This window comes from Bufo bufo, chromosome 1 (genome assembly GCF_905171765.1).
Source record: "Bufo bufo chromosome 1, aBufBuf1.1, whole genome shotgun sequence".
Lineage (NCBI taxonomy): Eukaryota > Metazoa > Chordata > Amphibia > Anura > Bufonidae > Bufo > Bufo bufo.
The window spans coordinates 709,302,433-709,590,790 of NC_053389.1; the positions used below are offsets into that span (position 1 = coordinate 709,302,433).

General features: G+C 43.6%; 2 protein-coding genes across 3 annotated transcripts; one reads left to right on the forward strand and one right to left on the reverse strand.

The window, feature by feature from the left end:
* Window positions 1-9,245: 9,245 nt before the first annotated feature.
* PGPEP1L (pyroglutamyl-peptidase I like) lies at window positions 9,246-20,272 on the forward strand. The gene is given in 7 exon segments (XM_040414222.1): window positions 9,246-9,288; window positions 14,199-14,251; window positions 16,193-16,230; window positions 16,423-16,501; window positions 18,451-18,677; window position 19,764; window positions 20,072-20,272. Coding segments are annotated over 7 exon segments (609 nt in total). The 3' UTR covers window positions 20,240-20,272.
* An 11,338-nt stretch (window positions 20,273-31,610) lies between these two features.
* On the reverse strand, window positions 31,611-227,379 carry IGF1R (insulin like growth factor 1 receptor). Of its 2 annotated transcripts, none has more exons than XM_040414218.1 (21): window positions 226,554-227,379; window positions 204,121-204,672; window positions 110,916-111,219; window positions 85,190-85,332; window positions 82,495-82,639; window positions 78,048-78,262; window positions 76,205-76,331; window positions 74,999-75,237; window positions 74,604-74,771; window positions 71,169-71,376; window positions 63,472-63,758; window positions 61,679-61,815; window positions 60,504-60,666; window positions 57,488-57,593; window positions 54,869-54,939; window positions 47,608-47,837; window positions 47,384-47,494; window positions 42,748-42,907; window positions 41,144-41,273; window positions 40,890-41,024; window positions 31,611-34,642 (listed from the first exon to the last, which is right to left on the reverse strand). In XM_040414218.1, exons 1-21 carry the CDS (start codon window positions 226,666-226,668, stop codon window positions 34,276-34,278), a joined length of 4,113 nt encoding a protein of 1,370 aa, XP_040270152.1. In that variant the 5' UTR covers window positions 226,669-227,379; the 3' UTR covers window positions 31,611-34,275. The 2 variants fall into 2 exon arrangements, with proteins under 2 accessions (XP_040270152.1, XP_040270153.1); XM_040414219.1 differs by lacking the exon at window positions 226,554-227,379 and adding an exon at window positions 211,371-211,481.
* Window positions 227,380-288,358: the final 60,979 nt, after the last annotated feature.

A 288,358-nucleotide genomic window follows, 5' to 3' on the forward strand; every position in this document is an offset into this window, starting at 1 on the left:
TCATAAGTCCTTATTAAAACCTTATGTCCAACCCATTGTACCCTCGTCTTTGCCTCCTCCTCCGATTGTGGTTGATGGTAATCTTGAATTTCAGGTCTCTAGGATTGTGGATTCTCATGTTGTCCGCGGTTCTCTCCAGTACCTCGTTCATTGGGAGGGTTATGGTCCTGAGGAGAGGATGTGGGTCCCAGTGACGGACATTAAGGCCACTCGTCTCATCAGGGCTTTCCATAGGTCCCATCCTGAGAAGGTGGGCTCCGAGTGTCCGGAGTCCACTCGTAGAAGGAGGGGTACTGTCACCACCAGACATCTGAGAAGCTCTGACAGACGTCCTTCAGAACCTCCTCCTTGAGGTTCCTTTTGTTTTGCTTTCATTTTCTCATCTCGTTAGCCTCTCTCAGCTGTCATGTAGTTGCACTGATTGCATCCCTTTAAATCCCTTCCCATACTGCATCACTTTGCGGCTTATACAACTTCCTGGAGTATATGCATGCTGGATGCTACTACTGAGTCTTCTACAGATAAGTTTTGTTTATTCATTTGTATTTTCCTGTTTGCTGGATCCCAGGAGACCCTGACTCCCTCCGTATCAAGTGTAGGGAGCCGGTGGTCGTGTCCCCTCACTATTATAGGGTGTTCAGGGGTTATTCAGTCGAGGTACGAGGATATGCGATCTTCTACCATTGAGAATTTTGCATAGGCTGAGCAGTTTAGGGAGAGAGCCAGGTCTGTTGCAGGGCTATCCCTTTGGTTCCTTAGTTTTGGATCCAGTCAGCCGGATCTTCCTTTTGTGTCTTCTAGTTTGCTGTACACCTTCCGTGACATTATAAACCGCCAAAACCGTCTCAAGCATGGATCCGGTTTCACTTTTGAATGAACACATGCAGGGTCTTTCATTCGAGGTAGCAGATCTCCGTAAAACTGTTTCGCAGTTTCAGGTGACCGGTTCAGCTTGCGTTCATGGAGTTTGTTCTGAGCCTAAGATCTCGCTCCCGGATACGTTCTCCGGGGGTAGTGAGAATTTTGTTCGTTTTAGAGAGGCTTGCAAACTCCATTTTCGCCTACTTCCCCATTCCTCTGGTGATGAGGAGCAGAGGGTGGGGATCATCATCTCGCTGCTCAGGGATAACGCTCAGTCCTGGGCTTTTTCGCTGCCGGTGGGGGCAGGGCCCCTCTGTTCAGTGGATGAATTTTTTTTAGCCCTGGGTCAGATATATGATGATCCGGATCGTATTGCTCTGGCTGAGTCTAGATTACGTCTTTTATGCCAGGGTAAACAGTCCGCAGAGATATATTGTTCAGAATTTCGGAGATGGGCAGCTGATACTGGTTGGAATGATGCTGCACTCCGAAGTCAATTTTGCCATGGTCTTTCAGAGGGATTGAAAGATGCATTTGTCTTTCATGAGAGACCTACCTCCTTGGACTCTGCCATGTCTCGGGCCGTTCGTATTGACAGGCGTCTTAGAGAGAGAGGAGAGATCACTCCTTCCTGTCATACTCAGTCCAAGGACAGTGCGGCGGTCTCATTCAGTGCACAGGGGTCTCAGTCGCTCTCAATCCCTTCTGAGCAGAACTCACCACTTTCTGATACCAAGTTGGCCTTTATGCATGGCTGGGAGATAGATCTGGGGGAGTCCCTCACATTGGAGCAGTGGCATGGGTGTTGTATGACGATCAGTAAGGGAAGTCATTCACTGACTTCAGTGTTAACAAAGAACCTGAAATCTCAGTTCCGTCATTCGTTATGTCAGACAGGAAAAAACGTCCTGTAAATAGTACAATAATGGAAACATGACAGAACTGAGCATGATGAATGCTAATATGAAAGCAATGGTAATAATAGCAGAGACATATTTTTTTCTGTCTTTCTGTAACAGAACAAGAAACCATTGGTGCTAATGTGGATTGCCAAAGGGCTCATGCAGACAAACGTATGTTTTGTCCTTGTCTGTTCCGGCTTTTTTTGCGGCCCTTATGCGGAACAATTCATATCAATTGGGCTGCAAAAAAAGTGAAATGACTCCATGGGCATTCCGTATTTATGTCCTATTCTTGTCCATTTTTTTTGACAAGGACAGACACTGTTACAATGTATCTGCAAAAGAAGTGGATGTAACACGAACGTCACATTGATGTCATCCGTTTTTATTGCGGATCCGTGTTTTGCGGACTGCAAAATACATATGGTCGTGAGCATGAACCCTAAGGATGAGGAAAGCACACGGTGTGCTGTACACAATTTTTGCGGCCCCATTGAAGTAAATGGGTCAGCATCAATCCTGCGGATCAGATGCAGACCAAAAATAAATTTGTGTGCATAAGTCTTTATTCACACATCAGAATTCGGTCAGTGATTGTGAGCCAAGACCAGTATTGAAGCCTAGACAGAGAGAAGGTGTAAGGAATAGATCTGCACCTGTTCTGTATTTAGAGCCGCACCTGGTTTTGGCTAAAAATCACTGATGGAAATAACTGACCGAACAGTGAGGGCTCATGCACACGAACGTGTATGCCCTGTGCCCGTATTGCGGCCCGCAATGCATGGGCACTGGCCGTGTGCACTCCATGCTGCAGATGCAAGCATCGGTTCTCTTATGCAAGTCTAGGCAAATGCAGCAGAGTTAACACACAAACTTGGTAAATTATCACATCTAGTTAACGTGTTATGACTGTTAAGGCCTCTTGCACGTGACCGTATGCCCTCCAATCATATGAGTGCGGAACAATACCCAGCGGGCGGCCTGACGTGCACAACATCATTGTAATCTATGATGCTGTGTACTCCCGTGTGCACGATCAATGCTGCTCTGGGACATAAGGCCTGCTCACGGACCGTATGTCTCGGAGAGCATATGGTCGTGTGCAAGAGGCCTTAACTCTGCTGCATCTGTAATGGAGGGATCAACTCAATAATGCCAATAGATTTAGAATAGGATGTCATCAAAAACTCTTGTAGTGTAATGTAGGTGCCCCAATGCTTTTGTCAATATTATATTATATATATATGCATACACACACACAATTAATCCTTAAATACAAAAAAGTTTGGTCGCTGTGTAAAATAAAAACAATGCAATGATTTACAAATCTAATTGACCCATGTTTTATTCATAATAGAACACATATCTGATGTTGAAAGTGAGACATTTTACAATTTCATGAAAAAAGGTACTTTTAGAACTTGATGGCAACAATGCATTTCAAAAAAAGTTCGGACGGGGCAACAAAAGCTTGGAAAAGTAAGTGGTAGTAACAAAAAGCAGTTGGGGGAGCAATTTGCACATGACTGGGTATAAAAAGAGCATGTTAGAGAGACCGAAGGGGACATTTTGTGGTGTAAACAATTTACAAATGATGGCGCACTCCATATTTGCCCCATAAATTGCAACTTTTTGATGTTCTTGCCACTTTTCAAAGGTGGCGAGAAATGGGATTAGGCTTAGCACAGCCCAACACATTTACTACAAACTGGAGTAAGTTATAGCTCAAGTCTGGCACAGAGTGTCTGAGATGCACCTAATGTATTAACAGACATCTGCCTATTAATAAATTCGGAAACATCTTACTCCAGCGCCAGGAGATCAAGACTGGCCTTTAGGAACACCAATCTTGATAACGCTCAGAGTCTCTCATAAGCAAGGATGGCCAGAGGTTCACCAATCTGAATGTGTTGTAAGGGTACTTTACTTAAAGGGTTTCTATCACTTCGTATGACATAATTAGCTGTCAGACACTAGCGATCTGCTAGTGTCTGCTCTGGCCAACCATCCTACTATAATCACTTGTGGGGCAGCGGTTTTGCTAAAAAACTAACTTTTATAAATATGCTAATGAGCCTCTAGGTGCTATGTGGGCGTCATTAGCACCTAGAGGCTCCGTCTACCTTCATACACAGCCGCCGCCCAGCGCGTCCCTCCAGCCCGCCCATGTCCTCCTCCGTGTGACGCAGCGGACGAGTTCTCGCGCATGCGCCGTGCGCGGCTGTATTCGGCGCATTTGAGATCTCAGCTCGGAGCGGTCAGACTTTTAATACGCATGCGCGGCTGTATTCGGCGCATGCGCATTGAATGTCTGACCGCTCCGAGCTGAGATCTCAAATGCGCCGAATACAGCCGCGCACGGCGCATGCGCGAGAACTCGTCCGCTGCGTCACACGGAGGAGGACATGGGCGAGCTGGAGGGACGCGCTGGGCGGCGGCTGTGTATGAAGGTAGACGGAGCCTCTAGGTGCTAATGACGCCCACATAGCACCTAGAGGCTCATTAGCATATTTATAAAAGTTAGTTTTTTAGAAAAACCGCTGCCCCACAAGTGATTATAGTAGGATGGTTGGCCAGAGCAGACACTAGCAGATCGCTAGTGTCTGACAGCTAATTATGTCATACGAAGTGATAGAAACCCTTTAAGTACTGATTGGTTCTGTCCCCTTTAATTCTAGTTAGACATACACAACCGCCATAGTGCTGATAAGGGCACATTCCTTAGTGGTTATTTCAAAAACATGTGTACTGCACACTGGAAGAAGGGCTGAAGTGTATAAACCTGGTTTACACAGACACTTAATTGGCACTCCATTGAGGAACTTCATCCAGATAGGATGAATTCATTGGAACACTATTTCTTTCTTGTAAGACCCTGGGGTGTCGGCAATGTGCTACGACATGGTGACCGGAGTCTCACCCCATATTGTTTGGGTAGGCCAGTGATTATTTACTTTTATCACTCTGTATGTGATTTGTCTGTTTTACCTTATATTTAATCATACTTAGTAAATATATTTTTATCACTAAGGCTGATAAGTCTATTCATTCTCAAAGCATCAAATTCACGTTAAAAAACTGTCTAAAAATTGTCGAACTAATTCAGCAAAATATTTTTAAATGTATAATTGCGAATACCTTGAATATATCACCATTTACAGTACATAATGACATCAAAATAATCGGAGAAATCCATGTGCTTAAAGGGGTTATCCCATAAGTAATGTAAAAAATGAAAATCAGACATCATATAGTATATGACAGTCTCTTCCTCAGAAAGCTAGAACCAGCCCTGTACCTCACATGGATGTTGGGTTGTGTCCATGCTCTCTCTATCACAGGTCAGGAGGCAGTTCAAAGATGAAACTGAGCATGTGCGGCCTTTTTAATGAGTCATTTAAAGAAATAAAAAATAAGAGTCACTACAAAGATTCATTTTATTGAATAACTCAGCGGCTATACAAAATTTTTAATTACTTGCAATTACAAAAGTATTCAGATCCAGGCGCTGGTTTGAAAACTGTAGAATATTTTTAGTGGGACCACCCCTTTAAGGGACAGGGCCAATGGTTAATATCTGATCCTCGTGATCTATTTGCCCTCATATTTCTGCAATACAATGCTAAACATGCATCACAACAGCATGGATTCGCAGAAGAAGAGTCCAGGTGCTGAACAGGCCTGCCTGCATCCAGACTTTTCACCAAGAGAAAATATTTGGCGCATCATGAAACGAAAAATTCAGCAAAGAAGACCCAAGGCTGTTGAGCAGATAGAATCCTACATCAGATAAGAATGGGACAACATTCCACTCCAAAAACTTGCATAGATCTCCACATTTATTCATCCATTGTAGATAAAGCTTTGTAATTCTCTTTGGTATGTTAGATTGGAGCATGTACCTAGGCAATGTTGGACTGAAGTCTTTTGGGCCCACCAGAGGAAATGATTCTGAGGGCCCACCCTCCATGTATAAACTACCTTAAGCGCCCTGTTTTATTAAGGTTCCATTATTGTCAGAGCTTGGGCCCACCAGAGAATCCTCTGGTACGCCAGTCCACCCTGTACCTAGGGTTTTGTACAAAATACTCTGATTTGTTGGTTCTAACATTTAACAAAAGAGAAGGGTTTAGTGAGATTTCTGAGAATTCTATGTTTCTTTGTAAGTATCCATGCTTCTCCTTAGTCTTGTTTCACTGAAAAAGCAGACTGTTGTTTCACTGAAGAAACAGACAGTACCTCCAGATATAAGGTTTTCTTCTGTAGATCGAGAATCACTAGGGATTGTTTATTTTAGAAAAAAAAACGGAGGGGAGAGTGGATCCCTATAACATTACTGTAAACTGAGCCTTAGTAACATGGACCAAGCATCTTTGTTCCTTGACAGTATTCAAACAAATCCAAAATACGACAGCCGTGTTTACTAGTTTCCTAATCTCCATCGCAGAGTCATTGGTTTGGAATCTCTCTGACTTGGAAGGTTGCCAATGTGGCCAACACTAAAACATGATCATATCCATCCTGCAAGTAATTCAATCACCATTATACACAACTCAGTTTCATTTCACAGTGTTACCAGTGTTGTTCCATAGGACCGGTTTATTGTAACTCATTTTGATCAGTATTATTACAGTGCAAATACAAAACACAAAGGTTAGCGGTTTATTCACATCTCAAATATGCCATAAATGTCTAAACGATGCAGCTCCCAACTCTGGGACTCACTTATCTCTATAATAGGGGTCCCCTAACCCACCTGAATCCACATGGAAAATTAATGGCAAAGTGGCCGTGCATGTCTGAAAATCAGCAAAGCACATGACTCTAATAGAAATAAATGACAAGAGTCACATATGCGTGACCACCTCTCCATTCATTCTCTGGAGCTGCAACCTCTCCAAATGGGACAGAGTTCAAGGGACCCCCATTCTGGAAACAGGTACAAGCATCAGCATCTCGCACATAATTTTTGGTATATCTTTTGGTTGTGCCATTAATGTCTAAGATGGGAAAATCTCTTAAACTATGTTTAGTTCTGCTACATTGATATATTGGAAAAATGGAAGCAGATATGAGCCACTTCAACAATAGGCTTCAAAAACTAAAATTAAAACCTGCAATTGTACTGTAAAATATTATTACTAGTAGTTGAGCCCTTAATTAACTACAAAATACCCTATACCATATACAAGGGTAGTCTCACCAAGATACAACAAAATATATACTAAAACTGCATCACATACAGAGAGAGAAGCAAGCCCTATAGTAATTGGTCATAGTACGGAAAACAAGCCAAGCCAGGGCCATGAAAAGAGTTGTAATCAAATTTAACAATCAAAAAAGCAATAATAGAAATACGAGACAATGTGGGACAACTGGGTAATACCAATTATATCCTAATCCAGGGATCAGCAACCTCCAGTACTCCTGCTGTTCTGAAACTACAACTCCCAGAATCCTACTTTCATTTCTGTGAGAGTTACAAGAACAGCCAAGTTAAGTGTGCATGCTGGGAGTTGTAGTTTCACAGCGGCTGGAGTGCTGAAGGTTGCTCATCTCTTCCCTAATCCATCCAAACAGCTCATAACATGTTACCAATGTGGAGAAAAAAAGTTTTTCTTCCAGGTGTTTAATATTGATGACCTCAGGATAGGTCTTCAATACCTGACTTTGGGAGTTTGACTCGTAGCACCCCTGCCGATAGTGGATGAATCAAGTGAATAGGGCTGAGCTGGAATAGCAAGAACAGCCACTATCCAATGTACGGCATGGCGCTGTGTTTGGTAAATTGTGAGGAGGCTGCGGCACTCGCTGTAGTGCTGTAATCTCTTCAAACAGCTGATTGGCGTGGCCTGACCCCCACCAATCAAGTATTGTTGGCCTATCCTGAGGATAGGTTATCAATATTAAACACATTTGGAAAGCACCTTTAATTTAAAGGGCTTCTACCACCAGAAATACTGTTCTGTAGCTGACTGATATAGCGATGTGCTAATGTCAGCACTACATAACAGTATGTTTCTAACATTAGTCCCTGCAGCCGTTTTTGTAAAATAACCACTTTTATAATATGCTAATGAGCCTCTAGGTGCTATGTGGGCGTAAAATCAGCACCTAGAGGCTCCGTCCACTCACGCTTTATCCCGCCCAGCTCCTCTTGATTGATGCCACTGTTCCCTGCATCGTTGGCAAAATCCCGCGCCTGCGCCGTTCACTTCTGTCTTCGGCGCAGTGAGTGAATGATGCGATCCTGGTGCTGGATTCCTCACTGCGCCTGCGCCGACTACGTCACAGTGAGGAAGCCGGCATCAGGAGAGCAGCCTTCACTCACTGCGCCTGCGCCACAGACAGAAGTGAACGGCGCAGGCGCGGGATTTCGCCAACAATGCAGGGAACAGTGGCATCAATCAAGAGGAGCTGGGCGGGCAGAACAGGGGACCTGGGCGGTATAAAGCGTGAGTGGACGGAGTCTCTAGGTGCTGATTTTACGCCCACATAGCACCTAGAGGCTCATTAGCATATTATAAAAGTGCTTTTTTAACAAAAAAAACGGCTGCAGGGACTAATGTTAGAAACATACTGTTATGTAGTGCTGACATTAGCGCATCGCTATATCAGTCAGCTACATAGCAGTATTTCTGGTGGTAGAAACCCTTTAAATTAAGGCCCCACAGTGTAAGGAATCAAGATGCAAGGCAATATGACAAACTCATACTGGCCAAAATACATACCCCGTGACAAGGTGGCAATCAAAATACAATAGCCCGGGACACAGCGGCCTCGAGGAGTGTTTCACCTCTTAGCAGGATTCGTCAAGACGACATGGGTAGGTCTTTTGATGTATTATGTCAGGGGTTGGCATACAACTCCCAGCATGCTCATGCACTTGTATGGGAGTTCTGAAAACAGCATAGAAAGTCTGCATGCTAGGTGTTGTAGTTTCACAATAGCTGGAGTGCCGAAGGTTGCTGACCTCATGATTAGGGTATAACTGGTAGTACCCATTTTATTGTTATTTAACAGGCCCACATTCTTTTTCATATTTCTAATTTTGCTTTTTATTGCAGTGTGATTGCAAACCTTTGCATGGCCCTGGCTTAGTTTTCTTTACCGTGTTCCATTACCTTTGGGTTTGATTCTCTCTCTCTCTGTATGTGATGTACTTGTACTATGATGACATTGTATATTTTCAATAAAAAGTGAGATGTAGTTTTATCTTGGCAAGACCACGCTTGTATTTGTTATAGGTTATTTAATAAGTGTCTAAGTAACGACTGCACAAACATAATTGCTGTTGTCCATATTTGCTATGTGGCCCTCATGGGGAGTAGATATCACCCATATGAATCTCTTGGTAATTTCACAGTTACAGTTCATTGTCATATGTAGGCTATGTTGTTTAATAGTGTGAAGATCTAGTCTAGACTCCTCCTACTAAATATTAGTTTTACTTTACAGGGTCTGGAGGACTGTGATAAGCTCATGGCTTCCAATTCTAACAGTCCCAACCTCATTGTTGTCACTGGTAAACCCAAATATGGGTAATGGGCAAATAGTAATGTATTAGTATACCAGTATTATGCATTCTATCATAGCTTTATGTCTCCCCCCCCCCTCCATTTTTGTAAGGGAGCATCCGGTTATCTAAAGGTGTGTGGTTATCACCATTCACGTTAATGCAGGTGCATCTCAATAAATTAGAATATCATCGAAAAGTTAAATTATTTTAGTAATTAATTTCAAAATTAGGTGTTCCACAAGAATAGATGGAAAATGGAGATGAAATTTTAGAATTTCACTTTTTTGGCTGATTTTACTTTTTAATACATTTTTTCCAGTAGCAAAGCAAAGGTTAACAGCCAAATAAAACTCAATATTTATTACCCTGATTCTGCGGTTTACAGAAACACCCCACATGTGATCGTAAACTGCTGTACGGGCACACGGCAGGGCGCAGAAGGAAAGGAACGCCATATGGTTTTTGGAAGGCAAATTTAGCTGAACTGGTTTTTAGATGCCATGTCCCATTTGAAGCCCTAGTGATGCACCCTACAGTAGAAACTCAAAAAAGTGACCACATTTTGGAAACTACGGGATAAGGTGCCAGTTTTATTGGTACTATTTTGGGGTACATATGATTTTTTATTGCTCTATATTACATTTTTAGGCAAGGTAACAAAAAAATTTATGTTTTGGCACCGTTTTTATTTTTTCAGCGTTTAACCGAGGGATTAGGTCATGTGACTTTTTTATAGAGCAGATCGTTACGCACGTGGCAATACCTAATATGTATACTTTTTAAATTTTTTTCACTTTAGCACAATAATAGCAGTTTTGAAGCAAAAAATAATCATGTTTTAGTGTCTCATAGTCTGAGAGCCATAGCTTTTTTATTTTTTGACCGATTCTCTCAGGTAGGGTCACATTTTTTGCGGGATGAGGTGACGGTCTGATTGGTACTATTTTGGGGGGCAAACGCCTTTTTGATCACTTGCTGTTGCAATTTTTGTGATGTAATGTGACAAAAATGGCTATTTTTTACACATTTTATATATTTTTTAAAATTATGTGTGGTTAGGTCATGTGATATTTTTATAGAGCTGTTTGTTACAGACGTGGCAATACCTAATATGCATACTATTTTTATTTTTTTCACTTTAGCACAATAATAGCAGTTTTGACAAACAAAAAAATGATGTTTTAGTGTCTCCATGTTCTGAGAGCTATAGTTTTTATTTTATTTTTTGGGCGATTGTCTTAGGTAGGGGCTCATTTTTTGCGGGATGAGGTGACGGTTTTATTGATACCATTTTGGGGGGCATACGCCTTTTTGATCGCTTGGTGTTGCACTTTGTGTTGTAAGGTGCCAAAAATGTCTGTTTTTATTTTTTTATGGTGTTTATCAGACAGGGTGGATCATGTGATATATTTCTAGAGCCGGTCATTACGGACGTGGCAATACCCAATATGTGTGGGTTTTGTTTGTTTTTTTTCTATTTTTTATTATAAAATAAGGGGAAAGGGGCGGTTTTTTTCTTTTTTACTTTATTAATTTTATTACTTTATTCATTTTATTAAAAACACTTTTTTTTTTTACTTTGCTTTATTTATGACATTCACTTTTGAGGGTCTGATCCCCTCTGCAATGCATTACAATACATCTGTATTGTAATGCATTGCCTGTTAGTGTATGACACTGAGTCATACACTAACAGGTTGCCTAGGAGACCCAGCCTGAGGCTGGATCTCCTTGGCTCCAGTAGAAGGCAGTTCCCGATGCCGTGCAAGGCATTGGGCAGCCTCTGCACGACATCGGGCTGCCTTGTGTCGCATCGGGTCCACGCCACAGCAGCGCAGGGACTCTATGCGATCGTTCACCCGACACAAACCTCTTCTATGTCACGGTCAGCGGCATAGAAGGGGTTAATCCGCCGGCATCGGCTTTTACAGCGATGCCGGCGGATACAGCAGGGGCCCGGCTACCACGGACTGCTGGGGCCCTGCAGTGATCGCGTGTGCACTGCTCCGGTGCCGTGAGATCACAATGACGTACTATTACGTCAAATTGCGGGAACTCAGTGGTTCCCATGACGTAACAGTACGTCAAAGGTCGGGAAGGGGTTAATAATGTAATTATGCAACGTTATGCAATATGTAATGTTCCTGGTTTTCCAGCAGGTGGCATGTGTTCTGGAAGATTCCTTTAGAAAGGATGGAACTAACCATTCCATTCTTATCCCCCCTTGGGGCAGAAGTGGGGTAGTCCCACTTCCCACCAAGGGAAAGGTTGCTGAAGAAGGAGGGAGTTGAAATTTAGAGTCCAAAGTCATGATGCAGTGAGGGTAGCGTTCTCCCTCTCCTGCTGCAGGAGCCTCTGGGAGCAGCTTGCAGAGCACCAGCTCCTTGCATTATCCCATACTAAGAGACTTCATTAATGAGTAGCGGGAAACCGGGCAAAACGCATCCTCCTTTGCAAACTATATTGAAGCCAAAGCCAGTTAGGAATGAGAGCAGAGTACTAAGGCCTGCCACCATATTGAATCCTGCTGGAACCAAGTAAAGGAGAATTGCACTAAACCTTTTCAAACCAATTGTATTGTCAGTTATTCAAGAAAACACTATTGAAACGTTCCCAAGTCTGGACTTCACTTTATTCTTCTACTCAATCTCTGCAATGGAGACTGACCCCCAGGAAGCAGCAGCCTGAAGGTAGTAGCAACATGACACAAACATTAGGCCGCAGTATATGACTTGCATCCTACACTCCGGGACTATTCCGCCTGAGGGGGCAGCGCGCTGCACATGTCCTGGATACATCTGTGTGTGGTGGCTCTTGAAGCACTGATTCAAGCCACCGTGTACTCCTTGTTAATCTCCCCAAAACTCTTGAATGGCCTTTTTTTGATAATACTTTCACACTAGCATTTTTACTGGATCCAGCAAGGTTCAGCAAAAACGCTTCCGTTACTGATAATACAACCACCTGCATCCGTTGTGAACGGATCTGGTTGTATTATCTTTAACATACCCAAGACAGATCTGTCATGACCTCCTTTGAAAGTCAATGGAGGACAGATCCGTTTTCCATTGTGTCGGAGAAAACTGATCCGTCCCCATTGACTTGCATTGGATCTGTCTTGCTCCGTGTCCCAGGACGGAACACAAACTACATGATGTTGCGGTTTGCTCTCCGGTATGGGAACGCAACTAAGGCTACTTTCACACTTGCGGCAGAGTGATCTGGCAAGCAGTTCTGTCGCCGGAACTGCCTGCCGGATCCGGCAAAAGTATGCCAACTGATGGCATTAGTAAGACTGATCAGTCCAAAAAAATGCATTAAAATGCCGGATCCGTCTTTCCGGTGTCATCCGGCAAAACGGATCCGGCATTTATTTTTTTCGGTCTGCGCATGACGAAAAGAAAAACGCTAGTGTTAAAGTACCCTAAACGGAACGGAATGCATTTTGGAGTATTCCGTTCTGTTCAGTTTTGTCCCCATTGACCATGAATGGGGACAAAACTCAAGCATTTTTTCCGGTATTGAGCCCCTATGACAGATCTCAATACCGAAAACCTAAAACGCTAGTGTGAAAGTAGCCTAAGGCCTCATGCACATGACCATTGTTTGGGTCTGCATCCGAGCCGCCGTTTTGGCGGCTCGGATGCGGACCCATTCACTTCAATTGGGCCGCAAAAGATGCGGACAGCACTCCGTGTGCTGTCCGCATCCATGGCTCCGTTCCGCGGCCCCGCAAAAAAAAAAATAACATGTCCTATTCTTGTCCGCGCTTTGCGGACAAGAATAGGCATTTATATTGACGGCTGCCAGTTCGGTCCCGCAAATTGCGGAAGGCACATAGGCGGCTTTCGTTTTTTGCGGATCCGCGGTTTGCGGACCGTAAAAAACGGCACGGTCGTGTGCATGAGGCCTAAGGCTACAGTTATCCCTGTTGCTTGTGCACCTTTCTCTACCGCACTTTTTTCTTCCAGCCAGCTTTCCATTATTATGCTTGGATACAGCACTTTAGCAATGATTTTTTGTGGCTTCCCTAGGATTACATAGCCTACTGAACCAGACTAATTAAAGGCTTAGGAAACCATTGCAGGTGTTTTGTGCTGATTAGAGTGTGACACCATGAGTCTACAATATTCAAATTTTCTGAGATACTGATATTTTGGTTTTCATTAGCTGTAAGCCATGATCATCAACATTAAAAGAAATAAGTGCTTGAAATAACTCACTCTGCATGTAATAAATCTATAAAATATGAGTTTTGAACTGAATTATTGAAATAAATTAACTTTTTGATGAAATTCTAATTTATTCAGATGCACCTGTATTTCACTCCTGCTTGGGATCAGTGCACTCACTGGAAAAGGGTTATATGGGGCCAAATGCAATATTTAGCAAATTTGCAGCACTTTTTCTGACACATCGGAATGTGTTGGGAAAAGTGTGCAGGACATGAGTCAAACTCTGAACAGAGAAGAATTACTTCTCTATCTGGTCTATGGGAACACAACTACATGATGGTTTACAAAAATCTCTACACATATGAATAAATGAATGGAGCTGCATTTTTCTGAATAGGTTTCTTTTTTTTATTTTAAAGAGGACCTTTCACTACAATAACAAATCTAAAGCATACAGACATGTAGAGCGTCGCCCAGGGATCTCCCTGCACTTACTATTATCCCTGGGCGTCGCTCCGTTCTCCCGGTATATTCATATTTTCGGCTCAACTGGGTGGAACCTGCCGGCGTCTCCTTCTCCCAGGCTGTAGCGCTGGCCAATCGCAGAGCTCAGCTCATAGCCTGAGAGAAAAAAAAAAACCTCTCAGGATAACAGTAAGTGCAGGGAGATCCCTGGGCGCCGCTCTCCATGTCTGTATACTTAGTTTACATTTTGTATTGTAGTGAAAGGTCCTCTTTAAGGCTTTGGTCCATACAGAAATTATTTTGTTAACTCAAGTTGGGAAGCAGTAAAGGTAATCCTCGTTCGTATCATTTTTTAGTACTTTTGTATTGAACCAATTTGACATAAAGTTGATAAGGTTAGTCACAACTGATGCATTATGGATTTTTGGGGTAATTCACTATTTAGAAATATGCCTATATTAGTATTTCTGGCACAGATTGCGGCGCAAAGATTATTTGCGTGTTGGCGTGTTGTGAACGGGGAAGGGGGCGGGCCGGCAGGTACATCTCATTCATAATTTTCTATGTCTGTTTTAGGCATAGAAAATGCTCTAAATGTAAGAAAGCAAGGAATCTGTCTTACATTAAGAACTGGTGCTGGACACACCGAAGTTATGTAGAGGCCCACACCTAGTCATAATTTCAGCAGATCCACCGCCAGCTATAGAAGTTATTAAGACCGCTGTCTAAAACGCAATAAATGACCCCCTTTGTCTTTCCTAGCCATGTCAGAATCTCAAAAGCAAGAAAATTCTGGATATATTCACACAGTGGATGAGGTGCAATTAAAGCCACATTAACAAAAAATAAAATAAAAATAAAGCAAGGGGTCATTCATTAACTGGTGTTTTTAACAATGCTCTCAAATCCCTCTGCGCTGCTGGAGAGAGCGCCAAAGTTATTTAGAGGCACAGACTTCTACATAAGTTTAGCGGTTCGTCTGATAGGCCGTGCGACAGACTTAAGGATGCTAGCTGGCATGGAGAATGATAAATGAACCAGGCCTGTCGGCCCGCCTACTTCCCCGCCCCTTTTTCTTGCCCCTTTGGAAATGTGTGGGTAAAAATCGCTAATTTTACTGCACAAATAGTGTGGGGCAAAACTTGCGACCTATTTACGCTACAAAAGTGGGCTAAATAGATCAGTAAATGTCCCCCTTAGTTACCTGGTGATGTAGTAATTCGCTGCATTTTTATTAATTTTTTTACAGGTGAAACATTTAGGGTATGGCTACATGGCGATTTTTGGCCTGAATTTCGCAGTGTAGAGGGGAGCCACTGAAATGGTGTCGTGACTACAACCCCCTTCATTTCTGTGGCTGCCATGCTACACTGTGATACTTGGGTGCGCCCATAATCATCATGTATCCGTACCCTTATTTGATATGTAACACCTGTTAAAAAAAAAAGAAGTCATTTATGACATCACCTAATGACAAACTGCAACAAAACTGCACAGTTTTTACCCCACCTCAACAGTCAAGTGGGAATATATGGTTAAAACTGGCTGATTACAACTAGTGTGATGTAAGTAAAGCTCATGCATATGGCCGTTTGCTGCCTGGGCATTGTATATGAGCAGAAAGTTTCATAGGGACTTGCTGTACCCCACATGCTTCAGATATTGTATGGCGGTTTTATTTGAATTCCCTCAGCCACAGCCTTGCACATCTTCAGGGAAGCTGCAAAGCTAAAAGAGGTTGTCCACCTTCCCTAAAAGGGTTGTGCACAGTTGTTGTTTTTATTTTATTTTTTGGCAACCCTCCCCTTCTCTCTGAGTAGACCTGCTTCCCAACACTGGCTCGCAGCTCCTTCCCTCTCCAGCCTCTGCTGCACCGCTCACGTCCCTGGATGTAAACTTCCAATTTGATGCTGCTGCAGCCAACCACTGGCCGCTGTGGTGACCTGCTTCCTTTGCACATGACCATTTGACATGATGCAAGTGAAGCAGGTCACCGCTGCAGCAGCATCAAACCAGAAGTTAACATCCAGGGACCTAAGAGGTACAGCAGAGGCCAGAGTGCAGAAGCCAGCTAAGTATTCTTCCCCTAGAAGGTCTGGCCAGGAGAGGTGGTTTTGGCAAAGGTGCACAACCCCTTTAATATCAGAGGTCACCTCAGAGTTCTGGGACCTGAATTGCTACTGTGATTATGGCTTTGTGCCATGTCCGTATTATCCCAGTATACCAAGAGCAGAGTTTGTGTATTGTGGTTCACTATTTGCTTGTTGCAGGAGCTATCAAAACTTAGCCTCGGTGACAATGTTCATCTTAAAGAGGACCTTTCACTACTGTATAAACTAAAAACTAACTATATCAGTGGGCAGAGCGGCGCCCAGGGGGTCCCCCTGCACTTACTAGTATGTCTGGGCGCCGCTCCGGTGTCTGCGCTCCCTCTGACTGATTTTTTTTGTATGAGGCGTGTCCCTTGCTGCAGCGCTGGCCAATCGCAGCGCACAGCTCATAAGATCTTGGAACTTCCAGTGAAATATAGCGAAGTGGAAAAGAAGATCAAATGGATTTGGACAGAGTTGTAGCCACAGGTTGGTCTGTCACATGCAGCTGAACATGCACCATCTTACCATTCAATGAGGCGTGTATCAATAATGTGGTCAGACTGACACAAGAAGAGAACCGTTAGTTAAAGGGAACCTAATGCTGCTTAACTCCTTCAGAACTGAACCATTTTTCGTTTTTTACTCCCAGATTTGATAGAGCCATAACTTTTTTTTATTTTTCCATTCACAAAGCTGTATGGCAGCTCCAAAGCGGATTTGATAATGGTGACATATCCTGAAAATAATTCATCATTACCTTTTCCAAGATAACCCTTTAAGCTGAAGGAAAAGGGACAGGGTTTAAGGGGTTCTCCAGGAATAAATACTTAATTATTATTTTATAATAAATATATTCACAAATACCTTTCATTACTTAGAATAGCTTGTTTTGTCTATGGAGCAATCATTAGGAGAAATAAAGTGGCTGCTGTCCTATCAGTACACACAAAACCTGTCCTAATCACACAGCAGGAAAAGTTACTTCAGCACAATGAGGCATAGTGCTGCTTCTTCCTCCTGCTGGTCAGGAATCATGATCCTGAATACAGGTGAATCTCTGTGGGAATGGAGATGATGAGGAGACATGAGAGCAGGGTGAGGTGTGGCTAATGAGCAGCAGCACTTGTTTACAGTCTCCATTACCACAGTCTGTCCTCTCTGTACTTCATGTCTCCTCATGAACTAAATTCCCCAGAGATTCAGCTAAAGTTCTTATTATCTGTATTCAGGATCATAATCCCTGACAAGTAGAGAGGAGGAGGATGAGGCAGCTCTTTACCTCAGTGTTGTAAAGTAACTTGTCGTCATGTGTGATCAGGATAGGTTTTGTGTGAACTAATGGGACAGCAGCCATTTTGTTTCCCCTGATGATTGCTCCTCAACACAATGAGCCATTATAAATAATAAAAGGTATTTGAGAATATATTTATAATAAAGTAATATTTAAACCCCTTTTAGGAGGAATTTACTTGACTTCAATGCAAGTTGCTGGCCTCCTTGACTTGAAATGGCTCATTAGCATATGAGTGCAAGAAATAAAGATAATTTTTAGTGCATTCAGAAGTCAGAAAAGGACTATAAAAATACCACCAAGAACCACATCGTAATACTGTAAAGGTATTTCGGTTGGTTTGGAGGACAGAAATAGGCCGACAGGCTACCTTTAAATGTGGCACAATTTATCAAGATGAGACACATAGCATACTAGACCCTCTTATGTTTTCCATGTAACGGTCATCATCCACATATACCAGTTAAAAAGGTGATGATCCACAATAAATTTTATGTAATCAGGATTTAAAGGGGTTGTCCGCTTTCTGGTACAATTGTTAAAATGCCATACACTCCCCCTCTGTCCATGAGTGCCACATGTAAACAGGCTGCTCATCCATAGCTTCCAAGATAGCAGTGGTCATACAATTTATCGACGTAACCACCTCCCCGGGTGCATCCTCTACTGCCCTGGTGATGAAAGTGGAGAGACTGCTGCCTGTGCCATCAAACAGCATTTCATACAACCCCTTTAAGTCTTGAATCTTCTTGTGTCTTGACCCCCCCCCCCCCCCCCCCCCCCAAAAAAAAAAAAATATGAATAGAAGACAGACAAACATTGCAAACTTTGGTGTGGATTTAGCCCACCATTTTTTTTTTTATACAGGAAAATGTAGTGCAGCAGGCTGTGCTTTTTTCCCCTCTCCTGTAAGATAAGATAAGTTAATTTAGTTTTTAATGTAATTGCATCTTCTATACAATTTGGTACCTATGGAACAGTGTAGTCATTCATGTCGTATCTGCATTAATCATAGATAAACATTGCATGACCATTATATGCTCTGGTTTTCTTCTGTGCCCAAATCAGACTTCTAAACAACCTGCTTTTCACTGTGTTCATTTCCTGTTATTCTTTGCTGGCAAAAATGGCATAAAAATACTAGCTGTCTGGGCATGTTGGAATGATGTCTTCATCCAAAGCTATTGCCCTGGAGCAATGCGGAAGAAACAAAGGCTACATGGAGAAAGCCCTCAGCGGCGCTCACCCACAAGGAGGCTGCTGTTTGCTGGAAGGACCGGAAAGAATAGAATCTGCGGTTAATATGAAAAGCGTCTGCAAAAACATATCATGGCCAGGGGTTCATGTTATTCAATCCAGAGATGCTGGGAGGTAAAAGAAGTTCAGATCAGTGGCTATTTCTGGAAAGAACAGCATAGCACATGTAAAGCTGGATGTATTGCTTTTTTTTTTGTATTTAAAGGGGATCTGTCAGCAGATTTGTACCTATGAAACTGGTTGACCTGTTGCATGTGCACTTGGCAGCTGAAGGAATCTGTGCTGGTCCCATGTTTAATATGTGCCCGCATTGCTGAGAATAATGATGTTTTAATATATGCACATGAGCCTCTAGGAGCAACGGGGGCGTTGCCGTTACAGCTAGAAGCTTAGCTCTCTCTACAACTGCGGTGCGCGCTGCACTTTTATCGACAGGGCCAAGCACTGAAAAAGTCATCACACCTGGTCCTGTCAAAGGTGTAGATGGCACATCAGTTAAACATCTTCTAGGACAGGGATCAGCAACCTTCGGCACTCCAGCTATGGTGAAACTACGACTCCCAGCATGCTCCATTCATTTCTATGGGAGTTACAAGAACAGCCAAGCAAGTGTGCATGCAGGGAGTTGTAGTTTTACAACAGCTGGAGTGCCGAAGGTTGCCGATCCCTGCTCTAGGAGTACCGGCAAGGCCCATTGCTCTTAGAGGCTCATGTGCATATATGAAAACACTTTGTCTCAGCAATGCAGGCACATATGAACATGGGACCAACACAGATGCCTTCAGCTGCCAAGTGCACATGGAACAGGTCAGTCAGTTTCATAGGTACAAATTGGCCCTTTAAGCATGAAACTGACCGTCAACTATAGATTTTTCTGTTTTTAGAAAGTCTTGTTAATTACAATTGGTCTTTGAAGGTTGTTGCCCTGCACGACAATACCAAATGCTAAATGATGCGTTGTCAACCACGATATGACCTAATCGGAGTTCTTTTGATGATGTTGGAACATTTTGTGACCCATGCCTGTGGGACACAGCTCAACTGACAAAAATCACTGCATCCAATGAGCAAAATAGTTCAAGCCAGATCCTCAGATGACCTCTGAGACCCTCACAGATCCTGATAATGAAGGTGCTGCAGTAACGCTTCAGCTCTGTGGCTTCTTCAGTCTTTCCCTGCTCGATGGCCACCGCCGTGCAGGGTTACTGCAGCACAGCTCCACTCAAGTGGCATTGACTGCACCCAATCATCTGGCTGTACAAGGAAAAACATTGCACAGCGTCCCCCTGAATTCTCAGGATCAATGTCAATGGGGGGTCTCAGAAATCTATACTCTACCAATGTAATATCCTAACTATGAGATGTGAATACTTATTTAATAAGCAAGCCCGTATGTATGTGCACAGTACAGCACCTAACACTGGTTGTTGACGAATACTAATCTGAAGTATCTGGCATAGTTTTAGAGTTACAGTATGAACACAATTTCCTAACGTGTGTTTCTATAGGTACTCTGTGAGTATGCCTACTATATCTCCCTGTACTGTGGATCTGGGAATGCCATGTTCATTCATGTTCCACCACTAAGCAGAATCATAACTGCAAGACTACTAGGACAAGCCTTGCAAATCATCATCCAAGAGTCGCTGAGACAGCAAAACCACCTATGTGACTGATGAGAAAAGAAAAATTATATCTTTTTAGTACAAATCCAGAAAATCAGACAAAATAAATTATACAATTATTTAAAGCAATGCAGGATTTGTTGATTTTCCCCACCTAAATAAAATGTAATTATATTAATACATTATTATTTTAGTAACTATAAGTCTTACCTTACTATTACCGTATATAATAATTCTTACTTTAACATGTAGGCGGCCAAGTGGTCTAAAAGCCCATTTATAAAAACCACTGCAAATAATCAAGCCAAAACCATCTCCCATGACCCCCACCTCTAAGCAATTCCTGTTCTGCTATTGGGAAATCAAGATCTCTACTGGCCATAATAAAATTAGTACTGAATTTGGCAGTGCTAGCATCCATATTAGCAAGTACACGAGTGTATGTTGATTTTGCTGCTTTTTCTGGAGCCTTCATAATGCTTATGTGTAACTGACATGGTAAAGAATTGCTAGGCCTAAAGAAAAATAACCAGAAGTGAGTGGTCAGCATTAAAGGGGTTGTCTCATCTCAGCATTACTAAGGTGAGATGAGACGGTTCTGACCACCTCCTGGCCGGGAAAAAGCAGGGTGCTCTGGCGCGCTACTGTTTCAGTAAGGGCTCATGCACACGGCCGTTGCCGTATTGCAGCCCGCATACGGCATGTCCGCAAAACACGGGCACCGGCCGTGTGCATCCCGCATTCCGGACCCATTCACTTGAATGGGTCCGCAATCTGGGAGATGCGGAACGGAGGCACGGATCAGAAGCCCACGGAAGCACTACGGAGTGCTTCAATGGGTTTACTGTACGTGCCTCCGCGCCGCAAAAAAGTAGTGCATGCAGGTGATACTTCTTCACAGCACTGTAATATTCACCATTGCAGGTGAACCAAATTGCACAATATGCAATATTGCTTACCTGAAATGGCGAAGTACCCGTTTCTGGAAAATTGGGCGACAACCAAATACTTGCCAACAGGGTACCTGCACACAGGTGTGGGTTTTCAAACTGAATTTAAAGTGCGGATTTCTCTGCATTTCCACACTAAATCTGAATGTGTTAGGTTAATTTCACACTAGCAGTTTCAATTCCGCTATTGAGATCCGTCATAGGAATAGCGGAAGAAAACGCTTCAGTTTTGTCCCTATTCATTGTCAATGGGGACAAAACTGAACTGAACCAAAATGCATTCCGTTCCGTTTGGTTGCATCCCCCATCGCGGACAGAAAATAATGCTGCAAGCAGCGTTTTTCTGTCCGCGATGTGGTGCAGAGCAAAACTGATCCCCCCAATTGACTTACATTGTGTGTCAGGACGGATCCGTTTTCTCTGACACAGTAGGAAACGGATCTGTCCCCCATTGACTTACAAGGTGTTCATGACGGACCAGTCATGGCTAGACATAATACAACCAGATCTGTTCATAATGGATGCATGCGGTTGTATTATTGTAACGGAAGCGTTTTTGTAGATCCATGACGGATCCGCAAAAAACGCTAGTGTGAAAGTAGTCTTACTTGTGACTTCTAAATTTGACTTGATCTCAAATTTTGCATTGCAAAGGGTGAAATCCACACAAACAACTGACATGATGCGGAATTCAAAATCCACATGGTAAGTCAATTTTCACACTGAATATATATATGCAAAGTGTACATTACATTTGGCAATCTCATTCACTTTGCTGGTACTGTATTATGCTGCAAAGTACACAATCCATAATGTGTGCAGGTAGCCATAGTTCCCATATCTGTCACTTAGCTCTATATTAGACAGTGGCACATACAGTCAGGTCCATAAATATTGGGACATCGACACAAATCTAACATTTTTGGCTCTATACACCACCACAATGGATTTGAAATGAAACGAACAAGATATTCTTTAACTGCAGACTGTCAGCTTTAATTTGAGGGCATTTACATCCAAATCAGGTGAACGGTGTAGGGATTACAACAGTTTGCATATGTGCCTCCCACTTGTTAAGGGACCAAAAGTAATGGGACAGAATAATAATCATTAATCAAACTTTCATTTTTTTTAATACTTGGTTGCAAATCCTTTGCAGTCAATTACAGCCTGAAGTCTGGAACGCATAGACATCACCAGACGCTGGATTTCATCCCTGGTGATGCTCTGCCAGGCCTCTACTGCAACTGTCTTCAGTTCCTGCTTGTTCTTGGGGCATTTTCCCTTCAGTTTTGTCTTCAGCAAGTGAAATGCATGCTCAATCGGATTCAGGTCAGGTGATTGACTTGCCCATTGCATAACATTCCACTTCTTTCCCTTAAACAACTCTTTGGTTGCTTTTGCAGTATGCTTTGGGTCATTGTCCATCTGCACTGTGAAGCGCAGTCCAATGAGTTCTGAAGCATTTGGCTGAATATGAGTAGTGATGAGCAGCAGGGGCAATATTCGAATTCACGATATTTCGCAAATATTTGGGAGAATATTCGCCATATATTCAAGAATTCGCGAATTCATGATCTCCAGGGATTATTTTCTTGATTGCGAAAATTCGCAAAATTCGCCTAAAATATTCGCATAAAAACTCGCATGAACTGGTATTTTAAAAAAAATCTAATATTCGCAATTACTAATATATTTTGCGATATTCTAAATATTCGCGAATTCTCGAAGTGGCAATATTCGCGATTAAAATTTGCAATTCGAATATTCGTGATCAACACTAAATATGAGCAGATAATATTGCGCGAAACACTCCAGAATTCATCCTGCTGCTTTTGTCAGCAGTCACATCATCAATAAATACAAGAGAACCAGTTCTATTGGCAGCCATACATGCCCATGCCATGACACTACCACCACCATGCTTCACTGATGAGGTGGTATGCTTATGATCATGAGCAGTTCCTTTCCTTCTCCATACTCTTCTCTTCCCATCACTCTGGTACAAGTTGATCTTAGTCTCATCTGTCCATAGGATGTTGTTCCAGAACTGTGAAGGCTTTTTTAGATGTAGTTTGGAAAACTCTAATCTGGCCTTCCTGTTTTTGAGGCTTACCGATGGTTTCCATCCTGTGGTGAACCCTCTGTATTCACTCTGGTGAAGTCTTCTCTTGATGGTTGACTTTGACACACATACACCTACCTCCTGGAGAGTGTTCTTGATCTGGCCAACTGTTGTGAAGGGTGTTTTCTTCACCAGGGAAAGAATTCTTCGGTCATCCACCACAGTTGTTTTCCGTGGTCTTCTGGTGTTGCTGAGCTCACTGGTGCGTTCCTTCTTTTTAAGACTGTTCCAAACAGTTGTTTTGGCCACACCTAATGTTTTTGCTATGTCTCTGATGGGTTTGTTTTGTTTTTTCAGCCTAATGATGTCTTGCTTCACTGATAGTGACAGCTGTTTGGATCTCATCTTGAGCGTTGACAGCAACAGATTCCAAATGCAAATAGCACACTTGAAATGAACTCTGGACCTTTTATCTGCTCATTGTAATTGGGATAATGAGGGAATAACACACACCTGGCCATGGAACAGCAGAGAAGCCAATTGTCCCATTACTTTTGGTTCATTAACAAGTGGAAGGCACATATGCAAACTGTTGTAATTCCTACACCGTTCACCTGATTTGGATGTAAATGCCCTCAAATTAAAGCTGACAGTCTGCAGTTAAAGAACATCTTGTTAGTTTAATTTCAAATCCATTGTGGTGGTGTATAGAGCCAATAATGTTACAATTGTGTCGATGTCCCAATATTTATGGTCCTGACTGTATATTTGCAATACAGGAAATGCACTGTTAAGGCCATATTGGTGGTCGCCAACCATTTCCAAAAACAGATGACTGAACAGAATTGGAATTGAGGACAACTCAATGGAGTTTTTATTTAAGAGAAATGTTCTTACACGCAGATGCATAAAAGTAAAATAAAGCAAATCAGACAAAGATGCATACAGATTTATTTTATTTAACTTAACTCTTGTAGTACTGGAACTACTAGAAAAAAAGCAGAGTAAGAGAAACTAAACTGCCTTAGGTTCAGCCATTCAAAATAGACAAAGTTTCTTTTTTTCCAATAATGTAAAGAATTCAGATTATATAGCAAGAACAGGAATAAATTCTTACAACAGAATATACAAAAACATGTTGAAAATTTCTTCTTATCTACTGATTCATTTAATATAAACACAGGAATATTTTATGAATAATTTACACACAGCATGTAATTTTAATGTAACAAATTGACCAGGTTATTTTTATATATTTTTTTTTTTTTCTTAACAAGAACATTTGGAAAAAAAATGTTTTAATCCATTTATATTATTTTTTTTATTAGCAATGCATCAATTCCATAGATTTTTTTTATTTTTATCTTTTAAATTTTTTTATTTTTTTTTTTAGATTTATTTACCAGAGGTAGTGATCATCTCTGGCCAGTACTTTTCTTTCTGAAGCTTTACTGGATTGCAAAGCAGAAAAATTTGATAACGTCTTTGACAACGTTGAGGAAAGCTGCTGAAAGAGGTTAGACCACTTTTGCCCTTTTGCACAGAACAAGCTGATGCATAAGATGGCATCAACGTCATACCCATATTCATAGCGGATCTTTCCTCTGCCATTTGTAATGTCATGTCAAGCAGTAAAAAAGTCTATTCAAACAGTCTTATAGATTCCTAAGAATTTAAATCAAACCCTTCAATTCTGCTGCCATCCAGTAAAGGCCGTTATATCCGTTGCGTTAACTGTAGTATACAGCAAAAGTGAAATGACCAGTATAGCTCTTCTCAATTCATCCCAATAAAACTAGAGGGTTCTGTTAAAAAAAACTCTATATATCAGCAATAATAACAAATGGGAGCAGAGGATACAGAACTGTTCATTTATCAAAATCCGTAAATAGAAAAAAGGTTAAGTGTCCTTTTTGGCATTTTATAAAGCTCAGAAACCAGACAATTTAGTGTATTTATGTAGACATACATTATGTACACACTGGGACAGACAAACATGGAGCTATGAAAAGCAGGTAACAGGAGTGCACATTTAATAATCTTGTCACTGTGGTAATGCAGCGAGACATACAGGAGTGTCATCTGTAAACCAGAATTTTAAATATTCTACCCGTAATCTACTGGACCTGGCAGTCCCATTAAAAAATGCTAGTCAATAAATAGTAAATAATGCAAGATCATATCAGAAAGACGAATGATGAACTAAGGTGCATGGAATTGGAGTTTGGCACTAGTGTATGGGAGGTGGTTCTTAAATAGCATGAGTAAACCCCAAGGGTGGGAGGAGGACCAGTGCCAAATGTCTGGGGCTGTATATCGTAGGGCCCAGGCCATTTTGCACTTCCTTTTTGCCCACACAGAGGTGAAAGGAGCTTTTAGACCAACTGGGGGATCTCAGCTGATACTATATGACGAACAAATAAAACATGGATGCCAACGACACTCATTTCTATACACTTTTAGGGTGCAATTGACCTTAAATGTGCAGTTTCACTTGTATTTTTGATATGTACTTACGCTTCTATTTAAGCAAAAAATATGTTCATAGGGAAATCCAGGAAAATGGATTTCTCGTAACTTAACATGTAACAAACAAAGAAATCCACCTTATTCACCAGTCAAAATGGATTTCTAATATTTCAGGTCAGTGTTAGTTTAAAGCAGGCATCCTCAAACTGTGGCCCTCCAGCTGTTGTAAAACTACAACTCCCACAATGCCCTGCTGTAGGCTGATACCTGTAGGCTGTTTACACATGCTGGGAGTTGTAGTTTTGCTCAGCTGGAGGGCCGCAGTTTGAGGATGCCTGGTTTAAAAGGGATTGTCTGGGATTAGAAAAATTATTTGATTTCTCTGCCGAGAAAAAGTTCCACACTTGTCCATAGACTTTCGATTTATTCCCAATTCCACAGAACCCCTTTAAATCTAGCAGCCCTCGCTTGGCTACTAGTACTTGCTTGTATATGCTTGACAACTGTCTAAAACCACCACTCATGCTTGAGGAGCATTGAAAAAAAAAAAAAAGGTTCTTCAGACCATTCATTTTGACTGGAAAATCTGAGGATTTTGACCAATTCCATATGACAAGCAGAGAAGATCAGACAATTTCTTAAAGATATAGGCAAAAGAGGCTCATATATAGTTAGGCTGAATTAATAAGTTATTAATAGGTCATTTGCCAAGACCAAATGAAATGCACCATCTAATGCCTTTTACAAAATAATGAAACCAGTATATTAGTAGCTAGCGTAATCCTGCTCCATCCTCATTTCTGTGTGTCCAAGGACGTTCCTAATTGGGGGGAGGGGATATAAGTGCCATTTAATTAGAACGCCGGACAACAAAATGAAGCAGCAAGTTCATAAAATGTTACAAAAAACAAAAACTAAACATCAGTTCTGTATCTCCTGCTCCTCAGTTAACACACATACCTGTCAGATGAACATAGAGTTTACCAGATTAGGGCAGACATAATGACAACACCGAATGGATGCTTTATTTTAAATATTTTGCAGAATGGCATATGGTTCAGATTTTGCTTCCTCAAGGTCTTTCCTTTATACTTCGGACCTGTGAAGAATGGGTAACTTCTAGTAGCACAACCACACTATGGCAGAATCCTACCATATGCAAGACATGTGCTTGTGAGTTCACTCGCCAGCCATCGAGGAGAAGAGGTCCCTGAGGATCTTAGTTCTGGGACCCTGCTGTGTGATACCTTCCATTATGCCTTGTACATCTTTTGCTACAATAATTCTCTTACGCAATCAAATCTTGCAGGCATTGATAGCATAATGCTTCTAATACCACTGCTATAAATGGCACAGGTACCTGTTATGGAGAATATAGATTCCTGAGTGCTACTTGTCCTGTAAAGATCCCTCTGTTGCTGCTCTTTAGGGAATGGATCAGTATCCGGGAAATTTAACCTATAGGATAGTTGCTTCCATTGCCAGCAGCCCTCACAGATCCTACTGATTCCAATGGGACCTGGCTATTAATTAATGGGACTATTAGGCCAGGACTTCACAACTGCATCATAAAACACATTATGGTTTGTATTTTGGATGTGTAAACTAGCTTGACCATGGGTTTATCTGACCTGAACGTACAGCTGTACGTGGGTCTGTAAACTCAAGGTGGGGCCAGGACACTGGTCTGAAATACACTTGTGTGGACCTGGCCTTAGTCTGTACCAAGCTTTTTAGAGTCAACTATCTGATTGAAAGGGTTTTTCCAACCACAGTAAGTAATGATGGTTATATTAGTGTTCAGCGAAGCGAGCTTCGGATGCTTCATCTGAAGTCGCTTCGTTCAAAACTTCGGAATGCTGTACGGAGATTCGTCTCCGTTACAGTATTAGAATGTATGGGTTCCGATGAAGCATCCGAAGCTTGCTTCGCTCAACACTATTATAGATCATTGAGTGATGTGATGGGAAACAAGGGCTTTACCTAGCCCTGTCATCAGAGGGGGTGCACCAGCAGCTGGACCCCCATTCATAATATAACGATGCCATAATCTAGCAATATGGAAAAACCCTTTCAAGTAAAGGTACACGTGTCTATGAAAAAGTGATAAGTTACCTTGCTGTGCACTCAATGAGAGATAAATGGAAAGGGATATTGGTAGGTTTCTGTATGTCACCAAAAATTAAGCCAGTCATGGTGACCATGTGCCAATATTTACTGATCAACGTTGTTGGGAAATGGGCAAGATTCTATTTATTTTCCTCACTGCCTAAAGAAACAAATAAATGGCACAACTATTACCAACAGTAGCTTGTTAGCATTATAACACCAGCATTATAAAGACCATGCTCCTTAAAGGGTACTTAACCTTACTGTGAGCACAAAGGTGAAGCAACACACTATTTCTGGCTGCCATTGGCTCTGCTCTTCCAGCGTGTGGAGTACAGATCCATATTCTGCACGCTAGAATAGCCAAGCAGAGCTGACGGAAGCCGAAGAACGCTCTGAGAAGCACTGCTGCACCATCATGGTTTCGGTAAAGGTTGAGGTACCCTTATTAGGCATATACAAACTAGCAGCAGCAATTTTCTAGCTTGGAATTCTGAATATTTTAACAATTCTTAGTAGTGGGAGCAATCTGAAAGTACAACAGCCTGAGGGATTTACAAGCTATACATTGTCACAGGACCACCGGTAGCTTCTGGTTCCCAGGAATTACTTCTAAATTGTTCCTGTTGCCAAAAAAGGGCAATACTGCAATTAACATTGTATTAGGGAATAAGTACCTCAATAGGTTGATTACCTTCGCTGACCCCCACCTCTAAGCAATTCCTGTTCTGCTATTGGGAAATCAAGATCTCTACTGGCCATAATGAAATAAGTACTGAATGTGACAGGTGTACACCAAATCCCCATCATTCCAGCAGGATACCTGTAATTTAATTATACAATTTGGAATATGAAGCTTTGTATTGACGCCATTTTAACGTTTTCTTTTCTTACTGTACATCCAAAAATAAAAAGTTCATATATATATATTTTTTTTTTTAACATTACCCTCATAGTTTACTGAGATCTGAGGAAACTGTTTAGCAGTATGTGCGACAGAGAGAGAGAGGGGGGTGAGGCAATCGCCATGTAGAGGTCATCACCAGGTGCACATCATTCCGAAATAATCTATACCCAAAAATCCTGTAACATTAGTGAAACCAAGCCACATCAAACTTCAGTACAGTAATGGATTGTTATCCATCCCTTCATTAGAGAGAACTGGGCAAATGCCCTTTTCTGCTCATACAGCGACTGACCCCAGACAATTTTTAAACATTAACCAATGACATTCTAAGTATTGCTAAAAACTTGGGATGCAAGCTTTTTTTTTTTTTTCCGCTTCTTTGTCCCTACCAGCTGATAATATTAGTAACTTGCATAGAAGATTCCCAGCTGTAAGGCCTTATTTAGAAAAAGCAGCATATATTTTCTACCAAAACGTCGTAAAGCTAGAGTGCCAAAGGTTATAACTTCCCGGTGTGGATTAACAGAAAAGAAAAGCACAATTCTTCGATACTCCAAGTGATGGGTGCTGTTAATAGATTCTAAAATGTTCCGGGAAAATGTGGTTGCATAAATGTAGTTCACTTGTGACTGCAAAACAGGAATCAGAAGAACAGCATTGGCCTTTGGTATCGATTTCTGTTTTTTCTAAATTTAAACCATGACTATATCATACGTGTATGAGCCTGGACGAAACTTACAGAATACCTCGTCCTTCTGCGATAAGGTTGGTTTCTGGTGAACTGACGAGCAGCATATTGGTTAGGCACAGAACAAAGATGCTTCAAATATAGGATCACTTTGCCAATAGTATATAACAAGATGCTTGACTACTATGGTCAATACATTTTCTTCAATGTACAAAACCAGGAAACTAATTTTATTACAAAAAGTAGACAACCTTTGAAGCTCCAGTATCTGAGCATTATGGCCGTATAGTCCAGCTACAGCTGGAGAGGTGAATTGTTACCACCACTTTGACTAAAGATATGCATCCCCCATAGATGGCCAGACTTCATATATGGTGGTTTCAATATGTAACATACAGCGTATCGCCAAGAAAGACTAATACCCTGCACACCCCAGTAAGTTAGAATGGCAGATCGCCTCTCCCTCCTCTCTGTAACAGCATTTTGTGGCTTGAGTAGTGTATGAGGTTACCGGTTCTATGGTTTATTGTCAACTGCTGAGAAATGTGAGATGTAAATTTTTTTTTTTTCATTTTATATATATATATATATATATAGGTTTATATATAGATATTTACACATATAAAAAAATAAAGAGTGAGGTAGATAAATGTTTGGGAAAATAATATTGAAAACTGTCCCCTGTCATTAAAAAAAAAAAAAAAAAAAAAAAAAAAAAACTCAATACATAAGAATGTGTTGGGGCATTTTTACAGTGACCAAAACCAATGAGAACAATAAATTAGAAAACGGAAAAAAAAAATAAAAAAATATCCTACATAGAATACCTTCTTAGGCTTAGGGGCCGCAGGGTAAGAACAATATACAAGATGAGATCAGATACAGAATGCTTCAACAGGAAAAGAACAAGCACTTCTACAAACATTCATCGTATACAGACAACAACCTGTCAGTAACCGAAGCGTTAAAAAGCGAAAAACTCCGACACCCCAAAGCAAATATCAGAAGGCTTACTAAACATGATGGGTGACCACTAAATCTGCTGCAATCCATAGAAAGTAATCATGTTATTCTTTCCTCCACCTATTGGCTAACGTATTAGGGAGTGGAATTATAAGGGACTGCATTATATACTGCCAGTATGAAGGCACAGAGGAACAGCCACAAGGAATTCCCATACTGCAGATGCAATCCGAATTCCCCAATAAGCTATAGAGGGTCTACTTTTAACACTTCCCATCTGCTCTACTGTAGTAGTTATTTGGCTAACAGCAGCACATTAGGGAATTGATCATAATGCAGTTAGTAGCCAGTGAATTGACTGCAGCTATGTGGCTACTAAGAAGCCTTTTAAAAGCCTAAATTCCCCGCAGCTACTCTGATGTAGGCAAGAAATTAGGGACTTTCTAATACTGACCTGCCCTAGTAGTTTAGCCACAGCACTCCCAAATGTTAACACGTCTAGATTCCATCATGGTGCATGCTCTATATCTCTAGAGCAGGCGAAGCACACTAAATGCCACCATGCTCTTGAGACTTTTATATAAATGATCAGTCCTGGGCTGGGTTCCCCCTATATTTGCGTAAGGCAGGCCTGCATAGGAGAGGACCCAAGACCTGCACTAAGTCACTCATATGTCATCGCTTTTGGCTTGATGGGAGGACCACCACTGGAGCCTCTGAAATCTCAGGATTTAAAGTAGTACTTCCAACCCAAATATACACGGACAGATGCAGGTCCCACCGGAGGGACATATCCCCTGACCCCGTCCAGCCTGGATGTTGCGGGCAGAACTACAGAGACTGCAGTTTCCATGGGGCTGTTTCGGCAACTCCCATTCACTGGTATAGTATGGCATACTGGCATAGCACAGGTCTGCTCAGCTGTTTCTGTACTTCTGTCATCTCTGGCTGCCACACCCAAGGGGGGGTTATCTGAGATGGAAATACTAATTTAAGGGCTGCATTCCATTACAAGTTTTCTTGCCATACGAACACTGGGAATGCTGCCGTCAGACCGCTATTAATATGCCAATTTTAAAATGGTTCTCCAGGAATAGTGAGTTTTCCACAAGTGGCTCTCTAAACAGAAGATTCATATCTGCTCCCCATTGCCTCTGGTCTCCGCAGTGTTAACATCTGGCACACGGTCACATGCTCTGCTGCAGCCAACTACTGGCTTCAGTGGAGCATGTGACGCTGCAGTGGATGTAAACACTGCGGGGAACAGAGACGGGGGAGCAAGCAGGTATGAATCTTCTGGCGAAAAACTAATTTCCAAAGAACCCCTTTAAGTGCACCAATATTAGTATGGTAGATCTCTTGTATGGCCTGCTTTCAGATTACTTCCAATGGGTACAGCACATTTTTGGCATCCTGTGTCATTGAAAGATTTGGTCTAAATGTGGACTAAGGTCAAGTCTTCAAGTGCAGCAAGGAGCAATGCACACGAGTATGGTTGTCTCTGTAAAACACTGATGCTTCTTGAAGTAGACATTTCTCAATTTACCCTGCACTATATATAGATCTCTATATGAACAGACTTGCAATGTTGGAAGGGTTAGTAGTTGGACTGTATCCTCCCTCACCTGTGTTGCATAAGGCGTGAGCCCATGGAGTAAAATACCATTACATAACTGCACTTGGTTTCTTGAACGGGAGCTTCTAATTCATTTTAAATGAAATTTTTCCAAAAACTACATGTACTGATTTTTCTGGAAAAAATAAATTGATGATATTTTTACGTTGAAACATAACTGGAGAAGTTAATGTGCATGTACATGCCACGGTGCAATGCAGCAGAAAAGATATCACTGCCCAGTCTTCTGCTTTTTGGTGCACTGGGACGATAATAGTTCTTCAAGGTTGTGATTTGGTAATGTGTGATATTATCCAGAAGCTCTCAGCAAGTGACGTCTATAAAACATATTCAGCCCAGTGCATATATATTGGATAATACATCACAGCTAAGACGGAGCGGCTAAGGACACCGCCATTGTTTCTAATGCATTGCCTTGGTTTTATGCTGTTCCTGTAGATACAATCAGGAACCACAGGGTGGGCCTGCTGCACTTGAAGACAGACACGCTGCATGGAATCAATTTCATTTCAAAAAATTTGGTCTGTGTATCAGATACAGTTCATCCTTGGGTCTGAAGGGTTTTTCACTGAAAAGGAGCTCCCAAAATACAAGTGGAGACTTGAAGCATGGAGATGTATCTAATAATCCACACAAGTACACATACAGACGACAGATCTGGAAATATGTAAGCTGTCCCGTCTCAAGCTGCCAGTGAAATGTTCTGACTCCGACAACCGACTACAGGGGCAGAGAATTTAGTAAAGATGAAACTGTATGATTATTATTTTTTTTTTCTTTTAACCTGAGTTTCTGCTTTGACGCATTGCATTATCACAGAATGGTCGCTGTGTGAGGCGATAAAAGTACATAGGACGAAGGATATACACTGTATCGTAAGACACTTTTCTCTACCCCTCCACCCTTCCCTAGACACTTAGTTTAACACCTGTAGGAAACCATCTAATAAAAAATAAAATAAAATAAAAAAGTACACAAAAAAGGCATTAAACAAATGGATAATACTACAAGTTCTTATGTGGGAGGTGCACAATGTGAGGTGGTGGGGGCATTATGTGTTGAAGTGGCACAGAATAATGCAATAGTCCAAAATCTCCCATCCCAGTAAATGGATGTCTCTAGCAAAGTGTGTATATACGGGTGTGTGTGTGAAAAGAGAAGCGGCTTGATAGGAACATGAGGAGATGGAAGAGTAGACCTGAAGGTGCATTTTTTTAACTTTTTTTTTTCTATCATAGATTAAATACACAAAAGATAAAGAAAAAATAGCAGCCTTTTTCTGTACAGACATAGATGAATATCTGAACCATAAAAAATTTATAAAAGGGACACAAAATGTGTATGTTAATGATGCTATGACCTCACACTGAACTGTAAGGACCTTCTATAAAGTCGTCGCAAGAAACAAAACATTCCCACCCATCCACCCCAAATAATCGTATATATGTATGAGGTGCAAGAAAGTAAGTTTAGAGATGTGGAGATGGCAGGGGTTTGCAGGAAAGTCTCGTGTTCTACAATATTTCCAACACAAACAGAACCTCAAATTTCCAATTAAACCTAAAACCCGGGATACACAGCTGTCTATCAAATACCCCATCTCATCGCTGGATCCTCCACGATCGCGTCACACGTACAGTTTTCCACTTTACTGTAAACCCCTGCCTGCATTTCTTTGTGACATTTTGCCAGTTTTCTCCAGAATGCATTACTTTACATATATGTATATATTTACAGGATTATTCCACTTCCCACCTCATCACACGCAAAACAAAAAAAACCTAATAAAATAAAAAGCTTAATTTAGATAGCAAGTTCCCCATTAGACAAAACAAAATGTAGTAAAGTGTGCATGGGTTTGTGATATGAAAAGGGACTTTATACATCCACACTGTCCATGCTATAACAAAAAATAAAAAACAAGAAATCTATTTGGCAAAGACTGTCAGAATTAAATAAATCTCTGGGTTGCTTTATGCTTGAATTGTACTAGTCTTTCTTAGATTGGGCCAAAGGTAAAAAGTAGTCCGTTTGCTTCGCTCTGGCCCAAAACTTGAAGGGAAAGAAGTGCTTTCATCTTTGTTGTGTGAGAGCAGTTACAGGCTTACCGTGACGCACAGTTAGAGGGGGCACTGGCCTGATGTACCATGTCCTCCAAGTACACCAGTGCCAACTGAAGCCCAACCATAAGAGAAAGTGGATTAGTGTTTGCACGGATACGGAGGAAGCCTCCTGCGCGTTAAGTCTAAGATACACACAAGGGGCTATACTACCAATGTTTGTCAGACCTCAAACCTAGATCAGCAGGCTGAAGACTGGGGGAGAGGTAGTGCCCTCTCGTTCTTGCGCCCCCCATTCATGTGTGCATATGGTTGCCGCTCATCAAAGCTTGCTCTTAAGACAACTACACCTGGGCCATTCTCAGCCTTGTGTCCCACGAGATGTTCAGATGTCTGCAAGGTACATGATGGATCCAATGGAATGCTCTCCATGTTCTCTGCCTCCAGGTCCAGCTCCTCTGTATCTGGAGGTTTGTTCTCCTCACTATAAAAAAACGACACCTCTCTGAACGCTGGATCAATCTCGTCTTTAATGCTGTTGATTATTTCCAGGAATGAGGGCCTCATTTTAGGGTTGTATTGCCAGCACATGCGCATCAACTCAAACCTAGAAGAGATTTTTTAAAGACAAAAAAAAAAAAAGCCACAGATTAGAAATTAAAGAAACAATCGTCCTAATTTGTGTCCCAAACTGGATATATATGAATAAATCTTCTCTATGTGTCTCCACTCAGTCTGTGCTCAGAGCGCTCCGCCCCATCAGTTCTCCTCATCTCTGCTCGGCTTTGTGGAGTATGAATCAATAGAAAGTACGAAGGATCTGCAACGTCACATGCTCGAAGCAGAAATGGTGAAAGCTGAAGGGGCAAAGTGCCCCGAGCAGCGCTTCTGTCCCATGGTGTTTTGTCCAAAAGGTTCAACCATTCACCTGCTAAAAAAAGAGACGGAAATAGAAATTAACCCCATCCGGACATCTGCTTTAAATGTGGGGTCTTTAAACATGTAGACCACGCAAGTGCTAAGCAGGTGCCATAGCTGGTGGTTACTTGATCTTTTACACAGCAGACATCTGATGGCTGTGTTGGTTAGTAGAGACAACGCCGCTCGTGGACATTTTAACCCCTAAGATTTCATGGTACACTATGACCATGGTATCTGTGAGGTTATTTACTGGGAATGGGCTCCTTCTGGTGATTGAATGGAGATCATGGAGGCAATTCAGTTGCTATTGCTGCTGGGAGACTTGTGAAAGCAACCAGGCCTGGTATAGTAAAGTTCCTATTGTACCTGTACAGACTCGCTCTATCCAGTCAGTGCTATTGTCAGACTGTGCAGGTACACCCCCCCAACTGGTTACCACCCCTCTGTACCATTACTGCAGACTGCTAGCAATACATTCATTACTTCTAGTAGAAATAATAAAGGAATGGCACAACATAGAGCCATAAGAATAGAGGCTCCAGAATTGTTATTACATGAGGAATGCATGAAGCTATTCAAACAGGCAGGTCAGGAGCGGTGACAGGTCCTCTAACTTCCTCTGTGGTGGCGCTGCAAGGAAATTGAATAATTGCTGTCAGATGCCCCAACAGATTACAGTTAAACACTGGGGGTCCAGAAGGGGGACACTGTGACCAGCTCATTGTCAAGCGATCTCTCTAACAAGTAGGAACTGTCCAAACTGGAGAACCTCTTTAAGAAGCCACTATTCTATAGTTATGTCTGCTTAACTCCTACTGGCAATTGGGTGTAACGTTACATTCAAAGTGTGGGAGGGATATATAGAGCGAGCTTGCAAGCTGCAGAGTGGCAGCTGTGAAATACAGCTGACAACCGGCTGCAATGACCAATTCTGTGTCAGTTAACACCTCAGATGCTGCGATCAATAGCAATCGCAGCATCTGAGTAGTTAGAGGAAAAAGGCTCATTCTGTCCTCCGATCAGAGCCCCCATGGCAAAATTGCGGGGCTCTGATTGGTTGCTATGACAGCCTGGGGTCTTCTGAAGGCTCAGAGGCCAGTCAGAGTAAGCCGCCTGTTAAACGATGCCTGTGGCAGGGGTTGAGAGGCAGCCAGTAAAAGTCTCAGACTGTAATAGTATAATATTGCAGTCTATAAAATAAATCCACAACACCCCCTTTCCCAATTGTACATATAAAAATATTTAAGAAAAAAAAAAACACAGAAAATGTTTGAATGCATAAAATCTAAAAACATTTTACTGTGCATTGAATGCTGTAACGGAAAAAAAAAAAATTAGAAATGCATGTTTCACCATCTTTTGGTCATTTTGCCCTTCAAAACAAATTTAATGAAAGTGATCAAAAAGTCATATTTACTCCAAAATGGTATCAATAGGAAATATAGCTCTCCCTGCAAGCCCTCACACAGCTCTGAAGACAAAAACATAAGTTATGGTATTTTGGAAGGCAGGGAGGAAAAAAGAAAAAAAAAAAAAAAGGGGGGTTTAATAAACAGAGAAAACAGATGAGTGCTTGATCTTCTCTTCAGATAGGCTGGAATCACACATGCGGTTGTTTGATGTAGCGATTTGAGCCAAAACCAAGAACTGATCCAAAAAAAAAAATTGAGTAAAAGGAAAGATATTTACTTCTCTCTTGTAGCCACTCCTGCATTTGGCTACAAGAACTGCATGTGTGAATTTAGCCTAAACAAAAACTGTACATAATTTGTATTCTTAGACATGCAGACTGTACATTACAAATAAATGTTTCCTTGATGGACCAAGTAAATAAAAGTTATATTTCATAGTAAACAATGCAGCTACAGTCCGTTTATTTCTACCAAAGGTTCCTTTCCCTGTATAGTGTCATTAAACACAGGATCTCTCCTGTACCCTTCCGGCCCCTTCACGTGGGGTCCGTGCGGGGAAATCAGGACCGAGCTAAGAAGCCAGACGTGTACACACATCTCTGTCACTTGACGCTCCCCGAGCCATTCCGGACTGACCATGCTTCCAGCTCTTGCCATAAATGGAATGCTTTTTAATCTCCCTCTTCCCCTCCTGTGTGGATTTAATACCTTGTTTACTCAATCTCAAGGAGGAGCTGCACACAGCAAAGGAATCATGTGCGCCCAAGTTCAGCAGAACCCCATTTGGAGGATGGATATCTTTCAACCTCTGATAGGTTTACAATAAAGCAAAACAGAAAAAGCTTGCACATAGGAGATGAACAGTAACTGCACACGTGGTACATAAATCTACCATCAACCATGACAACTATCCTCCTAGGAGCTATTATACTGTATGCGGTTCTACTGCAATGTTAACAGCAAGGGCACACAGACCACATTTGCATCCACACAGGAGCCTTGATGACCAGGGGGGCCACCTCCACCTCATAAGAAAAGCAGCACTTCCTATGTAAATAACTATGCTCCTAGGGGGGTTCCTCAGGGGTCAGTATTGGAGGGGTCACTGTCACTAGTGGGGTACCTCAGGGGTCAGAATTGGAACCTATTCTCTTCAATATATTTATTAATGATCTTGTAGAAGGCTGCCACAGTAAAATATAAAATTTTTGAAGATAACACTAAACTGTCTAAAGTAATTCACACGGAAGAGGACAGTATATTGCTATAGATCTGGATAAATTGGAGATTTGGGCAGATAAGTGGCAGATGAGGTTTAACACTGACAAATGTAAGGTTATGTACATGGGAAGGAATAATGCAAGTCACCCATACATATTAAATGGTAAAACACTGGGTAAAACTGACATGGAAAGGGACCTATCTTTTTCAGTTGCATCTCTTTATAAGATGCACCTTATTATAAGACCCCCCCCCCCCGACACCCTAGGTTTTAGAGGCTGAAAATAAGAAAAAAAAAATTCTCATCGGTCCTCAGATCAGACCCCCAATCTTCATATCAGACTTCCTATAAGATCCCCAGTCATCGGACCTCAGATTAGACCCCCCCTTCCCCAATCTTCATTATGCCCCCAAATCAGATCTCAGTTCAGACCCACCCCTAATATTCATCAGATCCCTCACAAAGTCACGTCATAATGCACGCCTATGTGCACTACGTCCTGATGCTATACACAGTCAGGACACACAGTGCAGTGTGGCGCCTGGAAGAAGACCAGGGAGTGGTGAGCACAGCCAGCGCTAGCCGTGGTACACTCACTGTGCATACTAGTGAGCACTTCCATAATAAAAGCGCTCATTAGTATTCGCTTTACAAGAGGCACTGCTTTTGGGGTAATAAAGTGTGTCTTGGGCTACTTTCACACTGGCGTTTAGCCCTAATGCATTCTGAATAGATAAGGATCCGTTCAGAATGCATCAGTTTGCCTCCGTTCAGCCTCCATTCCGCTTGCAGCATTTTGGTGTCCGCCGGGCGATGCAGAACCAAACGGATTCGTCCTGACTTACAATGCAAGTCAATGGGGACGGATCCGTTTTTAATGACACAATATGGTGCAATTGAAAACGGATCCGTCCCCCATTGACTTTCAATGTAAGTCAGGACGGACCCGACTTTTTTAAGAATAATGCAAACTGATCCGTTCTGAACAGATACAAACGTTTGTATTATAGGTGCGGATCAGTCTGTGAAAATACCAGACGGATCCGCACCGAACGCAGGTGTGAAAGTAGCCTTAGAAAGCAAAAAATACCGTATGTATTTTTTAATGTAATATGTTAGGTTTTTTTTGTTTTTTTTTTAGTGGACTACAAGCTGTTACACTGTAATTTATTATTTTAAGGCATGGAATATGGTGAGAACTATTTGAGAAGACTCCCCAAAACTGCATGGAAAACTGGTCCTCTGGTGTGTTGTCTTTTCAAATAAGATGGCCACCATGCATGTTATGTGATGGATTTGAAAATCTGTCACAGGGTATCTGGTGTGGTGAGTAAGGCTAGTTTCACACTCGCGTTTGGTGCGGATCCGTCATGGATCTGCACAGACTGATCCATCGAGATAATACAACCGTCTGCATCCGTTCAGAGCGGATCCTTTTGCATTATCTTTAACATAGGCAATGGAGGACGGATCCGTTTTCTATTGTGCCAGATTGTGTCATAGAAAAACGGATCCGTTTGGCTCAGTGGGCTTGAGAAAAGTTCTGTGAGAGAACCGAAACATCGCTGTGTGACGTGTGAATAAAGGACACATTTTTTTCACGTTTGACAGAGGAGTGCCGTGGATTTCTTCTACTTATATCTACACCCGTGATCAAGGGTTTAACACAGGCACCCACCGCAGCATAGAAGGAGTGCTGCCCCATTTCCACGTTTTACAGAGGAGTGCCGTTGATGTCTTCTATAAAAAAATATATATATACACACACACATAAAATTTTATGTACCTAAAAATAGCGCAAATAAAAAAAAAAGCCCTACAATCTGTTCTGACATTGGGCTAAGAATTTTTATTTTTTTTAAAGCTAAAAACAAACAAAACATTAAGTAGTAAAAGATGTAAAGAGCAGAAACCTGTTGTAAACAGGTTATCGTGCTGAACATTCATAGATCGTTGTGAGGACATAACTTAAATCTAGGATTCATGAAAAAGAACTGTCCCCAACCACAGCATACAGCTTAGCCATGCCTAGTGTGAATCCCCTGAAGGACTAGTTACTGTCTAAAGGCCTCCCCTTCTCTGGCCCCTTTAGACCCGTCCCATGATACTCATCTTTCAATCGCTGGGAGCACAAAAACAAATAAACATGTTTTGCAGGCAGCTCACACAGCGTCTGACGGGGAGCGATCACGAGAGCTCATACCAAAAGAGAATGCTCCGTCAGGATGAAAACTAAAACTTCTCACCTACCCACAGACCTACCTAATAAAGAGAACGTATACTCGAATAAAAGGCATAGTGCAGTATTAGGCTCTCTCTATATAGTCACACACACTGTTTGGAAGAGATAGCAGTGGCCATCTTAATAATGAAGCAGCCATAGTAGATTCTAAGGAAAACCAAGCACGCTTATCACATGCATTTAAAAACTGGACTGTGTGTTAAAGATGTTCAGAAATACGAGATGCCAATAGCTTTTTACACTTTTGGAAGGAAAATACAGAGAACATAGGTTATGTAAGCAGTGAAGTTGTATAATCTGGCAGCTCAATGAATGCACTGAATATATGAAGCACTACTGAGCATTTCATATGTATATCTCCTGCACACTATTGTATCAAGACAGCAGCAGTAATGCCTTATAGCGCCACAACCGATGGACTAAAACTGCTCCCTCCTGTTCTCTACTGCAGAATAACTTGCAGAACACCATTGGAAGCCTGAGAAGATCGGACTAGAAGTCATGTCCACCACAAAGTATCTCATCTGACCACATGAAAAGCTTGCTGCCTACCTAAACGTTGCATAACTTTTTCGGTATACAATAAGGGCTCATGCACACAACCGTATGTATTTTGAGTTCTGCAAAAAACCGATCCGCAAAAAATACGGATGACATCTGTGTGCATTCCGTATTTTGCGGACTGGAACAGCTTTCCCTTCATAGAACAGTACTATCCTTGTCCGTAATGTGGACAATAATAGGACATGTTCTATTTTTTTGCAGAACGGAAATACGGACATACGGAAAAGGAATGCACACGGAGTAACTTCCGTTTTTTTTTGTGGACCCATTGAAGTGAATGGTTTCGCATACGGTCCGCAAAAAAATAAAATGGAACTGAGATGGAAAGAAAATACGTTTGTGTGCATGAGCCCTAACTTGGTAACACATCTTTAATAGCTACACATCTATTGAAACTATAGTGTAACATCCTAAAACACATGTAGTTTATGCTGCCTGGCATAATAAATCCTTTCTAACACCCAGAAATAAAGATAAAGAAGGGGTAACATACAGCATATCTGGGCAGTTATCTGGCTTCTCCAAGAGACCTCCTTCCATGACGAATCGGAGGACCTGCTCATTGGACATGCCGTGGTATGGCTGCTCAGCCAGTGTAGCTATCTCCCATAAGACCACACCAAATGACCTACAGAGATGAAAGAGGAATCAAGAAAGGTTACAAAAAACAGAATTATCCTGACTTTTGATTTTCATAGTTTCTCTTCAACCCAAGCTACCAAGAATGGAGTCGATTCTACTAATTACCAGACATCAGAGTGAGTGGTGAAGACACCATCTTTGAGAGATTCTGGTGACATCCAGCGCACTGGAAGGAGACCTTTTCCTCCCTTTCGATAATAATCTGTCTCGTATATGTCTCGAGTCATTCCAAAGTCTGGAGGACAAAAAATAAAAAGAAAAGAACGGTTGAGAAAGGAATAAACACAATCAATGTTCCCTCATGTACGTCACATACATTAGAACGGACTGCCTTCTCCAAGCCTGGCCAACCATCTAAGGTGTATGGCTGTATCTGGACATGATGGCAGAGGTCAAAGCAAAGAAGGGTCTGGCATGCTTGATCCTTGTTCTAAGGGGAGAAACACTGCCACCAGAGGTGTCTGGTAGCAGCTTACTTCCCTCTACTCTTTCAGAATAGATACATGTTTGTCCAAGTGTATATGGGGTGGGGTGAGCAGAAAAAGCAGTCTGCCAAGACCTATCTGAACTGTATAACTGGCTTGGGGTACTTTCACACTGGCGTCATTCTTTTCCGGTATTGAGTTCCGTCCTAGGAGCTCAATACCGGAAAATAACTGATCGGTTTTATACTAATGCATTCGGAATGGAGAGAAATCCGTTCAGGATGCATCAGGATGTCTTCAGTTCAGTCTTTTTGCCTTTTCAGGACGGAGATAATACTGCTGCATGCTGCGGTTTTATCTCTGTCCAAAATTCCGGAACACTTGCTGGAATGCGGGATCCAGCAAAACGGATCAGTTTTTGCTGTCTGCGCATGCTCAGACCGCAAAAAATGTGAAAAAAAATAAATGCCGGATACGTTTTTTCAGTTGACACCGTAGAGACGGATCCGGCATTTCAATGCATTTGTCATACGGATCAGACAAATGCCATCAGTTTGCATACGTTTTGACGGAGACCGAACTGCCTGCCGGAATCCTCTGCTCCAAGTGTGAAAGTACCCTAACACCTAAAAGGGTGTTCCAGCAAAATTGAAACAATGTTCCTTGGCCTGCAATTAGTAAAAAAATAAATAAAATAAAAAACACAATCTTACTTACCTCACCGATTCCCCACCGCAGTTGCAACGGTAGCCAGGCCCCTTGTTACGCTCCACTTCCTGCTCCTGTTCTTGACACATACTGTTTAACCAATCACTGGATGCATCAATGACCTGCCCCAGCCAATGACTGGCAGGATATAGCATTCTCAGCCATATGCTTCAGTGTCGGGAACAGAAGCAGAAAGTGGAGGACAGCGGGACCCAGGCAAAGTCAGAACAGCAGTGAAAGGGGATTAGAGGTGATCAGTATCTGATCAATTGGGGTCAAACACCCAGGACCCCCGCCGATCAGCTGTTTGAGATGACACCGGCGCTCCTGTGAGCACCGCAGCCTTCTTTCTGTATTTCCTAGGCCTGTGACGTCACGTGGCCCAGGAGCAGCTCAGCCCCATTCAAGTAAATGAGGCTGAGTACAATACCAAGCACAGCTGTTGAAAGTAGGAAAGGTCATAATAATGTGACTCAACCGTGTATATATCTATACACAGACACACAATAAGGCCACATACAATACAAGCAGACTAGTCCACTCTAGTACCACGTTATTTTTTAGTATCAGATTTACCTCCGATTTTGACTGTGAATTCTTCAGACACCATGCAGTTTCTGGCTGCTAGGTCTCTGTGAACAAATTTATTTGCATTGAGATATGCCATCCCATCTGCAATCTCTCCTGCCATCTGGATCATTTTCTTCAAGGAAGGGGGAGGCTGCCCAGGGTTACTCTGAAAAAATATACAAAGGTATAAAAGTGAACACATCTCTGCTTTCTGGAATGAGAATGATAACGTCAACAAAACTACTGCTAAGGAAAGAATGAAGTCTAAAACAGCTACCCAAAAATGAACGCCGGGACCTGGTAAGCGGTCAATGATCAGCCTATGAATAATAGAGAGAAGAGACCAGCATGCCCAAAACTATAACCCTACCACCCAACTTCTGGAGGTAGACCAACCTAGTATAATATACATGGCTCCCTCCTCTATGCCCTTAGCTATACAGACATACAGATAGATCAATAACATTGTGAAATTGGCCCATATCAAACAAACTAAAATCACGAAGGGACAACATTTCCCAGGGTTTGTACAGTTCTTACAGTAATACGGCATGAAGCATTCTAGAAATGGAGGAAAGCACATAAATCCACATGAATATTTTTCAAGGTAAAAGTCAGGGCACATAATGTTCTCTCCTGTCTGCCTGTAGCAAGTATCACTGTGGAAACACAGCATGCTGGACGCTAAGCTACAGAGATTTGCTTATTAAATTGGTACTTCTCAGTCTTAAAGTACAACCATCACCGTATTGCATCCACACAGATGTCTATGCATATACATGCAAACACATACATGAACCAAGAGAGGCACAGACAAGAGACTCTGTACATTACCCAGTTTCGTTCAGTTCATTTTGTCCCTATTGACAATGAATGGGGACAAAACGGAAGCCTTTTCTCCCGCTATTGAGATCCCATGACGGATCTCAATAGCCGAAAGGAAAGCGCAGGTGTGAAAGTAGCCTAACAAGCTACTCATTTCCATGTTGCTTTTTATCACTATGATTCTTATGATTCTTGAAAGGCATCACTATCCACATACCCTACTACCGGATATGGATGTAATGGAGTAAATTGCCATTAAAAAAACAGCAGCCACAGGGTGCAGCTGGTCATGAAGGCAGCGCATGATGACAGCTGGTGGCGTCACTCATCAATTGGCAGTAAAAATAAAATACCCCTTTAGGCTGCTTTCACATCAACGTTTCTTATTTCCCTTCTTCTGCTCAGTTATAGGAGCAGGGGAACAGAAATAATGGAAGTGCCAGATTCGGCACATAACTGACATGAACCGAACCTAACATCCCATTGACTATAATGGGACCAGTTTGGGAGAACATTAATTTAACGTATTTGCATGCAGGACTTTTCTCCGCTATTTCTGACAATTTCTGTGACTAAAGCCCTGAACAAAGCTTCCGATGCAGATCTGAAAGGAGCCTTAGGCCTAGCTCACATCGCTGTTTAGCTTTCTGTTCTTATACCATCAGAAGAAAAAAGAAAACGGATTTGTTATTTTGAGCATCAGTTATGAGAAGTTTGCATCGTAAATACCGGACCTCTGATGGAAGTGACAAACTGACCACAACTGATGCACAAAGCAGATCCGTTTTTATTTTCCTGTTCTTCTGACAGATCAGAAGAAAAGAAAGCTGAACAGTGATGTGAACCTGGCCTTAGGGTCTGTTCCCATCCCATTTTTGTCCCACGTTTAACATATAAGGCTTTTTTCACATTTGCAGCCCGGCCTTCCTGCCGGCTGTTCCTCCATAGAATGCCGGGAATCGGCCGGACAAAAACCATCACGTGCAGCAGTTTTTTATGGCCGAATCCTATAGCGGCAGATAGCCGCCGGACCCCACTAATGGGTCCAGCAGGCATTCCGGTAACATCTGGCAGGCCGTTCTTCCATCCTGCAGAGTGCAGCAAAAAAACATATATGTTAAAGGATTTTTTAATTTTTTATTACAGTGGTACCCTATGGTGACAGATCCCTCTGTATGGCATCCGTCATATACATTATTTGTAGATGTTAAATGTGGGACAAAAATGTGATGTGAACACAACCTTAGTAACACTATGAATCAATAAGTGAAAATATAATAAAAAAATAAAATGTGCTGTATCCTGTGTGTGCACAAGCAACAGACCAAGGAGAGGCCGCTAAAATAATGACCCTGACATAATTACAATTCAGGGCAGAGCTTTTACGTCTGACTTGTCAGAAGCTGGAAATCTGTTAATTACCCCTTCTGTACATAAATACCAGCACACTGGCAGTAAGCAGGGGGCAATAAAACAATATGGTGACATTTTACTGCAGCTTGTTCTATAAACATATAGTATAGGAATTTAGAGCTCTGGTGACTGCAAATTACAGTTCTTGGAATTTGGAAGGTGCTCCCTCGGGCACAGGAATGCAGATAGGCGGCCTTAGTTTAGCTAATGCGGCTCCATAGCCTTCTCTCAATGGTACCTGGCACAAGGATGATTTATTGTCTGGGAATAGGTGACAAAGGAATGTGGAGAGTGAGCAGTGGAATTAGCGGGAAATAATCACCCTCTAGGTCTGGCGGTGAAATGTATACCTTACTGTTACAAGGACCAACAACGATTAGAGAGGGACTGCCAAATCTACAAATGTCCTGGGCTGAATAGATAGTTGGCATATTAGTCCTTGGCCCATTGTGGGGTCATAATCTACTTTCCATCATCACTCAAACACATAGGTTAGGGCAAATGTCATACTTAGCAAGTTGGAGAACATACAAACTCCATGCAGATGTTGTCCTTGGTCAAATTCCAACCTAGGACCCCAGCGGTGCAAGGTAACAAAGCTGTCCACTGAGCCACCATGCTGTCTATATATTTATATGGGGAATAATCATTTTGGCAGTTTATATTATAGCATCCATAAAATTTAGACCATGAGCCCCCACCCCATGAATGACCAAAGGAAAAAAAACTGCAAAGTAAAAAACGATGGCAGATGAAGTGGGCGCATGTCTCCCGAAATGTGCTGCATTATTCCCAGTAAGAGTATAGTTTGTTACTGGAACAACTTTATTCCCTCCTATTGGCATCATCCCCATCACTCACCAACTGGAGATGATCCTGTGCACTGTACCCTGATTTGCTTCCAACATCTTTATGTGGAACCAAGGGGGAAAAAACGGCCCTCTGGACACTCTTGTAGTTCAAAGACATTTGGCTCCTGGACTACAACCCCAACCCATTTACATGACTGTCTGCTTGGCATCAGTGCTGGACAGTTGAGGATAGGCGCTGGAGGCAGTCAGGAAGATCAGGTGCTTTTGGTCTACTACATGGTGACTTGTGGACATGCAACATATATCAAAACTAATGAAAAATTAATGGGGTCACATTGAAACCTGCAAGTTACCATGACAGCAACAGAAATCCAAAGCTGCTGAATTTCAGCGTGACATTGTTCAAATGCTCATGAGAGGCGACTGTAGCAGTAAAATACTGTGATCTCTCCCAGTCAAGGACCACAAGTAGCTTTAGACCACAATGCTATGCTTTAGGAGCATCTGTGGTCATGATAAACCTTAAGCTGGGCATACCCCCTGGAAGGGTTGGTCATGGTGACTAAAACAAGCCCTTTCTCTCTGCAATTTGTTTTAACAATGCAGGGAAATTCTTATTTTTAATTATATGCAAAATTATGAGCTCGGAGCACCGAGGGGTTGGCCCAGCAACTATACCATAGGTGCTTGTTCAGTAAAGATCATTGAGCGGGGACAACTGCAAGATATCTCCACTGCGCCGATGCATGTGTCAGATTTCAGGGTCAGACATGGAGGATGACTGGCCTGGTCACTCACACTGGGAGGGGGAGTGGCAACTGGGAAAGGCAGAGGTGAAGCAGTGCTCCGAGGGGCTAGGTCAACCCCTAAGTGCTCTGAGCACCTCTTAAACTAAAAATAAGAATTATTTTGCATCAAATTGCATTTAAACATTTTAAACACAATGATGACCAACCCTAATAGGCAGTATGCTTGGTTTAATAAGGCTGCTCATGGTGACAGATGCTCTTTAATAGTCAAGGGAACTAAAGAAAAGGATGTTGCTGGACAGTGAATTCATATTTCTAAACAACGCACATAAAAAGTAGCCGCTTCTCCCCGTCTTAAATTGCTCTTGATTTCATTTCCTTTCGCAAAGTACAGAAGGAGCCCTTGCTCCTACCTCTTCATCAGCAGCCGCTGCTCTATCCCCTTTCCTGTTTTCTTCTGCATCACTGAAATGTCTGTAAATAGCTGTGTTCCAGATGTAACATGACTATGACCCCTTGAACATGCTTTCTATCGGGAACAATTCGCATTCCATTTCACCCAAGTATCCAGTTATGGAGCAAAATGTAATACAGGAGTTTTTCACATTTAGGCCTCTTGCATGTGCCCATAGAGCTGTAATAGGTTCATGTTCTTTGTACCTCTGTATGTCTCTGATTGCACATGGAGGCATAGACAGTTTTTTTTTCTATCACACTACATTGCTTCTAGCAGAGATGTGTGGCTCACAGACAGAACTGATGCCCAAAAAAAAAAAAAAAAAGAAGTTATCTGAACCGAGACCTGCCGGATACTTTGCCATGACAGAATAGCTTTCTACTGACCTCTGCGTCTGGTCTTAAAGATCTCAAATAGCTTTTGAGGTCTCCACGAGTCATTAATTCCATGATGACAAGGGTTGGTTGGCCTTGAGAAACCACACCTAACAAACGTACCTAGGAAAGAATAAACACATATAACAAAGTATGACTACTTTAATTGGGTTCACTGTAGGACAGCTCTTCAGTAGAGGACACAATATGCAGAAGAGATGATGGTGTCCATTTACCACATGGTGACAGTTGAACTCCTTCATCACCGAAGCCTCGTTTAAGAACTCAATCCTTTCCCTCATGCTGGCGGCCTCATTCACAGTTTTTATCGCCACTCTGGTTTCTGCTTCATCTTTCACCACCCCCTTTGCAATCCCTTCATACACCATTCCAAATGATCCCTGTCCCAGCTCGCGGTTCATTGTTATCTTCTCCCGAGGCACCTCCCATTCGTCGGGCACATACACTGTGATAAATGAAAAGGCAACATTAGATCAAGCTTCAGCTAGCACAGGGACAGCGGACATGACACATGTTGTATCTTATAAGCAATTAGTACAAATCTTTGTCCTCATAAATGATCCAAGAGTCTTCTCCATTTACAGAAGGTCCAATGCCACAGGATTACCAAACTAGAAATACACTAATCAGATGCAGTGGATCACTGAGCAGTTCTGCATTGAATGGTAAAAGGTGGCCATAAATGAATATTGGCCGAATCTGCAGATTTCAGCAGGACCAAATGACGATCTAAGGGTATATTCACACAACAGTGGAAAACAGCCATGATAATAAATTTTTTGGGGCTATTCAACATTTGTTTTTTTCCGGCCAGTGAACAGTGGCCATCAAAAAATAGGACATGTCCTATTTTTGACCATTTTTATGGTCGGGCAGATCCAACTGAAGTTAGTGCCAACGGTACACTATGGAAAAAAAATTTAAAAAAAAGATTCACCTCACCACAGGCACGCACAGGAACACTTGCTCTGCACTGGAGGTAGCAGGACCTGATGCTCCCAACAAAGCTGTGAGCGTCTGCTCCTTCTGCCTCCAGTGTGGAGCGAGAGCCAAGTGTTCCTGCGCGTGCCTGTGGCGAGGTAAACTTTTTTATTTGTTAGCACTACCAGAAGTTGTGTATATATACTGGTGGCACTGAGGGCATTATATCTACAGTGGGCACTGTGTGGGGCAAATATATATATATATATATATATATATATATATATATATATACACATACATACATACATACACACACACACACACACACACTGGGGATACTATGGGGGCCAATACATACACTGGAGCACTACAGAGGGACATTATTTATTCTGGAGGCACTGTGGAGGGGGGGGGGGGGGGGGGGGGCATTAAAAGGATATTCCAATTATGTAAAGTTAACCCCTATCCACAGATCTCCCATAGAGATGAATGGAGCGGCTACATGCACTCCCAACCAGCTGCTCGTTCATTTTGGGGGAACTCCATGTGGTCAAGGGACCCATTCTCATGATCGGTGTGGACCAAGAGGTCGGACCCCCACTGATCTAATAGTTATCTCCTATCCTGTGGATAAGGAATAACTTCACATAACCAGAATACCCCTTTAAAAGGGACAAGAAACCCTGAAAAAACAAATACCACAAATTCATTTAATCCACAATGCACACAGCTATGTCTACAAGGTGCCCCCCAAACTGCTGCCATAAGTAGTTTAGGAGAGATCTTGCAGGCAAAGCATTTTGTCCTTCCCACACTCTTCTCCATCTTTGGCTACAAAACGGCTAGGTGCATGTGTCTAGTGTCAGAAATGCCCTAAACAAGGAGTTCTGGGAGAGGGGTAGGGCTTAAAGGGAGTCTGTCACCACAATATGAACATATACAGCACTTACATTGTCCTGTAGCACACCTATACATGAATGTAACGGTACATTTTTTTAAATTTTATTTACATTTGCAGAAACGACATTTAATTAATATGCAAATTAGCACTCGCAAGGGCCCAGGGGCGGCGTTCAGTGTGTAGGAGCCCAGGCTGCTCTGCCTTCTTTCACCGTTACTCCTCCCAGCCTCTGCCTTTGCCCGCCCTCCTAGCAGGAAATGCTAGCAGAATGCTTGGGTGTATAGGGAGAGGCATTACCAGTAGAAAGAGGGAGGTGCTCATGCCGCTCTACAGAGCACTAGTGAGACCTCATTTGGAGTATTGTGCTCAGTACTGGAGACCATATCTCCAGAAGGATATTGATACCTTGGAGAGAGTTCATTGTCTGCCTACCTTTAAGTCTTCTGAAATAATGACTCCTAAATCCCTTTCCTCAGATACTGAGGTTAGGCATTCACCTGAATAATATTTTTCTCTCCATACAACAGTACATTGTGTGGGTGTTTTTTTTTTTTTTTTTTAAGAGGATAAAAGCAGAAATATAATTTATTTTTTTAGCAATTGCAAAAAAATATATAAATAAATCACAAAACTTTCCATTATAGAAGGAAAACAAAATAATGGAGGAGCCATTTACATCAAATGACGAATGCAAACTGACACACCGCCCTTACTAGCATTGTCTGGGTTATACTTTTATTATATTTGAGTGGGGAGTTATCTTGTTAGATTTAATATTCTGCACTTTATATTACAACTTCACGTGGTGGTAACCCAGCTTTCCCAGGACCCCAAGAGGGAAATCTGCCTAGTTATGGCAATATTTAGGAATGGGAGCAGGTTTTATCTTGGTAGATTCAGTATTCTACGGTCTATTACAGTTCCACATGGTGGAAGCCCAGCTTTCCATAACCCTGAAATGCAAATCTGCCTAGCTATGGCACTATTTACAAGCGAGAAGGAGGATTTAGTATTCTGCAGTCTGTATTACATCTCCTCACAGTGGTTACCCAGCTTTCCCAATCTCTGGGGCAGTAATGGGGGCATACTGTTTCTATAATATACACACTATGCTGCCCTGACATATTGTATGACTATCACATTGTACCAGGGCAACAATGTGTTGTGACCAGTGCTGCGTCTTAACCCAATTCCTTACAGAATCCATAGAGATTCTGATTCAGGTTTACGGACTTCCTAAAATTCTCCAAAATAACAATTTCAAAAGGCTGCAAAATAGGGGTACAAATTTGCAACATTTAGCATTCTTACATGACTCACTCCAACTTTGAAAAGTGGGTGGGAAGGTGGATGTGGTTAGCTTTTAAGTTAATTAGTTTCACTCCAGATTTATCGCTCCAAAGTCACAAGCTGAACACGGTTGGGGCACAGAGTTAAAAAAAAATACTAAAAACTGGAGCCAAATTTCTAGACAACAGTGTTTAGGACTAATATGTTCTAATATATTACAAAGTACAGCGTTTGATAAATTTGACACAATGTACAACACTGAGGGGGAGATTTATCAAAACTGATATAAAGTAGAACTGGCTTAGTTGCCCATAACAACCAATCAGATTCCTCCTTTCATTTTCCTCTGTAAACTGAAAGGTGAGATCTGATCTGTTGCTATGGGAAACTAAGCCAGTTTTCCTTTACACCAGTTTTGATAAATCTCCTCCTAAGACACCATTAAAGATATTACCCTCATGATAAATTCCCCTGTGTGTATTTGAATGCACACAATCATACTTAGGGTCCATTCACACGTCCGTTGTTTCTTTCCTGATCTGTTCCGTTTTTTGTGGAACAGATCTGGAACCATTCATTTTCAATGGGTCCTGAAAAAAAAAAAAATCAGACATTGAGCTGTCCGATTTTTTTTCAGGACCCATTGAAAATGAATGGGTCAAGATCTGGTCCAGATCTGTTCCGCAAAAAACGGAACAGATCAGGAAAGAAACAACGGACGTGTGAATGGACCCTTTTAATGTGTTGATGCTATATCAGAAGCAAAAAAAAAAAAAAAAAAAAAAGAGGAAGAAGAAGAGATGATTAGAATTAGACGACGGTCCACTTTAAGAGTGAGCTTATGTGAAACGCTGTGTTTTCACCATACAAGACAGTCTGGAGTCAAAGGAGCTGTGACAATAATAAATGTGTTTTCTGGGAAAGGGCGGAAGGATAGAAAGTGCCAATTCTGACCCTACCAAACCAAGAAGATTTAAGGGGATATGACAGAAGGAGGAGAGTAAATTCCTCAACAGATTAAAGCTCCCTGAGGCTTAGAGAAACCAAAACCCAGGTGGAAAGTAATTATGGGATAAGCAGGAAAAAAAACAAAAACATTTTTTCGAATATATTGTGTGGATAATTACCATACATTAGAAGCTTTACTCCGCCAGCTCCTGGCACATCTGCTTATACAGACAATGAGAATTCTATAGAAAGTATCTAACAGGTATATTCTGTAGTGCAATGTGAAGGGGTCTATACAGTTTCATCCGACTACATCACGATTGCTTTTCCTAAGGGTCCGCGGATCCGAAAAACACGGATACCGGCCGTGTGCATTTTGCAGAGTGCACAAGGCCAGCCTTATGATAGAAATGCCTGCTCTTGTCCGCGATTGCAGACAAAATTAGGACATGCTCTATCTTTTTTGTGGGGCCAAGGAACGGATCTACGTATGCAGACAGCACGCAGTCCGCATCTTTTGGGGCCCCACTGAAATGAATGGGTTCACACAGATTCACTCGTGTGAATGGACCCTTACATACCCCAATATGCCAGAGCCTGTGATTGGCACATTACAAGTGCACATTTCTATTGCGTATTCGGTTAATAGTAGTCAGCAGTAACACAGCCACATGTTACGGTCTATATTAAAGGGGCTGTCCAGGATTGTGACACTGATGGCCTATTCTCAGGATAGGCCATCACCCCACACACCCACCAATCAGCTGTTCTGCCGGGGTATGGGGTGTCCAATCCCCACTGATCAGACAGTGATGGCAGCCTATCCTGAGAATAGGCCATCAATTGTATAATCCTGGACATCCCCTTTAGGTATATAACCACAGGGCTGAATGATAATACGGATGCAATAATGCAAATGGCCTTATTTTCTAAAATGTTACATTGGTGTTCTGCATATCTTGTTTCTAAAGGGTTTGGAACTTGGAAGGATTAATACAAATTTGGGGGCAATACCAGTTTGTGAATAATTAACAGACAAATAACTAAATACTGATTGGTGAATAAGCCGTTACAACCATTATGTCTCTTATAGGCAAATTGCCTGTCACTACAACATGCAGTGCAATCTGCAGGCAGCAGGTTACAGAGCAGGAGGAGCGGAGCAGACAACGTATATATTTGTGGGAAAAGATTCAGTTAAACCTGTAATTTTTACATTTCTCTCTTTGAGGGACACCACCTCTGCTGCTTCTCCCCCTGGGCCGATAAAAACATCCGGTGTCCGGGGGATAGCAGCCAATGGCAGACGGGGACGAGCCGTCCTAGCATCGCTGGTGACGCTAGGAGGCTTGTCCCCTGTCCCTGTCTGCCATTGGCTCCCCCCTAACGGATGTTTTCATCGGCGCACGGGGAGAAGCTGCAGTGGCGGTGCGGGGACCAGGAGTGGCGCAGGGAGCCAGGTAAGTATATTCCATGTTATTCCATGTGAGGGGCCTAGCATATGGGGGGCCTAGCATATAGCTATAAGCATTAGCATTGCGCCGCACAGACAGAAGGAGCGACTTGCGGCCACGGCGCACGTGAGTATAATGCTGCTCACTAACATACCATGGCAGCCAGGACTTCAATAGCGTGACTCCTGGCTGCCATGGTAACCGATCGGAGTGCCAGCAGTGTAATGCTGGGGCTCCGATCGGTTATATGGCCGTCACATTCATTGGTGGCGCAGTGGCCACAGTCCCTCCCCTACTCCTCCTACTCTGTTCTCATTGGTGGTCAGCGGCAGCCGCGCACAGTGGGGAGGGATGGACTCCCTCCTTCTCCACTGTGCCGGCTCAGTAGAACATGGTGCGTGCCGAGAGCGCGATCATATCGCGGTCCGGCGAAATGCACAAAATCCATATTGTGGCACAAATTTATATCGCATATATCGCCCACCCCTATTTCACACCTGCAGTTACATTTTCCGGTCACAGGATCTCAATACCGGAGAAAAACGCTTCAGTTTTGTCCCCATTCGTTGTCCCATTCGGGACAAAACAGAACTAAACAGAACAGAGTGCACCAGAATGCATTCCGTTTTTCTTTCCGTAATGGGATGTGGAGCAAAACGGATCCGGCATGACCCACAATGCAAGTCAATGGGGACGGATCCATTTTCTCAGACACAATAGAAAACAGATCCGTCCCCCATTGACTTTTAATGGTGTTCATGCTGGATCCGTCATTGCTATTTTAAAGATAATACAACCGGATCCGTTCATAACTGATGCAGACTGTTGCATTATCAGAACGGATGCGTTTTTGCTGATCCATGCCGAATCAGGCAAAAACAGAAGTGTGAAAGTAGCCTAATGCACATGTGGGGGTCTTCTAACTCACTCACGATGGCAAAAGTCAGGGGAGGTGATGGATCAGACATGTGGGCTTCCAACATGCCTGATCATTTTGTTCTGAAGGGACATAAGTTGGAGCCAAAAGGAGTCTGGCAGCAGCTTACTGCCACTCCATACTGAACACGGCTCGCTTGTATATGGGGAGGGTTGGTAGGACTAGCTGTCGGCTGAACAAACATTCGCTATCTAAAGTGGAGGCCAAACACTAGGTTCCTGTGCATGATGGAGTAGCCAGCACAGATCATGTTAAACATGAGGGAAGGAGGCAGTCAGTCAAACACTGAGCAGTGCTGCTAGTAACACCATAGGGGCAACGTTATAACTTACTCTCTTTGCCACTTTCTGCCTCACAGAGTTAATCAACGCAGATGTGAGAACCACGTCAATGACCCCATTACAAATTCACATGGTGGTGAGAGGTTAGGAGTTTTAAAGAAAGCAGCTGGGCCCTACATCTCCCTGGGTTGTATAGTGGGTGATCCACCACAGAAAGGAAACAGACTTTAGCCTACTGGGATGAATATCAATAAGATGTTCTAGCCATCAAGGTGGTTTTCATTAGATTAAAGACCATTTCTTGAAGAGGGTGTCATTTTAGAGTTGTTGAAAAGGGGAAGCGCGATCTTCCACGCTCAGCGACACTATGAACTGTGGCCATCACATTTGTACACAGCAGGTCTAGAGTATTTTAGGCGAAAGCCTAAGGTCATGAACTGTGACATTCTGTAGGAACTGCTCTCTGTCTACAACTGCAAAATATTTTGGGGCTGGTTAATCTCCAAGATGAGGAGGAGAGGAGGGTGTTTCGCGCTAGAACTTGCTCAGTTAATAAAACAAAACCTTGGAATTTCCTCTCCGGCATTAGAGGAAAACAAAGGAGCAGAGGCATATGTATATCTATATGTGCCACATGAGGTCAATGGGCTGTACACCCTATACAAAGTCCAGTGGAACATGGAGCTGAGGCCGGTCGTCACTATTCTGTACATAGTTAATATAGGCTCTGAAACAACTTACTCTCCGCTGCACTGAAGTATTCAGGGTTCACAGAGGCGTATAACACTCCATTGCCTAGTCGCTCATTGTACCTGCAAGGATAAAACAGGTTATGAAGCCATGCGTGACTAAAGGCGATGTCTGCCTTCACAAAACAATTTTTCGAAATTAATTTAGTGCATATAAAGTGGAATATGAAGAAACTTTGTAATAGCTCTTATCCTGGAAAAGATAATGATGAGCTATACTCAAGACAGGTCATCATTATCACATTGGCAGGAAAGGGGGGGGATCTGATTCCAGGCAGCTCCACCGATCAGCTGTTTCAGGATGCCACAGCGCTCACCAGAGCCTCACTGGCTTAGGAAGAGGCCGCAGTGATCCTGAGGATAGTGTAAAATAAAAATTGAAGAGCAGCACCCACGGACCTCGCCGACCACAATGGAATGCACCAGCCCAACCACGACCGCAGATCCTCAGCAGTCCACAGATCAGCAATCACAACACTGTCACGGCAGCATCTCCGGTTCCATCTTTATTTCTTGTACTTAAAAAGAATGTGTACACAACAGCAGCAACGTTTCGGCTACATGGTTTCGGCTTGAGGAAGGCTACCATGTAGCCGAAACGTTGCTGCTGTTGTGTACACATTCTTTTTAAGTACAAGAAATAAAGATGGAACCGGAGATGCTGCCATGACCGTGTTGTGATTGCCATCCTGAGGATAGGTCATCAATATCTTTTCCTGGATAACCACTTTAATAAGAAAAATGTTTACGGGTGAAGTGCTTTTAAGTTGGAATTGGTTTAGTTTTGCCCTTTGATCTAAAGAATTGCACACAACACAATGCACAAGCGCTTCGCCACAAATAAAATACAGGCAGGCCTGGACACATACATACTCTTCTGTGACACAACAAAGACGAAAGGATAACTATACACAAACACATGTAATAAAACAGAAACCCCTCCTTTCTCAACCAGTATAATCACAACATAAAAGAAAAAGACAGACACAAAGCAAGACAATCCACCAAACCTCATCACTGAAAGGACAGGAAACTATGGGATTACTTTGCAGGTTAGGCAGCAGAAGTGAGCATACATCAGAGCATACATGGGGCAGCTAGTGGGCGGACAAGGTGCAAATAGTGCACCGTTTTCAATTATTCTGAAAGCTGGATTTTCAATCGCTTGCTTACTGTTAATACCAAACAGTTTGGTTTATCCACAAAACCGCACAATGATTGATAATAAGCAAGCGACTGACAATCTAATGAATATCAGAAAACAACTGCTCCTTGCATGGCTCATATGCGAGGTCTAGAGATTACCAAATCGATTCATCTCATCAGCACAGGTTCTACAACGTGTAGGTAGGTCAATCAGGGTAGACAGGTAAAGCCTATCCTGAGTACTGCTCCAAAGCTGAAAAATAATAACTAAAGGAGGGGCAGTCGCTGAATGAAACTTCACTTTTAATATATTAGGGTAAAAAGGCCCCTACACACAAACATGTGATGGAAGTATAGGATCTCAACTGGTCATGGATGTGAGACCGTATAGAGCTTCATACATAACCATCAAGATGGCTAAAAAGGTGCCCAAACCGTGCATTGGACCAGGGAGGCAATAAACTATTGACCCCCTTGATGGAAGTGGTATTCCCAATGAAGGTACAGAGGGATGTCCACGTGGGCACCTATGGTGGACTGGCGGGTGATTAGAGCCGAGGGTGGAGAGTGGTATGGCATGTATACTGACCCTACAACGCCCTACAAGTAAATCCTTGGAACGGGGTCCAAAAAACCCCGCAAGGGGTGGCCCCGGCTAGAACCTGGTCCTATGTTGGAGGCCCTGTTAAGGCCCTAAACAAAAAACATACAGGACCGTATGCCAGGTTTGGGGATAATGACTATTGAGCTGGTAAGCTAAAAAGTAGGCTTATAAACTGTGCAAAAAGATGTGAAAGTGTCCCGACGCGTTTCCTCAATGCAAGCCCCTAGATTCTTCAGGGGACACGGGGCATGTAGATAGTACCCTCAGCTGGCGTATGGTTCAACAATGGGGGTAGCTGTTTGATGGCTGCGACCAGCGTATGGCTGAAAACCAGGTGAGGGGGAAGCCAAGGTAATGGTGTCCACCTAGGTAGATAGTCCGGCCCTGTCAAATGGCTGTCCCTGCAGCTGAAGATGCTCCCCCTGCTACTTCATTGACTGGAGCTGACATCTCGGGCAACCTTGAGTAGTGCTGAGTAGCAGCGCAATTGCAGAGGCTTTGCTTCATGAGCAACGACTGCTCATACGCCGCTACCTGGAAGTATAGTGGTGCATGCACAGTCCATTAGTGGAAGCATAGCTTCTGAGCTGGTCAGGGCTGGCAGGCAATGTCCGTCCCTGTCAATCAAGAAGGGGAAATGGTCTTCAGCTGCAGGGACATGCCCTCGCAGGTGTAGAACTCTGGATGATGAGACAGATTTCCAAATTGAAGGGAATCATAAAAAACGTGTAGATTTATATTTTTCTGCCTCAGATGCTAAACTGACTCGTATGTGCATATAAAATAACAAGTGAAATCATATCCTCTCCGGGGTGCATCACTAGAACAGATTCCTTAGATCTTATAACTCACAAGTCTTACCTCTTCCTTGTAACATAGCAGGCGATCAAAGAGACGATCACAAGCAAAATCAATGTGGTGACGGGTAGAATCACAGCCAGGTGCAGGAGATTGTCACTTTCAACAACTGCAGAAGAATGAGAAAATTATGTCACTAAGCCACGTTCCCATCGTGTTATGAAGCAGGATGATCAGCTCCCAGATGCTTAGTGTAGCCATAGGGCTCCATACACCAAAAAAGTATGCCTTTCACCTCAGCCTGGATGATATACGTCCTTACACCTCTTCTATTTAACATTATAGAAAAGCACCGCTGACTACAATTTCTAAGCAGAATAAAAAAAAAAAAAAAAAAAAAAAAAAAAAAGGTATACTGCACTATATAGGGATGTTTCGCCTTGGAGTCTATGGCTGACATATGCCACTGTATGTCGTAACAGAGGCAGTTAGAGCCTTCCATCCGAGGCATACATTCAACGATATGCCTTAGGACAGAGAATAAAGGTTACTTAAAATCAGCTGAAATGTCCATATAATGACTGGACAAGGCCACAGTCACACAGTGCAGTCGCCTCATGCATGTTCTAAAGGGAATAAAAATCAGGTGGTGAAATATATATATCGGATTTCACTTGTTATTACTTCAAAGTCTCACAAGACTTCGCGTAATAACTTCATAAATTGATTTCTACTGTAAAAAAAACATTTCCCGAACTCTGGTTCGGTCCCAAGTAGTATCACTAACATAGGAGCCAATACATTCTAATATTGTACGGAGTGCTCGCTCCGTACAGTATTCAAACGAAGTGTTATGCGAATCGACTTCGGATGTTTCAGCTAAAGTCGATTCGCTCATCCCTATCTGGGACCTGTACAGGAAGTGGGAGGAGATGAGCTGTGACCATCGCCTATTGTGAAAGGTGGATCCTGTGTTATCCTGCCATCTGTCTGACACATTTCATTGTAATCTTCGGCTAACGAAAAGTGATCTCAACAGAACAGCAGATATCAGCCTAATATAAGGCTCACCGAATAACATTTTAAAACATACATAGAGACGTGGAAAATGGGGAAAACCACCTACTTTTTTTTATTTTTAAATTTAATATAAAAACTCTACTTAAATAATATACCATTTTCTGACGACACATTCCTTTTAAGCCAAAAACCACTGTGTCCAAACTTTCTTCATTCTTTTCTATTTAGAATTAATTTCCATATCTAGTGCGGCATGCTGTGTGTTCCCAGTGGTATAGACGTGTCTATACTTACATGGTTCCTGTTGCTGTGGATTTTAAAGGGATTATCTCACCAAGAGAGTTTGAGCCATCCTCGGTCCTTCCAGTGTGCCCTTTCATGATGGATGTGGGCGTTTGAATAACAGGTTTAATCATCCAATGAAGAGCAGGCCCTGAATCATGTAACCCAACCCCCCCATGTACGTGCGCGCTCCCGACAAGGCACCCTTTCAGCCTGTACTATATAGCATCCTGACTGGAACAGGTGGCAACACCCCTTTACATATTTTACTGTGCCCCGGCTGCTCCCCTTTCCTCAGTGCTGGCAGGCGAGATGCAGTAAATCCATTCTGCCGCTCAGCTATTTGTCTGCCCCCATAGGAATGAATGGGGTTTGCGTTCCCCATTCATTCCTATGGGAGCGCCGAAAAAAGCCGAGTGTGCCACGCATGCGCCCTCCTTCACTGCTGGCTCCGGAGCTAGTGAGCATGGTAGCTATGCATGCTGACTCCCGACAGATTCCAAACACAAAGAATATGGCACAGCGCCTCCGCGGCCACGCTGTTAGCGATCCAGCGGTGTCCGGTTCCCCTTGGCAACGAGCAAAAATAAGAGGGCAGGAATCTTCATATATCAAGCATGGGACGCATTACAGAAATTAGAAGGTATTTACAAAAATGATCATAGCAATGTTATTGTTATATTTAGCACTAATGGTTTTCGTGAGACAACCTGTTAAAGGGAAGTGAGATAATTTGCTGTGTTCGTGCTTGTGGAACAGATATGGTTTTTGGCAGATGAAGACGTAAAAGTGGTGAGAACCAATCCACAGACCGTCAGTAGGGAATGTGGTGACCTGCTCTATTGTATACGATGTGTAGGAATAAAATATTCAGGCCCTTTAAGGCTACTTTCACACTAGCGTTGTTTGAATCCGGCGTTCAATTCAGTCACCGGAACTGCCTGCCGGTTCCGGAAAAACGTGTGAAAACGGATTACATTTGAATCCTGATCAGGATTTTGATAACAATGAAAAAAATGCATTGGAAAAAACGGATCCGCCATTTATTGACTAACTTTTTTTTCAAATTTTTTGGGTTTAACATGCAAAAGCCGGATCCGGTTTGACTGAACACACGGCGCCGGATCCGGCGTTAATGCAAGTCAATGGGGAAAAGGCCGGATCCGGCGTTCAGTCAAAGTGTTATGGATTTTTGGCCGGAGGTAAAAATACAACATGCTACGGTTTTCTGAAAAGCCTGATCAGTCAAAAAGACTGAACTGAAGACATCCTGAACGGATTACTCTCCATTCAGAAAGCATGGGGATAAAACTGATCAGTTATTTTCCGGATTTGAGCCCCTAGGACAGAACTCAGCGCCGGAAAAGAAAAACGCTAGTGTGAAAGTAGCCTTAAACAATCCAAGACTGGAAAATCACTGGGAACGAGCTTTCGCCCCCGTTTATTAACCGCTTGCAAGCTGCCTTTACATGCAGCAAAGATCAGGGCTGAATAATAGTTATTAGGATCGTTAGTCCCCATACAGATTCATTTATATATTTTTTTTGTCAGCAGCACATCACAGTTTATACACTGGGCTGTCGACAAACAAGGTTTCCATGTGTCACATAAAAGAAGCGATCACCTGTCGAACGAGCGTTTGCACACTTGTCATGTGATCAGTTGTATATTTACACAGAGCAATTATAAGAAAAAAGTGTTCATATGAACAGACATCCATCCCAATCCTCAAGAAAACCATGCACAGCAGATCTGTTCACTGCCAACATGCTCTTACCTCTCTCCTTCACATAGAAAGTCACCATCTCCGTCCAGGAACCATTTCCAGAGAGCGATATGGCTCGCACTTGCACAGTATAGTTGCCTGGGTTTAGTCTGGTAAGTTTGGCACCTCCCATCTTATAGTAGTCTTGTCTGGAGACACATTCACTGCTGAGAATCTGCAGAAGAGACCCAAGAGTGTGATTATTCCAGGCCCCTTTACAGGGGCAGATTATAGGGTATGAACACTTGTTCCTGATAATTGCCCTGTGTAAGGCCCTCTTTAGACGAGAGAGTGTCACGCTCCAGACTCGCAGCGCAGCAACAGTCAGGAACTCCCAGCACTGCCGGGGTAGCATAGCATTATACTGATTTATGTTGCTATGTAACACTTACAGTTCTGAAATGTATTGGATAACACTGACAACATTATGTCAGTGTTAGCCAATACATTCCAGACCTCTAAGGGTTACATAGCATCATAAATCAATATAATGCTAAGTGACCCCGGCAGTGCTGGGAGGTCAGGACGGGTGCTGCCCTGCGAGTCCGGAGCGTGACACTTGCTCATCTGAAAGGAGCCTTAAGATATCATTGATTACCCAATGAATGTGCACTCATCGGGTAAAAAATCATCGATTGTTTGCCTACAGTTTTCCTTCGTCACCAGCACATGTCGAGCTTACGTTGGGCAAAGTGCTGCTGGCAAACAAAATTATTTGGTGCTGCATGAAAGGTGCAATCACCTGAGAAACGCAAGATCAGTGACATGTTTACATGGGGCAATGATCAGGATCAGAATCCTTCCCAATCGTTGGCCCACGTAAAATGCCCCTTGAAGACTTCAAAGACTGAATCATTTTCATATATTTCCTTAATTCAGGACTACAGACAGATAAAAAAAACACACAACTGTAATATGACCCACCAGACCAAGTATCACATAAATCTGCCTACACGACATTAAAGCAAAACTGTGATATAAAAGATGCACAGCAGATTGATCCAAAATTGGTTAGTCATGCTAGTCACAGGATAAGAACCCATTGCAGTCTCATTCAATCATTGATTACATGCTACATGGCTACAGGACGTAGCAGTAGAGGGGCCCTGGAGAAAATGACTTCACCTCAGGCTGGGAGGTCTCAGATGACATTCCTTGGTCTACCACTTTAATTCTATGCATCTTACCTCCCCCTGCTGCTTGTAATCAATCTCATACATCAGGATGAGTCCATTGGGATGAGGGGGCTCAGGCCACTTCAGGACAATGGCATTATCATCGGATTCCTCAACGATGACCGCTCCAGGTATGTTATCCGCACCAACTAAAAAAACAAAAGCAAAATAAGTCCTTGGCAAATAGTTACCTTGACTTTCATGAATACTTTCCCATTTGTCTTTTTCTGCATTATTGTGGGGGAAAATAGAGACTATAACAAATGATGCAATATTTTATTTTAAAAAAACTCCAAATCTTGTTCACTCCAAGTTTGGATCAGCAGGATCACTAGTCAGGGCAATACTGGTGTCCTGCTTTAGCAACTGAATCATTTGTGTCATTACCAGGGATTACATGGATAGGGACACACGTGGCAGCAGTCGAAAACCATGGCCACACATGCCCAACTGTGCCCAACGCATGTGCGCATGGTTTGCTGCCGCCACTGTGTCTCTATCCTTAGTGCAATTATAAAACGACCAGTTATTTATCAGTATGATCAGAATTTAGCTATAATGAAGGTTTATGAGCAGTCAGGAATTCAGAGATCATGGCTATATCAAGCTGTGAAACTGAAAGAAAGATACTCTGCAGATTAGGCTGAAACTTAACCCTGTAGGGCAAAAATTGTTGACAATTTTTTAGTAAAGACCTACTGAAAAAAAAATGCCAAAATGATTATAAAAAAAAGCCAGTGAAAGTGTCTATGGCCTTTAAGTTAAAAGGAATCTGTCACCAGCAACCTCCCTATCCAACTGTTTGCAGTCACATTGCAGTGGCTCACCTGATTAAAGAGCACCTGTAACCTCTCCTAACAGGTTAGCTTTAGTAACTACTTACATTCCCCATGCAATACCAGTTCCAGGGGATCTATTCTTATGACTATGTTGTACCATTCCTGTATTATTCCTGCTGGAAGCTTACAAATAAATTGCCAGTAGTCTGCAGTAAAGGTACTGTTGGGTGTTACCAGAAGCGGACGTATCTCACTCTGTCCAGTCAGTGCTGCTGGTGTCAGACTGTGCATGGACACCCTCCCTCCAAACTGGTAACACCCCTCTGTACCTTTACTGCAAGCAGCTGACAATTCAGTTATAAAACTTCTAGTAGAAATAAGAGAGGAATAGCAAAACACTCATAAGAACAGATGCTCCAGAATTGTTACTTCATGGGGATGCAAGTAGTTACTACGACAGACATGTCAGGAGAAGTGATCGGTTCTCATTAAAGCACTGCTTATCTTTTGACGATAATCCGAGGCTCCATTCCAGTCATACTTTTATCTAATATGCAGATTAGGCATTTGGTGTAACAAGGGCATCACCATTGCTCTCATTGCACCCAAGCTCCACTTCTTTCTGTGGTCAGGGCCTCCCTGGCTGCTTTCATTGACAGGGCCAGCGAGGAAGGGGCTGGCCACAGAAAAAAGTGGAGCTTGGGTGCAATGAGAGCAATGGTGACACCCTCATTGCACCAAACGGCTAATTTGCATATTAGAACAAAGTATAACAATATACTCAGATCAAAAACTGTGAAACAAAGCTATGTGTCTATGCAAACAGTTGAATAATGAGATTGCTGGTGACCGATTCCTTTAAGTGCAAATTACAAATGGTGGTGGGGGTTCTTAAGCTTTATTGGTGCAAATATAATTTACAAAACAAAATAAAGAACATTAAATAAAAACATTAAAAAATATATATATTTTAGTGTGAATAGCATTCTACCATCACTGGCTGATTAATATTTCCCAAGAACTAACCTGCAGGCATGGTTCTGGCAAACACAAAGTTGGAAGCGCTGCAGCCAAGCCTTTCTGCCTCGTGGTTACAGCTGTGGATATCGATCCGGTACAGAGTAAATGGCATCAGGTTTGAGATAACAGTTCTCTGGTATTTATGGTCCACCTTTGTCTCAAAAAACAGATACTCCATCTCGTTCGGTTCAGAGTCTGACGTGTTCAAGAAGTCTTGTGTAGTGCCATTTCTGGTCAAGTCAGCCAGTGTTGCATTGCCAACAGCGAACACGTCACGTCGTCTGCGATCAGGCCTGGCAAAGGGAACAAAGGATAAAAGAAGGGTAAGTAAGGAAGGGGTCTGCTTCAAAAGAGACCATCATCCATGGCCAATAACTACTCCAGCTCATAGCAGCTACTCGAGGAAAACATGCTCCAGAAAACGCAGAAAGGGCAAACCTTTTCAAATCCGTAATGCGCTTGTTTTACAGTTTGTATATCAGTACAATAAATCCATTACTGGCCTGAATCATACAGTACGCTAGGTGAGGCCTTGTCTACTTCTAGTCTCCGGGATTGATGATTCAATTGGATTATGCAAGCAATGCAACAAAAGAAAGAAAACCGTACCGCAGACCATTCGCACTACTCTGAATATTTTGATATACTCTCATTTCGTCAGGTAGGACTGTTTTACATTGACTTGCTGTCCCCTGCACCGACATAAAGAGCAGCGTCACTTTCCCTACATTTGAATGGAGAAAGACCAGCAGTAAGGAAACAGAGTGAGGGGGAGATTTACTAAGAAGAGCATTATATACGCCAATCTTAAATTGCCCTGCACAAGCGTCAGATGTGCCACAATTATTAGAAAGTGCACGCCTTTTAATAACAGTGATGCGTGTGGGCTGCTGTGCACCAGAACTGAACTAGACTCCAGCCAGGAGATGGAGTAGATTTCCAGCACACACGTTCTTAAAGGAGTCAGGACCACAGAGGTCCTGCCAACTTTTCATTTTTTTTTTTATGGAGAGCGTGTCGGAGAAAGCCAACATTGCAAACTAGCACTTGCGGCAAAATGTGTCACTTTTCTTTGCCACCAAACTGCCATGGAGTCATTAGACATCTCCCAAATTTCATTGATCAGCACTTAGTATATGTTTGAGACATCAGGGCAATGGAATCAGAGGAGTGACCAAGCCAGGTCACAGGATAGAAAAAAAAAAGGGGGTAAACTTGCATCAAAACTTTTTGCAACTGTTCCATATATCAGAATGGGGCATTTGCTGCAGAGAAAAAGCCCGGTCCGATATATGGAGCAGATTTTCAGTCAAAAAAGCCCAGTTGTGAACAGTCACTAACGGCATGAGGGTCTCCAGTCTTAACACACGAAGCTAGGGCAAGTGAGTTGGATGATGAGTTTGATACTTCCAGACATATCAGGGACATGAGCACTGTGTGTGTACATCAGGTATACGGAGGAAAAGAGCCCCCAGTCAGATGTGCTCCAGCCCGCTCCTCCACCGCTTAGAAAAGAGGGCAAATGAGGATCACTTGTCTACTTACATTCACTTCCTCTGCTCTGCGATAACAATTTTGCTTTCTAAATCCGCAGGCAAGCCAAGGCAGGATGAATTCATGACATGCACCACGCTGCTGTGTCTTCTGCACTCCTCAAATAGACAGGACGACCAAGGACCCCTCCCAGAAATGGGGCAGGAAACGTGATCAGGTACTCGCAGACACTGTGTCGAGTGATGAATTAACTTCTGTCTACACTTTAGAAAGGTTCAAACACCACGCATCCAGCTGCCACTAACATGCCGCATTTTAAGGGTCAATCTGAACATAACAAGGGATCATGTTCAAAGCATTCAGCCATTGTGACTGGATATTAGAAGGAATTTACTCCACCTTAAAAATGGTTAGAGAAAAGCTTTTGTGTGTACTCGGACCACATACTTTGAAGATGCAAATGCTTAGTGAAAATCAATTATTGGTTCGGCATTGGAAATCACACTGGGCCGGTCAAGGTGTAACTTTCCAATGTAGTTTCTGTACTCAAGATCTCTGCTTGCAATCTATCAATAGGAGCCTTGACTGTTTACTTTCAGGGGATAGAAAGCTGTCCTGGTCATGTCACAATCACACAGATTCAAGCGCAGTAAAGACGATAGCAGCCATTCCTCTCGTAGCACTAAGAACAAATGGACGCTCTGCCCAGCAGTGTGCCTGTGTGTGGCCTTTGTTAGGAATATCCATCTGTAGGAAGAGTTTGAACACCTTAGGGATCAGACAGGAGGATCTGGATGCATATTGCCTGCATGATACTCGTTGCCAACGGAAAAAAAGGCACTCATAGGGTAAATAAGTACAGATATGTTCCTGAGGGGGGTATGTTAGTCATGCCCACCTATTTGTTGTGCAAGATGGGCACAACTCCAGTAAGTGCTTGGGGTAAATTGGCAGGCAGTCGGTGCAGCCGATGCAATCTTGAACTCCAGGGTGGGTGCCAGCCCACCGCTGGAGTGAGGGAGTGCAGCTGAAGAACAAGGCATGGACTGATTGGGTTCCATTGGCAAAAATTCACAACCTAAAAAACGTGGATGAAAATATTTTTATTGGCGTCTATGCTGCACGTGGCTCACGCCCACCCTGCTCTGCACCAGCGGCTAGTGGCGTTCCTCTCACCTGGAGCATCGTACACAGCAGACTTGATAAAAGGGGTCCCATGTACCCCAAAACACATTGTCCTTGCGAATATTGCCAACAAAAGTATTTTTGTCCACGTTCTCTGGGTCGTGAATTTGCACCAGTGAGACATCATCTAGAAGTGGAACCCAATCAGTCCACGCCTTGTTCTTCAAAGACACTGAAAGAGGTTATCCACATTTTTTTTAAAGTTTTAATGGTCTCCCCTTCATGCGATTCAGTGATCATGTGGAAAACATTCCTACCGGAACAGTGCTGTGCTCCCCGAGGTATATAGGTTGTTGGCACTTCCTGGATCACATGCCATACATTTGGCACGCGATCGTAACCTGGTTACAACCTGAAGTACGATGGTTATGCCGACGCAGTCTCAGGCGCCCTGAACAGTCAGTGCACAGGCTGCCTGAGTGCCCTGGGGCAACCCGCCTACATCAGGTTGTAACTAGGCTAGGATCACGCGCCGAAGGTACAGCATGTGGTCCAGGAAGTGCCCGCAACCTAATACACCGGGGGATGCAGCACTGGCCCAGTAGGAATCTTTTCAACATTATCACTAAATCACTGGAAGGGGGGTACCATTAAAAAAAAAATATATAAAAATAATAATAAATTACAGCTAACCCCTTTAATATAGCCATATTTCTACAGAGTACTATGGGGACCACAGCGGTGCATTTTCTTGACCCAGAATTTCTGATTCAATATAATTTATGTCACACTGGGTCATATTACGCATTGAAAACAAATAATAATAGTGACAAACGGGTTAATACGAAAAGGGATGTGTTTTACCTTATAGCACAGGACTTTACATTGTTTTTTCAACCATCCCCCCTTTGGACAAACTTTTCTCCTCTCTGGGCTGCCTGAACTTGTCAGGTAGGATTAGACACAATCCCGCGTCACATTCCTCCTACAGCAGAATCTCGCTTCTCCATCTGCTTGCAAAAGCCCGTTTTAGGCCATCAGGGATTGTGTGTGTAGTTTTTTTTTATGGTTTATTTACAATTGGTCAACAGAGACCAGTGGTTGTCTCTAGGTTGACACGTGTGGTACTTATATATTTAATAAATAACATTTATTTTTGCATCCCTAAAATAATTTCTACCTAGAACTGACTTATTAAAATTTTCAGCTGCGTTTGTACTGCCGCTTTAAATGGCCTGATGTAGCAATGTGGCTGGCTGGATCTCTGCTCTACACTGTACAGTGCCCGATTGGCTCCTCTGTTTCCACACGGCTCAGGCCGTGTATAGTAAGGTGCCTGCTGTTATATCACAGTCTGCTGCCCTAAGATCGGTGTTTGCAGTTCCTGGCTCTCTCTACTTGCTCATATCAATTGCTGGGCTATCGCTGAACAAACGCTGGCTGGCTAAAACACTAAGATCACAGTATGCCACCCGACATGTTTCGCCAGAGATCTGGCGTCTTCAGGGGTTTGGGGTTTCTGAAAACTCTGCACATTGTTGTCCCTCTGTTATTCCTTCTACAAATTTATAAGCAAACTGATAACTGGGGGTTACACACTTGGATACTCTCCAATCAGTGCTTACAGTTCCAGACGGTATAGAGACACACCATCGACAAGGGGTATGGTAGAACCCACCAGATGGTCCAGAATTGTTATTTCATGGGGCAGACATGCCAGGAGAGGAGATAGGTTTGCTTTAACTGGTAACGCAGTAGGAAAAAACTCACATTGAGACATTGATGAGGGATCGACACCCCAACCAATCGGCTGTTTCAGACAGCCACTGGCGCTGGAGACTATACAGTGGATGGAAGGCATCACTTAAACAGGAGCTGAAGTTCCCCAGCACAGCCACTACTCAGTGCACAGAACGTCAGTGGTGGTGCAGGGTGTTGGACTGCCATCGATCTTATATTGATGACCACCTATATCTAAGTAGCGGAAAATCCCCTTTAACTACAACAGCTGTGTGAGCTGGACAAAACATGCAAGGATTTCTTGGCCTCTATTCAAATAACAGAAATGTCTGTTCACAGATGGCAAGCAGAGATCTTGAAGATGGTGAAGATTAGCACAAGAAAATTAGAATATAGAAGGTGTATGGTGGCAAATAGTTCTGATGCTCTGTTAAAAGAGGTTTCCCTGAGAAGCCAGTAAATACTAGATATAAATGGTGTTGTATAACAGGCAAGTCAACCATCCAGAACTTAACCAATGTAAGACGTAACAAACAAGATCTAATTAAAGGAATGTAGATGACAATCACCTATTGATTATATCAAAAAGTGTATAAATTCATCCATAAAATTGCAATTAAAAATTGTAGAATTTATTAAGATATTATATTCTAATCTAAATATATATACAAAAAGTATAAAAAAAAAAATCTGAAAAATGTATATAAAAGTATATACAAAATAATGTGATTTAATCAATGGGTAGTCCTGTTGTAATTTTAATTTAGTTAGTTATGCCCATGTAGGAAATAGATATATCCATAATTGCATTGATCAGAAAAGGAAGAAAGTAAAAATGTTCCGGTGATTTGTGAAAAATTGAAAATGTATAATAAGTATAAAAATATGAAAAAGTCCAAAAATAAGTCCAGTGATTGTGAAAAAAATATAATAGTTGAGGTTAAAAGAATATAAACATATTCGTAATATATGGGTGTAGTTATAGTGAAAATTGATAGGGTCCTTGCAATGATAGTAGTGGTAGTGGATTATGCCTCTAAATTTCCTTTACATTTAGAAGTTTGTATCCAATGTAGTTATAGTATTAATATTTTGTATCAAATATAGCCTGTCTGGTAATCAATCGGGGTGAGATTCCTACAATCCCCGACTAAAGATACCCGACGGTCCCCGCAGCCTGTAATCCAGGAATAAAGAGCACGTGGGACGCCAACCCCAGGAACAAGCGCTTACACGCTGCTGCATGGACACAGCCGGGAGGAAAGCTACATCAAAGCCGGCAGTACGGTAAACCAGCTACATCGTAACCAACATAAATATCTTTTTACCTTCCATTTGATTACAAAATATTAATACTATAAATACATTGGATACAAACGAAATTTAGAGGCACAATGCACTACCACTACTATCACTGACCCTATCAATTTTCACTATAACTATACATATATATATAACGAATATGTTTATATTCTTTTAACCTCAACTATTATATTTTTTCACATTCACTGGACTTATTTTTTACTTTTTCATATTTTTATACTTTTATTATACTTTTTCAATTTTTCACAAATCACCGGAACATTTTTCCTTTTCTGATCAATTGCATTATGGATATATCTATTTCCTACATTAACATAACTAAATTAAAATTACAACAGGACTACGATTTTTAATACTTTTTGTATATATTTATATTAGAATAAAATTATTAATAAATTCTAAAAAAATTTATTGCAATTTTATGTATGAATTTATACACTATTTGATATAATCAATAGGTGATTGTAACACAATTAATTAGTTATTGTGATATACATTCCTTTATTAGATCTTGTTTATCAAGTCTTACATCGGTTCAGTTCTGGATGGTTGAGTTGCCTGTTATACAACACCATTTATATTTTGCACAAGAAAATGCTGTTTCATTATAAATATTGGGATACTTCACTAGAATACATTCTGTGGATGAGTGTTTTTGTTGCATTTACAGATCACATAGAAGCAAACAAAAAATTATAATTTTAGAATTCCCTGACAAATGTATTTGAGCACAGTGAACATTAAAGGGGCTGACCCTAACAGGGCTTATGGACATCAACAGGGGGGTTTTCCAATGAGTCAGAACAAACGCTCTCTAACCAGTAGCGCCTCACTGACAAATGCAGCCCTTCCACATACACATGTAGAGATCCACATCTTGAATGGTAAATGATGTTTAAATGACTTTTTCAATGACTTTTCTGATGTGATATAATGGATGCCCATCTATTCAGCATTTCACCTGTATTAGCCAATGCAGCTGCTGGCAATTTCCCCTGGAAAAGTCAGCGGTTTTGTGAAGGTTTAGAGAAATTGCGTCCTCATGTTGAAGGGATTGTCTGCGATGAGACAGCCCCTTTAGGCCTCTTTCAGACAGGCGTTACGGGAACACCCGCGATTTTTCAGCGCGAGTGCAAAACACTGTAATGCGTTTTGCACTCGCGTGAGAAAAATCGCGCATGTTTGGTACCCAAACCCGAACTTCTTCACAGAAGTTCGGGCTTGGGATCGGTGTTCTGTAGATTGTATTATTTTCCCTTATAACATGGTTATTAGGGAAAATAATAGCATTCTGAATACAGAATGCATAGTAAAACAGCGCTGGAGGGGTTAAAAAATAAAATAAAAAATTTAACTCACCTTAGTCCACTTGATCGCGTAGCCCGGCATCTCCTTCCGTCTTCATCTGATCTCTGTGCAGCAACAGGACCTGTGGTGACGTCATTCCGGTCATCACATGATCCATCACCATGGTAAAAGATCATGTGATGGATCATGTGATGACCGAAGTGACGTCACCACAGGTCCTATTGCTGCACAGAGATCAGATGAAGACAGAAGGGGATGCCGGGCTACGCGATCAAGTGGACTAAGGCGAGTTAAATTTATTAATTTATTTTTTTTTAACCCCTCCAGCGATGTTTTACTATGCATTCTGTATTCAGAATGCTATTATTTTCCCTTATAACCATGTTATAAGGGAAAATAATAATGATCGGGTCTCCATCCCGATGGTCTCCTAGCAACCGTGCGTGAAAATCGCACCGCATCCGCACTTGATGGCGGATGCTTACGATTTTCATGCAACCCCATTCACTTCTATGGGGCCTGCGTTGCGTGAAAATCACCGCTTATGTGAACAGCCCCATAGAAATGAATGGGTCGGTATTCAGTGCGGGTGCAATGCGTTCAACTCGCGCATCGCATCCACGCGGAATACTCGCCCGTGTGAAAGAGGCCTTAATATTTTATAGTCGAGATGTATGAAGGTGAAATTTCATCTGACAGCCTCAGGGAATTACCGTGGCACAAAGATGGAGTTGTGCAGGAAGTTCTCAAACACCTTCCTGTACTCTGCTTCATCCTTTTCAGCTTTCTTCTCAGCCTCAGTTTTAGGACAAGCGCAGCAAGTTCCCTTTTCTGGTCCATCTCCCGATTCTTGCTTCGTTAGCTCATTTTCTTCATCCATGTCAATGGTGCCATTAGCATATTTTCGATTAGGGACTTTATCTGAAATGGAGAAACAAGTCAGAACCAATAAAATAGTGAAGGCACTACTTGGATCCTCACTGCAGTGCCCTTCCAAATCACAGCACATTGTAGAAAAACAAGGCAATAACCCAAAACAAATCGGCAAAAAAACATTTAAATGACTTTTTCAAAGGATTTCAATGACTTTTGTGATGTGATATCATAAAACAAGTCATATTGTAGGACATTTAAGTACACATTGCGTCTTGTGGACATGTTCAGACGTGGCATATAACCAGCAGATTCTCAGTCAGAGATCTGAGTGAGGAGAATCTGCAGTATACAAGTAAAGCAAATGAGATTTTACAAGACCTCATCTACACGCTGCGTACAAAATCTTCAGATACAGTGCTGCCCATAATGTTTCATACCCCTGGCAAATTTTGACAAAGTTACTTTTATTCAACCAGCAAGTAATTTTTTGACAGGAAATGACATAGGTGTCTCCCAAAAGATAATAAGACGATGTACAAGAGGCATTATTGTGGAAAAAAAAAACATTTCTCAGCTTTTATTTCCATTTGAGCAAAAAGTGTCCAGTCCAAAATTATTCATACCCTTCTCAATAATCAATAGAAAAGCCTTTATTGGCTATTACAGCAATCAAACGCTTCCTCTAATTGCAGACCAGCTTTTTGCATGTCTCCACAGGTATTTTTGCCCATTCATCTTTAGCAATGAGCTCCAAATCTTTCAGGTTGGAGGGTCTTCTTGCCATCACCCTGATCTTTAGCTCCCTCCACAGATTCTCAATTGGATTTAAGTCTGGACTCTGGCTGGGCCACTCCAAAACGTTAATGTTGTTGTCTGCTAACCATTTCTTCACCACTTTTGCTATGTGTTTTGGGTCATTGTCATGCTGAAATGTCCACTGGTGCCCAAGGCCAAGTTTCTCTGTAGACTGCCTGATGTTGTCGTTGAGAATCCTCATGTATTGCTCTTTTTTCATGGTGCCGTTAACTGTGATTAGGTTCCCTGGTCCATTGGCTGAAAAACACCCCCAAAGCATTAGGTTCCCACCACCATGTTTGACAGTGGGGATGGTGTTCTTTGGGTTGAAGGCTTCTCCCTTTTTACGCCAAATGAAGGAAACATTATTGTGACCAAACAAATTAATTTTTGTTTCATCTGACCATAAACACAGAAGACCAGGAGTCTTCTTCTTTGTCCAGATGAGCTTTTGCAGAGGCCAAGAAGCTTTTGTGTGCCTTATCTGGAGAAGTGGAACCCAGCAGTGTGCAGTGTCTGTTGGATTGTCTGCCTTGAGACATTGCCACCAGCAGAGCCCAGATTCACCAGGATGTCCTTGGTGGTGATCCTTGGATTCTTTTTCACCTCTCTAACTATCCTCCTGGCCAGCACAGGTGTCACTTTTGGCTTCCGATCACATCCTCTGAGATTTTCCACAGTGCGGAACATCTTGTATTTTTTTTATAATACTTTGCACTGTAGCCATTGGAACTTGAAAACATTTAGAAATGGCCTGGTAGCCCTTTCCTGACTTGTGAACAGCCACAATGCGCAGCCGCAGGTCCTCACTGAGCTCCTTTGTCTTAGCCATGACTGTCCACAAACCAACTGCAGAGAGCTGCTGTTTTTCACCTGTTGAGTTGATTAAAACAGCTGTTCCCAATTAATAAGGGTAATTAGGATGCTTTAGAACAACTTGGACTATTTGGAATGGTATAGAACTTGATTTCCCCACAGACTGACAGTTTGCGAAGGGTATAAATAGTTTTGGACTGGACACTTTTTGCTCAAATGTAAATAAAAACTGAGAATTTTTTTTTTTCCCACAATAATGCCTCTTGTACATCGTGTTATTATCTTTTGGGAGACACCTATGTCGTTTCCCGTCAAAAAATTACTTGCTGATTGAATAAAAGTAACCAAGTCAAAATTTACCAGGGGTATGAATAATTATGGGCAGCACTGTATCATCTCCCTCTAGTGTGGATTTAAATCTGCAGCATAAATTGACATTTCTGCTGCGGATTTCACTCATTGCAATGCAGAGGAATAAATAGGTGACAAACACACAGTATTTATGTGAACTGAATCCACACCAATTGCTGCTCCGAAATTCCAGCAATATGCTACGGATTGTGGAAATACCCTAAAAATGACAAGGAGAAATTCAAACAAATAAACCTGCCCTTGGGAGAGCGGGGATCCAGCGACTCCCATTCTCTATTGAAGTGTATAAGGGTTATGGAAGATCATATCTTTCCATAGACATGCTATAAACTGGAATACTTCTTTAACTCAAGGCATATTCAGCTTATAAGGTGTTAACCAAGAGTAATAGTGATCTCCCAGAGTGGCCGACCCCTGGTGGTGATAATACTTGCCAGGTCCCTGCCACTCCAGAACTGCTAGGAAATTAGCTTCTGACCAAAGGGGGTGAGGGGGTTGAATGACATGTGACTGCTGCAGCCAATCACAGGGCACGGCGGTGACCTGGTCCACTTGCTGCACGACAACTGGTCACGTGATGCATGGGGAGCATGTCGCGTAACCCCCCCCCCCCAACAACTGATGTTGATTTCAGCGCTGCAAGGAGCAGAAGAGCCAGCCTAAGAGCAATAGAGGTCGAACCCAGCAAAGGGGACCAGGTAAGTATGACCACCACTGTGGGTCGGCAGCCCTGGGAGGTCTGCATTAGTGTTAGATAACCCCTTTAACTGTGCTTCATCCTGGGAGATTGTGCACAGATGCAAAGAACAAATCAATCAAGGTGGTCATACACAATGCAGTTTTTTTTTGTCTACAGGCTATGGGGAGAGACTACATGCTTCACAGGCAACGGATATCAAAGATTTGGGATAATTTTCCCTGAGTTAATGGATGCTTCAATACTGGACCCCCTGCTCTGTCAGCAACACAGACATTATAAAAGCGGAACTCATACCCAAGACTCTTTTCACCAAGTTTTGGATAAAAAAAAAAAAAAAACACATCAGGCCTGGAAATATTCTTCATCCACCTTAAAGACTCTAACCTGGAGTCACGTGGCAACACTCATTAGGCAAAACTATATAATAAAGGATATTTTAATGTGTATCTATAATTTCACATTCAATGCACATAACGTAAGCTGTAAACTTTTATAGGATCTGTACTAAAAGTGTATATGCATAGATACAATCAGTAATATGACCCAAAACCAGCACCCCGGGACCACAGACATGCATGAGGAGAAGCACCTTTAGAGCAGTAGTTGTCTTGGTACAGGTAACTGTCCTGAGGCTGCTGCTGCCAGCGCACAATGTAATAGGAGAGGTTGCCATTTGGCAAAGAGGGAGGCTTCCACCTCACAATCAGCTGAAAGGATGAATTCGAGGCAGAGATGACATCCAGAGGAATGGAGGGCACTAAAAGAAAAATAGGCACATTAGTGGATACAGACAACAGCACGGTGGACCAAAACAGCAGCTAGCTGGTGCACGCGTCTCAAAGGCTTGATCAAAGTCTCAAAGTCTACATAGACAACAAAAAAACTACAATTGTGCAGAATTTCATTTACCCCGAAAAAAAAAAGACTCGTGAATTGTACAAATATAAAAACAAAATAAAAATACTGCGCAAAACTTAACATTACCTGAAGCGTCTGTACGTATGTAAACAATTTTGCTCTTGGCTCCATGAATCTGATGGTCCTCCACCATGGTCAAAGTAAGGGCTTTTACAAAGATTGCATAGGAAGTCCAGGGCTTCAGGCCCTGCAGAAGAATGCCTGGGTTCTGATCATTTTTCTCTGGCAGGTCCACATCCACCATGTTCCAACTGTTGGACCCACATGCGTCCTGACCGTCAAATTCAGTCACATTAGGAACAGGGCTGTCATTAGAAAAGGAGAACGCCAAATACCATGAGTAATTTCCTTTTGTACCTTCCTGTATCCTTCCTGTCTAAGGGCTCATTCACACGACTGTATGATCACCGTGCCCGTGCAACAATGCATGGGAACCGGCAGTGTGAACCCTGTATTGCGGTGCGGACCCACTGACTTGCATGGGTCCGCGATCTGCAAAATACGGCAAAAGACAGGACATGTTCTATCTTTTGCTATGCGGATGCACCGCCCCGCTTTGTGGTGCTTCTGAGCCATGCCTCTGTCCTGCAAAAGATAAGATATGTCTTATCTTTTTGTGGATCGCGGACCCATTCAAGTCAATAGAGTGCACATGGCCAGTGCCCGTATATTGCGGACGGGCACAGAGCCATTACGGTTGTGTGAATGGTGCTTAACCTGTATGTTCATGATGGTCATGTTACCACAGATCCTGATGCTCCTTAAGGCCTCATGCACACGACCGTTCTTTTTTTTGCGGTCCGCAAATTGCGGATCCGCAAAACACGGAAGCCACCCGTGTGCCTTCTGCAATTTGCGGAACGGAACAGGCGGCCCATTGTAGAAATGCCTATACTTGTCCACAAAACGGACAAGAATAGGACATGTTATATTTTTTTGCGGGGCCACAGAACGGAGCAACGGATGCAGACAGCACACAGAGTGCTGTCCGCATCTTTTGCGGCCCCATTGAAGTGAATGGGTCCGCACCCGAGCCGCAAAAACTGCGGCTCCGATGAGGACCAGAACAACGGTCGTGTGCCTGAGGCCTAACTCTGTGTCTATAAATACTGCTTGCTCTAGCTGCTGCACAATATCAGTATTTCTATAATTTTTCACTGCTTATACATGAAATGTGCGGTTTATTCTAGCAGAATGATCCAGCTGCAGTTTGTATGAGGAAAATGTTAAACTTTAGCTACCAGTTTGACCACTGAAGGGTCCAGAACTTACGCTTCTTTATAGTAGACAGTGAAGCTGATGAGGTCTCTATAATCCTTGGGCTTGTAACGCTCCCACGTCAAGAGTATTCTGTTCTTACTTGTGCTGTTGGTGATGAATTTCAGAGTGACGGTCGCACCTGGGGAAAAAAATAAAATAAAAGATGCACATGGAATTAATATATACAGTCATGTATTTAGAATAACATGATTAAACCGTTATCTATGTAGAACTATGCCTAAAATTGCTGCACAGGCAGAGCACCTTACATATGGTATGGCTGTGCCTGGTACTGGGGCTCAGACCTATTTACTTGAGGATAGGCCGTCAGGGATGAAGGCCAGGGGATCACTGTAAATCAGCAGATGATTCCCTGTATGTACACACAAACACATGAATCATCATAACCATGCTGTTGTCCATAGCTTTGCATATGAACCTCAAACTAAAGCCATATGTTACATTAAATCTCATAATTGAAAGGCAATTCTGAGGAAGCTAAAATCTATTCACTGAAGGACAGCAGAGATGCCCTCACGGATCACCAATGTAGAGTTCCTGGTACAGCGTCATAATCATCATAACCAAACATGACCACATAAGAAAATATGATTCAAATTAAAGTGCACCTATCATTTCAATCTTTTTTTCTTAATTCAGTAGCTGTCATGTTAACCTTCAAATGTATAATATATTGTCTATTTAAAAGTAGTTTATAAATCCTCTATATGTGTCCTCACTTTTGCGGTTGCTACGGTCGTCTTACTCACAAACATTGAGGACGTCTTCTGTTGTCAGGCATAATCCGTAGACTGACTCACTGCATACGTCTACGGATTTCTTCCTGTTGGTTGAGCAATGTGCGCTCCCGCACTGTCCGAAAAGCGCTCTCATTAGCCAGCTTCCCCCTTGCTGGTGATGAGTTGCAGCAGAGAATTATGGGAAGTGAGAGCAACGTCAGAAGAGCGCTGCGTATGGGCAACGGCTACACTACAGAGCAGAAACGTAGATATTGTGAAGACGGAGTAACGGAAACTCTGAATTGAGATATGTCCAAAAAAAGGGGTTTGAAATGCATGGGATCGAAATGAATAGGAAGAAAAAGGATGAACATCCTAGAAAGTAGTGTATAGAGGTAAGTTTGTTAAATGATGGGTACACTTTAAATGGGTTGTCTGCCTTTTTCTTACTGATGAACTATCCTTTGGATAGGTCATCAGCATCTGATGGGCCAGGGTCCAACACCCAGGACCCCACTGATCAGCTGTTTGAGAAGGCAGCAGCACTCGCAGTAGTTCAACAGCCTTCTTGCCGACGTCATGACTATGTCACGTGGTCTGGGTGCAGCTCAGCCCCATTCACTTCAAAGGGGCCGAGCTGCACCTAGACCATGTGACCAATGAACGTGAGGTCATACGACCTACACAAAAGCTACTGTGAGCGCTGGTGCCTTCTCAAACAGCTGATCGGTGGGGGTCCTGGTGTAAGTGTCTCGGAAAACTCCCATATTTATTAAGAGTTTACTGTAGGGACGTAGTTAAAGTAATAATAAAAAACTATGACTCGCCGTCCCAGCCACTTCAAATCCAGTGCCACCACTCATCCCATTCGCCAAGCTGCAGCAGTGAGCCTGCATACATTTTTCTGTATACTGCTGCAGTCGTGTATGGCATGTACTGAAGAGTGGGTCACGGTCACAATTTGTTTACCTCCATTCATACAGATACACAATTATTGTGTACACTCCTCCACCATGGTTTTTATATTGAACTGGTGGTAAACGTTAATTACCCAGGTACAGCCCTGGCTTTACCTGCTGGTCTAGTATACTTTATGCATGACACATGGTACTTACAGGGAGCCATATCTCCATTATTTCTGCGATTTATATCCAGTTGGTTCTGTCTTCCTATGGTTCCAGTTGCATTTTCCATAGTGTAGATCTCGTTTAAACATAGCCTGGGGTTAAATGCAAAGTACATCTTGCCTTGTTTGATGGTGAGGTTGTGCTTGGACCAGTCCCACAGTTGCTGAAGATTGTTGTTGTCCAGAACATAAAATGAGTAAAACCTATGTAACAAAGGGTGAGAAAGTTTGTAAGAACAAAGAAAACCATGTATGCTAAACAGCTGAAGAATACTGGCCAAAGCTCCGACTGAGAACAATGTACTGGCCATGTAGTGAACCGAGGTTCTCCTTGTAGTCACTTTGCTCTGAAATGCTAAAACGTCACCCTAAGCATCTGTGGGGTTCCCACATGTGTACCCCTATGATCATATAGTGATGCCATATAAAACTGATGGGAATGGCTCTTTAAAGGTGTTGTCCCATGTGAGACAATGGGGACATTTCACTGGGATATGCCCCCACCATTGCCTGATAGGTGCGGGTCCCAAAAGTAGTGGAGGGTGCACTGTGCATGCACAGCCACCCTCCATTCATTTCTATGGGGCCGCTGAAAAACTGGCTCGGCTATTTCTGTCGGGCCTATAGAAGTGAATGTGAGCGATGGCTGGTCATGTGCAGTGCTCTCCCATTCACTTCTATGGGGAGAGCGCTTGATGGTGGCCGGATCGAAGGCCTCCAGCCACCATTTTGGGCCGCCCCGTTATCAATATAGGTGTGGGTCCCTTTAGGGAATGGTAGTCCTTTAATAACAGGGAAGCTAAATAAAAACTACCAAACGTGCTAATGTACACATTCTATACACAAAACCTGGAACCTCCAAACGTTCTGCATATCTCTGTAATCTGTCCTGGTTCCCCTTTCTCCCTTCAGCTGAAATGGTCAGAGTCAGGAGAGCTGGGAAGACAGAGTTTGTCTTGGCTGAGGGAAGTGTGAGAACGCTTTCATGAAAGCTCCAAGTTCCGATTAGTTAGACTTTTTAACCTGTGTGAACGTGCTGTATACTCTAAAAACACAGCTGGTGCACCAGACCTACAACTACTCCCCCAACACACATATCTGATGACTGAGGAGCCATGTCATCATCACCGGGAAGCCTGACACTATCAATAGTACTGTGCCTGGGGAAGGGTATTCGAGTTTCACTAATTAAATGTTATTTGTCGCACAATGCTAAGTTATCATATACTTTCTGTATCAAATTCCTTATTTCAAAACCTCTGCTCGCTGAGACCCCCCCTCAAACACATGCATGCTGGGCTCAGCCGACTATGCACATGTTCTTAAGGGGGGGGGGGGGGGGGGGAATAAGCTACTGTCAGAGTGATTGTTCTAGAGCTGAGTGGAGCGTCAGCACACTGAACGCTGCTCTATATAAATGGGGGAGCGCGACCCCCTGATCAGACACTTACTCTCTTAGGGTAGAAGTCATTTTAATAGGACAAGCCCTTTAAAGTGGCACTATATTTTCTGTAAACTTTGGATTTGTCATAGGGACATATCAAAAGTTTAGATCAGGGGGGGCCTGAGCACTGAAATCCCCACGATCTCTAGAACAAGGGGGGGCCGCAATTGCTCTACATACTGCATAACTCACCAGTATGGATTCCCATGCATTATTATTATAAGTTACAGAGAATATTTAGATCCTTGTTCTGGAAAAATAAAAATAGTAGAATCCGATATGAAACATTACAGCGTGGTAAAGAAGAAGGGGGACTGGCGTTACCTAACCCCTTTATATATTTCTTAGCAGCTCAGTTGCAACACTTTAAGGGCTGGGAGTCCCTGAGAGAGATGGGAAGATGTGGAGAATTGGTGAAGTGGGCATCTGGGGTCTGCCAGCCTATTTCGATTATGGAGAAAAATTTACCCGACTCTTTTAAACCCCTCCCAGTAGTAGGATTAATGAGGAGGGTCTGGGGAAAAGTTAGGGAAATTCTGGGTGTTCGGGAACTATTAGACCTGTCTCATGTTTGGACAATTCTAAATGAGGGTTATTCCAAACTGCAGGGATTTTCTGATTGGGAATGTAAAGGACTATGGAATTTAGGTCAACTATATTCACAAGGTATCCTAAAACCACTTACACAACTTTACACTGAACATGGCCTAGTGTCTACCCATTTCTATAAATACCTTCAGTTAAGGCACGCTATTAGGTCGCAGGATAAAGTGCGCTCCCTACAATTTGTATCACCTCTCATGCTTAATAAACTGATAGAACCAGGTCCTGTAAAAAAAGCTATTTCGGATGCTTATAATACTTTGCTATTAGAGCAGCTCAAAGTTAAGTTGAAGTGGGAGAGGGATGTGGGCCCCATCTCAGACAGCCAATGGGAAGAAGTCCTTGCACAGATTCCTACTCTAACCCCTAGCAAAGCGGCTAGACTGTCTCAACTCTATGTGATACACAGGGTACATAGAACTCCAATCTTCTTATGGAAGGTGGGATATAGATCTGACTCCAAGTGTCCGAAATGTGGGGAAGAAGGGGCCGGATTGCTCCATATGCTGTGGAATTGCAGTGCGCTACAGGGCTATTGGACAGATATAATCATTTTATTAAACAAAATTTATAGCGCTAATTATAAACTGGATCCTAGGTTTTGCTTGCTTGGTATATTAGATTCGGATAACTTGCCACCAAATGTTACAATCGGAATCAACAGAATCTTATTTCAGGCACGCAAAACCCTAGCTGCTGAATAGATACAGCCGCTTCCCCCAAGCATATCGGAATTCATTGCCAGAATGAATACAGTCATAAGATTGGAAAGAGGAGTATACATGAAGCGTAATAGCATGTCGAAATTTGATACCGTTTGGGGCCCCTGGATTGACAGATCTGGAGTTTGTAGTACATGGCTAACTAGTCTGAGGATCTTCTCGGGCTAGCCCGGGAGGGGAGAGATGGGGCTGATTGTGTTTAAGCCTAGTGTGCTGAAGCTTTATAGTGCATAGGTGATGTCCTGGTCTGTTACTAAAACAAATAGGTCTTACACATGTTTATGCTTATCTACTCACAACAAGGTCTGAAAGTGGGTGGGGGTAGTTTGGTTGTTGGGATCTTTATGTTAAAGAGGACCTTTCACCGATTATTACACTATGAACTAACTATACAGACATGTAGAGCGGCGCCCGGGGATCTCACTACACTTACTATTATCCCCGGGCGCCGCTCCGTTCTCCTGCTATGCCCTCCGTTATCTCCGTTCACTAAGTTATGGTAGGCGGAGTCTGCCCTTGTTCTTCTGTAGCGCTGGCCAATCGCATTGCAGAGCTCACAGCCTGGGAGAAAATAACCTCCCAGGCTGTGAGCTCTGCGCTGCGATTGGCCAGCGCTAGAGCAGAACAAGGGCAGACTCCGCCTACCATAACTTAGTGAGCGGAGATAGCGGAGGACATAGCAGGAGAACGGAGCGGCGCCCAGGGATAATAGTAAGTGCAGTGAGATCCCCGGGCGCCGCTCTACATGGCTGTATACTTAGTTCATAGTGTAATAATCGGTGAAAGGTCCTCTTTAAGGATCCTGTTTATTGACTATCCTGTTTTGTACAATGAATATTTTGTTGAACATAATATATGACAAGAATTTAGTAAAATTAGATTTTTACAAAATAATAATAAAAATGCATCTGATTTAAAAAAAAAGAACAAGGGGGGAGCACTTGCTTAGCGCTCTCTCTGCTCTTGCTCCACAAGCTGGGCCCATAGACTTTCTATTGAGTCTGTCTCGCTTCTTGCTCTGCAGCGAGATGAGACAACTCACAGCGATCGCTTCTTTCCCCTCGTTCTAGAGATTGGTCAAGGTCTCGGCCCTCACGATTTAGACTTTTGATATGTCCCTATGTCATATCAAAAGTATACTGAAAGTACAGGGCCACTTTAAGGCTGGAATTTTAACAAAAAAAAACACATACAACCTGTAACAAATCAGATCCAAATGTAAGCAGCAATTACACAAGGTATTTTAGGAACAGCTGAATTTAAAAATTCCTCATAAGTTAAAAGCAACAGCCTTTAAAAAAAAAAAAAAAAAAAAAGAAGGATTAGGATGCCGGGAATTCACAGCACTTGAAATATCACCCAGGCAGGTCACAGACTGCAGGAGACACAGATTTCCTAAAAAATACGCCATACCCCTCGCACAGGAGCCCCTGCTTCTCATGCCCGACTCTTTGTGGGAGAGAACAGGTTTCTTCTGTGTGTCAGAGTGAAAGGATAAAGTAGAAAACCAGTAGAATACGTCCAAACACTGGCATTCCAGGGCTCTGAAAACGAAGCAGAGATTCACCTATTCCTGGCATGCGGGGCCCAGGAAGGTTTCGCCGTTAACCTCTTTCAGACTGTTTGGAAGAAGTGCACTAAACGCTGCAAATTAAAGGGGCACTCACCCATCCTTCTGGTTCTCTCCATTGATGTAGCGCAGGCTTTTCAGGAAAGATAGCGACACCAGTGCATGGGAGTGGTGGATTTTCACATATCCGGTCACAGTCTCGATCAGGCCGAGGAAATTCTCCAGCTCTGCAGCAATATTTTCTAAATCAAACATACAGACAAACGTTAAGAAACCATGCGCATGTCTTCACATAAATGTGAAAAAAATAAAATAATCAAACCTGAAACTAAAAGGCGACCTACATCTTAGGCCTCGTTCACACCTCGGTGAATCATGGACGTGCACTTTCCATGTTCTCCACCGGATTCGGACAATAACTGAACCAAACAGACCGCACTGACTATAATGGGGTCCGTTCAGCGGTTCATTCTTTTAGCAGAAACAAAGTCCTGCATACATTTTGTGTTCGCTCTTTTTGGCGGAATCTGCAAGGTCGGAACTGAGCAGCGCCTCTGAGGCAGAGGCGAACACGACCTTACCTGTTCAGATTTGAAATGACATCCCCTGCTCCACTTTTATTGGCCAACTAGGTAGACTTGCTGTTCACAAGCCTGGGAACGCAGGGTGACAACACGTATGGTAGATGTACACAGATGTACTACACATGGCGGCCTAATAAATTCATCGCCATTCCTTCAATACACATACATGATGGGCTCGGCTGAGCGTGAATGTGTTCTCCATGCAGGAGAAAGGACCAGGCTGCTTTCACCAGCTTATGTCCTGTGAAAATAAGGAGCTATTCACACGACCGAAATCACAGATCCGCAAAATACGGATGTGGTCGGTGCACTCTTTGACGGCCCTGTCTTAAAAAATAGCTATTCTTGTCCACAAAAAACTTTTTTTTTTGTGGGGCTGCAGCACAGACATACGGATAGCACATGTGCTGTCGACATATTTTGCAGCTCCATAGAAAGGAATGATCCGCAAAAAAAAAGTAGACTTGGACTGAAAATTTAGTCGTGTGAATGGCCCCTAAGGGAACAGGCATGTTGAAATCCAACAAGCCCTATCCTTCTATGCCCCCAACATCTGCCTTCGGAGGCAAATCAGGAGAGCACCATTGACATCAGATGGGTGGCTGAACCCACGGATTTCAGCAGGACCATCCAACCCTCTAATGTGTATGCCTACCTTAAAGGGAATCTCTCACCAGCTTATGCTGACCCGTCTGACGGCTGGATGAACTGGTGACAGAAACCCTGAGCAAAACATTGTGTCATTTTCTTTGTCATTTTACCAAAATCAGTATCAGCAGCTCCAACGTGAGGGGACCATTGTAGTCTGCTCAAAGAGCTCGCTGGGTGTAGGGTTTACACACGGAACGAGCAGCGATACAAACATACAGCAGGAATCTTCTCTCCTAAGAGTTCATCTGGGCACAGGTTTTAGCTCCGTAAAATCAGAATATCCGGCTAACATGCTGTAAAATGAGTGTGGGATTCATCGTGTGCCAGACCAGTGTCAGAGAACTGACAGGTACGCACTGGAGTGGGATGCTCTTAGGCTCCCATTCATAACTTCATGTATCCGCCTGGGTTTCCAAAAATACTCCACAGGGGTGCCAGTAACAAGTCCGGAGCTTTCAGCAACCTCTCTCTTGGCACAACCAGCACTACTGGTTACAGTCTCGTATTGCACGAGTTATCAGAGCTTCCACATGAATGCTACATCTGCTCCTACTACATCTTTATCCTCACGCCGACCTAGCTGCGGGAACTGAACGCCAAGTAACAGTCTGTTTCCCAGCCAAAAGGTAAATGGTTAAATGAGGTGCGATAAAGGTGCAGGAACAAGGCCGCCTTTGTTTTATAGGCTATTAGCAATGTCCAACAAATAGAAAACATCTGCTGGCAATGCCTGTCTGTACTGCTGGAAGGGAATGGAAGCAAGGCCTATACCAGGGATCAGCAACCTTTGCCACTCCAGCTGCTGTGAAACTACAACTCCCAGCATGCACGCTTACTTGGCTGTTCTTGTAACTACCATAGAAGTAAAAAGGTGGACTCTGGGAGTTGTAGTTTCAGAAGAGCTGGAATGCTGGAGGTTGCGGATCCCGCGTCCTATACAAAGTATGAAGCTGACCCAAAGAGCTTACAATCAAAGGCGGCCAATGAGAGACATTAGGATGTAGCATACATAGTCTGTTGAATGGAAGCAGGGTGAGGAACTGGAAGATGTCCTAAGATTATTCAGAGCAGAGGGAGAGGGGGTTGCTATATCTGCATGGCAAGCATGAGGAGATTATCTTGCCGACATTGAGCTGGCTCACAGGCCTCGGGAGCAGCTGTGCCGGGGAGGGCACCAGGACACGATCCAAAGTCATCACTGGACACGAGTGGTTTCCGCAGGTGTCAGATCCTACTGCTTTGTTATTCTGTGTGGTGCGGCCAGGACATTCCAGCTGCCACCTGGGACGGGACCCTGTAACCACATATACACAGACACCAAGCAACTACACTCCTCTCCATGGGGCGACAGAACGCAGGGCCCAGATAACACCCCCATCCTCACCAAGGACAAAAAGAGGAGACAACTCACCTGTGAACGCACAGGAGGACAGACAACACAGTTTTCTAAAAGGTAACTTTTTTCTCTTGTAAATTATTATTCCTTTTTAGAAATGCAAATTTCACAACATCAAGAGTCAAAGCGCCAAATGGCACCACGAACGTTGGGATACTCACGGCCCTTGCGGATGTTGAGCAGCAGGTTTCCTTTCAGCACGGTGCACCCTTCCAACATCTGCGCTGATGTGACAGAGTCAATGGTTTTCTCCTCAAAGTCACAGATTTTTGGACAGAGCCCATCACAGGGACTGCAGAACACACTGGTGGAGGAAAGAAGAAAACCTGCTCAAACACAAGTAGCATTCAGACAATAAATCCACTTATCTCCGGAAACCATCATGTGAAGGCTCCACAAGTCAAACTAAGCTTTTTCTTTTTTACACAGCATACGGTATAACTTTATCCTATGGGGCAATACATTTACATCAATACCCAGACATGCATAGGTCACATACAGTTGCAAGAAAAAGTATGTGAACCCTTTGGAATGATATGGATTTCTGCACAAATTGGTCATAAAATGTGATCTAATCATAGTCACAACAATAGACAATCACATTCTGCTTAAACTAATAAACACAAAGAATTAAATGTTACCATGTTTTCATTGAACACACCATGTAAACATTCACAGCGCAGGCGGGAAAAGTATGTGAACCCCTAGACTAATGACATCTCCAAGAGCTAATTGGAGTGAGGTGTCAGCCAACTGGAGTCCAATCAATGAGATGAGATCGGAGGTGTTGGTTACAGCTTCCCTGCCCTATAAAAAACACACACCAGTTCTGGGTTTGCTTTTCACAAGAAGCATTGCCTGATGTGAATGATGCCTTGCACAAAAGAGCTCTCAGAAGACCTACGATTAAGAATTGTTGACTTGCATAAAGATGGAAAGGGTTATAAAAGTATCTCCAAAAGCCTTGCTGTTCATCAGTCCACGGTAAGACAAAATGTCTATAAATGGAGAAAGTTCAGCACTGCTGCTACTCTCCCTAGGAGTGGCCATCCTGTAAAGATGACTGCAAGAGCACTGTGCAGACTGCTCAATGAGGTGAAGAAGAATCCTAGAGTGTCAGCTAAAGACTTACAAAAGTCTCTGGCATATGCTAACATCCCTGTTAACAAATCTACGATACGTAAAACACTAAACAAGAATGGATTTCATAGGAGGATACCACAGAGGAAGCCACTGCTGTCCAAAAAAAACATTGCTGCACGTTTACAGTTTGCACAAGAGCACCTGGATGTTCCACAGCAGTACTGGCAAAATATTGTGTGGACAGATTAAACCAAAGTTGAGTTGTTTGTAAGAAACACACAACACTATGTGTGGAGAAAAAGAGGCACAGCGCACCAACATCAAAACCTCATCCCAACTGTGAAGTAGGGTGGTGGGGGCATCATGGTTTGGGGCTGCTTTGCTGTGTCAGGGCCTGGACGGATTGCCATCATCGAAGGAAAAATGAATTCCCAAGTTTATCAAGACATTTTGCAGGAGAACTTAAGGCCATCTGTCCACCAGCTGAAGCTCAACAGAAGATGGGTGTTGCAACAGGACAACGACCCAAAGCATAGAAGTAAATAAACAACAGAATGTCTTAAACAGAAGAAAACACGCCTTCTGGAGTGTCCTGACCTCAACCAGATTGAGATGTTGTGGCATGACCTCAAGAAAGCGATTCACACCAGACATCCCAAGAATATTGCTTAACTGAAACCGTTCTGTAAAGAGGAATGGTCAAGAATTACTCCTGACCGTTGTGCACGTCTTATCTGCAACTACAGGAAACGTTTGGTTGAAGTTATTGCTGCCAAAGGAGGTTCAACCAGTTATTAAATCCAAGGGTTCACATACTTTTTCCACCTGCACTGTGAATGTTTACATGGTGTGTTCAATAAAAATATGGTAACATTTAATTGTGTGTGTGTTATTAGTTTAACCGCTTGCCGCCACGCTAACGCCGAAAGGCGTCATTGCGGCGGCCCTCCCAGACTACGCTAACGCCGATTGGCGTCATCTCGCGTGAGCCGAGATTTCCTGTGAACGCCCGCACACAGGCGCGCGCGTTCACAGGATCGGAAGGTAAGCGAGTGGATCTCCAGCCTGCCAGCGGCGATCGTTCGCTGGCAGGCTGGAGATGTGATTTTTTTTTAACCCCTAACAGGTATATTAGACGCTGTTTTGATAACAGCGTCTAATATACCTGCTACCTGGTCCTCTGGTGGTCCCTTTTGTTTGGATCGACCACCAGAGGACACAGGTAGCTCAGCAATATGTAGCACCAAGCACCACACTACACTACACCCCCCCCCCCCGTCACTTATTAACCCCTTATTAGCCCCTGATCACCCCATATAGACTCCCTGATCACCCCCCTGTCATTGATCACCCCCCTGTAAAGCTCCATTCAGACGTCCGCATGATTTTTACGGATCCACTGATAGATGGATCGGATCCGCAAAACGCATACGGACGTCTGAATGGAGCCTTACAGGGGCGTGATCAATGACGGGGGTGATCACCCCATATAGACTCCCTGATCACCCCCTGTAAGGCTGCATTCAGATGTCCGTATGTTTTTTACGGATCCACGGATACATGGATCGGATCCGCAAAACACATACAGACGTCTGAATGGAGCCTTACAGGGGGGTGATCACCCCATATAGACTCCCTGATCACCCCCCTGTCATTGATCACCCCCCTGTAAGGCTGCATTCAGATGTCCGTATGATTTTTACGGATCCACTGATACATGGATCGGATCCGCAAAACACATACGGACGTCTGAATGGAGCCTTACAGGGGGGTGATCACCCCATATAGACTCCCTGATCACCCCCCTGTCATTGATCACCCCCCTGTAAGGCTGCATTCAGATGTCCGTATGATTTTTACGGATCCACTGATACATGGATCGGATCCGCAAAACACATACGGACATCTGAATGGAGCCTTATAGGGGGGTGATCAATGACAGGGGGGTGATCACCCCATATAGACTCCCTGATCACCCCCCTGTCATTGATCACCCCCTGTCAGGCTCCATTCAGACATTTTTTTTGGCCCAAGTTAGCGGAAATTATTTTTTTTTTCTTACAAAGTCTCATATTTCACTAACTTGTGTCAAAAAATAAAATCTCACATGAACTCACCATACCCCTCACGGAATCCAAATGCGTAAAATTTCTTAGACATTTATATTCCAGACTTCTTCTCACGCTTTAGGGCCCCTAGAATGCCAGGGCAGTATAAATACCCCACATGTGACCCCATTTCGGAAAGAAGACACCCCAAGGTATTCCGTGAGGGGCATATTGAGTCCATGAAAGATTGAAATGTTTGTCCCAAGTTAGCGGAAAGGGAGACTTTGTGAGGAAAAAAAAAAAATCTATTTCCGCTAACTTGTGCCAAAAAAAATAAAAAATTCTATGAACTCGCCATGCCCCTCATTGAATACCTTGGGGTGTCTTCTTTCCAAAATGGGGTCACATGTGGGGTATTTATACTGCCCTGGCATGCTAGGGGCCCTAAAGCGTGAGAAGAAGTCTGGGATCCAAATGTCTAAAAATGCCCTCATAAAATGAATGTGGGCCCCTTTGCGCATCTAGGCTGCAAAAAAGTGTCCCACATGTGGTATCGCCGTACTCAGGAGAAGTTGGGCAATGTGTTTTGGGGTGTCATTTTACATACACCCATGCTGGGTGAGATAAATATCTTGGTCAAATGCCAACTTTGTATAAAAAAATGGGAAAAGTTGTCTTTTGCCGAAATATTTCTCTCACCCAGCATGAGTATATGTAAAAAGACACCCCAAAACACATTGCCCAACTTCTCCTGAATACGGCGATACCACATGTGTGACACTTTTTTGCAGCCTAGGTGGGCAAAGGGGCCCACATTCCAAAGAGCACCTTTAGGATTTCACAGGTCATTTACCTACTTACCACACATTAGGGCCCCTGGAAAATGCCAGGGCAGTATAACTACCCCACAAGTGACCCCATTTTGGAAAGAAGACACCCCAAGGTATTCCGTGAGGGGCATGGCGAGTTCCTAGAATTTTATATTTTTTGTCACAAGTTAGCGGAAAATGATGGGTTTTTTTTTTGTTTTTTTCTTCCTTACAAAGTCTCATATTCCACTAACTTGTGACAAAAAATAAAAAACTTCCATGAACTCACTATGCCCATCACGAAATACCTTGGGGTGTCTTCTTTCCAAAATGGGGTCACTTGTGGGGTAGTTATACTGCCCTGGCATTTTAGGGGCCGAATGCGTGAGAAGTGGTTTGAAATCAAAATCTGTAAAAAATGGCCGGTGAAATCCGAAAGGTGCTCTTTGGAATGTGGGCCCCTTTGCCCACCTAGGCTGCAAAAAAGTGTCACACATGTGGTATCGCTGTACTCAGGAGAAGTTGGGCAATGTGTTTTGGGGTGTAATTTTACATATACCCATGCTGGGTGAGAGAAATATCTTGGCAAAAGACAACTTTTCCCATTTTTTTATACAAAGTTGGCATTTGACCAAGATATTTATCTCACCCAGCATGGGTATATGTAAAATGACACCCCAAAACACATAGCCCAACTTCTCCTGAGTACGGAGATACCACGTGTGACACTTTTTTGCAGCCTAGGTGGGCAAAGGGGCCCACATTCCAAAGAGCACCTTTCGGATTTCACCGGTCATTTTTTACACATTTTGATTTCAAACTACTTACCACACATTTGGGCCCCTAAAATGCCAGGGCAGTATAACTACCCCACAAGTGACCCCATTTTGGAAAGAAGACACCCCAAGGTATGAGCTGATGGGCATAGTGAGTTCATAGAAGTTTTTATTTTTTGTCACAAGTTAGTGGAATATGAGACTTTGTAAGAAAAAAAAAAATCATAATTTTCCACTAACTTGTGACAAAAAAATAAAAAGTTCTATGAACTCACTATGCCCATCAGCGAATACCTTAGGGTGTCTACTTTCCGAAATGGGGTCATTTGTGGGGTGTTTGTACTGTCTCTGGGCATTGTAGAACCTCAGGAAACATGACAGGTGCTCAGAAAGTCAGAGCTGCTTCAAAAAGCGGAAATTCACATTTTTGTACCATAGTTTGTAAACGCTATAACTTTTACCCAAACCATTTTTTTTTTTACCCAAACATTTTTTTTTTTTATCAAAGACATGTAGAACAATAAATTTAGAGAAGAATTTATATATGGATGTCGTTTTTTTTGCAAAATTTTACAACTGAAAGTGAAAAATGTCATTTTTTTGCAAAAAATCTTTAAATTTCTATTAATAACAAAAAAAAGTAAAAATGTCAGCAGCAATGAAATACCACCAAATTAAAGCTCTATTAGTGAGAAGAAAAGGAGGTAAAATCCATTTGGGTGGTAAGTTGCATGACCGAGCAATAAACCGCTAAAGTTGTGGAGTGCCGATTTGTAAAAAAGGGCCTGGTCACTAGGGGGTATAAACCTGTGGTCCTTAAGTGGTTAAGCAGACTGTGATTGTCTATTGTTGTGACTTAGATGAAGATCAGATCACATTTTATGACCAATTTGTGCAGAAATCCATATCATTCCAAAGGGTTCACATACTTATTCTTGCAACTGTATACCGTATAGATTTTACTACTCTGCAGAATAAAAGCATTTTTATAGGGATTTTTTTTTCTCTTTGCTGTACGATCATAGAGACTTGTTTTTTGCAGGACGAATTATATTTGTCTGGTACCATCTTGGGGTGCACATAAATAAGTGATTGGTAATTATTAAGTTTTTTAGGAGCAACTACAATTAGAAGAAAAAGCAGCAATAACACCCTTGATTTTTGAGGGGAGGGTTAGAGAGTTCAGTTTTTAAAAAAAACTGTATTTCACCCTTTCACTACTTTAGTGGGATTTTTAATGGGAAAACTTTTTTTGTTGTTTTAGGCCTCATGCACACGGCCGTGGTAACCCGGCCGGGATTCCTTCTGACAGCAGGAGCGCACGGCGTCATTGGTTGCTATGACGCCGTGCGCTTCATGCCGCCGTTGCTGTACAGTGATACACTGGTATAGATCATACCAATGTATCACTGTACAGCAGCGGCGGCATGAAGCGCACAGAGTCATAGCAACCAATGACGCCGTGCGCTCCTGCTGTCAGAAGGAATGCCAGCCGGGTTACCACGGACCGCTCTCGGCCGCGGAAGACGGCCGTGTGCATGAGGCCTTACTTTAATCTTTATTCCCACTAAGGGACCAGACTCTGATCTCTTCAATAATCGACTGTAATACTTGGAAATTGTAATGTATTCCTGCCCTACTGCCTGTCAGGGCCTAATGGCAACTACCCACTTTAATAGACCCCTGGCTGCAAAGACAACCCATCGGCACTCTGCGATTGCTTTGCGGGGGTCCAGATGGTGTAAAAGATGGTGCCCCTTCCTCTGTTACACTACTTAGATGCCTTCACAGCAAACTTTAAACAAGTCCATTGCAGGAGGGTGTCAGCTGTACGCTACATTTGTGACCCGATACAGATGGTGCCAACACAGCTCTTAAAAGGCATTTGTCAGCAGATTTGTACCTATGACACTGGTTGACCTGTTACATGTGCCCTTGGCAGCTGAAGGCATCTGTGTGGGTCCCATGTTCATATGTGCCCGCATTGCTGAGAAAAATGATGCAAATGAGCCTCTAGCAAAATTATCACTTGAAGGGACAGTCGGGGAACTGCAGGGCCGCTTCTGAGCGGGTGTTGTAATGTTTGTTATCTAGTAGATTTTTAGGTTTCTAAACAAGCAGTTACCCAAACAAACAGATTTCTGGTGTTTTTTCTATTACCGGGCTTTGAGCTGTTTGATGGTCCATTGGCTTTATGCAAATACAGTTTTTTCATAGGTCCGTGACAAGTTCTATAGCTTTTTAATAGACCTTGGGTGGGATTTATTAACAACTGTGTGGCAGTTTTTTGGCATTTAAAAGTCACAAATTGTACAAAAACATGAAAAGTAGCAAACTGCACAAAGTATTCAATTTTTAAGAGGATCCAGCTGGAAGGAGAAGTCTAGGCTCTCCCTCCGGTCTGAGTGAGACTGTATCCCGTCAGAAGCTATGGTACAGCGTGGTCACATGAGAAGTCCCAGTTCTGGAGAGATGGTCCTGCTTCGGGAGGCTGGGAGATTGAGATATTCACAGCAGGGAGAAACCTGCCCTACCAAAGAAGAGAAGTGGCTAACCATACCTCTGTGGCTAGTCACTTCAGACATGTGTGGCACCAGAAATCTCAGGGGACATTACTCCAGAATGGGGGCACATGTTCATAACAGAAGGCTAGCCACAGACCTGAATGGCTGCACACTAAGGCCCCTTTCAGACGAGCGAGTGACATGAACGCATTGCACCCGCACTAAATCCTGACCCATTCATTTCAATGGGTCTGTGTACATGAGCTGTTTTTTCACGCATCGGTTCTGCGTTGAGTGAAAATCGCAGCATGTTCTATATTATAAATTTTTCCATGCAGCCCTGGCCCCATAGAAGTGAATAGGGCTGCGTGAAAAACGCATTGCATCCGCAAGCAAGTGCGGATGCAATGCATTTTTCACTGATGGTTGCTAAGAGATGTTGTTTGTAAACCTTCAGTTTTTTTATCACGCTCGTGAAAAACGCATCAAAATGCATTGCACCCGCGCAGAAAAAACTGAACTACTGAACGCAATCGCAGACAAAACTGACTGCACTTGCTTGGAAAATGGTGCGAGTTACCCTGAACGCATCCGGACCTAATCCGTCACGCTCGTGTGAAAGAGGCCTAAGAGAGCTCCAGTAGCACCTCAGCTTCTAGACAGCTTATCCCCTTCATTCCACCTCAATTTGCGGATTATCACGCCACATGATGATCAGGGGAAAGAGGACGCACACTGCACAAAGTAAACTAGACTTTTACTTCGACAAAGATCGAGAACACAATGGCGCAGCAACAGAAGAAGGCGCAAACTCACCTACCACGCCGCCAGTGCCTCAGTCTCTTACAAAACAGATTGAGCCTGAACAGGAGCGCTGGAAAGAAAAACAACAAGCACCACGTACCAGGTCTTCGCCCTCCACCGTAAGGGAGACCGGAGTGACAGACACAGAAGCGCCATCTTCTCCTACAGACAGTCCCGCCAAACAGCGGTCCAGAGTGGACGTACAGAGCTCCAACAAGAAGGTAAACCCAGCACATGGGCCCCAGTCTTCTCCACCTCCAGACGTTATCACAAATACCTTTGCCTCCATTCCAACCTCAGATGAACCAGCATCTGGTTCCCTCATTAAAAACCTGCTGCTGGCGTTCAGCAAGTCCCTACATCACAAAGCTATATACTCCTCTCCAAGCCAAGCTCCAGGATATATCTAGTAGAGTCAACCACATAGAGCATAAAATGGGAGAAATTCCCACAATCAGCTTATTGACTCCCACTATGATTTAACTGAAGAGGACGAGCTACTGAGAGCCAAAGTTACTGATCTGTAGGATCGGTCACGGAGAAACAACCAAGTTTAGGGGCATTGCAGAGGACGTCCCCTCTTCAGGACTGTTCTCATTCATACAATCTCTCCTAAAACAGCTTCTACCAAATTGTGATCCCCGAAAAAATTGTTATTGACCGTGCACACCGTGTAGCAAGGCCTAAGCATATTCCGGAATCCATGCTACGTGTTCATTTTTTTCACATCAAAGAACAAGCAATGGCGGCTGCCAGGTCCCAGAGAGAACTGCCGACTCCATACCAACAAGTTAAGGCTACTTTCACACTTGCGGCAGAGTGATCCGGCAAGCAGTTCCGCCGTCGGCAAAATGTATGCTAACTGATGGCATTTGTAAGATTGATCAGGATCCTGAAAAATGCATTGAAATGCCGGATCCGTCTTTCCGGTGTCATCCGGGGAAAACGGATCTGGCATTTAATTTTTTTTCCCCTTTTTTCGGTCTGCGCAATCCGGCATTCCGGTATTTTGAATGCCGTATCCGGCACTATTACATTCCTAGGGAAAAAAATGTCGGATCCGGCATTCAGGCAAATCTTCAGATTTTTTTGGGCCAGAGATAAAACCGTAGCATGCTGCGGTTTTATCTTTTGCCTGATCAGTCAAAAAAGACTGAACTGAAGACATCCTGATGCATCCTAAACGGATTACTCTCCATTCAGAATGCATGGGGATAAAACTGATCAGTTATTTTCCGGTATTGAGCCCCTAGGACGGAACTCTATGCCGTAAGCAGTATGCGGATCTCTCAGCCACTACTCTTCGCCTGAGAAAACAGCTACTACCTATCACTTCTGCTTTGGGAGATAACAGCATTGCATATCGCTGGGGATTCCCTGTGAAATCACTGATAAACCACAATGGAAAATTCCACAGCATTACTTCTGTCACAGAAGGAATACGCCTGCTTCAAGAATGGGGCATTTCCACCCCCAACGTCCACCCTCCCCGGGGTCAAGAAAAGCAGAAGCACACGGATACAGAGTTGCAAGTGGTGCCCAGATCAAGTTCAAAGATTGAATGAGGGGTTCTAAATACCTTCAACTTTGATGTGTCTAGTTGCTGATACCTGACAGACTTCCTATATTAGGTTGTTACCCCCACAAAAAGTGCAACCAGCTGCTGCGGTTGAATGTTAGATTCCCAATCTGTTTCTTCCTTAAGATATTAGGGATTTACTACATTTTTTTGTCTGTTTTTCAACTTTGCGTTTTCTTTACCTTTTCACCTTTTTTCAGGTACCGGTACATCCGCCGCCAAAATATATCCTACTGTGAGATGAATGTCTTTTTGGTCTCTGTGCGCAGGGCTGTCGTCCCTATGGATCTTCCAGTAGAGGTACCTGCCTCACTCATCAGCATACTACCGTATTCCTACACCATGCCGCTTAAAGAGAACCTGTCACTGGGATTTTGTGTATAGAGCTGAGGACATGGGTTGCTAGATGGCAGCTAGCACATCCGCAATACCCAGTCCCCATAGCTCTATGTGCTTTTATTGTGTAAAAAAAACTATTTGATACATATGCAAATTAACCTGAGACGAGTCCTGTCCCTGACTCATCTCACATACAGGACTCATCTCAGGTTAATTTGCATATGTATCAAATCGGTTTTTTTACACAATAAAAGCACACAGAGCTATGGGGACTGGATATTGCGGATGTGCTAGCGGCCATCTAGCAACCCATGTCCTCAGCTCTATACACAAAATCCCAGTGACAGGTTCCCTTTAAACTTACATCCCTGAACAGCCCACTTAAGCGGTCACTGATGTGGAAGGAGGCTCTAGCTCAAAAGCAGACTCATCTTTGGACCTCTGATGATCATAGAATGCACCACCAAATTTCCACATGTCTTTCAGGCCCACTTTGCCAAAAAACAAAGGGGCGTATTGTTAGCCATCAGAGATACAGTAGCTTTCAATCAGCAGGAGGTCATAACGGATTCAGGAGGCAGGTACGTCATACTTGTGGGTGCCATCAATAACGTCCAACATAGCTTGCTGATTTTACCAAGTGCTGATTTTGTTAAGTGCATTGGAGATATTCAGGAGGTAATCTGGAGGTGGAAACAATCTAAACAGGTAAGATTTGTTTGTTTAAAATCTTTCCCCTCTTTACAATGGCAGACCTGGTTCTTTGCAGGAATTGTTGTGCTTTTATTTCAGGTTCCACTCTTCAAAGGTTTGGATACTGTCTGATCTGTAGACAGCTCTCCATAGTGCAGCAGGATATTACCTTTTTGAAATATGAGATTTGTAAATTAACCATTAAACAAACTCAGACTGAGAACATTGCAATGCCGCTGCAGGTTCTGGTAGACAGAGTTGTTGATAGAAGACATGTCCCACAGTCTGTGGCTCTCCATTATTCATTTGCAGCACTTTCAGAGTGGAAGAGCAACATGGAAGATGGCTCTAGCACAGTGGGTGAGGAACAATCATCTCCCATGCCTAAAGTATGCAAGACTGCAGCCAAAGACAAAAAGGAGAAGGTGAGGACTGATAGTAAGCAGCTGTTGGTGGGCGATTCCATCATAAGAGGTGTGAAGTTTGAGGAGAATGGTGTTGTGAGATGTCTCCCTGGGGCTACCGCTAGCAGGGATAGACGACGGATCCTTAATATTGTTAGGCAAGCAAAGCAGGAAAGGGTAGTGGATGTTATTGTCCATCTTGGGACAAACAATCTGGCTTGCAATGAGGTTTCAAAAGGTGAAAGAAGCTTTTCACACACTTGGAAAGGATATACGGGAGGTTGCATCAACTGTTTCATTCTCTGCAGTTTTGCCTGTGCATAACCTTCAGCATGACAGGAAGATGCGCATTAAGGAATTCAATGTATGGCTTGGTGAATGGTGTCTGAACCAAGGGTTTGGCTTTGTGTCTCATGTTAGCTCTTGTTGGAATGGAAAAGAACTGTACAAGAAAGATGGATTGCATCTTTCTCTCAAGGGAACGAATGTCTCGGTGAACAGTTCCAAGTATTTGCTAAGGAGCATTTAAACTAGGAAAGGGGGGGGGGGGGCAAAAGAGTGATAATCCAGCAGTCCAACTGCCCCCCGGAACAATGCCAGTAGCACAAAGGTTAAGAAATGACAAGCTCAGATTCTTGTCTACAAATGCTCGCCGTTTAGGGAATAAGATCAATGAACTTGAGGCTATAATGGCATCTGAGAATATAGATGTAGTGACTGTTACTGAGACGTGGTTCAAGGGGAGTAATGACTGGGATATATCAATACCAGGGTTCTCTCTATACAGGAAACACAGAGAAGGCAAGAAGGGTGGAGGGGTGGCCCTGTATGTGAAAGATAAAATCTAATTTTATACAAGTTAGCGAGAACAATTTAGAGTCAGTTTGGGTTACCTTGCAGCTTGATAATCATAAGATAACTTGTGTGGGTGTGATATATAGACCACCTAGCCAAGTCAAAGAATTAGATGATCTACTAGTTGAGGAAATAGCTAAAATGACATTGAAGGGGGAAGTTATCATTATGGGAGACTTCAATCTTCCTGATGTAAACGGGAAAATCAAAATAGCTAGCTAGTTCAGCCAGGAGAACAGATATTCTAAATTCCCTACTGGGATTATCTCTACAGAAAGTAGTTGAAAATTAGATTAGTGGTATATGAGTCCCTATCAAATTGGAACAGTTTCATTGGAGTCCAGGAGAAATGAGACTACTTAAAAGTGGCACTATTGAAGGCAACAGAAAATTGCATTAGACTTGTCAGTAAAAGCAAAAAAGGAAGAGACCACTGTGGTACTCAGAAGTTGCCAAAATCATTAAAAACAAAAAGATTGCATTTAGGAATTATTAAAAAAAAAAAAAAAAAACGAGGATGACAGGCAAATTTATAAGATTAGGCAGAGAGAGGCCAAACAAGTTATAAGAACTTCCAAAGCACAGGCAGAAGAGAAATTAGCTCAGTCAGGGAAAAAAAGGCGATCAGGCATTCTTCAGATACATAAATGAAAAAAGTAAACTAAAACAAGGAATTACCAAATTAAAAACAAAAGGAAGGTATATGGAAGAAGATGAAGAACTAGCTGACTGCCTCAATGAATACTTCTGCTCAGTTTTTACAAAGGAAAATTAAGGAAAAGGACCTCAGTTAGGAAAGAAGACTAATGAATCTTTTGATGCATGTGTCTTTACAGAGGAAGAGGTTCTAAGTCAGCTGTCTAAAATTAATACAAATAAGTCACAGGGGCCTGATGGGATACAGCCAAAGCTATTAAAAGAGCTCAGCGGTGAACTAGCAAAACCATTAACAGATTTATTTCACCAATCACTGGCAACAGGAGTCGTCCCAGAAGATTGGAAATTAGCAAATGTTGTGCCCATTCACAAAAAAGGTAGTAGGGAGGAATCGGGCAACTATAGGCCAGTAAGCCTGACATCAATAGTGGGGAAATTAATGGAAACCATACTTAAGGAGAGGATTGTGAAACATCTAAAATCCCATGTATTGAAAGATGAAAAATAGCATGGGTTTACTTCAGGGAGATCATGCCAAACTAATCTTATTGATTTTTTTGTTTGGGTGACTAAAATAATAGATGGAGGAGGTGCAGTAGACATTGCTTATCTAGACTTTAGTAAGGCTTTTGATACTGTCCCACATAGAAGGCTTATCAATAAATTGCAGTCATTGGGCTTGGACTCCCATATTGTTGAATGGATTAGGCAGTGGCTGAGGGACAGACAACAGACGGTTGTAGTCAATGGAGTATATTCAGACCATGGTCTTGTTACCAGTGGGGTACCTCAGGGATCTGTTCTGGGACCCGTATTGTTTAATATCTTTATCAGCGAAATTGCAGAAGGTCTCGATGGTAAAGTGTGTCTATTTGCGGATGACACAAAGATTTGTAACAGGGTTGATGTTCCTGGAGGGATACACCAAATGGAAAAGGATTTAGGAAAACTAGATGAATGGTCAAAAATCTGGCAACTAAAATGTAATGTTGATAAGTGCAAGATAATGCACCTGGGGCGTAAAAACCCAAGAGCTAAATATATAAAATCAGTGATACAGTCCTAACCTCAGTATCTGAGGAAAGGGATTTAGGGGTCATTATTTCAGAAGACTTAAAGGTAGGCAGACAATGTCATAGAGCAGCAGGAAATGCTAGCAGAATGCTTGGGTGTATAGGAAGAGGAATTACTAGTAGAAAGAGGGAGGTGCTCATGCCGCTCTACAGAGCACTAGTGAGACCTCATTTGGAGTATTGTGCTCAGTACTGGAGACCATATCTCCAGAAGGATATTGATACTTTGGAGAGAGTTCAGAGAAGAGCTACTAAACTGGTACATAGATTGCAGGATAAAACTTACCAGGAAAGATTAAAGGACCTTAACATGTATAGCTTGGAAGACAGACGAGACAGAGGGGATATGATAGAAACTTTTAAATACATAAAGGGAATCAACAAGGTAAAAGAGGAGAGAATATTTAAAAGAAGAAAAACTTCTACAAGAGGACATAGTTTTAAATTAGAGGGGCAAAGGTTTAAAAGTAATATCAGGAAGTATTACTTTACTGAGAGAGTAGTGGATGCATGGAATAGCCTTCCTGCAGAAGTGGTAGCTGCAAATACAGTGAAGGAGTTTAAGCATGCACGGGATGGGCATAAGGCCATCCTTCATATAAGATAGGGCCAGGGGCTATCCATAGTATTCAGTATATTGGGCAGACGAGATGGGCCAAATGGTTCTTATCTGCCGACACATTCTATTTTTCTATGTAACATACTATATGCTCCACATAGGCGCCAAATGTCCTTTTTCAACAAACTAACAAGATTGCTAAAACATAAAAGGGGACACTTGGTGATCTGTGGGGATTTCAATGCGGTACACGACTATCATTGGGACACTAACTCCCCTTCTACTTGGAGGTCTCATTCACTCGCAAAAACGTTATGTAAATGTCATTTGGAGAATCCTTCACGAATCCAAAAGGGGTTACACAGTCTTTTCTCCTACACATAAAATGTATTCGCGTATAGACCTTTTCCTGGTCTCTAGATCCCTTTTGCCCAGCTCGGTTTCGGCATCCGTAGACGCCATCACGTGGTCAGACCAGGTCACTATCACTTGAACCCAATCAGAAAAATTTGAGTCTAGTGCAACCCCTTAATGGAGAAATAATGAATCTCTCATGTCCCACGAAGTATACCGAGCAGAGCTTACTGGAGCACTACAGGAATACTTCACTTTATATACGTGAATAACCCAGCAACACTGTGGAATGCTCACAAGGCAGACATTAGAGGCATGGTTATCAGGATAGGAAGCCGCTTCAAAAGAGAGAAAAAGGATTCACAGATAATGTCTAAGATAAGACGTATCGACTATCGAGTCTACAATAAAAGATATTTCCCCTACATTAACTGACAAACTTCGATGGTTACAAACCCAACTAAATAAATGCCTACTACTCACCTATGAAAAATGCATGCGCTCCTAAAGAGTTCAATATTAGTCTACTTTCACACTAGCGTTTTGGCTTTCCGTTTGTGAGATCCGTTCAGGGCTCTAACAAGCGGTCCAAAAACGGATCAGTTTGCATTCTAATGCATTCTGAAAGGAAAAGGATCCGCTAAGAATGCATCAGTTTCGCCTCCATTCCGCTTTGGAGACTGGTTGCAGCGTTTTGCTGTCCGTCTAATGAAACTGAGCCAAACAGATCTGTCCTGGCACACAATGTAAGTCAATGGGGACAGATCCGTTTTCACTGACACAATCTGGCACAATAGAAAACGGATCCGTCCTCCATTGACTTTCAATGGTGTTCAAGATGAATCCGTCTTGGCTATGTTACAGATAATACAAACGGATCCGTTCTGAACGGATGCAGACGGTTGTATTATCTGAACGGATCCGCACAAAACGAGAGTGTGTGAAAGTAGCTTAACTCACAAGATAATAAAGCCAGTAAACTTCTTTCTCACAGATTGAAAACTAGAATGTACAAAACTAAAATTCATTTCCTGTCAAAAGACCAGTCAGATACAAAAAATATACGACCCCAAAGGCATAGCCAATAAATTTAGAGAACACTCCTCCTCCTTATATAATCTAGCTACATCTCTTGACCCAATCACTATCCCAACGAGATATCAATATGTTTTTAGAATCTCTATCCCTGCACGCCTGTCGGAGAATCATTTAAATCTCCTAGAAGCCCCCTTCTCTATTGAAGAAATTCAGACCACCATAAAGTCACTTCCACCCCAAAAGGCCCCATGCCCTGAAGGCCTGTCCACCCAGTACTATAAAACATTCATGAGAGAGTTACTTCCTCATTTATGCAACTGCTCGTATACACGGCTCTCTCCCTAAAGAAATGTTATCTGCCACAATAGTGACCCTTCCAAAACCAGGAAAAGATCCCGTTTCTCCCCAAAACTTCCGCCCTATATCGTTCTTAAATAATGACACTAAACTTTATGCTAGACTTCTGGCTAACAGACTAACCTCCATGATTCCACACTTGATAGCCATCGACCAGGTTGGTTTTGTACATGGAAGGCAGGCATTTGATAACACGACGGATACTAAACTTTTTAGATTTCATAGATAAGAAACATATCCCTACAGCCTTGGTTGTTTGGATGCAGAAAAGGCCTTTGATCGAGTCAACTGGTCCTTCGCTTTTTCAGTGTTAACTAAGATGGGCTTCGGCACAAATACCATCTCTGCAATCAAGGCGTTCTATTCTAGGCCTACTGCCCGGGTTTTTGTCTGAGGAGTTCGACATTACGAACGGAACTAGACAGGGATGCCCACTATCCCCCGTTATTTTCATACTTCCCATAGAACGTCTAGCACACGCGATTAGACAATGCCAGGATATTTGAAGCGTAGACATAGGTGGTAGAGATCATTGCATATCTTTATATGCTGATGACATCATTTTATCCTTAACCGAGCCCTCCCAATCATTATCATCAGCATAAAAATTATAGAAGATTTCGGCAAACTTTCCTATTATAAACTCATCTTAGATAAATCGCAAATTCTCCGCCTACATATCTCAGAAATAGGCCAATGAAATATGAAGCTTAAATTCCCTTTAGGCCTCATGCACACGACAGTTGTGTGCATCCGTGTCCGTTGTTCCGTTTTCCGTGATTTTCTACGGACCCATTGACTTTCAATGGGTCCGTTGAAAACTCGGAAAATGCACCGTTGTTCATCCGCGTCCGTGATCCGTGTTTCCTGTCCGTCAAAAAAATATGACCTATCCTATTTTTTTTTGACGGACAACGGTTCGCGGACCCATTCAAGTCAATGGGTCCGTGAAAAAAGACGGATGCACACAGTCAATGGGTCCGTGAAAAAAGACGGATGCACACAAGATTGTCATCCGCGTCCGTGGGCTACTTTCGCAAAGAAGGATCCGTCTGCATAGAGCCTTTTCAGATCTGAGTTTTCACATTGTGAAAACTCAGATCCGACAGTATATTCTAACACAGAGGCGTTCCCATGGTGATGGGGACGCTTCAAGAATATACTAAGAACTGTAGACATAACTGCCCCCTGCTGCCTGGCAGCACCCGATCTCTTACAGGGGGCTGTGATCCGCACAATTAACCCCTCAGGTGCAGCACCTGAGGGGTTAATTGTGCATATCATAGCCCCCTGTAAGAGATCGGGTGCTGCTAGGCAGCAGGGGGCAGACCCCCCTCCCCCCCCCAGTATTAAATTCATTGGTGGCCAGTGCGGCCCCCCTCCCTCGTATTAAATTCATTGGTGGCCAGTGCGGACTCCCCTCTTCACCCGGAAAGTTCCGATCGGAGTCCCAGTTTAAATCGCTGGGGCTCCTATCGGTTACCATGGAAACCAGGACCCTACTGCAGTCCTGGCTGCCATGGTTACTTAGCAATTTTAGAAGCATTATACTTACCTGCGCTGTCTGTGACCGGCCGGGCGCTCCTCCTACTGGTAAGTGACAGGTCTGTGCGGCGCATTGCTTATAGCACAGACCTGCCAGGCAGCAGGGGGCAGTCATGTACACAGTTCTTAGTATATTCTAACTTGAAGCGTCCCCATCAATATGGGAACGCCTCTGTGTTAGAATATACTGTCGGATCTGAGTTTTCTCAAATCCGATGGTATATTCTAACATAGGCGTTTCCATGGTGATGGGGACACTTCAAGTTAAAATATACCATCGGATTGGAGAAAACTCAGATCCGATGGTATATTAATAGGGACTCCTGACTTTACATTGAAAGTCAATGGGGGACGGATCCGTTTGCAATTGCAGCATATTGTGTCAACGTCAAACGGATCCGTCCCCATTGACTTGCATTGTAAGTCAGGACGGATCCGTTTGGCTCCGCACAGCCAGGCGGACACCAAAATGACTTTTTCCTTCATGTCCGTGGATCCTCCATAAAACACAGCAAAAAAAAAAAAAAAAAACGGTCGTGTGCATGAGGCCTTAGATTGGCAAGAACACAAGATCAAATATTTAGGCACATATGTTACCACAAAGATACGTTCCCTCTATTACCAACTATGCCCGCTGTTGGCGTCTTTGGATGTGGAAATGGATAATTTAACCAAGGGCGAATTTCATGGGTTGGACGGGATGCATCATATAAGATGCTTATTGTTATATGTGTTTAGAACTCGCCTGATTGCTTTACTTTGCTCCTTTTTCCAGAAAGCTCATTCAGCTCTAACTAGTTTTGTTTGGCAAAAGAAGAAGCCTCGCATAGCATTCAATATTTTAACAAGGGAGAGGAAGTCTGGTGGTTTAGGCCTCCCTAATGTCAAACATTATTATCTCGCTGGGGGACAGGTTCCACCATATATCCTTGGGTGTCCATCGAATCTTTGTGTCCCTCTCATAATTTAAAAACCCTAACCCCCTCCTTTAGAGTACCCAGAGATATTCTATATATCAGTCTCATTAGAGAACTGGAAAGATTATCACACATTAGGTTCCTTTGAAACCGGGTCAATATCGCAGTGGATTCCCCTGTAATCTTTGGAGTTGTGTCTAGATCTAAAAATATGGAGAAATAAAGGGATGACCATGACCTCCGATTTATTTAGAGAAGGCCAATTACAATCTTTTGACCAAATCCATCAGGTGTATGATATTCCCCACTGCGAATTCTATAAATATCTTCGTATTAGGCACTTATCTTCTGATGACCCGTTCAGAATAAAGGCGGACACTCAAATGTTTAGGTCCTGGTCTCAACCGACCATAACCAAACGTGGCATTAAACCCTACTATACCTCTATAGGAAAAAAGGATGGATTTATAAAATCCACTCCATTCAAATCCTGGGAATCTGAACTTGGCCAATCATGTGATAATGCCCAATGGTCACAGGCCCTCTTTCGCTACTAAAGGTTTTAAATGCGTACTTCACTATGAATCATATATGAAAACAAACTTGCGGTGGTATTACACTCCGGAACGTATTAGCAAAATATTCCCCGGATCTTCACACCTCTGCTGGAGGGGCTGCGGTCATAAAGGCACGCTGACACATATCCTATGGAAATGTCCACTTCTTACAAATATTTGGAATCATATCTTCACAATAATTTCCAATATAACTAACTCCTCAGTAATACAATCTCCACAGTTAGCTCTGTTGCTTATTGGTATAGATAATATCACACCTCCTTCTGGCAATCACAATTACTATAGCTAAATACTGGAAATCAGAGGTGATTCCTACAATAAGAGAGATAGTCGCAAAAGTAGACAAAACCTACTCTTACGAGAAGATCCTCTCCTTCAATTGTACACCCTCCCTAAATTTTAAAGAGGTTCAGAGCTGAACCCGGACAAACCTCCATTTTCACACAGGCAGGCCCCCTGACTTAAGCATCGGAGCAGTTCATGCTCTGATGCTCTCCTTTGCGCTGCGCTAAATCGCGCAGGGCAAAGGCTCTATTGTTCACAGTAACACATTGCCAGGTGAAGGTTTCCGCCCGGCAGTGTGTTCGGTGACATCACCGGCTCTGATGGGCAGGCTTTAGCACTGCCCTAGTCGTTTTACTGGCTAGAGCAGCGCTAACGCCCGCCCATCAGTGTCGGTGACGTCACCAGGCTTCCTGAGCAGCCGGAAGAATAGGCTTCAGTTCTCCTGCAAGGGACCCAGTATGTCACAGAGTCTAAGAAAACAGTAACTTCCAGCAAAGAATTTCCTATAAAAAAAATGGGGCTTCAGAAAAATGTGGAAAAGGTAGGACATGGATGTACAGTTGCAAGAAAAAGTATGTAAACCCTTTGGAAGGATATGGATTTCTGCTCAAATTGGTCATAAATGTGATCTGATCTTCATCTAAGTCACAACAATAGACAATCACAGTCTGCTTAAACTAATAACACACAAAGAATTAAATGTTACCATGTTTTTATTGAACACACCATGTAAACATTTACAGTGCAGGTGGAAAAAGTATGTGACCCCCTAGACTAATGACATCTCCAAAAGCTAATTGGAGTGAGGTGTCAGCCATTTGGAGTTCAATCAATGAGATGAGATTGGAGGTGTTGGTTAGAGCTGCCCTGCCCTATAAAAAAAAAAAAAAAACACACCAGTTCTGGGTTTGCTTTTTACAAGAAGCATTGCTTGATGTGAATGATGCCTTGCACAAAAGAGCTCTCAGAAGACCTACGATTAAGAATTGTTGACTTGCATAAAGCTGGAAAGGGTTATAAAAGTATCTCCAAAAGCCTTGCTTTTCATCAGTCCACGGTAAGACAAATTGTTTATAAATGGAGAAAGTTCAGCACTGCTGCTACTCTCCCTAGGAGTGTCCGTCCTGTAAAGATGACTGCAAGAGCACAGCGCAGACTGCTCAGTGAGGTGAAGAAGAATCCTAGAGTGTCAGCTAAAGACTTACAAAAGTCTCTGGCATATGCTAACATCTCTGTTAGCGAATCTACGATACGTAAAACAAGAATGGATTTCATGGGAGGATACCACAGAGGAAGCCACTGCTGTCCAAAAAAAACATTGCTGCACGTTTACAGTTTGCACAAGAGCACCTGGATGTTCCACAGCAGTACTGGCAAAATATTCTGTGGACAGATGAAACCAAAGTTGAGTTGTTTGGAAGAAACACACAACACTATGTGTGGAGAAAAAGAGGCATAGCACACCAACATCAAAACCTCATCCCAACTGTGAAGTATGGTGGTGGGGGCATCATAGTTTGGGGCTGCTTTGCTGCGTCAGGGCCTGGATGGATTGCTATCATCGAAGGAAAAATGAATTCCAAAGTTTATCAAGACATTTTGCAGGAGAACTTAAGGCCATCTGTCCACCAGCTGAAGCTCAACAGAAGATAGGTGTTGCAACAGGACAACGACCCAAAGCATAGAAGTAAATCAACAACAGAATGGCTTAAACAGAAGAAAATACGCCTTCTGGAGTGGCCCAGAGTCCTGACCTCAACCCGATTAAGATGCTGTGGCATGACCTCAAGAAAGCCATTCACACCAGACATCCCAAGAATATTGCTGAACTGAAACAGTTCTGTAAAGAGGAATGGTAAAGAATTACTCCTGACCGTTGTGCACGTCTGATCTGCAACTACCGGAAACGTTCGGTTGAAATTATTGCTGCCAAAGTAGGTTCAACCAGTTATTAAATACAAGGGTTCACATACATTTTCCACCTGCACTGTGAATGTTTACATGGTGTGTTCAATAAAAACATGGTAACATTTAATTCTTTGTGTGTTATTCGTTTAAGCAGACTGTGATTGTCTATTGCTGTGACTTAGATGAAGATCAGATCACATTTTATGACCAATTTGTGCAGAAATCCATATCATTCCAAAGGGTTTGCATACTTTTTCTTGCAACTGTATGTTATATGTATGTCTGTCTTGTACTAATGGAACAAAGTCCTTAATCCCGGACAACCCCTTTAACAAGATGTTGCAGAGATGGGAAGAATACAGCGCAGACTATGTACTATCCGACACCCATAATAGACAAGATTCTCCTACCTGTTTTATTGACACTTAAAGGGGTTCTGCACTTTGTTTAAACTGATGATCTATCATCTGGATAGATCATCAGCATCTGATCGGCAGGGGTCCAACACCCGGGACCCCCGCCGATCAGCTGTTTGAGAAGGCAGCGGCGCTCCAGCAGCGCCGTGGCCTTCTCACTGTTTACCGCAGGCCCAGTGATGTCACGACTTGTATCAACTGGCCTGGACGGAGCCAAGCTCCATTCAAGGGAACGGAGCTTAGCTGCGCCAAGGCCAGTGATGCTAGTCGTGACGTCACTGGGCCTGCGGTAAACAGTGAGAAGGCTGCGGCGCTGCTGGAGCGCCGCGGCCTTCTCAAACAGCTGATCGGCAGGGGTCCCGGGTGTCGGACCCCCGCCGATCAGATGCTGATATATCCAGAGGATAGATCATCAGTTTAAACAAAGTGCAGAACCCCTTTAAAGGCATTAAAAACAGTTGCTACCTATACCTGCACGGCCTGGCAGACGTACACCTGACCTATTTTATTTTGTTTGTGTATTTCATTTATTCTCCTTGTTACAGTGATGCGAGGATGCTCGCTGATCTTTTTGCAACCGTGAAAGATATATGACTTGGTTAGATATATGTCACGGCACGATGTTCTGTATCTGCTTATTTGTAAACTTGCACATTATTGGATTATAATCATATGCTAACCGAGTGAACATTGCAAACTTGTAAGATTTAATTGTAACATGTCATCCCTGATTGAATATCCTTGTATTACTGTGAAATTTCAAACCAATAAAAACTAATGATTCATTAACAGAAGGTATGCCATGCTCTGGGAAGCATGGCCAACTAAAATATACAAATAGCTCCCTTTTTTTTTGGATTGTGATAGGTACTCTTTAAAGGGCATCTATTAGCAGGATCAACCCTAATAAACCAGCCATATAGCCTGGTAGGGATGACCCTGCTGATTAAAACCATACCTTTCTTCCATCCCCCAATCCACTGATGCATTTAAGAGAAATAGGTGGTTTATATGCAAATTAGGGCTTAAGTGCACCAAGGGCAGGCCCTAGCCCCTTGGTGCTCCTTAGCTCTGCTTCCCTGGACACTCCCCCCTCCACTTTGTTAACGGGGCCAGGAATCCAGGTGGAGGGGTTAGTGTCTTGGGAAGCAAACTAAGGAGCACAAAGTTGCTAGGGCCTGTCCCCAGTGTACTTGATTTTTATACTGATGACCTATCCTCTGGGTCTGACACCCGGGACCCCCGCGGATAAGCTGTTTCCGAAGGCACCGTGGCCTTCTCTCAGCTTTCCCTAGACCGAGTGACGACGTGCTCATCATTCATGTAGCCTAGGAGCAGCTCAGCCCCATAAAGTGAATGGGTCTGAGCTGTGAAACCAAGGACAGACGCTATACAATGTACGACCCTGTAGTTGGTAAGCTGTGAAAATGGCGCTCACAGGTGCATCATTGCCTTATCAAAACAGCTGATCGGCGGGTGTCTTGTGTGTCAGACCCCCACCGTTCAGACACTGATGATACTGATGACCTATCCTGGGGATAGGTACATTGGTATAAAAATTAGGGATCGACCGATATAGATTTTTTAGAGCCGATACCGATAATATGTGAACTTTCAGGCCGATAGGTGATAATTTATACCGATATTCCATGAATTTTCATTTTAGAAAAAAAATAAAAAATTCCTACACAAATCTGCTGAAAATGAATGTTTATTGTTAACGTGTAGTTTGTTTTTTGTAAATCTTTTTCATTTATACTTAATATTTTAGTGTTTTTTGTTACTAACTTTTCTCCCCCTTAGGGACTAGAACGCTTGTCCTATTCACCCTGATAGAGCTCTATCAGGGTGAACAGGACCTCACACTGTCCCTGCTGCCCTGTGCACACAGCAGCATGGAGCTTACCATGGCAGCCAGGGCTTCAATAGCGTCCTGGCTGCCATGGTAACCGATCAGAGCCCCAGGATTACACTGCTGGGGCTCCGATGGGAACTGCCACTGAGGAGGAGGGGAGAGGGGACCCTGTGGCCACTGCCACAAATGATTAATATTGGGGGGGCGCACTGCGCCACCAATGTTTTTGAAACTGAGGTGGGGGAGGGGGCGCACTGCGCCACCAATGATTAATACTGGGGGGCTTGGGTGGGGGCACCACCAATGTTTTTAATACTGGGGTTTGGGGGGGGGGGGGGCCCACTGCACCACCAATGAAGATAACTCTCATTAACTAAAATACAGGAGGAGGGAGCTGGCTGCAGAATCACATAGCCGGCTCCCGACCTCTGAGCGTTAGCTGCGATCCGTGGCAGTTAACCGCTCAGATGCAGCACCTGAGTGGTTAACTACTGCAAATCGCATCTACTTGTCATAGAGGTCGGGAGCCGGCTATGTGATTCTGCAGCCAGCTCCCGCCTCCTGTATATGAATTAATGAGAGTTATCTTCATTGGTGGCGCAGTGGCCACAGCCCCTCCCCTTGTCCTCCTTCCTCTCATTGGTGGCGGCAGCACAGGGGGAGGGAGACACTGCTTCCTTCTCCCATGTGCTGCTGAGGGAACACGGAGGGCGCTAACAGCAGCGCGATCCTTGTTCCCGATTCCTTATCGGAATATCGGCAAAATAGATGCCGATAACTTTCAAAATCCTGAATATCGGCAAAACCGATAATCGGTCGATCCCTAATAAAAACTTGCATATTTGTAAAAAGACTTCTTTCTCATTGGTGCTGCAACGGATCAGACGAAGAAAGGTATGGTTTTAATCAGCACGGACACCCCTACCAGGCTAGTTTAATAAGCTTGATCCTGCTGACAGATGGCTTTTAATACATTTTGGCACCAATCAATGGAACAACTGTATTATGGCGTAACGTAACTATAAATGTCGGCCTCTGTGCGGTCAATGAATGGACAGAAAACGGTTTTCTGCAATGGTAACCAATCTAGACAGACAATCATGTATGACCTAAATACCGAAGCAGCGCCAATGTCTCTCCTGTCCTGAGTGCTCGGTAAAACTTCAGTGTAGGTAAAATGTATCTGCAGGGATGCCAAATGTATTCAGCTCACAGAGATGGCACCAGTTTCAGTCCAAAGGTGAGCATGTCCTCTGAAAATCAGGGTGGATAAAAATCTATGATTTAAAAATCGGATTTTTTTTAATTTAAAATCGGATTATTTTTTTTATATAAAATGCTTTTTAAGGAAAATATATTACCATCCAAAAGGTTATTCCATCCTGAAATAAAGATTTGTTTTTTAATTATGTAGATAAAGGCTGTATATGTTTAATTTCTTTGGTAAATAAATTCCATTAATCCATTCACAATGGGAGGGAAGAAATGCAAATGAGCTCTTAACAAGCTCTGCCTCTAATGCCACCAGATGTAAGGCAGCTATCCTATAAGTCAATATTCAGCTCTTAAAATAAGCCTTGAGACATGACTTGGATATTAAATAAGCCAGCACCTCATCTGCAGACAGATGTTTCGGGATGATTGCCCCTCATCAGTGCAGAGCAGAGTACTGGCTTAACTGGGTAGGAGGCCTGTGTCCGAAACAGCTGTCTGCAGATGAGGTGCTGGCTTATTTAATATCCAAGTCATGTCTCAAGGCTTATTTTAAGAGCTGAATATTGACTTATAGGATAGCTGCCTTACATCTGGTGGCATTAGAGGCAGAGCTTGTTAAGAGCTCATTTGCATTTCTTCCCTCCCAGAATTCCAGAGGAGCATGTATGGCCTATAAGTCTCCTCACACTGATTAAGGTGCTCTCTCCCTAAGGAGAGTTAGTTTCCCCCTTTGTCCATTCACAATGTCATGCTCTTCCAGAGGTTTTTGTAAGATTATTGGGCAGTTTCTCTGCCTACAAGATATCACAGATGCTTGGTTTTTTTGCAGTTCTCAAAACTGAATTGGACTCAGCAGAGATCACATGCCTCTTCTTCACAGCAAAAATGTTATAACATGAACACAGTTGAGAAAAAGACCTTAATCGTAACTTCTACAAACCTATGAATACAGAATCAACCTAATCAAACTAATATGAAAAGTTGTTATTCAAAAAATCTTCATCTACTTGCATATTACAAGTTATACCAGCAAGAATTAGTGTTTATGTAGAAAACTATCATTTAAATCCAGCCTTACTGACTAGTGATTTAAATCAAATCCACCCTGTCTGAAATCCATGGCAATCGGCAAAATTAGGTGTTATTCACTTTAAAAAATGCAACTAGATTTAAATAAAAAAAAAAATATTAAAGACACAAATCCAATATGAAGGAAGAGACATTTTTGCTACCTACCTGCCATTGTTAATATACCCAGATGGGCATTCGTCTATGCATTCACCATTGTGTATAATAAAGGGGTTCGTTCCAGTATACAAGGTGTGCACATTGACACAGTCTTCCAAGGAGATACAGCGCCATCCCTCAAAGCTGTAGGTGTTCTCAGGGCAGCTTGGGACACATCTGCCCTCGTAGTAGAAATGCTGGCAGGCCACGCAAGCGCTGTCGTTGTTTGGAGTGGTGCAGCTTCCCAGGCATTCGGGGTGGCAGCACTCATTCTGGTCCGAGCACGCTAGCTTCCCGCACTCGCTGGGGCACACTGCAAAACAAGAGCCAAAGAACAGATCAGAGAAGAGCCACACGTTTTTCCCCAAAAAGGTTTTATTTTATTTTTTTAACATTTTTATTTTACACATTTTATATTATATTTATATTACATTTTATATTTTGTGACTAAAGCAATGACCATTACAGACATTAACTTTCATTAGACCATCTGGATCATATATCAATACACTCTACATTAAAAACAGAAATGTGTACAATATACACAGCCGCCTTAAGCCTAACCTATGTCTAGCCTATCACTGACTTCATTATGAACTCCATCATACCACCTTAAATTCTCCAAGTCTTCTTCACTACAGTGCAGTGAATGATGCAGAGTATTTAAGGTGGTATGACATACAGGTGGGATTCATACAAGACGACGCTACTAACTATAGGAGACGTTCCCAAGACAGAGGTCCTATCTGGATCATATTTGGTGAAGAAAATGGGTTCAAGCCCTAAAAAATAGGCTGTACTGAAATGCATTTTGCATCTCCAATGTAAAGCTGGTCATACACATTAGATGTGTATAGGCTGACCAACCAATGTACATGGGAGTCTTCCAACTCTCCATTGGGAGAGATAAAGATTGGGCAGATGGTTCTCAACATGGCCGATTTATTTATTTTGTTTGGTCTCAGGGGAGATAAGCTGCTACCAGAGTCTTCTGTCAGTGGCTCGCCCCCTCTTCCAGGGTCAGAATGCATGCTTGGCCATGGCTTGTGTATGGGGATACGGTAGAGAACAAGCATAATGTGTATGGCCAGCATAGGTCACAAGTTGTTTTTGACTCTTCAAACAGGTTTGCTTGTGACTTTTAATCTGACTATACTGAGCGTTTATTTCAATGGGCTCATCTGCCGTAGGAGAAAATGATCAGGCATGTTGAAACCCAGCATGCCCAATCACAATTGCCTCAGGGCACCTGTTGTAGAAAGACCATTTAGACCCCCATACACAAGACTGTCAATCAATCTCACCAATAAGCAGAGGTATCTCCGCTTTGGGCATGGTTCCCACCATGGCATTTGCTGGGCCGTTTTCAGTAGATCTGACCATCAAACGCAGATGACCTCCGTTTATTTTCTTTATACAGAGGAGGGATGATGAAGATTGCAGCTTTAACGCCCTGTATGAGGAAAGGCCACCGTCACACGGCTTTACCATGGCCTCTCCAGTACACTTGCTTTTTCACTTGCATATGGTCACTAAGCAGCGGGAATGGAAAATCTACAGATTAACACAGATCTACACATGGTTTGCGTGACCAGCGAAGCACATACTTCCTGTAGGCAAAAGTAATCATACCTAATGAAGGACATATGAGACCACGGAACTGCGAGGCGCTGCTGGGCCCCCATTGTATATGTAAATCGGCCAGGTGTACAGTGACCAATAGCGTACTGGGGTCTGCCGACTCCCATTCAGAAGAGCTAAGAGGCACCAGTCTTACAGCAGCAATATGGAGGTTTAGGCTGCCTGCACAGAAAAGTGAATGAGATATGACAAATCTCCTGATCATTTTGCTTTTTCCTTCCGTGCGGAAATTAACCTGCTGTGCGGATTTAGAAATCTGCAGCATGTAAATTGTTTGTGCGGACCTATTGTACAGATTTCACCCTTTTCAATGGAAAAAAATAATAATAATAATTAAAAAAAAAAAAACAACAACACAAAACAAATAAAAAAACACAGATAAAGCAAGAGGTTTTTGGTGCGGAAACGCACAGAAATCCATACACAACACACATTAAAAGTTTGTTTGGAAAGCTGCCCTTTTTTGCGGTTTTCCTGGGCAGATTTGCGTGCGAAAAAACAGCAGCATAAGGCTACATTCACACCAACGTTGTGTTTTGCGGTCTGCAAACTGAGGATCCAGCAAAAAAAAAAAAAAAGGATGACGTCCGTATGGCGTTTTTTTTTTTTTGCGGATCCATTGTAACAATGCCTATCCTTGTCTACAAATGGGAAGTTTCATCTACACGCTGCAGACAAAATTCCACAATGGAAAGTGACGTGTGGAACAGATTATCCATCTGTCAATCTGTGTCCAATCAGCAGCATGACGTCTCCACCAGAACCTGTACAGTGGACCGAGCAGGACGCAGAAGTCTCCATACAGCTCAGCTCCTGCTCACTTGAATAAGGGCTGCGCTGCAGTAGCCCACCGCGGTCATTACACAGTGGACGGAGCCCTCTGCTTCCAATTCTGTCCATTGTATAGTTTCTGGTGCAGACGGCTGCCTGAGGTGCCGGGGGTCGGTCCCTCACCAATCTGATACTGAGGACCTATCCCGAGAATAGGGTCCCAGAAAATCCCTTTAGGTTTTTGGTAGCCAAGAGGGCTGTAAAGAGGATCGCCCTTGTTTCCTAACATGTCTTTAAGTACGTAAATACTATCATCACTTACAGAATAACAATTCTGCAGCATTTTTTCTTAGGACTTTGGTTATTCCTCCAAAAAAATGTGTTAAGAAATTGACGACTGGGTGTTACCAGTTGCCTCTGACGCTGTCTAATCAGTTTTAGGGCTCATGCACACAAACAACTTTTCCACATCCGACCTGCATTTTTTGTGGATCGGAGGCAGACCCACTCACTTCAATGGTGGACAGCACACATGTCCGTTCCGTGGCACCTGCAAAAAAAACTGAACATGTCCTATTCTTGTCCGTTTTGCTGACTGCAAAACAGGTTACAGTCATTTGCATGAGCCCCTGGACTGCAGGGACACACCCCGGGAGGCATGGGAGCACTCAGCTGTCTTTATTCATAAATATTCAGGAGGAATAACTGAGGAACAGCACAATGCAGTTATACGAGAAGATGCTCCAGAACTATTAGTTCGTGGGGAAGTATTTCCTCAGACACGTCAGGAGAGGTGACAGGTCCTCTAAGTGAAGAGCAAGCAGCTTTTCAGAGACAAATCTATTTATTCCTCCAGGCTCAAGAGGCTGACTTGGGCATAATGGACATAAAACAAAAAGTCCCCAAACCAGGCACCATGTGCCTCCCACTAGCGTCTCGTACAGAGCAGCTTCTGTTCCACCACGTGTCTGACACGGACACATAAATGGACATACAATGCTCCGTGCTAAGATTTGTACTCTAGTGTATTGTATATCCGCAATGACGTATCCACATCCAGGACAAGGTCTTGTAACATGAGGGTCATCCAAACACGACTGACCTCTCCACCACTGTCCGATGCCGGAATCAAAGGACAATTCAGCCATTCAATTTTTCTAAAAGGCTCATTACAGCGGTCAATTATCCTTACAGTCTGAGAGTCTCCGAATGATTGGAACCCTAGATGTTTAGTATGAAGGAAAGGACAAATGGTCAACCTCTTGGCAGTGATCTTATCAGTCATGCCACTGGAAAAATCATCATTACTGGTGTTTCGATCACTAATACCAGCGTGGCTTTCAGTGACATTTGCCTACACATAAGACAATATCATTATTGCTGCCCCCATGCTCCTTACTGGCTGTGAGGATTGTACCGAAGGAAATGACCATCAGATTTTCCAAATCGCTTATTGGTGTTTTTTTAGACTTTGTGGCTAAAAGTGGTTGTCGGAGTCCTTTTTTAATGTTCTAAATTGCTGGGAACTTCTCTTCCTGAGGTCCACCCGATCCAGCACTGCCGCCTTGAAGTACTGTTTTGGCTAATGTGATGATGTCCTGGGTACCACTGCAGTCAATCACTATTAACTAAGGGCTCAAGCACACGGCCGTAGCCATATTGCGGCCCACTTATGGCAGGTCCGCAATACACGGGCACCGGCTGTGTGCCTCCCCCATCACGGACCCATTTACTTCAATGGGTTCGCAATCCGGGAGATGCGGGACGGAGGCACGGATCGGAAGCCCACGGAAGCACTACGGAGTGATGTACGTGACTCCGCACAGCAGAAAAGTAGTGCATGCACTATTTTGCGGTGCGGACCCCATTCAAGTGAATGGGTCTGCGATCCATATGCGGCTGCCCAGCGGTCGGTGCCAGTGCATTGCGGACAGCAATTTACTGTACGCAGCACGGGCTCGGCCAGCACACGGTCGTGTGCATGAGCCCTAACACTCACCTTTCTCTGCAACCTGGCCTCCAGTTTCAACATGGACATGTTTTTCGAAACATCAGTGGAGGCCCAGCTCACGGAGATCAGTGGGCGCCATGAAAGGCAGCTGGATGGGAGCAGCACGGGATTGGTAAGGTACCATGCCTCTTTCACACTGTGGCTGATTTGCCAAGGGAAACCTGGGCACATTTGTATGATGGATGCTACAGTGTGGGTCCTATAGGCAGCCATGTTAAAACAAAAAAAAACTGATACCGTGCAGTATAGAGTTTTTTTTAATTGAATCTCTCTTCATGGAATAGCGCATGCTGCAGTGCTAATCCATGCAGGAGAAAAATATAGAAACCCTGACAAATGCCCACCCCAAAAGAAAACTTCTCCCCCCCTCGTCGTATGCCCCAAGTTGCAAATGGTCATGCAGAGTCTTCAAGAAAGGATTACCAGGATCTTCATTCTGGCCAATGAGGGGCGGTGCGGAGCGAAAGTCTGCCCTCAATGACACCCAGCTACCCCAAGAGGGTACATGGAAAGTGGTTTTCAGCTTTACGGAATAGCGGTCATCCAAATAATGGTTGGTGACAACTATTGGCAGACCCCATACATACCTACTATTACAACAAAGGGGCATATGAGGCTGCCATATCCACCTGGTATTCCTCATCTCCTGGCAGGACACCACATGGTCAGCCGACTCCAGCGATGTTCTCACATAACTGGTGGATGGCCAAGAGTCTCATCATCTGTGGCCTCTTGTACCATATTGCCACGAAAAGATCATTATTCTTGGGAGTGTCAACCAGAATATAAAGCATCCAAGCACACTGGGATCAAACAATGCATTCATCCATGCGTCCGTGGTGTGAAGACGTAACGCCGCCCCTGTTTGTATATACCTTATAAGTGTAAAAGTCCCACTGGCCGTCTATGACTAACGAGTGAGGAATTGAGGGCACTGAATATTCTATATTTATAACTCATCCTGACTGTGCTTATGGCCTATTTCCACTCCTGCTTACTGTACACAGAGCTATTTGAGGCATTGTGCGCTGCCTGAACAGCGTGGATGGATTTCCTAACAAGGCAGGTCTGTGTCCCACAGGAACAAACATCAAGCTGTCTGGTGTGGAGAGAGAGGGCCAAAACCAGAAGGGAGAGGCCCCCTGCCCTGCCGTTTGGGCAGTTATTCTGAAAACTGGTGTTGGTTACAAGTTTTGGGCATTTACATGCCTAGCTGGCGCAAGACGTGTGTCAGTGCTGCTGACAGTGGGCAAGCTCCTGGTTGCACAGGGAGGGGACACCCCGCAGAATTTCACATCTAAAAGGTTCCCACAGAACTGAAACAACTCTGCATTCCCAGGATATGGAATCATTGCAAACCCGGAAAAAACAATACGATTTACAAGTGACCTAAAATACAATGTCAGCATACATCATACACTTGACCGAGGGCTGATACACACGACCGTATCCGTTTTGCGGTCCACAAATTGCAGATTTGCAAAACACAGATCCCAGCCATATGCTTGCCACCATTTTTGTTCAAAGTCCTCTAGAAATGTCCTATACTTTTCCACAAAACAGACAAGAATAGGACACGTTCTATTTTTTTTTAATATCTTTTGTGGCCCCATTAAAGTGAAAGGGTCTGCATCCTGCGGACCGAACATACGGTTGTAGGCATTGTGGCTTCTACAGTCTCTCCAGCTGCCCCACACTAGGCAGGAGGCCTTACCGTCACGTATCATTTAGAAGGCCAATTGTCTTTAGCGGTCTGTTAGGGTTAATCATCATTGCCACAACCTGTGTACAATAACGCGGCCATGAAGATGGACCTCACTGTGCAGGATGGAGCAACACATGGAGAGGACAAGTCCACTTTAATGGTAACTGCTCGAAATGCATCAAGATCTGGTCAACATTTCCTAAAAGGTTCTACCTGGCAAGTTAACAAAGGCAATCGGAGCCGTACAGAAATAATTGGGATGGGTGTGCCGCCTGTTAAAACAATGACTCAAGATGTTTTTAAGGCTTCATTTCATACTCGTAGGGTCATCTGAGGAAGCAGACAGGGAAACTGAGGGAGACATCAACACAAGAACGACCGAATGACAGGGAAATCAAGACTGAACAGTGACTTATTCTGCAGCCGTCCCTAGAAATGGCAGGAATTTGAGCCAAACTCTCAGTAGGTAGTGAGTTGGTCACCAGTGATCCAGGAGAACGCACAAACCATATAAGCTGCTGGGGCAAAACCAGGAAATTCTGCTAGAAAGCGCCTGACGCTAGAAGGCTGCATTTTCTGGAGTATAGACAAACATAAAAAATAAGGAGGTGGCAATGGTAAAGTGTGGTAGGCACACGCAGATTGTGGAGGGCTGAGCAGACGCTGCAGATCTATCTGCGCAGCAGTTATTGGAACACGTAGTCAGGGCGTTTTGATGGGAAGCTGAAGTGACTGACTTCTCGTAGATTCAGCAAAGCATCCTAAAGCAATTCTTCCAGACGGGGCCGGAGTCCACTGTCTCCCCGGTTATCTGCCACAAACAATCTACACCGACTCATCTGCCAAGCCTGGAGAAACATCTCCGTGGTGGTGGGGGCAGACCTATACATTTTATAAGTTATAACGGAAACCTACCCGTGAGGTCCCCTACACACGTCTACTGAAGTCATAGCACACGAAGTAGACCGAGACCACTAGAAACACTTCATGTTGGCGAACACCTACAGTATCATGAGAGTTAACCTGCCGATAACACACACAGGGGGGCTGCAGGAAATCTCACATTTAATGCAGGTGCCTTGCAAGACGATTGTAGAACAGGCTATAGGTCGCTATTACAAAATGAACCCCACGTTAACATTTCTCACTGCCAGCCATGCATAAAATGACAGGTCGTAAAAATAGGGAATTTTTGTCCAAGGTTCATAATAAATATAGCTGCATCCCTGATGGAGTGAGGCGCTGCACATGCATTCATATGAATATACAGACCTATCATATTTGTCATTTTGGGCTGTACCCGTGGCACTGTGCCACGTCTCTGATCTAAATGGGTCTCACTGACATAGTATGAGATCCATGAAGTTAGGCCTCTTTCACACGGCCGTTTTTTTTTCCCGTTTACTGGCCGTTTTTTTGCGGTCCGTATACGGTCCGTATACGGAACCATTGATTTCAATGGGTCCGCAAAAAAAACGGAATGTGTTCCGTATGCATTCCGTTTCCGTTTTTCCGTTCCGTCTCAACATAGAACATGTCCTATATTTGGCCGCAAATCACGTTCCGTGGCTCCATTAAAGTCTATGGGTCCGCAAAAAAACGGAATGCATACGGAAGTGCATCCGTATGTCTTCCGTATCCGTTCCGTTTTTTGCGGATCCATCTATTGAAAATGTTATGCCCAGCCCAATTTTTGCTATGAAATTACTGTATACTGTATTTGCCATACGGAAAAACGGAACGGAAAAACGGAACGGAAACGGAAACACAACGGAAACAAAAAACGGAACAACGGATCCGTTTAAAACGGACCGCAGAACACTGAAAAAGCCATACGGTCGTGTGCAATAGGCCTTACTCTGAGGTGTCCATTGAAGAATTGTGCTAAGCGCAGGCACTCCTCGGATGTAAACGTGAACATAGCCTTAACATGTTGCGGTGCCTTTACACGTACCAGTTGTGTGGCAATCCTTCATAAAGAGGTTGTGTCATGGTATCCCTGATTCACAAGATAGGGGACAAGCATCTAATCGATGAGGGTCTGACTACCTCGGCAGGCTCCCGCTCTATGGGACGGTGGGAGATACAGCGAGTATGCGCTCCGGAAACCTGCTGCTCCATTCATACAGACATGCCGTTCTCCCAATCGCTGGGGGTTCTCCCCTATCCTGTTGATATCTTGGCACAAATGAAGAGAACATGGCATGTTGTAATACTATGGCCCCTTTCACACGAGCGAGTTTTCCGCGCGGGTGCAATGCGTGAGGTGAACGCATAGCACCCGCACTGAATCCTGACCCATTCATTTCAATGGGTCTGTGTACATCAGCGTTGTTTTTCACGCATCAGTTCTGCGTTGCGTGAAAATCGAAGCATGTTCTATATACTGCGCTTTTCACGCAGCCCTGGCCCCATAGAAGTGAATGGGGCTGCATGAAAAACGCATTGCATCCGCAAGCAAGTGCGGGTGCGATGCATTTTTCACTGATGGTTGCTAAGAGATGTTGTTTGTAAACCTTCAGTTTTTTATCACACGCGTGAAAAACGCATCAAAACGCATTGCACCTGCACTGAATCCTGAATTTTTCACGCATCGGTTCTGCGTTGTGTAAAAAACGCAGCATGTTCTATATTCTGCGTTTTTCACGCAGCCCTGGCCCCATAGAAGTGAATGCCCCATTCAGTGAAAAACGCATTGTACCTGCAAGCAAGTGCGAGGCGTTTTTCACTGATGGTTGCTGAGAGAGGTTTGTAAACCTTCAGTTTATCACGCGCGTGAAAAACGCATCAAAACGCATCAAAACGCATTGCATTCGCGCGGAAGTATGCGTTAACCATTACTTCGCAAATATCAATGAGAAGAACATTCATCCTGTGTTTGCTACCCATTTGTTTTGTACTTAAAGGGGTTGTCCAGGAAATTGATATTGATGGCCTATCCTCAGGACAGGTAATCAATATCAGATTGGCGGGAGTCTGACTCCAGTTCAACACAACTATGGCTTTCGGTGAGTGCTTAGGCCTAGGCACAGCTCAGTCCCATTCAAGTGACTAGGGCTGAGCTGCAATACCAAATACAGCCACTATCCAACGTGTGGCGCTGTTCTTGGTAAGCTGTGAAGAGACCACTGTGCTCACTGGAGATCAGATGAGTGCTGCGGCCTCTTTATACAGCTGATTGGTGGGAGTGCGAGGAGTCAAACCTCCACGGATGTGATTCTGATTTAAAAGCCTCATGCACACGAACGTGTACCGGCCATTCCGTACATTGGGGGCCACAATCTGTGGTCCCTAATGAATGGGCACCATCCGTGCGGTTGCCACAGACTGAGGCTACTTTCACACTAGCGTTCGGGGCTCCGCTTGTGAGCTCCATTTGAAGGGTCTCACAAGCGGCCCCGAACGGATCCGTACTGCCCTAATGCATTCTGAGTGGATGCGGATCCGCTCAGAAGGCATCAGTCTGGCAGCGTTCAGCCTCCGCTCCGCTCAGCAGGCGGACACCTGAACGCAGCTTGCAGCGTTCTGGTGTCTGCCTGGCCGTGCGGAGGCAAACGGATCCGTCCAGACTTACAATGTAAGTCAATGGGGACGGATCCGTTTGAAGATGACACATTATGGCTAAATTTTCAAACGGATCCGTCCCCCATTGACTTTCAATGTAAAGTCAAAACGGATCCGTTTGCATTATCATGAACAAAAAAAAAAAATTTTATTTTTTATTTTTTTGTTCATGGTTATGCAAACGGATCCGTTCTGAACGGATGCAAGCGTTTGCATTATAGGAGCGGATCCGTCTGTGCAGACACCAGACGGATCCGCTCCTAACGCAAGTGTGAAAGTAGCCTTATCCAGACCCATTCAACTTTAATGGGCCCGGGATCCGCCCACACCACAAAAAATATAGAACATGTTTTATTTTTTTTGCGGTGCGGAGGCATGGCGAGAAACCCCACGGAAGCACTCAGTAGTGCTTCTGTGCCTCCATTCTGTACCGCACCTTCTGAATTGCGGTCCCATTTGCAGTGGCAAAATCCTCGGCATAGGCATAAATGGACATGCTGCATATTTAAAATCCGCCCCACATGTCAATTTCCGTACAGATGTCATTACAGAATCTTTGCAGTGTGTGCATGGGATGGGTTTAAATTGCCGCTGCAGAAAACTGCCAGCATTCACGCCACACGTATGTAAAAGGAGTTTTAGAAAAGCGGATACAACTGGTTTTCTGTGCTAGACCACTGCAGGTACATGTAAATCCGAGGGGTTAAATATGGTAGGGCACATGCTTGGCGTATGCAGCAAGGCTCGAGCATACATCCACTTCTTCCCAAGCCTCACATCTGGATGGAAGGCGGTGTACTGGAAGCGGGTTCTCATGGAAACGTTTCAAGGACTTCACAAGGTGAGAACAAAAATTCCCTTACACATCTTGTTCTCGCGAACAAAACAGCCAGATAATTCAAGGGCCGCAGCAAAACAAGAGGGAGAAGGGGGGCGGACGAAAGGACAAAGCATGCAGAAAAACAACAGCGGGGATGAGAAAGGAACAATCGACATGAATGGAGTATTGTTAGTGTGTGCAGACGTGGGCATCAATGGATGAGGCTGGGAACAGCAGCTCCTGGGCACAGTGCGACACCACGTGATACGTGTTTATGAGTCTGGAGCAAAATCACATGACTGGCCGTGGATTTCTCCAGACCCCGTCTGCCACAGAAACACGCACTGCATGCATGGCGCAGGAGCCCCCCGCCATTCCGCCACATCCTCTGCCTGCCATCTCACATCCCCTCAGAAGGGAATATTCATCTGTCCAGTGTGTGCAACGCTTCCTAATGCAGCAAAGCGGGCAGCACCAAGCCCAGGCTGAAGTCACACATTTATTTTTATTTTATATATTTAGGATTTATTTTTTTTATTTATGGCGACGTTACTATAAAAAGTCTATAGAAAATTACTAAAAAGTCACAGCAGGTCTACTTTTTGTCGTGACTGTCAGTATTATTTTTTTTATTCATAATTCTCTGGGTTTGGAATCTTCCCCATAGAACTTGAAAAACACCCAAAAAAGCAAGCTTCAAAGTGCACAATAAAAACCATCAGAAATTGATGCCGTTTTATTGCACATAATGCGTGCGTTTACTTCTTCACTGCCAATTGCCTTTTTTCTTTTACTCCACCCTCAGCACATTTCCAAAAGGAGACATGGCAAGGGGGCGCAGCCAGCTGTGACAAATTTATCTTCATTTACGCCAGTTTTGTGGCGCAAACAAAGCCAGAAATCTGCGCCAGCTCAGTTCTGCCACAGATTTGGAGGGTGCACCTAATTTATGACAAGGCCACACCACACTGGTCCACAAAAAACAGATCCACAAAATGCAGAAAGCTCCTGTTTGTATTCCATATTTTTCTCATTCCCATCAACAGAAAGGGCTTTTCTCATCTGCAAAATATGGACACGAACGGGGCCATTCGCCTGTCATGGGCTGTGACCACTGGTGAAGACCCCCATATTGAAAAGCCAGGGGGGGGATTCTTGGCAGGTGAAGAACTCTGGCTGATAAGGGCTCATGCACACAGCCATTTCCATTTTTGCAGTCTGCAAATTCCGGATGTCCTGTCCTCGGTAGAAATGTCCTATCCTTGTCCGCAAAACAAAGCATGGCTATGGAAAGGACATACAGATGCGGACAGCGGTAGGACCCGCACCTATAAGACAATGGGGGCACAGCCTAGCGATATGCCCCCATTGTCTGTGATGAGACAACCCTTTTAAAGTAACCAGAATACACTAAGATGTCACCCAACATTACAAATGACTAAGGCTACATGCACACGACTGTATGCGTTTTTGCGGTCCGCAAATTGCGGATCCGCGAAAAAACTGATGACATCTGTATGCCATCCGTTCTTTTTATTTTTTTTTTGCGGATCCATTGTAACAATGTCTAAAACGGACATGTTCTATTTTTTTTTTTTTTTTTGCTGGGCTACGGAACGGACATACTGATGCAGACGGTGTGCTGTCTGCATTTTTTGCGGACCCATCGAAATGAATCGGTCTGCATCCTATCCGCAAATAAAAATATATATATAAAAAAAATGGAACGGACACAGAAACAAACAACGTTCGTCTGCATGTAGCCTAATACTAAACAGTAATTGGCCAGCGCTGTTCGAAAAATGCAACCAAATAAAAAGCACTTTGAAGGGGCTGTGCAGCCAGTAATATTAATGAGCTATCCTCAGGATGGGTCATCAATAAGTCATCATGGGGGTCTGCCGCTCCCTGCCAATCAGAGGGGTGCAGAGTGTCAGATCTCCACCGATCAGATACAGATTACCTATCAGTAATAATACTACTGACTGCACAACCCCTTTAAGGTTTCTTTCTATTAAATGTGTCTCCTACCAGGTAAATGAGGGCGGATGAGCGCACAGACAGTAGAAGGCTCTCGCTTCTGCACCAAGCCCCCAAATCCCTTCTATCTGGCAAACAGGTAAAAAGGGATGAAATGCCTCATTACTGACAAACGCTCGGAACACATTCATCTTCATCACCCAGATCATGAGTGACAGGTGAGCGGCAGGACGCATCCACAGCTACGTGGAGAATGGACCATAGCTACCTATGTGGCTGCAAGAAGATCTGCATTCAAAGCTGCAAACAGCAATCCTGCTTAAAATGTAGACGGCGTAAACTCAGACCGTCTGAAACGCTGTAGGTGATCAGAATGGACGACCGATGATACAATGCCGTCCCGGTCTTTACAGTTTTAACCTGATAATGACCAGTACACTAACAGGGCTGGATGCTGGGCTTTAGTCTGGAGTGCTGTATACGTATGGCGTGGGATTAAGGCCGAAATAAACGCATGCGCGGTCCGGAAGGAAAACCGCTCGTCTGACAGCTGAAGTGCTCCTGACAACACAGTATCATCTGTCCAAGACTCTAGTCACATAAGACATTTAAAAAAATATATATTTTCACAGGCATAAAAAAAAATGCCAACGAGCTGAAGGACTGCACCAAGCATGCTCCTACCGTGCCGTAGGATACAGCGAAGACGCCAAAGATGTAACGATATTAAGAAAAATGGAAATGCTGAGCAGTGCACACTCCGGATCCACTCTGCACTCCAGCCCACATCTTCCAGGCAGCTCCGTCACTAATAATTGATGCTCCTTCTCCTGTATCACAAGCAATATAAGATCTCCGTACCGCTGAGCACCAACCCAAGTCTAGCTAGCCACATCACAACGTATACGGGCTTACGGGGAGCCGGGGTCTTTTATCTGCGGGTAGCAAAAATCATGTATTAGCACAAGCCACAGGGGGCCAAGGCTGCTCCTGATCTGGATAAAACCTTTTCATTTGTACTGTCCCCACCACCACGTCATGCCCATTACAGACACAGAGGACCCCTCACATGCCACAGGGTCAGAAATGGGGCTGAAAAAATGCTGCATCTTTATCAGGTTTTTTCCCCCCCCCTTTCATTGGAGCAAAAACCGCTCCGTCCAGGCGATGCACACTGGCCAGTAAGAAACCGTCAGACACCGCACAAACGCTGCTTTATTCTGGTGCCGTTCAGAGTTTCCTTGCGTCTTTTTTCAAATTGCAGCGTCTCCGGGTGTGGCACCCAGAAAAACGTAGCAAACCAGCATCCTAAAGGGGATGTTCGGAGGCCCCCAAAACCGAGCTGACAGCTGGCATATAAATAAATAAAAAAAGCCATATTCACCTGCTCAGACCCCCGCCTTTCCATGCTCTTGGGGGGGTCTTTATTTCTGGCTCTGCAGTGATGACCGCTGCAGCCCACCACCATGGTCGGAGGGTAGTCTGGTACGTTACTGCAGCGGTGGCAGAAATGAACAGCAAAATCTGCAACTGGGGAGTGGGGCAGATTTCATCTTCACCATTAGACTCCATGGGGGAGATTTATCAAAAGTGGTGCAAAGGAAAACTGGCTCAGTCGCCCATAGCAACCAATCAGATCTCACCTTTCATTTTCAAAAGGAGCTCTGAAAAATGAAAGGGGGAATCTGATTGGATGCTATGGGTAACTAAGCCAGTTTTTCTTTACACCATGAGTTACCTCCACAACCAAAACGGACGCACTGAAGCAAATCCAGCTGACAGGGGAGACGGACGTCTGAATCCAACTCCATTTTCCCCAGGTGGTCTGAATCCAGACATATGACCCATTTTGTATTATGCAAATTAGCCCTCTGGTGCAATGAGGGCGTTGCACTTGCACTAGTTTTGGACCACCTACCAAAATGGGACTCAGCTGACAATATACATGTCCCATGTTAGCTGTATTTATTTCAAGGTATATGGTGACAGGGGTTGTAGGCTGAGACACCGCGGCAAACGATGCAAAGGTCACCGCTGCAGTGGATGTGGACAGCGGGGACCCAGCCTGGCCAGGTAAGTAGACAGATACTGCACCAAGGTGGGGCCAAAGACCACGCCAACCGGATTTTAATATCGTTAATGGTCATGAGATTAGCCGCAGTGTTACATGGAAACCATGAGACTATCAACTACTTGAGAACCTTGCCCAGTGCACATATATAAAAATAAAAAAATAAAACACTGCAAAACTGTACTAAACTAAATTCACCCGTAAGAAAAGTGGGTCGTAGCTAATGCAGCAGTGTGTGAACATGGTCTAACGTGGGTAAAACTGCGCTATCTGACAGGACTGTCTATGGTCTCATGGAACAGGATGAGAACACTGCACAGCATAACAGCCGCGCTGGGGAACACCCCTTCTTCCGTATATGGAACAGGCTTACAGAGATTACGATAATGCGACCACTGATTCACCAGGGCGAGTCCATGCACGTTAAAGGGTGGACGAGTTTCTGTGAGCTGTAGTAAAGGCATCGTGTGTGCGTGACATGTGGGAGGTGACTGGCACACATAGCTGGACCTCCTCACCACACCTGCGCCGGTGCCTCAAAGTGGAGGACACAAACAGATACGTGCGTATTGTGATTCGTTACTACCGTGGCCGCACGCTACTTCGTTACGGGCTATAGGCACCAGCCAATCAGCAGGCGCGGCCACGCAAAAAAGGCGGGATCTCGACTGTGACCAATGAGCGCGGAGGGGGCGGAGCCGAGTGATTGATCCGTTATTCAGAGCAGAAAGGAGTAAACAACCTTTTTATTATCGTGGAGGGGGCGGGGCGGAGGGATTAACCTGCTCACTGCTGGCCGAGCGCGCCTAAGCATAAGCAAACCGCATCACGGGTCGCCCTATGTACGTTCCCTTCTACGGCGATTCTGGTGCGATGTAAACACAGAGAAAATGAGGCGGACTGTCGGTACAACGCAGTGCACACCGCCCGTCATGCTGCCTACAGCCAACATGGGTCCCCGAGCTCTGCACGTCCTATTTTTGTAAACATTTCCATTTTTAGGGTGTATCCCGCTGCTATAAAGCCATGCCAGTCAACATGCCCGCATCCTGCAGTGAAGGTGGCACACGTACAGCAGTATAGGGCGTGTTTACACCGTGCCCTCCCCAACTGTCTGCCTCCAATGCATGGCAAGTGGGTTTTTGTAGCCCCCTGTTCACATGCTCCGGAAAATGCATGTGAGAATGAGTTGTCAGGGAGGTTGAGAGGGTGCCTGCTGCTGGACACTAGGGGGGTGTTCACACAGTCCTAATCCTATCCACAGTGGTAGGACCCCCACCTATCACGAGAACGGGGGCCACGTAAATGACCGCAGCGGCCGGATAGACATTGTTCAGCCGCTGCGGTCATTTCTATGGGAGTTTAGGAGATAATGGCGTACAGCGCTCGGCAATCTCCGGAATTCCTATAGAGATGGATGGCGCAGCTGCGCGTATGCCCAAAATGGCCGCTCCATTTACTTCAGGGGGTACAGGTCCAATGTGATACTGTACCCCTATCCTGTGGAGAAGTGGATAACTTCTAACAACGGAATACCCCTTTAATGCACATAAACCACAATGGCAAATCCTTCAGGTATCCACCGGGTGTGAACATGCCCCTAGGCTAATTTTACACTCGCGTTTGGTGCGGATCCGTCATGGGTCTGCAGAGATGCGTTTGTATTAGGTCTTCTATAGCCAAGACGGATCCGTCGTGAACACCATTGAAAGTCAATGTGAGACGGATCCATTTTCTATTGTGCCAGAGAAAACTGATCCGGTTCGGCAGACAGACAAGCAGCGTTTTGGTGTCCGCCTCCAGAGCGGAATGGAGACTGATCGGAGGCAAACTGGTGCATTCTGAGCGGATCCTTTTCCATTCAGAATGCATTAGGGCAAAACTGATCCGTTTTGGACCGCTTGTGAGAGCCCTGAACGGATCTCACAAACGGAGAGCCAAAACGCGAGTGTGAAAGTAGCCCAAGGGTCCATTCACACATCCGTATGTGTTTTGCGGACCGCACATCGCCGGAACTCTCATAGAAAATGCCTTTTCTTGTCCGCAATTGCGGACAAGAATAGGAAATGTTCTATTTTTTGGCGAAACGAAAGTGCGGATGCGGACAGCGCATTCCAGCCCCACTGAAAATGAATGGGTCTGCACCTGTTCTGCAAAATTGTGGAACAGATGTGGACCCATTTTGCGGACGTTTGAAGAGCAATCAGCAGCGTCTCGAGCAGAACAGCGAAGTGTTAAAGATTATACAACAGTCGTGGCCAAAAGTTCTGAGACTGACAAATTAGCGTTTTCACAGTTTGCCGTTTCAGTGTTTTGTTTTGGTCAGATGTCTCTGTGGTTCAGTTCTCAGCATTTCAGACAGTTTTTATCTCTTATTGACGGATACATCAAGTTTATGCAAAGGGGGTCATTCACTCAGATTTTCACCCTGTAAAAAGCTGGACTTTGTAAATGATCCTGACATTTCCAGGGTTCACCCTTCGTCGTCAGGACCTCCGCGGTTTGCCCAGGCATGCTGGATATCAGCTTCTGGGCCAAATCCTGACTGACGGCATTCTTGACTAATCAGAGCTCGGCGTTTATCACAGTTTTTTGTCCACCTGCTTTTTGAGGATTGATTGCAGGTTCTCAATATTTCCTGGCCATGGACCAACATTTCAGTGTTTTGTTCACAGAGCCACTTCGTGTTCTTAGATAATACTGTGAGGGATCCCACTCCCTTGGATGAGAAGCGACCACCACACATGAATGGTCTGGGGATGCCTTACTGCTGGGCATGACACCGGACAATCATTTTTCCAGATGTCCCAAAAACAGTCTGAAGGGGGCTTCATCAGAGAAAATCACTTTACCTCAGTCCTCTGCAGTCCATTCCCTGTATGTCCGTTCTTGGTGGGAAGATGCTCCATAGCGGCCCGCCTTGACACCAGGCCATCCTCCAAAAGCCTTGGCCTCACTGGGCATTTAGATGCACTTACACCAGCTCTGCACTGCTGATGGCCAGACCCCACAGCTGGATCCTCTTTAGGAGACAGTCTTGGCACTTGCGAGACTTTTTGCAGCCTTCTTCATAGCAATGGAACCGCTCTACTTGAAGTTCTTGATGATCTGATACATGGTGGATTTAGGGGAGATCTTAAACTGGCCATACACATTAGCCTTTTGTTGGCCGAACTCTCCAAGAAAGTGAATATTTTTGCCCGATCCTTTTGTTCTCCTGGGAGATAAGCTGCCACCAGAAGTGTCTGGCAGCATCTTCTTCTGCTTTACCCATAGAATCCACATTTGGCCGAGCTGAACGTGTATGGGGAAGTCGGGAGGGAATGTGTGGGCAGCTTTACCGACTTTACAATTAATTGCATTTCATCTAATCACTCTTCATAAGGGCTTGTTCACAGGAACGCAAGGGCTCCGTGCCCGTGCTGCGGGCCGCATACCGCGGTTCTGCAATACACGGGTCACCAGCCGTGTGCATTCCACATCACGGATGCAGACCCATTCACTTGAAAATCTGGAGATGCGGTGGGGCACGGAACGTGTTCCGTTTCGCGCTTCCGTTCTGCAAAAAAGATAGAACTTGTTCTCTCTTTTTGCGGAACGGACGGATCACAGACCCAATTCAAATGAATGGGTCTGCGATCCGCATGCGCTGCCCCACGGTCGTGCCCGGCATTGCGGCACGGGGCCCTTATGTTCGTGTGAACAAGCCCTAACAATGTAGAGTAAATGCAAACTGCCAACATGCTGTAAATCTCACTGGCGGAAAAATCCATCATGGAATCCGCACGTAAATCAACCTTCAGCGAGGTTTATAAACCTGCAGCATGTCAATTTATGTTGACAATTTAAAGCCATACACAGGGTGAAATCCGTGTAAAGTCCACATGGGGTCCATTCACACCACATACCTTTCTCCTTTCCGATTATTAAAAATGGCCCCCTTGCATTGGATCGGGGCCTGTCAGGCTGAGAAAACGGACAAAATAGGACATCCTATTTTTTGACAGCAAGTATTCAAAGTACGTTCAAAGAACAGCCAGTCACTGTTCTGAAAATGGCGGCGTGTCAGACTTTAGACACGGCCATTGCACTCCCCTTTTTTCAATATCATGCGACTAATGCCCAACGAGTGGATTTTGATGCAATCTTTTTCTGCAAAATGTGCGACCCATGAGGACCCATAAGGACCTGCTCAGATTTATTTCAGGTAGGATACAATAGAATATTCTTACATATGGATCACTTGTAATCAATGCCCTGCCTTGTATATGGTCTACCCTGTATATAGCTCTCCTCATTACTCCTCATTACTCCTGAGCCGTGGCCTAAAATCCTCCCTCTGTTTCTGCCTTAGAAAAAATATTTCGGCAGATTCCAGCCAGGGTCACATGACCACAGAACCGGAAGCCTTTCAACCAGTGCCAACACCATAGAATTTGTCCCTTTGTGTTCCTTTCCAGTGGGCACATGTCACCGGCTGACAGCAGCTGATCTACTGCATCCCCCTGCCACCAGACGGGCGAACAAACAGGCCACGCCCTGGTATACAAGACTCTGGATCCATGTGACAGGAAAGGACGCACTGCGGGGCGAGTCCATCATAAAATATGCCACTTTGAGCATGACACCAAGGAAGTACAGGGAAATCTTATAGCAAACCATTCCCCTCCCCCAGCAGAAGGTGCCACAAGTTTATCAATCCCCCGACATCCATATGTGGCAGATTATGGGCAAATCAGCAAACGTGTCACATAAACCCACTACCGATTATACAAAAAAAAAATTCTGCCGTGAAAACGCACATCTGCAGCAAAAAGACCCTGCCACGGAAGCTAGAGGAGGGTTCGGCTGCTTTAAAGGGGTACTCTGTACGTAAATATGGGGATGACTATTAGGTCTCATGCACACGAACGTAAGGACTCCATGTAGTGTTTGGCAATATACAGCGGTATTAAAAAAACGGCGATATCGCTGTTTCCTAATTAACGCGGTATTTTGTGACGTCATAGAAGCGGTCATGTGCGCTAACCGCTTCAAAAAAAATGAGTCTGTGGCCGTCCGCCCCAGCATGATTCGTTCTGGTACAGAATTAACCCTGTAATGTTTTTGTTGTTACTAGAAATCAATCGACTAGTTACAGATACCCGAAATGGTGTAAAATTACATATAAAAGTATAACAATTAACGTCTCCTTGTGGCTGCCCCTATACAGTGTAACGTCTCCTTGTGGCTGCCCCCATACAGTGTAACGTCTCCTTGTGGCCGGCCCCATACAGTGTAACGTCTCCTTGTGGCTGGCCCCATACAGTGTAACGTCTCCTTGTGGCTGGCCCCATACAGTGTAACGTCTCCTTGTGGCTGGCCCCATACAGTGTAACGTCTCCTTGTGGCTGGCCCCATACAGTGTAACGTCTCCTTGTGGCTGGCCCCATACAGTGTAACGTCGCCTTGTGGCTGGCCCCATACAGTGTAACGTCTCCTTGTGGCTGCCCCCATACAGTGTAACGTCGCCTTGTGGCTGCCCCCATACAGTGTAACGTCGCCTTGTGGCTGCCCCCATACAGTGTAACGTCTCCTTGTGGCTGCCCCCATACAGTGTAACGTCTCCTTGTGGCTGCCCCCATACAGTATAACGTCTCCTTGTGGCTGCCCCCATACAGTGTAACGTCTCCTTGTGGCTGCCCCCATACAGTGTAACGTCTCCTTGTGGCTGCCCCCATACAGTGTAACGTCTCCTTGTGGCTGCCCCCATACAGTATAACGTCTCCTTGTGGCTGCCCCCATACAGTGTAACGTCTCCTTGTGGCTGCCCCCATACAGTAAAAATGAAGAAGGTCACAGCACTCCAGAAGCAAATTCAATGTGTTTTAATCCACCAAATGTTCAGCAGCAACGTTTCGACAACAGTCTTTATCAAGCTACATACTACATAAAGACTGTTGTCGAAACGTTGCTGCTGAACATTTGGTGGATTAAAACACATTGAATTTGCTTCTGGAGTGCTGTGACCTTCTTCATTTTTGCTGGTACATTGGGGGTCTCTGAGGCCGAGACCTGACGCCACGAGCACCGCCGCAGAGTCGCTTGAGTGCATTCAAGTAAGTGGTGCTGTCCTACCATATATTTTTGTTTGCCCCCATACAGTGTAACGTCTCCTTGTGGCTGCCCCCATACAGTGTAACGTCTCCTTGTGGCCCCCATACAGTGTAACGTCTCCTTGTAGCTGCCCCCATACAGTGTAACGTCTCCTTGTAGCTGCCCCCATACAGTGTAACGTCTCCTTGTGGCTGCCCCATACAGTGTAACGTCTCCTTGTGGCTGCCCCCATACAGTGTAACGTCTCCTTGTGGCTGCCCCCATACAGTGTAACGTCTCCTTGTGGCTGCCCCCATACAGTATAACGTCTCCTTGTGGCTGCCCCCCATACAGTATAACGTCTCCTTGTGGCTGCCCCCCATACAGTATAACGTCTCCTTGTGGCTGCCCCCCATACAGTATAACGTCTCCTTGTGGCTGCCCCCATACAGTGTAACGTCTCCTTGTGGCTGCCCCCATACAGTGTAACGTCTCCTTGTGGCTGCCCCCATACAGTGTAACGTCTCCTTGTGGCCGCCCCCATACAGTGTAACGTCTCCTTGTAGCTGCCCCCATACAGTATAACGTCTCCTTGTGGCTGCCCCCATACAGTGCAATGTCTCCTTGTGGCTGCCCCCATACAGTGTAACGTCTCCTTGTAGCTGCCCCCATACAGTGTAACGTCTCCTTGTGGCTGCCCCCATACAGTATAGCGTCTCCTTGTAGCTGCCCCCATACAGTGCAATGTCTCCTTGTGGCTGCCCCCATACAGTATAACGTCTCCTTGTGGCTGCCCCCATACAGTATAATGTCTCCTTGTGGACCCAAGTGTTTTTTTTTCTTCTAAATTGGCATTTATCGCGATATATATCGTTATCGCGATAAATTTCTTAATATAGTTATCGTGGGAATATTTTTGATATCGTCCAACCCTAGCTCGATGCCCTCTTGAATGGGTCTGCAATCCGCAAGATACGGAGCGGAAGCACTATGGAGTGCTCCCGTGGGATTTCATTTCATGTCTCTGCACCGCAAAAAAAAAAACAGAACATGTTCTATTTTTTTATGGTGTGGACTGAATATTGCGGATCGCGGACGCGTTCACTTGACACGGCTTGTGCCCGTGCATTACGAAGCGCTATTTGCAGTCTGCAGCACAGGCATGGGGCGCATACATTCGTATACATGAGCCCATAACGACAGAATTCTAATACTATAAATTGATAACATCTACGTAAAGAGTAACTTACAAAGGGAGAAAATTTAAAGAATTGCTTTACGGCAGCCACATGGGCCACAAACACAATGGTCAGGAAGGGACCCCACTGGGAGAGTCTTCTCGGCATGCTGTGACCTGTGCAGAGGTCACTGTACAGGGAAAGAATAGATAAGATTTCACCTATTGTGAATGGTAGATCCTGTCTTATCTATACACAGAGGTGATATTATTACAGGGAGGATTAGAGTAACATAAGCAGATAACTGCAGTGAAGTGATCTGTACAGACCAAGAAGTGACGCTAATTATTAGGCTTAGTGGCCAGTGCGAAAACTGCAGGAATGTATGGTTTTTGTTTAAATATAGATATGGACAATGAAAATAAAATATCACCCAAAATTCATCAAAAATACGTTAAACATAAAAACAGGATTTAAACAATAGGTCATTTTCTGACGACACATTCCCTTTAAAAGAAACCACTTAAAAAGGATTTCTCCATCACTGCAGCAGTGAAATGGTTAACCCAGTAGCCCACTTAAACTAATTAAACAGGGTTACTACGGTCCTGCCACCTTCCTGGTGTGTAATCTCCCTCCCTGGCCAAGTCAGGTGTTTGTTCAGGATTAATAAATGCCGCTATTTGCTGTGGCAGGAGGCGCCCAATCTATCGCCACTCGGTGTAACAGCCATCGATTCCCTATTAATGTTTAATCACAGCTAAACAGACCTGTCTGCACGGAGCACGACACTGCAGCGCAGCCTCTGGGAATGCCTCCGCTCTTATCTCGCTGTCCTGCTCCGGGTTATCGGACCACCAGGGACATGACCGGGACTGCCGGCTGCTCGTTCCATAGGGCTCCTGAACAAACAGATGGTCATGTGCACGTACCCATCGAAATGAATGGGTTAAGGGTTCAGTCCGGATGGAAAACTTGCTTGTGTGAAATTAGTCTTGGGCCTCATGCACACGAACGTTGTTTGTTTCAGTGCCCGTTCAGTTTTGTTTTTTTTTTGCGGATAGGATGCGGACCCATTAATTTCAATAGGTCTGCAGAAAATGCGGAAAGCACACCGTGTGCTATCCGCATCCGTATGTCCGTTCCGTAGCCCCGCAAAAAAAAATATAACATGTCCTATTCTTGTCCGTTTTAGGCATGGTTACAATGGATCCGCAAAAAAAATAAACAGATGGCATACGGATGCGGACCGCAAAACACATACGGTCGTGTGCATGTAGCCTTGGACCCTTTTCACACAAGTGTATTGAAATCCGACAGATTCCTGACTGTATACCATCAGTTTTGCTTCAGGATTTCATCCGGATTTACATGCGTATTCCTTACTCCCATAGACTGTAATCTGCGTATTTGGAAACAAATACTGACGGAAATTATACGCCCATGTGAATAGCTTGCAGCGGATTCCGGTACATAAAATCCAGGCCATAAACGGACTGCAAATACGCCTGTGTGGAAGAGGCCTCAGGCTGGGTTTGCATACATCAAAAACGTACGCGTTTTATCTCGTTATGGGCTAATGCACACGGTCGTATTTTTGTTTTCAACTCAACCGGTCTGCAAAAGATGCCCTGCAAAAAATAAATAGAACGTGTCCTATTCTTGTCCGTTTTGCGGACAAGCATAGGACATAGAGAGAAAAAAAAACAACAACATGGCGGCATGCACTCGGCAGGGAGTGTAAGAATGGGGACAGTAGAGTGCTAAATCAATGCAATCGCTTATGCCCTTTTTACAGGTAAAACACGTTGATTCGACGCGGAATGTCGCGTGTAAAACACGCAGTCGCTGTAAAAATACATGCAGTGTTTGAGGTGCATTTTTAAAAAGCGAGATATGTAATGATTTAAAAATTGAAGTCCTCCACAACATGTCCCCAGTGATTACTACAGGAGAGCCAATACAGCACTAGATTATCCAGGTCACCGTGTAATGAGGGATCGGCACTTGGATGGACTGTGCCTGAGGGTCCGTGAGTCACCTGCGCCGCGCACAATGCGGAATACACCGGCTAAAGGTCGCTACAGTCAGTAGATAAAAATCTCTAACACAATCCTGGAGTCATTAAGGTTCTAAAGCCTCTGTATTAGGGCACGGCCACACGTGCAGGTTGTCCTCAGGATAGACCGGGGATATCCGATTGTGGAATGTGGGATGTCCTGAAGATGGGCCATCGGTAGTAAAAATCCAGGACAACCCCTTCAAGGACTGATACTACTTTATTCTTTTATGAATTCATTCCTGGTTTTGGCTTCAAAAAGGGCATAAAAACCCGCACCCGTAACGCAGAGTTCGCCATACACTTCAGATAGCGGTCAGCCGAATGCTTGTTCAGCTGAGAGCTATCCCATTACACATGCATGCTCGGCAGGCTTATGTCACATACAGAACTGCAAGATCTCTTTTCCCTGGGTACTGCTGAGCCACAGCCACTGAAAATACTGATGATTACAGGATCGAATATATAAAATACAAGGTTCAGGCTCCGCTCACAGCAGCGTCATAGTTACCGTCTTGGTGGAGGCATGACAGATCCACTATCAAACAGACTGACATGAATCCTGAAGAGTGGCAGGAAAAGGGCTGCAGGGTATTCCACTTTCCGTCATACCAGTGAATCCCAGACGGAACAGTAAAAAGCACTGAACAGAGCTTTAAGGCTGTATTGCTAACGAGCGATTACCTTATTAATGAGCAAATGCTTAAAAATCTGTTTGCTGGCGGCAGATCGTTCTGGCAGTGTGGGGACGGGCGATGGCACAGCGATCACTCCTCCCCATGCTGCAGAGAAGATCGCTGCTCCGCTAGTCAGCAGGCGATTGGAAGGAACCTTTCCCTCCCGACAATCACTTGCTGATCTACCTAAGGGCTCATGCACGCGACCGTATGCACTTTGCAATCCGCGAAAGATTTGGATGACGTCCGTGTGCATTCCGTATTTTGCGGAACGGAACAGTTGGCCTCTAATAGAACAGTACTATCCTTGTCGGTAATGTGGACAATAGGACGTTCTAATTTTTTTTTTTTTGTGGAACTGACATACGGAAATCGAATGCACACGGAGTAACTTCCATTTTTTTGCGGACCCACTGAAATGAATGGTTCCACATATGGTCCGGAAAAAAAAAATAACGGAACGGGCACGGAAAGAAAATATGTTTGTGTGCATGAGCCCTAGCAGAGTTACTTGGAGTGCTGTATGAAGCCGCTGGAGGCATGTTGAATGGAGCAAGCTCCTCCTCGCGGTCAGGAGATTGAGGCCCCCACAGATCAGAGATTTATGACCTATCCTGTAAACAGGTGATAAATGCCTTTTCTGGGAAAATTACTTTAATAACTATTCACTTTCTTAGAAACTTTCAACCTCGTGGGGGGGGGGGGGGGGGGGGGGGGGGTAGCTGGAGAGATTTTATTTTTAGGGCTGGGAACATTCCACCCGATGAAGCTTAGCATTAAAAATGATTACGAGTGCTCTAAATCTAGAAAGACGGCAGACAGGGGGGGTTAGAAGATGTAGGTTGTGTGACAGGCAGGAAGGGATGTTCACCTCACTCGTTTGTTCCGGGGAATTCTCACTAATCCACATAATGACAGGTTAGGAAGAATTTCCGTCATATAGCTACTTACCTGATCCCACACCTGGAATCCAACAAAACAGTTATTGTTACCCCTAAACCTGAGAACACCAGGGGTATGGAGTCACGCGGCAGGGTAACAATGGGACTAAAATGGTCTGCTCATCTGCCATATGGTCGGCAGCGTGGCAAAAGGGGCTTGCAAATTGTCACTGGAACGATACATGTGAGTATAGGAAGATTTCCCAAAAATCTTAATATGGGAAAGTGGCATCATCCTCGCCTTCCAGCAGCCTATACAGTAACTCGCCTCTTTCTGTTAGGGTGCCTGCACGCGGAAAAAAACGCAGCATGATACAGTCACGACAAAGTGAATAAGATTAGCGAAATCTCATGTACACTTTCCTTGTGCGGAGTTTGAAATCTGCAGCATGTCAATTGTTGTTGTGATTCTTTTGTGCGGATTTCAGCCTTTTTAATGGAAGAGTGAGATCTGTAGAAAATCTGCATTTTTTTCATTCTGCACATAAATCTGTACCATGTTCAGCCACCCTAAGGGGTACAGCCATACAGTCAGTGTTCCTGATGCAGTTTTGGAAGCCAAAACCAGGAGTCATATCTGCCCTCTATACTTTCCTCTCCTTTTATGATCCACTCCTGATTTTGGCTTCTAAAACTGCGTCAGGAAACCCGATTGTTTGCCGTACCCTCAGGCCGCCTGCACACGCTGCGGAATACGCGCGTTTTTTTTTTCTGCGCAGTTTCCTCTGCAGAGAAACCACAGCGTATTACAGTACCAGCAAAGTGTATGAGATTACACAAGTCTTATGTACACTTTGCAGATTTTTTTTCCCTGCGCAGAAATTGACCTGCATTGCGGTTTTTCAAATTTAATCGCATGTCAATTATGTTTGCGGTTTTAGCTGCAGATTTCTCCTTTTTTCAATGCAAGGGTGAGATCTGCTCAAAACCACATCAAATCCGCACCAAGATACGTAATGGGAGATTGCGGGTTTTGGTGCAGGTATGCTGCAGAAACGCACATAAATCTGAACGGAAATTCGTGCTGATCTTATGTGCGTTCACTCACGTGTAGGTAGCCTAACTGTTCAGAATCCTACTCCATCCCCAAAATATGTCACTATAGAGAAAGAGGAGGGGAAAGCTGGATTACGGTTTCTGTAAAATACAGCATGCTGTGAGGGGACAGCAAACAGATTGGGGGGTGGGGGGGGGGGTCACTAAGGTGTTTTGTATGGCATTATACGGTGTGTGGGCATTAAAAAACATCACCAAAGAAAGGGGGTGCCATGTTGTTGGTGAAGACAACTGGACTAAACAAGGGGGGGGCACACTGCGGCTGGTCTGCTAACACTACAGTAGTAAGTGGTTTATAAAAACATATCTGCAGCAAATTTGTGATAAAAATGATAAAGCCGCCCAACCCTTTAAATGCTCCCTGCCCATAAGCACTGCCTACAGCCAAACCGTATTTGCATGTAAATAATAGGCCCAGTAGAATTCCTAAGAGTTGTCCACTGTCAGTAGGTCACCTGGTGTCCTGACCCCGAGGCCTGCCGTAGTCGACCGCCCTGCAGTCTCCCTTTAGCTTTGTCAGTCCACACACATGAACCCAGATACCACCAGCAGATGACCCGTACCAGTCTCCACACTCTAGACCTGAATGGGTCAAGCACGAACCACGAGGAACTACTCTCAACCACTGGAGTGAGGATAAATAAGAAAGTGAATACTTATTGTTGTACTCTGGTTTGGAGATTATATCGGGGAAACACATTGCTCGGCAGACATTGAGGGAACTCATTTTCAGTAATAACATGTAAGAAAGCAATATATAAAATATAATATATAAAATAAATTTAGCAATGGAACCACACCTACATACAGGGCCTTCATGTACAACCTTAGACACTCATCTACACATTCTCTTAGGCGGCTTTAACCCATTAGATTGAGGTGACCTGTTTTTGACCATCTGGCTAGATAGAGAGTCTTCATAGGACTATGCTAGTATTTGTACAGACAATGGTTCCTTAGATGTACACGGTACTGTGCAATGAGCTTCGTCTAGACAGATTCTCCCAAAGCAGTGTCCTCCTCCCGTCTTCCTTTCGCTTGGCATTTACTGCCTTTTCTGGAAGAGTAAAGTCCTTGATTAAAGACCTGGGTAACCACCACCACCACACAAAGACAACATTGTGCCATTTTACATTGGAGAGAGAAGAAAAGGTTCAAGTTTTAATGTTATTTCAAAGAAACGTACAACAAGATGTCTCGCCCGACCTGCGCCACCACGTGACTCAGTCTAGGAGAATATAAGCATTCCCTGCCAGCTACATGACGTGGAAACAGCTCGTAAGTCCCTCAGGTGCTCCACAACCATTAGTGAACATTTCCCTTTAAATATAAGGAAACTCCCAGGTAAGTTAGTTTTGAAGTGAACCTGTGAGGTGATATCTGCTGTCAGGGGCAGGATTGGAGCTCTGTGGTCTATAGGTTTATTGGACGTAGAGCAGGATTTCTATGTAAAAAGCAGAGTAAATCCTGAGAGGACTCCTAGGAGAGACACAGAGTCTGGACGGTGTCACTAAAAGGGATGTGCACAAAGTATGACTGATTTATAAAAGGTTTCTAAGTGATTGGGAACAGTGGATATTACCTGGCCATGTTCAGTAGAACATGCCCATGTCCCATAGTGGAGAGGCCAGTAGTACAGCACGACCGATAATGCTACAGCAGACACATTAGTGCAGGATCGGTGGCGAAACTATAGGCCGATATTTTTTTTTAATTACAATCTAGAGAACCCCTTAAAGGGGTTTTCCACTTTTCACATATTCAGAATCACTGCATTCTCTTCAACCAGCTGATCTACAGGGGTGATGGGAGTCAGACCTCCACCTATCTGATATTGATGACCTATCCTGAAGGGTTTCCCATTCATAACCTATCTGAGTGGTGGCGAACCTACGGCACTGGTGCCAGAGGCGGCACTCAGAGCCCTGTCTGTGAGCACCCGCACCCTGGATAAAGTCTAAGGCATACCAATATGCCTTAGACTTTACCCGCCATTCATCAGCGCAGGGCGCTCTATGTACAGCACAAGCAGCGCACTAAATGTCGGCAGGTTATTATAGCCAAATGATAAAGTACATAGAAGATGTACTATATTGGACTGTAGTATTCAGGGTAAATTGCCGTGTTGGCACTTTGCGATAAATAAGTGGGTTTTTGGTTGAAGATTGGCACTCTGTCTCTAAAAGGTTCACCATCACTGACCTATCCTTAGGATCACTGCATTCTCTTCAAGCAGCTGATCCTCAGGTGTGACAAGGAGGCGGACCTCCACTGATCAGATACTAGGGATGAGTGAATCAACTTCAGGTGAAACATCCGAAGTCGATTCGCATAAAACTTTGTACGGAGCAGGAGCTCCATACAGTATTAGAATGTATTGGCTCCGATGAGCCAAAGTTATTGCTTCACGAGACTTCACGCAATAACTTCATAAATTAATTTGTACTGTAAAAAAACATGCGACGGATCCATTTTCTATTGTGTCAGAGAAAACAGATCCGTCCCCATGCTGCAGTTTGCTCTCCGATATGCGAACGTAACAGAATGCATTTTGGTGCACTCCGTTCTGTTCAGTTCAGTTTTGTCTCCATTGACAATAAATGGGGACAAAACGTTAGAGTTTTTTCCGGTACTGTGACCCTATGACTGATCTCAATATTGGAAAATATTAACGCTAGTGTGAAAGCAGCCTTAGACACATGTTGTGCCATCCCTCTTCTTACTAGTTTATGAATGAATTGCCAGCATCCTGGAATAAAGGTCCATCTGGGCGTCACCAGTTTGGGGGGGTTCCCTGCACAGTCGGACACTATCCAATCAGTACCATACTGTGCAGGATCACACCCCGAACTGGTAACACCCAGTTAGACCTTTATTGCAGAGTGCTGGCAATTCAGTCATAAGCTTCTAGTAGGAATAACAGAGGGATGGCACAACAGTCACAAGAACAAATGCTTAAGAATTATTACATGGGGAATGCAAGTAGTTACTGAAACACGTCAGGGGAGGCGACAAGTCCTCTTTAAATGAAACTATACGCAGGAACGGAGATTTTAAAAAAGTAAGGGCCCATTCACACAATTAGATGTCGACTGAATATACAATCCGCATTTTTTGCAGATCGGATGCAGGCCCATTCATTTTAATGGGGTCACAAACAATGCGGACAGCAAGACGGGTGTCTGTTCTGCAGTACTTGCAAAAAAACAAAAATAAAAAATAGAACATGTCCTATTCTTGTCCGTTTTGCAGACAAGGATAGGGCTGTTCTATAGAGGCATCACCATACCTTTGGGAGATTTGGCTATGTCTGCATTTTGGGGACCATCACATGTGGATTTATCATGACCTCACCGTGGGGATCCACTTGCGAGTTTTGAGTCTGTCCCATGTACGTACCACCTCTGCCAATCTCCGGTTTATGTAACGTACCATTGTTATTTATTTTAGTATCTATTTAAAATATCTGTTTTGGGCCCTTTATCATTTTTTCCCACACGACCCCCTGATGAACCCTGATGGGGGAAACGCAGTGTCTGTAAGGGCTTAACAGGGCCAGCCAGGTTAGGGACGGGGAGGCCCCACCTTCAGGAGGGCCGAGGATCTAGCAGGGCCACACTAGGGTATATGTTTCCTTCTTGTGGAGTGCCCTTCCCCTCCGATCCTAATAACTACTGGTGGCCTACAATTCATTTGGTAAAAACCTTGGTCTGATTGTTGCTCACTTACCCTGCGAAGTTTTGTATAGTTAGCCTGGGTTGTCGTTTTTTTTTTTAAGAACTTAATAAAAAGTACGTTTTAAGGGGTCATTTAAAAAAAAAAAAAAAAAACGTTTCTGTTCTATATAGGGCAGGACATTCTCATCCACAAAATCCAGAGCGCACATGGCCGATATCTGTGTAACGGATACAGTTGTGTAAATGAGGCCTCAGGGGTCTCATCTATAAGAATGACACTAAGGGATGAGCCCTCTAAAGGCACAGAAGCCACACTTTAGAAGACCTTCAAATGTACTTTAGAAGCAGGAGGGAAATTGGAAAAGAACGAAGGAGTGAGAACACGAGAACAAAAAAAAAAATAAAGAAGAAAAAGTGTATGAGTGAGAGAGCGGAGGGATTAAAACAGAGCGAGGGAAAGCCACAAGGAGAGACATGCTGTGAGCAGTGGGTGACATTACAGGGGTTACGTGGGTGTCAGGGATGGAGCTTTCACCATGCCTGGGATTTGGGGAATCTGGTCTGTGATTGGTGGATAAAGGGTCCGATGTCTCCCACCCACCCTGCTGTTATTATTTGGCTATACGCAGTCCTCTGTTAAGCATCAGATATCAAATGGTACTGATTGGTCCGTGGTGACTTCACTGGTGTGTAGGTTTCAGCTTCCCCCTCACAGGGACCTCCAGGACTCACACAGCCTCCAAGCCAAACCAATCCACAGGGCAGAGGCATCAAAAACACACCACCCACTGCAAACAGCTCAGGCACAGCAGGCATACAGCCCATACACATCCCAAAACTATACAGGTGACCCGCCGCTGATCAACTCCGCTGCCGGACAGGTTTAATAGGGCGTATCATCCGACAAAAGGTCAAACCACAAAATAATCCAGCAGAACCCTAGCCTAACAGGATTCCTTCAGCAAGATCTGCAATGTGCAAAAAGTAAAACAATGGCTGACATTTTACCCGAGCCAAGGAAAGTAATCAATCACTATCCAGATCTGCTGCCCAGTGCCATGTGGCTGGCCATAGGCATGGGACTATGTTCAGCACCCTATCAATCTCTTAAGAGCTCATGCACACAAATGTATTTTTCTTCCGTTTCCGTTCAGTTTTTTTTCTCACAGGTCCGGATACGGAACATTAATTTCAATGGGGCTTGAAAAAAAAACAGAAAAAAAAACGGAAATAACTCCATGTGCATTTCGTGTCCGTATGTCCATTCCGCAAAAAAATAGAACATGTCCTATTCTTTTCCGTTTTGCGGACAAGGAGAGCCATTATTACAATGGATCCACAAAAAAAAAAAAACACAGATGCAACACTGACGTCATCCATCCATCCGGTCATGTGCATGAGCCATGAAGGGGTAACCTCATACCACAACTTATCCCCAGAATAGTGTCTGATTGGCGCACATGTGCACTGCCTCTCCATTCAAATGGGCAGCACGGGCCCCTGTTTCTGTGATCAGTGGAGGCCCCAGGACTCAGCCCCCCTGCTGATCAGACACTTATCCCCTATTCTGTGGATAGAGGATAACTTGTCGGAATGGGACAACTCCTTGAAGGGTTCATGCACACGAACATATGTTCTTTCCATGTCCGTTCCATTTTTTTGCGGACCGTATGTTCAATTATTTATTTCAATGGGTTTGCAAAAAAAAAAGGAAGTTACTCCGTGTGCATTCCGTTTCCGTATGTCCCTTCCACAAAAAAAATAGAACAAGTCCTATTATTGTCCGCATTACGGGCAAGGATAAGATGTTTTATTAGGGACCAGCTGTTCCTTTCCGCGAAATACAGAATGCACACGGACGTCATCCGTATTTCTTGTGGATCTGTGTTTTGCGGCTGCAAAATACATATGGTCGTGTGCATGAGCCCTTGAAAATTACCTATTGTTTAAGTTTTTGTGTTCATATTTTAATTTTTTTATTTAAGCATTTTTGGTGATTTTCTTCATCTTCATAAAAAAAAACTAAAAAAAAATCCTGGAATGTTTCAGACTGGCCAGGACTGGCAAGAATCCGGGACAAAATAGTGCAGCATGTTACGTTACTTTGTCCAGTGACTGTCTCCCAAACAGAAACCCAATGAACCACATTATAGTTAGGCCTCATGCACACGACAGTTTGTGTGTTTTGCGGACCGCAAACTGCGGATCCGCAAAACATGGATGGCGTCCGTGTGCATTCCGCAATTTTGCAGAACGGCACAGGCAGCCTTTAATATTACTGCCTATTCTTGTCCGCAAAGCGTGGACAAGAATAGGACATGTTATATATTTTTTTTGTGTGGAACACGGAACGGAGCAACGGATGCGGACAGCACACTGAGTGCTGTCCGCATCTTTTGCGGCCCCATTGAAGTTAATGGGTCCGCATCCGAGGGCTCGGATGCGGACCAAAACAACAGCTGTGTGCATGAGGCCTTACTGGGGTCCATCCTGCACAGTTAGTCCTTGTTCTAAAATCTTGGTGTGAACCCAGCCTTATCTCTATACAGGCCAGAGGACATGTGTAGAAGACTCTCCCACAGACCATGAACATCTCCAGTCCACTGTGCCTATGCTCCATGTGGCTGCAGTAAAGCATCTCTCCAAATGCTGTTAACAGCAACTCAAGATGGCCGCAATAATAATCATGAACAGGAAATAGTATTAAAATCCATAAAATTAGAAAGTAAAAAACTGATTAGAGAAATAGGTCACCAATTTCATCTGGTGGTACCATTACCATTAAAGAGCATCTGTCAGCAGAATTGTACCCATGAAAAGTTTGAATATATGCAAATTAGACTCTAGGAGCAAAGGGGGTGTTACCGTTGCACCTAGAGGCTCAACTCTCTCTGCAACTGCCGCGCCCTCTGCACTTTGATTTACAGGAGCAGACTGTGAAAACGTAGTCATGCCTGGCCCTGACAATCAAAAAGTAGAAGGTGCAGCAGTTGGAGAGAGAGCTGAGCCTCCAAGTGTAACGGCAACGCCCCTGTTGCTCCTAGAGGCTCATTTGTATATATTACAACTCCATTTTTCTCAGCAATGTGGTCACATATGAACATGAGACCAACACAGATGCCTTCAGCTGCCAAGCATGCATGCAATAGGTCTGCTAGTTTCACAGGTACAGATCTGCTGACAGATGCCTTTACAGGAAAGATGGAAATCAGAACACAGTGCAGAGGATTCTCCTTTCCCCTCAATGCACAAGCCCTGGATATATTCCACTAGTTCTGCCACCGCTTCCTTGCCCCTGTTTATGCCAATACAAGATTCCAGCTCTTAGAGCCAAATCATGGCACACAATGACAAATGCCTGCCGCATTGTGCCGGCTGAAAATATTTACAAAGCCCTTCTTCCTGTCTGTGAATACCAAGGACGAGGAAACAATGCCTCTGTTTTCTCCATGATCGGAAATTGCCATGAAACGAGCAGGGCGCAACAAGTCAGGATGGTTCCGCCGGTCTGCGTTCTCAAGGACACAGATCCAGAAACAAATCTAACCCCCTTTAAAATAAAAGATTCTCAGCTTCTGTCAGCCGGAAAAAAAACATCACTGAGTCATCATACAGGCAGCAGACGCTATGTGGGATCTTCTGCAGACCAGCGGTGGTGGGGAGGATCTTCACAGCAAGGATGACCGCAGGGAGGACCAGATTAACAATTCATTGAGATTTCCTAAACCTTCACAATCCCTCTCGTTCATGTGATTCTATAAAACACCCGAAGAACGAAAACCATACCAGGATAGCCACAGAAAGTGACCACGCTACTTACCCTAGATGCCTCCACCACATCTTATCTGGGTGGGTCTTGGCAGAGAAGCTTGTGGTCTCAATGTACACCTCAGCACCCAGTTGTATCTTTTCTTTATCTGGGATTAGGAAAACACTATTGGGGTATATTATAACTAGGAGTGGGCAATATAGATGATATGCAATATAAACTATATAAATTTGGCCAACAATAGAGATTTTGTTTATATCGCGGTAGAACATGGCATGCGCCTCTCTCGGCACGCACCATGTTCTCCTGAGCCGGAACAGTGGAGAAGGAGGGAGTCCCTCCCCACTGTGTGCGGATGCCGCTGGCCACCAATGAGAACAGAGAGTAGGAGGAGGAGGAGGGACTGTGGCCACTGCGCGACCAATGAGAACAGAGAGTAGGAGGAGGGACTGTGGCCACTGCGCCACCAATGAGAACAGAGAGGAGGAGGAGGGGGCGGGCTGTCGCCACTGCGCCACCAATGAATATAGTTAATATGCCTGAATACAAACGTAGCCTGCATTTGCCGGCCATATCCCATACCCAGCCTCTATGACTGCACGCTGTGATCCACCGCAATTAACCCCTCAGGTCCTGAGGGCCCCCTCCACACGATTAAAATCATTGGTGGCAGCTTCTGATTGGAGCCCCAGCAGTGTAATCTGATCAGTTTTGCCCTAGCATTCTGAATGGAAAAGGATCTGCTCAGAATGTATCAGTTTCGTCTCCGTTCCGCTTTGGAGACAGACACCAAAACGCTGCTTGCAGCATTTTGGTGTCTGTCTGACATAACGGAGCCAAACGGATCAGTCCTGACACACAATGTAAGTCAATGGGGACGGATCCGTTTTCTATGACACAATCGAAAATGGATCCGTCCTCCACTGACTTTCAGTGGTGTTCAAGACAGATCCGTCTTGGCTATGTTAAAGATAATACAAACGGATCCGTTCTGAACAGATGCAGACGGTTGTATTATCTAAACGGATCTGTCTATGCAGATCCATGACGGATCCACACCAAATGCGAGTGTGAAAGTAGACAGATAAATTAGCGCCCACTGCAGCCCTTTCAGCCGTGCAGTAGTCGAATGCAGCACGGCTACATCACAACTGTGACACCAGCGTGCCGTGTGGTTATGAGAGGGTGGTGTCTCACAAGTCGACTTTTGTATATATTCTATATAAAAAATATATATAATGCTTTTTCTGTCGCATGCTGCAACCAGATGTTTGCTGAAAGCCAATAGGGAATAATGAAACTACAAACCGTATGGGGTTTTTAGTCTTTTTTTTTTTTTCTTTAGTCCAAAAAATATGTATGTGAAAAATGTATCGCAAAAACATCCCCACCAAAACAAAGAAAGAAATAAAGCATAAATTTCCTGGTGTTCCTGTTTAAAAAAATATATTTAGCCATGCTAAACTGCTGACTGTAAGGCCCCTTTCACACGGGCGTTGCGAGAAAATGTGCGGGTGCAGTACGGGAACACCCGCGATTTTTCCGCGCAAGTGCAAAACATTGTAATGCGTTTTGCACTCGCGTGAGAAAAATCGCGCATGTTTGGTACCCAAACCCGAACTTCTTCACAGAAGTTCGGGCTTGGGATCAGTGTTCTGTAGATTGTATTATTTTCCCTTATAACATGGTTATAAGGTAAAATAATAGCATTCTGAATACAGAATGCATACTAAAATAGCGCTGGAGGGGTTAAAAAAATGAAAAAATAATTTAACTCCCCGTAGTCCACTTGATCGCGAAGCCCGGCTTCTAGTCTGTCTCCTTTGTTGAACAGGACCTGTGGTGACGTCACTCCGGTCATCACATGATCCATCACCATGGTAAAAGATCATGTGATGACCAGAGTGACGTCATCACAGATCCTGTTCCTGTAATTAATGCTCACCACAGGTCCTGTTCAACAAAGAAGACAGACGATAAGCCGGGCTTCGCGATCAAGTGGACTAAGGTGAGTTACATTTTTTTTTTTTTTCTTTAACCCCTCCAGCCCTATTGTACTATGCATTCTGTATTCAGAATGCTATTATTTTCCCTTATAACCATGTTATAAGGGAAAATAATAATGATCGGGTCTCCATCCCAATCGTCTCCTAGCAACCGTGCGTGAAAATCGCACCGCATCTGCACTTGCTTGCGGATGCTTGCGATTTTCACGCAACCCCATTCACTTCTATGGGGCCTGCGCTGCGTGAAAAACGCTGAATATAGAGCATGCTGCGATTTTTACGCAACGCATAAGTGATGCGTGAAAATCACCGCTCATGTGAACAGGCCCATAGAAATGAATGGGTCGGTATTCAGTGCGGGTGCAATGCGTTCAACTCACACATCGCATCCACGCGGAATACTCGCCCTTGTGAAAGGGGCCTAAGAGTAATTCACAGTGAAGCTCCACCTTCAGTGCACCTGCACCTTCAGTGCACCTGCAGGAGCAAAATCTGGCAGAACATAAAGTTCATATTCACACTACTCCGGATGATAAAAGCTCCACAAAAGGTATGTTTGCCCTGCTCTCCCCAGCCCCTCCCTAGCACTGTCAGAAGTTTAGTATGGTGAAAACTCCTGACAGATGCCCTTTAATATAACGGAATATTTTATTATATAATTATATATATATATATATTATATATATATATATATATATATATATATATATATACACACACATACATACATACACATACATACATACATACATATACTTGCCATTGGTTCCATGGCTAATATTCAAGGCCAGCTATTTAGGATAAGGCTTACATAAACCCCTGAAAAAGAAGCGCACAAATAATTGACATGCAGCAGATTTCACAATCCGCATGACATTTCAATTTCTGCACGGAACAAAAACACAAAGCGTACACGAGACTTGTCTGATCCCATACGCTTTGCTGGTACTGTACTAGGCTGCGTTTTTTTTCAGCAACATGTGCAGATAACTGAACAGTGCCTGCACACATGGCAAAAAACAATGGGGTGTGTGATCCACATCGAAACGTACAAAGAAATCTGCATTCTAATCCACAGCTGCTTATTTTCCAGCAGATAGTTCCACCACTTTCCAAGGCACCCTGAATATTTGTATGGATGGACCAAGAGTGCCATTTAAAAGAAACCAATGGGGAGGGGAGGATTGGTATGTAACCTCCTCAATCATAGGGCACCTGAATGGCACCTCTGCGACAGACACGGCCATTAGCAAAAACTGACAAAAAGTCCAGTGTCAAAGGTCAATTTGTGTTAATAGCGACTGAGAACAAGTGGTTCCTGCTGCCATCACCTTGTGCGCCAGGGAGACTAGTCTGCAGGACAAGCACTTTCTTCATTAATGACACCATTACAGCTACTTGCCTAATCATTACCGGGGCCAGAATTCCTTCACAAGGAGATACTTCCCCTAAATATAGAAGGATCACCCCGCAGGTATGTATGCCGGCCATCATGTGCGCACACAACGGCCGTGTGACCAGTGGATGTTTTTTAATGGTCGTCACACATCCATTTTAAGAATGATAGTAGTCTACGGCTTGATCACAATGCCATTTTCTTGACGGCCCGTTAACAACAGCGATCAAAAACAATAGGACATGTCCAATTTTGTCCTTTTTTTATGGCCCAACAGCCTCCACTACTGAGGAGACCGGGCAGTTAGCGGCAGTGTTCATACGAATGCTCGTTAGTGATCATCACCATGTAATACGCCCTTTATGCTGCGGTTTTTCGCCACAAGAACCCGCCCGGAAAACCAGAGAGTGTGCAAATAGCCTAAGGACAAGTTTACGTGGGCTTGAAAAGAGATTTTGCCATGAATCCACAACAAAAAAAATGCAGAAGAAAAAAAAAAAAACACATTTAATACCTGCTGGTTTTGATGGATTTCACCCTCTCCATTGTAAAGGGTGAAGTCCACAGTGGGGACCTGTAGTAGAACTTGCGTGTGGATGACATTTCGTAACATCTCATCCACTTTGCTCTGCAAGGAGATGCAGCAAGGCCATATCCCGCAGAACGGGCTATGCTGAAGGTGCCTTCACAGACGGTGCCCTGGAGGTCGCAGTGCAGGGACCAGAGCACTAATCCAGCACTGCAGCCCGTATTTTCATTCCGTTTCATTTTTTTTGCGGACGTATACAGAACCATTCATTTCAATGCGTCTGCAAATAAAAAAAAAATTAAAAAAAACGGAAGGTACTCCGAGTCCACTTGTCTGGCCTAGCCCATGTGCCCCCTGTATAGTAAAGCAAGGCTATCCGACAATGACATTGATGGGTAGCCTCATTCAATAAGTCCCCATTCACACGACTAGATTTTTGCTCGTATGAACACTCATTAGCGATCATCTGGCAGTGTAATACTGCCGCCCACTGCATGATGAACGAGCAAACATTCGTTCATTGGGCAATCCAGATCTTTCAGCATGCTGAAAGATCAGGATTTGCCAGCGGTAGATCGCTCTGTCTAATAACGATCTGCCGCCGGCAAACCACTGTACAGCATGGGGACGACCGATGGCATAGCGGTCGCTCCTCTCCACGTTACTGAAGCAGAGGTCTCCTCAGCAAGGACAATGGTCTGCATGATCGGAGTGCCAATACAGCCTTATGTCTCCCTGTTTCACAATGTAACTACCTGGTGGCAAGTCGGTATGATAGAAGATGACCTCGGAGATCCTGCAGAAGATACATCCTCTATTCCTGTTCTCCCTGCAGGTCCTTCCTGGACCCTCCATTTACAGGGCTAGTGAGAGACGACTACATTTTACCAGTAGTAGTAGTAGTTTCCAGCCAAATTCATTAGCAATCACTATTGTGAAACCGTGTATTCCATGTAACCCTAAATCCCTGTACATATCCGTGGCGCGCTGGCCATGACAGCCATCAATACTTGTCATCTGCCCCGTCGTTTTAGCACATCGATGGTGAAATGTACACTCATTTACGTTCCACCCGCATCAAGCGGCGTCTCTGTGGTCACACCCTGTGTCCTGTCGCTCACAGCTTCCCTTTAATAGGGCTCACTCATGTCTTGCCGACGGAATTTTTTATATTTTTTTTATTACTCTTAGAACAATTTATTTTCTAAGAACTCAGACTCGTAGTCTGGCTGAAAGATGTTTGCTAGAATCAGAATTTAACTATTAGGAATAGGCAAAATGAACCCATGGAACTTCCCAGACGTAGAAGCATGAAATCTGCTACACAGCATCAGCCAACAGTAATACTAACAAGACACCAGAGTACACAAACCACATAAGGACAGAATTTGCAGAAAAAAAAGTACATTTGGCTTGCTTCGGCCTCTCAAAGTTTTTTTCTTTTCTTTTTTTTTAGAATGACTATCCTCAGGCAAGGCCATCAATATCTGATCAGCGGGGATCAGACACCCGCCCCCTGCCAATCAGATGTTCATGTGTAGCTCAAGCGCTGGAAATCAGCGCAGAACTATACAACTATCCAGTCCTCTCAGCGCTGCAGGTTTACGAACTGCAGTGGTCACATGTCATACACTGCAGCTAATCACTACCATCAGTGGTACAGCGCTGAGGACAGTGACTGGCTGCAGTGGTCACTTGCCAGGTACCACCATGTCACCGCTGCACTTTATAAACAAGGAGCGGCAGGAAGACCGGACCACCACAGCAGAGAACGGCGCAGGTGAAAGGGCGAGAACAACATCATTTGTTACTGTAGGCCAGGGATGCTCAACCTGCGGCCCTCCAGCTGTTGCAAAACTACAACTCCCAGCATGCCCTAATAGCTGTAGGCAGTCCAGGAATGCTGGGAGTTGTCATTTTGCCACAGCTGGAGGGCCGCAGGTTGAGCATCCCCTGCTGTAGGCTATTAGAGGGATTGTCCAAGATTGTTAAGTCATCTCCACCTACTGAATCCACTCCTGACTTTGGTTCAAAAACTGCATCAAAAACTCTGAACAAGGATCCACATTGGGGAAGGCGAGGAGCACTGACTGGTGTAATAGCATGCACTACCTTAATTTAAAGGGGACCTGACAGGTCTGTTTTGGTAACTACTTGCATTCCCCATGTAATAATTCCAGAGTATCTTTTCCTTTATTACTCTTGCAAATTGTGGATCTGCCAAATACGGAGGCAGTCCATGTGCATCCTGCAATTTTTGCCCACAATTTTGACCCACTGTATAAAAAAATTTTTTTTAAAAATGGACAAGCAAAGGACAGGTTCCATCATTTGCGGCACGGCTGCATGGATGTTTTTTTTTTTGCGGACCTGTAGAAATGTATGGTCCATACGGGCGTTACCAGTTGGAGTGTGTGTCCAATCTGTGCTGCACAACCCCAACTGGTAACAGCAATCTGGACCTTCAGTGCAAACCGCTAGCAATTCATTGACAACTTCTAGCAGGAATAATAAAGGAATGGCACAGAGTCATAAGACTAGATGTTCTATATCAGTAGATTTATATATAGTGTGCAGCGCTGGAATCTCTGCTGGCAGGGACACGCAGGGGAATATTTGTTTTGGTAATTGTATATGTATGTCAGAGTGTTTGCACAGCTCCATTCAAGTACACTGTGCGATACAAGTAATGTACAGATGGAAACTCCACCCTGACACAACCAAGCTCCTCATATCCCAGCAGCATGTGCTACTGAGGGAGGGCAGCTCAGGACAAATGCTGCTTAGGCTACTTTCACACTAGCGTTCGGGGCTCCGCTTGTGAGCTCCGTTTGAAGGCTCTCACAAGCGGCCCCGAACGGATCCGTAGAGCCCTAATGCATTCTGAGTGGACGCGGATCCGCTCAGAATACATCAGTCTGGCAGCGTTCAGCCTCCGCTCCGCTCAGGCTGAATACATCCGCTTGCAGCGTTCGGGTGTCCGCCTGGCCGTGCGGAGGCAAACGGATCCGTCCAGACTTACAATGTAAGTCAATGGGGACGGATCCGTTTGAATTTGACACTATATGACTAAATTTTCAAATGGATCCGTCCCCCATTGACTTTCAATGTAAAGTCTGGACAGCTCCGTCTGAAGCTACTTTCACACTTAGAATTTTTTCTACAATATAATGCAGACGGATCCGTTCTGAACGGATCCCAAGTCTGCATTATATGAGCGGATCCGTCTGAGCAGACCCCAGACGGACCCGCTCTGAACGGTAGTGTGAAAGTAGCCTTATTCTGTCACTCCTAATGCACATGGCCGTCCCTGTATTTCAGTCTGCAAAATACGGACACCTTCCATCAACAGAAAGGACTATTCCCAACCGCACTGCAGACATGAATACATGTTCTATAATTTGTGGAATGGCCATAAGGATCCGCAAAAAATACAGATGTGTGCATGGCCGCATACAAATGAAAGATAGTATTTTCACCTGTGTCGTGTACGTGTAATGTGCATATTCCTATAAAACTGCAACACACCCTGGGAGTAGGCCCGTCTCTGCAGCCAGAACTTGTATACGCACAGAAGATGCAACAAAGGGCCCTTAACTAGGGATGAAACATCCGAAGTCGATTCGCATAAAACTTCGTACAGTATTGCAATGTATTGGCTCCGATCAAAGTTATTACTTTGCGAAGTCTCACAAGACTTTGCGTAATAACTTCATAAATTGATTTCTACTGTAAATAACCATTTCCCGAACTCTGGTTCGGTTCCAAGGTACTTCGGCTCATTGGAGCCAATACATTATAATACTGTATGGAGCTCCTTCTCCATATAGTATTGAAACAAAGTTTTATGCGAATCAACTTCGGATGTTTCATCTGAAGTCGATTCACTCATCCCTATCCTTGACAAAAGCCAATGATCGGGGCAATCAGGTAGGAGTTTTTCTAGGAATGTTCATTCCCAATAATTGCCCTGTGTAAAGATGCAGCCGATCAACAGGTGACAGAGCAAATGCTGGTTCATTAAGTGAAAGAATTGCTCATGCGGACAACTAGATCACCATTTCCGGGCAGCAGAAGGTCCGGTCTATGAATCTGTAAAGCTACTTTCACATCTGCGTTTAACTTTTCCGGTATGGCTATCTGGCAGAGGATCTCCATAGCGGGGGAAAAATGCTTACGTTTTGTCCCCATTCATGGTCAATGGGGAGAAAACTGAACAGAACGGAATACTCCAAAATGCTTTCGGTTCTGTTTGGTTGCGTTCCCAGACCGGAGCATGTAAATGCGGCTCTCACCTCTGTTCACGATCAGGCACTTATCGGGAACAAACCGTTTGCTCCTGATAATTGCCTGTGTAAAGGGGCTTTTAAGGACAATGAATCACAAAACCAGATACTGGTACATATCCTCAGATTGTAAGCTCTTGCGAGCAGGGCCCTTGTTCCTCTGGTTGTAATTATTGACTTGTCTTATTTAGGACTATTTATTTATACATGAACCCCTGAACTGTAAAGCGCTGTGGAATATGTTGGCGCTATATAAATATACCGTCTGTTATGGTAATGAGGAGACCACAAAAAAGGAATTTCTCCACGACAGTAATTGTCAACCTATTATGAGCTTTCCAGGATAGAAACAAAATGAAGACATCCGGAGAGGCTCAGACTTTCCATCCTCTGGTCAATTGCACTTTTTTTTTTATCACTTTAAAGTTCGATTTCCATGTTTCTTCTGAATGTTCCAATCATCCAGGTGACCTCCACACGTGTGCACCCTTTGTATGAAGAACATCTTCACAGATGTCAGGTGGACCCAGTTTCCTAATGCTACACTCATTTTTCCATTCTTCGGATCCTGTAGTTAAAGCACCCGTTATGCACCCTTATTTCCGTTTAGCATGCAGGACTTTTTTTTTCTGTCTACAATAACGGATCCCAGACAGAAAAGGCTGAAACGGACGTCAAATGTGCATTCCTGAGAATAACGGGTGCGTTAAATACAGGGTCTGTTTTTTTTTCCTCTTTCTCTGTTCTTCTGATGGCTCACAAGAATGGAAAAATAAAGGGCGATGTGAACCCAACCAAAGCCTAGCCCTGGAATTCATGAAACACGGCAGGTAAGCGGGGGTGTGACCATAGTCCACCGCCGTCCTCTCCCATCAGATAACGGAGCTATTCTTGGAGTCATGTGTTTAGCTATTCACTCTAAAAATAGCCGGCACAGCGCTGAAATGGATGAGGAAGACACAGGAATGAAGAAAGTGAAAAATATCACAATGCCCAGCCTCTGCAATGCCACCCCGGCGTCTCCTCTGAACATGAATCAGTGGCACCTAGGGCACGTGCTTATGCTATTTCTAGCAGGAACGGCTCACAATGCCAACATCTGGTTGCAAATGTTTCCCCCTCAGAGAATGCCTCGCAGTCTTCACTAGAACGTCCCCACGCACAGGACGAAAGAGAAAACCCTGTGGGCACAAATCCGTGTTTCCTGCAGCCCGCCAGCGACACGCAGCCAACTAAGTGATAAGTCAGATGCCAGCCGTGAAGAAAACAATGCAGGTTCACTCAGCCAGCCAAATTTACATCGAAATCCGTGTATAATGCACAGACGGATCCGTTCAGATAAGGCGACTTTCACACTAGCGGCACGGACCTCCGGCAGGCTGTTCCAGCGGGTGAACAGCCTGTCGGATCCGTCCTGCCGCTAGTTCACGTGTGCCACCCACCAGACTGCCGCTCCGTTCCCAATTCCATTGACTATAATGGGGGCAGAATTCTGGTGGAAGCGCACGGAGAGAGGCAACCGGACTTAAAGTACTGCACGTCATAGTTTTAGTCCGGCTGCCTGTCGCCGTGCGCTGCTAATGGAACTCCGCCCCCATTATGGTCAATGGGGATGGAGCGGCAGTCCAGGGGCACACATGAACGAGCGGCAGGACGGATCCGACAGGCTGTTCACCCGCCAGAGGTCCATGCCGCTAGTGTGAAAGTAGCCCAATACAACCGCTTGCATCCATTCAGAACGGATCCGTTTGTATTGTCTTTAACATAGCCAAGACGGATCTGTTTTCTATTGTGCCAGTGAAAACTGATCCGTCCCCATTGACTTACCGTATATTCCGGCGTATAAGACGACTGGGCGTATAAGACGACCCCCAACCTTTCCATTAAAAATATAGGGTTTGGGCTATACTCGCCGTATAAGACTACCCCTGAATGCCCAGCCCTCCCTGTCCTCAAGACGATCTTCTCCAGTCCAGGGAACTGACTGGGATCTGTGGATGACACTGTTATGGGGAGGGGGATCTGTGGATGACACTGTTATGCGGAGGGGGACCTGTAGATGGCACTGTTATGGGGAGGGAGATCAGTGGATGACACTATATAGCATCTTATGCTAAATGTGCCATCCACAGTTCCCCCTCCCCATGTGCCATCCACAGTTCCCCCTCCCCATGTGCCATCCACAGTTCCCCCTCCCCATGTGCCATCCACAGTTCCCCCTCCCCATGTGCCATCCACAGTTCCCCCTCCCCATGTGCCATCCACAGTTCCCCCTCCCCATGTGCCATCCACAGTTCCCCCTCCCCATGTGCCATCCACAGGAGTATACATTAACTGTAATCCGTAACTTTAACTTTAAATCAGCACTCATCTCTTTACTAGGGTATCTTACTCTCAGCTCCGATAACAGGCAGTGCGGGCGGCGCTCACTCACTGATGTCACACGCCTGCGCCGCCTAGTGAGTGAGCGCCGCCCGCACTGCTTGTTACCGGAGCTGAGAGTAAGGTACCCTAGTAAAGAGATGAGCGCTGATTTAAAGTTAAAGTTACGGATTACAGTTAATAAATGTATACTCCTCTGAGCCGCGGGTCCCTGTATATTCTAACCCCCAGGCAAGCGTCCCTGTCACCATGGGAACGCCTGGGGGTTAGAATATACCATCGGATCTGAGTATACCCGGCGTATAGGACGACCCCAGACTTTTGAAAAGAATTTCTAGTGTTAGAAAGTAGTCTTATACGCCGGAAAATACGGTACATTGTGTGCCAGGATGAATCCGTTTGGCTCAGGTTCGTCAGACAGACAAGCAGCGTTTTGGTGTCCGCCTCCAGAGCAAAAGGGAGACTGAATGGAGGTAAGCTGTTGCATTCTGAGCAGATCCTTTTCCATTCAGAATGCATTAGGGCAAAATTTTGGACCGCTTGTGAGAGCCCTGAACAGATCTCAGAAACGGACAGACAAACCGCGAGTGTGAAAGTAGCCTATTCGGGCATACACCTTGCTTGTGCAGATTGCAGAAACAAGCTTCACATCCAAAGCTGCATTCAAGATTCTACTGGGTGCCATTTTCAATGCATCTACACTGCTCAAAAAAATAAAGGGAACACAAAAATAACACATCCTAGATCTGAATTAATTAAATATTCTTCTGAAATACTTTGTTCTTTACATAGTTGAATGTGCTGACAACAAAATCACACAAAAATAAAAAAAATGGAAATCAAATTTTTCAACCCATGGAGGTCTGGATTTGGAGTCACACTCAAAATTAAAGTGGAAAAACACACTACAGGCTGATCCAACTTTGATGTAATGTCCTTAAAACAAGTCAAAATGAGGCTCAGTAGTGTGTGTGGCCTCCACGTGCCTGTATGACCTCCCTACAACGTCTGTGCATGCTCCTGATGAGGTGGCGGACGGTCTCCTGAGGGATCTCCTCCCAGACCTGGACTAAAGCATCTGCCAACTCCTGAAAAGTCTGTGGTGCAACGTGACGTTGGCGGATAGAGCGAGACATGATGTCCCAGATGTGCTCAATTGGATTCAGGTCTGGGGAACGGGCGGGCCAGTCCATAGCATCAATGCCTTCGTCTTGCAGGAACTGCTGACACACTCCAGCCACATGAGGTCTAGCATTGTCTTGCATTTGGAGGAACTCAAGGCCAACCTCACCAGCATATGGTCTCACAAGGGGTCTGAGGATCTTATCTCGGTACCTAATGGCAGTCAGGCTACCTCTGGCTAGCACATGGAGGGCTGTGCGGCCCTCCAAAGAAATGCCACCCCACACCATTACTGACCCAATACCAAACCGGTCATGCTGGAGGATGTTGCAGGCAGCAGAACATTCTCCACAGCGTCTCCAGACTCTGTCACGTCTGTCACATGGGCTCAGTGTGAACCTGCTTTCATCTGTGAAGAGCACAGGGCGCCAGTGGCGAATTTGCCAATCTTGGTGTTCCTGGCAAATGGCAAACGTCCTGCACGGTGTTGGGCTGTAAGCACAACCCCTACCTATGGACGTCGGGCCCTCATATCACCCTCATGGAGTCTGTTTCTGACCGTTTGAGCAGACACATGCACATTTGTGGCCTGCTGGAGGTCATTTTGCAGTGCTCTGGCAGTGCTCCTCCTGTTCCTCCTTGCACAAAGGCGGAGGTATCGGTCCTGCTGCTGAGTTGTTGCCCTCCTACGGCCTCCTCCACGTCTCCTGATGTACTGGCCTGTCTCCTGGTAGCACCTCCATGCTCTGGACACTACGCTGACAGACACAGCAAACCTTCTTGCCACAGCTCGCATTGATGTGCCATTCTGGATAAGCTGCACTACCTGAGCCACTTGTGTGGGTTGTAGACTCCGTCTCATGCTACCACTAGAGTGAAAGCACCGCCAGCATTCAAAAGTGACCAAAACATCAGCCAGGTAGCATAGGAACTGAGAAGTGATCTGTGGTTACCACCTGAAGAACCACTCCTTTATTGGGGGTGTCTTGCTAATTGCCTATAATTTCCACCTGTTGTCTATCCCATTTGCACAACAGCATGTGAAATTGATTGTCACTCAGTGTTGCTTCCTAAGTGGACAGTTTGATTTCACAGAAGTGTGATTGACTTGGAGTTACATTGTGTTGTTTAAGTGTTCCCTTTATTTTTTTGAGCAGTGTATATAAAAGTCGGCCATGTCCATTGGGGAGATTTATCAAACTGGTGTAAAATGAAAACTGGCTTAGGCCTCTTTCACACTTGCGTTGTTGGGATCCGGCATGCACTTCCGTTGCCGGAGGTGCCTGCCGGATCCGGAAAAACGCAAGTGTACTGAAAGCATTTGAAGACGGAACCGTCTTCCAAATGCTTTCAGTGTTACTATGGCACCCAGGACGCTATTAAGGTCCTGGTTGCCATAGTAGTAGTGGGGAGCGGGGGAGCAGTATACTTACAGTCCGTGCGGCTCCCGGGGCGCTCCAGAATGACGTCAGAGCGCCCCATGCGCATGGATGACGTGATCCATGCGCTTGGGGCGCCCTGACGTCACTCTGGAGCGCCCGGGGAGCCGCACGGACGGTAAGTACACTGCTCCCCCGCTCCCCACTACACTTACCATGGCTGTCAGGACTTTAGCGTCCCGGCAGCCATGGTAACCACTCTGAAAAAGCTAAATGTCGGCTCCGGCAATGCGCCGAAACGACGTTTAGCTTAAGGCCGGATCCGGATCAATGCCTTCCAATGGGCATTAATTCCGGATCCGGCCTTGCGGCAAGTGTTCCGGATTTTTGGCCGGAGCAAAAAGCGCAGCATGCTGCGGTATTTTCTCCGGCCAACAAACGTTCCGTACCGGAACTGAAGACATCCTGATGCATCCTGAACGGATTACTCTCCATTCAGAATGCATTAGGATAATCCTGATCAGGATTCTTCCGGCATAGAGCCCCGACGACGGAACTCTATGCCGGAAGACAAGAACGCAGGTGTGAAAGAGCCCTTAGTTGCCCAGAGCAACTAGATTTTACCTTTCATTTTCCAAAGGAAAAAAATTAAATATGCAATCTGATTGGTTGCTATGGGCAACTAAGCCAGTTTTCATTTTACACCAGGTTTTTAAAAATCCCCTCCATTATATTAACCGCCACAGGACCGTCGTACGCAGGATTGCGTCCTCGCGGCGGCCCTGTTATTCCTCCTAGACGCGCCAGCGCGTCATCTCGCGAGAGGCGAGATTTCCTGTGAACGCGCACACACAGGAGCGCGCGTTCACAGGAACTGAAGGTAAACAAGCTGATCTACAGCCTGCCAGCGGCGATCATTCGCTGGCAGGCTGTAGATGCGATTTTTTTTAACCCCAAAAAGGTATATTAGACACTGTTTTGATAACAGCGTCTAATATACCTGCTACCTGGTCCTCTGGTGGTCCCTTTTGCTTGGATCGACCACCAGAGGACACAGGCAGCACCAAAGTAAGTAGCACCAAACACCACTACACCCCTCCCCCGGTCACTTATTAACCCCTGATCACCCCCCTGCCATTGATCACCCCCCTGTAAGGCTCCATTCAGACGTCCGTATGTGTTTTCCGGATCCGCAAAACACATACGGACGTCTGAATGGAGCCTTACAGGGGGGTGATCAATGGCAGGGGGGTGATCACCCCATATAGACTCCCTGATCACCCCCCTGTCATTGATCACCCCCCTGTAAGGCTCCATTCAGATGTCCGTATGTGTTTTGCGGATCCGCGGATCTGCAAAACACGGACACCGGCAATGTGCTTTCCGCATTTTGCGGATCCGCACATTGCCAGAACTATATAGAAAAATGCCTTTTCTTGTCCGCAATTGCGGACAAGAATAGGACATGTTGTATAGGCTCTACAAAAAACGCAGTGTTCCCCCGATCAGGCCTGATCTTGTGCGCACACTTGCGTTCAGTCCGCCCCACCGCAGTGACAATTTTTTTTTTTCTGATCACTGCAAAAACACTGTAAAATCGCTGCGGCGCTATAAAAAGATCACTTTTGAGGGGCATGGCGAGTTCATATAATTTTTTTTTTTTTGCGGAAATTGATTTTTTATTTTTTTTTGTTTTTTCTTACAAAAGTCTCATATTCCACTAACTTGTGACCAAAAATAAAATCTCACATGAACTCACCATACCCCTCACGGAATCCAAATGCGTAAAATTTTTTAGATTTTTTAGACATTTATATTCCAGACTTCTTCTCACGCTTTAGGGCCCCTAAAATGCCAGGGCAGTATAAATACCCCACATGTGACACCATTTTGGAAAGAAGACACCCCACGGTATTCAGTGAGGGGTATGGGACTAAATATTCTAGGAACTTGCCATGCCCCTCACTGAATACCTTGGGATATTTTTACATATACCCATACTGTGTGGGAGAAATATCTCTGTAAATGACAAATTTTTATACAAAGTTGTCAATTTACAGAGATATTTCTCTCACCCAGCATGGGTATATGTAAAAATACACCCCAAAACACATTGTCCTACTTCTCCTGAGTACGGCGATACCACATGTGACACTTTTTTGCAGCCTAGGTGCGTAAAGGGGCCAAAAGTCCAACGAGTACCTTTAGGCTTTACAGGGTTGCTCACAATCTAGCCCCGCCCAAAATGCCAGAACAGTAAACACACCCCACAAATGACCCCATTTCGGAAAGTAGACACCCCAAGGTATTCGCTGAGGGGCATGTTGAGTCCATGAAAGATTGAACTTTGTCACAAGTTAGTGGAAAGGGAGACTGAGAAAAAAATAATAAAATCTATTTCCGCAAACTTGTGCCAAAAAAAAAAAAAACAACTTCTTTGAACTCGCCATGCCCCTCACGAAATACCTTGGGGTGTCTTCTTTCCAAAATGGGGTCACATGTGGGGTATTTATACTGCCCTGGCATTTTAGGGGCCCTAAAGCGTGAGAAGTCTGGAATCCAAATGCCTAAAAATGCCCTCCTAAAAGGAATTTGGGCCCCTTTGGGAACCTAGGCTGCAAAAAAGTGTTACACATGTGGTATCGCCGTACTCAGGAGAAGTTAGGCAATGTGTTTTGGGGTGTCTTTTTACATATACCCATGCTGGGTGAGGGAAATATCTCTAAAATGACAACTTTGTATAAAAAAAGGGAAAAGTTGACTTTTAGAGAGATATTTCTGTCACCCAGCATGGGTATATGTAAAAATACACCCCAAAACACATTGCCCTACTTCTTCTGAGTACGGCGATACCACATGTGTGACACTTTTTTGCAGCCTAAGTGCCCAAATTCTAAAGAGCACCTTTAGGATTTCACAGGGCATTTTTTAGGCATTTGGATTCCAGACTTCTCACGCTTTAGGTCCCCTAAAATGCCAGGGCAGTATAAATACCCCACAAGTGACCCCATTTTGGAAAGAAGACATCCCAAGGTATTTTGTAATGGGCATAGTGAGTTCATGGAAGTTTTTATTTTTTTGTCACAAGTTAGTGGAATATGAGACTTTGTAAAAAAAAAAAAATATATATAAAAAAAAAAAAATCATCATTTTCCGCTAACTTGTGACAAAAAATAAAAACTTCTATGAACTCACTATGCCCATCAGCGAATACCTTAGGGTGTCTACTTTCTGAAATGGGGTCATTTGTGGGGTGTTTTTACTGTCTGGGCATTGTAGAACCTCAGGAAACATGACAGGTGCTCAGAAAGTCAGAGCTGCTTCAAAATGCGGAAATTCACATTTTTGTACCATAGTTTGTAAACGCTATAACTTTTGCGCAAACCAATAAATACACTTATTGCATTTTTTTTTTTATCAAAGACATGTAGAACAATAAATTTTGAGAAAAATTTATTTAGAAATGTAGTTTTATTTGAAAAATTTTACAACTGAAAGTGAAAAAATGTCATTTTTTTGCAAAATTTTTTGGTCAATTTCGATTAACAACAAAAAAAGTTAAAATGTCAGCAGCAATGAAATACCACCAAATGAAAGCTCTATTAGTGAGAAGAAAAGGAGGTAAAATTCATTGGGGTGGTAAGTTGTATGACCGAGCAATAAACCATGAAAGTAGTGTAGTGCAGAATTGTAAAAAGTGGTCTGGTCATTAAGGGTGTTTAAGCTAGGGGAGCTGAGGTGGTTAAAGGGGTTTTCCCACAAAAAAATATTCTCCAGTTTTCAAACCAGCACCCGATTTCTTTTTTAATTGCATATGATTTAAAGTTTAGTATAGCAACTGAATTATTCAATCAAATGTATCTGTACAGCGCCACCTGCTGTTTGTTCTGTTTCTTACTTCTTTGACCTGCTCACTGAGATGGCCGCACATGCTCAGTTTCATCCTACAACTGCCTCCTGAGCTGTGATAGGGAGAGCTGAGACACGCCCCCTGAGCTGCAGCAGAAAAGACACTCCCCTTGAGCTGCCAGCTTGATATAAATCTAGCAGAGCAATGAATGGGGAGATCTCTGGATCCATGTCAGGTACAGGGCTGGGATAATCCCTTTAACGACAGGTGGACTCATCAATTTTGGTGGGAGAGGCTGAGAAATGCGTATAGGTAGCCATACTTATGCCATACCTTACCTATTTTCAGGTCATCGTATCTTTTGGCTGGCACACAAAATGATTGCCCTGTATACAGAATGAGGGTGAGCAGGCACAGAGCATGCATGTGTGTGGTGGGGAAAGGGTTTGGGAGAGACAGCTGTGTAAGGCTACTTTCACACTGGCGTTTTGGCTTTCCGTTTGTGAGATCCGTTCAGGGCTCTCACACGCGGTCCAAAACTGATCAGTTTTGCCCTTAATGCATTCTGAATGGAAAAGGATCCGCTCAGAATGCATCAGTTTGCCTCCGTTCCGTCTCCATTCCGCTTTGGAGGCGGACACCAAAAACGCTGCTTGCATGAAACTGAGCCAAACGGATCCGTTCTGACACACAATGTAAGTCAATGGGGACGGATCCGTTTTCTATGACACAATCTGGCACAATAGAAAACGGATCCGTCCTCCACTGACTTTCAATGGTGTTAAAGACGGATCCGTCTTGGCTATGTTACAGATAATAGAAACGGATCCGTTCTGAACGGATGCAGACTTTTGTATTATCTGAATGGATCCGTCCATGACAGATCCGCACAAAATGCGAGTGTGAAAGTAGCTTAAAATGTACTAGTACCATGCTTTACGATGCCCTTTTAATACACTTCTCTTCCAAGACCACGTTACCAAAGCATACAGAGGGCTCCATTCCCACAGGGGCAGACCTTTACCGCCACGGCACCCATGTGGAAAAATGGCTCATACGTCCACTGCGGAGCTCCAAAGCCATTGTGTGACAAGTGACAATAGACTATTATCAGGACATGCATGTGAATTATTGAGAGTGCACTTATTTTTATGCTTCTTATGGAAACTATGGTAACAAGATGTTAGACGGAAAAATAACAGAGGTGTGCACGTATCCTGAGACGGGTTTTCTGGGGACACGCGAGCGCTGTGTACAGGAAGAGGGGGTGGGGAGGCATCAGCAGAACATTTACAATGATTCCCGCCATGCTGTGATTGTATGAGGCTGGAAGTAAACCGTACAGTGTTACACATCGTGCCAGTTTGGGAAAAGAGACTTTCCTCAAAGCAGGGTGAAAAAAAAGGCAAGAACAGCTGCCAACAGCCAACAAGTGAATTATATCCTTCCGACAATTAAACCCATCCCCCAGCCACCCACACACAGGATCTCCCTTGTTATATTCCAATATCGTGTTCCTCTAGCCACAAAACAGCAAAAGGAAATATCCCAAGATCTAAGGTGCCCTGGAGGACCCCCGGGACATTACACAGGATTAGAAATGAACAGAATTACTCTACTACTAAATGTTTCCTCCTACGTATACCACTGCAAAGCCGGCCATACACGAGGACCAGCTGACCATCTAATGTATGAGGACCTGCAGACCGAAGATTTTGGGGGAGATGCCCGTTCGTTCGTCTGATAGCTGCTTTCTCCCATTCACAACACATGCATGCTCTGCTGAGGATGCACATGTTTGCAGGATCCACAGAGATGGCCGACAACCAGACGCTCATCTCAGGTGTCCGACTAGCTTTACGATGCTCATATTAGCAGCCTTTCTTCAAAAGCCATTGAGAGATGCCAGTCCCTGAAAGTCCCCCTGCACCACATGCTGGGTCCCCTGAGGTCCATGGTGGGCTGCAAGGACCAGCTCCGCATGATTTTTGGATTTTGGACATATACGGAATCAAACAAAGCCATTGGATGCCTGAAATCAGAGTCATACGGGTGCACAGTAGGTCCCCCTAGAGGCCTACTGGTGCCCAATTACGACATAATGCAGGCTAGATTACACCTCTGAGATGCAGGAAATCTGGCTTCAGAAATCCATTAAATGGCTCAATAAAGCCATATAAATGGAGACAACTGGTGCACTCCAAGGTCTCCTGTGATGTGGGCAGATATGTAAACCTGCGGTAACCTGAGATTTCACAGCGCTCTACTTCAATACCTTTAGCCTTTAGACTGCATTTCTCGATATTTTCTGAAAGACAACTGCATGGCTCTGCTATAGTGGTATAAGGCGCACGAGGCATAGCCCACCCTCTGCCCCCTCTCTAGGCTGGCTCTTTACAGTATACACAAGCATTTACCCCCCCCCCCCCCCCCCCCCCCCCCTCCGCCCACTCTCTCCCTTCCTAAATTCCAACAAACAGAGGTAAAGTTCCCCCCCTTACTCGGTGCCTCTCTGGGAGCTCCGGAGGGCCCTGTAGCAGCATGTTAAGAAAACAACCTGGGCCTCAAGAAAGGGGAAGAGCCGGCTTCACCTCCCTGCAACCTCTACCAAAAAATACCCCAAAATGTACAAGTGGCGTCAAAACACATCTCCCCGTGCTGCCTCCAGGGGGTGGATTTACTGACTGCTGGGCTCAGAAAGACCCAAGAGTGGCCACAGCAAGAGTACAGACGGTGGAAGAGCAGGTGATCGTAGCCTCCTAGCCAGCCGAATCACAAAGAAGCCACACATCTACGCAGACACAGGTTCCAACTTTGGGTGGTTCGCTCCAAGATGTGCCCCCAATAAATGAACCCCATCCCCTTCCAACTGATAACAATGCTAAGGGCTGGTGTCTGCAGTGCTGGAGACATATATACCGAGGGCGAGCACACCGCCGGCTGCGGTGCACCCACTGGATATACCAGAAAAGTACAAGCGACGTCAGACTCGTTCTACCTGTATCAGCACAAGGCTGCTGCATTGACACACGGAATGGAAAGGCTTTAAATAAAGGAGGTCTGCAGCAGCTGAGACCTGTGTGGGACGTATGGTGGCTCAGGAGACAATACTGTCGCTTTACAGCATTGTGGCCCTGGTCTGAAATCTGACCTAGGACAACATATGCATGGAGGCTGTAAATACTTCCTGCAACGCTCCAAAAAACACACAGATCGGTTAATTTGTCCTTTAGATGGCAATCTGTACAGGGCTGCGCAAGGTGTTGGAGAATATAAAAGAATTAATATACAATGCTACTGAAAAATCTTATTACGGTCCCATTCACACAACCGTATTTTTGCTCCACATCCAATCCGCAGGTCGGATACGGACCCATTCATTTCAACGGGGCCGCAAAAACTGCGGACAGCATCCGTATGTCTGCATCTGGATGTCCTATTCTTTCACATTTTGGGGACCATCGGTAGTGTTACAGTAGGTCCACAAAAAAATTAAAAAAATAATGGATGCAACACGAACGTCATCTATATTTTTTGCGGATCCGCATTCGGGAACACAAAATACATACGGTCATGTCAATGCAGCCTTAGGATATATTTTTTTGTGTGTATGTTTTGTGCATTTTCTTTTTATTAAAAACCCACTAGCTCCAGTCTTTGGGAAATATTAAACAGCACATAGATTATATATATTTTTAATTTTACACTATTGTGGTGCATGTTCTGGGTCAATGGCGTTTCTGCTCTAGGTCTTTTCCCCTGTTTAGTGTTTTTTTGGTCATAGCCCTCCATTGTTTTTTTTGTCTGCTTGAAAAAACTTGTTACCAATGTATGGTTTTTTTTTTATTGCGTTTTCTTTTACCACACTGCTATAAAGATGTGACATTACAGAGGGGTATGTATATCCTTTCCTATTTAAAAAAATAAATGGCTTACAAAAACCACCAAGAAAAGTGCCAGGTGGTGAATTAGACCAGCGATGGGAACGGACTGCATTATAAATCACTATGATGCAGTCCGTTTGGGTCAGGGGAGGCGCGGCCGGTCCTGGAGATGTGGACGACCCACGGGGGACACAAGCCGCATTTCCCGGACCTAGCACAGTCGTGTGCATCAACCCTAAGGCACTCCAACTCCCAGTATGCTCCATTCACTTTAATGGGAGTTGTAGTTTCCCCACAATGGGGAAGGTGGGTGATCCCTGTAAGAGATTAAATTATAACCCAACTGTAATATTATTGGACTGTAAAAATACACAATACAGCGTGCAGCCACAGAACAGAAGACCTGTAAGGAGTTAATACTACAAGATGCCGTGTCCGGACCAGGGAGCACTGTCCTGACAGCACCTAATAATACTGGAGGGGAGGATTTAGAAGATACTTTGGAAGGGTTAAACGGAGCTTGACCCGGTGCGATTCCCATAACCCTGAGTGTAACACTTTGTGGTATTAGAGAAGGGCCTGGCGCCACAGGGCAGGTTGTACAGCGCTTATCTCCTCCGAACAGGTGTTCTGCCTATAGCATTTGTTGTTTCTGGACCGCAATCATCACTTGTACCTTTCTATGCCAATAAAAACACTGACCTGCAAGCGCGAGCCAAGAGAGGCGATCACGTATTTAAAGGGACAGGTCACACCAGTAACGCACCAGCCGGCGTTACACCTTTTACCTGTAGGCCATCAACGGCTCATACCCTCCTTGCCTACTTTAGTATAAGTCGCACAAGTAGGAACAGAAGCACCACTAGGCGGGGGTATTCCCTGGGATGGCCTTTGACATCACTTGTTTTATTTGCCAATATCATTGCCGTTTCTTATCATTTCTATATTCACAAGGGCATGCGGCCCTATTCACACTAGTCCTGTTCATTGCCCTTGCTTAAAGATCTGTCATATTTGTCAGGCCCCTCTTACAAATGGATCCCAAAAATCAACAATAGGATCGCCAGGATTCTGGTGTTTTGTTTGTTTTTTACTGCAAAATTAGCGGGTTACACTTCATATTCTTTACCATGAGGGGTCTCTGAACGGAGAACATTTTTTACAGATCCTAAAGCTGGCCAGATACATTAGATTCATGTTAGCCAAACCTACGGATTTTGGTAGGACTGTCTGTCCATCTAGTGTGTATGGGGGGCTCCTGACTGTCCCCTGACGGCAGATGTCGGGGCAGAGGGGGATCGGGCCGCTGGACTTAAACCTAACTGAACCTTTTGTTCTCGGGAGATGAGCCCCCACCAAAGGGCTCTGCGTATTGAGAACACATACAAGCTCGGCCAAGCGTACATGAACACGAGGAGAGGTAAATGTTGGCCTCACTGTTTGGGCTCATTCAGATGGCTGTGTTTTGCAGTCCGTAAATTGCAGATCCACAAAACACTGATACTGGCCGCGTGCATTCTGCATTTTGCTATATAGAAAGCTCTATTCTTGTCCACGACTGCAGACAATAGGACATGCTCTATATTACAGAATTACAGATGTGGACAGCACACTGTGCTATCAAAATGAAAGGGTCCGCACCCGTTCCATAAAATTGCGGAACCGAAGCGAACCCATACATATGGCCATCTGAATGACCCTTTGGCACACACTAAGGGGTGTTCCGAGACTTATTGCTAAATGACATCTCAAGGATCATTAACTTTATCATTTACTCCCCATTACACTTTCCTAATGTTGCCGCAATTCTGATCCCAGTCCAGTGACCCAGCCAGTCCTTCTCCGTTCTGCCTTTCCATCACGTGCCGTCGATATCTTTGCCCACTCCCGCAGTACGTGTGTCATCACTATTGAGATTAAGTACATGGCCACCCTGTAGAACTGCTTCACAACAGCACATGCGCAGAGCCCGCACATGCGCTGTTATCACAAAAATTGTAATTTCTAACAACAAAAAGTGAGAAAAATGCAGATTGCACATGGAAAGTATCTATATCTTATAGGTCTATGGTCTGCAGACTGCAATATGGATGCAGTCGTGTGCATGAGGCCTAAACATCACAGATATTCTCCTTGCTGTCAGATTAGAGCAGTACTTGTCATATCATATAGTACATGACAGTCTCTAACAAAGCTAGAACCAGCCCTTTACCTCACATGGATCCAGAGATCTCTCCATTCATTGCTCTGCTAGATTTATATCAAGCTGACAGCTCAAGGGGAGTGTCTTCTCTGCTGCAGCTCAGGGGGCGTGTCTAAGCTCTCTCTATCACAGCTCAGGGGGCGTGTCTCCTCTATCCCAATCACAGCTCAGGGGGCGTGTCTCAGCTCTCCCCATCACAGCTCAGGGGGCAGCTGAAGGATGGAACTGAGCATGTGCGGCCATCTCAGTGAGCAGGTCAAAGAAATAAGAAAAGAAAAAATAGCAGGTGGCGCTGTACAGATACATTTTATTGAATAAATTTTTGATTACATGCAATTACAAAAGTATTCAGATCCAGGTGCTGGTTTGAAAACCATAGAATATTTTTGTGGGACAACCCCTCTAAATACTTCCTCTAGATGTCATTGAACTGCTAGCATAAATGACGTGACACTAAACAGAGTAATGAGCACTGTATAGAAAATAAACCAAATAAACCCTACTATAAAGACGACGGCTTCTGCAAATAGAGAGCTGACTTGCCACTATGCTTGGCTGGAACATCACAGGCTTGTCATCTGAATTGTGTCGGCTTATGTGCAAGATTATAATTTACAATACGGATTTACAGACAAATACACCTACACAAACGAACGTACCCATCACTATAATAATGTAGCACAAGGTTATCCGAGCTTATGTTTTACCAATTCAATCTCAGTTTATGCTTCGTTGTACGTGTGATTTTCACAAGAAGCAGAAAGTCATGTATAATGGACAATAAGTCAACTTTTGGTGAATCTCTAGGAATATATAAGCTTCCAGAGTCCTGAAAGCTGTGATAAATCAGTTTTCGGCCTGATCCATACACATACTGGTGGCCCTCACAGTATACTACACTAAAATACTGGAAACCCTATGTAGGGTCAGAGTCCTCTGGTAAGCCCAAGCTTTGACACCATAATGGACCACATCCCAGGTGGACATACTACAGTATACCATATGTGCAGCCAGGAGAGAAAGAGGCCCACCACCATCTTAAAGGGAACGTGTCATCAGAAAATTACCTATTGCTTAAATAATGTTTTCATGTTAAACATATTCGAATACAATTGGTTTGTTTGATTTTTTTAGATGTTCCGTGTCACCGTATATATTTTATATAATCCTGCGATTTTCACATTGGCCTCTAGGCCTGAAATGTGCCAAGACTGTTTTTTGAGAGAAGCTACATGGATCATAGACACAATGGACAGGAGGGGGCCCCCATTGACTTCTATGGGAGAGTTTCAAGGCATGCCCTGTGACCTGTGCAGAGGTCAGGAGGGAGTAGATAAGCTGTGATATCACCTAATGTGAATGGTGGATCCGATGTTATCTACATGCAGTGATCTTCTCCAGAGTATGGTGGTGGAGTGATCGCTAATGCCATCGCTCATCCCCATACTGAATTATTGTTTGCCGTCACGATCCGCTGCCAGCAAACTGAATATTTTGTGACGGCACAAATGCATTCTGCGGTACATCTACACCACTAGATAATTGATAACAAGCATTTTTATGAATGCTCATTAGTGATTATCTGCAGGATTCTCAGCCTCCACCCCAACCTGGCCGAAGCCCAAGAATGAAGGATATCCAAGTCCCCTCTCTGACTGGAGCTGTGGTGGGCATGGCAGACCACCACTCCATTCACTTTTATGGGATACACCATCATATACTGTTCCAAGGGAAGCCAAAATGATACTCTGGTGAATGGAGCTTAACTGCACACGTCTGATGGTGGACACCAGTCTAGAAGTTGATGTTTGCCGTTGCTTCCCCAGCACAGGGTCTTCTTAATCTACCATTATCTTATGACTTTACATGGCCTGGAAATTCCTGACCAGTACCTTTTTATTTGTTAGACTGAGGACATAAAATGAGAAGTGATTTTTTATTGCAGCATCTGAAGTCATCCGCGCAGCAGGAACAATAAATCGCAGATGAAAAAGAAACCTTTCAGACAAACAGCGTTCCACTCACTATAATGACTGCAATTAAGAAACCACTAACTATAGCCAAGGAGAAAATAACGACTTTGTTTGGGGTGCAGGATACATTCCTGGGAGAGGGGGGGGGGGAGCGCAAAGCAAAATCAAAAGCCCCGCGCCACCAGCAACATTCTCCGTCACACGTCCATGTCCCAGTGTCTACAAGAACATGGGCTCCCAGGAACGGATTACAACCTCAGCACTTGGCTCTCTGACATCCAGACATCAGGGGTGTGGAAATCGTATCACCCGACGCCCGGGACATGCAGTTCCAGGCGCCTGGCAGGTAGTTTGTTCAGTAGCTTAGGCTACTTTCACACTTGCGGCAGTGTGATCCGGCGGGCAGTTCCGTCGTCGGAACTGCCCGCCGGATCCGCCGCTGACAAAGCATTTATGAGACGGATCCGGGTGCGGATCCATCTCACAAATGCATTGCAAGGACGGATCCGTCTCTCCACTTGTCATGCGGACCGACGGATCCATCTTGTACATTTTTTAAAATTTTTACCGATCTGCGCATGCGCGAACGACGGATCCGGCATTCCGGTATTCTGAATGCCGGATCCGGCGCTAATTCATTCCTATGGGAAAAAATGCCGGATCCGGCGTTCAGGCAAGTCTTCAGTTTTTTTCGCCGGAGAGAAAACCGTAGCATGCTGCGGTTTTCTCTTTTGCCTGATCAGTCAAAACGACTGAACTGAAGACATCCTGATGCATCCTGAACGGATTACTCTCCATTCAGAATGCATGGGGATAAAACTGATCAGTTCTTTTCCGGTATAGAGCCCCTGTGACGGAACTCTATGCCGGAAAAGAACAACGCAAGTGTGAAAGTAGCCTTAGGGCCCTTTCACACTTGCGTTCTTTTCTTCCGGCACAGAGTTCCGTCGTCGGGGCTCTATGCCGGAAGAATCCTGATCAGTTTTATCCTAATGCATTCTGAATAGAGAGAAATCCGTTCAGGATGCATCAGGATGTCTTCAGTTCCGGAACGGAACGTTTTTTGGCCAGAGAAAATACCGCAGCATGCTGCGCTTTCTGCTCCGGCCAAAAATCCTGAACACTTGCCGCAAGGCCGGATCCGGAATTAATGCCCATTGAAAGGCATTAATCCGGATCCAGCCTTAAGCTAAACGTCGTTTCGGCGCATCGCCGGATCCGACGTTTAGCTTTTTCAGAGTGGTTACCATGGCTGCCGGGACGCTAAAAGTCCTGGCAGCCATGGTAAAGTGTAGTGGGGAGCGGGGGAGCAGTATACTTACCGTCCGTGCGGCTCCCCCGCATGGACACGTCATCCATGCGCATGGGGCGCTCTGACGTCATTCTGGAGCGCCCCGGAAGCACGGACTGTAAGTATACTGCTCCCCCGCTCCCCACTACTACTATGGCAGCCAGGACTTTAATAGCGTCCTGGCTGCCATAGTAACACTGAACGCATTTTGAAGACGGATCCGTCTTCAAATGCTTTCAGTTCACTTGCGTTTTTCCGGATCCGGCGTGTAATTCCGGCAAATGGAGTACACGCAGGATCCGGACAACGCAAGTGTGAAAGAGCCCTTAGCCTTGCTGCGGGCAAGTAGCAGGGCTGAGATGGCTTTGTTTACCGGAGCAGTGGATCGGCGACGAGCTGGGCGTGGAGAGGCGTTCCCATGGTGATGGGGACGCTTGAAGTTAAAATATACCATCGGATTGGAGAAAACTCCCATCCGATGGTATATTCTAAACCCGAGGTGTTCCCATGGTGATGGGGACGCACCTCTGACAGGGCGCTGCCATCCGCGGCACCTGAGGGGTTAAGTGTGCAGGCGGCAGCTCCCTGTCAGACGTCGGGTGCCGGAATCATTGGTGGGCAGTGCGCCCTCCCCATAAGCAATGCGCCGCACAGACCTGTGAGTTACAAGAAGGAGCGCCGGTAAGTATAATGCTGCCGAGTAACTGACCATGGCAACAGGACTTGAGTAGCATCCTGGCTGCCATGGTAACCGATCGGAGCCCCAGCATTACACTGCTGGGACTCCGATTGGAACTGCCGGTGGGGAAGGGGGGGGGGGGTGCACTTAGAGTCATTTCACACCACAAAGACTGGAACGCAAGCCAGCCACCTCCCCGCATAAGGAAGCGTGGCAGTGCATTGAAATATGGTTTTGATTTAAAATTATTTTTTGTATCAGGACAAGTAGATTGTCATTAAGGGGAAAAAGAAAAGAAGATCGAGCCTCCGCTTTAGTCCTTCGACAAGTATTTTTTAATTTTTTTTATTTCCACACCCCTGGACATGTAGTACGACAGGCCATACCTTCAAAGTTTACCCTGAAGGTCTTTAGGAATATTAAAGGGGTATTCCCATCTCAGACACTGATGGCCATTCACTGGCTCCGCTAATTCCAGCAGGCCCATGGTAAGACCCGCATCTATTTGACATTGATGGCATCTCCTAGCAATACGCCATCCATGTCTGACATGGGACAACTCCTTTAAAGATAATGGTCTGGTCTGTGGCAGTTCCGACCAAGCTGCTCCAACCGGTCAGGCCACAGAACGTTTTTCTTGGTCATTACTTGTAAAAGCCAAGATCGTTCGTCGTGGTACTGCCCCATATGTAGGTTTCAGAAATTTTGGAAGTCTTTCCCATGGCCCAGATCTTTACCATTGATGAAATCAGGGAGATTCATCAAACCTCTAGTTTTCTGCAGAGGAGAAAAGAAAAAGTCAAAAATTTGGGGCGCAAGTCCCAGTTTGTGACCAAATGTGTGCCATGTCTGCTTTTCCCAAACCCTTGCTCCCAATAACCTCCAAATTATGTACAGCTATAATATGGCAGCCAGAGTCTTCGATGAGGCCCCCTCTTGTATATCTATGTTTTCAAGTTCATAGAGAGATTTGTACACTTTATTTATGGATTACATATGAATCAGATAGAAAAAAACCTGCTCCATCAGATGCCATATAATGGACCTATCCCACCACTATAAGTGTCGCTGTATTCTAATTGCTGCATTCTGCCATGTGTATGAGGCCTTACAGGAAGAATTCTGCAGTGGTTTTACGTAAGGAGTGTATTGGTGCCCGTCCCTGTCTCCCAACACACGCACCTGTACAACCCCGCCTACAGGTCATTCATAACTTTCTTGTTTGCTAGGTGACACGTTCCTTTCCTGGGGAGTAGAAATCATTGTGCAACATCCACAGATGTATCCGTTTACCATACAAACATGGATGGCACAGCTCGCCAGCTACGTCACTTGCCCAGACGTTCGTCACTAGTGACCCACTTACACCGTTGTGAACGTAATTACTACGTACGTGGCCAAAGTCATTGCCAAACCAAGGTATATTTGAGCAGCAATCAAGCACTCTTCCAAAAAACCTTGCACAAACAAACTATTTCATACCAACAAGCATGTGCTCCCAATACCGTGAAAGGTGTATTAACCTTTACAGTAACACAAACTGTACTGGCAGTTCCAGAGATTTAAACGTCAACTCGTCCATGGCCAGAAAGGGCTTTTTAATATTATCCCGGCCTAGAGTATTAGATATGCCTAGGAAAATGGCAGTTTGTGTTACAGCCAGGTCTGTGGAGTTGGAGTCTTACGCCTCTTTCAGACGGGCATTGCGGGAAAATGTGCGGTTGGGTTACGGGAACACCCGCAATTTTTCTGCGCGAGTGCAAAACATTGTAATACATTTTGCACTCGCGTGAGAAAAATCACGCATGTTTGGTACCCGAACTTCTTCACAGAAGTTCGGGCTTGGGATCGGTGTTCTGTAGATTGTATTATTTTCCCTTATAACATGGTTATAAGGGAAAAGAATAGCATTCTAAATATAGAATGCATAGTAAAATAGCACTGGAGGGGTTAAAAAAAAATATATAAAAAATAATTTAACTCACCTTAGTCCACTTGCTCGGGCTGCCCGGCATCTCCTTCTGTCTCCATTGCTGAACAGGACCTGTGGTGATGTCACTCCGGTCATCACATGATCCATCACCATGGTAAAAGATCATTTGATGGATCAAGTGACGTCACGACAGAAGGAGATGCCGGGCAGCGCGAGCAAGTGGACTAAGGCGAGTTAAATTATTTATTTTTTAACCCCTCCAGTGCTATTTTACTATGCATTCTGTATTCAGAATGCTATTATTTTCCCTTATAACCATGTTATAAGGGAAAATAATAATGATCGGGTCTCCATCCCGATCGTCTCCTAGCAACAGTGGGTGAAAATCGCACCGCATGCGCACTTGCTTGCGGATGCTTGTGATTTTCACGCAACCCCATTCACTTCTATAGGGCCTGCGTTGCGTGAAAAACGCACAATATAGAGCTTGCTGTGATTTTCACGCAACGCACAAGTGATGCGTGAAAATTACCGCTCATGATAACAGCCCCATAGAAATGAATGGGTCGGTATTCAGTGCGGGTGCAATGTGTTCAACTCACGCATCGCATCCACGCGGAATACTCGCCCGTGTGAAAGGGGCCTTAGGGTCAGAGTTAAAGCTAGTTGTGGGTGGAGTTGGAAGAAATGTACCACCTAGAAGATAATAATAATAATAATAATAATAATAATTAATTTATTAACTTATATTTTTTATATTTTTATATTCATTTGGAAATAAGTTTAGAAATATTAATCAAATATATTTTTATGTTCTATCAATCTAAGGCCCTTATTTATAGCACAGTGATAAGCAGGGTGTTCTAGTGGTGATAGATAATCAGTTCTCACCTCTCCTGTCCCTTATACTATAAACTGCAAAAAAAAAGGGGGGTCAGTCAGCACATCCCAATGTGCAAGTGCACGCTACCATGGCTAGAAACACGAAGAAAAAGACAGCAACAGCACTCTGCAAACACAAATAAAGTGCAATAATGCCATAATTATAAAAAAAAAAAATAAAAAAAAAAAACATTCTGGTGCTAATGATACGCTTATTTTGCAAATTTGAGATTTTTGGCAAATACATTTTGTACAAAATTATTTGGGCCCGTCTGCCAAACGTCAAGGCGATCTCTAAAAAAAGACAGGAACCTAAGACTAAATACTAACTGTTATGTGCCTTAATGGCCACCATAAAATTCAGAGAGTGCAGGTTCCACATGCATGCTGGGTCCACTTTGCTTTTTACCATTTTTGGTGCCATAACGGCCTCCATTAAATCCAGGGATACAGGTACCAACATTTCTATAATTATGGCATTATTGTACTTTATTTGTGTTTGCAGAGTGCTGTTGCATTATTTTATACTATAAACAGTGATAAGCAGGGTGTTCTAGTGGTGATAGATAATCAGTTCTCACCTCTCCTGAATTCTCTCCTGTCCTCATACTATAGACAATTATAAGCAGGGTGTTCTAGTGGTGACAGCTAATCAGTTTCCACCTCTTCTGTGTTCTCTCCTGCCTTATACTATGAACAGTGATAAGCAGGGTGTTCTCTTTGTGATAATCAGTTCTCATCTCTCCCTTTTTTTCAGCATTAAAAGGATTGTCCGGTAATAAGTTACTTTTCACAGGCGCCTGCAGCCTGCCTCCGCTACTGAAAGAATCATACAGCTCTGGTCCTGTATGCTGGCTCCCAAGTGTCCTTTTTACGGTCCACCGCTTGTTTAATTTGTCCCCAGCACGGGCATGATCATCTGCTCCACTGCAGCCAATAACTGGCTTCAGTGGTGATGTGTCTCTTGTGGACATCACCACTAAATCCAGTCATTGGCTGCAGCTCCACTTTTTACATGTTTCTTTTATTCCCATTTAGACTTGCACATTATTCTCTGCATTTTCAGGACATACATATTAAGCTTCTCCAACGTGCTGAGGACAAATTCATAGATTTCTTACAATTATTAAATACACTGCTCAAAAAAATAAAGGGAACACTTAAACAACACAATGTAACTCCAAGTCAATCACACTTCTGTGAAATCAAACTGTCCACTTAGGAAGCAACACTGAGTGACAATCAATTTCACATGCTGTTGTGCAAATGGGATAGACAACAGGTGGAAATTATAGGCAATTAGCAAGACACCCCCAATAAAGGAGTGGTTCTGCAGGTGGTGACCACAGACCAATTCTCAGTTCCTATGCTTCCTGGCTGATGTGTTGGTCACTTTTGAATGCTGGCGGTGGTTTCACTCTAGTGGTAGCATGAGACGGAGTCTACAACCCACACAAGTGGCTCAGGTAGTGCAGCTTATCCAGGATGGCACATCAATGCGAGCTGTGGCAAGAAGGTTTGCTGTGTCTGTCAGCGTAGTGTCCAGAGCATGGAGGCGCTACCAGGAGACAGGCCAGTACATCAGGAGACGTGGAGGAGGCGTAGGAGGGCAACAACCAAGCCGCAGGACCGCTACCTCCGCCTTTGTGCAAGGAGGAACAGGAGGAGCACTGCCAGAGCCCTGCAAAATGACCTCCAGCAGGCCACAAATGTGCATGTGTCTGCTCAAACGGTCAGAAACAGACTCCATGAGGGTGAAATGAGGGCCCGACGTCCACAGGTGGGGGTTGTGCTTACAGCCCAACACAGTGCAGGACGTTTGGCATTTGCTAGAGAAAACCAAGTGCTCTTCACAGATGAAAGCTCTTCACAGATGAAAGCAGGTTCACACTGAGCACATGTGACAGACGTGACAGAGTCTGGAGATGCCGTGGAGAACGTTCTGCTGCCTGCAACATCCTCCAGCATGACCGGTTTGGCATTGGGTCAGTAATGGTGTGGGGTGGCATTTCTTTGGAGGGCCGCACAGCCCTCCATGTGCTCGCCAGAGGTAGCCTGACTGCCATTAGGTACCGAGATGAGATCCTCAGACCCCTTGTGAGACCATATGCTGGTGCGGTTGGCCCTGGGTTCCTCCTAATGCAAGACAATGCTAGACTTCATGTGGCTGGAGTGTGTCAGCAGTTCCTGCAAGACGAAGGCATTGATGCTATGGACTGGCCCGCCCGTTCCCCAGACCTAAATCCAATTGAGCACATCTGGGACATCATGTCTCGCTCTATCCACCAACGTCATGTTGCACCACAGACTGTCCAGGAGTTGGCAGATGCTTTAGTCCAGGTCTGGGAGGAGATCCCTCAGCAGACCGTCCGCCACCTCATCAGGAGCATGCACAGGCGTTGTAGGGAGGTCATACAGGCACGTGGAGGCCACACACACTACTGAGCCTCATTTTGACTTGTTTTAAGGACATTACATCAAAGTTGGATCAGCCTGTAGTGTGTTTTTCCACTTTAATTTTGAGTGTGACTCCAAATCCAGACCTCCATGGGTTGAAAAATTTGATTTCCATTTTTTTATTTTTGTGTGATTTTGTTGTCAGCACATTCAACTATGTAAAGAACAAAGTATTTCAGAAGAATATTTAATTAATTCAGATCTAGGATGTGTTATTTTTGTGTTCCCTTTATTTTTTTGAGCAGTGTATATAACAGTGTTTTCCAGCTATTAAATGCATAGTGCATTGCATATTTACTTACTAGAATTTAGGAAATGTATCCTAATAAATACAGAGTTTACTTTTACGATGGTGGAAAAAAAAAAACGATGTTATCATCTATTCTTATGACTATGTCGTGCTTTCCTCTATTATTCCTGCTAGAGGTTTATGAATGAATTATTAGCAGATCGCAACGAAGGTCCAACAGGCTGTCACCCCAACTGGTAACACCCATCAGCACCTTTATTGCAATCTGCTATCAATTCATTCAACAACATCTAGTAGGAATAACCGAGGAATGTTATAAGAGTTATATGAAGAACGTTCCAGAATGGTTAGTACATGGAGAATGCAAGTAGTTATTAAAAGGGACATGTCAGGAGAGGTCCTCTTTAATAAAAGTGATATATAAATCAGATATTGACAAATCAGGTAACCAATGCACTTAGAAATCTGCCACTGATTAATTACCTTTTGGGTTATTTTCCATTAAGAAGATGCAAGAAAAAAAAAATATATAGAACTGCTGGATAAATCATTACATTGTGGATGGGGTGGCAAGCAGTCTTGTAACCAGATGGGAGTCACTGACTTGCTTAAGAATTCAGGGGTTTTCCAATCAAACAGGGACTTGACTGGGCTGCATGTACGGCTGCAAGGTCTCCATGGAATTAACCACAAGACAGACATCAATACATTTTCCTTCAACATATGAAACATTTTCCTTAAAGGGGTTCTCTGCGTTTTATTGAAAATCTTGCTGTGTTCTGACCGGTGGAGGGAAGCTCTCCGTCACACCACCGATGCCACTGCACTCAGATGTCCAGACCAGATATCTTCGAGTCTTCCTGTTCAGCTGCATATACTCAGGACAGGAGCAGAAAAATGGGCACGACAGAGGGACAAGTACTGAGCAGACCATCTTCCTTCTACAGGTCAGCACACAGCAAGTTTGTTTTTTGGTTGTTTTTTTTTTTTTAGAGAGCCTGAAGAACCCCATTAAAGGGGTTGATCCAGACTGACAACTTATCACCCGTCAACAGAATAGTGTCTGGTTGGTGCCAATCTGGGTGCAGAGAGCCCCTTGATCACTACCATGGTGGTCCAGTGTCTCCCATTTGAATGGAGCAGCAGTCAGGTATGATGTGCACTACTTCTCCATCGAAAGTCTATGGGACTGGCAAAGACAGCAGAGGACACTGCTCAGCTATCTGTCAGTCAGTCCCATAGACTTTGAATGGAGCAGCTGTGCATATGCTTGACTGCCAGGTCCATGTTCTCGTGGTCAGTGGAGGCCCCAGTGGTCATGAGACATATCTATTCTATGGATAGTTGTCAATCTGAGACACCCCCCTTGTTTAGAGAGAAGCTTACAAAGTGGTTACCTGTCACAAGTGGTCTTCACATTGACCAGAAACATTTAAAATGGGGGGGGGGGGGGGGGGGGGGGGGGGTGGAAACTAATAATCTGACATAATAAACCCATGATGAAAACAATGGCACCAGACAACATGGATTCAGCTCAGAAAGGCGCATGACCACTCTTTAGATAAATCTGAGGTGCAATCTAGGTTTTTCATGGACACTCCAGGACATCCTGAATGCTCGCTGGGTTTACACAACTACAGCTCCAGCATTTGTGAGCAGACACAGACTATAAAGACACAGAGGACGTCCTGCTAACATATTTTCCATTAAAACTGAAAAAATAAAAATCCAAAAAGCAGAAATATTTACTGTGAATTTTTCCCATTTCAGGAAACAGGACATCTGGCAAAAAGACGCTTGTGTTGGAGGAAAGAGCGACTTGAGGAGTAGTGACCTGTGACCCATTACACATGCTTCTTGTCCAGGGCACAGTGCTCTTGAAAGGGTTAAAGCACACACACCGATAGGCTACTGGAGTAACATTTATTTAACCTGTTTGTGAAGGTCTCCGAGCATCACCGATGGCTTCCCACCTGCAGGGGACCAGCCATTGTCCACATCCAGGTCTGAACACGACACTTTATGGGTATATTTATATGTGGCGCCGTGAATGTACCCCGCCTATAAGCAGATCTGTATACAACATGGACTCAAGGGATTCCGTCGCGAAGAAATTCAATGCCTCGTAGGGCTAGCTCAGATGAATATAATGATACCTCGCACTGCGAGATCCATTGCCTTATTTAGGAGAAAAAGTACTTTTAATCCATATGCAAATGAACAGTTAAGTGCACTTAAGCCGGACACGTCACTGTGCACCTAAGCTCCTCCTGCTTCCTCTGCCAATCAAGAAGAGTGAGGAGCTTAGGAGCACAGAGTGGCTTGTGCCCGCCCTTGATGCACTTAGTGATCTGTTGCTTCAGTCTGGAGAAAAAGTACTTTTAATCCATATCCAAATGAGCATTCAGTGAAAGTTATCATGACAGTGGGCTGAGGCAGTGTGTCTAGTTTTAAGGGGTTCTCCAGTCATTTTAGGTAATCCATCTTATGTCGTATCCTCTGGAAGGGGGATATTTTAGTTAGTAGTACTTACCGGTCCCTCACTTACACAGCCTGCGGACGCTTCCACCCAGGTCCTGACCAGATGTGTGCTGCATTTACTAACAGGAACAAGAACAGAAGGTTTGGTGGGGACTTTGGTGGGACCCTGATCTGGGACATCCGGTGAGGACCTGGGTGGAAGAGCTCGCAGCGTATGAGACTGTAGCAAAGAGGGCAGCATCGGCTGTGCAAGAGACAGGTAAGTACCAACTAAATGGATCTTTCTTCCACCGAATAAATGAGCGGAGAACCTCTAACTGAATTTCCAGGAGACACGCTCCCGAAATGATCAGCTGCTAGTGTTCTCTGCCTCCATACAACCTGAAGACATGGAAGCAGCCGAGCTTCCGCCCCAGATTTCGCTGACAATCCACAGCGGCATTCACTTTTCCAATTCCTCCCCGTGTGAACATGCCCTTACGCTGCTTATACAACAAACGCGGGCCCCGTATTTCCTTCCATATGTTTTTGCCAAAATAATTGGATCTCAGAGGTAGAGAAGAACAGAAAACCCAAAGGACAGGTTTTCCTTCTTCCCTCTTTTGGAATCCAGCCGCATTTTTGGCAAGTAACGAATCCAAAGTTCAAAGCCTCTCCTGTAAACAAGTCCTTACACGGCACCATGGGAAAACACGCTCCGCTCGAAACCAATCTATTCTTTCCAGAAGAAGAAAGGAGGGGGGAGATTCTAGTTTCGCTTTCTTGTATTTGAGTGTTATTTTTGGTGGTTTTTCGACAGTGGGTTTTTTTTCTTTACAATTTCAATAATCAAGGCAAAATTGTGACCGAAAACAGCAAAAAATTTTATAATAATGTTTTTGACGAGGTTTTGAGCAGACTGTAAAACCCTGCGGAAAATTGTCCGATCAAGATAAATCCCTATGATAATTAGCTGCTATTGAGCCGTGTTCACATCTGTGCTGACGCCTGGCACGCAGCGCTATTTTGGCCAGTTAAAGGACAGGCCCCGTTTCCACGCCATGGCACCGGCTTCATCCTACTCTACTCACCCCTGGTCTGGCAGGTACTTTGCTTTCCACTGCGGATATGGGGCCCCTTCAATGCAGCTGGTACAGTGTAGTGCCAACTCCGTTAGACCAGCCACTGGTCAGCAGCGCGGTCACGTGACCTTCATGGTACTGGTTTGGCTCGCTAGGAGCCTCCTCAGATGTGGTACCAAAAAAAGGTTTGGGCCTAGTGCAATAACAAGGTAGAGTCGAGTACTGTCAAGCTGGTTCCATGCAATGATAAAGGGGCTTATGATGGACCCGATTATAGCCTGGTCAGGCAACGCCATGAAGGAATGGAAATGAATACCACAGGTGTGAACCGAGCCTAAAGTCAAGTGTACAAAACACTGCAGATCTGGAGGGTTTATACGAGGTTGCAAAAATCTATTTGGAAACTCTCCCCCTCGGCTCCTGCAGCCGTCTTCCCAGACGTCTCTATGACAACCAGGCGGCCGTGGATGACGAGCTAAAGCTGAACTATCAGGTGGGTTTTAGGTTACATATAAAAGATAATAATCCAACCGCTACTACAGAGACCAGCAAGCGCTTACCTCTGCTCGTCAGCTACTGGACAAATACACTCCATCTACTCCATCTACAGAGGTCCTTAAAGGGGTCTTCCTATTAGCAATATTTATCTTGTAACCACAGATGTAACTCAATCCGAAGAGCAGAGAAGCCCTCCGTGCGCATGCAGCTATAGGACAGCCATCTCCACAGGCATCCACATTATGGCTCCATTCACTCAGGGGAACTTTTGGGGTCATTTATCAAACTGGTGTAAAGTAGAAATGGCTTAGTTGCCCATAGCAACCAATCAGATTCCACATTTTTGTGACAGGCCCTTTGAAAGGTGGAATCTGATTGGTTGCTATGGGCAACTAAGCCACTTCTACTTTACACCAATTTTGATAAATGGCCCAACTGGTTTTGCGATCAGTAGGGGTAACAATGGTCACATTTCTTACTTAGCCTGTGGGTCAGAGATACAAGTTGTGAAAGGGGTTGTCCGACGATAAATATAAAAAAAATTCTGGGTGTGCTCTGGCTCCTCCCAACGAATATCGGCGGAGGCAGATGCAGTGTGCAGCAGCCTCTCTCCTCCTGAGAGACAAGAGGCCGCTACACATTAGTTCCTATGTGGCCCCTGCCTGTGTGTATTTCTCATACACTGTAATGCTAATGCATTGGAGGGTATGAGAGAAGCAATCGGATGACTGCTTGTTATAGTTCCCTAGGGGAAATATATAATATAAAAAAAAATCCACATCTCTTAGCAACCATCAGTTAAAACGCTTTGCATCCGGGTTGCTTCCAGATACAATGCGTTTTTCACTGAAGCCCTATTCACTGCTATGGGACCAGGGCTTAGTGTAAAACGCAGAATAGAGAACATGCTGCGATTTTCACATAACGCATCATCTCTGCGTGAAAAACAACGTTCGTGTGCACAGACCCATAGAAATGAATGGTTCAGGATTCAGAGCGGGTGCAAGGAGTTCAACTGGTGTTTTTTGGGGGCTGTATAAAACGACAGAACCACCACAGGATTTTTAAATATAAAATTTTATATATATATATATATATATATATATATATATATATATATAATAAAATATAAATCTAATATAAAATATAAATATAATATAAAATATAAATATAATATAAAATATAAATATAAATATAATATAATATAAATATAATATAATATAAATATAATATAATATATAATATAATATAAAATATAATATAAAATATAAATATAATATAATATAAAATATAATTATAATATAATATATAAATATAATATAAAATATAAATATAATATAATATATAATATAATATAAAATATAATATAAAATATAAATATAATATAATATAAAATATAATTATAATATAATATATAAATATAATATAAAATATAAATATAATATAAAATAAATAATATAATATATAAATATATTTTATATATAATTTTTTTTTTTGCAACCTGCATTTTCTGTTTAGTTTTTTTTCTGCCTGTAACCTCTGACATGTTCGTTTTATTAACTACTTATATTCCCCATGCAATATCAATTCTGGAGCATCGATTCTTATTCCTTCATTATTCCTGCTAGAAATTATGAATGAATAAAGGACTATAGGGGAGATACCAGTAGGGGGTGTGTCCCTGCACTATCCAATCAGTGCTGCCACAGTCAGAGTGCAGGGACACACGCACCTCAACTGGTAACACCCAGACAGACCTTCATTGCAAACTGCTAGTAATTCACTCAACTTCTAGTAGGTATAATGAAGGCAAAAAGTCAGAGTAGATGCTGCTGAATTGTCGTTGCAAGGGGTTTGCAAGTAGTTGCTAAAACAGACAAGTCAGGTAATGTGACAGGTCCGGTCCTCCTTAACCTAAATCATCAATAACTGAACATAAAACAGCATAACTTCAATGGTACTGAAGGTATCTAGCCAGAGTTATGATTGAAATAATAAAAAGAGAAGCCAAATGACATGCAAAAAACAAAACGCCTGAGCAGCGGGGGGCTGAGGTGTCAGGACAGGTAGAGAATGGGATAACTGCTGTCAATCCTCATTAATCCCTTCCCTTTCATGTGTCTTGCCAATCTATTTGTGATTTACATGTGCAAAACCTGTTCTACACCAGGGCCACGCTCCCAGTGGGCCTGTCACATCGGATACCAAGTCAACCTTCCTATCTGCCTTTTTCATCATCGTTCTTGGGCAGAAAAAAAAGATATGAAATCAGAGAAGTTACGTCTTGTCGAATAACACAAGTTCCCAGAGATGGTTTTTGCATAAATGAAACTCTGACATATTTTTTCTTATAAATTATGAAGCGCGCCGACAGTAACAGGAGCAGAAAACAGGAACATGCATTATCAATGACCATGGGCCGAAGCTCTGCTGGACCACAAATAGCAATGGCTCCTTAGTTTCAGGCATTCAGACGGTCCTGTGTTTTTGGCTTGTCCAACCAAGACGTTTGTGTTGTTGATTCACAAGCTTTTCCACAAAAAGACCATTAAAATCAATGCAGGCATCCACCAAATCAAGTTTACAGGAACTGTAAATACATAAGCTACTGGTCCAAATGCTTGTGCAGCTGAGAGCGATTCGTCAAGACTCCCCATCCACATGGAGGCTCATGGGTGCCAGGCCTAAATGTGTTCCTAATAGGGGGGTGAACCTTTGGTGGCGACATCTCCCTGAGAACAGAAGGATCAGGCATGTTATTATACAACTGCCTAATCCTTCTCTCTCTCTCTCAACACCTGCCATCAAGGAGAGTCAGGAGGCCCCCATACACAAAGAAAGCAAGCCGTTCTGAGGAAATTGATCACTACTCCTGATAATAAATGCTTAGTTAGGGTACTTTCACACTTGTGGCAGGACGGATCCGACAGGCTGTTCACCATGTCAGATCCGTCCTGCGGCTATTTCGCCGTGCCGCCGCTCCGTCCCCATTGACTATAATAGGGGCGGGGGCGGAGCTCCGGCGCAGCACGGCGAAAGCTGCCGGACTAAAAAGCCTGACATGCAGTAATTTTAGTCCGGCGGCCTTTCGCTGTGCACCGCCGTGCTGCGCCGGAGCTCCGCCCCCGTCCCCATTATAGTCAATGGGGACGGAGCGGCGGTCCGGCGGCACGGCGAAATAGCCGCAGGACGGATCCGACATGGTGAACAGCCTGTCGGATCCGTCCTGCCGCAAGTGTGAAAGTAGCCTAAAAGATATAGGTTTGTACTGCTCTCCCCGGCAACTACCTAGACTTGTCAACAGTTTTGCATGATCCCTTTAACAACCACTATGACCCAAGTACAACAGACAAGATTATTCTATGCTAGGCTCATGAATTCAGGATGTATTGCAAAATCTGTAAAAGGGTTTCCAGTATTACATAAAATGTCCAGTACTGGCATTGTCTTATGTGGCAGCAGAGAGTTGGGCCATCTCACAGGGATGTCACCGTGCAACAGTAACAATACAGGAATAAACAGTGATATCTAGGGATGAGCAAATTTCATATTTTTAAATTCGAGTCCGGGTTGTGGTATAATCTGAATTGCGTTATGGATTCCGTTACCACGGATTATAACGCAATTCCGTGACTGAATGCATAACGGAATGCCTTTAGAGTCCTTCCGTTATTCATTCCTTCATAATAGAAGTCTAAGGCCTGGATAACGGATCCGTCTGGTTTATGTTATGCAGAAGAGGATTCCAGCATAACGGAAACAGGACGGATCCGTTATGCAGGCCTTAGACTTCTATTATGACGGAATGAATAACGGAAGGACTCTAAAAGGCATTCCGTTATGCATTCAGTCACAGAATTGCGTTTTAATCCGTGGTAACGGAATCCATAACGCAATTCAGATTATACCACAACCCGGACTCGAATTTCCAAAACTGAAATTCGCTCCTCCCTAGTGATATCCCTATAAAGTGCTGTCACAGAACTTGGGAAATAACTGACATACCGCTGCCTCGTAATACATGAGTAGTGCTCACCACTGTACGTAGAGCCTCATACTATGCCCAGGTTTCATATTCACACAGTGCCTGGCTACATTGATTGGCAGGGCTAGACAGTGGCAAAGCAGAAGGAGTGAATAGGCACAGAAAGAAGTGGAGCAATGGTGACGCCCTCATTGCACCAAAAGGCCTAATGTGCATATTAGGAAAAAGCATCATAACTTGGGAACAAAGCCTCGAATCAGCAAAAGAAAACCAGTGTTTTAATCAGGTGAACCACAGCTATGAGTCTATACACACACAGCAGGATAGTGCGATTTTTTATTTTTTTTTTTTACAAGAAAACCTGGTCATTCCCCCCATGATGTATGAATAACCGTGATGACTGGTATGATCAGGGCATTTATCAGGCAGTCCGATCACGTTCCAAACAAAGGAGTCATTTTGCCCAATCCAATGGCAATTACTGCTTCGATCAGACAACAGTGGTAAACGCTGCATGCGACTGGTTTGACACTGGCCGATCACTCACAGCCCCTAATCTAATGACTGTATCTGGAGGTTGGTGTGAGCTGTGCATTTATAGGGCCCACTTCCCTCAATTTTGCTTTGTGTTTTTTGTACATTTAAAAAAAAAAACAAAAAAAAAAAAAAAAAAAACATAGAAACCGCTCTACATGCGGTCTGTTCCATATGTGGCCCGTATGGCCTTCTTTTAGTGGTATTTGTGAGCTTTTAACAGCGAAAAATATAAAATAAAAAATGTTGCCAGATCTTCGACTTTCAGGGCGTTCACATCTGCAGCGGGTAACCCCCGTAGTATGTTCCAGCAGAGGAGCAGACCAGCAGGGTTACTGTATCCAGCACATACAGGCACCACAGGATCCCCCCCATTCACCATAATGAGATCCAGCGGGTTTCCAGCGCATAAAGGCCAACATTCTGCCAGAAAATAAAAAACGAAGCATTTTTTTTCAGCAGAATGACGCCATTTAGGCCGGGAACCCGCTGGATCTCATTATAGTAAATGGAGATCCTGCAGTGCCACGTTATGCTGGATACAGTAACTCCGGTGGTCTGCTCCTCTGCCCGAACAGACTACAGAGTTTAAAAAAAAAACGTATGTCCTGCATTTCATATTTCCAATAGATTTTCAGCTAACATCTGGAGCAGGAGTTTTATCACAAAGAACGCACCAAAAACCGGACAGTATGTATGAACCTACCTATATGCAGACCTCCATCCACGGTTTGCCTGCTACTGTTGTACAGACCATGGGTATCATATGTGGACACTGCATATACCGTACATGTCAGCCATTATGCCCCCCAATAACATTCTCTGTCCGATCACTGTAAACTGCCGTCCTTACGTGTCCATGCTCCATACGGCAGATCACAGGACACACTGCTGGGTCACACCTCGTGGCTTTGAAGTCATTGTTCCTCACAAGCCTTTGTTATTAGCTACCCACAAAATGCTTCGTAATAAAGGTTGGTCTGTACCTGACCGCAGACTATCCCATGGCGAAGCGGACGACACTCACATGTAAACAGGCTTCGTTGACTCTGCATATTCCAGTGCCTAATATGTTAGAAGAGGGTAAGGAAGTTGGCAGCACTAGGAGGATGTGAAGGCCAGCATCTTCCTCCGAAGATTAATAAAAATTTCATAAACTCATACAAGACACCAAAATAGATTTAAAAAAAATTATATATAATTTTACACACACTGGCAACATTACACTCGTGTTCAAACCATTAAGAAAAGGGGAAACACAGGGCGGAATTCATCATGGTCCATGTGGCGGTTTTCTGGCGTACAGAATCTGAAAGGGTCTGCACAAGCCGCATTTTACAAAAAATAAAAAAAAATCTATGTATAATTCTGCTCCATTATCCAAAACCTAGCCTTACATCTGTCTCCATATACCCATATCTACTGCATCCATCTATCTAATCACCGTTTAAAAAAATTAACAATACTAAAATCACTTGTTATATCAATAAGAGATTTAAGTTGAACATTTTTAATCATGTGAATGGAGTAATTCTTTGAGAGAAAAAAAATGGTGCCTCAAATGGTCAATGGAAACCAAAGTCCTCCACCAGCTGGTATCCATATCATCATGAAAACTAAATAATAAAAATTCTGAATTTGCGCGAATTCAATCACAGCAACTCATAATGTGACTTGGAGATGTGCATAGCCCCATATACCTGTATGCTAACATTAAGCCATGCTCCCGATGACACAGCGGACTATGTCCTGGAGATGGCCTCCCAGACCTGGATCAAGGCATCAGTAGGCTTCTGGACAGTCTATGGTACTCGGATGCACAGATACAGAATGTCCAAAAGGTTCTGAATTAAAATCAGGTCTGGGGAACATGAAAGCCAGTCAGTGACATCACTGTCTTCATCCTCCAGTAACTACCCACACACTGGCCATGGGACTGGGCACTGTCCTGCACCAAGAGGAACCCAAGGCCTACTGCGCCAGCGTAAGGTCTGACAACGGGTCAGAGGATTTCATCTCAGTACCTTACTGCAGCGAGGTTATCACTGGCCAAAACATGGACGCTTCTACGACAATCCAAGGATAGGCTTCCCCACACAATCAACCAAGCCATGCTAGATGATATTGTAGGCAGAATAACGCTCAACGTGGCATTACCAGACGTTATCACATCTCTCACATGTGCTAACCTGTGAAGAGAACGGGGTGCCAATTGTGTTCTGCAGCTAAAGCCAAAATCGGGCTGGGCTCTGAGCACAGGTCCCACAACAGGATGTCTGGTCCTCATGCCACTTTCATGGACTCCTCCTGTTCATCCTCACACAAACCAGCAGAAACCGCTCCGGATGCTAGGTTGATGCCTTCCGCCTGCAGGGCAGACCAGCAGAGTGAGGCATACCTGCACTGCACGCTTACCTCTCCTGTGCTCTACGGCCTCCTTGTATGTGAACTTCCTGTTTGACACCGATGCAGTCAATGAGGCTGCAGCGGTGAACTACTCACCTTGCGTCACGTGACCATTTGTCAGGATGCAGGGGTGGAAGTTTATATCCAGCGAGTCCAGCGGAGCAGCAGAGGTAGGGGAGTGAAGGAACGTGGAGCTAGCACCTGGATGCAGGCAAGTATGCTTCCCTTCACTGGAAGGGGTGTTTGCCAACCTCCCCTTCCCCCTATCAAAAGGTGCACAATCCCTTTAAGGGTTCCCTTAATTTTTTGAGCAGTCTAGATATACCCAAACTACCTAGGTAAATCTCCGTGAAGGAAAAAGCCTGGACCTAGTCAGTCACAATTTACCTACACTGACACACTACTAAGGCTACTTTCACACTTGCGTTTTTCTTTTCCGGCACTGAGTTCCGTCACAGGGGCTCTATACCGGAAAAGAACTGATCAGGCATATCCCCATGCATTCTGAATGGAGAGTAATCCGTTCCGGATGCATCAGGATGTCTTCAGTTCAGTCATTTTGACTGATCAGGCAAAAGAGAAAACTGTAGCATGCTACGGTTTTATCTCGGGCTAAAAAAAAAAATAAAAAAAATATGAAGACTTGCCTGAATGCCGGATCAGTCTTTCCGGTCTGCACATGCGCAGACCTTTAAAAATGAGAAGAAGAAAAAATACCAGATCCGTTTTGCCTGATGACACCGGAAAAATGTATCCGGTATTGCAATGCATTTTTCTGACTGATCAGGATCCTGATCAGTCAGAAAAAATGACATGCGTTTGCCGAAATCAAACAACGCAAGTGTGAAAGTACCCTAAGACTAAAGAGCGGTTGACTCATTGAAAATAATGAGTAGCCTAACTTTCATATTTGCACCAAACTGGAAAACTCCTAGTCACTGAGGTATGAGAACAGCACGTTAGGGGTCACTAGTTTCTACACCAAATACTACAAACTCTATAGCTAAACCCCCACAGGCGGCCATATGATACTGTGTTAAAAAGGTTACTTTCCAGTGACTGAAAATCACCCTGGTTTCAGAAGTTTGCAGTCTCCGTGATGTAGAATCCTGAGGAGCACTCATTAAACTCGGACGGCGGCATTTCTTGCTAGGATATGCCCTCATTGTCTGATAGGTGCGGGGCCCACAGTTTTGCGGACAAGGACAGGCATTGATGCAATGGATCCGCAAACCGGGTTAGTCATGCGATCAAAAGTTCAGCCCCCCTTACTGTACTGAAACCGACGCAGTGCCCTGACCACCATAATGAGAAATACCAGGTAGTACTTCCTCTCCTAGACTCAGAGCAGATAAGCATTTTATGAATGGATTAGAGGAGAAGAGATTGCAGGAGCATTGCATCTCCCCAGACTGTATGCCTCATTCATGATGCCTCACTGATGATATTAACCTCGCTGGCTGAGATGCATTAAGAAAGGTCTGGATTCCCAGAACAAATGTAATTAGCCGACGTCCATTCACTCCAGCAGCGCTGGGAAGAGACAGGATATAATTTGATGTAATCAGGAGGCCATCTAACGGGGCAGAGCAGATACCGCACACTCATCCACTGCGTGGTCTTTTAAGGCCAATGCACAGTAATGAAGACATCTCAGACTAGAAGATCTGAAGGCTTCTTGCCCAGTATCCTATGTTCCCATATGTGTTTAAATTAAGGTGTGAGGGGCTTCCGTTAAAGTTACCCCTACCGGTGAGAATGCCAAACCATCATCCAGGACCGCGGGGGATTGCCACCCAAGCAATTTCCTAATATTTTCTGACAGCTTCGCCAAGGATGAATCTAATCTTTGGAGAGCACTTCTAGTCACAACATATTAACGTCAAGGCTAGAGTACACGTTCCTGAGGTAAATAGTGAGGAAATCTGGAAGACAGAATTTCACTCCCACCATGGAACACGGCTTTCACCGTCTCCGCCTGTAGAAAACGCAGCCAAGGAGAATGGTTTCACATCTCATCATTAACATGTCTAGCTTTATGCTCCGGGGCAAAATCTTACAAACTTTCGAGGCCAGATAATCTTGTCCAGGAACTTGTCTTAAGATCTTCCATGGTACCAATAGATGAAAAACCAAGCAAATATTTAGGTGCACTAGCTACCTGGGTATTTGATGAGCCCAACTCCGTTCTCATCTACTATACGGTTTGTATAGACTCCATGTGCATCTGTACAAGGTTTGTGCATGCGCCAATGCAATTTGCGTGAACCCACAAACCAAAGAGGTACTGTACCTGTACAAGTAATGCACACATTTGCCCACAAACACTCGTTTTTAGGATGACCATTACTTATGTATGAATATGCCAGCTATTCCACAGCACATCTGCCCATGTACATGGGGGATATGCTGCGGACAATGTGAAAAGTATGGGGGAGGGGGACTTGGGGGGCAAACACTCGATTTCCATCCCAGGGTTTTTTCCTGGATTTTATAACTGATCCTCCAGATAGGTCATCAGTATCTGATCGGTGGGGGTCCAACACCCGGGGCCTCCATTGATCAGCTGTTTGAGAAGTTACTGGCACTCATAGCAGTGCCACTGCCTTTTCTCTTCTCACCAAGCACAGCGCTGTACACTGTATAGAGGCTGTGCTTGGTATCGCAGCTTGGTCCCATTCCCTTGGCCATGTGACCTATGGACATGACATCACATGACCTAGGAAAAGCTGGACAAGGCCTCACTGGTACTGCAAACGCCAGTGCCTTCTCAAAACCGCTGATCGGCGGGAGTCCTGGGTGTCGGACCACCACAGATCCAGAGGATAGGTCATCAGTTACATAATCCCAGAAACTCCCCTCTAAAACAAGAGCAGATTGGCTGGTTTCATCATCATTATTATAGCCTGTAAGTGGACCCAAAACTGTCCAATTCAATGGGCAAAAATCTTCTATGATCATCATTTTATGGGCACCAGGATAGACACAAGAGCCAATGCAAGCAACAAATGCTAAATCATGTAGCATAAAAAAAAGGATGCAAATGGTTAATAGTTCTAAGTTACTTGTAGCAGACAGAATGACCTAGAAATGAGTCAGAATTTAGGGAAAATGAGGCCGGTACACTGTGGTTAGTACCTCAAAAACAGACCAAAATCCTCTGGGTGACTCACAAAAGTGAAAGGAATTAATCTACAGGCACCGTACAAAGGAAACTCTTTGTTTGTACCTGGAACTTGCTCACATCGACCTTCCTGAGACCACGAGGACGGTGCAAATCCAAACGCGCCGGCTGCACGCAGGAACCAGAGGAACATACGCAAGGCAACACGCCGGAAACAAACTGTACACATCACTGCTGGACATTTTGCATAGTTACTATATTATCTTAGGCTTTGGGAGGAATTAAATTTTTCTGTTCTGCCACAGGAGCAGAAAAACTAAAGTCGAGCTCTGATATCACATGACTGACGCTAATGGGACCCAACGGACCCCTTAAATTTATAATGGGGTCCGACAGATTCAGTCATGGCGCCTGTCATTTTATCGGGGGGGAAAGAAAATGCACTGCACACTTGTTTTTTGTAGTAACGGCAGATACTCTGACAGTAATGAAAAAGGTGCTAGATGCTAATCGACCAAGCCATAACTCATCTCAAAATTTATTTGGAATAATTGTTCTGAAGAAGGTTGAACTTGAAGGACCTGTGTCAGAAGAGTTCTTCAGGCCGTTAGGGCTTAGAGGACAAAAACATGGAGGTTGAAAGGGCTCCACCACCTTTAGGCCTCGTTCACATTTCCGTTTCAGTGTCACGTCCGTGAAAAAAAGCGTAAGGGTTTCATCCGTGAAGGATCCGTGGTTGGTCTGTGTGTCAGTTTTTACCATCCACTTGTCATCTGTAATTCACTGACGTTGCTCAGATGAAAATTAAATTCCAAAGAATCTCTTAGTCTTCAGTGAAAAACAAACGCAACACGGATACAACACGGATGTGTGTCAGTGTTTTTCACGGACCCATAGACTTCAATGGGCGCGCTTGGTCTGCTTCATAGATCAAAGTAGTGCATGTCAGTAAAAAAAATACTGAAATGTGAACAGACATTTAAATCAATGGGTATGTGTGCTGTCCTCAGAAAACGCGGACAGCACACATCAGTGAAAAACGGAAATGTGTACGAGGCCTTAGGATGCTCAATAGACCTACTAGACCTGTGCTTCTCAAGCTGTAAAGTGGGCCTTACTGGTGAAGGGCCTCCAAACTGTTGGCGAGTTTTGACAGAAGGCATCATATGCAGCTCAGGACCTTCCTCCGACTGCGGCCATCTCTGGTTTGACAAATGAAAGAAACAGACTTTTTTTCTAAACTTTGGTAAGGACCATTTGTGAGGCCAAGGAATCAACATGTTCCTCATGGTGAGGCCCCAGTAGAAAAGGAGAGCAGTCGTGTCATTATTGTTGTCAAGGTCTACTACCTTTTATTTCCTCTTCTAAAGCAGGGTTGGGTTTCCAAAAGTGAAAGAACAGGACAGAAAGTGACCTTCGTTATGGACAATAAATCACTTCTTGGAGGACATAGTCACATGGCCACATTGTGAGAAGACATTTTCTTTTGCCAGAAACCGGAAGAAATCCCATTCGACCAAAGGTGTTAATGTTTGAACATAAAGTAACCATTCATCTCATTAGTTGTATTTTTTGGGATACATTTGCAGGTGAACAGTCATTTGTATTGAACAATGTCATGTGAAGGCTTGTTTTTTTTTATTATATAATTATTTTTTTTAAGAAAGCCTCATAAAAAGCCATCTGTAGTGATCCAAAAGGGTGGAAAATCCACCCCTCGTCCAACTTTAGTTACAGGTAGGTTTATAACTGTAGGCAAAATGCTTTAGAATTTGTGAGATTTATCTAAAATAGAACCAAAGATCCTTGAAGACACAACGATGCTGCAATCAGGCACACAACCACCCTGCTCATGCCAAAATGTGATACCACCACTATTTTTAGACAGTAAACAGTTTGTTGGCATTGCCTGAAGTGAACGCTGTCTGTTATACGTCCATACATATGTCAGTACAGTCCTGACTTTGTAGAGGCAAAAAAAATAAATAATAATAATAATAATAATAATAATAATAATAATAATAATACAAAGATGGAGGAGTGACATGGATTCAGCGGAGAGCTCCTCCACACCTTCGTTTTGGTCCACGGCCTGGCCAGGAGATGCGATTCCTCTCCACGGTTTAGATGGCAGAGGCGGCAGCATCGCACAGACTACGCTATGATGTTTCTGTACAAATGGGAAGTTTTTCACTGCTGGCGCGCAAGTTATTTTGATCTTTGCTGTGCTATGGGAGCCAAGCAGATGCTGCAGATTTTGGCCCGGCTGTGGAATTCCATCTGATGCAACACGGCAAACATCTCCAGAGCAAGAGCCGCGTGCGACATTCCTGTCCAGAGCATCCCGTACAAACAGGGGGGACCAGCATCGAGTCGGCTTGGCCTCGATTCATAAATATCCGCCGTAGAAGACATAAGAGAAGAGGGCTGCAGCACCATTATTGATGCTGCATACCTAGAGTCACACAAACCCCCCCCCCCACAGATTTAATCAACAATATCGATTAGGGTTCCTCCAGCATCATGACCTCTTTTGCTCGCTCAGTCAGTCTTCTCCATTTCCAGAAACTGCAGTTCCTTTCTGTCTGGTAATCTCCCTTAAGGACGAGGAGCATTTTCTCCAAATCTATAAGTAAACAGGAAGCTCTGCTAATGCGGACACCATGCAGATGGAATCGCTGACTACTGGGGGGGGGTTCATTTTTAACATCACAAACGTATTACAGAGAGGTCACGCTGGGCAAACACAGCCCAGAGGTCTTGATGGAGAAAGGGGACCCTAAAAGCACCATTTAACCATTCACCGACTGGAATCAACAACCGTACAAGGCGGGTGGGGAAACGGAGTGGAGTGGAGGCTCGGCGGCGGCGTATCACACCCTGCCTGAAGCCTGGAGCTGTTTGGGCAAAGAATCTCACTGCTTTGTTCACACACACATTCCTTTGGGATGACGAGCACTGCCCACTGGGTTTTCTAAGGGTTGGGGCCTGTTGGTTTTTAGCACTCTACCCACTGCCCCCCTCTACACTAAAGTGACTCAGCTGACAAATATTCCCGGCCAATTACATATCACTTAACCCTTTCCTTGCCAGAGAATCCAAATACAACTCGCACACAAAAAAAAAAAAAAAAGAATACTGAACGACCCAGATTCTTGTCACACGTCACAGTCCAGCCACTATTCCTACATATATACCGCATACATCAACGTGAGCTTACCCTATGTATATAGGGAGCGGCATCAATAATTCCCTGCCGGGAAATGCAGAGCGTGTAATAAACTTCTATAGCACATTCCCGCTGCCCGTGCCTCACCCATAGTGCGGGCAACTTAGGCCCCTTGCAGATGAGCGCGAGTGGATTAGGTCCGGAAGCGTTCAGTGAAAAATGCGCGATTTCGCAAGCAAGTTCAGTCAGTTTTGTCCGCGATCGCATTCAGTTCTTATCACGCGGGTGCAATGTGTTTTTTATGCGCTGCGCATGATGAAAAAAAAAAACGGAAGGTTTACAAACATCTCTTAGCAACCATCCCTGAAAAACGCATCACACCCGCACTTGCCTGCGGATACGAAGCAATTTTCACGCAGCCCCATTCTCTTCTATGGGGCCAGCGTCGCGTGAAAAATTGCAGAATATAGAACATGCTGCGATTTTCACCAACGCAGAACTGATGCGTGAAAACTAACGCTCATCTACACAGACCCATTGAAATGAATGGGTCCAGATTCAGTGGGGGCGCAATGCGTTCGCATCACGCATTGCACCCGTGCGGTACACTCGCTCGTGTGAAAGGGGTCTTAGGGCTCATGCCTACGAGCGTAAGCGCTCAGTGCCCGTGCTGCGGACTGCAAATTGCGGACCGCAATGCACAGGCATGACCATGGGGCAGCCGTATGCGGATCGTGGACCCATGCACTACTTTTTTGCGCAACGGAAGCACGAAACTTAACCCCAGGGAAGCACTCCGTAGTGCTTTCATTCCACACCGCATCTCCGGACCCATTCAAGTGAATGGGTCCGCATCCGTGATGCGGAATGCACACGACCGGTGCCCAGTGTATTGTGGACCCGCCGTATGCGGCCAAGGCGGGGCAACAGTTGTGGGCATGAGCGCTTACCATGGGAGAAAGCTACAGAGCAGAGAACCTGCCCATCCCTGCATTCACTTTTGTAATTAACAGAGTGGTGGGAGCATGCCAGGGGCCAGGACTTTAGCCCCAACATTTATGCCTAGAAACAGGCGTAAAAATGATGGCACAAATCTACTCCCGCCAGGCACAAGGACTGCTGAGAAAATGTGGTATTTGTGTTGCTTTTTACTATTAGTGTATGGCTACAAACTACCACTTTTTACATCTGTCATATTAACAGTATAAAAAAAAAAAACGGTATAATTCATAGGCACACCATTAAAAATGCGAAAAAATAAATACTGAATCCGTTTTTCCAGATGACACCGGAGAGACTGATCCGGTATTTGAATGCATTTGTCAGAAGGATCTGCATCCGGAAACAAATGCTATCCGTTTGCATACGGATTTCAGAATCCGGCAGGCAGTTCCGTTGCCAAGTGTGAAAGTACTCGGTAATCTCAGAATATAACACTACGGCCATATTATGTCTCCACAGAGCCTAAGGGTATATGCACATGATGCATATTACATGCAGTTCTTCAGAGTGGATTTTCCTGTAAAAAATCTGCAGCATAATACAGTACCAGCAAAGTTAAAGGGAGTCTGTCACCAGATTGTGACCTTATAGACCGCTTACATAGCAGTCTATGATTCTAATGGTACCTTTGATGCTTTCTTGTGAAGTTCCCCCAAGGCAAAAACAGACTTTTATTCATATGTAAATTAAGGCTCGCAAGTGCCCAGGGCGGCGTTCACCTCGTTGGTGCCCAGGCTGTTCTGCCTCTTTTCGTCATATCCCCGCCCCAGCCTCTTCCTCTGCCCGCCCCGCTCTTCCTTTGCAGCGAGATCCCGTGCCTGCACTATCCATTGCTTGGCCAGGGCATGCACACTGCGATGCCCATTGTGGGCACGGCATCGCAGTAGCTACTGCGCATGCACCGGCCAGCGGCGAGGAGGCGGACCAGAGACACCCACAATGGGCATCGCAGTGCGCATGCCCCGGCCAAGCAATGGATAGCGCAGCCGCGGGAAGGAGGACGCAAAGGAAGAGCGGGGCGGGCAGAGGAAGAGGCTGGGGCGGGGATATGACGAAAAGAGGCAGAACAGCCTGGGCTCCAACGAGGTGAACGCCGCCCTGGGCACTTACGAGCCCTAATTTACATATGAATAAAAGTCAGTTTTTGCCTTGGGGGAAAACATCAAAGGTACCATTAGAATCATAGACCGCTATGCTAGAGCGCTATGTAAGCAGTCTATAAAGCTCACAATCTGGTGACTCCCTTTAATGAGATTTTATTAACTTAGGCTACTTTTGGCTTTCCGTTTGGGAGATCCGTTCAGGGATCTCACACGCGGTCCAAAACTGATCAGTTTTGCCCTAACGCATTCTGAATGGAAAAGGATCCGCTCAGAATGCCTCAGTTTGACTCTGTTCAGTCTCCATTCCGCTCTGGAGGCGGACACCAAAAACGCTGCTTGCAGTGTTGTGGTGTCCGTCTGATGAAACTGAGCCAAACGGATCCGTCCTGGCACACACTGTAAGTCAACGGGGACGGATCCGTTTTCACTGACACAATCTGGCACAGTAGAAAACGGATGAGTCTTGGCTATGTTACACGTAATACAATCGGATCTGTTCTGAACGGATGCAGACGGCCGTATTATCTGAACGGATCCGTCATGCGAGTGTGAAAGTAGCCTTATAGATGTACACGGTGCATATTTTGCATGTGCAGAAACTGACCTGCAGTTTGGCTTAAAATCCACAGAACGTGACTTGTATTGTTTCTCCATTGACTTCAATGTAATGAAATTCTGCACATGGACAATTTGCTGAGGGCTTTGATGCGTTTCTGCAGCCACTCCAAAACCACAATACGGCTGATTTCACACTCCGGTTATTTGATCAGTTATTTCCAACCAGTAGCTCACAGACCTGAACCTGGTTTTAGCTCACAGTAACTGAAGTGTGAACTCGGCCTAAGGCCTCATGCATTCCACAGTGTGCCCTCTGTCTGTGGACGCGGACCCATTTATTTGATTGGAGTCCGCGAACCGCATCGGACTGGCAAAAAAAGTAGCGCATGCACTACTTTTTTGCGGTGCGGAGTCACAGACAGAAAACCCACGGAAGCACTTCTGATCCGTGCCACACCGCACCGTATCTTCTGGACTGCAGACCCATTCAAGTGAAGGGGTCAGCATTTTTGATACAGTGCGCATGCGGCCGTTGCCTGTATTTTGCAGACATGCTGTTTGCAGTCCACAATACAGACACGGACCTGCTACGGTCGTGTGCACGAGGCCTTATAGAGCCGATTTATGTGCAGCTTGTATCATGTTTTCCATGCGGATTGTCCACATACAAATCTGCACTGTGTGCATATACCCTAAGAGTTGTACGGACCGGTAATATAACACCAATAGCGCTCTATGTCCCCATAGTGCACCTCTCAACGCTTCCAATACCTGAGGAGTTTTTAAAAAGGGAAAAATATCCTGCTTAGGCCTCATGCACACGACCGTTGTGTGTTTTGCTGTCCGCAAATTATGGATGGCGTCTGTGTGCGTTCCGCCATTTGCGGAACGGCACGGACAGCCATTGATATAACTGCCTATTATTGTTCGCAAAATGGACAGGTTATATTTTTTTTGCGGACCACGGAACGGAGCAACGGATGCGAACAGCACATGGAGTGCTGTCCGCATCTTTTGTGGCCCCATTGAAGTGAATGGGTCCGCACCCAAGCCGCAAAAACTGCGGCTTGGATGCGGACCAAAACAACGGTCGTGTGCATGAGGCCCAACTCCGTAGTGCCCATGACACACTGATTTAATGACCGAAGCCCCCCACCCCCTGAATCCAGCAGTAATTGAAAGAACAGTGTGCAGCCTCCACCTCTGCTCGGCCGAGGTTTACAGGCCCTGAGGCCGATTCCTGAGCCTTTCAGGATATGGAGATGAATAGCGCACCTCCTAACTTCCTGCAGCGCACATCAAAGCAGAACCTCTAAAAACGTACAAAGGTGTTGGAGAAAGCAGGGCAGGCACAGCCCCCCCCCCCCCCCCCCCTCAGCTACCTTCTCTCCAGAAATACAACGGCTTTCTATTTTGTTACAGTACACCGACTCTGACTAGTCCGCACTGCCACTTGGGCTCTGTTTACACCTCGTCACACTGGCCACTGCAAACTGAAGAGGGGATGAGCAATTGTTCGACCCAATTCAGTTTGCATACTATTTACATGGGGTGATGTGAAGCTAAAAGGGCTTTTAAAAAGGGGCCATAAAAGTTTGCCCAGATCTTTCACGTGGGCATAAAAATGCCCATATACACAGGATTGTGCTGCCGACAATGAACGGCCAAACAACCAAGCACGAGTCATCTGGCAGGTGATTATCTGCCTGGCCAAAAGTTATACCGGTGATGGCTGCCGTGCTTACACCTTCTACTCACAAGAACAGACCGGACCGTGTAAAAGGCCGCCGTGCACATGGATCCTTTTGTGCTCCTCCAGAAGTGTCGGACAGCAGCTTCCTCCGCTCTCCCCTAGAAGACAAGGCTGTGAATGTGTATGGGGTAGCCAGGAGGGAGGCAAAAGGTTGGGTGTGGAGTAAAAGGAAAAAAAGTGAATTGCGTGTTGTCACACACATGGCTAGGAGCGGTTAATCGGGCAATTGCGTCCAGTCTGCAGAAAACTCCACCGCCCATGTGCATGCCATGATGTACAGCTTGCTCTAGGATTCTCCCATCTCCTCTGTCTCTACAGATGGATTGTGCGTTACTCTAATAAGGCTACGCCCACATTAGCGTTAGCGGGGTGCCGGATCCGTACTAACGCTAGCCCGCGTGTGCGGCCGGAAGTCTGCTCCGACCCCATTCACTATAATGGGGAGGGGGGCGTTCGCAACACGGAAAACATGCAGAGAGGCGGCCAGATGAAAAGCGGAGCATGCTCAAAACGCAGAGGTGAGCCGTTTTAGACGCTCTTTAGTGCGTTCTGTGTACGGCCAAATGTCAGATTGATACTTACATGACATTTTACGTCTGGTTGTATCTTGTCTGACTGCCTTAGGTACAAATCTAAAGCACAGGGAAGGGGCATGCAGCAACATCATAAAAGACAAAAAATTATACACCCATACATACATTCAAATACCATACGGAGAATAATGGCCACTTCCGCACCCCGTCTACCCCGGTGGTCTACAACCTGCAGCACCCCAGCTCTTGCACAACTACAACTTCCAGCAGCCGCAACTGTGTAAAGAGCGGAGTGACTTATCACAGATGGCTCAGAGCTTACACTAAGGAGATGGCTATAGGACCGCACAGCCGATCGGAAACGTACGCCACTTTTTGACACATACTGGCATCAACGAAAGGATAAAAAATTAAAAAAATAAAGTTAAAATTTATATACTTTATATTTTCTAAAGAATAGCAATGACCTCCAGGTGTATGACAACCAATACATGCGTCAAAGTCGACTGTGGACAAGTAAATACTGGCATTTTACATTAAAACTATTTTGAGGCATTTTTTTAGAACTTTCCATTGTGCTATTCCTCTGTTATTCTTCTTGGAAATATATGAATATTTTGACATCTGGATGTTACCTTTCCCACTGTGAATGGTGCAGATCACTACACATTCTGACATTAACCTGTGGTAGTGTAGGGACGCAACCCCTTGACGAGGATAAGGGTCCCATTCACAAGTCCGCAAAATGGGTCCGCATCCGTTACGCAATTTTGCGGAACGGGTGCAGACCCATTAATTTTTAATGAGACCGGAATTTGCTGTCCGCATCCGCATTTGCGGATCCGCACGTCCGCATCTGTGCTTCCGTTTCCGCAAAAAAATAGAACATGTCCTATTCTTGTCCACAATTACGGACAAGATTAGGCTTTTTTTTTTTTTTTTTTTATTATAGTGCCGGCGATGTGCATTGCCGGTGTCAGTGTTTTGCGAATCCGCATAACACTTACGGACGTGTGAATGGACCCTAACTGTAACATCCAGTTGTTATTAATCTAATCATGCATTTCCAGGAGGAACAAGAGAGGAACATCACAAAACAGAAGATCTGATGAGTCCCCTGGCTATTGCAGAAAATAAAAAGTTTGTATGAAACTGCAAAACCATCCATCACGCCCATTATAGTCTACGGGTCCGTGAAAACCACGGAAGCAGCACAGATGCCATCCGCGTTTCATGGATCATTAGGAAGAGAGGCTTTAAAAATTATTTTTCAGCTGCTCGGTGTGCGTGAAACACGAATGACACGCGGACAGCAAAAAATAGACACATGGACCCAACTCTGATGCGTCACGGAGATATCACTGACCACCTTTTCACAGATGTAAGCACGGACACAGACGTGCGAATGAGGCTCAACATCGAACGTGTGTAAAGAGGCAGCATCAGACCAATAATAAAAAAAATCCCAAACATCCTTGGCTATGGTTTCATTTTAGGATACATAACAATATGCATTCCACCAAAATGATGGTTTATTTTCAGAAAATAAGACCAGTAAGGTCCAGGATGAGGAGACGGAGAGGGGATGTAGCCCCCCTTCAGAGAGACTAATTAGATCTTTCCCCGCAGCCACAATAAAAATAAAATAAATAAAAATTAGATTGTAAGAAGCGTTTGGCAGAGGAACACACTGTTTTAAGGGTAGAGATAGAGGAGGGAGAAAATTCATTCATTGCTAATATACAGCATAATTTAATAAACAGCAAACGCTGGCAGCGGAGGGAGAAAATTGACTAATTAGGCACCGGCTGCAGGTCCTGGAAGATCTTCCCGTGTCGGGGAGGCGCCTGACCCCAGACGTTCTATGTGCTCGTTCAACATACATTTTATTAGCAGAAGTTGATTTTTTATTTTTTTTTGGATGCCAGCAGATATGGAAGCTAGACACGGCGTACTAACGCGCTTCACCCCTCCAATACATCATGGAGGCTCTCCATTCATTGCTACTGTTGATAAGCACACAGGAAGATAACCTTGGACTGGAACTAAGGCAGGTTTTTCTTCATGCAGTTTTTTGACCCAGAAGCGGAAAAAAAAAAAAAAAAAAAAAAAAAAAAGAAATGGGAAATGTGAAGAACATACTTCGCCTTCCTGCAGGATCCACTTCTGGCTATGGCTCAAAAACTGCATCAACACGGCATGTGTTTCCAGCCTTACAGAAACACTCCCGGATTTTTTTCCCTCCGCCGTTTGTAATTCCTGAATTTTCAGCCTCCTCTTTCCATTACACTATGTGACTGGCGATCCCACAGCGTCTTATGTGCAGACCGCAGAACTTGAGCGGACTACTAGTTACCCCATCACAAATACAAACGGGGGTGGGGATGATTTCGAGAGAGGTTCCTCAGGCCTTAATAAAGTTATTGTACGCAATGGCAAAATCTGTAATTTAACAGCTGTTTTCTTCCTCCCGTCTCTTTTCTAAGCTAACAGTCTCTGAATTCTGTGATAAATCTGTCATGTTAAAACCAAGATCAGATTACATAAAACCATAGAAGTCTATGGAGAGGGGGGGAGGGGGAGTAGGGAGCAGCAGAAGGAGACAGACACAATACAGACATGATTCAGATGCTAATAGACGCCATTATAGCTCATCCCAAAGGCTTTATTCACATGTATACCGCTCATTACTGCTCTATAACGTCCTGTATGGTGCTTCTGATAGATTGTGAGTGAATGGGTTAGGGAGCAGAATCTCCTGTCTCTACGTGTAGTCTATAGGGAGACATTAGTACAGCTCCTCTCCACCCATCAGCTGAGGGATAACCGAGCCGAACGCTGCTAAAAAGGCCAGCTACAAGTCCTAGAATGCTCCCATATAGTGATACTACTTATGTATGTATACGGCAGTTTATTCTAAAAACTGGACCGATGGGTATGATTTAAAGACATCATATTACATAGCCACACTTTACGTTCTATAAATTACATAACCAATTCTGTTACAAAATTTGGTTCCCAAGTGCAGACTGGGGAATCAGACATGGGAGTGTGCCCATAGAAAAAGCCAGGCAGAGTGCCCGATGTTAGCGTAGAAGCCTCATACTAAGGGCCCATTCAGACGGCCATAGTGCTTTGCAGATCCAGCCATGTGGTTCCGCAATTTGCAGACCACACATGGCCGCAACCATAATAGAAAATGCCCATTCTTGTACGTGATTGCGGACAAGAATAGGACATGTTCTATCTTTTCCACGGAGCCGCAGAACGGAACCACGGATGCATACAGCACACAGTGTGCTGTCCGCATTTTTGAGGCCCCATTGAAATTAATGGGTCTGCACCTGTTGCACAAAATTGCGGAACGGATGCAGACTTATTCATATGGCCGTATGAATGAGTCCTAATAATGCTCTTAATAAAATATACGTTTGGATACATTTGGTTATAAGAAAACTCCTCTTTCTACTAAAACATTGTGAAAAACTACTGTGGGTGACATTACACGAAAACGCCATTAAATACTGGGACTGCGTTTAGAGATGAGCAAATTGATTTGTTCCATTAGCCAGGCATCTTCACCTGTGGGGGGCTGTCCCCACCCACCATATGACCGACTGCGCCGCTGCCGAAACTACGTCTTCCAGAGAAACTACGTCTTCCAGAGAAACTACGTCTTCCAGAGAAACTACGTCTTCCAGAGAAACTACTGAGCATCTTCCGCTACACTTCGGGGTAGTGGCGCATGTGCAGTAACTACTCCCAAAGGCGAATATCGGCTTTGGCAGCAGCCCAGCAAGGAGATAAATAGGGTTGGGCGGGATGTCAATCATATGGCAGGTGGGCGCATCCCCCCCCCACAGGTGAAGAGGCCTGGCTAATGAGATATCAATCTTCTCAAGTCCAGCCACATTATAAAGACACTCAGTGAACTGAAGTTTGACTGTTAAGCCCCATTCACATGACCGTATTTTTGGTCCACATTTGTTGCGGACCCGTTCATTACAACAGGGCCACAAATAATGCAAACAGACCACCATGTGCTGTCCGCCTCCATATATCCGTTTGGCGGCCCGCAAAAAAAAATAGAACATGTCCTAATCTTGTCCTTTCTGCAGACAAGAATAGGCATTGTTACAATAGGTCCACAAAAAAAAACCGATGCAACGTCATCTGTATTTTACGGACCACAAAATACATACGGTCGTGTGAATGCACCCTTTTATTGTTTATACTTTAACGGGTTTGCGCTATGCATAAAAACAGAGTCTCTTGCTTAATGCTTTTAGGAGAGTTCAATGAATTCTAATTTTTTTTGTACATTTTCAGACATCCAAGAAGATAAGTGCCAAAGTGTAAACCACAAAAATTTACTCCTACAACAACGCTTCAAAGAAACGAAGAAACCTTCCAAGCAAATACTTTCAAGATAACAAGTCACTGAAAATTGGACGTTTGTCCCTTGGGATTCAAAAATGGTGACAAATGAGACATGACTTCTGCTTCTTACCTTTCTGGCAGTGATCTGCTGACCAGCAGCGGTACATATAGTCATTGTTGATGGTTGTTTTTGTACAAAGTGGCCTATCCTCCATGACCCCGGGGCACATGTCACCACACTCCTTTGGTGGCTTATTACCGATAATATAGTTGTTGTAAACAGCCTCCAGAACCAGCGACCAATCCACAGTAGAAAGGTAACACAAGTCAGAGTTCTTCTCAATCCGAATAGCACCACGAGTAATGTTCCTCAGGCTATATAGCCCAATCTCCTTCAGGTCAGTCATCTCAAAAATGACCAAGGCATAGTTATAAAAAAGATTGCGACCACGGATCACAGTCAGATTGGGAAAGAGGTCACTCAGGCTTTCAAGGCCAGAAACACGGAAAAGCAAAAGATAGTCCGTAATAACAGTGAGCTTGGGGAACCGCATGTTTCGGAAATCCTCAGCCTTGGCATTGGAGATGAGCAGAATCTGGAGGTAGCCTTCAATTACAACACAGTCTTCTAATTGCTTAAGCTCCTGTACGTCATTACGAATGTCCATGCTGGTACTGCAAACTGTGGAGGGAAACAGGTGACATGAGGTTAGAAATTGTACTACAGGACTTCTATACAGCTACAGAATTACTTTTACTATCTTACACCACTCTGAGCCTTCTTTAAGGCCAGACAACCAAAAAAAGGTTGGCCCTTCCATGGGTTTGGGCAACAGTAAAAAGACTACAGGTCATTCACAAGTAACCATTGAAGCCGTGCAAGAATGTTGCTAATATCTACCAGCAGTTTTGGATTTTTGCGATTCAGGTGTTTGCAAGTTTACTGCGACCACAAGCTGCAACCCCATTCATTCCAATGGCAGCTCCTCTAAACTGTGACCTTTGGTTGCGAGACACCTGTCACGTCCAAAATTACCGTGTAGATGTATCCTTAGGGTGGCGTCTCAATGGGGCTAGATGATTGCTGAAAGCCAACAAGAAATCATGATATGCACTAGGAATAGTGCGTTTTTCAGTGTTTTACATCACTTTTAGGCCTCATGCACACGACCGTTGTGAGCATCCGAGGCAGTTGTTCCGTTTTCAGTTTTTTTTTCCGCGGACCCATTGACTTTCAATGGGTCCGTGGAAAAATCTGAAAATGCACCGTTTGGCTTCCGCGTCCGTGATCCGTTTTTCCAGTCCGTGAAAAAAAATATGACCTGTCCTATTTTTTTCCACTGACAACGGTTCCACGGACCCATTCATGTCAATGGGTCAGTGAAAAATCACGGATGCACACAAGATAGTCATCCGCGTCCGTGATCCGTGTCTGTTTTTCCTATCATTTTCAATGCAAACTTGACTTAGTTTTTTTTTTCACTTTTCATGTCCGTGGATCCTCCAAAAATCAAGGAAGACCCACAGAAGAAAAACGGTCACAGATCACGGAACAACGGAAATCCGTTTTGAGGACCGCGAAAAAAAATGGTCGTGTGCATGAGGCCTAAGTGTTGTTTATTTTTTTTTTGGGGGGGGGGGGGGGCGTTTGGGTCTATGGTTCAAAGGATGTCAAACCATCCGCCCACTACTGTCTATAGTTTTTTTCTGTTTTTCTTCAAAATGGAGCGTGCCATGTAGGTATGCCATTTTTTTCAGGCATTTCCCATAGACTCCATAGGAAAAAGAAAATACATGTCAACTAGAAAAACATTACTAAAAAGGTTGTAAAAAAGTGGCTTCAGCCCTTTCCAGGACAGAAAATAGTAAAAGTATTAAAAAAAAAAAAACGTACTGGAGAGTGACAGCATATAAATAAATAAAAACTGGAGTAACTCCGTGTGCATTCAGTTTGCATATGTCCGTTCCGCAAAAAAACAGAACATGTCCTATTATCTGCATAACGGACAAGAATAGTACTGCTCTATTAGGTGCCAGCTGTTTTATTCTGCAAAATACAGAATGCACACGGATGTCATCCATATTTTTTGCGGATCAGTGTTTTGCAGACCACAAAATAAACGATCGTGTGCCAGAGGCCTAAAGCCTCATGCAGTTGTCCGTGGAACACAGTCCGTGAGATACCGGACTGGCATTGCAGGAGCGCACGGTGTCATTGGTTGCTATGCAGTGTTCCACGGACATCTGCATGAGGCTTTACTCTGCGATCCTGGCCGCAACAGCTGTCCCACAACCGGTGTCACTGTGTAGCCATTGGTTGGGTTAAATTTAACTAGGGCTGCACGATATATCGCAAAAGTAATCGAATCGCGATAATCGGCAAATGCGATTTGGCGATTCGGCCGACCCGAAAATGCCGCGATTATATATTAAGGGGCCCCTATTGATATAAAGTCCTCTGTCCTATTGATAACAGGTCCAGCCTCTGTACTTACTTTCACGATGAATGCACTGCAGCGACGAGCGGGAGCGAGCGAGGCAGCCGGCCGGACCGTGACTGACGTCACTTAGTCACGCTCCTGCTTCCTGAATTAAGTGGGAGGAGAGTGACAGTGACGTCAGCCACGCGCCGGCCGGCTCGCTCTCTGCCGCTCTCTGCACTGCAGTGCATTCATAGTGAAAGTACAGAGGCTGGCCATTTTATGAATAGGAGAGTTATGTGAGCAGTTTAGGACACATGAGGGGACACATAGGGCCATGAGGGGGACCAGCATAAGATGCTATGTGTGTCTTATGCTGGCCCTCCGCAGGTCCCCCACAACAGGGCCCTCCGCAGGTCCCCCACAACAGGGCCCTCCGCAGGTCCCCCACAACAGGGCCCTCCGCAGGTCCCCCACAACAGGGCCCTCCGCAGGTCCCCCACAACAGGGCCCTCCGCAGGTCCCCCACATAACAGCGCCATCCGCAGATCCCCCATAACTATGTCATACCCAGCCGCGTCAGCGGCTCATATGGGAAAATCCAAGCAAATAGACCTCTAGCACAATTCCCTTAAAATATCGCATCGCACATCGTTATCGCAATTTTTAGGGGCCTAATCGCACAAAATTCCCATATCGTGCAGCCCTAAATTTAACCATGAGTGGTCGTAGCTGACCACACATTCATTGTCTGGAGAAAGGTGGGATTTGAAGATTTTTCATCCATGAACAATGGATGTTTGAAGGAACATTCTCAGAAGGATCATTGGTCCTTTGCTATCACAGAACATGCATGGCATGAATGACTGTACTGGCCAATAAGGACTAAAATGTGCAAAGCTGAGATGTCGAAACGACCATTCGTTCAAACCATGGGCCGATTACTGAGTGTTCAGAGTTCAGTCTTGGTACCGTTGCCACATTGGAGACTGAGGAATACTTTTTTTTCCTTTTTTATTCGAAATCTTGATATTTTTTTTTCCCATTTAAAAAGAAATCCCACATCAACCATGCTTGTGCTCCAAACCATTTCTAGCCATCCAATAATCACGATTTAGGCTACTTTCACTCTAGCGTTTTTACTGGATCCGGCAGGGTTCAGTGAAAACGCTTCCGTTACTGATAATACAACCATCTGCATCCATTATGAACGGATCCGGTTGTATCATCTGTAACATACTCAAGACGGATCAGTCATGAACTCCATTGAAAGTCAATGGGGGACGGATCTGTTTTCTATTGTGGCAGAGAAAACGGATCCGTCCCCATTGACTTACATTGGGGTCATGCCGGATCCGTCTTGCTCCGCATCCCAGGACATAAAGCAAACTACAACATGTTGCGGTTTGTTCTCTCCGGTCTAGGAATGCAACTAAATGGAAAGGAATGCATTTTGGAGCTTTCCATTCTGTTCATTCCACATTGACAATGAATGGGGACAAAACTGATGCTTTTTTTTCGGGTATTGAGCCCCTGTGACAGATCTCAATACCGGAAAACTAAAACGCTAGGTGTGAAAGTACCCTAAAATCAGATAATATGAAACACAAATTTACTTATACAAGAAAAAGAGAAAAAAAATCTATGCAAAACCGTCAACACTGAACCCTAACGTCTGACAATTCAGTTCTGGTCAACCAAACCGTATAGATATTGATCCATGCATGTGGCCACAGCAACTACTACTTATCAGCGTCTCGGCTCATTCAATCAGCTTTGTCTGCATCCTTATACAAAGCTGATTATATATGAACACTGCTAGACTCATGGGAGCCAGGGTGCCTAATACCAGCACGTATTACAATCCAATTATACCTATATAATCAACTTCCTTCTAAATACTATACCTACTGCCTGACAGGAGTATTAAAAGGGGACTAACATATTGAAGGTGTTTACTACCAGAGAAAAATACGACGTTGGAAGGCAGTCTGAGGGTAGGTTCACACAAAGTTTCTTTGGAGGATTTGAAGCAGATTTTCCTCCAGGTTTTTCAGCCAAAGCCAGAAGTAGATCCGGAACGAATCAGATCTAAAAAGGAAGAACTTGCGCTTCTCCTTCCTCCACTTCTGCAGGAAAATATGCCTCAAAACCTCCTCCAAAAGAACTCCATGTGAACCTACCCTAAGGGGTTCTTCACACAAATTAGTTTTGTCCATGGCAGTTTTTTTTTTTTACTAAAAACCACCACAAAATAAAAAAAAATTTATGCATTTTTGCCCATGTAACGTGCTTTACCATCTGTTGCGGTTATTTTTGTTCCTTTTTTTTGTTTTAGACACTATTAAAAAATGGCAACACACTGTACAGTTTTTTTTTATTACCACTTAAAAAACAAGTGGAAAAACGCGTTCCTAAAGCATGCTGCGATTTAAAAAACAATGCCACTGAAAAACGATTACAAAAAAACCCGTTTGAGCTTACTTTTGTCTAAAAAGCTCAGCAAGAAATGTAGCAAAAATGCCACAAAAACATCCAAAAACAACATTGTAACACGTTATCCAACTTTTTTACAAAATTTAGGAATGCTGGATGACAAAATCTGTGTTGGTTGTAACCGGTCATATTTGGTTTCCCCAGCCTTTTCAGAAACACAAGTAAGGAAAGGTTAAATAATCATAATAATAATAATAATAATAATAATAATAAAAAACTAATCAGTACAAATCAAACCGTAGTACAGAATGTCTTTAAAACCAAAGCCTGTCCTCAGGGACTACAAAAGAGGGTTATTTTGCTCCCTTTGGCAAGGAAGGTGTTAATACGGTGCACTAGTACAACACACAACGGGGCAGCCTACCGACTTCCTACAAAAACACCATTTTTGCCTGCACGCTTTACAAAAGCAGTTTTCTCCAGATCGCTCACACTCGCGGCAGACCGTGTGGATTACACAACTGCTGGCTTTTTTTGTGCCCCTAGGTAATTTTTTTCAATCTCTCTTTATAAATGCAGCTGCTTTAAATTCTCTAATTTGGTTTCTGGTGATTTTTATCGGGCAGGACAATAACATTTTGTTTTCAGGTACAATAGATTCACCTCTAATCTGACTCGCACATCAGAGACTTGAGCAGCCAAAGAGTCTTTTATAAGAGCTGCAAATTCTTGAAATATCAGGGATTTGGAAGAGAGAAGCAAAGTGAAAGCGTAGGGGGGAGCAAGAACGATGCTGAAGTAGAAGATAAGATCCTCCAGCCCACCCAGTCTTTACTTGAAACACCCTAGCGGCTTATCAGTGCTGGACAAATCCCAGGGGCCGGGCAGCCAACCTGCCAAGAAATCAGCTACTGGTGCTTGGATTTTGGGACGGTTTGTTTCTTTTTATCATTGTATATGCTTTTCTTATCATTAGGCCACTAGATAAGCTCCTAGAGATGACCAACTTTTTCCATCGGAGTACAAATACCATGTAAATGAAGATGCTCATCTAAATTTTTGATGGCAAAGGCAGTATGGAAAGGTTGAAAGGTGGACATCATTTTCTTAGGGTCCTATTAGACCAGCGGATATTTTCTTATTAAAGGGGTTCTCCAGGAATTAAGACAATGAAAATACTTAAATTATTAATATCTTCCCAAATACCTTTCATTACTTATAATGGCTCATTTTCTCTAGTGAGCAATCATTAGGAGAAATAAAATGGCCGCCGTCCTATTAGTCACTCAAAACATGTCTTAATCACACAGGAGGACAAGTTACTTCACAACACTGAGGTAAAGAGCTACCTCATCCTCCTCTACTTGTCGGGGATTATGATCCTGAATACAGCTGATCAAATGAATCTCTGTAGGAATAGAGTTCATGAAGAGACATGAAGTACAGAGAAGACGTGGGGATGTGGCTAATGAGCAGCACTTGTATGCAGTCTCCATTATTACAGTCTGTCCTGTCCGTCCTCTCTGTACTTCATGTCTCCTCATGAACTCCATTCCTACAGAGATTCAGCTGAATATCTTATCAGCTGTATTCCAGTTCATAATCCCCGACAAGTAGAAGAGGAGGCAGCTTTTTAGCTCAGTGTTCTGAAGTACCTTGTGTGATTAGGACAGGTTTTGTGTGTACTAATAGGACGGCGGCCATTTTATTGCTCCCTAGGAGAAAACTAGCCATTATAACTAACAAAAGGTATCTGGGAATATATTTATAATAAAAGGAATATTTAAGTATTTTCATTTTCTTAATTCCCGGAGAATCCCTTTAACGAGCAGCAATCAATTTAGAGAGTGTCATCTGCATTCAAAAGATGTTCAATTAGAGTGCCAGCACACAACACTGCTGGGCTGCGTTTTCAGTGCAGCAAAAAATAAAAATAAAAATGCACCCGGTTTTTGCAACAATATAGCTGCATTTATGATGTGTTTTTCCAGCAAAGGGAGAAGGCACAGCAAAACTGAATTATCTTAATTGCATAATATAGTTACATTAAAGTAATTCAGTTTTGCTTTCCCTTTGCTGAAAGAAAAACACTCCAAAAACACAAACACAAACGCAAATATTGTCAGCGCCCTTGCACAAAATAATAATTGCTGAATATTGTTCACTGAAAAAACTGATCTGGCACCATTGACTTAGGGCTCATGCACACGACCGTGTGCTGGCCGGGCCCGTGCTGCAGACCCCAAATTGCAGTCTGCAATGCAAGGCCACCGACCGTGGGGCAGCCGCATGTGGACCCATTCACTTGAATGGGGTCCGCTATCCGCATCTGACTGTCCGAACACTCCGTTCCGCATCTCCCGGATTGCGGACCCATTCAAGTGGCGTATTTTTTGTCCGGCATGGGAACGCAACCAAACAAACGGAACATAACACATTCTGGTTGCATTCCGTTCAGTTGTCCTCTGGTTTTGAGATCCTATGACGGAAAGGAAAACCCTTATGTGAAAGTAGCCTTCCTTACCTTTTGACTGCCCCCACTGCTCTAGCGCCTGCCACTCTAGTGTTCCCCACTGTCTCAGCCTTTGCTTATGGGGACGCAGAGGGCAGTACTTGGCTGCAGCAGTGTCGCCAATGCAATGTTATCACTGCAGCCCAGAAGTGGAGAACACCAAAACAGAAAGCAATGGATTCAAAAGGTACGACTTCCTTATGACACCGCTGCCTGCCTTTTTCCAATTTTTTTTATAATCTCAGACAACCCCTGAGAAAGGTCATAGTGCCATGCAGTACGGTATAATGCACCTGCCATGCTGTGCAAAAAAGCACTAGAAGCAGGGTCATGCCCAAAGTGTCACAATATCACTAATGTGTGAAAAGCTTATACAAAAATTGTCTCTCGACATTCAAAAATGGTACTGGACTCTTTGAATTTATTGTTTTCTGTAGTGGAAGATATTGGGGAAAAGGTGTATGAATATATCCTACTAGATGGCTGCTGCTCATGTCAAAACCTCTGAAAACTACAACTCCCAGCATTCACACTTGCCCAGCTGTTCTCAGAATTCCCACAGACATGACTGGAGCATGATGGGACGTACTCCACATGAGCAAATGGCTTAATTCAATGCACTAACATGAAGATCTGTAAATTATGGAAGAGAAGGGCACCCATGTTCTTGCCTACGGTAGAAATCACCCTGACATCAGAAGTGTCACATATCTGCAGGTTTCCACTCTCTGCACATGGCTGGAATACAAACTGGCGCACATAAGACAAACCCATTCTAAATACATAGAGTAATGGCTGATCATCAGCACTGACAGATAGAAGGGGATATGGAGGAGCTCAGATTTCTACCACATCTAGGAGTTCAGACAAAAGCAGGATAAAACGAGGCTTACATCCCGTTTCTCGTGCTCTGGCATCCACCGCTCTAAAAGGAGCAACCGGAGTGGGTGGCATATTATGACAGATAAACCTTTCCTCAGCTGTGATAATAATATTTAAGAGGTTTTCTGCTAGTAGCTGTCGGTATGTACGGAGGAAGACCGGAAATGTCAAGCATTCGTACACAGAAAACACCTGTCTACTTTCCTTCTATGATTCCCGACTGCAAGATGATACTTATGGCCCGTTTACACAACGGCATTTTGGTGCGGACACCCTGCCAAAGTGATGTCAGGGGCTGCGCGTTGTCTGCCTCAATGGGAAGCAGTGCTGCAGTTTGCGGGTCAGCGGTTAAAACCCGCGACTGTGCCAACAAGGGACATGTCTCTTCTTGATACCGTGCGCGGACAGACACCGCCCGGAGCCACGGCAGGTGACGGCTTGCGGTTTAGCTCCATTCAATGAAACTAAGCTATGAGTGGGTCCACGGCATCCAAAGCCAACACGACAGGAACCATGGTGGTCAATATGTGCAGTGTGAAAGGGGTCCTTAAAGTATAACCGTCGTATTTTTATTTAATTTTTTGAGTATTGGATTGTGGTGATTAATATCACCTTGGTGGCCCTATTTAAACTTTTCACTGGGTATTCAATTACCCCTTAATTCCACAGTTTTGTTCCCAGTACTGCCTACTTTTACCTGTGCTTAAAATAGGGTTGCTAGGCATGGTCCGTCTTCCTGTTGATAGACGGAGCACGCAACGTGCAGGGTCACATTACTCACAGCCAGGGACTGTAAGTAAATGATTAAAGCCAGGTCCTCCCCAGCTCCTGATAACAGTGCCTGGGATGTGTGCACTTCTCCCTGTCCCTGCGCTTGGCAGACGCTCCCTCACTCAGCAGAGCTGGAGAATGCAGAGTTGGAGCAGTGCACAACAGGGAAGGGAGATCTGCCATCTGCTCAGTGTATAAATGAAAGCAACATGTGGCAAGAGGACCCCTTTGTGCTGCAGGAGATTAACCCTTTAGGGGGGAGGGCTCTGGTTACTGACACTTTTGGGGGGCTATTGTTACTGGCTAGTGAGGGCAGGTGGGATTAGCCTCAGGGTGAGGGCAGTGGCGGCCATCTTAACTGAATAGTAAAATTGCAGTTTTATGCAGACTGGGTGCTAAGGGCTGAATCTTATTAAATATGGGGTAAGTCAGTCTAATAGTAACTGATTCTGGAATATCATGTTATTAGTAACTACATATATGAAAATAAAATTAGGGTCTAAATGTGACAGTTATCCTTTAAGAGGAGTTTAAAAGGCCCGATTATTGGGGATGAACGTTCCTGATACTCTGCCAGCCTAAAGGTGTCACCAATCATCCAATAAACAAGCAAGACACTTGTTCATCAGGCAATTGCTCATCCCCATACTGTGGAGGAGATTGCTACGTGTAAATGCAGAGCTTCACCTCCACTGACAAGCAGGCAATGGTCGGGAAGGATCGCTTCCTTACTGACAACTGTGCGCTCGATCGCTGCATGTAAGGGTGCACACAGATGGCTATGCTTTTGACGGACAGTGGCCAGTTCTCAAGAGACCACTAAACACTGCCAATGAGATCTCAGCACCATCAACACATTGTAGTCATTCTGCACGGATCTACACATTTTGTTAAAGAGGACCTGTCACTATTCCAGACATGTCTGTTAACTACTTGCATTCTCCATGCAAAAACCATTCTGCAGCATCTGGTCAAAAAACGCTGTTGTTCAATTACTCAGTTATTGCTACTAGAAGTTTATTAATGACTCAAAACTCCCGTGTTTTTTTTACAGGCGGAACCATTCATTTCAATGGGGCTTGAAAAAAACGGAAATTACTCCCGTGTGCATTCCGTGTCCGTATGTCCGTTCCGCAAAAAAATAGAACCTGTCCTATTCTTGTCTGTTCTGCGGACAAGGACAGCCATTGTTACAAAATACATAGAGCCATGTGCATGAGACCTTAGTGTTCGCAGGCATCAACGCTATCAGAACACACACATTATCAGCACTATGGTCACACTGGATGAGTACCATTTACTCAGGGCAAGGGTTAAACAATTCCTTACTGCAATCATTAGGACTCCCATAGGAAATCATAGAAAATGAAGTGTCATCCGCACATTCCAGGAGACATTTTCCCATGACTGACGAGCACGCTGATCACTTTATTACGTGCCATGCTTGGAACCACATTTAAAGTAGAGCCGCAGATGGAAGCCACTAAAACGTGCTGGCACATGGCCTGTAGTCTCCATATGACACGTACATGTAGACAGCCAATCACACCAATCTAGAGAGCGTAATACGGCACCTCCAGTAAGCGAGTCCCCCCCCCCACTTCAGCCCAGAGGTGGAGGCTGACCTCAGGCTGAAGTCACAGGAAGTTCTGCCCATTCTTTCCCTCAGCTTCTTCAATGGAGGCTTTTATGTGGAGCAGCCAATCGGAGTGCGGCCATAGAGTGCAGTCTATGAATGAGGGTGGGGGGTGGATCATGAAGGGGGGTCAGTACAGTCCTTTCTTCCAGACCCTTTCAGGAATGCCAAGAATTCCAGGATTTTGCATTATTTTCAGAGTGGGGGAGAGGAAGAGGATGGCTGAGGAAATAACCCTTTGGCTCCATGGCTTTCTGTTGAAAAGCACTTTGTCATTGTCAAATCCGACAGCGCAGAACAATAAATATTAGCAAACTGGAAGAAAAGCGTCACCACCGTTTAAGCATCTGCTGTAATAGAGAATGGAGGGGATGATACAGTCTTCACTTGTGAATGAAATGAAAATACCACCATATAGGCATCTAGATTACCGTATTTATTTCCTACCTAATGGGAAAAGTACAGATACAACACAGTATTATTTTATGGCGGTTACTGGTATACCATCTATATAACCTGCATTCGTTAGCAACCCTAAAAATTTTGAAGAAAATAGAAATTTGAGATGGATTTCCCTATCGGCATTGGACGCATTTACACCGAAATTACAGTATACCTGTACACAGTTCTTTAGCGTTTGACTTATTACGGAGCGCTGTTCTCTACAGAGTAAAGGGTTAATCAAATTTCCACGTTGTATCTAGAAGAACAGAAGTGACATAGATAGATAGATAGATAGATAGATAGATAGATAGATAGATAGATAGAGAGAGACGACAGCAACTGGGAAGGTCTGGGTCAGCCCCCTTTTCTAAAATTCATATCCTCACCTACACTTTGGTTTAACTTGATAAACTTATGTCTTTTTTTCTAAACTGCATTAACCATGTAATTAAATATTTTAAAAAAGCCTATGAAAAACGTATTTTTCTTAAGCGGAGGCAGATTCGCAGGGGTCAAGGAACCACCTGTTTATGGACTGGTTGTACTGGCACCCTGTGTCCACCCCCGGAATGGTTAAACTTTTCTACATCTGTAGAGGATTTAGATGTCCTCTCCTATACTGTGCGCCTATTGCTTAGGTTCCTATCTAAGAGAAATGGTCTCACGTGTGGGAAATCAGACATTTACTAACGGATCGGTGGCAGAAGTCTGACACTCAGATCTCTGCTGTGGATGCGGTTTCATGTGCCGTGGACACGCATTAGGATTAGCTCCAAACCTGTCCACTAGTTTTCTATCAGAACCCACGAGAATAAGCAGCTACTTTTCGCATTTATTTTGTGGACATCTTTACTCATGAAACCCTGACCGTTCTTTTTAAAGGCCTGTGTTCACCTTTGCGTCGGAGGCTCCGTTCAGGGCCCTCATTGAAGATTCTGTCAAAAATGTCGGGCTCCCTAACTGAAACCTGTTGGACCCCATTTTAATCAGTAGTGTCCGCCTGGCACGGTTTGTCTCTGAAGCACCACCTCCATTATGTTTCTTGTTCTACTCCTATAACAGACAGGACAGCGAAAACAGCAGCGCTGGTGTGAACACCGCTTCAGGTGCCTAAAAAATAAAAGGTCTTGAACACATTCTGCAGGGGACAGGAGGGTTATTCTTCTGATTTGTTCTATTTTAGGCAAGAGATTGACCAGGAGCTAGTTAAGGGATAGGGCATGATCTTAATTAATTTCTCAGTTTTTATTCTAATGAGACACTTTTCGGATGTGAGATTTATGCGAATAGTTAACTGCCTCGCACCGCAAACTATGCTGGTGCTATATAAGCAAGTCAACATTACAATGGGATGCACGGTGGCTCCGTGGTTAGCGCTGGGGTCCTAGGTTCGAATCCGACCAAGGACAACATCTGCATGGAGTTTGTACGTTCTCCCCATTATGCGTGGCTTTCTTCCGGGTGTTCAAGCTTCCTCCCACACTCCAAAGACATACTGACAGGGAACTCAGATTGTGAGCCCCATTGGGGATAATGTGATGCTAATGTCCATAAAGGGCTGCGGAATATGTCAGCGCTATAGAAGTGAGTGTAATAAATAAATAAGTTACAGAAACAAGAAGATGCACAAGCAGCAGAAAGATCAGTTATAACGAGATAAAAAGGTAATACATCGATATAATAGGAAAATGGAAATGTGGGCTAAACACAAATTTTGTGTTACTCATGGAACATCAGAACTGAAGAAATAAAAGACACCCGGGGAATGCGCAAATGGTCCTCCTTGCAAAACCATGCAGGATTTCCATAAAGACTACAGAAATGTCCTTCCCCCTGCAGTGAGGAACCTCATGGCTTTCCTCTACAGAAACTTTTCCTAAGCAAAACAATTGCAAGGCTGAAATCTTTAGAAAGTCGTTTTAGGGCAGACCTTCCCTCTTACTAGGAGACTCCCAGCATTCCAGTAGTAGAAGAAAAAATAAAAAATAAATTTAAACCTAAATGATGTCAATAAAGCAGAACCCAGCCGCCCATGTGTCCAAAAGACACCTATGCCAGGGCGGAGAGCCAAGAGATCTGACTCGAATGCTTTGTTTATAGAAAAGCGCAGGAGCCCCCCTGGCCACATCCTTGGGTAGCGGGTCTGATGGGATAAACAGTGGGTAATACACATGCTTTGTAGATGTGAAAATATGGGCAGGGACAAGTCTCTGTCTGCAGGATCTTCAAAGCCGACACCTCCTATTAGGAGAAAAAGCTGCCAGAAAATTTCTGAGATGACATGCATGCCATGAAAAGGGTTCCCTGCTAACCAAACACCCCTGCAATCCCAGATTAGGACCCAATAGAAGCCAGATAAACTGGTGATCTAGTTCAGCGCAGCTCCGAACACAGCCCAGAAACAACACCATGCGGCAGATAAGGTCTGCGCTCCACCAGGGAGCGTGTGGAGCACAGCTGGCTTCAGGCACAGACTCCAGTCTGGGAGGAATCTGCTAATGTGAAGAAGAAGTTATAGCAGAAATAGTTCTCAAATCGAGGCAATTTCCTCTGCGAAACTGCAAGGGCACGAGCAGGACAGCAAGCTCCTTCCTGGCATCCAGACTAAGGACCTTTTCAATTCAGCCAAAAAAAAAAAATAGGATAGACGCTCTTCATTAGGGTCACGTGAGATTTTTAGCCTCTGTGTTTAAGTGGCTTCATTGAGAAACAAGCAGTGCCACCAACGCAGATACAACCAAAACGATTAGCCCCTAACTGGTCTGCTGCCGACACTGCAGAGAGGCATTGTTACATGGTCCTCGAGTCACAGAGGAGGAAAATCCAAGAGCAGTTACTGTACGACACAGAGCCAGCCCACCGAGTGATGGCCTATGCCAAGAATGCAAACAACAAAGCAGGAGGCCAACCTGAGCCCCTCGATAAGAGCTGGAGCTGGGTGAAGAGACTGACTCAGAACAAAACAGAAGGAGATGAGCGGGGATCATCCATAAAATGGTTCACCGGGGGTCGACAAATCGCTGTAGACTTTGGAAGCCGGCCAAATGACTCCAGGAACCAGCGAGACATTTATAATAGCTGGGCAACAGGAACGTTCATTCAGCTATACAGAGAAGAACCCCAAGGATGGGTTCACACGTGACTGATTGGCTGCAGATTTCAGTGCAGCATTGTACAGTACCAGCAAATAAATGCGTTATTAGAAATTCTCAGTCACACGTGGCAGAATGAACTGTGGCGCAGATTTTCAATTTGCAGCATGCCAAATTTACACAGCGGGCTCCACCCTTTCCAATGCAAAGAATGAAAATGCATCTAATATGCATTTCAGCAAAAAAAAAAAGGCAAACACACCATTTGTTGCGGGTTTTTTCTGGTGCAGATTACAAGCGGAAACAGGTTTTCTGCTGTAGAAAATCCGCAGTTAAACAGTCACATATGAACCCAGCCTAAAGGGTTAGCACCAGTCGTACATTCCTAGATACCCTAGAGCAGTGATGGCGAACCTATGGCACGGGTGCCAGAGGCGGCACTCAGAGCCCTCTCTGTGGGCACCCGCACTCTGGAAAAAGTCTATGGTCTACCAATATGCCTTAGACTTTTCCTGCCATTCATCAGCGCAGGGCGCACTATGAACAGCACAGGCAGCACACTGAATGTAGGCAGGCTATTATAGCTAAATGATAAAGTACATAGAGGATATACTACACTGGACTGTAGTATTGAGGGTAAATTGCCGTGCTGGCACTTTGCTATAAATAAGTGGGTTTTGGGTGGCAGTTTGGGCACTCGACCTCTAAAAGGTTCACCATCACTGCCCTAGAGGGGTCCTGCAGCAACAGGTTTCACTTCCTTACATTATACAAATAGGACATAGTTGATGGCATTCTAGATAGATATGAGATCGGTTAGATGGATATCAGACAGATACAGATTAGGCTACTTTCACACTGGCGTTTTGGCTTTCCGTTTCAGAGATCCGTTCAGGGCTCTCACACGCGGTCCAAAACGGATCAGTTTTACCCTAACGCATTCTGAATGGAATGCGTCAGTTTTACCCTAACGCTCTGGAGGCTGCTTGCAACGTTTTGGTGTCCATCTGACGAAACTAAGCCAAATCTGACACAATCTAAGTCAATGGGGACGGATCCGTTTTCTATGACACAATAACGTCTTGGCTATGTTAAAGATAATACAAATGGATACGTTCTGAACGGATCCGTCTGTGCAGATCCATGACGGATCCGCACCAAACGGGAGTGTGAAAGTAGAGATAGATAGATAGATGCCTCATTGAGCTGGGCTGAATCGTTGCGACTGGGGAAATAAATGGGTCTAACACCCTTCACTGATATTGGAGTGCTGCCTTGATAGATAGATAGATAGATAGATAGATAGATAGATAGATAGATAGATAGATAGATAGATAGATAGATAGGCAGGCAGAGATTATATTAGTTAATTAATGGCTATAAAAAAAATATATATATATTACAAAAATAAGAATAAATGACAATTTGACAGATTCGCATTTTGTACAATGGCTGTCAGACATTTTCAGAATGAACCCACTGTATCTTCCCTATAGTGATAAGACAGCCAGTCATTATATAGAAGTGGGCTGACGGTTGAAGAACAGCTGACTGAATGATCACCTTGCTGAGGGCGGCCACACACCTTTTTGTCCATATCGGCCATTACAGTCATTCATACTGGCCATGCTCGTTGAATCACAAGCTAACAATCTTTCTGGGAAAGTTCTTTCAATGATCCTTCACTGAACAAAAGGTCTATCATATGGAAAATTTCAAGCATGGCAGGCTTCTTTCTTAGACTACTTTTATCAGTCATTTAGGTGACTGATAACAGTCGTCTAAAACAATCTTCTGAGGTTAAATTCCGCACGACAAATGATTGTTTTGGCTGACATGATGCAGTCTAATGTCTAGTTGTGTCACTCCTCCAAACAACTTTACCACAAAAGCTGGGGTAAGAAGCTGTGGCTATTATCTTTCATATACCAGTTATTTATTGAGGTTCCGACTTCCCACCATTGCAGAACACTACAGATACGATGCTCATACACATCCGATAACATCGGGGTCCACCGACAATCTTGTTGGGCGGGGAAACCAGATTAGGCATGTTACAATTCAACATGTCCCATGCTTTTTTTGTGCTGACACCAGAAGTGTCTAGAAGCGAAGACCACACTTATCTAGGGGTCCATGTACATAGGGGGGCGGCCACTGCCAGATCACCCGCTTGCCATCAGCAAGCTAACTTATGTGTGTAACCAGATTTAGCTTATCTAAAAGCTTGGAATAAGCCTTTAGAGACTTGGGAATAAAGTTATGGCTAAAACTTTACCTTTAGGGTACGACCACACGGTCAGGTTTCTGCATGCAGTTTTGGAAGCCAAAATCAGGATGGATCATAAAAAGGAGAGAAGTTATGTTATAAAGGACAGACACGACTTCTTTTTAAATTTACTCTTGGTTTTGGCTTCCAAAACTGCATCAAGAAACCAGACCACGTGGCTGTACCCTCAGACTTTAATTAAGGGGGGGGGGGGGAAAAAACATTTCCAAAAGACAAATCAGACAGCTTTATGCTGCAAGTTTTCTTGGTCACTGGTAGATCTGGTGGTACCACCTATGGTTGTAAAGGTTTGGTTTGTACCGATCGTTAATGGCCGACTGTAGTCTTCTGTAACCAAAAAAACTGCAGTGTTTACCCCAAAACAGATATGCCCCTTGATTTGCCAGGATGGGGTGCTTACATTTTGAGGCATGTAATAGCCGTCTTCCACCTTGAACTGGGGACCACTCCCTAGGGGTTGAGCCACAGTCCTACAACTGCTCATTTATTTCAGAAGACTATAAAGAGCTCGTGATTATGTTCAATAACGTGACCATTATTTGCAGAAAAGTTGGAAACAGACAGAAAAATGGTGCATATTAAATACACCAAAATATTCTAATAGAACCCTGGCATATGGACATTTATCCTAAATCCTTACCATGCTTTAATCAACCAACAAGGGAATATAATATTAATAGTTCCCTCTACACCCAGCAAGCAGGACTTTAGAGCTGAGGGCATTTGCCCCTAGAGTTTTATGGTAATCTGGACCAGAAACAGGACTTTGAATGCATTTTATTTTTTTATAGGAAAAAACTGATCTCAAAAGCAAGTCCAACTAGTATTCTGCCAGTTCAACCCCCTCCGAATCAGAGCCCATAAACGGAGGAATTACACATCACAAAAAAGGGCAATTATTAAAGGGTTGATAGTTTCACATTAACATATAAAATATTCAATCATGAACGACAGACATCTCACAACCGCGCAATTTGTCTTATTATAAAAAGGAAAACTAGTTTCACACAGCTGGGCAACATACCTACCTACCTACCATATAAAACACTAGAAAAGAGGATAAATGGTACTTTTAGAAATACTGCATTATATTGTGATAAGTCCAATAATCTGAAGAGGTCAAGGGGGGCAGGGGGGGGGGATTCCTTTATTCACCAGTGCAACGTTTCAGACCACTTTTGGGACTTTTTTCAAGCAATTTTTTGTTTTATATACCGGTGAAATTCGAAAAATTAGAACATCATGGAAAAGTCCATTTATTTCAGTAATGCAAATGAAAAGGAATTGCATTAATGCAGCTTAAAATTAGAATTTTGTGAAAAGGTTCAATATTCTAGGCTCAAAGTGTCACACTGTAGTCAGCTAATTAATCCATACCCCCTGAGCAAATGGTACCTCAAAATTGTGACTTTGGGGTTTCATAAGCGGTAATCCATAATCATCCAAATTATAACAAATAAAGGCTTGAAATATCTCGCTTTGCATGTAACGAGTCTATCTCATATGTTAGTTTCACCTTTTAAGTTGCATTACTGAAATAAACGATATTCGAGTTTCACGTGTGTGCGTATGTGCGTATATATATATATTTTACAGACAGCCCTTTATTTTTCTTCTGTTAATCACAAAGTATTAGACTAAATGTATTTCTCTCCCCAATATCAAATAGGGCATAAGAATTATCACTCAAACAGTAAAATAGCGAAATCTCTCTATAAAATCCAATAAACTTTTCACTGTCCTCAGTGGCAGAGATTTATTTCGACCACTTACATACATGACCAGTCAGAAGCCCGGTTGTTAGGACAGTACGATATCCTTCTTTACAGTCTAGTAAAGCTGGACTTCACAATCAGTCGCTGCTATACGGTTCCTGACCGCTAAGTACGTACACAGATATTCCCTTATTATCTAGAAAGTGGGCAACTGAAAACTAACTAGAAAGGGGAAAAAGGCAGATAGTAATACAATATCACAAAAAACATCATTTTTTGCATGTTTTCTTACATGGTCATAGGTTTATTCGTTTATTTTTGTTGTAAACTTCAAAAATTTAATATTTACAGTCTCCAGATTTCATAAAACTGTAAATATATCAAAAATATAAGTTTTTCTCTTTGCCGACGTATAACCTATCCCTATAAATCAGTAGCTAGAAAGTTAGATAATCCTTGTATTATTCCAGACTAAATACAGAAAATACCTCACGCAACAACAACCTGCGCCAATCAACTACGGAAACAGAGGACGTTTTCTCGCTTGTAACATGATGCGGTTTTCTAAACCATACATGTTCTAATTTACCACATGGTAGAAATGTGACCAAAGCTCATACTTCAAGCGCGTGTGGGACAGCATCAAATACATAGGAATAAATAAAGATGCTCTTAAAAAAAAAAAATACTGAATATCGGGCAACCCGTCTACAACTTTCTCCTCTGCAATAAGGAAGGGGGCAAAGAAATTAGCAGAACGAAAAGAGGACACCGCAACTGATTGGTTAGGATATATTCGAGGCAAAGCTGTTTACCAGCACATGGCTATTCTCAATCCCTATATTAGGGCGGAAAAGCGTCTAAAAAATGTTTATAGAAGCCAAAAGACCGAGAAAGTAATATAAAAATATTTAAAAAAAGACTGTACAAAGATGTCATTGTGGAGAAAGAACAAGAAAAACAAATACTATTTTATCAGTGACCGACGAGGCTTACTAACAGATGGTATAGAATGGTTAGAAGATCACAAACTGCATCAAACCAAGTCACATATGTCACTAAAAAACACAGTAAATGGCCAAGCAATGCAAGAAAGAAATCATATACATACATATTGGACACCATCGCATGTAAAAAAAAAAAAAAAAAGATACAACTTTCTTTATTATAGATGACTTAAAAATAATAACCGAAAACATATGGTAATTTCTTGTTTTACTAGTTTAGGGCAAAAAACACTAAAAAAATAAACTGTAAGGCTCGTTTCACAGTCTTTATGTTTTTACCAAGTTTCATAGCAGTCTTTTAGCAACTTTTTTGCTGCTTCTTTTTCCCGTGGACAGATGTTACTTTATTAAAGTCTATGGTGTGTTATGAAATGCACTATCCACACCCAAGGCTTTTTTTTTTGCTATGAGTTTTTGGGGTATTTTTCCCTTACTAAACGCAGCATGCTCTAGGTGAGCAGTTTTTCTGGCATTTTCTTTCCCGTTAGGCACCTCTACAAGAGTTGAGAATCGCCCCTTTAAAAACTGCCTAAAAAAAAAAAAAAAAAAAAAACACCCCTTTACTACAAAAAAAGCCTAAAAACAAAAAACATGTATTGTTTATAAGTTCTGCATCCAGTATGATTTTTACTTCAAGACCCGGGCAAGTTGTAAAATGTGCCTATATTTATAGTGTATAGATTAGTATATATTCTACACGGTCATGTTGAACCTCCACCTGTTGAGTTTGTGTATTCTACAGATAAAGATTAAAACCCTCCCCAGCACAGAGCTGAGAAAAACAATCCTGCGTCTTCCTACTCCTCGCCCCTTGGAGAACTAGGTAGAGCTTGTAAACAAGGAGGTAGTAAGTGCGTAGCACAGGGTAAGCCAGGACCACCGGTCGCACGCCACTCCCCCCCGATGATGAAAGCATCAGGTCTCAAACACAAAGGACCTTTATAAATCAAACCAAGGAGGCACCAGAGCAAAATCCTTCCTGCGGCCACATGGATCAGTAATGGACAGAATGCAAGACCCCCCCAGATCACCCAAAAAAAAAAATGCCATTTTCACCGTTAGGATTTCATTTCTATTTCACAGGTCGTTGGAAGACCCCCATTATTTCAGAGACAAGCAATGGCTATGGGACCCCACACAATACCCCCGTCTGTAAGAGACCAATGAAGAGATGCTTCATTTCCTACACCACTAAAAATAACAGCCAGCTATAAAATAAAAATAACACATTAACTCCTCGTCTGCCATGCACTCAGGTAGCCTTTCTTCGTGTCTGAGAGTAAACACGGGAAAGCAACCACATCAGCCTAATCCCCAGACACAAGGCTGAAACCAGAACGCTTGCGCTGTGTCACAGCTAATCCAGGACTACTGTATATAGTCTGGGCCTCCCCGACAAATAATAGCGCAGCCATTGTATACAGAGCAGACTTCTGGTCCATGTTGACAGAGCACTTGACGAGTGTAGTAATACAGGGACTATGAATGGACTGCAGCACCATGTAGGAATCATAAAATGTCCTTGGCTGAGAAGCTTACGCTCCACGTTTGAGGGCTATATACAGCGCCATATGTACTGGGGCTTACACAGTGCTATGAGGCACTATTGGAAAGATGCAATTGTTCTTCAACGTGAAGACGTAATGCATGTTTGTGGGGGGGGGGGGGGGGGTTAGCAAAAATTCCATTACTGAATCATCCCAAATTTTAGTACAATCATGTCCATAATGACTAGAGGCCACACCCCATATTTAGTAAGGCCACAAATCATCAGACACCTACCAAACCTTCAGCCTCCCACATACGTTACTCAACGGATCCCAACAACTTATAGTAATCCACCATTTTGTGACCGCAACGTCGGCGCCGCGGTCTAAGCTATTCTTGCCACAACCCGAGGAAGCCAAAGCCCACCACCAACAATATAGAACAGGACCAAAGATGGGCTACCATAACGGTGGAAGGTCTCACAGATGAAACTTATCAGGCACTTAATGTGTCCAACCTCAAGGAGAGAAGGGGGGCATGATCGAAAGGACTTAGGAGGGAAGGAAAAGGGAACCTGCAATTACAGCAGTTGAGGGAGAGGAGAAGCAAGGTGAGAAGACAATATTTACTGCTTGAGTAGTAGATGTCTGGATCAACCTTCCAGCAGATATGGTTGGGAGCTCATCAGTAAACGAATGCAGAGCTGCCTGGTATAAACTTCTGTCTATCCAAAGGAAATAACAGGAGGGCAGACAAGATGGACCAGGAGTCACCACAGCCTTCAAGGTCTTGTCTATAGGCATCAGAACCAATCTAAAGCAGATCGGTGGTAGAAGAACCTTACGTAATAAGAGGTCCTATACTGGAACTAACCTCCCCCGAGTCCTGCTACCAGGTGACCTGGCGTGACTGCTCCTCATCCAGCAGAGACCACATGGTCACACCTGGTCCAGCCACGAACAGCATTCTATCAACTACTGATCTGGCAGGGTATGCCCGTCTCACAAATGCTAGGCAGACTAAATTGTGGTGGGTACCCTACAAAACATCGTGTCCCCCGCTGAACATATAAACCCCACCGTGTGATAGGACAACGACTCTCCTCCACACGTATGTACGTGAACGCACCCAAGATGCGGGCGATAAAGTCGTGAACATGGAGACCTCCTTCTAGAAACGGCTGATAACTGGGAGCAAGAGAGTGACCCTTAGTGCGCAGTAAGTGACTACGGAGGCTGGAAAGAGAAGGGTGCCGCTATCAGACAGCCATGACGCCCACGCTGGAGATACACAGAAAACATCTGCTGCAACCATAACCCGACACCAAAGTCAAGTATTTCCCCTCATTTCTGGCAAGACGGTCTAATTAACGGACGAGCCCTAGTCTCTAGGAGGGGTATTTACACAGCACGTATGTGGCGGCACGGTCACCACAACCAGAATCCGTGTAGACCCCACCGTGCCATCAGCCCCCTCCTCCAGGTGACACAAGGACAATAGAGCCAAAATAACCAGACTGCTCCGTCATTACAATCATCTCACGTATGACGGCACAGCGGGCACGGATGGGCAGGTGACCGATCGCGTCGAGGAGCCCATGGCTTGTAACCCATCGGGCGCCGCTACGCCTCCATGCCCTGCTGGGACCAGACACACACAGGACCTAATGGACTCCAATGGTCGGCCACCTGTTGCTGTGACACTACAACACCCAGCATGTGCAGCCAGAGGGCGCATGCTGGGCGTAGTAGTCTCCCCAGCAGCCCAGACCTGCTCCTCCACGTGTGTGAGCAGGACACCACCAGCAGGGCAGACCAGACAGTCTCCCACGGGGGGAGGAGAGGGGCAGACACCCGAACCAGACACTCACCTTTCCCACCCAGGGGCCCCAGGCACTGGCCCGGGCACAGGCACAGCAGCAGCAGTAGGAGCAGGGGGACCCCCGATATCCAGGCCGGAGCCCCCCAGCCCGATCCGGCCTTCATCTCCACAGAAGTGTAGTATCCGTCACTCCGATCACATCCACAGCAGCCCCAAAGTGCCCGGGATAAAGATGGCGGCCGGAGCCCACACACACACACTGACCCGACAGGCGGCTAACGGGTGTACAGTTCGCGCACCGTGACCTTGCCCGGTCCCCCCGGGAGAATGTGGGGGGGTTGTTCTTTGGTTCAGCCCCGGGATGACACAGAGCAGCGTGACCCGAGATGAGGGAGGAGGTTGTGACCCCAGATACCTCCCCTGTGATAGAAGGGGCGCAGTCACGTGACGCAGACGCCCGCGGGTGTAGTAGTAGTAGTAATAATAGTAATCGCCTGTCGTAGTGTAGATTAAACGCGAGGGCTCCGGGTCAGCAGCACCGCCGCCGCTCAGACGTCAGGGACAGGCAGCAGACACCCGCAATGTACGGCGGCAGCAGCAGCAGCTCCGAGTCCTCAGCCTCCATGTCACCCGCCTCACTCCGGGAGCTAAGCCCGCAGGAGGCCGCTGCGGGACCAATGAATGGAAGTCTTGCCCCCCGCCGCCGGCCCCCTACTCCCGGGCCGATGAAGGTCACAGTAGACGAGCTAGGCGGTGAGCGGGACGGTCAGTCAGCGAGCGGGCTCGGGGTGCTGCGGGTGTCCGGCTGCGGCGCTCGCATTGTGTGATCCCTCTCTCTGCCTCTGTGTGACGTTAATGCTGTAAACAAGAGCCTGAGACGCCGCACACTCACATATACACACAGGCGCGGGCGGCGGCAAAACCCGGACTGGAGGCAGGCGCCAGCCACAGAGCCGCTCCACTACACGGCTAGACGTAGGGCTGCTCTGCTACCCCAGCAACTACTGCGGCTCTGCTACCACACAGAGTACTACACATACTACCACAGATACTGCTGCGGCTCTGCTACCACACAGAGTACTACACATACTACCACAGAAACTACTGCGGCTCTGCTACCACACAGAGTACTACACATACTACCACAGAAACTGCTGCGGCTCTGCTACCACACAGAGTACTACTGCGGCTCTGCTACCACACAGAGTACTACTGCGGCTCTGCTACCACACAGTACTACACATACTACCACAGAAACTACTGCGGCTCTGCTACCACACAGAGTACTACACATACTATCACAGAAACTACTGCGGCTCTGCTACCACACAGAGTACCACAGAAACTACTGCGGCTCTGCTACCACACAGAGTACTACACATACTACCACAGAAACTACTGCGGCTCTGCTACCACACAGAGTACTACACATACTACCACAGAAACTACTGCGGCTCTGCTACCACACAGAGTACTACACATACTACCACAGCAACTACTTCTGCTCTGCTACCACACATACTACCCCAGAAACTACTGCGGCTCTGCTACCACACAGTACTACACATACTACCACAGAAACTACTGCGGCTCTGCTACCACACAGAGTACTACACATACTACCACAGCAACTACTGCTGCTCTGCTACCACACATACTACCCCAGAAACTACTGCGGCTCTGCTACCACACAGTACTACACATACTACCACAGAAACTGCTGCGGCTCTGCTACCACACAGTACTACACATACTACCACAGAAACTACTGCGGCTCTGCTACCACACAGTACTACACATACTACCACAGAAACTACTGCGGCTCTGCTACCACACAGAGTACTACACATACTACCACAGAAACTACTGCGGCTCTGCTACCACACAGAGTACTACACATACTACCACAGAAACTACTGCGGCTCTGCTACCACACAGAGTACTACACATACTACCACAGAAACTACTGCGGCTCTGCTACCACACAGAGTACTACACATACTACCACAGCAACTACTTCTGCTCTGCTACCACACATACTACCCCAGAAACTACTGCGGCTCTGCTACCACACAGTACTACACATACTACCACAGAAACTACTGCGGCTCTGCTACCACACAGAGTACTACACATACTACCACAGCAACTACTGCTGCTCTGCTACCACACATACTACCCCAGAAACTACTGCGGCTCTGCTACCACACAGTACTACACATACTACCACAGAAACTACTGCGGCTCTGCTACCACACAGTACTACACATACTACCACAGAAACTACTGCGGCTCTGCTACCACACAGAGTACTACACATACTACCACAGAAACTACTGCGGCTCTGCTACCACACAGAGTACTACACATACTACCACAGCAACTACTTCTGCTCTGCTACCACACATACTACCCCAGAAACTACTGCGGCTCTGCTACCACACAGTACTACACATACTACCACAGAAACTACTGCGGCTCTGCTACCACACAGAGTACTACACATACTACCACAGCAACTACTGCGGCTCTGCTACCACACAGAGTACTACACATACTACCACAGAAACTACTGCGGCTCTGCTACCACACAGAGTACTACACATACTACCACAGAAACTACTGCGGCTCTGCTACCACACATACTACCACAGAAACTACTGCGGCTCTGCTACCACACAGAGTACTTTACATACTACCACAGAAACTACTGCGGCTCTGCTACCACACAGAGTACTACACATACTACCACAGATACTGCTAGACGTAGTGCTGCTGCGGCGCTGCTACCACACACAGTACTAGACATACTACTACACACAGTACTAAACATACTACCAAAGAAACTACTGTAGCTCTGCCACCACACAGATTACTAAACAAACTACAATGGCTCTTCTACCACACAGATTACTAAACATACTACCACAGATACTACTGCTAGAGGTAGTGCTGCTTTGGTTCTGCTACCACACATACTACAGTCCTGATCAAAAGTTTAAGACCACTTGAAAAATGGCAAAAAATCATATTTATCATGGCTGGATCTTAACAAGGTTCCAAGTAGAGCTTCAACATGCGACAAGAAGAAATGGGAGTGAGACAAAACATTTTTGGAGCTTTCAATTTAATGAAAACAACGAATAAACTGAAACCGGCTGTTTTGATCAAAAGTTTAGGACCACACCTCCAAAAAAAAAATAACCCCCCCCCCCCAAAACAGAAATTCAACTTCCAAACATGAACTCAGTAATGAGTAGCTCCGCCGTTATTGTTTATCACTTCAAAAATTCGTTTCGGCGTGCTTGATGCAAGCGTTTCCATGAGGTGAGTGGGAACATTTCTCCAAGTGGTGAAGACGGCCGCACGAAGGCCATCTACTGTCTGGAACTGTTGTCCATTTTTGTAAACTTCCCTTGCCATCCATCCCCAAAGGTTCTCAATTGGATTTAGATCAGGGGAACACGCAGGATGGGCCAAAAGAGTGATGTTATTCTCTTGGAAGAAGTCCCTTGTCCTGCGGGCATTGTGTACTGTAGCGCTGTCCTGTTGAAAAACCCAGTCGTTACCACACAGACGAGGGCCCCCAGTCATGAGGAATGCTCTCTGCAACATCTGGACATAGCCAGCGGCCGTTTGACGCCCCTGCACTTCCTGAAGCTCCATTGTTCTACTGAAGGAAAAAGCACCCCAGACCATTATGGTGCCCCCTCCACTGTGGCGCATAGAAAACATCTCAGGTGGGATCTGCTTGTCATGCCAGTAACGTTGGGAACCATCAGGATCATCAAGGTAAAAAAAATTCTCATCAGAGAATAAAACTTTCTTCCACCTTTGAATGTCCCATGTTTGGTGCTCTCTTGCAAAGTCCAAACGAGCAGTTCTGTGGCGTTCAAGGAGACGAGGTCCTTGAAGACGTTTTTTGTTTTTGAAGCCCTTCAGTCTCAGATGCCGTCTGATGGTTATGGGGCTGCAGTCAGCACCAGTAAGGGCCTTCATTTGGGTCGAGGATCGTCCAGTGTCTTGACGGACAGCCAATTGGATCCTCCGGCTCAGTGCTAATGACATTTTTTGGGTCTTCCACTTGACTTTTTTGTTCCATAACCCTCAGGATCATTTAAGAAATTCCAAATGACTGTCTTACTGCGTCCCACCTCAGCAGCGATGGCGCGCTGTGAGAGACCCTGCCTATGCAGTTCAACAACCCGACCACATTCAAAAAGGGAGAGTTTTTTTGCCTTTGCCATCACAACGTGTGACTACCTGACAGAAAATGACAATGAATCCACATCTTTTCACAGATTTGACCTTTTAAAGGCATGTGGTCCTAAAACTTGGATCAGCTGAAAAGCAGCCTGTTTCAGTTTATTCGTTATTTTCAATTAATTGAATGCTCAAAAAATGTTTTGTCTCACTCCCATTTCTTCTTGTTGCATGTTAAAGCTCTACTTGGAACCTTGTTAAGATCCAACAATGTAAAATATGTTTTTTTGCCATTTTTCAAGTGGTCTTAAACTTTTGATCAGGACTGTACTAGACATACTACCATAGATACTACTGCTAGAGATAGTGCTGCTGCGGCTCTGCTACCACACATAGTACTAAACCTACTACCACACATACTACCAATGAAACTACTGCGGCTCTGCCACCACACAGATTACTAAACAAACTACCACGGATACTACTGCTAGACGTAGTACTACTGCAGCTCTGCTACCACACATAGTACTAGACTTACAGGTGAAACTGGAAAAATTAGAATATTGTGGAAAAGTCCATTTATTTCAGTAATACTAATTAAAAAGAAATTGCATTAATGCAGCTTAAAATTAGAATTTTGTGAAAAGGTTCAATATTCTAGGCTAATTAATCCATACCGCCTGAGCAAAGGGTACCTCAAAATTGTGACTTTGGGGTTTCATAAGCGGTAATCCATAATCATCCAAATTATAACAAATAAAGGCTTGAAATATCTCGCTTTGCATGTAACGAGTCTATCTCATATGTTAGTTTCACCTTTTAAGTTGCATTACTGAAATAAATGAACTTTGCACAATATTCAAATTTTTCGAGTTGTACTACACATACTACTGCAGCTCTGCTACCACACACAGTACTAGACATACTACCACACATAGTACTAGACATACTACCACACATACTACTGCAGCTCTGCTACCACACACAGTACTAGACATACTACCACACATAGTACTAGACATACTACCACACATACTACTGCAGCTCTGCTACCACACACAGTACTAGACATACTACCACACATAGTACTAGACATACTACCACACATACTACTGCGGCTCTGCTACCACACATAGTACTAGACATACTACTGCAGCTCTGCTACCACACAGGGTACTACTGCGGCTCTGCTACCACATGTAGTACTAGACATACTACTGCAGCTTTGCTACCACACAGAGTACTACTGTGGCTTTGCTACCACACATAGTACTAAACATACTACCACAAATACTACTGCTAGACGTAGTACTCCTGTGGCTCTGCTACCACACATAGACATACTACCACACATAGTATTAGACATACTACCACACAGAGTACTATACATACTACCACACATACTACTAGACATACTACTGCTGCCCTGCTACACTGCTAGACATAGTACTACTGCGGCTCTGCTATCACACATAGTACTACCCATGCTACTACTGCTGCTATACTACCACACACAGTACTAGATATACTACTGCTGCTATACTACCACACATACTACTAGACATACTACTGCTACACTGCTAGACGTAGTACTACTGCGGCTCTGCTATCACACATAGTACTAGACATGCTACTACTGCTGCTCTACTACCCCACATAGTACTAGACATACTACTGCTGCTATACTACCACACATAGTACTAGACATACTACTGCTGATATACTACCACACATAGTACTAGACATACTACTGCTGCTATACTACCACACATAGTACTAGACATACTACTGCTGCTATACTACCACACATACTACTGCGGCTCTACTACCACACATAGTACTAGACATACTACTGCTGCTATACTACCACACATAGTACTAGACATACTACTGCTGCTATACTTCCACACAGACTACTAGACATACTACTGCTGCTATACTACCACACATAGTACTAGGCATACTACTGCGGCTCTGCTACCACACATAGTACTAGACATACTACTGCTTCTCTGCTATACTACCACACATAGTACTAGACATACTACTGCTGCTCTGCTATACTACCACATACTACTTGACATACTACTGCTCTGCTACTACACATAGTACTAGACATAATACTGCTGCTCTACTACCACACATACTACTGCTGCTATACTACCATAAATAGTAGTAGACATACTACTGCGGCTCTGCTACCACACATACTACTACCATTACTGCTGCTCTATACATACTACTATGCATATTACTGCTGTACTCTACTACTATACATATTACTATCACTGCTGCTACTCTACTATACATACCACTACTGCTGCTCTACTATACTACCATACATACTACCAGACATACTACTACCACTACTGCTGCTCTAGTATACTACTACACCAACTACTACACATACTTCTACCACTGCTGCTGTACTATACATACTAGTACTGCTGCTCTACTATACTACCATACATACTTCTAGACATACGACTACTACTGCTGCTCTACTATACTACCATACATACTACAGCTACACATGCTACTACCACTATTGCTGTTTTACTATACTATTATACATACTGCTATACATACTACTACCACTGTTGCTCCTCTATTATACCTCCACACATACTACTACTATACATACTTCTACAGCTATACATACTACTATGCTTAATACTACTAGACATACTACAATTAACTATACTTACTATACATACTACCATACATACAACCCTAACTATACTACCATACATACTACCACTTTACATACCACCACTACTACTGCTGCTGTGCTATACTACTATACATACTACGATGTATACCGCTGCTGCGGCTCTACTACAGTGTATTGCCACACATACTACTATACATACTACTACCACTGGTGCTGCTGCTTTACCATACTACCTTACATACTACTATACAAACTACTACTACTGCGGCTGCTCTACTATACGAACACATATGCTATTACTATACATACTAATACTGTTTCTGCTTCTCTACTATACTACTATACACATTACTGCTATACATGCTACTACAGCGGCTGCTCTACTACACTACCATACCTACATCTACTAGACATACTACTATTCTACATACTGCTGCTGTTGTACTACACTACCACAAATACTACTACTGCTACTGTTCTATTATACTATCATACATACTACTTTAATACATACTACTATTGCTGTTCTACTATACTACCATACATACTACTATTAATAATACCACTACTGCCAGTCTGTAACTCAACTTGTTTATGATTAGTGCAATTGTCTGTATTATGTATGTATACCCCTTATCATATGTACAGCGCTATGGAATGAATGGTGCTTTAATAATAAATAATAATACTGCTGCTCCACTATTCTACCATACATATTATTATACATACTACTACCACTACTACAGCTGCTCTACTATACTACCACACATTCTACTACTATACATACTACTACTGTTGCTGCTGTACTATACTACCATACACATTACTGCTATACATGCCACTACTACTGATTCTGCTCTACTACACTACCACACATACTACTACTGCTGCTGTTTTACTGTACTATCATATACATGTATATTACTATTATACATTCCACTGCTGCTGCTCTACTATACTAACATTCATACTACTACTAGATATACTACTGTTATACATGCTACTATTGAAGCTGCTCTACTATACTAACATACATACTACTACTATACATACCACTATTATATATACTACTGCTGCCGTTATTCTACTATACTAACATACATATACCACTACCGCATTGTTCTACTATACTACTAGAGATGATACTACTACTACCTGATGCTGCTCAACTATACAACCAGTAGCAAAAACACGGGGTGAACAGCACTCCTTAGTTACAATGCAGCGGGTGCTCGTCTCCAGGGGGGTGGTAAAAAAACAATAACTTGAAAATTTCAAAAATGAGGAAAAACAAAAAATGGAGACAGCACGTCCAAAGAATTGGAATTTATTCCAGATGCAATTCCAATAAATTCCAATTCTTTGGACGTGCTGTCTCCATTTTTTGTTTTTCCTTATTTTTGTCAACTATACAACCATACATACTACTATTGTACAAACCACTACTGCCGCTATTCTACTATGCTACTACTAGACATACTACTACCTGATGCTGTTCTATCATACTACCATACAAACTACTACTAGACATACTATTACTGCAGCTGCTCTCCTATACTACCATACATACAACTACTGCAGCTGTTCTACTATATTACCATAAATACTACTAGACATACCACTATTGTACAAAACGCTGTTCTACTATGCTACCATACATACTACTACTAGTGATACTATTATTGCAGCAGCTCTTCTATACTACCATACATACTACTATTATACATACCACTACTGCTGCTGTTCTACTATACTACCATACATACTACTACTGAAGCTGCTCCACATACTACCATATATAATATTATACATACCACTACTACTGCTATATTATACTACCATACATACTTCTACTGCTGCTACTCTAGTTACTATACTACCACACATACTAGGACTATACATACTGCTACTGCGGCTGCTGTACTATACTGTCATGCATACATATTACTACTATTATGGTATACTACCGCTGCTGCTTTACTATACTGCCATACTTACTACTACTAAATGCTGCTGCTCTGCTATACTACCGTACATACTTCTACTACTATAAGTACTACTATTATACAAACTACTACTGCAGCTGCTGCTGTGCTATACTACCATAAACATTACTACTGCTCTGCTTACTACTTTACATACTACTGTATATATTACTCATCTACTATACAGTGGGATGCGAAAGTTTGGGCAACCTTGTTAATCGTCATGATTTTCCTGTATAAATCGTTGGTTGTTACGATTAAAAATGTCAGTTAAATATCTCATATAGGAGACACACACAGTGATATTTGAGAAGTGAAATGAAGTTTATTGGATTTACAGAAAGTGTGCTAGAATTGTTTAAACAACATTAGGCAGGTGCATAAATTTGGGCACCACAAAAAAGAAATGAAATCAATATTTAGTAGATCCTCCTTTTGCAGAAATTACAGCCTCTAAACGCTTCCTGTAGGTTCCAATGAGAGTCTGGATTCTGGTTGAAGGTATTTTGGACCATTCCTCTTTACAAAACATCTTTAGTTCATTCAGGTTTGATGGCTTCCGAGCATGGACAGCTCTCCTTAAGTCACACCACAGATTTTCAATTATATTCGGGTCTGGGGACTGAGATGGCCATTCCAGAACGTTGTACTTGTTCCTCTGCATAAATGCCTTAGTGGATTTTGAGCAGTGTTTAGGGTCGTTGTCTTGTTGAAAGATCCAGCCCCGGCGCAGCTTCAGTTTTGTCACTGATTCCTGGACATTGGTCTCCAGAATCTGCTGATACTGAGTGGAATCCATGCGTCCCTCAACTGACAAGATTCCCAGTCCCTGCACTGGCCCCACAGCCCCACAGCATGATGGAACCACCACCATATTTTACTGTAGGTAGCAGGTGTTTTTCTTGGAATGCTGTGTTCTTTTTCCTCCATGCATAACGCCCCTTGTTATGGCCAAATAACTCAATTTTAGTTTCATCAGTCCACAGCACCTTATTCCAAAATGAAGCTGGCTTGTCCAAATGTGCTTTAGCCCACCTCAAGCGGCACTTTTTGTGCTGTGGGCGGAGAAAAGGCTTCCTCTGCATCACTCTCGCATACAGCATCTCCTTGAGTAAAGTGCGCCGAATGGTTGAACGATGCACAGTGACTCCATCTGCAGCAAGATGATGTTGTAGGTCTTTGGTGCTGGTCTGTGGGTTGACTCTGACTGTTCTCACCATTCGTTGCTTCTGTCTATCTGAGATTTTTCTTGGTCTGCCACTTCGAGCCTTAACTTGAACTGAGCCTGTGGTCTTCCATTTCCTCAATATGTTCCTAACTGTGGAAACAGACAGCTGAAATCTCTGAGACAGCTTTCTGTATCCTTCCCCTAAACCATGATGGTGAACAATCTTTGTCTTCAGGTCATTTGAGAGTTGTTTTGAGACCCCCATGTTGAAACTTACAATTGACCCCCTTAAATACTCTTTCTCATAATTGGATTCACCTGTGTATGTAGGTCAGGGGTCACTGAGCTTACCAAGCCAATTTGAGTTCCAATAATTAGTTCTAAAGGTTTTGGAATCAATAAAATGACAACAGTGCCCAAATTTATGCACCTGCCTAATGTTGTTTAAACAATTATAGCACACTTTCTGTAAATCCAATAAACTTCATTTCACTTCTCAAATATCACTTTGTGTGTCTCCTATATGAGATATTTAACTGACATTTTTTATCGTAACAACCAACGATTTATACAAGAAAATCATGACGATTAACAAGGTTGCCCAAACTTTCACATCCCACTGTACATACTAGTAATACTACTGCTGTTCTACTACCTTTACATCCCGTGTAATCTTTGTAATATTATTCATGATGGTCCTAGTGTCACTACCTGGCCTTACTATGTGTGATCCTAATGAACAACAATAACAATCGTAATAATAATATCATTGGCCCTGATCTATCATACCTTCACTCCAGAATTCTTGCTTCAAAAAGTTGCAAAAACTGATCTTCTGTGACTTTTTGCACTCGCCTGCGCGAAATGTAAGCTATTGCACAACATTTTTTTGCTACTTTTTTTTTGCACTTGCGCACAATTCTGCAACCTTTTGCATTTTTACACCACTCATTCCAGTTTTGTCATATGGGTGTAAAAGTGGGTGTGGTTAGGTATGTTAATGAGCATCACTCCAGATTTATCATTGAGACTTCACAATCTCACTCCAGGAGGAGGATGGAGTAGGAAAACTGGATTAGCTTCTCTGGACAGAAGTCTTAGGTCTGAGGATAAGACACATTTATCAAGTAACATGAGACATTTGATAAATGTGGCACAAAGTACTCCAATCCTGACTTCAAATTTCCCCCTCATGATAAATTGCTCCCATAGTTCTTATCCTTAATAGCCTTCAAAGTAACCGTTCTACCCATCATCTCAATCCAGAATGAATCTAAAAATAAAAATAGTTCTAATCATATTTCACAGCTGTAATACTAATCTATAAGTGTTCTAGAAGGTTTAGTAATCTTGATCTGTTATTTTAGATCTAATCCAGTGTATTCCTGCTATACAATAGCCTAGTAATAGTAATAGACATTATCCTTAATAACTCAGCTACTAATTAATAGACTTAATCCATTAAATATATACTAATAGTAATAAACCTGAGCCATATTCTATTAAACATCTTTTTCTAGTAATCCTAATTTGCGATGGTCTTTTAAATAGTTGTATGACTAGCCTTTGTCTATAGTACTCCTTCCAACGGTACTCTACTGTCTTACAGATGTAGTAACAATAGTCCCAATCCATGCTATATCTAGTAATCTAAATAATCCTGATTCCTAAAAATCCTAATAGAAAATAACATTACCTCCTAAATTTAATAGCTCATTTACTAATAAAAATGAATCAAGATTCAAAATAATTGTGATAACAGGGTTAAATCTAATTCCATCTATCCACTGTAGCTCATTTAAAAATAATGATCCTTCTCAACAGTCCTTCTTATGGTCCTCATAAAAAAATAAATCCTAATCTACATAGTCCTTATAATAATTGTCCTCAGAAAATTGCCAGCCTAGTCTGGAACAGTTTTAATTATTTAAGGTGGATTTAAACTGGACGGTTCGGCAGCCAATGTTCCTTCCTGACGGTCGGCTTTTCGCTTATTGAAGGAGACCGTGGCATTTACATGCAGCTATCTCCTTCACTGTATGAGTGGGGGGGGGGGGATCGCTATTATAGAAGCCATGATCGGTGGTGCCTGCATGAACAGGATCGGGTGATTTACACGGGCAGATTGTCACAAACGACCGTTCCTGGAGATGGTCGTTCCCGATAATGTGGACAATTATTGGCTTGTGTCAATGCAGCTTTAGTCCCAATCCCTAATGGTCATAGTAATAGTGAGAATACATAATACACTGTGCTAGTCCTAATTCATCATGGGGTTATAATATTTGTTCTCCTTATTATCCTACTCTATAATTTATGATGGGGTTATAATATTTGTTCTTCTTATAATCCTAATCTAGAACTGGACTAATTATTTTCCTAATTCATGTATCATCTGATAATTAGTCCTGATCATAACAAAACCTAAGAGGAGTTAAATCGTTTGTTCCACGTGCAGTATGTATATAGTAGTCTGGCATTTTGTGGGAATATTCATCCAACAGTATGAAATATATTAAGTATTGTATGTAATTTAAAGGCATCCTGACAACCCCAGGCTATGTCCAATCCTAGCATGCAGTGGGAACATTATCATTATTTCTGGATTCTTACAGAGCATTCCAGTCATTTCTAGCGCACGCCATCCAAAGATCTAGATTGCAGCTATATCTGGCATGGCCATTACTCTGGTCATTGCTAGGAATAGTAAGCACTAAGCATTACACATTCCTGCCTCTTTAGTAAACATTGGTAATCCCCGTCCTACTCCTAATATCTTTCTAATTCCAACCACATACAGTATTGGTTTAGTAATTATTATTTCAGGACTAAGCATTGCATTCTCTCCATCCTTTCCACTATATGTACCTTGGCTGTCCTAGACATTCTTCAGTATGCTTCCAGTCTGATCATGGACACTGGCTATTCACAATCTGATCTCTATGATGCTTTCTATACGCAGTCTTGCTATTATAAATAATTCCCATACGTTATATTATCGGGCATATCTATTCTTTATAGGAATTCTTACCGTTTTCAGTTTGATTTACACACGTATAGTACGACGACATCCGATCTTAGCATGGTAATATCAGTTGTCTGCCTTTTGAACTATACAATTTCACACTTGACACAGCGTTTTATATCGCTGTATTTTAGCCGATTAAATCAAATGAGCGGACAGAATTAGCGATCCCCAATTACAGAATGATAAGGAAAACACTGAAAATATAGAACAATGGGGGTGAAATGCTTTCATTTTAATGCGGACAATAATAGGACATGTTCAATTTTTTTGCGGAATGGAAATGCGGACATACGGAAACTGAGTGCATATGGAGTAACTTCCGTTTTTTTGCGGACCTATTGAAGTGAATGGTTCTGCATACGGTCCGCAAAAAAAGACGGAACGGACACGGAAAGAAAAAAAATTTGCGTACAAGAGGTCTTAGGCATATAAATGTGATAGAGGGGGGCTCTTACACAGGACCCCCCTATATTCGCTGGAGTGGAGAGCTGCTGGATTCAGGCCATCTATATATTTCCTTTTTCTCATTTCACCAATGTAGTGTAATGGATCAGGTGTTTTTAACTTCCCTATAAAAAAAAGCAGCCATTTTCTGGGGGTCTCAAAAATTAAGCTGAATGAGATTGGCTGATCGCTACAGCTACTCCCATATTAACCATTTCTTGTCCTGCGCTGTACATTTACAGCATTAACAGGTGATAGTTCACACACAGCACTGTCTGCAGCAGGTTGTTAACTGTAACATATTGCTGACTCCCTGCTGCAATGGCCATTATCAGAGCTAACTCCGATCCTGGCTGTTTAATCCCTTACAACTAAGTGAATTTACAAAAAGGGGAGGCTCCCTCTGTAAGTCCACCTGTTCCCCTTAATGTGATTGTGGGGTGCCAATGGTCTGCCAGGGTCTGCCATTGATGTGAGCCTATTATGCTCTGCATAAGGCAGGGTCTAATAGGCTGCCTATCAGTATTTCACTGACCAAACACACGGTAAAGTCCCCTAACGGGATAATAAAAATATTGTACAAGAGTTTATTTTTAAGAAAAATCCTAAATAAAAAAGAACAACACATTTTCTCTTCGAAAATGTTATATTTACAAAAAATTGCTGCAAATACCGTAATTGGTATTGAGGCATCTGTAACTACCCAAACTATAATATTATTATTATCTGCATAGTGAATGCCAAAAAGAAAAATAGAAAAAAAATCTAATCTGTTGTTTTGTTGATCCCGCCTCCCAAAAATCTAATACAAAATGATCAATAAGCCAAAGTGGTATCAATGAAAAGCTACCATAAAGCTACATCAATGAAAAAATAAAAATGTTATGGTTCTTGGAATGCAGCAACACAAATTATTTCTCATATTTTGTTATAATTATCTTATTGTGCAAAAGTAGCAAAACATACAACTGTGTTACTGTAACAACCCACAAAAATAAAGTTGTCATTTAGTGAACAGGAGTAGCAACAAAATCCCCAAAAAACAATGTAAGAACTTCTGCTTCCCCCTCTCCCCTCCAAAAAAAAAAAAGTAAATAAAAGTTGGACAATTAATTATATTAGTGCCATTAAAAATATAGCGCATTGTAGGTGAAAAACACACCCTCATATGGCTACATTGGTAGAAAAATTATTATTTTTTGTGTCTTTTGAAATGCAGAGATGAAAGAAATGGCAGCATCCCACCTTAGCTGTGTCCTTAAAGGGGTTATGCCATGAATGTCATTTAACAACTTTCCACCAGATAGGTTAAGCATGCATGATCCCTGGTGGTCTGGCTACTGAGACCCCCAGTCATCCTAAGAATGGGGGTTTCCGTGTCTCCCATATGAATGGAGCCGTAGTATGCAAGTCGGTCCATTTACTTCTTCAAAGCTCTCAGAGTACTGTCTGTGTCATAGAATTGAATGGAGTGGTTGGCTGACATATACACTACTCAGCGGGCACTTGGGGACCCCGTTCTTGGAATCACTTTAGAATTAAGGACCACAGGATTTTTTTTCTTGTTTTTGGCTCATTCAGACAGCCATAACAGGGTTTTTTTCATTCCTCTGTCGACATAGCTATATGAGGGCTTATTTTAACAGGATGAATTGTGCCAGTTTAGGGTACATATAACTGATTTACCTTAATTTTACAGGGGAGAATGGGGGGAAAAAACAGCAATTTTTCATTCACCATGCAACATAAATAATTTGTATATATATATATATTTTTTTTTATTTATTTATTTTTTTTTTCAATTTTATTTTTTTAATAGCTAGCATGACGAACAGCAGAAATTGTACATCTTGTCTACATAGGTACTGTACCTGTCACTATATGTAACCATGGAAACCAGATTGAAAACATCCATTATTTTCATTACTAGCTGCATTCAGAGACCTGGAAAGAGCTGCAGATAGAGGTAGAGTTTCTATCCCTATGTGACTTTTATTAATAGAGCTGGAGGGGGGCGTGAAATTGACTACATTATATTCACTTCCTACATCCCTTCACTTTCACCTGTAGTCAAGCATAGGGGAATTGCTATTTATCCCGCCTCATAATATAATATTTGGCTATTTAATTACACTTCATATAACCGTAGAAATAATGAGATTATAATCCTATGATTATCAGTAGAGATGAGCGAATTTCTGCTTATGAAATTTGTTCACGCTTCGTTTGGTGGTAAAAGGTGAATTGCGTTATGGATTCCGTTACCACGGACCATAACGCAATTCTATGACGGAATGCATAACGGAATGCCTTTAGAGGCAGTTATTCATTCCATCATAATAGAAGTCTATGGGGTGCATAACGGATCCGTCCCGTTTCCATTATGCAGGAGAGGACTCCCCTGCATAACGGAAAAGGGACGGATCCGTTTTGCAGCCCATAGACTTCTATTATGATGATATGAATAACGGAATGCTTTTAAAGGCATGCCGTCATAGAATTGCGTTATCTCTAATTATCACGTGTGGATGTTGTGACCCTTCACAGCGTATATAGGTAGTTTGATATCAGTTTGTCCTAACTTTTGGCAAGATGGCAAGCCTTTGTTTTTCTGCCTGTTGTGTAATAATAGTCCCGTGATCTTTAAAGGAACATACCCTCAAAATAATTGACTCCTTACTAGTATGCATTTATATGTACGCAGACAGATATATATACTGTGTCTTGTCAACCATCGTGTTTATACCGCCACTACTTATGCTCGTTCCTCAAGTGGCACACACAAACACACACACACACCATTTTGAGCAATGTGGGGTCACACCCCCGCTATCACACTATTATGTGTGCTCAGAACCAGCTTGTCGGCAAGCTTTCTGTTGCCTGCCTTTGCAACAACCTTTGTGTTTGGGGAATCAGTGCTTCTCCTGACTGCTGCCATTGTGTGAATGACGCTGCAGGTTTTCTTCTTTTGCGAGCAACTGTGTTCCTTTCATTCTTTCCCTTGCATAAAGACATCATTTTCATGGGGATAGCATAAAGATTAAGTTAAAAAAATAGATTTTTTTTTTAAATCCCACAATCTCTACTATATTTACACATTTCTATCATTTACAGACTCTAATTTTGTCCTGTCAATGGGAATCTGTCAGCTCTTTTTTTGTGCCCTGGTGGCACATCCTTTTAGGTCACCTACTTAAAGGGATTGTCCAGGATTAGAAAAACATGGCCGCTTTCTTGCAAACGTGTGGCACAACTGTCCATGGATTGTGTCTGGTCTAGCAGCTCAGCTCTATTCTGATTCCTCATTCATGAGCTCCTGACTCTCCCCGCGCCTTCAGCTAATTGCTATAGGAAAAAAACGTGTCAATCAGTGACTGGGGAAAATCGCTGAGAGTCAGGAGCTCATGAATATGAGGACTCACCACCACCCGCTGTGTATTGAACAGCTCCAATGCTGTTCAATACTGATTTTAGCAAATGGTTGGGTAAATGCAAGTAAGTGACCCAGTGTTTTGTTTAGAGGTTCTATCACCAGTTTATGCTGCCCTTAATGTCCCTTTACATGAGCTGATTATCGATACGATAATTGATCCATGTAAAGGTGCGACCACCCATTCATTGGGTGATGCGCCACCCAAAATCATCAGTTCTGGGCAGCAGATTGTGCTGTGTAAATGGTGATCTGCTGCCTAGAAGCAATAAATCTATGGGAACAAGTGATTTCTGTAGCGATTCTTAATTCCCCTAGAGAGGAGATTTTAGCATGTAAGCACTCCCGATAATTGCCTACTCAGTTGACCTGTGTGAAGGGACCTTAAAGGGTTTCTCCAGGGTTCAGGGCTACTATAGTACCTGCCTCTAAAACAGCCTAGGGCAGATCTATAGACTACCCATTTGTCCTGGTGATGTCACTGGGCTCACTGCTAGGCGGAAGTCTCTGCCTAGTTTAGTGATGTGAAGCCTGGTACGTCACCGGCTCACAACAAACAGCACAAGGTAAGGGGGAGCATCGGAACAAGGAACATAGTAAATGAGTAAAGAAGAGGTTATATCCGGGTTCAGTTGTGAAACCCTTTAAGTTATAGCCCCAGGTCCTATGAACACTTCTTGTAAAATCCACAGTAACATATTTAAAGGGGTTATCCCATGATTAATGTAAAAAATATGAAAGTCATACATCATCTATTACATGACAACCTCGTTTTAACAAAGCTAGAACCAGCCCTGATCTCCCCTGTCAATGCTTCAATTGTTCTGCTAGAGTTATTTCAAGATTAATAGCGTGTCCTTTCTCAGGGGGCGTTTCCTGTCTGCTGCGGCTAGCGGCAGTTGAAAGATGGGACTGAGCATGTGCTTCCATATCAGTGAACAGGACAGAGAAATTGGAAAAAGAGCAAACGACAGGTGGCAGTATACAGCTACATTTCATTGAATAACTCAGTAGCTATAATACAAAAGTATTCAGATCCAGGTGCTGTAGAATACTACATCTCCTTTAGGCCTCTTTCACACTACCGTTTTCTTTTTCCGTTTTGCGGGCCGTTTTTTGCGTTCCGTATACGGTCCGTATACGGAACCATTCATTTCAATGGTTCCGCAAAAAAAAACGGAATGTACTCCGTATGCATTCGGTTTCCGTTTTTCCGTTCCGTTGAAAGATAGAACATGTCCTATATTTGGCCGCAAATCACGTTCCGTGGCTCCATTAAAGTCAATAGGTCCGCAAAAAAAATCGGAACACATACGGAAATGCATCCGTATGTCTTCAGTATCCGTTCCGTTTTTTGCGGAACCATCTATTGAAAATGTTATGCCCAGCCCAATTTTCTCTATGTAATTACTGTATACTGTATATGCCATACGGAAAAATGGAACCGAAACGGAAACAAAAAAACGGATCCGTGAAAAACGGAACGCAAAACACTGAAATCGACATACTGTAGTGTAAAAGAGGCCTAAAGAACATAATATTTAAGACTTTGCTAAAAAAAAAAAACTGGCAAAACCTGACATTAGATTTCTGTTAGATATATTCCCTGTTCACAAACAATCTTGATACAAAGCGCCGCCCGTGTTGTTTTGTGGTCTTTATTGTGAACAAAATCCACATTGAAGTAAAACCCAGAGAAAAAGATCAAAGAAGAGGAGAAGGAAAGAAGTAAAGCCAAGCAAACAAGGTAAGCGGATGTCACCTCAAGCTATCAACTGAATTCTCATTTAAGGTTCAGTACATGGTATGTTGGGAAACTAGTCATTGTTTTTTAACGGTAAGTATATTTATCTTGCATACCTGTGGAGGTGAGGTCACCAGCCAACCTCAGGAGCGGTTTTAATGAATAAAGTTTGGGTGACACAAGTGGCCTTTCTCTTTTGGCTCAGAACACTAGATCAGTGTTTCACTCACCTCCTATCCTCAGGTCATGTTTTGAGGATTTCCCATAGAGAGGAGACACCTATTTTTAGGAAATCCTGAAATCATGACCTGCTCATAGTTCTTGAGGAATGGAGTTGAGATAGGCAGGATTCATCCATTGTAGCTGAAACATCTCCCACCCCTGGTGGCCAAAAGCCACACAATTTTGAAGATTATACCTCTGTTTTATCTGCATAATCATGCAACCATTGGCCAATGTGGGTGGTCAAGGTTTTAGCCACATGAGGCAGCTGCAGTGTGACGGATTGGCTCCGGATACATTCAGTGAAACTCGCACCATTTTGCAAGCAAGTTCAGTCAGTTTTGTCTGCGATTGCGTTCGGTTGTTCAGTTTTTTTCGCGCGGGTGCAATGCGTTTTGATGCGTTTTTCACGCACGTGATAAAACACTGAAGGTTTACAAACAACATCTCCTAGCAACCATCAGTGAAAAACGCATCGCACCCGCACTTGCTTCCAGATGCAATGTGTTTTTCACTAAAGCTCCATTGACTTCTATGGGGCCAGGGCTGCGTGAAAAACGCAGAATATAGAACATGCTGCGTTTTTCACGCAACGCAGAACTGATGCGTGAAAAAAATCACATCACGCACTGAACAACTGAATGCAATCGCAGGCAAAACTGACAGAACTTCCTTGCAAAATGGTGCGAGTTTCACTGAACGCATCCGGAGCTAATCCATCACGCTCGTGTGAAAGGGGCCTAAGAGTCTCCTGCATTAGTGTTTTTTACCCCTACAAAAAGACAGAAACATCGCAAATAATTACCAAACTCTGCTAACGTATCTGCTCCAAAAATCTGTTTTAAAAAAGTGGCGCCATTTGGTGCATCTAGAGTTGCTCCACTTTGACCTGTCATGCTCTGGAAAAAGGGTGGGGCTCAGTGGAAAGTGGATGAAGCCTCATGGGGAAGGGACGACTAAGATGCACCATTTTGCATCAAAATTTTGGCACAATTCTGACACAAAAATCTGTCTAAGGGCTCATGCAAACGACCGTATGGCTTTTTCAGTGTTTTGCAGTCCCTTTTTTACTGATCCGTTGTCTTGTTTTTTGTTTCCTTTGTGTTTCCGTTTCTTTTCCGTTCCGTTTTTCCGTATGCCATATACAGTATACAGTAATTACATAGAAAAAATTGGGCTGGGCATAACATTTTCAATAGATGGTTCCGCGAAAACGGAACGGATACGGAAGACATACGGATGCATTTCCATATGTGTTCTGTTTTTTTTGCGGACCCATTGACTTGAATGGAGCCAAGCACCGTGATTTGCGGACAAGAATAAGACATGTTCTATCTTTTCACGGTACAGAAATACGGAAATACTGAAACGTTTTGCTGAACCATTGAAATGAATGGTTCAGTATATGTACCGCATACTGAACTAAAAAAACGGCCAGTATACTGAACGCAAAATACTGTTGTGTGCATGAGCCCTAAAAGTAAGACAACCAGATTTATCATCCAGCCTGAGTCCCTGTGATAAATCTGGCACAGGTCTAAACTTAGGCCTAGTTCACACGATCGTTTTTTTTTGCGAGTGTACAGGCCGTTTTTTTGTGTTACGTATACGGTCCGTATACGGAACCATTCATTTCAATGGTTCCGCATTAAAAACGGAATGTGTTCCGTAATCATTCCGTTTCCGTATTTCCGTTTTTCCGTTCCGTTGAAAGATAGAACATGTCCTATTATTGCCCGCAAATCACGTTCCGTGGCTCCATTCAAGTCAATTGGTCCGCAAAAAAAAACGGAACACATACGGAAATGCATCCGTATGTCTTCCGTATCCGTTCCGTTTTTGCGGAACCATCTATTGAAAATGTTATACCCAGCCCAATTTTTTCTATGTAATTACTGTATACTGTATATGCCATACGGAAAAACGGAAACACAACGGAACTCAGAAACGGAACAACGGATCAGTGAAAAACGTACCGCAAAAAACTATAAAAGCCATATGTTCGTGTGAACTAGGCCTTAGAGCCATCGTCTTTCAATCTGAGCCACAGTGTTTGCCCACCTGAAAAAACGCCAAGAGCTTTAGGCAAAAAAAGTCAGAACCAGATCCTGCTTGGAAGTCTATGGCCTCATGCACACGACCGTTCTGTTTTTTGCAGTCCACAAACCGCGGATCCGCAAAAAACAGAAGCCGCCACAATTTACGGAACGGGCGGCCCATTGTAGAAATGCCTATTCTTGTTCGCAAAAGGGACTAGAATAGGACATGTTCTATTTTCTTGCGAGGCCACGGAACGGAGCAAAGGATGCGGACAGCACACTGCGGCTCGGATGCAGACCCGAAAAACGGTTGTGTGCATGAGGCCTTTGGGAAATGTTAAAATGAACTCTGCTATCATGAAAAATTTCTAGAACAGATTAATTTATACTGTATTTTCCGCTTAATAAGGCTACTTTTACACTAGCGTTTTTTTGCGGATCCGCCATGGATCTGCAAAAATGCTTCCGTTACAATAATACAACCGCATGCATCCGTCATGAACGGATCCGGTTGTATTATGTCTTCTATAGCCATGACGGATCCGTCATGAACACCATTTAAAGTCAATGGAGGATGGATCCGTTTTCTATTGTGTCAGAGAAAACGGATCCGTCACCATTGACTTACATTTTGCTCCGCACCACATCGCGGACAGAAAAACTTTGCTTGCAGCGTTATTCTGTCGGCAATGGGAGCGCAACCAAACGGAACGGAATGCATTTTGGTGCACTCCGTTTCCTTCAGTTCAGTTTTGTCCCCATTGACAATAAATGGGGACAAAACTGAAGCATTTTCATCCGCTTTATCCTATGACGGACCTCGATAGCGGAATTGAAAATGCTAGTATGAAAGTAGTCTAAGATGCATTTTTCCCCAAAAGTGAGGAAAAAAATGGCAGTGCGTCTTATAAAGTGAATACTAGTGAGCGCTTTCATTATGAAAGTGCTCACTAGTATTCAGGAGGCACAGGGAGTGGTGACTGTAGCGCTGCTAGCACTTGCTGTACTCTTCCTCCAGGTGCCATACTGCACTGTAATGACTGCACATAGCTTCAGGTCATCTTGTGCGCACTATGACCTGACGTAGGCAGTCAAGTCACAGTGCAGCGCAGGCCCAGAGAAGACCAGGGAGCGTGAGTGCAGGAGACCGCCGGACCTGCAGAGTGGCGGCAGAGCTGGAGAGGTAATTTTATTGTGTTTATTTTATCTCTGATGGGGTTCTAATCTGAGGTCTGATATGGAGGTCTATCTGTGGTCTGACCAGGGGGTCCTATCTGACATGGGGGTCTGAGCTCAGGTCTGACCTGATATGGCAGTCTGATCTAAGGTTTGATATGGGGATCTGATCTGAGGACTGATATGGGGGGTCTGATCTGAAGTCTGATGAAGATTGAGGGTCTAATTGCGGGGCCTGATGAAAATTGGGTGTCTGTTCTGATGAAAATATATTTTTCTAATTTTCCTCCACTAAAACCTAGGTGCATCTTCTCTTCAGCTGTGTCTTATAAAGCAAAAAATACGGTAGTTTTATGGGAAAAGATTTAGTAAAAATTTAAATGTGCTCATTAAAATCTATGCTCTTTCTGAGCTTAGTAGCCAAGTAGGCGGTCTTATAAGTGACTGGCAGACTTCCCTGTATATCTGTATAATGCCTCATTTACATGTCAATGTTTTGGTCAGTGATTTCCATCAGTGATTGTGAGGAACAGGTGCAGATCTTTCCCTTATACCTTATGTCTGTGGAGGCTCCAGTCCTGGTTTTGGCTACAAATCACTGACATCACTGACCAAAACACTGACGCCTGAATGAGGCTTTAGGCTACGTCTACACAACGACATTTGTCACACTAATGTCGCGCGACAACTTTTATAATGGCAGTCTATGGTGTCGCACTGCAACATGCAACATGCTGCAACTGCGACGCAACAGTCGCAGAAAATCCATTTAAGATGGATTTTTCTGCGACTGTTGAGTCGCAGTCGCAGCATGTTGCATGTTGCAGTGCGACACTATAGACTGCCATTATAAAAATTGTCGCGCGACATTAGTGCAACAAAATGTTGCGCTGCAAATGTTGCAGTGTAGTTGTGCCCTGTCGTCATGTAGACGTAGCCTAAATGTGCATATAAGGCCTCATGCACACGACCGATGTGTGTTTTGCGGTCCGCAAATTGCGAATCCGCAAAACACGGATGGCGTCCGTGCGCGTTTCGCAATTTGCGGAACGGCACGGACAGCCTTCAATATAAATGCCTATTCTGGTCCGCAAAGCGCGGACAAGAATAGGACATGTTATATTTTTTTAGTGGGGCCACAGAACGGAGCAACGGATGCGGACAGCACACGGAGTGCTGTCCGCATCTTTTGCAGCCCTATTGAAGTGAATAGGTCCGCATCCGAGACGCCGTTTGCAGACCCAAACAACGGCCGTGTGCATGAGGCCTAAGACAGTTGTCAATCACTGATAAAACCAACCACTTGGGCTACTGAGCTCAGAAAGAGCAAAGATTTTTCCCCACAAAATGATAGATTAAAGGGAACCTGTCACCTGGATTTTGTGTATAGAGCTGAGGACATGGGTTGCTAGTTGGCCGCTAGCACATCTGCAATATCTAGTCCCCATAGCTCTGTGTGCTTTTATTGTGTAAAAAAAAACAGATTTGATACATATGCAAATTAACCTGAAATGAGTCCTGTCCCTGACTCATCTCACATGCAGGACTCATCTCAGGTTAATTTTCTTATGGATCAAAATGTTTTTTTTACACAATAAAAGCACACAGAGCTATGGGGACTGGGTATTGCTGATGTGCTAGCGGTCATCTAGCAACCCATGACCTCCGCTCAATACACAAAATCCAGGTGACAGGTTCCCTTTAATCTGCTCAGCTACTCTTGCTCTATAACCTGCCGTCCGCAGATTGAACTTCATTTTCACGGTGACAGATTTCATGATGACAGCACAAACTTTTTTGGGTTAGTCTAGGTTTTTTAAAAATGCAGCATGCTTTGGGTCTGGTGTTTTTTCTTTTTTTCTTATAAGCCTGTTTTTTGGTGCTGTTTGAAAAAAATGCTAGTAAGGCCTATTGCACACGACCGTAAGGCTTTTTCAGTGTTTTGCAATCCGTTTTTCACGGATCTGTTGTTCCGTTTTTTGTTTCCGTTGTGTTTCCGTTTCTGTTCCGTTTTTCCGTTCCGTTTTTCCGTATGGCATATACAGTATACAGTAATTACATAGATAAAATTGGGCTGGGCATAACATTTTCAATAGATGGTTCAGCAAAAAACGGAACGGAAACGGAAGACATACGGATGCATTTCCGTATGTGTTCCGTTTTTTTGCGGACCCATTGACTTGAATGGAGCCACGGACTGTGATTTGCGGGCAATAATAGGACATGTTCTATGTTAAAGCGGAACGGAAAAACGGAAATACGGAAACGGAATGCATACGGAGTACATTCCGTTTTTTTTGTGGAACCATTGAAATGAATGGTTCCGTATACGGACCGTATACGGAACGCAAAAAACGTCCAGTAAACGGGGAAAAAAAACGTCCGTGTGCAATAGGCCTAAGGCCTCTTTCACACTTGCGTTGTCCGGATCCGTCGTGCACTCCATTTGCCGGAGGTGCCCGCCGGATCCGTAACACCGCAAGTGAACTGAAAGCATTTGAAGACGGATCAGTCTTCAAAATGCGTTCAGTGTTACTATGGCAGCCAGGACGCTATTAAAGTCCTGGTTGCCATAGTAGTAGTGGGGAGCGGGGGAGCAGTATACTTACCGTCCGTGCGGCTCCCGGGGGCGCTCCAGAATGACGTCAGAGCGCCCCATGCGCATGGATGACGTGATCCATGCGATCACGTCATCCATGCGCGTGGGGCGCCCTGACGTCACTCTGAAGTGCCCCGGGAGCCGCACGGACGGTAAGTATACTGCTCCCCCGCTCCCCACTACACTTTACCATGGCAAACAGGACTTTAGCGTCCCGGCAGCCATGGTAACCATTCAGAAAAAGCTAAACGTCGGATCCGGTAATGCGCCGAAACGACGTTTAGCTTAAGGCCGGATCTGGATTAATGCCTTTCAATGGGCATTAATTCCGGATCCGGCCTTGCGGCAAGTGTTCAGGATTTTTGACCGGAGCAAAAAGCGCAGCATGCTGCGGTATTTTCTCCGGCCAAAAAACGTTCTGGTCCTGAACTGAAGACATCCTGATGCATCCTGAACGGATTTCTCTCCATTCAGAATGCATTGGGATAATCCTGATCAGGATTCTTCCGGCATAGAGCCCCGACGACGGAACTCTATGCCGGAACAAAACAACGCAAGTGTGAAAGAGCCCTAAGGCTACTTTCACATTAGCGTTTTTCTTTTCTGGCATAGAGTTCCGTCACAGGGGCTCTATATCAGAAAAGAACTGATCAGGCATATCCCCATGCATTCTGAATGGAGAGTAATCCATTCAGGATGCATCAGGATGTCTTCAGTTCAGTCGTTTTGACTGATCAGGCAAAAGAGAAAAACGTAGCATGCTACGGTTTTATATCCGGCGAAAAAAACTGAAGACTTGCCTGAATGCCGTATGCGGCATTTTTTTCCATTGGAATGTATTAGTGCCGGATCCGGCATTCAAAATACCGGAATGCCGGATCCGTCCTTCCAGTCTGCGCATGCGCAGACCTTTAAAAATTTGAAAAAAATAAATACCGGATCCGTTTTGCCTGATGACACCGGAAAAACGGATCCGGTATTGCAATGCATTTTTCAGACTGATCAGGCATTTTTCAGACTGATCAGTGTGAAAGTACCCTAAAAGTGTGTGGCATTTTTTAATGGTGTTATTGCACAGCATTGTTTTGTTTTACCAAAAGTTTTTTTTTTTTTGCTGCTCTGAAGAAGTGACATAGAGGGGGGTTCATAATACACAACCCATGCAAAAAATGACATAAAAACAGCAGGTTGCATTCTCCTGTAGCCATGGTGTCTAATGGTTTGCCTGACATGACCTTCTGTTGTTTTCATTAATGCCTTATCGCTGACTGTTTTATCTGTAGATGAGTAATAAGTAGACTGAATTGTGACAATGTTTGTACAGCACTGCAGAATTTGTTGGCACTATATAAACAACGGGACATTAAAAAAGTAATAGTTACTTAGGTTTCACACACATTTTTGGGCACATTTTTCCACCTGCATTTTTTGTTAGAAAAACACCAGCTCCAGCGATTAATTGAAAAACTATGGGAATTATGAAATGCAGGCACACATGGTTTCTTGCTAGTAGCTTTTTTTTTTCATTTTGGGGGTGTTTTTGTCTATGGTGCTTTTTTTTATTTGTAAACGCAGCATGTTCAAGCAATAGCCTTTTTCGGTTGAAAAAAAGGTATTTTAAAACTCCTGTTAAAAACCGTCATTTCAGATTTGTGTGTTAAAGGGGCCTTAGGATGGTTTTGCTGTTTTGGTAAAGTATTTTTTTTTCTTTTTTAGCTAAAGCATGCTCAAAAAATGGATGGGGCTTAGTGGAAAGTGGGTGGAACCTCATGGGGAAGGGGGCTATAAGATGCGCCATTTTGCATCATAGTAGAAGTAAAAGTCCTTCCTTTATATTTACCATTCCTTTTGAATTCAGATCTTACTTTGGCTCAGAAGACTGCATCAAAAACTGCAACATTTTACCAAAAACTGCTGAGGCCATGGCTTTTATTTTATTTTTATTTTTTATTTCAACTTTCCAGGTGATAAACATTTTTTTCCTGATGGAAATCAGTTGTGGTGTTTAGTAGGTTATACTACAGCAGTGAATATGTATCTTCATTATAAGCACCCTGCTATATGGACTACTATATACACAAAATATGTATAGTGATCTCTTTTACCACTTTCTGACTGCCCATAAGTGACAGCAGGGTTCCCCATAGAGAATGCAGAGACATTTTTTTATTTTTTTTACTGTCCCTGCCTTACCCATTGCTCTATACAGCACTCCATGAGCGCTGTGTATAGAGTTTAGCAATGCCGCTTCCTGCTCCAGTGCCAGAGGTCATGTGATCACCAGGGACCAGGTATCTGCACAAGCTGCCGGGTCTTAGCAGACTCAGATCAGCTCTACAATGTGTTTGTACAGCCTTGTACAACCTTGGGGAGCTGGATTACCCCTGTAACTTTGGTTATTATCTCTGCCCCAGTTACAGAAGAAATCAGCAAAAAAAAAAAAAAAAACATACTTAGGCTACATTCACACGTCCGTATTTTTCTACATCCCGATTTTCGGTCCGTTTTTTGCGGATCCGTTGTTCCTGAAAATGTTTCCGTATGTCATCCGTTTTTTGCGGATCCGCAAAAAACGGAAACATGTGAAAACTCAAATCCGACAGTATATTCTAACACAGAGGCGTTCCCATGGTGATGGGGACGCTTCTAGTTAGAATATACTGAGAACGGTGTCCATGACTGCCCCCTGCTGCCTGGCAGCACCCGATCTCTTACAGGGGGCTGTGATCCGCACAATTATTGTGCGAATCATAGCCCCCTGTGAGAGATCAGGTGCTGCCAGGCAGGAGGGGGCAGACCCCCCTCCCTCCCCAGTATTAAATGTGCCCAGTGCGGCCTCACCTCTCCCCCCCCCCCATCATCAGTGGCCAGTGCGGATTCCCAGTATTAATAAATGTGCCCAGTGCGGTCTCACCCCTCTCCCCCCCCCCCCCCATCATTGGTGGCAGTGCGGATTCCCAGTATTAATAAATGTGCCCAGTGCGGCCTCACCTCTCCCCCCCCCCCCCCCCCCATCATTGGTGGCAGTGCGGATTCCCAGTATTAATAAATGTGCCCAGTGCGGCCTCACCCCCCCCCCCCCCATCATTGGTGGCAGTGCGGATTCCAGTATTAAATAAATGTGCCCAGTGCGGCCTCACCTCTCCCCCCCCCCCATCATTGGTGGCAGTGCGGATTCCCAGTATTATAAATGTGCCCAGTGCGGTCTCACCTCTCCCCCCCCCCCCCCCCCATCATTGGTGGCAACGGAGAGTACCGATCGGAGTCCCAGTTTAAATCGCTGGGGCTCAGATCGGTTACCATGGCAGCAAAGACGCTATTGCAGTCTTGGCTGCCATGGTTACTTAGCAATAAATACAAGCATTATACTTACCTGCGACTGCGAGCTGCGATGTCTGACCGGCCGGGAGCTCCTCCTACTTGTAAGTGAAAGGTCTGTGCGGCGCATTGCTTTTAGCACAGACCTGTCACTTACAAGTAGGAGGAGCTCCCGGCCGGACACACATCGCAGCTCGCAGTCGCAGGTAAGTATAATGCTTGTATTTATTGCTAAGTAACCATGGCAGCCAAGACTGCAATAGCGTCTTTGCTGCCATGGTAACCGATCGGAGCCCCAGCGATTTAAACTGGGACTCCGATCGGTACTCTCCGCTGCCACCAATGATGGGGGGGGGGGAGAGGTGAGACCGCACTGGGCACATTTATTAATACTGGAAATCCGCACTGCCACCAATGATGGGGGGGGGGGGGGGGGGGGGGGAGGTGAGGCCGCACTGGGCACATTTATTAATACTGGGAATCCGCACTGCCACCAATGATGGGGGGGGAGAGGTGAGGCCGCACTGGGCACATTTATTAATACTGGGAATCCGCACTGCCACCAATGATGGGGGGGGGGGGGAGAGGTGAGGCCGCACTGGGCACATTTATTAATACTGGGAATCCGCACTGGCCACCGATGATGGGGGGGGGGAGAGGTGAGGCCGCACTGGGCACATTTAATACTGGGGAGGGAGGGGGGTCTGCCCCCTGCTGCCTGGCAGCACCCGATCTCTTATAGGGGGCTATGATATGCACAATTAACCCCTCAGGCGCAGCACCTGAGGGGTTAATTGTGCAGATCACAGCCCCCTGTAAGAGATCGGGTGCTGCCAGGCAGCAGGGGGCAGTCATGTACACCGTTCTCAGTATATTCTAACTAGAAGCGTCCCCATCACCATGGGAACGCCTCTGTGTTAGAATATACTGTCGGATCTGAGTTTTTCATGAAGTGAAAAATCAGATCTGTAGAAAACTTACTGGGAATCCGCACTGCCGCATTGGCCACCAATGAATATAGAGGGAGAGGGGCACATTTAATACTGGGGAGGAAGCCTAATTTCCAGGAACGGAATCCGCATAAAACGGATGACATACGTAATGACATACGAATGTCTTCCGTTTTTTGCGGATCCATTGACTTTGTATTGGTCCAGGATCCGATTTTTCAGGACAAGAATAGGACATGTTTTATATTTAAACGGACATGCGGAACGGAACAACGGAAACGGACAGCACACATTGTGCTGTTCGATTTTTTCCAGGACCCATTGAAAATGAATGGGTCCAGATCTGGTCCTGATCTGTTCCTGAAAAAACTGAACAGATCAGGAAAGAAAAAACGGACGTGTGAATGGACCCTTAAATGCCTTAAAAGGTCTTTCATTATTACCTTATTGAGGGTGGGAGAGAGTTACAAGGTGTAAAAAAAAAAATAACAAAATGAAAAAAATAAAACTTGATTACTCACTACAGCTTTATTGCAAAAGTTCACCGTACTTTATTGAGGCAGTTGATTGGTTCACACAGACATATTTAAACATAAGCACAGTCTTTACATTTGGCTTAGACAATTTTCTCGAGGTTGTGTGCAGGGAAGGGTATGCCTTATACTTGTCCCCTCTCTGTACAAACTCTCCAGTCTGGCCTAAGGGGTGCATCTTCTCTATCTTTAGCTGTATATATTTACAGTAACCTCAGGAGGGTGCAGTCTTCCGTCAGATGGCCAGTTTGTCCTTTAAATAGTGTACCCAAAATCAGTGGTGTACATAGAGAAGTAAGGGCTTCATAGCAAGGATCAAACCAGGCCCCCCACACAAGAAAGAAGGGTTTCTGCCTAAACCCTTTTCAATAACCCTTGGGCCATTTTTCCACTGCCTCACTTGCTAAAAGTTGTTTCTTTACAGGGTATAGTCCTGACCAAGTTTTCACCTCCAGTAGAAGAGGAGATAATCCCAACTAAGACTGGGCCCCCTCTTGCCCTGGGCCCCATAGCAGTCGCATGGTCTGCTGCTATGGCAGTTACACCCCTGTGCAAAATGCAGGAAATTCTATAGCCAAAGAGCAGGTGTTACCTTCTCTGACAAATGCTCAGCACTCCTCCTTGTATGGCCACTACACTTTCTGTTGCCTCCAGCAGTACTTTTTCCTCAGGGGCTGGCACATATACTGTAGCTCTACTGGCACCTCTCGGTTTACATCTACAGCTCACTCTGCTCCTTCCTGCTGACCATCTCGCAGGCTTTACCAAACTCAACTGAGGAAGTGGGTGAGCAGCCACCACCAAACTACTGTTCTAAGGACCTGACATCCTCTCTCTCTCCATAGACACAGCATTCAGGATAGGCAATCATATGACACAGTATTTTCACGCATTTGTAACCCCCTATGCAGTGAGGAGCTACTGGCATACTGCAGTAGTACTAGTAAAATTCCCATGGGCCTGCAGTGCACAGTGCAGTCCCCCCCCCCCCCCACCTCCCAGTAATAGTCATCCCTATTAAGCCATTCCCAGTCCCCATTTAGGCCTTTTGCCTTCGGTCACTGAGAGTCCCACTGGGAATCCTATTTGTACCACTCTCAGTAGGGCTGGTTGGGGGCATGGAGCCTAAATAGAGATGGTAATGTAATTGGTAATTTTGGTCTTAGTATACTGTAGGGTGTGACTCTATAAAAAAATATGGAGTGTCCACGGGTTTGGCTTGCCCCGGGTGCGGGGGACACACGTTATGCCACTGCACAAGACTGTACTCTACTAAAAAAGTAGAAAATGTGCCTGGTCAGGAATGGGAGTAAATGGCCCAGTCATGAACTGCTTTAAACATCCCACATCCATATAAGTAACAGACTTACATATCACATAACTGATACTCACCTTACCATTCTCCCACTTCCATTCACCAGCTGAGGCCAGTGATTGGCTAAGTGGTCATCGTCTGCATGTCAAAAGGGGCCAGAAAGCAGAGACCACCACCGGTGGATGTGGCAAGAACTGTAACAGTATCACATTATTTTACACTGATCAGAGCCTGCTATAAAATGCTTTAATGTATAAGATGATCGATCTATAGTCTAAGCTTAGACAAATGCCCGCACAGTGCTGTCAGTGTTACTGTTATATGTAGAAATCCACAGCACGCGTCACTTTATGTGAAAAATCTAATTTTTCACATAAATTGAAGAGTGCTGTGGATTTCTACATATTGCTTCTTGACGGGACCCCCAGCCAGGATCTCCATCCGCGGGCACCACTTATTTATCATCTTTTTTTATTGGTATACTATCCCCAAATTGGGGTTTGGAGTGCTGCTTATCCTATTTTTCTTATTCAAGTGTTACTGTTATGTCATACCGCACTGATATAAATACATGTACAGCACACACTTCACATCTACAGGAAATAGGAAACCAGGGGAGCTATTTACTTACAGGTCAAGAGGGCAAACACTGACAGTTGCCTGCCAACTTTCTCTCAATATCTATCTATCTATCTATCTATCTATCTATCCATGTCTATAAATCTATATAATTAAACAGACAGATGTGACATATTATGATGTGAAGATTTGACTAGGGCACTATTGGTATAGACCTAAACATTTTTCTCAATATCTAGCTATCCTATCTATCTAGCCAGAGAATAATATAGCAGCACCAAAAAAAAAAAACACAATTGGAAAGAGGTGCAAGTCCCAGGGAGCTTGACTCAAGAACCCAAAATTTAGAAACTACAAAATTAGGCAGCCCTCTCCCAAAAAAATAAGAAAGGAACTTCTATTTACCTACATGTGGTTGTGACAATTCAGCTCAGCATTAGAGCATTTCTCAAGCTTTTTTCAATATCTATCTGTCCGTCTATCTATCTATACTAATTCATAAATCTGTCTAGTTAAATAGACAGATGTGATATACACAAGAAGATTTGCCTAGGGCATTATTGATATAAATCTTAACAGTTTCAGTCGGTCACTTTTTGGTTTACTGGCTTCTGTGGTACAGTTAAAATTGCTCAATGAAAGCTAGCAGTAATTCTGTTTAACCCGTTCGCTACCAGCACAGTACATGTACGACGCTGGCTGCTCTGGCTTAAATACCAGCACCGTAGTACTGCGGCGCGCTGATCGGACGGGCGCCGGAGCTGCGCCCGCCCGATCAGCTGCAGGGGTTCGGCAGTGACTGATAGCCGGACGCTTGCTGTATGTGCTGACATTGGTGAAAGCACTGATGCATTAATCCTGGATGTGCCGCGGTCAGTGCTGACCGCGGCACGTGCGATGTCTGTGCAGGGACAGAGCACCCATCGGGTCCCCGTGCTGCTGGGATGGGGACCCGATGGCTTGGACGGCAGCCCAATGCCTTGCTTAGGCATCGTGGCTGCCTTCCCCGTATGCCTGCAATAACTTCAGCTCATCGGAGCCAATACATTCTAATACTGTACAGAGCTCCTGCTCCGTACAGTATTAGACCGAAATTTTATGCAAATCGACTTCGGATGTTTCATCCGAAGTCGATTCGCTCATCCCTAACCTCAAGGGTTAACAAAGTTTGTAACATCAGTTTTGAATAATTTGAGGGGTATAGCTTCTAAAAAGGGGTCATTAAGGGGTGGTTTCCATTATGTAAGCCCCTCAAAATCACGTTATAACTGAACTCGTGCTCATAAAAATGGTTTTGGAAATTTTGGTGAAAATTTGAAAAATTGCTTCTAAAATTCAAAGCCTTCTAACGTCCTAAAAAATAAAATGACATTTACAAAATAATGCCAACATAAAGCAGACATGTTGATTGATAACTATTTTATGAGGTATTACTATCTGACTTAGGCCTCTTTCACACTACTGTTTTTTTTTCCCGTGTTGCGGGGCGTTTTTTGCATTCCGTTTCCCTGTTTCCGTATCTCCGTTCCGTGCAAAGATAGAATATGTCCTATATTTGGCCGCAAATTACGTTCCGTGGCTCCAGCTGGAGTGCTAACCCTGCTACATCTGTAGAACATGTCCTATTCTTGTCCGCAAATCACGGTGCTTGGCTCCATTCAAGTCAATGGGTCCGCAAAAAAAACGGAATGCATACGGAAATGCATCCGTATGTCTTCCGTATCCGTTCCATTTTTTGCAGAACCATCTATTGAAAATGTTATGCCCAGCCCAATTTGTTCTATGTAATTACTGTATACTGTATATGCCATATGGAAAAAACGGAACGTAAAAAACGCAAACACAACGGAAACAAAAAACGGAACAACGGATCCGTGAGAAACGGACCGCAAAACACTGAAATAGCCATACAGTAGTGTAAAAGAGGCCTTAAACTTCAAATTTAGAAAATTTAGAATTTTTCCAAATTTTTGGTACATTTTTGATTATTTTATAAATAAATGTGAAATATATCGACTCAGATTTACCAGTGTCATGAAGTACAATGTGTCACAAGAAAACAGTCTCAGAATGGCTTGGATAAGTAAAAGCGTTCCAAAGTTATTACCATATAAAGTGAAACGTGTCAGATTTGCAAAAATCTGCCTGGGATTTAAGATGAAAAGTGGCTCGGTAGTGAAAGGGTTAATACCTACTAATGTTTCTGTTTGCATTGTTTTCAGACATTTATTTGTTTGATGTCCTTATCCTGTTTTTTCACATGTGGGTTCTTTCAGTCGCATCCAGGCAGATGGTGCATCCCCAACAGCTCACGTTCTCAGGGTTTGTGATGTAATGGTTGTATCAGGAATTGCCAGAGGTATTCTCTTTATGGACTATCCTCATATCATGAGGATTGAAGTTGAAAACAATGATGTTGACTGCTGGAAAAATTGACTGCCAAATTCAGGATTAGATCCAAAAGAAGAGAAAAGTCTTGATATATACTCTCAGTTTCAAATCTAAGGCTGACTATACACATAAGACCTGATGCACACGTCTGTATGTGTCTTGCGGTCCACACATCGTAATGCCCTATCCTAGTCCACAAAACAGACAAGTATAGGACATGTTTTTTTTTTTTTTGTGGGACTGAGGCTCAGACACACAGTGTTCTGTCCACATTTTTTGCAGCCCCATTGAAATAAATGTGTCAGCATCCAATCCCCAAAGAATACGGATCGGATGCAGAACAAAAATACAGTTGTGTGCATGAGGCTTAAGTTAGGTGTCAGCCATCATTCCTGACTCCTCCATGGACGTGCTTGCTCAGTTTAGAATACATGTGTCTTGAAATAGGAGGTGCAAGAAAGCCACTGCCAGACATGTCTCCCCAAGAACAAAAGGCTTAGGCAGTTGAATTCCGATTGCCGAGTCTTATCTCCCCGACATTTGCTGTTGGAAGAGAATCAGGAGACCTCCATACACATTAGTTGTTTGATAAATTTTTCTGAACTTGTAGGGTTTGGCTGACATTTGTCTAAGTCTACTTTCACACTAGCGTTAATATTTTTCGGTATTGAGATCCGTCATAGGGTCTCAATACCGGAAAAAAAAAACCTTCCATTTTTACCCCATTTATTGTCAATGGAGACAAAACGTAACTGAACAGAACGCAATGCTCCAAAATGCGTTCCGTTCTCATACCGGAGAGCAAACCGCAGCATGCTGCGGTTTGATTTCTGTCATGGGATGCGGAGCAAGACGGATCTGTCATGACCCACAATGCAAGTCAATGGGGACGGATCCGTTTTCTATGACACAATCTGACACAATAGAAAACAGATCCGTCCCCCATTGACTTTCAATGGAGTTCATGACGGATCCGTCTTGGCTATGTTACAGATGATACAACTGGATCCGTTCATAACAGATGCAGATGGTTGTATTATCAGTAACGGAAGCGTTTTTGCTGAACCCTTCCGGATCCAGCAAAAACGCTAGTGTGAAAGTAGCCCAACGAGTATGGGCAGCTTAAGTCAAGGATTTAGACTATCTAGAGAAAAACAGGTCGGCGACCACTGTCCCAAGACCTGAATCACACTTACATATTGATAATGTACGTTATCACTTTATTGATGTCATTATCATATGTGTATTGTCAGGGTTGTCTTTGTTGGGGCTCAGTGGTTCTCTTATGTGTGCTTCCATCTGTATTGTCATCACTATTTTCTCCCATACTGCAGAGACACACGCAAATGTCAAACCTGTGTAAAATATGCATCTAATTAGTTATGGGAAAGCTCACCAAAATAGAGCACGGCCTGCTACCATCCAATAGCTTAAACAATAGATATACAAAGAAATGGCCAGCTCACAAGAAGTTAATTGTATACAATTTAATCCCAACCTATAAAGATGTGACAGGTGTTGGCCAATCATACATACCGTACAGACCAAAAAGTTTGGACACACCTTCTCATTCAAAGAGTTTGCTTTATTTTCATGACTATGAAATTGTAGATTCACACTGAAGGCATCAAAACTATGAATTAACACATGTGGAATATACAGGGAGTGCAGAATTATTAGGCAAGTTGTATTTTTGAGGATTAATTTTATTATTGAACAACAACCATGTTCTCAATGAACCCAAAAAACTCATTAATATCAAAGCTGAATATTTTTTGGAAGTAGTTTTTAGTTTGTTTTAGTTTTAGCTATTTTAGGGGGATATCTGTGTGTGCACGGTGACTATCTTACTGTGCATAATTATTAGGCAACTTAACAAAAAACAAATATATACCCATTTCAATTATTTATTTTTACCAGTGAAACCAATAGAACATCTCAACATTCACAAATATACATTTCTGACATTCAAAAACAAAACAAAAACAAATCAGTGACCAATATAGCCACCTTTCTTTGCAAGGACACTCAAAAGCCTGCCATCCATAGATTCTGTCAGTGTTTTGATCTGTTCACCATCAACATTGCGTTGCAGCAGCAACCACAGCCTCCCAGACACTGTTCAGAGAGGTGTACTGTTTTTCCCTCCTTGTAAATCTCACATTTGATGATGGACCACAGGTTCTCCAATGGGGTTCAGATCAGGTGAACAAGGAGGCCATGTCATTAGATTTTCTTCTTTTATACCCTTTCTTGCCAGCCACGCTGTGGAGTACTTGGGACGCGGGTGATGGAGCATTGTCCTGCATGGAAAATCATGTTTTTCTTGAAGGATGCAGACTTCTTCCTGTACCACTGCTTGAAGAAGGTGTCTTCCAGAAAACTGGCAGTAGGACTGGGAGTTGAGCTTGACTCCATCCTCAACCCGAAAAGGCCCCACAAGCTCATCTTTGATGATACCAGCCCAAACCAGTACTCCACCTCCACCTTGCTTGGCGTCTGAGTCGGACTGGAGCTCTCTGCCCTTTACCAATCCAGCCACAGGCCCATCCATCTGGCCCATCAAGACTCACTCTCATTTCATCAGTCCATAAAACTTTAGAAAAATCAGTCTTGAGATATTTTCTTGCCCAGTCTTGACGTTTCAGCTTGTGTGTCTTGTCAGTGGTGGTCGTCTTTCAGCCTTTCTTACCTTGGCCATGTCTCTGAGTATTGCACACCTTGTGCTTTTGGGCACTCCAGTGATGTTGCAGCTCTGAAATATGGCCCAAACTGGTGGCAAGTGGCATCTTGGGCAGCTGCAACGCTTGACTTTTCTCAGTTCATGGGCAGTTATTTTGCGCCTTGGTTTTTTCCACACGCTTTCTTGCGACCCTGTTGACTATTTTGAATGAAACGCTTGATTGTTCGATGATCACGCTTCAGAAGCTTTGCAATTTTAAGAGTGCTGCATCCCTCTGCAAGATATCTCACTATTTTAGACTTTTCTGAGCCTGTCAAGTCCTTCTTTTGACCCATTTTGCCAAAGGAAAGGAAGTTGCCTAATAATTATGCACACCTAATATAGGGTGTTTATGTCATTAGACCACACCCCTTCTCATTACAGAGATGCACATCACCTAATATGCTTAATTGGTAGTAGGCTTTCGAGCCTATACAGCTTGGAGTAGACAACATGCATAAAAGAGGATGATGTGGTCAAAATACTCATTTGCCTAATAATTCTGCACGCAGTGTATACATAACAAACAAGTGTGAAACAACTGAAAATATGTCATATTCTAGGTTCTTCAAAGTAGCCACCTTTTGCTTTGATTACTGCTTTGCACACTCTTGGGATTCTCTTGATGAGCTTCAAGAGGTAGTCCCGTAGTCCCCTGAAATGGTTTTCACTTCACAGGTGTGCCCTGTCAGGTTTAATAAGTGGGATTTCTTGCCTTATAAATGGGGTTGGGACCATCAGTTGCGTTGAGGAGAAGTCAGGTGGATACACAGCTGATAGTCCTACTGAATAGACTGTTAGAATTTGTATTATGGCAAGAAAAAAGGCAGCTAAGTAAAGAAAAACGAGTGGCCATCATTACTTTTAAGAAATTAAGGTCAGTCAGTCAAGCCGAAAAATTGGGGAAAACTTTGAAAGTAGGGCTATTTGACCATGAAGGAGAGTGATGGGGTGCTGCGCCAGATGACCTGGCCTCCACAGTCACAGGACCTGAACCCAATCGAGATGGTTTGGGGTGAGCTGGACTGCAGAGTGAAGGCAAAAGGACCAACAAGGGCTAAGCATCTCTGGGAACTCCTTCAAGACTGTTGGAAGACCATTTCAGGGGACTACCTCTTGAAGCTCATCAAGAGAATGCCAAGAGTGTGCAAAGCAGTAATCAAAGCAAAAGGTGGCTACTTTGAAGAACCTAGAATATGACATATTTTCAGTTGTTTCACACTCATTTGTTATGTATATAATTCCACATGTGTTAATTCATAGTTTTAATGCCTTCATAGTCATGAAAATAAAGAAAACTCTTTGAATGAGAAGGTGTGTCCAAACTTTTGGTCTGTACTGTATATATATATATATTTGTGGGAGGAGCTGAGCGAGGAACAGAATAGGCATGCCTACGTACCGTCCTGACCTAACTGGCTGGAGTGTGCCCGACGCCAGTGACGAGGTAAGGCCTGAATAAGTGGGCCACCCAAGAGGAGAGTATGAAGAAGGGGATGGGAGGGAGGGGCAAGAACCGGCCGCCCTCCTGCTTGTAGGAGGGGGTTTAAATACGCTAAGTACGCTCCTCCCACAATTACAGGCTGCAAGCAGCCTTCAACATATATACGTTCTTATGCTGACATAGATGCACCGTATGGCAGCATACAATCAAATGCACTATTGGATCTAAAATTTGACAGTGGTTTTCGTTGATGTAATGACTGGATTCCGACATCAACGAAAACCAAGCCTGCTGGATCAAGATTGTGTATATGAAATTCACACAATGTAACATTACTGCCATATTTAAATGATGGCAGTATCTAGTGTATAACACCAACATACATTAGGTAAATAACTTATATTGTATGATTAAATGAGTACTTGATATTGGATTGTTCAGTATGTTTAATGATTTGGTCACGGTCCGATCCAGGTTTTGATTTTAACTTAGGCTCCATGTAAGGAGCAACATGTCCCCCTTTTCTCATTCAACATATTGCCACTGAGGAAGAAACCCATGCGGTTTTGAAACGCGTCTGGATAGAAAAGTGACTGCACCCCTGTTATAATTGGTGTAATATTCCTACCATCGGGAATTAAAAATTGGAAATTCGCAAGTGCGAAGTTGAAACAGCGCAGTGCAGTGATCTGCAGGCTGTGAGCATCCGGAACTTTCTATTGCGCAGGTGTCTAGTACTGTCAGTAACCAGAGACCACACGTGGAGTAGTCGGCGTCCGGAAAATCGTACTGCGCAGGTGCGCAGCGTCATTAACAACCGGAGACTATCCGTGGAGCGGCTGACATCTGAACTGTATGTAAACAGACGCCACCGTGCAGACACCACCTATATTGGGTAAGAAGCGCATAAGCGCTAAAAAAAACACCCGCTACACTAAAAGGCGGCGAAGCGTCCGGACATGTAAGTGGACTTGCGCATCACTACTGTTAACCATCTAACGCACCCATTAGTGCGAATTGAGACACTGGACACTCATATACGCTCCATAGAATATTTTACCATCTTATGGAAAATACACCAATTAAGAAAATTGAATAGAAAACAACGTAGGGCTGCAGTCCATATATTATAGAGCAAGCTGCGAGAGCTCCGCAGCTTAGTATAAAGGAGGGACCGTGACTATTAATAATTTTTTATGTTTTTACGCATTTATTTTTACTGTCAAATTTTAGATCCAATAGTGCATTTGATTGTATGCTGCCATACGGTGCATCTATGTCAGCATAAGAACGTATATATATATATATATGTATGATTGGCCAACACCTGGCACAATTTTATAGGTTGGGATTAAATTGTATGCAATTAACTTCTTGTGAGCTGGCCATTTCTTTGTATAAAATATGCATCTGCATTACAGAATTCTATTTTTTAGGCTCCATTGATTAATGTGGGGAGGATGTCGCTGCATGTATTGTAGAAAATGGCAGATTTGTTAGATTTTTCTTTAGCTTTACACAGAATGAACTTTGAAGTCACAAAAAACTTAATATATCCAGGTCACTTTTATGAAGTTTGCTAGTGGCTTGAATTTAGTTTCTTGAAATTTCTACAAATATAGTAGTTCCCAAACACTATGGTGTTAAATATAAAAAGCAAATGTATATGTTATAATGAATGCCTCAGGCACAATACTACCATAACAGTGAAAAATATCGAAAAACGTCTTTAAATGGGACCTGTCACCACTCCTGGCATGTCAGTTTTAGTAAATAATTGTATTCCACGTGAAATTACAATTCTGGAATATTTATTAATCTATTCATATGGATGAAGGTATAGATGGGTGTTACCAGGGAGTTGTGTGCAAAGTGAGGGTCCTTCATTGTTGAATGAATGCTTCCAGAGGCAGACCATGCAGGGACACCCCCCCCAACTGATAACAGCCATCTGTACCTTTATCCATAAACTTCTATCAGTAATAAAAGAAAAACAGCACAACATAGAGTCATAAGAAACAATTCTCCAGAATTGCTATTACATGGGGATTGCATGTGATTATGAAAACAGACAAGTCAATAGAGGTAGCAGGTCCTCTTTACAGAGATTGCCCCAACTGAGGCATTTATGGCATATCAATAAGATAAGCCATCAATGTCAGATTGCTGCTGGTCCTTTAATCACAATGAGGACCCAAAATGAATGGAGATCAATAGGATATGCCATAAATGTCCGATCAGTGCAAGTCCCACCTTTTCCAACCACTCCTATATCAAGGGCAGGGCTCCGAAGTGAATGGACAACACACTGCACGTGTGTGGTGTCCTCTCCATTCACTGCTATGGGACTTTTCAAAATAGTTGAGCAAGCGCACTTGGCTATTTTCAGAAGTCCCATAGTGGTAAATGGCATTCTTTTTGTTTACTTTGGTGCCCCTTATGAAGATGGGACCAGGTCGGGAAGTTGGGTTCTGATCTGATCAGATATTTATGGCATATCCTATTAATAATGCCATAAATGTCCCAGATGGGAATACCCCTTTATGTCATGCGCACTGCTGCTGATCATTATTTGCATTTCAGAGCTATTGTCTGGTAAATAGGAAAATGACAATTGTTAGCACTGAGTTCTCTGTTAATCTCATAAACGTACATAATCCCCAGAGCTTTTCCATTGACGTGTTTATGAGAAAATACTATATAAACATAGAGAAGCTTAGCGCTGACATTTGCATGTGTTTGCTTACACAGTAACAACGGGAATGTATGAGCAGGTAAAACAGTGTAACGGGAATTGCTGTTGTCCAGTGACCACACCTGGCCAGTCATACATATTACCGTATATAACTGTTGGTCGAATGCTTGTTCACCCAGCAGTTTGCTATGTTGTAAATAAATCACATGAACAAGGAGGAAAACATAATCCAATCCATAAACCATCCACTTAGTTAGCCACCAGACACACATAGGCAAACCATTAGTGTATATACATGTAGAAGGGAGATCAGAAACTCACCAAAACCTGCAGGGAGCCACCAGCCCCACGCGTGTTTGCCTATGTGTGTCTGGTGGCTAAGTGGATGCTTTATGGATTGGATTATGTTTTCCTCCTTGTTCATGTGATTTATTTACACCAGGTTTGGGCATCTCATAAGGAGAATATATATTTTTGTAGAGGTAGGCTGTGGATTAAATATTATTGCCAAGTTTGGCTTGGGTTATTTATTTTGCATATTTATATCCATAGCAGAGTCAGTATATCTGACCTAGTTTACCTGCATGGGAGTTCTTTTCTGTCTCAACACTTTATGCATTAGCTGCTATATTTTAATATGATGTTTGATTTATGCTGTATGTATTTCTATTAATAAAATGTTATTACATTACATGTGCGTTAGTGATTGTTTGGTTATTCCTGGCATAGTGTCGCACATATTCAGCTCATTTGCAATTTGTTTGTATTGGATGTGCTATCAAAGTGAACAATAACGTAGTGGTAGCAGGGCCGGTGCAAGGATTTTTGCCAACACAAGCGAAGCTACATTTTGGTGCCCCCCCCCCGGCCCCATCCATGATCACATCATTACCCCCTATTGACAATAGGGGGTAATGATGTGATCATGGATGGGGCCAGGGCCATCCGGGCGGGGGGATGGGAATGATGTGCCATGGGGGGGGAGAAATGTGACACACAATAGGCTATTGTGTCACATTTCTCCCCCCCATGGCACTTAATCCCCCCCCCCCCCCCCCCCCCCCCCGGCCGACCCTTCCTGGCGGCCTGGCCCCATTCCCATGTCACATACAGTGACATACTCAGAGTACAGACATTTACATTGTCCCCCCGGCCCTCCCTCCATCATGTCATGGTCACACAAACTAGCGCCAGAGCAGAGGCGCTCAGGCTTAGCACGGCATCAATGATGTGTTTCAAAAAATTAATTACAAAACAACAATCATTAATATTGGCGGGCAGGGGGTGTAATAATTTTTTTTAAACACATCATTGATGCCGTGCTAAGCCTGAGCGCCTCTGCTCTGGCGCTAGTCAGTGTGTGCGCTAGCCTAGCGCTTTGCGCTCATGGGCGCTCATCTCATCATTTTGAATTAATTTTATATCAAATTATCTCATTAATTATTATAAAATAACATTCAAAATTCAATTCGGACCTACCCTAACAAGTCCTGACCTGTCCTGTCCTGACCACGTCTCCTGCTGCTGCTGGCTGCCAGAGTGCCAGTGTGCGTCTGACTCTGATCTGACTCATCTGATCTAATCTTACTGGCGGGCGCGGCTGCCTGTGTCTGTCTGACTCAGACACAATCAGTCAGCTCGAGCCTCGCCTATGGTACCTGCGCTACCCGCCGCCGCGGCACCACTCTCACACCAGTCAAGCCCCCTGTGCAGGTGACTTGAGGCAGCCTGAGCCTAATGAATGCCTATCTGTGAAACTTTCTGTTGTGTACTGTTGCCCTGACTACGACAAGCGCCACGGCCGCCGGCCGGCACACGCAGGCTGGGGGCGGGCGGGTTCACTGACGGCGGCGGCGCTGCAGCACAAGTAAGTGCTAAAAAAAAAAAAAAAAAGGCATTCATTCATTCTTCCGCCCTGCGCAGGGCACGCCCTACGGCAGCCACTTGGTCTGCCTTATGGTAGCGCCGGCCCTGAGTGGTAGTGATGGGTTTTGAGGTGTAAACCATCTGACAATTTCCCTTGCCAGTCCTGATCACTGGTCGTGCCTATACACTATGGGGGGAATTTATGAAGCTCTGTATGTGAGTTCTGTGGCGTAAAAAAGTAGAAAATGTATGCACACACCTGTTTTTGTTATCAAAAACTGTTTAAAAAAATCATTAAAAAGTACAAACTGGTATAATGGTATAAAACTAGAGTAATATCTGTAGGCAAAATGTTATTTTTTACACAGATAGATATATACAAACAAATGAAAAAAAAGGCAGCACTCCCCACAAAAAACAATAGAATATGAGTTCCAGCGTGTACAACCTTGACCAAGTTACCACAAGCAACAACATGGAATCCGCGGCACTGCAGACAGTTTCAATGGGTGAATAAACACCATTGATTTTCATTGAAAATGGCTGGAGTGCCATGGATTCCATATCTATATATATATATATTTAATAAAGAAAATAATGAGATGTATTTGGCATTCAAGCCATTCATGCCATTTTCAGTGTTTGTATGTGACCTTTAAAGACCCAGCTGCACAAAGGACAGATAGTCAGGTGGAAACCGCAAAGTGAAGGTCATTTGTCACTCCTTTACATGAAGTTTAGCACATTATAAAAGCACAAAAATGCTATTGTTTTCTCTTGGATTTATTACCTTTTTTCAGCTTACAGACAGGGTTGGCCAAGTTAAATAAAAACGCAGACAATCCCCTGTAAATGGTCTAAAATAACAAATTGATACCCATTTTCTCCCCTTCCTCTGTCTCTGTTCTCCTGTCCTCCCCACTGCTGACATTGTTTCCTGGCTGCAGTGGTGAAAAGGGGAAAGTAATGATTCTTTTGTTTTAAAAAAAATATATATATTGAGTCTGCTCGAGTTCTCATTTAACTCTGACAACCCCTTTATGGTACTTTCACACTAGAGCTTTTCTTTTTCGGCATAGGGTTCTGTCCTAGGGGCTCTATACTGGAAAAGAACTGATCAGTTTTATCCCCATGCATTCGGAATAGAGAGCAATCCGTTCAGGATGCATCAGGATGTCTTCAGTTCAGTCTTTTTGACTGATCAGGACAGAGATAAAGCTGCAGCAAAAAAACTGAACACTTGCCTGAATGCTGGATCTGGCATTTTTTTCCATAGGAATGTATTAGTGCTGGATCCGGCATTCAAAATACCGGAATGCCGGATCCGTCCGCAGACCGAAAAAAATTTGAAAAAAATAAATGCCGGATCCGTTTTTCCGGATGACACCAGAAAGACTGATCCAGCATTTCAATGCATTTGTAAGATGGATCAGAATCCTGATCAGTCTTACAAATGCCATCAGTTGGCATACGTTTTGACGGATCCGGCAGGCAGTTCCGGCGACGGAACTGCTTGCCGGATCACTCTGCCGCAAGTGAGAAAGTACCCTAATTTGGACAACCCATTTGAAATGCACAGAGTCTAAGGAACATGTAGCTCTAAGGGCATGCACAGAATTTTTTTTAAATATAGTATACAGTCTAGATACAATTACAGATTATTATTATTATTATTATTATTATTATCATCTGATCTTGTTTGTAATGTTTCACCATAATTTTGAACATTCCTGATCATTGGATTTATTGTAGACTCATATAATGCCTGATCATTGAATAAAATGTCAAACTGATAAAATCAGTCAGACATTGTGTCATTATAATTTAATGGCTCATGATGAATGCTCTTAATCGTACAGTACATGTATGTTTTTATGTCTGTCATGCTTGTGACAAAATCAGTTATAAAATGGTTATTTATAGCAGCTTAAAGGAATACTTTCATCAGAAGAGTATTTTTAAAATGCAATGAGACAGAATTATAATTGAAAATACACTATTTTTGGAATTTTTTGTGCCACAAATCGGCATACATCGCTGAGTCACATTTATACATAAAACTGTAGCCTGCTCTCCCTGCATTCATTGGAAGCCTTTTGGCACGAGGAGAGGTATAGAGTGGGCTCAGCATGCATGTTGGACCTGCATTCCCTGGATTTAATGGAGGCCATTATAGCACCAAAAGTGGTAAAAGGCAGAGTGGACCCAGCATGCATGTGGAGCCTACATTCCCTGGATTTTATGGTGGACAGTATGGCACTATAACAGGTAGTATTTAGTGTTAGGTTCCCGTCTTATAGAGATCGCCTTGACGCTGGCAGATGGGCACAAATAATTTTGTACAAAATGTATTTGTCAAGAATCTCAAATTTATATAATAAGTGTAGCATTAGCACCAGAATATTTTCTATAATTATGGCATTATTGTACTTTTGCAGTGTACGTTTGCAGAGTGCTGTTGCATTGTGTTGTGTTTTTCTTTGTGTTTCTAGCCATGGCAACATGCACCTGCGCATTAGGATGTCCTGACTGACCCCCTTTTTCAAAACTAAGCCAAGTTATAGGTGGAGTAAACAGTCTAAAGATGAAACAGATTTATCATCTAGTATCATCCACTATGATAAATCTGGAGCAGTTTAAGAGTAAGTTTACACTGTCTTACTTTCAGAAAGTATTAGTAATCGCCGTGCCAACTTTTTCGCTGTCTACTTAGTCGCCAAAATACTATAGTTTGGAAACACAGCAAAATTTTTGTTGCGCAGACAGAATTCTGGTGCATGGAAAGAATCCTGGCATAAATTGTTGCAGGATTTACAATATGCCAGATTTTTAAAGGTCCGTGTGCCTGGATCATGAACTTGTTTAATATTTATAATGGGTTTCATATTCTTAGACAGTGTAAATTTCGACAGCATTATTAAATCTGCCATTAGTACTATGCAATTGAAAATAAAAACAAAATATTATCCTTCTGTAGCAGTAATCGGAAAGAGATATAAGTTCTCAATGGGACAGCAAAGTAATGTTAGCTTATGGCTCTACTGCACACAGTATAGAGTACACAGCACAAGAGTTTATGTACAAGGTAATCCTCATTAGAATAGTAGGGTTGGAATAGGTGACAGAAAAAGGTCTATTGTTCTCTTGATAGGTCTAGATCTGTGATGGATAACCTCCGGCACTCCAGTTGTGTTAAAACTATAACTCCCAAGATGCCCCCTTGCTTGGCTGTCTTCAGAACTCCATAGAAATGAATGGAGCATGCTGGGAGTTGTAGTTTCACCACAGCTGGAGCGCCGGAGGTTAGCCATCACTGGTTTAGATAAACATACAAACAGAGCAAAGTTCATGGATTAGTATAATATGAAAAGCTGTGACCAACCACTCATCTGGGATAGCATAGGGGAGTTGTGGTGTTCCTACCCGCAGACTGATGGTCAGACAGAAATCGCTAAGTGGGACTTTCTGCTGTGCTAAAGGTCCAGACAGATATGAAGTTCAAAAGCTAGGACAGGAACTAGTATACATGCAGTACAATATTAACATATAGGTTGTTAATATGTGCTAACAAAATTGATGGTTGATGACAATTAATGGAAGTTGTAAGAAAATTACACTGTGTTTGACAAAACCGACTAGAGGTGCTGTGACACCAGTAATTCCCCAATAGTCTAGGGGACTATTGGGGAATTCTTAGAAATATTTTTTTCAAAAGTTGCAAACTTTATATATATCCCCATGCGGCAGATTAGTTGCAGAAATGTATGCCACTCAAAATATGATAAATACATTGAACTGTGACTGCATGTACATAACCCCATTCATACATAGAGCAGTTGTAATATGGTCTGCAACACATTTTCCATATGGTGACATCTGAATGAGGTGCATGCTGAGGTAAAGCCCCATTCAGACATAAGGAAAAGATTTTTAGTTGTAGAAATTTCTGCAACAAATCTGACACATGTGAACATGCCCTTATGATCAGTTTCTTTTATATCTATTAGAGGGTGCATATTTCTGTGCTAGAAGATGATGACAAACTTTATTGTTTTAGAAAATTACCTTTATGATTATGATCTTTAAAAAAAAATCTGCATTACCATGCCTTAAATGAATGAGTGATAAATCTAATTGGGAGACACAGTCAATATGCAGTTTGGTCTGACTCTCATTCATGTTGCATTTTCCTACACATGTGCTACATTAATTTCCCTGTAAACTCTCTCTTATTTTTACGAGTATCTTCTATATATATTTACATAAAGAATAATCTGTAAACTGAGCTGAGAAGCAGAAATAGTAATATACAGAAGTGTTTTATGGAGTGAATGTTTAATTGCACCACATTTTACAAGCTGTTTTACTACCGACATAACATAGATAATACCGATTTGCAAACAGTTACATTTACAGTCACCCCTAAAAAACAAAATGGCTGCCGTGTAGCTTCTTTATCTGTTCAGATATCTTCATATTTAAATGTTAAATATATTGCCTTGTAAATTTCTGATGGCTTTAGTCTATTGGTTATTAAGGGACATCCTATAGATTTGAATGAAAAAAAAAATCTTTATTTCTTGCCATGAATTTATGTAATCAGGAATTGAGCTTTCTGCACACAATGACTTCCCATCATGGGGGGGGCTGTCTCTTCCCTTGCACCTTAAAATGAATACTGTATATTCTGCAGTAATACAAATAATACATTGAGAGTTATGCTGCACAGGTCACCCAAAAACTCGGGTATTTCTCTTTGAATGTCAAAAATTTCCAGGATAGACACCATAATGGATCACATGGGAAAACAACAAACTTAAATATCACTTCAGGAGAACAATCATATGATATACAGTATTAATTGATAGCTTAAAGTGAATGCAATGCACTGGATTATTACCTACATCCACAAAAGGTACGACTATGAGCATTGGTTAAAGATTAGACAATGTTTCTAACTAATTCATGGGTATTTCCATTGTCAGATACTAAAATGATGTAAAGAAAATATCTACATATAACATGAAATTATTTGTGACCCTGAAACCTCTGTTACTTTCACAATTATAGCCCTGCTATCTGCATCCCTCCTGTAATATGTTTACTTGTCTTACATGTATCGCCTCTCTCATCATTTACTGTACACAAGCCACACAAACAAAAATATGGTAGGTTCTCATTAAAATTGTTTTCCTATATGTGACTTGTGACAAATGCACAAGAAATGCTAATGTCTGTAAAGTGCTGCAGAATATTGCAGCGCTATATAAGTGCATAAAATAAATAAATAAAATAAAAGGAGTCCTAAAAAAAAGAGAACAGTGACACAGTCTGAGACCAGATATGGGGAGACTTCCTAAAAGAACAACTCCTATTAAACTTTCTAACTCAGCCCCTTATAGAGGACATTGGGAAGTGACATTCAATTCAATCCGAATTTTAAGAAAATTAGGGTCAAATCTGAATTTGTGGCAGATGAAATGGACATGTAAAAGAGTAGTAAAAAAAAAAGAGGACAGTGACACAGTCTGAGACCAGATATGGGGAGACATTCTTAAAGAGCAACTCCTAATAAACTTTATTACTTAGCTCCTTATAGAGGACATTGGCAAGTGACAGCCGATTTTGTGAATTTGAGGCTGAACTACTTAAATTCAACCTGAATTTTTCCAAAATTTGGGTCAAATCTGAATTTTTGGTGATTCAATTTGGACAAACTTCTCAAAATGGCATGAGATATTTTTCAGATCAGAAGACAGGAAAGCTGGAGGAGGATCACATGACCTCAAGCTATGTGTGCAGGCATTTGCTGCTAATAAGCAAAACGTGTTCAAACAATTTTTAAAGAAAAAAACATAAATCCTACAGTGCAGTTTGTTATTAAACAGGCAGTTTGTTACATCTGGCTACCATGCTTTTACCCATAGCCTTATATGTTGCTGTCACTTTAAGATGCCTTGGTTTTAAAGAGCTTGAAAGGATTTTGTTACAGTCCATAAGACCCCAGAGTGTCATACATGACTTTTCAGGGCTTTTGGAGTACAGTACTTTTTTGGGTTGAATTTATTCAGACTCAAATTGAATCCGAATCAAATTTCACTAAATTTGACCAGTCCATTCTTCCCCACTATCGGTGGCCGGTTACGTAAAGTGCACAGAGGTGTAGGTATAGAACACAATATAATTTTTTAATTTTTTTTTATTATACTGTCTGATACTATACCCTCACACTAGTATCTCAGTGCAGTGTGGGTACAGGCTGTCACTATAAATGTCAGTAGATCTTCATGCTCTGTTTTTATAGTATGAGCAAAGAACATAGGCTGTTATGAACAACTTTTGTATCTTGTCCAATGCTCTTGCAGGTTAACCAAAGGGTTTTGAAATCCCAAGTAACGCTTAGTTTTTTTATCATTAGAATGCAGGGCTTTCCTTCACCCAAGAAAATAATTTGGTTTACTGCTGTATATTGTACTCCATGGCCAAGGCACAGTGGTTTGATGCCCACCAGGACCCAGCCCCCAGAACAAATGCTCTGCCAGCTCTTTGAAAGTAATAGTGGTAATACAATTTTATTGTGGAATTGTTTATTTATGCATTTCACTAATTCAATCTGTAAAGTGACTTAAAATACCCATAGTGTGACAATCTTATCAGCATATAGGAATGTACAGAGAGAGTGACTTCCTGTCCACTCTAGAAACGCTGTGTATTCGGGTGTCAAAGGGCGGGTTACGTGGTACAATGGAGGAACGGATCAGGAATAAAGCCAGCGGTAAGAAAATTAACCGCACTACTATTTACCTCATGTACATTACAATCAAAACAAAAGATTGTTTTTAAAAAATCCCCGCAGTGCTTCGTTAACCCCTTGTCATATGACTGGATATTCCACATTACGTTCATTTAGGAAAAACAAAACAAAAAGCAGACAGACACCACAGAGATTTTCTGAAACATTTACAGTTGTCTTTAAGGTGCGGTGTGAGAATGGAATTTGTAAAGCACAAAGGTCATTAATGCCTCTGGGTCCACTTCCTTTAGCGGTAGACACAATACTAGCTATGGGTTAAATGTCCTTGCTTGACTGCCAAATCCCTTCTGTTGTAAACTTACGGTAAGCCATTAAATGCAGAAGCATGTGTGAGGTGTCGAATCTGAATTCACAAGTAGGTTGGTTCAGTTCCAGAACTCTATGAACTGTGTACTGTGTGCTTTTCTTATCTCTTATCGTCCTGATTGAGTACTAATAACTGGGTTATAATAACAGGAGTAGAATGAATGTTATTTGTACATGATGACATCATTACATCTTTCATTTCGGTAGTAAGAAATCAACCACATGGAAAATAGATTTCAGTTATGGATTGCTGGCTTAGTGCCCTTCAGTTGCCCTTTTCTGTCAGATTCTATGTAGCCTCAATTATGTGTATTTCTAGGAAAGCTGGGTGGCAAGTAATATGGCCCATCCCGCCGCCCGCATTCACCCAGCTTTCTTACAGTCTTGAAACCTGACCTATTTATGCAGCAATGGCAGATGAGATGTATCACTGCATAGCCAAATTGATTCAGATATTGAATAGTGCCAACTGTGTGGGTACGGTGCTAGCAGCCATACTGGTTGTGATGCAGCTTCCCCGAGTACAGACATGACTAGGGGAGGGGGAAGTGCTTGCGTTGAATGTAAATCTATGTCATTGCTATGGGTTACGTAGCTAATATGCCTTAAATGTGATTAGCAGAATAGACTTTTGGTCAAGTTCTGTCTCCTGCAGACGATGTGTGAATGAAGTAGTTGGAGAGAGGGCTGTAGCAACTTAGCTCATACTGATGGGGAAGAATAAGAGCTATAGTTAAAAGCATGGAATGCTGTAAAACTCTTATTCAGTGATATTAAAAGGGTTAATCTTTAAAAATTAATTTCTATTATCATCCCCCCCTTCCTCCCTCCCCCACAAACACTTCAGGGATTTGTCTCCTCCACGTTCTAACATTCTCAAGCAGAATTCTCACCCAAACAAAAATTGTTTTCCTCTGGTTTGGCTGGTTGGAGTTTTTTTTTTTTCCCCTTGGCAGGTAATTTCGGGCGCTCCCTTCGCTCACTGCCACCACCCAAATCCGAGTACTCACAAACAATTTAACCTCTCTGCTTCTTACTCATACAGCCTTTCAGCTGCAATTGTATGCATCGAAGGTGGCATCTTTGTGCCACTCTCGCTGGCGCCTTCCTTACCTTTAAATATGAACACACCCTAGCAGTAATCTGCAGATATAATTACTATATTCATTCATCTCCCTTCCCAGACAGTGTGGTCATACAAACACAACCATTTATGGATTCACTCAACATCCTTATTCAGACAAAACGAAAGGTGTGTTTACTCTCGCACACACAAACCAGTTCATACACCGCAGAGCCACTTAATGGCGTGTTATTGATTTGAGCATGTTTAACCTCTGGTTAACCCCTGATCTTCTAGATAGGAAACAAAGCTGACTTAGCCCAACGGAAAGCATCTGTTCACTGACAGGAGTATTTATGAACTGCATATTGTGTCTCGGAATGCATTCCAGATTTTCATACAGAAGACAGTGTTAAGACAGTCCACCTTTGATAAACATTGTCACCTCTTTTCAAAAATTGTAGAAAACTATAAAATTTTGCCTTCAATCTTCCACTTAGACACTGGTATCAAATTGCTGTTGACGGATCTTGAAGCAGACTCATTACACAATGATGACTTTTTGTATGGGCTGTTGCCTTTAATTGCTCAGTTTTTCCAACAGCTTGATTCTTTAGCGCATGGTTAATTAATGCAGGGCGGTTAGATACTCGTGGACATGATGATGATGATGTGTACAAAAACTAGATATTATATGAACCATACTATTTATTGTAAGAAATGCACTGTTAATACTGAAATACTGTGCTGCATAATGTTGGCATGGGCCTGTACATAAGGGGTTAATAGTCATACATACGGCAACGTTGAGCTGAGTCTATGGTGAGCATAGAAGACCATGCTTTCCTGTGGGCACATACAGTTGCAATAAAAAGTATGTGAACCCTTTGGAATGATATGGATTTCTGCACAAATTGGTCATAAAATGTGATCTGATCTTCATCTAAGTCATAATAATAGACAATCACAGTCTGCTTAAACTAATAACACAAAACAATTAAATTTTACCATGTTTTTATTGAACACACCATGTAAACATTCACAGTGCAGGTGGAAAAAGTATGTGAACCCCTAGACTAATGACATCTCCAAAAGCTAATTGGAGTGAGGTGTCAGCCAACTGGAGTCCAATCAATGAGATGAGATTGGAGGTGTTGGTTACAGCTGCCCTGCCCTATAAAAAACACACACCAGTTCTGGGTTTGCTTTTCACAAGAAGCATTTCCTGATGTGAATGATGCCTCGCACAAAAGTGCTCTCAGAAGACCTACGATTAAGAATTGTTGACTTGCATAAAGCTGGAAAGGGTTATAAAAGTATCTCCAAAAGCCTTGCTGTTCATCAGTCCATGGTAAGACAAATTGTCTATAAATGGAGAAAGTTCAGCACTGCTGCTACTCTCCCTAGGAGTGGCCATCCTGTAAAGATGACTGCAAGAGCACAGCACAGACTGCTCAATGAGGTGAAGAAGAAACCTAGAGTGTCAGCTAAAGACTTACAAAAGTCTCTGGCATATTCCCAAGTTTATCAAGACATTTTGCAGGAGAAGTTAAGGCCATCTGTCCACCAGCTGAAGCTCAACAGAAGATGGGTGTTGCAACAGGACAACGACCCAAACCATAGAAGTAAATCAACAACAGAATGGCTTAAACAGAAAAAAATACGCCTTCTGGAGTGGCCCAGTCAGAGTCATGACCTCAACCCGATTGAGATGCTGTGGCATGACCTCAACAAAGCGATTCACACCAGACATCCCAAGAATATTGCTCAACTGAAACAATTCTGTAAAGAGGAATGGTCAAGAATTATTCCTGACCGCTGTGCACGTCTGATCTGCAACTACAGGAAACGTTTGGTTGAAGTTATTGCTGCCAAAGGAGGTTCAACCAGTTATTAAATCCAAGGGTTCACATACTTTTTCCACCTGCACTGTGAATGTTTACATGGTGTGTTCAATAAAAACATGGTAACATTTAATTCTTTGTGTGTTATTAGTTTAAACAGACTGTGATTGTATATTGTTGTGACTTAGATAAAGATCAGATCACATTTTATGACCAATTTGTGCAGAAATCCATATCATTCCAAAGGGTTCACATACTTTTTCTTGCAACTGTACATAGAGGTGAATTATGGGACCTTGTGGTTAGACACAGGAAGGAAGCATGTAGAGTGTGCTGGTAGCTAGCGAGTGGAGGTGATGATGCTTGCAATTTTCCCACCATCCCTTGAGAGGTCTGGAGAGGGTCAAGCATCTGAGCACTACAGTGAAAAGAGTAGCTGACTTGCACTTCCTAGGCTTCACATCCTGGAGAAGAGGACCTGTGAAGAAGCCAGGTCTGAGATAGAGAGACTAGCTAGCTTGCCACAAGTAAATGTCTATAAAAGTAGTAGCATAGGAATTGCATGCAGAGAGTCTGTTGCAAGGAGATAGAGACTGTGACCTAATAGACACCTGCGCAGAGTGTGTCAATACACTACAAGGAGAAAGTTAACATGGCCTGTAATAGACTGCCTTGGCCTTAGCCATCTTCCTTGCTGTCAGCCGGTGTGAGACCCCCAAAGAATGACAGTGAGTTGTAACCTAAGAGTTGGGTGCAACACCTTCAGAGATAGACATTGTAAGCCTGTTACCACTTTGATGCAGTGTACCTTTCTAACTTGTCATTATCAAGTTACTCTTGTAACCACATTCTTGTTGTCAGACATACGACTGTAACCACTAAGCCAGTTACCTCTTGTGAGAATGCTATAACTGCCAAGCTTGTTGCCCTTGCTAACTCATCCTGGTGTGATGTTAGTACTGTGTGCTCTGTACTTATAAGATGTCTACTTGTTGCTACTCTCACTTCCAACTCACAGCATGTTGACCCCTTAGATGCCCGGAATATTTTTTAAAAATCATTATTATTAATATTTTTAACTAGGTAGTAATCTAATGGATTTGTATTTTAATAGATACCGAGGGCATTTTCACAGCTCCTTGTTCTACAATACTGTATCCTAAGATTGTTACCACACTGGGCCCTGACACCAGTCACTGGCACTGGCACACACAACGTCCTGATCCTTGTGTGAGCAGACCTAATGAGGCAGTACAAAGCATGATTTTTTTTCTAAAAATGCTCTTATTGTGTAAAACTTTAAAAAAAAAAATTGTTATATTTGGTATAGCCGCATCCTTAACGACCGACTCTACCAAAGTATCACATGATCTACCTCATCAGGTGAACGCTGTAAAAAAAAAAATAGAAATTACGCCGAACAGCTTTGTTTTGTCTCCTTGCCTCCCAAAATCATAATATCCAGTGTTGTATGTACCCCAAAAGGGTACCAATGAAAACATCACCTTATCCCGCAAAAAACGAGCCCTCACACAAGACCATAGCCAGAAAATTTTAAAAAAAATATGGCTGTAAGAAAATGGCAACACAAAAACATAACTTTTTTTTCCAAAAATGCTCTTATTGTGTAAAACTTAAAAAAACACATGATCTAACCCATCAAGTGAATGCTGTAAAATATAAACATTATGCCGAAGCAGCTTTTTTTTATCACCTAGCTTCCACAAAAACATAATATCAAATCAAAAAGTTTTATGTACCCAAAAATGGTACAGATAAAAAGTACAGTCTATTCTGCAAAAGGCAAGCCCTCGGACATCTACGTTGGCAGAAAAATAAAAATGTTATGGATGTTAGTATATGGCGATGCAAAATATAACAGATTTTTAATAAAAAGGGATTCTATTATGCAAAAGTAGTTCAACATGAAAAAAAATAATAATTTGGTATCGCCATAATCGTATCAACCTTCAGAATAAAGTTATCATACATATACCACATTGTGGACCTCATAAAATTTTTGAATTTGTGCCAGAATTTAAATTTTTGCCCTTCTCATCTCCCAAAAATGAGATAAAAAGTGGTCAGAAAGCCAAATGTACCCAATAAAAACTACAGCTTGGCCCGCAAAAAATAAGCCCTCACCTAGCAAAGTCAACCCAAAATATATATATTTTTTTAAGTTATGGCTCTTAAAACCCATTTTAGCAAGTTCCATGTTAGAAAATCCAGATGCTGCTCCTTCCCTTCTGAGGCCTAGCATATTCCCAAACAGCAATTATGACCACAAATGCGGTACTGCTATGCTCAAGAGAAAATGGATAGCAAATAGTGGGTTGATCTTCTCCTATTATCCCCAGTGAAAAAGAAAGTTTGGGGCTAATGCACCATTTTCTTGTTAAAAAAAAATAATACATTTTCACAGCCAATTGTTGACTGTTGGGTTAAAATGCTCACTACACCACTAAAAATTCATTGGGTGGTGTTTGCAAAATGTGGTCACTTTTTGGGGGTTTTTACTGTGGGGGTACCTCAGGGTCTCTTCAAATGCAACATGGCGCTCAAAGGCCATTCCAGCAAATTCTGCCCTCCAAAAACCATATGGCGCTCCTTGCCTTCTGAGCCCTGCTGTGTGGCCATACAGCAGTTTATGACCACATATGGGGTGTTTCTGTAAACTGCAGAATCAGGGTAATAAATATTAAGGTTTGTTTTGTTGTTAACCCTTGATGTGATACAGGAAAAATTGATTAAATGGAAAATCATCAAAAAATGTTAAATTCTTCTCCATTTTGTTTAAAGGGGACCTGTCATCAACTTTATACTGACCTCACTGAGGGCAGCATAAAATAATGACAGAAATGCTGATGTCAGCGGTGTGTCACTCATGAGCTAAAAGTAAGTGGTTGCTGAGAACCAGCATCAAAATGATTGCAGCACAGGCCTTGAAAAGAGTCAAATCTACAGAAGAGTCATGGTTATTCATAATCTCCTGCACTCCCACCCATCTGCTGATGATTGGCAGTTCTCTCCTAGATAGAAAGGGAGAAAACTAGGTAGAAGACTGTCAATAATCAGCAGGTGGGCAGAGAGAGCAGGAATTCATAACCATGACTCTTCTCAGTTGGCCGTGACTCTTTTCCAGGCCTGGGCTGCAATGATTGTGATGTTGGTTCTCGGCAATCACATTAGTATGGGCAGCACAAAGTTGAAGACAGGTTCCCTTTAAATTACTGTGGAATATTTAAAGGGTTAACAACATTTCTAAAATCAGTTATGGATAATTTAAGGGGGACACTTTATTGGTGGTTTCTATTATGTATTATGTAAAGGGAACTGAATTGGTTCTTAAAGTTGATTTAGAAAATTTTCTAAAATTGCTTTATAAAATTCTAAACCTTCCAATGTCCTAAGAAATAAAATAACATTACCAAAATGATGCCAACATAAAGTAGACATATGGTGAATGTTAATTAATAAGTATTTTATTAGGTATCACCATCTGTCTTAAAAGCAGAGGGATTCAAATATAGAAAATAGTGGTTTTCAAAAATTATTTGTAAATAATTTGGAAGTCCGGTCTGGGTTCTGAACTAATTTTATGGTATGTTCTGAGGTCAGTGCTAATTGTTTGTCTGGTGTCTTTATTGAGGAGTTTGGTCTGAGTGTTGAATTCATTTATGGATCTGGTCTGGTTACTTTTTGTTTGGTCTGACATTTGAATCCATTTCGGGTTCTAATTTGCAGGCTGAATACATTTTAGTGTCTGGTCTGGGTTCTGATTAATTTTAGACTGGGGTCTGAATAATTTTTTATGTTTGGTCTGTGGTCTGAATTTATGTTGGTGTCTCGTTTTAAATCTGAATGAATTTAATTTTTTTGGGGGGATCTGTATACCAAAAGTTTAGGAGTTTATTCTGATGTTTTTTAGTAGTCTCATCTGAGATCTGAATTAATGTTATGGTCTGGTCTGGGATTTGATGCCTCATATGCCTAATTTGTACTTATGTGGCTGGTAGTGTGTGTGGGATACCACTGGACCCCCTTAAAGGGAAAAAACAACAACTTCCCAACTCCAAATTTGGCAATTATGATAATTCCTTGGGTCAAAAATCTTTTTCAAGGAATCTAGTAACCAGAGGTTGCAATAACACCGGTACAGGTGTCATAGACACCTATACAGGCACATTTCAATGCATGAGACTTTTTTTGGTCTGGAAAACTGTGTTCACGCCGCCTGTCTAGTCTGGTCAGTCCCTGGGCCCGCACCATTATTCCTGGTGCAGGCGGTAGTAACTGAACAGGTCTCACAGGCTGTACTGATAGATAGTGCTATAATGCATTGGTATGCAAGATATACAATTTTATTATAAAAGTGATGTCTCCTAATGGGACTAAAAAATAATAAAATTAATAAATAGTTAGACAGTAAAGTTTATTTAAAAAAAATTGAATAATTTATATGAAGTAGTTTTATTTTGTAAAACTGGTAAAAAACACACACAAACATATATGATATCACACCATGTCCTCTGGGACCTGTATAATAAAGATAACATGTTATTTATACCGCTGCATGAACAACATAAAAAAAATACAAAATAGATTTTTTTCCTATTTATTCCGTACTCAAAAAGTCTCATGTACATCAAAATAATACCAAATGAAAACTACAATTTGCTATTGTGCAAAAATAGTAAAAACACATAACTATACATATATAGTATCTCTGTTCTCATACCCACAGAATTACAGTAACACTAGTTATGCCACATGGTAAATGTCGTCCTCATGCTAGGTCATCAGATCAGTGGGGTTCCGTGGTGTCAGCTGTAATGGCGGATTATAATAGGGGCGTTTGGGTCGGCAGCCCCGGGCCCGGCATCGCTGGGGGGCCAAACGCCAACCCAAGCACCCACATACTACGGCGAGGCACGGGAGTGCATAGTTCCCTGCCACGCCGATCACCGATATAGGGTTCAGCCTAGTAGGCCTGAAGCGTATGCGGTAGTAAAATCTCGGCGCAGGCGGGCGTAATGACTGCCTACCATCTACGAGTCTGGGACACAGGTAAGCATTATCTTTTTTTTTTTTTTATGTGCCAACTTTGGGGGACATTACTGGGGGGCACAGGAGGATATTACGGAAGGGACGGTGGGGAGCAAACTACTACATTGGGGCACTGTGGGGGAAAATTACTACTGTGGGGGCAGTCTGAGGAAAATTACTACTGTGGGGGCAGTCTGGGGAAAATTACTACTGTGGGGGCAGTGTGGGGAAAATTACTACTGTGGGGCAATGTGGGGAAAATTACTACTGTGGGGCAATGTGGGGAAAATTACTGTGTGGGGGCAAACTACTAAATGTGGGTTGTGTCTGGGACATTGCTATTGGGGAGGAACTATAGGGGCATTTCTATTACATGGACATATTAGGGGACATTATTTTTCAGGGACACTATACAGGCATTATTACCTGGAGCACAATATAGGATGTTATTATTACTGGGCGTACTCTAGGGGACATTATAATTGCTGTAGACATCATAGGGACATTTGGGGGTCATTTATCAAACTGGTGTAAAGTAGAACTGGCTTAGTTGCCCATGGCAACCAGATTCCACCTTTAATTTTTGACATCTCTTTTGGAAAATGAAAGGTGGAATCTGATTAGTTGCTATGGGCAACTAAGCCAGTTCTACTTTACACCAGTTTGATAAATGAGCCCAATTATCAGAAATCTAACGTGTCTGTGTAACAAACTCAGTAGAAACGAGATGCGGCTGAAAGAATTAGTCATGGCATTCTGGGCCAAATGCAGGAGAAGAGGAAAGAGAAGATCTACATGACAGGAGATGTCACTGGATGTAAGAGGTATGTGGTGCTGTATTCTCCTATATGTAGAGCTGGCTCACTACTGTGACTTGCGTCTCATCTTCTCCTCCAAGTCTTTTTTTATTATAATTTATGTAGTTTAAATTTGGCAACTAAAAATTTAATTTGGCTCCTAAATTTTTCAGTTTAGGAGCCATTGGCTCCTGGGTATTTTTTGCAGTCCTATCTAACACTACAGATAACATAAGGTAAAAGGGTTCTCTGGGATTTATATATTGATAGCCTATCCTCAGCATAGGTCATCAATATGAGATTGGTGGGGTGCTGACTCCTGGCACCCCTGCCAATCAGCTGTTTGAGGAGACCGCGATGTTCCAGTGAGCGCCGCAGCCTCTTTGCTCCTTACCAAGCACAGCGCTGTCCATTTGATAGCACTGTGCTTGGTATTGCAGCTCAGCCCCAATCACTCGTATGGGACTGAGCTACACCTACTGTAGGCCACGTGAACGATGAATGTGATGTCATATGGCCAAGGAAGAGACTGTGGCGCTCACGAAGCACCAGAGCCTCTTAATATAGAAAAAAAACTAACCTAAAAATGAGGGAGGGGCCCGAGTTGGGTAGACAGCCCCGAGCCTATCATGCATTTAATCCGCCCCTGGTCAGCTGTTTTGAAGAGTCCATGGCGCTTGTGCGGGCACTGTGTCTTCTGCACGCTAGTTTCAGGTGCTGCACATATCGTATCTTCACAGCATAGACGATTGCCTTCAGATGATACGAGATGTGCAGCACCTGAAACTACGGATACTGGAAGCCTGTGCTAGCATTTCTCCTGCGGTGTTGCTATCAGTGTGTGAAGAGTGGGAGAAGAGGGTTGCATTGACAATCCAACACAATGGACAGCACATTGAACACATTTTGTAAGTGGTCAGAAACTTGTAAATAACTCATGAAAGAATAAAGTTACGTTAAAACCAAGCACACCATTGTTTTTCTTGTGAAATTCCCAATAAGTTTGATGTGTCAAATGACCCTCTTCCTATTGAAAAAACAAAAGTTGGATTCAAAATGGCCGCCATGGTCACCACCCATCTTGAAAAGTTTCCCCCCTCACATATACTAATGTGCCACAAACAGGAAGTTAATATCACCAACCATTCCCATTTTATTAAGGTGTATCCATATAAATGGCCCACCCTGTACACAGTATTTAACAGGACCCATCCGAAAGGTATTTTTTGAAACGTAATTTTTCATTTTTGAATTTTGCTTTTTTTTTTCAGCAGTACCATGCCATTAAAAATTTAATAAAAAATATCCTTCTGTAGCAGTAAGCACAAATGATAAGACCCCCTTTATAGCTAGGCATTGTCAGTTCACTGCAGCTGTGAGGAGAAGATGTTATCCAAAGAATTGTCCTCGTGATAATAGTAGGCATAGGATTGGGATAACAATATGACAGCATTATTTTTCTCGTGATAGGCCTAGATAAAGATGCCCAAGGAAGAGCACTGCATTGATAAGTGTAATGCGTGATGCCCTAAGTGAGTCACTACATGGGGATATTCTCTGGCTGCAGTAATGGTCTAAAAAGTTAAAAGGATTTCCCGAGACTTTACTATTGGTGACCTATCTTCCGGATAGGTCATCAGTATCTGATTGTGGGGGTCCGACACTTGGGACCCCTGCCGATCAGCTGTTTAAGAAGGCATCAGCGCTTGCAGTAAAACCGCAGCCTTCTCTCTGCTTGCCAAGCACAGCACCGTCCATCTGATAGCAGCTGTGCTTGGTATCACAGCTCAGCCCCATTGAGACCCCCACTGATCAGATTCTGATGACCTATCCTGAGGATAGGTCATCAGTAGTAAAGTCTCCGAAAATTCCTTTAAGTCAGGTTGATTAAAATAATTTTTGATGGAAGTTTCCTTTTAAAATAAAGCCTCAACATCCTAGATAATTCAGTAATCTCACAGATTAATTGAGAGCTGGGAGGAGGAGAGATGTTTTTGCACGAGGGACACGTCATGGGCTATTGACTTTTTATTACTCATTTACAAACATACAAAATTTCAATGTGATGCTTTAGAATGCTTTAAAACTTTCCTGAAAAGCAGGTCAGTTTGCATTAAAAAAAAATACATAAATACTATAACTAATGTCACTTATTGATGTACTGCAGCAAAGTTAATGCCCATTTACATGTACAGGCCAGTAGTCAGAAACAAGTGTTTGCACAAGCGCTCATTCTCAATAATTGCCCAGCAACACGTTCAGGTTTTTTGAAGCCTAAACCAGGAGTGGTTTAACCCCTTAAGGACCCTCGCTGTACATGTATACAGTGGGCTGATCGGGCGGGTGCAGGAGCTGCACCCGCCCGATCAGCGGCATGGACCCGGCAGTCACTGACAGCCGGGCCCCTGCTGCATACGCCAACATCGGTAAAAACACCAATGCCGGCGTATTAACCCCTTGTATGCCGCAGTAAAACAGGTTGTATTGTAATGCATTGCAGAGGGTATCAGACCCCAGAAGTTGAAGTCCCAGAGTGGGAAAAAAATTAAAAGTTAAAAAAAAGTTGGAAAAAAAATAAAGCTTCAAGTAAAAAAAAAAATTCCCAAAATAATACTCATAAAATTGTAAAAAAAAAAGAAAAAAAAAAGAAAACCAGACACATTGGGTATTGCTGCGTCCGTAACGACCGGCTCTACAAAACGATTACATGATCCACCCCCTTACCTGAACGCCGTAGAAAAAATAAAATTAAAACTGTGCTAAGACAATAATTTTTTTGTCACCTTACATCACAAAAAGTGCAACACCAATCGATCAAAAAGGTGTATGCTTCCCAAATGAGACCCTACATAAAACAATTGGGCAAAAAAAATAAAAAAAATATGGAGACACTAAAACATTATTTTTTCTGTTTCAAAAATGCTTTTATTGTGTTAAAAGTGAAAAAAAAAAGTAGACATATTAGGTATCTCCACATCGATAACAACCAGTTCTATTAAAATATCACATGACTTAACCCCTCAGGTGAACACCATAAAAAATAAAAACGGTGTCAAAAAAGCTATTTTTTGTCACCTTACATTACAAAAAGTGTAATACCAAGCGATAAAAAGTCATAAGCACCCCAAAATCATACCAATCAAACCGTCATCTCATCCCATGAAAAAAGAAACAATACCTAACCAAATCTCCCCAAAAAAATAAAAAATAACTATGGCTCTCAGAATATGGAGACACTAAAACATGTTTTTTTTGTTTCAAAAATGCATTTATTGTGTAAAACTTAAATAAATAAAAAAAGTATACATATTAGGTATTGACGCATCCGTAACAACCTGCTGTATAAAAAATATCACATGACCTAACCCCTCAGTTGAACACCGTAAAAAAATAAAATAAAAACTGCGTCATCTCATAAGGAAAAAAATGAGCCCCTACAGTTGCCCAAAAAAG

Bases quoted from the DNA above. Each gene is read 5' to 3' on its own strand.
- IGF1R (XM_040414218.1), bottom strand. From the start codon at position 226,668: ATGAAGGCCGGATCGGGCTGGGGGGCTCCGGCCTGGATATCGGGGGTC. The intron at 47,838-54,868 runs GTAAGTTGTTTC...CATTTATCACAG, and splicing joins ATACTTCAGTGCAGCGGAGA to TGTATGTGCCCGACGAATGG. The intron at 41,274-42,747 runs GTAAATCTGATA...TTTGTCCTCCAG, and splicing joins ATTCACAGTCAAAATCGGAG to ACTTTGGAATGACTCGAGAC.